Source organism: Heterocephalus glaber, unplaced genomic scaffold, assembly GCF_053883595.1.
Source record: "Heterocephalus glaber isolate CG9 unplaced genomic scaffold, H.glaber_assembly_v1.0 deba00001673, whole genome shotgun sequence".
In the NCBI taxonomy this organism is placed as follows: Eukaryota; Metazoa; Chordata; class Mammalia; order Rodentia; family Bathyergidae; genus Heterocephalus; species Heterocephalus glaber.
Genome location: NW_028258410.1, coordinates 23789638 through 24051378, shown reverse-complemented (window position 1 = coordinate 24051378; position 261741 = coordinate 23789638). Strand labels below are relative to the sequence as shown.

At 45.3% G+C, this 261741-nt stretch overlaps 6 protein-coding genes across 28 annotated transcripts; 5 read left to right on the top strand and 1 right to left on the bottom strand.

The window, feature by feature from the left end:
• Window positions 1-4936: 4936 nt before the first annotated feature.
• Srsf6 (serine and arginine rich splicing factor 6) lies at window positions 4937-10329 on the top strand. Its single transcript, XM_004858215.3, has 6 exons — window positions 4937-5194; window positions 5418-5566; window positions 6813-6937; window positions 7067-7275; window positions 7367-7450; window positions 7546-10329. Exons 1-6 carry the CDS (start codon window positions 5088-5090, stop codon window positions 7901-7903), a joined length of 1032 nt encoding a protein of 343 aa, XP_004858272.1. The 5' UTR covers window positions 4937-5087; the 3' UTR covers window positions 7904-10329.
• A 12799-nt stretch (window positions 10330-23128) lies between these two features.
• On the top strand, window positions 23129-73421 carry L3mbtl1 (L3MBTL histone methyl-lysine binding protein 1). Of its 10 annotated transcripts, none has more exons than XM_087197861.1 (23): window positions 23140-23184; window positions 24765-24836; window positions 25335-30620; window positions 30797-31023; window positions 31354-31495; window positions 31720-31870; window positions 32002-32122; window positions 32791-32875; window positions 43361-43449; window positions 43969-44073; window positions 44970-45105; window positions 45482-45573; window positions 47528-47679; window positions 48165-48241; window positions 48780-48865; window positions 49043-49153; window positions 49531-49645; window positions 50072-50171; window positions 50317-50514; window positions 50609-50658; window positions 53267-53424; window positions 53845-53907; window positions 56974-59999. In XM_087197861.1, the coding sequence occupies exons 3-23, from the start codon at window positions 30485-30487 to the stop codon at window positions 57106-57108; spliced, it is 2529 nt and encodes an 842-aa protein (XP_087053987.1). In that variant the 5' UTR covers window positions 23140-23184; window positions 24765-24836; window positions 25335-30484; the 3' UTR covers window positions 57109-59999. The 10 variants fall into 10 exon arrangements, with proteins under 10 accessions (XP_012932582.1, XP_087053987.1, XP_087053989.1 ...); XM_087197863.1 differs by having other exon boundaries at window positions 23145-23184; window positions 30475-30620; XM_013077128.3 differs by lacking the exon at window positions 24765-24836 and having other exon boundaries at window positions 23129-23184; window positions 30475-30620.
• Window positions 73324-95260, top strand: Sgk2 (serum/glucocorticoid regulated kinase 2). 3 transcript variants are annotated; one of them, XM_087197870.1, is made up of 13 exons: window positions 73324-73511; window positions 74650-74709; window positions 75354-75403; window positions 75898-75955; window positions 76100-76183; window positions 77820-77948; window positions 79450-79562; window positions 79862-79898; window positions 80852-80938; window positions 84595-84690; window positions 85571-85726; window positions 87751-87840; window positions 91960-95260. In XM_087197870.1, the coding sequence occupies exons 2-13, from the start codon at window positions 74674-74676 to the stop codon at window positions 92122-92124; spliced, it is 1101 nt and encodes a 366-aa protein (XP_087053996.1). In that variant the 5' UTR covers window positions 73324-73511; window positions 74650-74673; the 3' UTR covers window positions 92125-95260. The 3 variants fall into 3 exon arrangements, with proteins under 3 accessions (XP_087053996.1, XP_004858269.1, XP_004858263.1); XM_004858212.4 differs by having other exon boundaries at window positions 77817-77948; window positions 79468-79562; XM_004858206.4 differs by having other exon boundaries at window positions 77817-77948.
• An 831-nt stretch (window positions 95261-96091) lies between these two features.
• Window positions 96092-147885, top strand: Ift52 (intraflagellar transport 52). Of its 11 annotated transcripts, none has more exons than XR_205783.4 (15): window positions 96093-96283; window positions 101307-101431; window positions 102836-102923; window positions 109691-109820; window positions 110132-110207; window positions 111384-111455; window positions 116048-116174; window positions 121450-121536; window positions 123003-123071; window positions 127537-127691; window positions 137242-137329; window positions 138777-138885; window positions 142787-142932; window positions 143568-143754; window positions 147494-147885. XR_205783.4 is itself a non-coding variant. In XM_013077143.3 (15 exons), the coding sequence occupies exons 3-15, from the start codon at window positions 101313-101315 to the stop codon at window positions 143613-143615; spliced, it is 1314 nt and encodes a 437-aa protein (XP_012932597.1). In that variant the 5' UTR covers window positions 96112-96283; window positions 98574-98611; window positions 101307-101312; the 3' UTR covers window positions 143616-147885. The 11 variants fall into 11 exon arrangements, 10 of the variants coding, with proteins under 10 accessions (XP_004858262.1, XP_012932597.1, XP_012932598.1 ...); XM_013077143.3 differs by adding an exon at window positions 98574-98611 and having other exon boundaries at window positions 96112-96283; window positions 143568-147885; XM_004858205.4 differs by having other exon boundaries at window positions 96092-96283; window positions 143568-147885.
• Window positions 147886-156685: 8800 nt separating this feature from the next.
• Mybl2 (MYB proto-oncogene like 2) lies at window positions 156686-191874 on the top strand. Of its 2 annotated transcripts, none has more exons than XM_013077111.3 (14): window positions 156686-156905; window positions 160467-160560; window positions 168812-168883; window positions 169695-169787; window positions 171635-171855; window positions 176070-176232; window positions 182137-182421; window positions 183337-183759; window positions 185613-185752; window positions 187385-187484; window positions 188539-188652; window positions 189119-189223; window positions 190654-190803; window positions 191357-191874. In XM_013077111.3, the coding sequence occupies exons 1-14, from the start codon at window positions 156886-156888 to the stop codon at window positions 191483-191485; spliced, it is 2109 nt and encodes a 702-aa protein (XP_012932565.3). In that variant the 5' UTR covers window positions 156686-156885; the 3' UTR covers window positions 191486-191874. The 2 variants fall into 2 exon arrangements, with proteins under 2 accessions (XP_012932565.3, XP_021094729.2); XM_021239070.2 differs by having other exon boundaries at window positions 156698-156905; window positions 171620-171855.
• Window positions 191875-200252: 8378 nt separating this feature from the next.
• Gtsf1l (gametocyte specific factor 1 like) lies at window positions 200253-201052 on the bottom strand. Its single transcript, XM_021239069.2, is given in 1 exon segment — window positions 200253-201052. A coding segment is annotated over 1 exon segment (459 nt). The 5' UTR covers window positions 200789-201052; the 3' UTR covers window positions 200253-200329.
• Between the last annotated feature and the right edge of the window lie 60689 nt (window positions 201053-261741).

Here is a 261741-nt window from a genome sequence, read left to right as displayed (position 1 = left end):
AATAAAGGGTTGATGTTTTTAGGGTTTTAGGTGGAGGTTACTTAAAAAAATAGATGCACGCACATATTGATACTGGCATATTTTTTTTGATACCGGGGATCGAACTCAGGTCCATGTGCTTGCAAGGCAGGCGACAGAACCACTGAGCTAAATCCCCGGCCCTGATGCTGGCATTTTCACAAGGCAATAGCATAAATTGGGGTAGGCAAACAATTACAGATTGAGACCTTGTCTAAAAAGAAACCAAAAAATAAGTAAACAAAAGAGTTCAAGAGCATTCTATTCCTTTATCCAATAGATTTCTAGGAGTGAGGTTACTACATCAAAGGCTTATGAACTTACTGTCAATTGACTACTATGTTCTTAAAATCCTTTCCACTCCTAGCTTCTATGATCTTTCACTCTTCTGGTTTTAGCTTATCTATTTAACCCCTCCTTGGTTGCCTTTCTTGAATTTGACTACATGGCAGCATCCATATGGTAAGCAGAATAATGATCTCCAACCCTGGATGTTCATGTCCTAATCCCCAGCAGCTTGGAAGATCTCACTTCATATGGTAAAAGGGACCGTGCAGGTTAAGCTTCTTCAGATGGGGTGATTCCTCTGCTGAATCAAATGTAATCATCAGGTCCTGACAGGACAGAGGGATATCTGAGTCAGAGAAGGACACATGGCCATGGCAGCAGGGGTCACGGTCAGAGTGACTGGGGTAAAGGGGTCTCAAGCACAGTTAATGGCTTTAAAGATGGAAGAAGAGGCCACAAGCCGAAAAAGGGAGACAGCCTGGAGAAACCGGAAAAGGGAAGGAAATAGATTCTCCTCTAGAGCCTCCACAAGAAATTCGGCCTTCCTGTCACCCTGACTTTAGCCCAGGGACCAAGGGGAGACTTAGGATCTCCAGATCTGTAAAATAATAAATCCGCGCGGCTTTAAGTCACTAAACTGGTAGTATTTTGTTACAGTGCCACAGGAACTGTATACAGGAAGTAATACAGTCCCCCACAGCATGGCCCTCTTATTTCCTTGGGCTGGGCATGGTGGCACGTCTGTAATCCCAGCACTGAGGAGGCTGAAGCAGAAGGATCACTACCCACAAGTTCAAAGTCAGCCTGAGCTAGAGTGAGTTTAAGGTCAGCCTGAACTACACAGTGAGATCCCGTCTCAACCCCACCCCCCATTAATCCTATTTCTTTTGGGATTTTCCATCCAGTTTGTGACAAACTCAAATTTATATCTCTGATCCTTTATGCTCACTTTTCCTACTTAACACAGATTTTTTTTTTTTTTTGCTCACAGGTTCTTAACACAGTCATTCTACTAGGCATGTGCTTAGATGCTGTAGGCCTAAATTCATGTGTTCAGAATGAAAAAACAAGTACATATCCACACTTAATAATATCTAATTTCCACAGTATTCGCTCAGATAAAGTCAAATATTTAAACAGTTCAGTTGATCCCCACTCTTCCTGATGACGCAATACATCAACAGCTGGGTGAAAATTCCAGTTATCCCTCAACATACGGAACACACGGGAGGCCAACCTCAGTGCTGCGTGTCCCTTTACCACCAGAAGTACTACATTAGGGGTTCTTGATGTGGGGCAAGTCTGCTCCTCAGGGAACCTCTGAAGATGTTTTTTACTGTCACATTTAGAGATGTGAGAGAGCTACTGGCATCTCATGGATAGAGGGTAGGGGTGCTGCTAAATGTCCTCCCATGCATAGGACAGTCTCCCACAATAAAGTTGTGGCCCCAAACATCACCATGCTGAGGCTGAGAAACTGCTGTAGATGATTCCAAGAATCAAATGTTTTAAACAAGGGTTTGGATTGGCTCAGCAACATTTAACCCAGTTTCCCAGCTAAAAGAGCCTCGGAAGCTCTTCTGATCATGCAGTTCACAATTCTCTCTTTGTCATAGACAGTTTCCATTTCTGGATTCTGCTTCTGGAGCAACCCCTACCACAGGCACTCCATTCCATACAGACATACTTGAGTTGCTGTATTAGGTTCTCCATAAAGACAGAATTAAAAGGAGACAGACAGATAAGGGATTTATCAGGGGACTGGCTCATTCCATTATGGAGGCTGAGAAGTCCCAAAATAGGCCATCTGAAAGCAGGAGAGCCAGGGAAGCCATAGAAGGGCTTGGATAAAAGTCCAAAGGCCTCATAACCAGGAAAGCTGATGATGTACTTCCCAATCTGTGGCAAATGGTCTGAGAACTTGAGTGACCGCTGGTGCAAGTCCTACAGTCCAAAGACCACAGAAACAGAATCCTGACATCCAAGGGCAGGAAAAGAAAGAATTGTCACAGCTCTAAAACAGAAAGCAAATTCACCTTTTCTCTGCCTTTTTGTTCCATCCATCCACAACTTTACCCAGCTGCATGATGCCTGCTCACACTGAGTAAGACGGGCAGATCTTCCTTACTCGGTTGACTGATTCAAATGCCAACCTCTTCTAGAAACACTCTCACAAACACACCCAGAATAATACTTTACCAGCTACCTAGGTACTTTGTGATTGAGTCAATCTGACACCTAAAATTATCCATCAGGTGCCATGCTCTCCCAAAACACATTCATGACGACAGCTGCTGGAATATAAGATAACAAAATCATTCAGAATCTGGTTTATACACACTTTGAATCATGTGGTGTTTTGAAAATTCCTTTGGTTTCCAGCTAATACATGTAAGAACATGCACTGCATTGAAAAACACAATCACTATGCACTCAAGACTGTCTTTCACAATCTGAACAATTACGAATCTGAAGTAAACACTTTTCTGGATCCCATGGAAGTGACTCTCCTTTTTTTGCTGATGGATTCCTTCAGTTACCACTACAATTCTAGGTGAGCAGTGATGGAGTGTTTTTATCTACCGCTGTCTAAAGAAATGAACTCCCCTGCTACACATTCATTATTTCTCCTTGAGTTGCTCTTCCAAAATATAAAATTAGTTCATCAGCAAGACTCCACAGAACGTTGATGGTTCCACAGCCTCTTGATGATGATATTAGAGACTATTTTCTGTTGTCGGTCTCCTGTTTTGTTGTTATCGTTTGGTTTTGTTATCTATTGGGCTCTGGGAAAAGAGTGAGAAGAGAGGATGTCAGCTGCATCCTTCTTTCTGGGCAAATGAACAAGGAGAGAGGCAGCAACACTTTACTTTCCACATGCAGCCTTTAGTTAAGTAGTACTACAGCTCCTTCCCTATTAAAGGAATGTTCAGTCCCACTGACAATATGTTAGTGTCATATCCTGGCTCACCTCTTGCAAATAATGTATTTTAACAAATATTTAAATATTGACAATTTGATGAGTGAAAATGTTATCACGCTGTTGAATTCTCATTTCAACTACATTCCATTAATATTCAAACCATTTTAAGTCTACTTGTATTTTTTCTAATCTAACTCTAAATTTGACCTCTACCCACTACAGTATTAACACCTCTCCCCCAATCATGACAACCAACAATAACTACAGACTCTGCCAAATCTCCCCTGGGGGACAAAATTGCCCCTCTTCAACCAGAAGCTGAAGGCTACTGAGGCTGCACGACTCAAAAAGAGAATACAGAAGTACCTAAAAAACTGGTATTATCTCAGTGATAGCCTTTTCTTAGCTTCTGTGACATCATACTCTCCTGATTTTTTTTCTCTATTCATTCACTTTTTGATTTGTTTTGTTTTGTTTTGGTACTGGGGATCGGGGTACTGGGGATCGAACTTGGGTCCTTGCACTTGCACAACAGGCGGTGAAACCACTGAGCCAAATCCCCGGCCCTGTTTTTGTTTTTTGAGACAGGGTCTTGCTTTGTAGTTCAGGCTGGCCCTGAACTCACTATATAACCCAGGCTGGCCTCGAACTTCTGGCGATCCTCCTGCCTCTGCCTCCGCCTCCCGAGTGCTGGATTACAGGTGTGCACCACCACACCCAGCACTAGTCATTCATTTCTAACTCCCTTTCCTGTACTTAAATAAATTTCAGAGTACTGGTGGGCATGGCCATGGGTCTTCTGCTCTTCACTTATTTTGGAATTACCTAGTTCTGCAGCTTTAAATGGCATCTATTGATAAACTCACAATGTGTATTTGTGCCACATAAGTACTTTCCAAATCAAAGGGGATAAGGATAGTACTCGATACAGGGGACTTTCCATAGGGGAGAAAGAGCCCATTGCTGTGGGAGGGCTGCCAGGTCTCGGGCAATCTTCTCAGGCACCCGCTTTTGGTGCCAAGGGCTTTGGCCATACTCCCTTTGTGTGCAACCGCAGAGAGCGTGGGACTCCCAAGTGCACTCCAATCTACAAATGCCAGTGCTCCAAGCAAGACCCATGGAGAGAGTGGAGAGGAGAGCGGTGTAGGCTGTGAGACCCCGAAGGACTAAAGCCGGGAGGACTGCACTCGCAGCACGACACTGGCCGAGTCACCACGACCTCGGAGCATAATTTTCAGATTTGTAAAACGGGTTAACCGCCTGTGCTCAAGACCACCATCTCCACAAAAACCGGCATGAATCAATCGGTGGAGCAGAGTCGCAGCCTCGTTTTAATGGACCAATCAGAAACCAGTGGTCTAGTACACCAACGTCGGGAACCAATGAAAAACGGGGATTGTTTTAGGCTTCCTCCCAAGCTCCAGTCGGAGAGATCACGCGGGAACAGTTTATTCAAAAGCGAGTCCACGACTAGAGTACGGGATATTGTACTTTGTTTACAGAGATGGTGGGGAAGGTCGAAGAAAATTCTGGAAGCAAAGTCGCACCTCATCACCCCCCCCACCCCGCGCGCGCGCGCGCCAGGGACTCACCAGTCACTCTACAGCGCAGCGCGCGACGTGGGGAGGGTACGTACTGCGTGCTGACGTCACGGGGCGGGCCCCGACCCCGCCCCGCCCTCAGGCCGCCCATATAGCGTACCCCTAGCGCGCGCGCACACCATTGTGTGGCTGGACTCGGCCACCGCTGCGGTGTGAGGCGCGTGTTCGGGCTCTCGCCGTCCCCGCACCCGCACCGCGGCTCCTGTCTTTGGCCTGCCGTTGGAGGACCAGCCTTCGGGAATCCGTTCGCCACGGATATGCCGCGCGTCTACATAGGACGCCTGAGCTACAATGTCCGGGAAAAGGACATCCAGCGCTTTTTCAGCGGCTACGGCCGCCTACTCGAAGTAGACCTCAAAAATGGGTGAGTCGGGCCTGGGCGTCCGCGTCCGCTCCCAGCCCCCCGGGACTGGTGGCGGAGGAACTGCTTGAAACAGCAGCTAAGGCCGCGGCGCCGCGTGGCAGGGCCTCCAAAATGGCGGCGACCTGGCGCCGCGGGTGCGAGCTGGGTTGCGGGTGCGCGCGCGCACGCGCTCGCCTCCGGCTAACGCGCCTCCGCCGGTGTCCGGCCCGCGTACCGCCCCCAGGTACGGCTTCGTGGAGTTCGAGGACTCCCGCGACGCCGACGACGCCGTTTACGAGCTGAACGGCAAAGAGCTCTGCGGCGAGCGCGTGATCGTGGAGCACGCCAGGGGCCCACGTCGCGATCGCGACGGCTACAGCTACGGAAGCCGCAGTGAGTCCCACCCCCGCGCGCTCCGCGTCCTTGGGACCTGAGGGGTGGGCGCAGGCTCTGGGGTGGGTGGGGTGGGGCCTCCCAACCCGGGCAGGCGGGAGGGGGGCCGGGGGTTGTTTCACCCGGTATCTCCGGGCCCTGCTTCCTTCACGCCTGCCTGGGATGGCCATGGGACACTGGAGCGCGGGGATTGGGTTTGGGGTTTTGGTCAATGGGAGGGGGTGGCTTTTGCTGGGCCCTCCTTGGCACTGTCGTGGGTTCTGCCCGCGTTGGAAGCAAGGGATGACTGTATTTGTATCCCCTTTGCTTACCTGTCAGTGCAGTAGTTAGATATGTAGAAGTTTGTGGGCAGACTGGGGAGGAGGTGGGGGACAACGGGGCGGGGAGGGGAGGAGCTTGCAGGATAGGTCTTCAGAGTTATGAAGTTAGTGGGGGCCAAAAATGCTATTTTAAAGTAATGTGGTATTATACCACAAAGTAAATCTAAATGAGCTTTATGCTGTATTTAAACTAGTTGGGGCATGTTTTGGGGAGGAGGTTGGGGGGATTTTGGCTATGTTAAATGTTTGATGTTGAAATTGTTGCATGTTGAATTCAAACTTTTTAACAAGTCCTTGATGTTTCAATTTGAAAGTGACCAATGGGGCTGAGGCTGTGTCCACTGAGGCTAAGATGACTGCCTTTCCTGATTGGCCTTGGCTTTTCCATACATTGTGTGACCCTTGCCCTATGACCCTTTGGCTGACCTTACCGGAAGCCATGACGACAGCAGCCTTTTGCCATTAGACGCAGGGTGATGGTGAGGATTCCAAGGGTTAGACAAAACTGGTTAATCTGAACTAGGTGACTGTTACCTTGCGTGTTTTGTGGCCAAACCACCACCAAAAACCTCACACTGTGATGTAAGTACTTAGTGTAACTAGTAAACATTTTTGTAAAATGTAGAAATGCATGTAATCAGTTAAGTTTTATATTTTACAATGTTCTGTAAAATAAAACTTAGCGAGGTAAATTGAATAAAGGAGCAGTCACTCTCTAACAGATTGTAGGAAAGGTTTAGTTGGATTTAGTCTGTTTGACTTGCCCTTAATTTAATGTATGGCAAATCACAAATGTATCGAAGGTTTAGCAGTATAATAGCAAAGTCCTACTCCAGTAAATGAAAGTTGATGTGTTTGTACTAACTTTCGAAAACATGCACCCCTATCATTACAAAGGATCTGATTGTTCCCTTCGTATGATAAAGGTGGTGGAGGTGGATACAGCAGTCGGAGAACCTCTGGCAGAGACAAATATGGACCACCTGTTCGTACAGAATACAGACTTATTGTAGAAAATCTTTCTAGTCGTTGTAGTTGGCAAGATTTAAAGGTATGTGCTGTAATTCGAGGTAAAATGATTAATGCTTGAAAGATAGGCTTTTAAACTTTTTCCCTTTAAAATAAAACCAGTATATATTTTTATTTAGATTTCTGGATCTGACCAGTCTCATTGTTTTAGGATTTCATGCGGCAAGCAGGTGAAGTCACCTATGCAGATGCACACAAAGAACGCACAAATGAGGGTGTAATTGAATTTCGCTCCTACTCTGACATGAAGCGTGCTTTGGATAAACTGGATGGTACAGAAATAAATGGCAGAAATATTAGGCTTATTGAAGACAAGCCAAGAGCAAGCCATAGGCGGTCATACTCTGGAAGCAGATCTAGGTAACTTGAAAGACATGGGGAGGGGAGGAAGAAAGTACTTGAATACTTTTCAGTTGTTTGACATTAAGATTTCATTGTGTTCCTTCTATAGATCACGGTCTAGACGAAGGTCGCGGAGTAGGAGTCGCAGGAGCAGCCGCAGTAGATCTCGAAGTGTCTCAAAAAGTCGCTCCCGGTAAATAACGTAGTATTGGGGCTTTTTTTCTGAATACAACTGGAGTTACATGTATGTTGCCAAGATACTGAAACAAATCTGGCTCTTTTGTCCAGATCCAGGTCACGGAGCAAAGGTCGATCACGTTCTCGGTCAAAAGGCAGGAAATCTAGATCAAAGAGCAAATCTAAGCCCAAGTCTGATCGGGGCTCCCATTCACACTCTCGAAGCAGATCTAAGGATGAGTATGAGAAATCCCGAAGCAGGTCTCGGTCCCGATCCCGGTCCCCCAAAGAAAATGGAAAAGGTGATATAAAGTCAAAATCCAGATCAAGAAGCCAGTCTCATTCCCATTCACCTGTACCTGTGCCACCCTCAAAGGCTCGGTCTGTGTCCCCTCCACCAAAAAGAGCTTCGAGATCCCGGTCTAGATCTCGCTCAAGGTCAAGGTCCAGATCAAGTTCCAGAGATTAATCCAGAACTCTGTTCTTTGCACACTATTATGGAACACTTTCCTACTTGCTTAGGCAGTTACTCTTCCATGTTTGTACTTGGCCTTTTCTGCAAGAGGATCTCCTGAGAACAGGGGCACACGGAAATTTGATTTGTGGCCAAATTTGATGAAAAAGATGAGGTTCTAAAATGGTGGCATGAAGTTAAAGACCCTCTCCCTTCTTTGTAGAATTAAGATAACTTTGATTTTATAGCTTTTGAGCTAAAATAACTTTTGTAAAGATTAAGCTCATTTAGATTTTTTTTTTTTAAAGTATTTCAGCAGGATCTGCTGCAGGGGTTTTTTGTTTTGTTTGCTTATTTTTAAATTAACCGTTTCAAGCTTTGGATACTTAAGGCTTTAGAGGGAGAACCCAATTTTCAATTATGTTAGCTTTTTATAAAGCTTGAGTTATGTAAAATTTAAATAAAAGTTTGCTACCAAGATGATTGCCTTATTGAATAGGTCACTATTAAATTCTTTAAATGTTGATATCTGGTATTTGTGGAAACAGTGTAAATTCTACTTAAGTGTATAACAAGGCAAGCCTCAGACCAGCAATAAATTATTCAGTTTGGATAACATTATTTTGTGCTGTTAATCAAATTTGCCAAAGTCTTTATCTGCCCCTCTAACAAGCTGAGTTAAAAATAAAAGGTATTTTGTAGTTGATCTGTTACATAATTTTGCCTAAATTGATAGATTTTAAATAACAAAACTGTTTTCAAGCTTACAATTTGAACTCTTTAAGAGATAGCTCCTAGTGCTTGGGATCTTGTTTAGCTGGTAATCCCATGTTCTGGAAGTGGTCAATGTGATTAGTGTTGTTAGAGTATGGTTTGGTGGTCTTTAACACTTGTTATGTAAAAATGGAAGTAGCAGTTCTTAGAAATTTAATGTATCAAAGTGGAACAGCACATAATGCATTTTCTGCTGAAAGATCCTTATACTTAACAGGCACTTAACAGATCGTTTGATAAGTCAGTTGGTAATTAAAATAACTCCCAATAATCAGTCTCCATGGTAGTTAGTGATGATTTTTTGGCTCATCCTTGTAAATTTTATACTTTCCTGTGATTGGCTTACACAATGAACTACATAAAGTCAATTATTTGTGCTTTATTATGAATGAAGTATAATGGATACTGTGGAAATCAAATTATACTGCAAATTTGTACGAATTATTGGGTTAATCCATACATCCATTCGTAAATACTTTAGATTGCAGTTCAAGAAGTGATTAGGGTGCTTTTAAATAATTTCATTTTTAGAAAGTAGCTGTAGTCTGAAGTCAAGGTTTAGGTGAATTGGTTCAGGTCCAATAACTTCTAGGACCTATCTTTTATGTAAAGTGCTAAGAGCTGGATTGTCAATGGCACGATATTTTAGGTTGATACATAGTACAAAATAATCAGAAGATACAGTAATAAAATGAGGTTGATTGAATAAAGTGAGCCAAGGATCTAAATAGATGTCAGTTGGGAGTACTTGGTGATGTGAAAACCTGGTTTTTAAGAAATTCCTATCTGGGTTTTCTGTTGGAAAAAAATCTTAAAAGCCTCACTTTGGGGCTATAGTGCACCATAAGGTTGATGCTGCTTCTGTTATGTTTTCTTTGATACTTCATTTATGTAGAGGTTTATTAGAAATGGTTTTATTTTTTCAACATAAGCTTAGAATATAAAAGAAATGGAGTCTGTAATTTTATTTTGCCTGTTCAAAGACTAGAAGTGATAACTCAGAAAAGATTGGCTTTGACCAAAGTTTTCTTTTTTTCAGAGAAAGACCCATAAAAGCTTACTGAGCCACAGCCTTTTAAAAGGAGGCAAGGGCAATATTACAATGAAATTTGGCTTTCTAAAAGAGTATCATCCTCATCTGGGTTTTCTGTTCCATTAGGTAAGAGGCATATGACTACATCATTAGCTGCCTCAGTAAGTGGGTAATTGTATAGGTACATGCTTACATAAATTTTTTTCTAGTAATGGTAAAGACCAATTATTAAAATTTTAATCTATTTCATATCTATAGATCTAAGTCATTGGATGCACTGAACCACCGTATGTATAACATTGGCCTACTTAAGAAAACAGTTGACTAATTTAAAATGCTATTGCTAACTAGTGAGTAGTCTGAGAATTAGCAACATGCCTCACATTTTTGTTTAGTGGCTGGGTGCAGTGTTGATCTGATAGCACAAGGGAGGTGAGGAGCATTGGGAGTCCCATTTCTTTCACTCAGTAGTGTTTTGTTGATTTGCCACAGAGCCTTTATGGCCAGTTTAGAGTCCTACTTCAGCTTTTATGTTCCCAATCCTTTGTTACCACCTCTCATCTTGGATCTTCTTTTTTCCACTTTGTTAACCAATTTTATGCATTTACTTCAATAAAATGCTTACTGAGGGAAAGGCTTGTTTTGAATTTATTGTGTATTTCCACTTAGCATGAAATTCTTAGCCAATGGGATTTTGCGTAGGAGTTGCCATTGGTTGGCCATTTCTTGTTATGAGAAAAGAATCTTGTTTCAGTTATACAGAAACAAGAGTTTGGGATCATCAACATAGTAGATGGTTTATCTTGGGCAAATTATTAATTCCCAGTGCTTCATTTTCATCCTTTGAAATGATAAAGATAAAACATAGGCTGTGAAAATTAAAACTTATAAAAATACTTAGAACAGTACCATAATAAATAGCTGCTATTATAAAGGATTAAATATACTAATCTTTTATTAACTTGCTTTGTTTTCGTACATGTACCCATTCTACCCTGTAGTGGTTTTGGTTATTTTTGTTTCTTCTTCAAATAAGCCAGGAACCTTTAATCATTTCCTAAGCCCTAACATCCTTAGTTCTGGACTTTAGACACTAAACTTTGGCAGTTTCTACTTCAGTACTTTCATATTTTCATTACTCAGCCTTGTTCTTGGCCCTGTTTTCCATCTTCATTCTCCATGCATGCAATTTTAGATACATGGTGGTGGAACCTCGTGGAGAATTATATTTTTTCTTTTTTATTTTTTTGCAGTACTGGGGATTGAACTCTAGGACCTTGCACTTTTGAGGCAGGCGCAGTGCCACTGAGCTAAATCCCTGGCCTGAATTTCATATTCTTAAGTTCTGGTTTAACTTTATGAAAACATTCTAAACCTGGAGATATACCTCAGTGGCTGGAGTACTTGCCTAGTACAGTGAACCCTCGAGTTACAGCTGGCCTGGTATACATACAACTTGGGTTATGACCTAAGTGCTGGCTGCTTGTGCTTCCAGATCATCTCAGATACAGATTTAATCCTTAAAGAATTCTGAAGGGAACATTGCAACATTCTTTCCTGTGTGGGGTTAATTGAGAAATCCTAGGCGAGTGTCTTTCGAGATCTGCCTATATACTGGAGACTTTGAAGGCTGTGTACAGGAACCTGAGCCTTCAACTGACTAACTTGAGTTATAACCAGAATCATGGAAAGAATTAAGTTCATGAACCAAGGGATCACTACACATTTATATCCCTTGAATGATGTGTACCAATTTGCTAAGATCCCAAATAATTTATATATGCCTGGCTCTTACAGCAAGATGCTTATATGTGTAAGTGAATGTTAGTTACATCCATATATTTACCTGTATATTTACCATGTACCACATATTCATATATATATGTATACACACACCATATATTCTAAGAGGGTCTGTGTAGTACAGTGTGAAGCTTTTTTTAGGCTGATTCAGTTCTTTAAAACATTAAAAGTTCAGGGCCGGGGATTTAGCTCAGTGGTGCCGTGCCTGCCTCCCAAGCACAAAGTCGAGTTCAATCCCCGGTACAAAAATAAACATTAAAGTTCAGTGCCTATTTCAGATAGTTCCCCTTGTTAAAAGCTCTAGAGATATTAGATCATAGTGTTAGAAAATACACGTTTTAGCTGCATTTGACAGTTTCATGCTTGGAGAAGAATTGCAGGTGTAGCACAAAGAACTATATACTATTTCCTTATTTACTTTGTTTCATTTCTTCATTTACATGATTTTCTTAGTGGTGAAAGTAAGTTGGAAATACTGTGTTTTTATATCCCTAAAGAAGTATGTACAGTTGCCCCTCTGTGTACAGAGAGAATTGGTGCCAAGGTGCCTTCCCTCAGACACCAGTTGGATACTCTGATCCCTTACACAGTGTTTAAGTGCCATGGTATTTTCATATAAACCTTAGCACATTCTCCCATATACTTTTACCTCTAGATATACCTAATACAGTGTCAATAGTCACGCATAGCACATTTCATTCAGTGGTGTATTGCATATAATTGTCCCATGAGATTTTTTCTCACTTGGTGATGGCATAGTCAACTTAGTTTGAGTTAAGTATTCTTAACAGTGTGCGCATGGTGATGTCACCTAGCAAATGCACTGTTCAAAATACATTCCAGTTGTTAACATATGACAATAGTTATTTAGGGAATAAGAACAAGCAGGTGGAAGGCTGATTTTTTTCTCCCTAGGAACCAGGGGTATTATATCAAAATCAGAAAGTTAGCATCAATAGGATATTGCTTAATCTTTGGTCCATATTTACTGTTTAATAGGGTCTCACTATGCAGCTCAGGTTACCTCAAACTCCTAGTGATCCTCCTGCCTCAGCCTCCCAAGTGCTGGGATTATAGGCCTGTGCCACCACACCCAGCAATATTTAAACTTTTTAGTCTAAATCGGGTGTGTTCTGAGCCTTTTTCTTATCCTTGTTATGTTTAAAGAAGAGTAAAAGACAGTTATTTGGTAGAATTTCCAGTAGTTTGGGTTTCTCATACATACATGGCTGCATTTTTTGGCAGAAATAATCATAAGCATGAGACTTAATGCATTATAGCCAGTGGCCCATGCTAATAACACGGATCACTGTAGTCACTTTTCCGCTTCATAATTAATGCTTTGTAAAGGCATTATGAGTCTACTGAATGCCTACTTAGATACCTACTGTGGACATTTATTGCTGGTATTTATACAGTGATACCTCGGTTTATGAACTTAATTCTTTCCATGGATTCTGGTTGCAAACAGTCAAATTCAGTGGCTAGGTTCAGTGTTGGCCTTATGGGGAGATTGGATTCAGTTCTCATCCAATTCAGTTTGCAACCAGAATCCTGGAAAGAGTTTAAGTCCATGATCTGAGGTACCCACTGTATTTGCTGACAGTCTGTAAAGGAAGTGCTTCCCCTGGGGCACATTTCCAAGAATAAGGATGAAAGGTTTTGTTAGCCAGTCATGGAGATGAAAGGGGAAAGCTTTGATGGCATGAGATTGAGTGTCATTACTCTCAAAGCAAGAGATTGCTAGTCTAGGGTCAGAATGGCATTGGGAAGCATCATTTGCATAAGAGAAATAAGGAAGAGAAAATAGGCTGCATCCTCATCTATAAAACACTGCCTTCTAATACTGTGAAAAGTAGATGCTATTATCAAAGCACTTTGCACAGTCACTGTATACTAGCTACCTTACACTGTAAATAGAATAGCTAAACCCTAACTCTGCCCTAGCCAATTGAGAAAAAGTCAGGGTTGCTGAATGTGGTGACCTAGTAAAGTGTATCTACTGTCCCTATTTTCTAGGGACAGTATTCATGAATGGCCTGGATGTACTAAATACATTGCTGTTACTTTTTTTGGGGGGGTGGGGGTACTGGGGATCAAACTGGGGTCCTTGCACTTGTAAGGCAGGCAGCGGAACCACTGAGCTAAATCCCCGGCCCCCATTGCTGTACTTTTATCAGAATTTCAAACACCAGTGAAGAGGGTATAGTATGATGAGCCACCCTAGCATTTCTTCTATAGGTGCATTAATGTATATGTCTAAAAGATATCTGAAGTCTAAATCTAGTCTCCCTGTTTTTCCCTTGCAATGTATTAAAGAAGCCAGTACACTTCTGCAGTTTCGAAGTCTTGATTTTGCTATTTGATTTCATGTCATTAGTCTATTTTTTCCCCTGCATTTCCTGTAAATTAATAAACTTAGAGCATTTGTTTTCAAAAGTAAAGTCCCTGGACCAGCATCTTCACCATCACCTCAAAATATATTAGAAGTTCAACTTTGCTAAGCATGGTGATGCATGCCTGTAATCTCAGCTATGGGAGACCAAGAGGAAAATCCCAGGGTTGACCCCAACCTTGGCAATTTAGCAACTTCTCAAGACCCTGTCTTGGGCTGGGGATTTAGCTCAGTGGTTCCGCCACCTGCCTCACAAGTGCAAGGTCCCGAATTGGATCCCCGGTACCAAAAAAAACCTGTCTCAATAATATAAATGGACAGGGGTGGAGGGGTAGCTTTTATGCAAAGACCCAGGGTTCAGTTTCCCAGTATTACCAAAAAGAAAAAAGATAATGTAAGTTCTCAGGTCCTGTCTTGGACTCAGCTGAATCAGAGACAGGTGATGCCCAGCTTCCAGGTGGTTCTAATGCATGCAAAAGTAGGAAACTAGTCCAACATCTTTGTCAAGTTCCAGCTTATGTATGTTTTTCTTTTCAAGGCAACTACTTAGGTGTCTTGCCTTTTTATTGTAGTGGTAGCCGGGCCAGGGATTTAGCTCAGTGGTTCCGCCGCCTGCCTTGCAAGCGCAAGGACCCGAGTTCGATCTCTGGTACCAAAAAAAAAAAAAAATAGGGCCAGGGATTTAGCTCAGTGGTTTTGCTGCCTGCTGCGCAAGCGCAGGGACCTAAGTTCGATCCCTGGTACCAAAAAAAAAAGAGAGACATATAGTGGTAGCCATTGATTTTTGCCTAGATTATCAAGCCACAAATTCATGGTTTTAAACATTTCAATGTATTATTATTTTTTTTTTTTTTTTTTTTGGTACTGGGGATCGAAAACTTGGGCCCTTGTGCTTGCACAGCAGGTGGCGAAACCACTGAGCTGAATCTCCAGCCCTCAATGTATTATTCTTAACCATCATTGCCTTACTCAGTCTTCACTTGGCAAGACTCAACTCAGTTGCCTCCTGAGTTCTTTTGAAACAATCCTAAATTTGTCCATTCCCATGTTTTCTGGTATACTGTGATTTCCAGGCTTATCATGTAGATTTTCAGTCCCAGATCTGAAATCAGCCATTTCTCCAAGGAGCCTAGTTATTTTTAGTTGGAAATTTATTTAGCAACCACAAATCTTGGCCCTTGGGGTACTCACATTACTTGTTTTGTCATGGGCTGTTGGACTGGACAGAGCTGGGAAACTGATTTTGTTGATTCTGCTTCTGACCACACAAATGTTACCTTCTGATCATCTGAAGGGTCCTGTCTTCTGTCTGCACAGCAGTTTTGGTTTTTTGGAGAGGTTTTTTTGCAGCAGTTTTGAATACCCTGGTCATCTCATTGTCCTGTACTCGGGTTTGTGAGTGTCCTGCAGAGTAGAGTCCATTGGAGAGACAGCATTCCAAGTTTGCTCTAACCTCAAAGCAGAACACTACCTGACCTTCTTGCCCTAATAGATGCTTCCACAACTAACTTGTGTGCTATTTCTGGTAAGGGATGGGGGGATTAAAAAGGAAACTACACTAGGCATCGTGTCACACTTGTAATCACACCCACTCAAAAGCCTGAGGCAAGAAGATCTCTAGTTTGAGACCAGCCTCGGAAATTTGCTAAGACCCTGTCTGGACTCAAAAGGGCTGGGGATATACCTCAGTGGTAGAGCACTTGCCTAGCCTGCACAGGCTCCTGGGTTCAGTCCGCAGTACTGAAGGAGGAAAAAAAGGAAGGGAGGTGAAGGGAGATAAGAGGGAGAGAGAAAAGCTCAAGTCCTCTGTCAAGAGTTTAAAGCAGATGATGTTTCATCTCTTGTTCTGGGTAATGAGTAGAGGAAGAGGGTATATTGAGAGCCTAAATTTCAGTGTGACTTTGAAATGCACAGCAGCACTGTCATGGAATGAGTAAGAGTTTAAGGGCTGGGGATGTAGCTCAGCAGCACAGTACCTGCCTAGCAAGCAGGAGTCCCAGTACCAAAAAAAAATAAGATTTAAAATTATAGTTTTATCACCTTTGCCATAAACAACATTGCCTAAAGACCCAGCAGGAACTCAAGCCCAGACAACAGTGTTGCTATAATTATAAGATGAACAAAGCTCATTGGTATTTGTAGGAAGCCCTAAAGAGTTGCACCTGGAGTCACCATGGTCCAGCACATTCAGTAAATAACCCTTACTAGTAAAGGCCTTCCCTGATATGGGATAGGTCAGACTATTGTCAGGAATATTGGCAGTCTTCCCAACCACATGTCTTGATTTTGATGAATGAAATTGCAGCAAGTATTTGGTAGGCTGATTATGCCCTCTCTAAAACACTCATGTTCTGCTCCCTAGAATGTGAATATGTAATCTAACATGATAAAAGGAATTTTGCAGATGTACTAAAGATCTGTGAAGGAGGTTATTCTGAATCATCCTACTCGGCCTAGTGTAATCACAAGCATCCTGATAAATAGGCTGGAAGGTCAAGAAATCAGGAAAAAATGTGAAACCAGAAGCAAAGTCAGGTTGGAGAATGCTGCACAACTGGCTTTGAAGATGGAAGAGGCCATGGGCAAGGAAACATTCTCCCTAAGAGCCTCTGGATGGAAGGCAGCCCTGCGGACACCTTGATGTGGCCAGTGAAACCCATTTTGGACCACTGGTTTCTGGGAGTAAAAGATAATAAACGTTTCATGCCTCAACGTTTGTGGTGATCTGTTCTCTTAGCTACAGAAAACTATTACAGCATGAATAAAGGTGTAAACACTTGCACAACTGGGCTTGCTCCCTGCCCCTCTCATCACCATGAGACTTCCTAAGCCAGCCTGCCAGGCCAAGGAGGTGGAAGAAGGCTTCCAGCCACCAAGAGCTTGAGGCAGAAACCAACCCAGGTCAGCCAACCTGTGGTCATGTGAGAAATGGTTGTATGCTACTCAGCTGGGAAGGTTAGTATTAACGACAGCTAATAAGGGATGCCAGGCAGCCCCACCTATGCCTTTGCAATAACGATACATGGAGGCTGGGGTGTAGCTTAGTAGAGAATTTAGATTCAATCCCCCCAATCACACACACACAAAAGGTAGATATTAAACAGGTGGGATAAATCCATGTCCTTGGAGTCACAAGAGTATTCTAAAGTGTGTTTATCTAAATTTGCTTCTCTCGTGACCCATTCACTTTGCCTTTTTTCTAAACCCCAGCAAAACAACCTGTTGACTGCGCACACAGCACTCCTCTGCTCTCAGGTCTCTGATAAGCCTCAGCCAGTAGAGGGCAGCAGCAGGATTTGAAAGTGGAGAGGTAGAGGAAAGCTGGGGTATTTATACTCAGCCCCCTCCTTGCACACTTAACAAAGGCTGGCAGTGGCCCTCATCCACTGACCCTAATACCTGCTTTACTCGCCCTTCTTGCTCCAAGTTCCAGTAGCCACTGCCATGCTGTGTCATAGCCCGTGGTCTGATGCTAACTGTGGCTTTCCTGCACCCTGCCCACACTTTATAAATAGCCTCTTTATTAAATTCTCTTCAAATTACTGAGTTATCATGACCCTAACAAATAATAACAGTATTTAAGTGGAATATAGTTCATAATTCAGTGGAGTGTGAAACATACTTAACTGGTGAAGTAGGTTAAGCAAAGTTACAAGAGTTTTCTCAAACTGGGTGTGGTGGCACAAGCCTATAATGCCAGCTACGTGAGAGGCTGAGGCAGGAGGGCCAGAGGTTCATGGCCAGCCTGGGCAACTTAATAAGAACCTGCCTCAAAAAGGGCTGAGGGTGTAGCTCAGTGGTAGAGTGCCTCTGGGTTCCATCCCCAATACCACAGAAACATTTTTTCCACTTTTTTTCTTTTAATTTTTACTTTTATTGGTACCCATTTGCAGTACATAATGATTACATTCCTTGTGGGGAGCTAGTACATGTTCACCTTAATTCTTTTTTTAATCCCTTTTCCCTCCCTCCCCATTCCCTTCATCTCTTGATGCCTTTACCTTTTGCAAAAGATCCCTACAAAGCCAGGAAGAAGTTCCTGAATTAAAAGTACACTGAAGAATTTTGTTTTTGTCCCTCTGCTTTCCAAAGAAAGATGCCACCTACTCTTCTGCATGGCCTGGCCAGCATGTCAAAGTGTGTCAGTGCCTGGTGCAACCCAGAAAGCCAGTGTGTTCCTGTTTGTTTGTACTGGGTATTAAACCACCTTCTTACTGAACTACATCCCCAGCCCAACTTTTATTTTTTGAGCTAAGAACTCACTAAATTGCTCAGCCTGGGTTTGAACTTTGATCTTTCTGCTTCCACCTCCCACGATGCTGGGATTAAAGACATGTGTTTGCCATTGTGTTCCTAAACTGAAGGGGAGGAAGGAGAGATTAGAAGCTAACTTCTTAGCAATCCCATTCAAACAGCTGATTGTAGCATGTGAAGGTACATGGTAAATGAAATCAGAAGATTGCCTGAGCCAGACAGAGCTAGAGCAAAGCAAGATGATGGCTTATAAGTGTCAAAGGACAAAATTACAATGAATTTAGTTTAAAGATCCAGTTGGCTTTTGTGATTCTAGAATCAGGCAACACATCATTCTAGAAAATAGAATGAATGCTCTGATGAGCTGAGCAGAAGAAATTGACTTCATAGGCAGAGGGGGACTGAAGAAAGCAGAGGGCTGAGGGTGTAACTCAGTGATAGAGAGGACTTGCCTGCCGTGTGCAAAGGCTTGGATTTGATCCCCAGCATTGGAAGAAAAAAAAACTGAACACTCAAATTTTCAGGGAAAATAAACCAATATAAACCTTATAAACCCAATAGCATCATCCACATCAGCAATCTCTACTATCCTTTTGATCTCAAGCCCATATTGAGGCCAGGTTATCTCCTAGCATTCATTTACATCATGGTTGGTTGGCTGGTTGGTTGGTTGGTTGGTTGGAGACAGGGTCTTGCTATGTTTTCCAGGCTGGTCTCCAACTCCTGAGCACAAGCACTTCTCCTACTTCAGCCCCTTGTCTTGGACGTCAGGCATGCTCCACCTCACGCAGCTCACAATGAGATTTCAGTGTGGAGGGAATGGAGGGGTGGGATTCCATCAGCAGTACACAGCACTTCTTACCCCAATCCCAAGTCTCCATTTGCTGGTTCTATTTCTATTTTTCAGCCACATCCCCTCTCTCTTTCAGAGAAAGAAAGTAGGCTGGGAGTGTAGCTCAGTGGTGGAGCACTTGCCCAGCCATGTGGTAGGAGGAGGAAGGAAGGATTAAAAGTCCATTTTCCCCATCAGAGGTAGATTCTTCTATTGATTTATATTTCAGTAGCCTTTCCTGGGCAAAGTAGAAGTCAAAAGTTAGATGGAAGTTGCTTTAAAGCTCAAAGAGGAGAAGAAATGAAGTTTTCTTTTGAGAGCCTGTTTTATGTCAGATACTGGACACTTACTATTGGAAATGCAAAAATAAGTACCACACGTTGCATATGGCCATATGCCAAGTAACAAGACAAGGTTTTCAGTAACAGCACTAGAGATTCTCTTGAGCTGGGATAACTACTATCATCATCTTGTACCATATTTGATGCTTGATTCTTTTGAACTGGCTCATCCATTCTGAGTACCTGGAATCCCATGGCGCATTCTTTAAAGGACCTGAGTTACAAAGGACCTATTATGCCAAGTTGTGGCTGTCACATCATTGTTTCTTTGATTCCTCTGTTCTTTTACTCCTGTGTCCTGCACTGCATTAAGTAAGACAACCAAAGAGCACAGATCTCCCGGCTTCACCAGCCTGTGAGCTCACACAAAGCAGTGCAGCATCTTCAGTCTGAGAGTGGGCTCAGAGCTAAAATTCTGGGCTTTACTTTCCACAACTTAATCTTCTTGTTTAATTTATGGGAGCCCATTGTTTTGGACTGAGCTCTTGCATTAGGGCCCAACAGAACAGACCAAACCAAAATAGTTATTCATGCTAAAGTTCTATACTACCAAAAATAAGCTGTTTAGCTGACTTTCCAGAAAAGCAGGGGAAACGGATGACAGCCAAATAGGCCGGTTTTAGATGCCATGATAATGAAGTCCCCTCTGCTTTACCCCTTATAAGGAAAGCAAACTGAAATAACCTCTTAAACAATCTGTTTAACTTTTCCAAGTGTAGTGCTTGTCCTGGAACAATTTTGCATTGCTTTCCTAGCTTGAAGATGTCTATACCAGGAGAATAGTAAAAATTTAGAATCCTAATGGATTCTACATACCCGTGGGGCATGCCTGTAATCTCATTATTACAGAGGCTGAGACAGGAGAATCTCTGTGAGTTTGAGACCAGCCTGGGTTACATAGGGAGTTCAAGGCCAGCCTGAACTACATAGCAAGACCCTGTCTCAAAACAACAACAACACCAAAAAGCAGATATTCAATACACATAGAGTAGTGTTAGGGATTTGCTTCTCCATGGTTGATTTGCCCCTACTTCCTCTCCTAGGCACTGAATATCCCAAGCTTCCTTTCTGCCAGGACTGCTATACTAAGTTTTCGAGAACTCTCTTCACTATATAGTCTGATTTGAGAAGCGTCCAGTCTTTATACAGTGAGTTTCAGTTCCAAATCCAAATACTACATGGACCCAAGATCTCATCTTCTGTCATTTGTGGGTGGTAAAAATTTCTGGGTCAGCCTGGTCTCTAGCCAATTGCCATCTCCAGAACAGGAGAGACGTCAGGTCACTACTTATTTCCCTCTTTGTTTCTGGCTCCTGAGGATTTCTCCATGAAAGTTCAACAGTGAATTTGCTTTCCTTCTGTTATGGCTCCCCAAAAGCCTCATGTGCTTATAGGTAGGGATTTTTGGAAGTGGCTGGATCATGTATGCATGAATATGGATTAGGGTGTGTGATACTGGGATTAAGGGTATGGATAATGGAAGCCCTACCCTGGATGTGGATGGCACCATCCAAAAGACTAATAGCCTGAATGGAACAAAAGGGAGGCTTGCTGCCCCCTCTCTGCTCTGCTATGGACTGCTTCTCCTCTGCGTTGCCTATCTGCAGCCCCTGGAGCCTGCCAACTATGGACTGAAACCTCTACAACTGTGAGCCAAAATAAACCTTTTCTCCTTTAACTTTGGATATTGGATATTTTGTCTCAGCCATGAGAAAAGTAACTAAGACCCCTTCCTTGTGTGCTTGCTCAAGTCCTTTCTTGTAATGTATTATGCAGAATTTTTAGGTGATTTGTGTTAGAAAGGGCCCTCTACTAACATACCGCTGGAACCAGAAGTGTTTTCACACATAAAGCGCGTGTACTATGCCACCCCGATGATAAATTAACCTCCCCTGTAGAAATGGGTATGAGCTGCTTAGAAACAACAGTTTTCTCAGTGCTTCTACTTTCCAGCAAATGTTGGGTCACACCTGAGTAGAGAGTAAAGCTGGAGAAGGCAGTGGAGCTGTGGCTTGAGGGAAGGATCAGACTTGCTCAGAAGCTCTCGAAGGTAGACTGGGACTAGCAGGGTAAAATGGCCACATGAGGCAGAGCCTGTCTCAAACACATTACCTTTGGAGGAGTTCTCCAACCCTGAGCATGTTGAAGCATATACTATGAAGAGGTAGAAAAATAATCTCAGCGACTCAAATCTATGTTTGTTCCTGGAACCCACCTGCTCACATGCCGCTTGTCTGTCTTAGTCACTCTTTCAAAGATTCATTTGTTATTGAGAAGTCTTGTGTTTATTACGTATGCTCATTATTTCTCTTTAATCTTCTGAAATACCTAAAATAAACCTTTTGGAATCCAGAACAAGGACAGTCTGGACAGAGATGAAAGAAAACCAAGTTATGATTTTTCATGTATTGGTGTGTATGAAGAGGCTTCCATTGTTATGGCAACCGGCATCCTTTACTGATGCAATCCTGTTCCCTATAACACAAGATGTGATTAAAAATTGACATTGCAGCAAGGCAGAACACATGTAATGTGTTGGCGTGGCAACCAGAATAGTTAAATTCTGCATAAATTTAAACCTGTTGATCACAGCAATTTTGAGAATTCACCCACAATTAGGAATTCTTTCTTTATCTGACTGGTGGTCAAATGGACCTCAGTTTCTTTTTCTGTAAGATAATTAAATTTGAAAATTGGTATGTGAGTAGGGGCTGGAACTCTGGAGAGTTAACCCAGTTTCATCTGCTTGAAGTACATCATTAGTCAATCAAAAGATATTTATCGAGTAACCACTCTGTGCTAGGTGGTAGGAGTACAAAAACCTTCCCTCTTGGAGCATGCAGTCTCATATTTTTGAAATACTCAAATCTGTGTGTGATGTATGTGTGGTATGTGTAAGAAAGATGGGTATTTTGCCTTATAAGAACCGGTAACTGCTGGGTGTGGTGGCACACCCCTGTAATTCCTTCACTGGGGAGGCTGAGACTGAAGCAGGGGGCTCGACACAAGTTTGAGGCCAGCCTGGGCTACATTGTGAGCTCAAGACCAGTCTGAAATACAAAAAAAAATATTCTGCCTAAAACAAACAAACCAAAAAACAATAACTGGGTTTGACCAGAGAGATCAGATGGAGGCAGAGAAGTCAGCAAAGGAAATTGAAGCACAGAGGAGCAATGACGCACTAGAATCAACACCATATGCCATATAGTAGTCTTTACAAATGTTGAAATGGAAGACCGGCAGGATAAAGTGATGCTCTCCAGGTCATGTCATCAGACTGCCTGTGGAGTCACCGAAACGCAGGCGGCTGATGTTCCTCTTGCTGGCAGGCCAGGGCCAGAACCCAGCGGCACTAGGCTTCCTTTCCTCTGGTTGCACGTGTCCTTCAACCTTCCTGGGGCAGTTTTCTGATGCTCCTCGACTCCCCTGCTGCAGGTGGACAGCAGGTGTGGTGGGAAGACACTGGACAGAGCAGCCACCCTGCAGGGTGCGTGCAGGGTTCAATCCAGTCGCGCGTCACCCACCGCCCAGCTCAGGAGCTTAGCAGGCGAGCGCTCTCCTTTTGGTTCCATGGTCCCAGCGCCACCCTGCCCGCCTTTGGCTGCGATGCAGGAGTGGGAGGACGGAAAGACCTCAACCCCGTGCAGCAAACCTGTCTCAGGGTGTAATTAGCCCTGCATCGCCAGGGCCTCGAAAGAAGACAAGAAGGCGCCAGCGCCAAGAACCCAGGGGTCCGGGAGGCGCAGCAGACCCGAGCTCCGCGTCCTGCAGGGAGACGGGCCCGCCCCGCTGTGCGCGCAGGCGCGCGGCGCGCCCGGCTCCAACCGCAGCTCGGCGCTGGGCGGCCACCGGCGGGCCTTGCAGGTGAGCCTCGCGCAGCAGGCGGGCGCTGCTTCCCGCGGTCCCGGGATGCCGCGCCCCTGGCCCGGCCCGCGCGGCGAGCGCGGGGCTCTGCGGTCCTTCCGGGCGTCCGCGGCGGGGGCCGGCCTGGGAGGGGGCTGCGGCACCCCGAGTGCGAGGTCTGGGCGGGCGCGGAGGGGCGCGAGGTCCGGCCTGGATCGCGGGGTGGGCAGGGCGGCGTCGGGTTTGGGAAACGCGATCCAGAGTTTTTCATTCGTGGAAAGGAGGGTGGCGGAGGGCGAGGCTTTGGTTTTCTTAGGAAATGGGCCATTTGGCAAACTTTCCTATCATTCATTTTCGATAACGGATATGGGATTTTTTTGGTTTTAAAAAATTTGAGGGGCTATAAAGGGAAAGAATAAAAATAATTCCGCCATTTTGGCGTTTAAAAAAGTAACAGCTCTGCGGAGCCGACGGATCAGTGGCCGCCCCGCCTTCACCGTCTGTGTCAGTCCTGGGGGGCCGGTGGCGCCTTCGAGTGCTGGGGTCGGCTCGGGGCCGTGGCCACCCGTCCCGCGTCCCCACGGCGGCTGCGACGAGGGGGCGGAGCCGGGGCCCAGAGTTTGGCGACTCGGGTCTGTGGCGGGCGCTGTATCTGTTTCTGGCACTAGCTCCACACCCCCAGCACCTAGAGCCAGGGCGTTTATTTGGCGTCTGTTGTATACAAGGCCTTGGAAGGGCAAGGGCGGGGGCAGGGAACCTTGGCACATAGCAAGAGGCAACCAACTTGGATGCATTTATTCAGTAACCATTTACTGAGCGGCTGCTGTGTGCACTGTTCTGGGCTGGGGCTAGGTTAATCATTGTTAAGTCTGGTTTTCTGGAAACACTGAGATTAGGTTTATTGGAGCAACCTTGTGAAGACAGGAGGACTGGACAGAGAAGTTGAAATGTTGTCCCGCAGGAAGCTTTGGAGCTGAGAGCCCACCCGCAAAGATGTCCCAGCTAAGAGAACCAGACATTTACACCCACATGTCAGCACTAGGTGTGAGGCAGCTCTCTTGGTGGAGGGTAATTCCGAGAGAACCTGGAAGCTGAAGGCTGAAAACTTTCTGTTTCTGTAGAATCTTCCAGAAGCCTGCTCTTCTGGATCCCCGCTCACCTACCTCATCACGGGCTCTTCGGGCTCTTCTGTCTCTTCCCGAGGCCCGCCCTCTTCCCAACCTGTACTGGGTGGTGAGCTGCAAGGGACCCACCATTTTTCTGTATTACTCGTCTCTGTTTTCAATACCATCTACACAAGATGATAAAAATTTGAAATTTTTATCTCCAGCCCAACCTCATCTGTTATCTCGAGAATATAAGCTACTGGAGAGTCTTTTGTCTTGTTTTCCCCTACATCCCCAGAACACAGAACAGTGCTAACACAGAATTTATTCTCATGTTCGCAAAACAAACAAAAACCAACAACAGGCAGCAAACTTGAACAGAAAGGCCAACCTCTCAGCCACTTCTTTTTTTTTAATTACTAGGTATTGAACTCAGGGATGCTGTGCCACTGAGCTAGATTCCAAGCCCTTTTTTGTTTTGTTTCTTTGAGACAGGGTCTCCCTAAATTGCCCAAGCTGACCTCAAACTTGGGATCCTCCTCAGCCTCCCAAGTAGTTGGATTACAGGTATGCACTGCCCCAGCCCACTCACATTCCCACTTTTTTTTTTTGGTACTGGGGATCAAGCTCAGGTTGTTGTGCTTGCAAGGCAGATGAGGTGCCGCTGAGCTAAATCCCCAACCCTCACATTCCCTCTTAATGTTTGCCAATGTTTTGAATAAAAGTATTAATTCTAATTATTTTAATAATGGTACAGGCATTCCAGCTGTGCAAAGCAAAATAATTAAAATTGAAATTCAGGGGGTTCTGTTTTATTTTTTAAAATTAGAAAATTCCTCTTGGGGGACTGGGGATTTAGCTCAGTGGCACCATGCCTGCCTTGAAAGTGCAAGATCCTGAGTTCAATCCCCAGTACCAAAAAAAAAGAAGAAAATTACTCTTGGTTTGAATATTACCTTAATTAATCAGCCTTATATATCTAGACTTTGTCTATCTGATTATACATCTAGTTTATATCTCTTATCATATACATCAATAATATAGTGAGTGGATTTTGTATTTTAGGGAGAAAAACTGGAAAATAAATGAATACACAAGAACAAGAACAAGAGGAGGGAGTGAGGGAGAGCAAACGACAGCAACCATTACAAACTAATTTTGTAAGCAAGTAGCTTCCACATGACTGTACTACCAGCAGCTACCACACTTCCTGGAATTTCTCTTTAAGGGGAGTGGATTGGTATTTGTTGAAAGCCTGATGACAGAGATATTTCACGAATTTTTTTTCACATCCAAGCTTCATCAAAGCCTTTGAGATAGGTATCATTACCACCTTCATTTTACACAAGAAGAAAATGAGGAGGGCTGGGGATTTAGCTCAGTGGTTCTGCCACCTGCCTTGCAAGCACAAGGTCCCAAGTTCAATCCCCAGTACCAAAAAGAAGAAGAAACTGAGGCTCAGAGAGGTAAGCTGCTTATTTGGAGCCACAAGTATTGAGTGGGGGAGCTGAGATTCAAGTCAGTCTTGGTACTATACCCATGTCTTTTCTTTTAACATGTATGTCAGAAGCCACTGCCAAATACAACTCAATATGAATCACTCTACAGTGTTTTGTTTTTCTTTTCTGGTGCTGGAGATTGTACCCAAGGCCTTGTACATGCTATGTACTCTACCACTGAACTACATCCCCAGCCCCTCTACAGTGTTTTTTATTAATAAGTTCAAATTACTGAAATTCAAAAAACATTGTGTGTGTGTGTGTGTGTGTGTGTGTGTGTGTGTGTGTGTGTGTGATTTGTTGGGGATTGACACCTATTTACTGACCACATAGTGTGTGCCAGGTGCTATTCTAAGTACTGGGGATATAACAATGTATAATACAGATAAGGTCACCTGGGCATGGTGGTGCTCACCTGGTAATCCCAACATTTGGGAGGTTTAGGCAGGAGGATTGCCGAGAGTTCAAGGCCAGCCTGGGCTGCATAGTCAGTTTAAGGCCAGCCTAAACTACATAGCCAGACTCTGCCTCAGAACAAACAAGAGACAGATAAGATCTTTGCATTTATGTAGAAATGACTGATCAAACACAGAAATACAAGATCACCATGGAGGCCAGGGATTTAGCTCAGTGGTTCAGGCGCCTGCCTTGCAAGTACAAGGTCCTGAGTTCAATACCTGGTACTAAAAAAAAAAAAAAGATCACTACTGATTTTAATGAAGGACAGGAAAGACATAAACACAGTTAATGAAATAGACAGTGGTGGAATGGGTTGAGAGGTGTGCTACTTTAAATTACATGGTCAAGAAAGACCTCTAAAGAGTTTGCCCTCGGGCCAGAGATTTAGCTCAGTGGTTCTGCTGCCTGCCTCGAAAGCACAAGGTCCTGAGTTCAATTCCCGGTACCAAAAAAAAAAATTAGGTAATACCTGACGTGTGCAAAATAAAGGAGGAGAGGTTTATTAAAAAAAAAAAAAGTATCCCCTCAATGTGCTTTCATTTAGCTATAAATGTCTCTAGTTTCTCATTCTTTATGGCTGAATAGTACTCCATTTTATAAAAAAAAAAAAAAACACAGGACCGGGGATTGCGCTCAGTGGTTTCACCACCTGCTGTGCAAATGCAAGGACCCAAGTTTGATCCCTGGTACCAAAAAAAAAAAAACCAAACCACATCTTTTTTTTTTTTTCAGTTCTTTTATTGGTACATTGTAGGTATACAATTCGTTTACATTTATCATTGGGTGTTTCCACATCTTCTTTATCCAGTTTCCAGTTGATGGGCACTTGGGCTGTTTCCAAGCTTTAGCTGTTATAAACTGTACCACTATAAACATGGGTGCGCATATATCGCTGTGGTATGATTCTTTTAATTCTTTGGGGAAGATAGCCTGCAGGGGAATAGCTGGGTCAAATGGGACCTCTAATCCTAGTTTTTAGAGGTATCTCCATATTGATTTCCACAGTGGTTGCACCAGTCTACACTCCCACCAACAATGGAAAAGTGTTCCTCTTCCCCCCCCCCCAGCATTTGTTATTGGTTGATTCCTTGACAGCAGCCATTCTTTCTGGAGTGAGGTGGAATCTCAGTGTTGTTTTCACCTGCATCTCTCCAATGACCAGTGATGTTGAACATGTTTTCATATGATTATTTGCTGTTTTTACTTCTTTGTCTGAGAAATGTCTGTTCATTTCAGATGCCTTTTTTTTTTCTTTTTTTGGTACCGGTGATCAAACTCGGGACCTTGCCCTTGTGAGGCGGCAGAACCACTGAGCTAAATCCCCAGTCCCAGATGCCCGTTTTTTAATTGAGTCTTTAAATTTGGGGGGTCTGATTTTTTTTAAGTTCTTTACATATTCTAGATAGTAGTCCTTTGTCTGAAGTACAGCTACTAAAAATTTTTTCCCACGTTGCAGCTTGTCTTTTAGCTCTTTTGGTGGTTTCTCTTCCAGTGCAAAAGCGTTTTAATAAGATGAGATCCCATACTCTTAAGTGAAATAAATAGGACACACATGTGTAAATACCGAATAGTTTCTCTGGTGTGAGAAACTGAAAGTGTAAATAAGGACTAAAAGGTATAATAGATAATGTGAAATAGGAAGAAAAGGTCCAAAGGAGAAGTAGAAAGGGTAGGGGAAAGGAAAAAATATGAGAAAAGGAAAAAATGGAAACAAAGTCTTTGTAAATAGGGAAGGGTGGAGAAGTTGAAGGGAGGGCAGGAGAAGAGGGAAAAAATAAGAACCAAGACACATTATGTAAAGGTACAATTTCCCCATGATAAATGTAAATGTATTGTATACCTAAAATGTACCAATAAAAGAAGTTAAGGGAAAAAAAAGAAGGACCTCTAAAGCCAGGTGTGGTGGCATGCGCCTGTAATCTTAGCCCTCTGGGAAGCTGAGGCATGAGCATCACAAAGTCAAGTCCCACATGGGCAATGTAGTAAGACCCTGGGTCAAAATTTTAAATTTTAAAAAGAGCTGAGGCTATAGCTCAGTGTGAAGGCCCTGGGTTCAATCCTCAGTATCAGAAAAGAAGAAAAGACAAGACATGACTGCTAAGCTGGACTGAGGCAGGAGGATCAAAAGTTCCAGCCCCACCTGGACAACTTATCAAGACCCTGCCTCACAATTTAAAAGGGAGGGGGATTGGAATGTAGCTCAGTGTAAAGGCCCTGGTTTCAATCCCCAGTACCACCAAGAACAAACAAAACTTTTAAAGGTAGGTAGTGATCCCTGAGCCAAAGCCTAGAGGATGAGAAAGAGTCAGCCAAGCTTAGGGAAGAGCATTCCAGGTAGAGAACAGCTGTGACAAAGCAAAGGCTCTGAGGTGGGAACATGGGTCAAGCAGTAGAAGGAAACTAAAGTGGAGTCTGTTCAATATAGAGATCACAGGATGCAGTCAGATGGAAAGACAGGTTAGATGCTGTAAGGTGAAGTGCTGTGGTTATAGACAGGAAAATGATGTGATTTGGGCTTAGTTACTTACTTACTTACTGAGACTGGATCTCACTGTGTTGCCCAGGCTCTCAAACTCCTAGGCTCAAGTGACCCACCTGCCTCAGCCTCCCAAGTGGCTGAGATTACAGGAAGGTGCCACAAGGTATAGCTCCTAGTTTATATTTTTAAAGCTTTTTATTACTGCAGAATAGACTGTTACTGAGCAGTAGAGGACCAGGGAAATGGATCGGGAGGCAATTTCAGAAGTCCAAAGAAAGCAGATGGTGTTTGGGGCTAGGGTGGTGGGGTGGAGAGGGAGAAAAGCAGTCAGATGTTGAAATGTGTTTTGCAGTAGCACCCTCAGGCCATTTATAATATATGCAAAGGGCCAGGGATTTAGCTCAGTGGTTCCATCACCAGCCTCACAAGTGGAAGGACCTGAGTTCGATCCCCAGTACCAAAAAAATAATAATAATATATCTAAACCTGTGCTATTCAATACATTAGTCATAGCTCCTCTTGCTACTTACTTTTAATTAAAATTAAATTTAAAAATTCATTTTCTCAGTTATCTGAACCACATTTCAAGTGCTTAGTAGCCACATGTGGCTAATAACTGTTGTGCTGGACTGCTTAGATATAGGACATTTCCATCATCACAGACAATTCTATTGGATAGTGCTGGTTAGGCATCTGGAACAGTGCCAACATGTTTTAAGAGCTGAGTAGCCAGGGATTCAGCTCAGTGGTGCCGCTGCCTGCCTCACAAGCACAGGGTCCTAAGTTCGATCCCTGGTACCCCCCCCCAAAAAAAGAGTTGCGTAAATGCTAGCTATTAAGTATATTTGCTGCATCACTAGGTCTTTTTTTATGCTCAACCAACTCTTTATTAAATGCCTCTATACCTTTGCTTTATTAAAGCAGAATCATGTGCCGACTAGGTTTTCATGCATTACCTCTTTGCTCTTCAGATGCATGTATTTGTTCAACAGATATTTCAGCGCCCACTTTGTGCTTGGGTTGGAGGGAGTGGTGGATGGGCGTATAAAAGAACATGATCAGGATGTATTCCACCTCCCAGGAAGATGAACCCTGTGTGGGTGAAGGAGATCCTGGTACTTGAAGGATCAGAGGCAGAAGGGAGTGTTTCTAGTGGGGATGGAGATGGAGGTCAAGAAAGCAGTGAGTTTGGGCTTGCGCTGGGCTATGTCATGAGAATACTGGCCAAGCAGAGCTTGAGCCTTGGTCATGCTTCAGAGTCAGTTGTGTGCACACAATTTGTATAGTACCCTCACAGAGACTGGGGGGGTGGGGGTGGGGGTGCAGGGCCTGGCCAGAGCCACCACAGTGACTCAGGTGGACCCAAGGAGCCAGATCTGGTGCTGGTTTCCTAAGACACCCTACTCTCCTCAGGGCCAAGGACTTTCTCGGCAGGTTGCTGACTTGAAGGTGGCCAGCTTCTCTGAGGAGTCCCTTTTCCTTTCCATCTCCATTGCTTTGTAGCAGAGGTCCCCTCCTAGCCAGACACAGTGACACATACAGTCCCAGCTACTCAGGAAACTGAGCAGGAAATCAAAATTTCGAGGCCAGTTTAAGCAACTTAACAAGACTCTCTTTCCAAATTAAAAAAAGAAAATGTAAAGGGACTGGAGATGTAACTCAGTGGTAGAGTTCTTGCTGAACATATTTGAAGCCCTGGGTTCAATCTCCATTACTGGAAGAAAAAAAAAAATCTCCTGATTGCCCTGGGGCTGTGTTTGGCTTTTAGGCCTATCAGGATGGAGAGTCATACTGAAATGGAGATGCTGAGGACAATGAAGGGGCCTTCCACGGGGGAGGTCAGTGTGCACCTGGTGGCTAGAGACAGCCCAGGTTCCTGTCCTCACCTGCCGGCAACTGCCTTCATCATTCCGGGTAGGTTAAGCCAGGTGTCTGGGGAGGAGAGGCATTCCCATGCTGGCCAAAGCAGGGAAAGGGTGACACCTTTCACTTTTCTACAACTACTTTCTTCTACCTTCCTACACATGCATGGATTGAGGGAGGGCCTCTAGGCTCACCTGTGCTGTGTCTATCTGTGTATCCGTTTACAGCCAGCTCAGCCACCCTTGGCCTGCCCAGCAGTGCCCTAGATATGTCCTGCTTTCCGCGGGAGCCAATCCATGTGGGCGCCCTGGAGCGGGTAGCCAGCAGCGAACCAGTGACAGCCACTGTTCTGCCACAGCTAAGCGCTGGGCCTGCAGCCAGCTCTAGTGCCAGCACAGTGAGACTTCTGGAGTGGACAGAGGCTGCAGCTCCGCCCCCTGGGAGTGGTCTCCGGGTCAGTGCCTATGGGGATTGGCTGGACCCCTTGAGCTGCAGCTGTGGGACGGGACCTGTGGGCTGGGCCAGAGGCGGAGCCTGAGGCAGAAAGGAGGAAGCTGACTGAGATGATAGCTCCTGAAGGAGCTTGTGGGGCGTGGCCTAGGGTGAGGCACCCTGGGATTGGGTCTACAGGCTTGGGGGCGTGGCTTAGGATGAGGCTGGGGAAGAGCCTTGAGGCCAGCTGAGGCCTGGGTTGACGAGGCAGTGAGAAGGCCGTGGTATTGCTCCCAAGGTGGGTCGAGGGCTGGTGTAGGCGTCGCCGTCCTCAGACTCTCCCACACTCCAGTTCCGGATAAGCGAGTACACACCACTGAATATGGTGGGAATAGAGCAACCCCTGAGCCCCAAGCGGCAGCAGGAAGCCACGGCCAAATGCGAAGATGGCGGGGCCGCGTCAGGAGGTGGCCATGAGGACACCCAGCAGCCCGGTAGGAACCCGCTTCCCGGGCTCCGAGCTGGGGCCCCGCGAAGGTGGGGCGAGGCTTGTGCCACCCAAGGAGCTTTGGCAGGGGGTGTGATCGGGGCAGTTCCCACAGGTGCACCCGAGGGTGGTCCGTAGTGGGAGGCTGAGCTCAAGCTGCCACTGTGGTCATGGGACCAGGGTGGAGGCAGAACCTAAAGGGGTGGCCTGAGGCCCAGTTGGCCCCCACAGAGGGCCTCCCCCAGGACCCTCCCGAAGACCCCTCTCAGGAACCCCCAGAGGATGACAGCGCCTGTCGGTGCCAGGCCTGTGGACCTCAGCAAGGTGCTGGTCCAGATCTTGGTTCCTCCAGTGATGCCTGCCCTCCGCTGTTCCAGGAGCGGTAAGCGGAAGGGGTCACAGCCTCACTTCCTCTGTCCAGGGCCCCAAAGCCCCATCCCTGTTCAGGGCTTGGGAAAGGGTTCGGGTGGTACAGGGCAGGCGGCCGTATGGCTAAGGCTGCTCCTTCCTCAGGTCTGTCATCGTGGAGAACTCCTTGGGCTGCACCAGTCCTTCTGAGCTCCTCAAACCCATGAAGAAGAGGAAGCACAGGGAATACCAGAGCCCATCAGAGGAGTCGGAGCCAGAGGCCATGGTAGGAGGAGGGCAGTGGGGAGGGAAGGGGAAGACTAGAGCAGGATCTCAGTTCTCACTATCTTCTTGTCAATCCAGTCTTGTCAATCTGGCTGGGCCAGAGAAGACACTCATAATAACTCACTCATATTTTCAAGTCCCGTATGAGTCAAGTCTATGTGGTTGGAGGGAAATAAATCACTCTTGCTCCCATTTCAGTCCAATGTCAGGGTTAAGACACATTCATGTGAACTGGCACCCAAGGTGGATGTGTAGGAGGTAGAAAATTCCTATCACTGCAGTCCGGTAGATAGCCCAGGAAACACAGAGCTTTTGGGCAGAAATGAAAAGAGACCAAGCATAGAGATTTTTTTTTTGGCGGGGGGAGCATAGAGATTTGACTGGGCAGGTGCAATCAGCACAGAGCGGGCACCCCTGTGCTCACTTTGCCCCCTGGCAATAAGGGGAATTGTAGTCAGGCTGGGTAACTGTGGTATATATACTCAGATGAGGATGTGCCCAAGTAGTAGCAGGCTGTCTGCTGGAGCTGTGTTCCTGCTGGTAGCCTAGAAGAAATTCTGCCTATTTGGGGCAGAATACACATAGGCAAAGAGCCAGACAGGGGCCAGAAGGAGAGGCTGGACCTTTACCCTAAGGACGGTAAGCTGGGATCAGGTTTTCCTTCTGTAGGAGAAGCAAGAAGAAGGAAAGGATCCAGAAGGACAGCCCAGTGCCAGCACCCCAGAGAGTGAGGAGTGGAGCAGCAGCCAGCCCGGTATGGTGCCTGTGTGTGTATATTTCTATGAGTTGTGTGTATACTTTTGGAGGTGTGAAGGTTGGAGTGTGGGTCATGGTTGTATTGGTAGGTTGCCCATGTATCAACAGGCATGCATAGTGTATGTGAAAGAGAAAGTGAGAGATCTCTGGCTTGTGCATTTTATAAGTGTGTTCTTAGGGGTTATATTGTGTGTTTATCCTTTACTATTTGATTATATGTAGACTGCACTGCCAGGGAAGTCTTGGCTCAGTATCTAAATACATGAGCAACCTTCATTGGCATCACACATGGCATTGCTTTCCTTTGGTGGTGTAGGCAAGCTCACACTGGTCATTGGTCTGACCTTCTGATTGGGCCCCAATTCTGTTCCTTTCCATTCAAGAAAAATAGAGCAGAGGTCATTCATAATCAGCTCTGGTCTGGTGCCATTCTCTGTTACCATCTCAGTATCCCCAGATGACAACTGTCAACAGGAACTGAGTAGCATTTGTCACATTTGTACCTACCTAGTTACTATGTGAAAATTTGTTTAATGTCTGTCGTTCCCCCTCAAGACTTAGTAACAGTAACAGTAACAGTAACAGTAACACAAGAATTGAATTTATTAATCATTGTATCCCAGATGCTTAGCCTAGAGCCTACTTCAGAGTAGTTTCTCTTTTTTTTTTTTCTTTTTGGCACCGGGGATCGAACTCAGAACCTTGCACTTTCTAGGCAGGAGAATTGTCTTCCACCAAACTGGGCCCTGAGACCACTGGTTTTTTTTTTTGGTACCAGGGATTGAACTCAAGACCTTGAGTTTTCGAGGCAGGCCCTGGAACTACTGAGCTAAATCCCTGGCCCTGTGGAGTAGTTTCTCAATGAATGTTTGTTCACTAGATGAATGGATGATTTATATGTTGGTGGTTTCTCATGAGCTATGAGTCAGTTACATGAAGCATTGTCTTTTCTGTCCCAAAGAACCAGACCAGTTATGACATCATTCTGCCTTGCTAGACCTAATACTAGTGGGAGATGTCCAACCTGTGTCCAAGGCTCAGAACTTTATAGCACCTTTTCCAGATTCTCCCCCCCACAGCCAAATCAAAGTTTCACTGTTGTGTCTTACCCAAGGCAGTCACATCAGGAATCCGAAGGTTTAGCTCTCTTGGGTTTATGGCCTCATAATACTTACACAGAAGAAAAAGATGTTATCTTTTTTTTTTTTGATACCAGAGATTGAACTCAGGACCTTGTGCTTTCGAGGTAGGTGCAGTTCCACTGAGCTAAATCCCCAGCCCTAAAGATATTATCTTACTGTTAGCCCAGCTTCTCTATCTTCTGTAGGGAAATAAATTTATAAATTAGCGTTATCTTAGCTGGACTGTGTTGACCAGTAAAGAGTTAAGTATCTTTATTTCAATACATCCTGGAAATTGAACCCAGGGCTTTATGCCTACCAGGCAAGGGCTCTACTAGTAAGCTATACTCCCAGCTGCTGCATTCTTTGATTCATACCATTTATCATCTCAATCTAACTATGAACATTAGTGTGACATTAGTTTCTGAGTATTTTCCCCATACCTTTTTTTTTTCTTTTTTCAGGAAACTATTAGTAGACAAAACTTTACATTCATAACTAAAACGTTTTCCACCTATTTTCTGGGTCTTCTCAAAGAATCTGAGTATAGGGTCGGGGCAACAGGATTACCTGAGTTTCCTGCATATGTGTAGAATATGTTATCTGCACTGTCTTTGGCAGTCTGGCAGCCAGCTGTTGGATTCCTCTTGCACAGAGCAGAATGTCCAGTGCTGGCGGAGTGCTCCAGCGGTTCACGAGTTAGGAACACGTGGCTCACAAACACCCCGGACCTTCTCTGTTCATTTTCTTCACCGTTTTTATTTTTTATTTTTAAATTTTTGAGACAGGGTCTCTCTATGTAGTTCAGACTGGCCTTGAACTCACTGTGTACTCCAGGCTGGCCTTGAACTTGCAGTGATCCTCCTGACTCAGCCTCTCGAGTACTGGGATTATAGGCTTGCGCCACCAGGCCCAGCTTTCTTCACCTTTTCAATTGCCATTTTGTGTGAATAATCTCTGACATAACATTCCAAAAGTCTTCACAACTTACTTAGTCATGAATAGGTATTCTGATCATTTTAGCATCTACTGATATTCTCCTGTCATCTTCCGTTCTGTTCACATCCAAATCAAGCATTTATGGTGGCCTGCTTCAGCATTGGCTCATCACAGCCTTCCCAGATTCATTTCTTCCTATGCTATTTCTTTATAGTTACTTTAGAAAAACCCAATTGGATTATTTATCTTCTTCCTGTTAATTCTTTATATATTCTGGATATAAGTCCTTCTATTTACAAATATTTTCTCCCAGTCTATATCTTGCTTTTTATTTTCTAAATGATGTCTTTTGAGGGGCAAAATGTTTTTCGTTTGATGATGTCCAGTTTATCAGGGTTTTTTTAATGGTTAGTTCTTTATGCATAAATTTTTATAAGGTTTTTAACAGCTTTCTTGAGATATAATTCATATAAAATACAATTCACCCATTTAAAATATATAATGGGGCCAGGGATTTAGCTCAGTAGTTCCGGCACCTGCCTCACAAGCAAAAGGTCCCAAGTTCAATCCCCGGTACCAAAAAATATATAAATAAATAAAATAAAATATATAATGGCTTTTTAGTGTATTCAAAGTTGTGCAACTCTAACCACAACCAATTTTAAAACATTTTCATCACCCACAAAAGCAACCTCATATCCATTAGCACCATTCCCTTGGACCCCCTCTATCCCTTGGCAGCCACTAGTCTGCTTTTTATATAAGCTGTTTTGAACATTTTGGATTGATTATATGAGGGCCTCTGTGATGGCTTCATTCACAATATTTTCAAGGTTTAACCATGTTTTAGCATACATCAATACCTTATTCCTTTTTATTATTGAATAGCATTCCATTTATGGATGTACCACAGTTTATTCATCAGTTAATAGACATATAGGTTGCTTCTGCCTTTGGGCTATTGTGAATTTTGCTAACTAATATGAACATTTGTGTATAAGTTTTTGTGTGGATGTATATTTATACTTTTCTTGGGATTGTAGCTAGGACTGGAGTTGTTTGTTCTTATAATTCTATGTTGAGCATTTTGAGGAACTACCAGTCTGCTTTTCAAAGTGGCTACACCATTTTACTTTCCCACCAGGAATATATGAGGATTCCAATTTATCTGCATCCTCAACAACACCTGTTACCACCTTTTTAATTTTAGCCATTGCTAGGGCCAGGGCTATAGCTCAGCAGCACAGCGCCTGCCTGTCAAGCGCAAGGTTCTGAGTTCAATCCCCAGTACAAAAATAAATAAATAAATTTTAGCCATTCCAGTGGGTGTGAAATGGTATCTAATTGTGGTTTTGATTTATATTTTCCTGATGGCTAATGATGTACTGAGTATCTTTTAATCTTCTTATTGGTCATTTATATGTTTTCTTTGGAGTAATGTCTGTTATCTCATTTTTTTAATTGGGTATAAGAACAGACTTTATATTAAAATTCAAGAGTGCCGTATGAGATTGGGGAACAAGTTGAGAGTATGAGTGTGTGATTCAGTACACAACTTATAGAAGCACTTTCTTTTGGTACCAGGGATTGAAGCTAGGTCCTTGCGCTTGCACAGCAAGAAGCACTTTTTTAATGGAGGACCCTAATCTAAGTTTGCATCCAAGATTCTATGACTTGTTCATTTTTCTAGAAAGGTGGTCCATGGATTTTATTTGATTTTCAGAAGGGTTCCGCAATAACAGTATTAATCTATTCATGAAGGTCGTGTCCTTGTGACCTAATCACCTCTGAAAATTCCCACCTTTTTTTTTTTTTGGTACCAGAGATTGAACTCAGGACCTTGCGCTTGCCAGGCAGGCGGTGGCACCACTGAGCTAAATCCCCAGCCCCCCACCTTTTAATACTGTCACCATGGCAATTAAATTTCAACATGAGTTTTTGAGGGGATGTTCAAGCCATAGCATTCCATCCTTTTCCTCTTGAAACTCCTGTCCTAGTAACATACATAATACATTTATTCTACCATAATAGCACCCCCAAAGTCTCCTAAATCAGATGTAAGACTTGAGCCATGATTCATCCAGGCTATAAACCTGTGAAATCAAAGCAAGTTATCTACTACCAAAATACAGTGATGGTACAGGCATATAACCTTTCTGCGGGTCACAGCTGGAACAGCTTTCATTGCTGGAACGAAATACCTGACATGTATAGGAGGAAATATTTATTTTGTCTCAAGGTTTCAGAGGTTTCAGTCCATAATTGGCTGGCTCCAAGGTAGAAAAATCATGGCAGAAGGGGATGGCGGAGGAAAGCTGTTCATTTCATGGTAGCCAGGAAGCAGACAGAGCAAGAGCCAGAGAGATAAAAAAGGAAGGGACTGGGGACAGGGCTCTCCCCTCGAAGGCACACCCCTAAGTGACCTACTTCCTCCAACTGGGCCCTGCCTCCTAACGGCCCATTCAGGTATAAACTCATCAATAGATCCACGGATGAGGTCAGTGCCCATGATCCAGTCACCTCGCTAGACCACACCTGTGAACATTGCTGTATTGAGGATGAAGCCCTCAATACATTTCATATTTAAACCATAACACTTTTCCATTCTTAAAGGAGGGGAAAGGAAAGTGAAAAAAGCATTAACTAGATTCAGGTAATTCCAAATCCAACAGGGAAAACAGCATTAACCCTTAAAGCTTCAGAATAATTATTCTCTCCGTGTGCTGTTACCTGGCACACTGAGACATTTAGGACCCCAAAACCGTGGGCAACTTTGATCTTATAGTTTTACTGGGCTCGTCTCAGGCAGCAGTTGTCTCACGTTGGTGACTTGTGCTTGCAGTTCTCCCAGGCTGCCATTGTAGGCTGCTGGGTCTATAGTTCTGCACTGGGCATTGCCTTAGGAGGAGCTCTTTGCGGTAGCTCTGCCCTTGTGACAAGTTTCTGTTGGGCTCCCCAGACTGTGACATCCTTTGAAATCTAGGTGGAGGAAACCATGCCCCCATGCTCTTATATTCCATGCACGTGTGGAATTAGCATCATATAGCTGCCACCAAGGTTTACAGCTCACCCCTGCCAAAGTGGCACATTAACCTGTACCTGGCCTGCTTCAGTTAGGGCTGGGCTGAGTACTGCACCAGAAGATGTGCAGCAGAGACCTGAGATGACCCTGGGCAGTGAGCTCATAGACAGTGTCTTGGGCCCATGATACCCTGAAACTATTCTGGAAGCTAGACCTCCGGATAGGAGGGGCAGCCTGGAAGTCTCTAAAATGATTTTTGGATCATTCTCACAGGTCTTTTTTTTTTCAGTACTGGGTATTGAACTCAGGGCCTTCACATTAAGCTACATCCCAGCTACTTTTTTTTTCTTTCTTTCTTTCCTTATTTGTTTGTCTGTTTGTTTGTTTGTTTATTTTTTAGATAAGGTCTCACTAAATTGCTAAGTTGCCCAGGCTGGGCTTGAACTTGAAATCTTCCTGCCTCAGCCTCCCACAGTGCTGGGATTACAGGCCTGCACCACTATGCCTGGCTCTCTCATGTCTTGATGAGTAGAAACTGGCTTTCTTCTGTCCATATTAAATCTTAGCAAACAGTTGCTTGGGCACACCCTTGATTTATTCTCCTAAACATGCTTTTCCTCCCTTTCCTGGTCCAGCTGTAAATTTTCAAATCTTTCCATTCTGCTCTCGTAGCTACAGACTTAACATTAGCCAGTTTTTGCTCTCACATCTTTCTGTGTGTAGTTAAAAGTCGCCAAGCAGCCTGAGTGCTTTGCTGCTTAGATATTCCTTCCACTGCATATCCTAATTTATCACTCTTAAGTTCTCTCTTCAACCCAGGGCTTGGTGTTTACAGTACCCTGAAGCCACATCCCCAGCTCTGCTATTCATATTTCTACCAACAGTCTGATCACAACCAATTATGTAATCTCTAGTAAGATTCAAATTTTCCTTGGCCGGTTGTGGTGATGACACACTCACCTGTAATCCCAGCACTTGGGACCTGAGGCAGGAGGATTGCCATGAGTTCAAGGTCAGCCTGGGCTACAGAGTGAGTTCAAGGCCAGCCAGTAATACATAGCGAGACCCTGTCTCAATTCCCACCCCACCCCAAAGAAAAATATAGATTTTTCCCCATAGGTCTCTTATCCTTCTGAGCCTCACCACAATTGCTCTAAAAGCTCAGTTCATGGCAGTCCAGGCTTTTTCTACTCCCCTTGTCCAAATACCTAGTTCCAAAGCTGCTTCCACATGTTCTGGTACTTGTTATAGCAAAAGCCCTACTTCTTTTTTTTTTTTTTTTTAGGGTACTGGGGATGGAACTCGAGTCCTTGCGCTTGCAGGGCAGGCAGCGGAACCACTGAGCTAAATCCCCCCCACACACACTTCCTGATAGCCATTCTCTTAGTCCATTTGTAGCTACTATCACAGAATACCATGGACTAGTTGATTTATAAGCAATAGAAGTTTACGTGGCTCCCAGTCTCAGAAGCTGGGAAGTCCAAGAACACAGCCATAGTATCTGGCATGGGCTTTTGTGCTGTGTCATCCTGTGGTAGAAGGACAAGTGAGTGCACACAAGGCAGACAGAAAATCAAGCCAAATTCATCCTTTTTCACAGGGACCCAGCCCTCATGACCTAATCACCTCTTTAAAATCCTACTTAATGATATCACAATGGCAATTAAATTTTAGCCTGTCTTTCTTTTTTTTTCTTCTTTTTGCAGTACTGGGGATCGAACTCAGGACCTTGCACTTTCCAGGCAGGCATGGCACCACTGAGCTAAATCCCTGGCCCTTTAACCTAAGTCTTGCAGGGTCTATTTGTGCTTCCTAGAAACTGAAGGCAACGTTTATGGCTGTCAGCAGGTGAAAAATAGACCACAGCATTATGAGGCCCCGTCTCTTTGAGTTTGCTGTTCCAAAGCATGGGTTCATAGGAGGCACATGTGAAACCATGAAACACATGTGCAAGGATCTTGGTTAAGCTTTCAGTGTCTTTTTGTTTTGTTTTGTTTTTTGAGACAAGGCCTCCCTGTGTAGTTCAGGCTGGCCTTGAACTTTCCGCAATCCTCCTGCCTCAGCCTCCTGAGTTCTGGGATTACAGACAGGTACCATCACACTCAGCTAAATTTTGAGTGTCTTCTTATTCCTTTGGTCCTGGGGACTGAACTCAGAGCCTCACACATGCTATGCTAAGCACATGTTCTACCACTGAACTGTACTCTCTATCCACTTTCAGTATCTTAAAATGAAGTTATTATGAGTTGGCTAACCATGCTCAACAAGAGGAGGGTAAATACAAAAATATATCTGTAGCTAGTTTAAAATAAAAGACCTAGCACATGGTGGTACCTGATGACTGCTTGTAATTGGTTGTTCTTGAACGTTGGCATCCTATTCTTCTCTTTACATTTTATTTCTGCCCTACAGACAGTGCCTACTGTGTTTTAGGCACTGTGCTAGATGCTAAGAATTCATACTAAGCAAAACTCAATACCAGTACTTAAAAGACCTCACAGTCTAGTTGCAGGGATAGATATATAAATAGGTAGTTATAGTGTGACAGTATAATAGGAGTTGTAGTGCAAGTATGTAAATACAAAGGACTGTCACAAAACAAACTCTGCTTCATTGAGTCAAGGAAGGCTCCCTGAGGTAGGTTGAGTGACATTTTATCCATCCATCCATCCATCAATCCTTCTAGTCTTATTTTTTGGAGGTACTAGGGCTTTGCACATGCTAGGCATGTACTGAGCTACAGCCCCACCCTACCCCTCTTTTTTTTTTTAAACTTTATTTTGAGAGAAGGTCTTGCTGAATTATCCAGGCTGGTCTTGAACTTGTGAAGCTCCTGCCTCAGTGTCCCAAGTAGTTGAGATTACAGGTATATACCACCCTGACTGGCTCCTTGAGTAAATTAACAAACATTTATGGGCCGGGGATTTAGCTCAGTGGTTCCACCTCCTGCCTTGCAAGCACAAGGTCCCAAGTTGGATCCCTGGTACCAAAAAAAAAAACATTTTTTGAGCATCTATTATGTGTAAAGCCCTGAGGTGCTGGAGCTCTGACTGGGTCCTGAAGGATGAGAAAAGAATAGGAGGATGGGATAGGGTGTCTTCGAAGAAGAGGGATCTACCATGCAAAGGCACAGAGGCACAAGGACATGGAAATGCCTTATGGAGTTGAAGCAACAGGGAGTAGCTAGTTCACTGAGGGTTTTGTGTGCTGTGGAAAGGCATTTTGTTTTGTTTTTTGGTTGTAAATGAGAAGCTGTTGTGGAACTTAAGGCAAAGGAAACAAGTTTTCTTTTTTTAGAAATATTCTGGCTATAGACTAAATCTGAAGCATAAGGATCAGTTAAGACACTCTTGGACAAGGTTCAAAACAAAGACAGTAAGCATGGAGAGGTGGAGATAGAGTCAAGAGAGACCTAAGACTTAGAATCAGCAGGACTGAAGGCTCCTTGGAAGGATCAAGTTCTTGGCTTGTGTGACTGGATGAATGGATGCTGGTATCACTGACTAGGATAAAGAATATCAAAAGGATCAAAGCTTGCAGATTTGGTTTTAGTCAGGCTGAGCTTGCCAATGTGTTAGCCAAGAGCATCTTGCCTAAGGAAGCAGGAATAAGCAGAAGAGCATTTCTGGAAATTAAGAGAGGATCTGTATCACAGCTAACCTAAATGGTGCCTTTGATATACTTTAAAAAGGTGCCTCTTCTAGGGCGGGGGATTTAGCTCAGTGGTTTCGTCGCCTGCTGTGCAAGCGCAAGGACCCGAGTTCCATCCCGGGTACCAAAAAAATTTTTTAAAAAGATTCCTCTTCTGAGCAGACCAACGAGAAAAGGGCATCTTCCTCCCTGTAGACTCAGCCACATGGCTTGGCAAGAAGCCCAGGCTGTACTTCAGCCTCCTCCCTGCAAACCTGGACACCAGTGTACATTGCACAACCACACACAGGAGCGTTCAGACTTACATGAGCTGAAGGGTGCATCTAAGGCTTAGCCCATTGTTCACTGATATTACCCAGAGGGCTAGTGGTCAGTCCTCTTTACAGTGGATTATATTTAATCTCTTCTGTGAAAGAGGTCACTATGAACCCTTCTAATCACTTTAAGGCATTAGGAGTCCTAGGAGATGATGTATATGAAGTCTCTGAGGCGTCTTTACCCCCAGTTTTTGGCACCAGACATGGCACATAGGTGGCTCTACTAACTGGCCAAAACAGTGGTTAGGGTAATACAAAGTGGTACATGATAGTGAACTATGAAGACTGCAGACGTATTATGTTTAGTGAGAATGTTGAGTTAGGACAGGTTCAGAATGAGAAGTGGCTAGGCTGATCGAGGGGTGGTAGTGTAAGAGACAGAAGGTAGAGCAGGTGCTGATCAGAAGTATCTGCAGTGGCATGGAGGTCTTAGAGCTTAGCTACTCTGGAAGATGGCTAAAGGAGGTGAACTCAAAACTGAAATGCCCAGGCATGAAACAGAGGTGCCTGAGATGAGAACTGTAGCGTTACAGTCTGAAAAGAGTAAGCCCAAAAGAAGAATGTCATTCAGGAAGAAAGGAATGGGCAATGTGAAGGGCTTGCTCATAGTGGTGATGATTTGGAATAAGAGATATTAGGCAGGATGATGTCGAATCTCAGTGACAAGAAACAGCAAGACAGACCACACTAAGCCTGGCATTCAGAGGTTTCTCTCTCCTCTTCCTTCTGTTGTGTAAGTATGAATGAAACTGAGTGAGAACCTAGATGGTTTCTTGAGGAACACAGCATAGTAGATGATGTGTTCTAAGGAACAATTCAGGTCTCACTTAGGACAAATGATAATTTGAAGAGATGTTCTCTAGATTGAAGTATTGGCATAAATAGAGCATTGGCATAAATCTCAGGAAAAATGTGATGGCTTACCTGATGGATTAATGAAACTTTGGTCCAATTGGGTCAAGCAGTTGGGACCTCAAGATTTGCTACAGTAACGGAAGGATTTTAGCAGTTGCAAGACAGATGCTTCTTCCTCCTTCCATATTTTCCCTCTCATTTCTCCTTTTCTTCTTTCCTCGTGAGTTGAAGTAGCACTGTGATTCTCTCTGGCTCAGGTCTTATTACTCATCCTTATCCTTGTTACATATTAGAGGACAAGATATCTCTGTGGCTAAGACTTTTTAACCTTAGTTGCTGTATAATCCAAAGTACTTCCGCTAACAGTGAGAGGAGGGAGGGATGGGCAAAATGCGGTAGACTGGCCTGAGATTAAGCCTCCCTTCAGGAATCTGAGCCCCCTGGGCCTGGCACCATCATGGCTGTATGGTGCCAGAAGGCATGTGTGACTATAGATAAGAGATGGTTTTGGAATTTGGTCGGGGGAAGTTATACATCAGAAGCAGGCCAGGATTTACCTGTCTGTCTCCTCTCCACAGCATTAGGTGAGAAGAAGGAAGGCTGGTCATGGGAGTCCTACCTGGCAGAGCAGAAGGCCATCACTGCCCCAGTCAGCCTCTTCCAGGACGTGAGTTGGGCAGTTTCCCCTGAGGAGGCGCATGTCTTCCTACTCCAGGCACTCACCGCCAAACTCAGGCCCTGTGGGGTTTTCTTTCTGACATTCTTTGATGGGCTAGAATGGAAGGGAGAGAATCTTGTTAGGGGCCCAGAGTCGAAAAAGGCTATCATAAAAGGCTTCTAGATTGGGAATAAACGGAGAAATGGGACCCAGACGCACCCACCACTGGGCCTCTGGACATTTAAATTCTGGTACCTTCTACTCCACTTGATACTGACCTTTCCAGGACTTGGGGCAAGAGGGAACGTTTATCTCCAGCCCTGACATTCTCACTCCAGAATAGTCCCATGGCTGTTCTATCCATTTCTGGATCCCTGCAGTTTGGGGATCTGGAAAGATCCCCAAGCATGTTTCCCCTTTGGAAACACCAGGAGGTTGGGGCCTAAAGACAGTTCCTTCACCCCAAGCCCACTAGGCCAGGATAAGGCTGGATGGAAGCTGGGTCCTCTCCACTCTGTGCGTTGACAGTCCCAGGTAGTCACTCATCACAAGAATGGCTTCAAACTGGGCATGAAGATGGAAGGCATTGACCCTCAACACCCATCCATGTACTTCATCCTCACTGTGGCTGAGGTGAGCTGGGGCTTGGTTATACACTTCTGATGTGTTTCAGTATAGGGTGATGGGGCCGCTGGGGGCATGGAGGGAGACAGCGCCCTGACTCAGAAAGCAGTCGTGTAAGAGATTCAGTTGGAGCACAGAGAAGAGAGAGAAAGAAAGAGACAGAAAGACAGAGAGAGATGCTACAAATCAGTGGTATTACAGGATAAGCCAGCTGATGGGAGATTGAAGAGATCCTAAGGGCTGGGAATGTTGGCTGGAATCCTTTTCCTCTAGGACTTCCAAGCTGTGCAGGAAATCAGTCAGGTGAACATACCAGTGATATCCTCTGGGTGGCAAGGATGAGCAGGGATGCACAAGGAAGGAAGGCGCCCTTCCAGCGTAGAGAAAGGGCCTCTCTGAAGGGAGGAGTGTGAATGAGTGGGGAGTCCCAGGCAGAAGGAAAGTGAGTAAAGGCTCTGGGACATGGAACCAGTCATCAAATTCAAAGATTTGCCATTATTTCAGCAGGACAGCAGAAGAGTGTGTAAATGGGGAGTGGTGACATGTGGCAGCAGGAGGAAAGGTCATCAGGGACCCTGAACAGTCCTGAGCCTTGTGGGCATCCTCCGAGTTCTGCCCAGGGCTCAACAGGCCAAGCAGTTGTCATAGAGTCCCACCCAACATTGAGAGAGGGAGGGAGGGAAGGAGGGAGGGAGAAAAGGAAGGAAGGAGGGAGGGAGGGAAGGAAGAAAGAGAAGGAAGGGAGGGAGGGAGAGGGAGAGAGAGAGAAGGAAGGAAGAAAGGAAGGAAGGAAGGAAAGGGTTGGGGGACCTGCTAGCATTAGAGCCCCTGGGACCACAAGCTGACCAGTGGGGACTGGGGGATCAGTTGCCATTGGGGTTCCTGTGATTCCCTCATGGGGCTAGGTGTGTGGCTACCGCCTGCGTCTGCACTTTGATGGGTATTCCGAGTGCCATGACTTCTGGGTCAATGCCAACTCCCCTGACATTCACCCTGCTGGCTGGTTTGAGAAGACTGGGCACAAGCTGCAGCCTCCCAAAGGTAAGGCCTATCCAGGTTGGTTCCCATGAGGCAGTGAGTCCTCTGACCCATCCCTTCTTCCCTGCCAGCCCCCTTCCAGCTCCCACATTTTCTGTCACTGTCCCCTGTTCCAAAACCTACCTCTTCATCATACTCTGATATGACTCTTCCTGGGGACCAAGCTGGCCAGAAGCCCCAGTGCTTTTTCCCAGTGCTTTTCCCTTGCCCTTTGAGTGTCTACCCAGGTGGTCACCTGTTTCAGCATGGGGGTCCTGGGTAGGTTCCTGAGGATTGTGAGGTCCTCAGGCCTGTGTGATTCTGCTGCTTCAGTGTGGGGTATCCTCACCATGGACCAGCCTCTGCACAGCGCTCTGTTCGTTCCCCCCGAGGGGCCTAGGTTACAAGGAGGAGGAGTTCAGCTGGAGCCAGTACCTGCGAAACACAAGAGCTCAGGCAGCCCCCAAGCACCTGTTTGTGAGCCAGAGCCACGTGAGTGCCCCTGAGCAAGAGTGGACATCACCCCGAGGCCAGATGCCTTGCAGCCGACCAAGGGGTTCTGACTCATCAGAAGAATTTATCTACTGGTGCTCTCAGCTTTGTTCTGGCTTCTTCTATCAAATGGAAGGGGCATGCCCAGGGGCCAGAGGGGGGAAGCTAGCTATAGGTTTTCCCCTGGTTCTTTCCTTCCATCCTGTCTTAGTCCAGATTCTGTGGCTGTAACAAAATCCCCAAGACTGGGAATTCTATAAAAAAAAGAAGCTCACAGTTTCAGAGACTAAAAGTCAAAGATGAGGTGGCCCCATCCGTTCACCCTCTGAGAAGTGCCTTGTGGTAGAGGACACTATGAGGGTGGGAATGCATGTGGAAGAGATCACAGGCCAAGTTTGTAGCCAGAAGTACTCAAGGGCCAAGATTGCCTTTTGTTTTTTTATTTTTATTTTATAGCAACTTACTTTCACAGGAACTTCCCAGCTTCCTATAAGAACTACGTTACTCTCTTCTGAGGATGATTTCCACAATGTCAGACCTCTGTCGCTAAGCCTCACCTTTTTAAGGTTCCCCCCATCTCTCAGCACCACGACCCTGGGGCCAAGCCTCTAGCACATGAACCCCTAGGGGACACACTCAACTAGATCCAAATCATAGTACTACCCTACTGCAGAGTTCTCTGTACATCTTCTCAGAGCCCACTGCCTATTGGGGCACTGACATGTTGTTGTTCATAATCCTTCCTTTGCTCTGCAAGTCTTCTGTGTGAAGTCAAAGGCTCTGTTCCAGGATCTTTGTTTTCCTTCTTTTCTGCTAACATTGAGGTTCTCCCATTCATTCCAAACAATTCACCCCTTGTTTTTTCCTCTGTCAAGGCAACTGGCACTCTGTTTAGCAAAATATCCCACATAATCCCAAGCAAAGTCTGAGAGATTTAGTGAACTCTTATTAAAAAGATTGGCATATTTGGAAGGAGGGCATAGTTAGTGGTAATGCGAGTGCTTACCTACTATGTGCAAGGCCAAAAGTTTAATCCCCAACACACCAAAAAAACCCAAAATAAAACAAAACAAAAAAATACCATATTGAAGGTCCAGAGTCCTCATAATGAATGGGCTAGGAACTCAGTGCTGTTCAGACAGCATCAGATATCCCCTCTGCCCCAGTTGAACACCAGAGACCATATTTGGAGGTTCACAGGTGACTGGCAGTATCCCACCTGCTGTTGTGAAAAGAAATGTACACTTTTAAGTCAGACTTTAAATCTTGTCCCTGCACTGACTATCATTGTATTCTGGTTCAAGCTATTTAACTTCTAAAGTAGGAATAATGGCCTGGTGTGTTGGTGTACCTTTAATCCCAGAACTCGGGAGGCTGAGGCAGAAGGATTGCTGTGAGTTCAAGGCCAGCCTGAATTCCGTAGCAAGATCCTGTCTCAAAAAAAAAAAAAAAAGCAGGACTAATAATACTTATCTCATGGAGTTGTTGTGAAGATGAAGGGAAATGATATCTTTTCTTGTGCCTAGTGCATGGCAAGTGCCCAGTTAATACTGGACTCCTGCCTCACTTCCTTCAGGGAAGGAACATATCAGCGCTTCTTTCCCACCTACTCCATTATTCCCCAGATGGCTTGGGCCAAGCCAAGCCAGGCTTGTCTGGGTAGGGGAGACTTGTATGCACCCTGCCAGATTCTTCAGGTAAATGCATAGCCTCCTACCAGTCACTTCTGCCACATGTCCAGACTCCTCTTGAGTGCACCTGTAAGCCAGAAGTTCCCAAGTGGCTCAGAGCTCAGGTTATGATTGTGCTCTGAGGACCCTCATTCCCAGCCTGTTTCTCTCCCCTTACCCCCAGGCAGTTCCCTAGAAAACTTACCTCTGTAGTTTCCAGGGCACTCTAGGCTAATGTTGGCCAGGCTGGCCCTGGCCATGGCAGCCTCTTTTTTTACCCCTAGAGTGCCCCTCCCCTGGGCTTCCAGGTGGGCATGAAGCTGGAGGCTGTTGACCGCATGAACCCATCCCTCGTCTGTGTGGCCAGTGTGACCGACGTGGTGGACAGCCGCTTCCTGGTGCACTTTGACAACTGGGATGATACTTACGACTACTGGTAGTAGAAGGACCCAGTCTTGGCCTGCGGAGGGAGGGGATGTCAGGGGTAGGGGCCGAGTACTTTTAGATCTCAGGCACCATGGGGCACTGCTCAGTCCACTCCTGGCACTCAGATCTTGCTCAGGGTGGAAGATAATTGGCTATCCCGTGGATACAAGCTACATCATAGGAAATATAGCTCATTGTTGTTACATGTTTCATCTAAAAATACCCTATTTAGGACAGAAAAAAATAAAATAAAACAAAAATAAAAATACCCTAGTTAGGATGAGCAGACCCTGTGACTCATTGATTCTCCCTTAGATATTATCATGTTCTAGAGTATTTAGTTAATCTGAAAGTTTTCTGACTCGTGTCATTAGCCACCTCTCTTCCTGTCACTAAGAAGTAGGAGAGGGTGGCCCTTAAAGCCAGGCTGTGAGAGGACAGCAGGCTCAGCCCTCCATGTTCCTCCTGAGACAGTGATGTGTTCTTGGGTTTCAGGTGTGATCCTAGCAGTCCCTACATCCATCCGGTGGGCTGGTGTCAGAAGCAAGGAAAGCCCCTCACCCCTCCACAAGGTGACCCTGTGGCCTGAGCATGCCCCTTCCCAGGCCCAGCCCCAATTCCTTGTCTCCTGGCCCCTTACCAGGACCTCATTCGTGAGCTCTACAGGGTCAGGGTGAGGAGATAGATATGGCCTCGGGCCTCAGCTTCTTGGCCAAGGAATTGAGAGCCCTGTGACTTTAGGAGAGTCCTGTCAAACCCCGACTCCAGTGAGGTTTAGGGGAAGAAATTTAGATGCTCACTTCAGCAAGGGAGCAGGGAGTCCAAAGCAAAGAAAGTCCACCCTTCCTCCTGGGAGTACTGCAGTCAAGATTCAGACGGGGCTGGAGGAGGAGCAACAGGACCAGGGTAGTAGGTTCCCAGATGGCTCTGTGAGCTGTTGGAGTAAGTAGTGTGTGCTTGGTTTTCAAGAGCACCCCCAGAAACCCAGTGCAAGGCTAGCCATGGTGGAGGGTCTCTTACTAGGCCTCTTTTGTGTTCCTGATCCTGCCTAGAAAAAAAGCTCTTTCCATCACCTGAGTGGCTCAACACTGCACTCACTCTCTTCTTCAGATTATCCAGACCCTGATAGCTTCTGCTGGGAGAAATATCTAGAAGAAACTGGGACTTCTGCTGTGCCCACCTGGGCCTTCAAAGTGGTAAGTGGATGCTCCCTTTCCCCAAAGCTAAACTCATAAAGATGTAGAATACTCAGCAGCTCTGGCTTCCCGCCCTGGGCAGGCACAATTTCCCCAGGCACAGAACTTGGGCTTATTTTTTGAAACCTGAGCTCTACTGAGCTGGGCCTTGGCCTGAAAGCAACTGTCCACCTGCAGCGACCCCCTCACAACTTCTTGGTCAACATGAAGCTAGAAGCTGTGGACCGCAGGAATCCAGCCCTGATTCGTGTGGCCAGCGTGGACGACGTGGAAGACCATCGGATAAAGGTGGCTCTAGACCCGAGGGGTAGGGAGTGGAGAGGTCATTTGGGCAGGAATTCAATGGACTGGTTCAAGGTCAAGGGCGTGGCATGAGCTAGGAAGGTGAAGGTTTTGAATCTCATTGTTGCCTCATCTGTGTGTGAGCTTTAGTTTTCATGTGAAATTTGCCTAATAATCTTTGTCTTACACAAGGACTAATGGGAGATGTCAGTCGTGTAAGGCAGGAAGCCTGTGGGGAACATGGGACAAGACCAATTATTGTAGGATTGGCCCCTTGCTTCAGAGAGCCCCAAAGATGGGAGACCCTCCTGGAGCCTGGAGGACCTCTTGGCTGAGCTGGGCTCCTGAGGAATGCCTGACTTCCAAAGACCTTTCCTCCCCAGCTCCACTTTGATGGCTGGAGTCATAGCTATGACTTCTGGATTGATGCCGACCACCCAGACATCCACCCGGCAGGCTGGTGCTCCAAGACAGGACATCCCTTGGAGCCTCCTCTCCGTGTGTACCCCTGGGGAACCCTGGCCCTTTCCCTTCCCGTCAGCCTCTGAAAACTCTCCCTATAGCTTGCCCAAGGGCTCTGGCCCCTGTGCCCAGGTCTGACACAGAGGGCTCTGGGGCCCACAGCAAGTTCCAGGATCCTCGTCCTCCCCATTCAGGGCTGTTTGCTACACTAAGCAGGCCTTCTGGCTCCCAGCTGAGGACATGGCCTGCAGGTTTCAGGGAAGTCTGTGAGAATCAAGCCTTCCTTCTCCCATGACACAGGCAGATGTCCAGTAGTAGGAATGGTGGCACAACCTGGCCAGAGGGCCCAGTCCCCAAGGATCTAGTTCCTAGCTAGTTCCTAGGACTCCTATGTTGAAACTTCCTTGCCCTCCATCCCCCAACCCAAGGAGTCTATGTTGACTCCACTTCCTGCTCCTCCAGGGCCCAGAGAGTCCAGCTCTGCCTCACCTGGGGGCTGCCCGCCTCTCAGCTACAAGAGCCTGCCTCACTCGAGGACCTCCAAATACAGTTTTCACCACCGGTGAGTGAAGGTGTAGCACCAGGAGGCCTGCACCTGTTGAGTGAGGCCCATCAGGACTCATTGAGACCTTCTCAACAGGGCCAGGCCAGGGAGGGCTGAGTGGGGACAAGCAGATCAGCCCACCTTAAGCCTTCTTCATTCCCAGGAAGTGCCCCACTCCTGGCTGTGATGGCTCTGGCCATGTCACAGGCAAGTTCACGGCTCACCACTGCCTCTCAGGCTGCCCGCTGGCTGAGAGGAACCAGAGCCGCCTGAAAGCAGAGCTGTCTGACACAGAGGGCTCAGCCAAGAAGAAGAACCTACCCAATCTGTCACCGAGGAAGAAGCCTCGCCATCACGGCCGGTGCGAAGGCCAGAGGGTGTCGGGGCCTGGGTTCCCTGGGTGCCGGGTCTCCTGTCCTGATGCCCTGCCACAGACCTGGTCCTTCTCTCTCCAGGATCGGACGCCCTCCGAAGTATCGGAAGAGTCCACAGGAAGATTTCCAGAGTAAGCCCGGGTCCTCTGATCCTGTGTCCTCCACCGAGTGCTCACAATGAGGGCTCAGCAGTCGGTGGGATGAGACACCAGGGGTATGGGAGAAACTGTCAGCGGGGTTGCCTCTGAGATTCCTCAGGAACCTAGAGCGGTGGGAAGAGAACAGGATGGGACCTTGAGTGACCTTGGGTTCCAGTCCCATGGCCTTGCGGTGGGTCTGTGGAAAAGGCACCAAGCTGCTCTAACAGTCATTTTCTAGTTAGTCACTTAAAATCTCTGAGCCTTAGTTTCCTCACTTGAAAACATGGGCAAAACTCACCCTTCAAGTCAGTCCCTAACATAACCATGGTTGCTATTACTGTTTCTGAGCACCTGCCTTGGGCCCGGCACTGTGCCAAGTGCTTTAGTTTCAGTAGCATCTTATAATGTGTCTATGAGGAGGAATGTGAAGCTCAGAGGTGAAATCATTTGCCCAAGGGCATTCACTTTGTGAGGGGCTGAACCAGGATTTACTTGAACCTGATTTCTGACACATGCTGCTGGTGTAACAGACAAACATCCAACCCAAATGTCAGTTCACTTCTCAGTCCCCGTTGGCCTAGTTTGCATGGGCCATCATTACAAAATACCACTGACTGGGTGGCTTAAGCAACAGACGTTTATCTCTCACAGTTCTGGAGGCTGGAAGTCAAGGTGTCAGGAGGACTGGTTTCTTTTGAGGCCTATCCTTGGCTTGTGGGTGGCCCCCTTCCTGCTGTGTCCTTTTGCATGGTCTGACTTCTGTGTGCAAGCATCCCTGGTGTCTCATGGAATGTCCAAATCTCCTGAGCCTCCGTGTCCTCAGTTGTCACATGCTAACAGCGCATGGTGGGGCGGGAAGCCTAAATGACACGATCATGTGCCGTACTTAGCACGAGTACCTGCAGGTACCTGCATCTCTGACCTGACTCCTCTTTGCTGCCATGTCATACTGTTTCCTATTAGTGGTAACAGAAAGCACTGCCTGCAGCCTCAGGCCTGAGTGAGAGGGTCCTGACCAGCTGAAGATTTTCCAGGATAATGGGCTGGGGATTTAGCTCAGTGGTTACGCTGCCTATCTTGAAAGCACAAGGACCTGAGTTCGATCCCCGGTACAAAAAAAAAAAGATTTTCAGGGATAGAACTGTAGTTGAAACGTCTTCTGCTGGCCATGGTGCACCTGCTCAGCTTTCTTGCAGGACCAAGTTGTGCCTCCGGAGGGCACCTCCCAACTGGCTAGAATTCTTGGGAGATGAGTCTTTTCAACCATTGAGACTGTGGCCCACAGAAGAGAGAAAGAACTCACTCAAGGCCTTGAGGTCCTTCAGGTACAGAGCACAGGTCTGTGAGCTCTGTGCAGGGCTCCCCTGCTCTACCAGCAGGCTCTTGCCCAGAAGGAACACTGGTCACTCCTAACCCCCTCTAGAAGACCTCTCACACAGCATGGAAGGCCTCCTTAGCATAGGCTCTGGGTTTACTGGTGACCTGTTCCCTAAGGAGGGTTGGCTGGGAAGGACAGGACTTGGCTGGGTTTCCTGTTGAGGCTCCAGAAGTGTCAGATACTGAAAGAACCAGTGGAGCTGCTTCTCACTTGCAGTGAGGTGGTTAGGAAGGTATGGCTGCCTGTGAGAGCCTGGGTGGGCTCTAGGAGGACAGATAAGTAAGGAAGCTGCCAACAGACTTGATGTTATCCCCCAAGCATACTCTAGTCTGGGAGGAGGACCAGACTCAGGGCTTCAAAGAAGGAGCCCCTGTATAAATGAGAGGCCAAAGTGTGGCCAGGTGCTGGTAGATCTCAGGAAGGATCCTAAGTGTGCCCCACTGGGTCTTGAGAGAAGGTGGCTAGTGATGCAGGGGAAGCAGCTCCTTAGAGACACTAAGGAGGGCTGTTCAGGTGGGCAGGTACTCAGGTTGGGATTGATGAGCAGAAGCAGCAGGGAAGAGCCCTCACTTATAGGCCCTCAGGTGGAGCAGGTGAAGTCCACACTGGCAAATGGCAGGTTAGCCAAGCCGACCACCATCAGTCATGAGATCCATGCAGCCAGTGTGAGGCTGGAGGTCAGGAACCAAGGCTTCACATGCAGAGCAGGAAGTGACAGGCAGTGTGGGGTTAGAGAGCAGACCGGTCCACCCCGTAGTGCCAGAGTAGGCAGGTCCCAGAATTACCCTGGCTCTGGGGGAGCTGGTCAGGCCAAAAGCACTAGGAAAGAAGGACAAACAATACATCTCTGACATGGGAGCTGAGCTTGTTGGGTGTCGGGGCCACTTTGACACAAGGCATCTAGAGAATGGCATCTTTTGGGATGCCTCAGCACTGCTAAGAAAACATCCTTGCAAGGCCTGGGGTGCTATAATCCCAGAGAAATGGGCTGAGGGTCACTCCACACAGCTGGCCTGAGGGCCTGTAAGTGGAACCCTCTAGAGCAGGAGTGAGCACCAGGCAAGGTGACGAGGGATTTGGCCACCCTGGTGGCTCTGCAGGCTATTGGAAGAGGTCACTGGTCTTGTATGCCAGCCATTCTCCATGTGGCATGGGTGTGAGTTTGCTCGGGGACCAGACTGTCAGCAGCATCAGCCCTTGGCCTCTGCCTCTGCTTTCCAGCACTTGCTCCTGATGTCATGCCACAGTCCTTCTTCATGTCGGCCTTGTCGGCCCACCCTGATCGCTCACTGTCCATATGCTGGGAGCAGCACTGCAAGCTCTTGCCAGGAGTGGCAGGCATCTCAGCTTCTGCTGTCTCCAAGTGGACCATCGAGGAGGTGAGGAACTTTTCACAGCCACCTCCTTTTCCTCCTGCCCTGCTTCTCCCTCTTACCACAGCCGAGGGGCCGGGGTGGAGGGGGCTCAGGAAAGACCCTGGTCAAGTGGAGCCCTGTTCTACTCCTGACTGTCCCTCCTGAAAGTCAGCTGCCCTTCCAGCTGCCCAGCAGGGCTGACTGAGACACTGGGCCTATGGGGCAGTGGGAGGCATGCTGCCCACTCAGCTAGAAATCCAGCAGGGAGATAGGCATGAGCCCTGGGCCTCAGGAGCAGAGGGTCTCCCGTCACACACCTACCAGCACAAAGATTCGAGGATGCTCTAAGGCTGATGAGAAAGGCAGCACCGGCACAACTAGGATACACTAAGGCCACAGCTCTAGCTCCAGCACCGGGTCAGCACATCTTCTTTGGTTTCCAAGGTCTTTGGCTTCGTTCAGACCCTGACAGGTTGTGAGGACCAAGCACGCCTCTTCAAAGATGAGGTAAGGTGCAAGTACAGAAGGAACCACAGTGACAAAGTCACTGTGTCATTGAGACAGCAGGAAGCAGGTGCCATACCAACACTGCCCACCCAGGGAAGGGTATCTGTAACTCCTCTGAATGACACTAGTTCTAGGGACCTACTTTTCTGGGAAGAATCTGGTATGGACTATGGCCCACCTTGGGGACACTGTATGTTCAGATTGTCTTCAGGAATGAAAGCACATCCTGGAGACAGGAATCCACTCACTCCTCTGCTTTCTACCCAGTCTTTTTTTTTGTCAAATTTAGCCTCACCATTGGCAGTCAGTAAATTAAAGTGAGTTTTTGTTTTGTGTTTTTGTTTGTTTGGTTTGATTTAATGCTGGGGATCAAACTCAGAGCTTCACACCAGCTAAGCATGCACTCTACTGCTGAGCGACATCCCCAGCATAAAGCATATTTTCAATGGCACAGCTATTGCTATTTACTGCAAAGATCCTAACACATACTTACAGTCAAAACCCAAGAGCTTAGCAAAAATAAGAAACAATGAGTTATCACTAAAGAATGCTAGCTTTGGCAACAGCCTGGGTTGGAATTCCAGCGCTCCCAATTTGAGCTGCTTATTGTCTCTGAGTCTGCATCTTGTGTGTCAAATGGAGATAAAGTGGGTATAATGAGGATGAACTTGCAGGGCCATTATGAGCATTGGCAAGGAGCACTAATTATATCATAATGTCTATCACTAGTGTGTGTGTGTACATATGTGTACACCATAATACTGCTGTCTAGGGTATATAACTTATAATATGTGTATATCAGTATATAGTGATAATTATGTATCCCCGAATATAGTGATATTTGCATATCACCAATTAATATATAAATACTGATAGCTATACATCAGTATTATAGAGTAATATATAAATGCTATCACTATATGAGAATACCTGATACAATGGGGGCTCTATAAACGGTCATTCCAACTTACACAGTTGCCCTTAAATAAAGAATTATGACTCTCCTAATTGTAGAATTTGAAACTGGAAGGGACCTTTAAGTTTAGTGTGTAGGACTTTTTTCCAAAGAATAAAAATATCCTTCCTATGTATCAACCTCTGCCCAAGACTCTTAGCTGCCCCAAGTTGCCACTCCAGGTCAAATGCCTGTAGGAAGGAGTTCAGGCCTCTTTCCCTCGAAGAGTGTCTTTATCCAGGCCCGGCACAGCTGGCTTCATCCTCACATCCTGTGTGGTGGGGCTCCCGAAACAGAATCAGGTGAAGGGCCCACCTGACCAGGCCTTTCTTGACCCTTCCCATCAGGGTGTGACAAGGGGGAGAAGCAGGGAAGGAGGAAGAGGAGGAGGAGATTGAGGAGGGGCTCATCTTAAAAATACATATAGTACTTACAGTGTCAAAGTTTTAGGACTTGTACACTTGAACCCAGCCCTTCAGTCAAGATATAGTACATTTTCATGCCCCTTTTACTCAGTTTTTACTCCAAAGATAACCACTGTTCTGATTTCTAGGACCATAGAATAACTGTCTGTTCTTGGACTTGTATAAAAGGAATCAGATACCATGTGCTCTTCTGAATCTCTCTTTTTGTTCAGTATAATGTTTTTGAGGTCTTTCCATTTTGTTATGTGTGGTCATAGTTTGTTTATTGTTGATTAGTGCCCTGTTTTACAAGTATACCACAGTTGTGCTGCTCATAAACATTTGGGTAGTTTTTCCTTGCCCAAGTCCCTAGCCCTGGGTGTCCTCACTCACTCCTCCACAGCTGGCCTCTTCCTGTCCTAACTCTACCCTTAGAATTCACAGCTATCACCATTTCCCAGATTTGCTTCACCTATTTTTGGGCAAAGTAATTTTAAATTACAGACATGACATGTCATCCTTGAATACTTTAGCATCTCTGAAACTAAAGACTTTCTCTGTATAACCACAGTATTGTAATCCCACTAACAGATTGACAGTAGCTCCTTGGCACCATCCCATACCCAAGCTGTATTCAAATCTCCCTAGATGTCTCAGAACATTTTTTGCAGTTTTTGAGCCAGATTCAAACAAGGCCCACACAATTTATTTCAGTTGGTATGTTTCTTAAAGATCATTCTAGGATAGTACACACACACCCCGTGCGCACACACACACCCCATACACACACGAGCACTGTTTCATCTTTCTTCAAGACATTTCTAAAAGTCTTACAGAATGTTCCCTTCCTTCTGGATTTGTCTTGTTTCCTTGTGATGTTGCTTAACTTATTCTTCTGTTGCCTGTATTTTCTATAAATTGAAAGTCAAATCCAAAGTCTTGGTTAGATTTAGGTTAAATCAATTTCTCTCTGTCTGTCTCTGTCTCTCTCTCTCTCTCTCTCTCTCTCCTTCTCTCTGTTTCTTTGTCTTTTGGCAAGAATAGGTCAGGTAATACACTGTCGTTCATACTGGATCACACTGAAATCACATGGGATGTGCACAGTGTCCATCTGTCCCAACATTAGCCATTAACAGCACTAAGATTGACCAATTGGTTCATATGGGGATGACAACAGCAAGGATTTTTTGTCTGTTTTCATTTTTGACATTTCAAAGTTGTTAATCACACTTGTTGATTTGAAGATGGTTACACAAATTACAGAGGAGTCCAGGAAACATGTATAGAGTGGATGACTAGTGAATGAAATTGTTTATGATGTGGGCAAAGTAAACTTCCTAGGCTTAGTGCTCAGCTGTCATTACCTTCAAACTCAATACTTTTTGAACAAAGGAGGTCCTCATTTTCATTTTGAACTGGTCAGCAGAAAGAGAAAGCAAGAGAGTACATGTTTGTGACTCTGGGGAACCAGCGGCTATCTTTAGTTCCTTCTCCATCCCATTGCTGTCTTCCTTTTCTCCTTTCTTCCCCTTTCTCCTTTCTCCGGGTCCTTCCTCTTTCCTGCTCCCTCCTTCCTCCCTTCCCCCACAAATGACACACCCTTCACTCCCATTTTTTACTCCCATGCATATCCTCACCTTTCCTTCACCCCTTCCCCTTGACCCTTTTTGCCTTCTCCACTTTCCACCTCCCTTCCCAACCCCTCAGATGATTGACGGCGAGGCCTTCCTTTTGCTGACACAGGCGGACATTGTGAAGATCATGAGCGTCAAGCTGGGCCCAGCCTTGAAGATTTATAACGCCATTCTCATGTTCAAAAACGCTGATGACACCTTAAAGTGACTGGCCAAGGCTGGGCCCTCCTCCAGTACTTGCTGGGTCTCCCTTTCTGGCTGATGCTTTCTTCCTGACTTGAGCTCCTCATACCCCACTGTACCCCCACCCCTCTGCATCTGACCAGGCCTGGTCCTTCCTAAAAGGTGCAGGGGGTCCTAGGGAAGGAGGACACCTGGCCTGGGTTCTGGAGCTCATTTGCCTTCAGGGGCACTAGTGAGGCCATGATTGAAATGGGGCATCAACGAGGGTGTTGTTGGAGGTACCCTGTCTAGGGAAGCCCCACATCTCCTGTTGACCTTGTCGTGATCAAAGGGTCTTTTTCCTTAGCAGTGAGGAAGAGTCTGGTAGAGCAAGAGTCTCCACCCTGAGGCTCTTTTTCCTTCTCTGTGTATTTTTCTCTCCTTGGCTCCTTTCCTCCTACCAAGAAGTGACCCTGCCACAAGTATTTATACATAAAAGCACCTCCTCCCTTTCTCCCTGTTGGTTTTACGGCCTATGTTCTGCTACCCAGTTTCCTGGGCAAACCTGGCCCAGCCAGCCCCTTGGCTCCTCCCTCTGGATATATGAGCCCCAGAAACATCATCATAGTTGGGAGTGGTGGCACCTACCTGTAATCCCAGCACTCTGGGAGGCCAAGGTAGGAGGACTGAAAGTTCAAAGCCAACCTGGCAATTTAGTGACTTAGTGAGATCCAGGTGGGGTGGGGCTAGGGGCTGGAGGTGTAGCTCAATGCAAAAGCCCTGGATCAATCTCCAGTACCATCCAAGAGTGAAAGAAAAAAGAAAAGGACGGAAAGATACATGTCATCATGGGACCCATTGGGAGCTCCTAGCTGCTGTTGTTCGTTTTGCCCAGCAGTGAAAGAAACTCAGAACGAACAAACATGCCTTTGAACATTCCCAGTTCTGGACCAATGGGCATTTTAGTGACCCACACTGGGTCCCAGTTCCTGCAGCATGAGCAAGTGGTTGAAGCCAATTTTATAGCTGGCAGAGGTTGAGGTTCACTGTTGTTTTGCACACACTCTCTCTGATGGGTCTGGGAAAGAGGAAGCTTGGTCTGGTAAGTAGCCCGGGCCGGGAGACCTGCTCAAGGGACTATCAGACAATCTCTGGCCAAAGGACAGCTCCAGTAGGCATGGTGGCCCCAAAAGCTGAACAAGCATCCTCTCTACATCTGTGGGTCTCAGCCAAGGTATTGCCCATGGGCAAAGGCCCCCTACCTGCCAGACCTCCCATCATGGGAATGTAGCCCTCTGCCTAGCACATGTCCTCCCCGTCAAAAATATATGAAATCACATTTGGTCTGTCCCTTGTATGTTTACCGCTTGGTCTTGAGGTGTCTTACAAAGACCACTTAGGGTTGGAAGTTGGAAAAGTGAACTCTTCTGTCTTTGAGTTCTCTATCCCTTAAGCCTTCTTACCACTCCTTATGTGTCTTGCACTGCCAACTGGGTCCCTGGTGGGGCTCTGGGACTTCAACCTCTCTATCCACATAGGGACCCAGCCTCCGCTGAGCCACTGCCAAACCTGGCACCCAGCCTGGGTGAGAAGGGCTAGAGCCGCCCTAAGCAGCCAGCCCCGTCTGGAGGTGAAGGGCTAGTGCCAAGCTCCCATACCCCCAGGTGCTGAGATGGGCCTGCAGGCTGTGGAGCTGGGGTCCTTCCCCAGTCCCCTCCTCTCTGTCATGTGATGTGTGTATGTATGTGTGCGCAGAACTCATGTGCAGATGTGAGGCTCAGTGCTGGGACTATGTCAAGGGCTATTGTTAAAATATGAAGCTTTATATTATTATTTTTTTCCTTAGAGGAAACCCAAAGCTCTGTTGATTTCCCGCCACAGCCCTATAGAGGCCCCTCTCCACTGTGGGCCAGATAAGTTTTGAGGCTAGCCATTGAGCCCCCAGCTGACCACTGCAGAGCTTCAGATGTCCCTTCTCTTTCAGTCCTCAGGTGGCTCTGAGCCCAGCCTTCCTGGGAGGGAGGCCAGATGAGCAAGCGTGGCCACAGGGTATGGGCTAGGTTTACAGAAATGACGTTGCTGCCCTTTGGCTGAAGTAAAAGGAGCACATACAAGTCTTATTCTGGCTGCCTAGGTGTCAGTGGAACTCATCCTTGTCCTTAATTGGCCTCTGAGATGCTCACTGACTTTGTGGAATAAGAAGGCAGCAAGAACTTGAACCACATGTTCCCAGCTAGTACTGTGGACCTCACAGCTTCAAAGGAGAGGGGCTGGGCAGCCTTTGCCATGTGGATCTGCCAACCACCTAATGTTCACCTGTGGGAAAGACCAGGTGGACCAAAGGCCTCTGAACTTTGAGGCCTCAGCATTGTCTGCACTAATGTCAAACCTGTGGGAAAGAAACCAAATCATACAAAATCAGGTAGAAGTCAGCCTCTGTCTTCCCCACTGCCCTTCACCCTACTGCATGCCCACACTAGCTCTCTGTACCCTGGCCTGAGATCATAGAGGGTAAGGGAGTGGGCGGTGGTTCTTGGTGCCCTGTGCCCTGTGCCCTATGCCCTGTTCTCTAGAAACAGGTACCACTTATACTTTGGCCCCAGCAGGCTCACCCAGCCCCTGTCCTGTCTTGGCCTAGGACAAGGACAACCTTTCTGTAATTTCTGTGGCAGAGAATGGCCCCAGAGTTTGAATATGAAGCCCATTTGCACTTTCATTCACATGCACTTTGGTGGGGTTACATTTCTGTACTTGTCTGTGTGTGTGTGAATGTGTGTGTGTGTGTGTGTGTGTGTGTGTGTATTTAAACTCATGTTCTTTAAGAGAATCCTCTGGTTTAAGTGAAAGTGATTCATGAGGGAAGAAAAGTTACAAACAAAATATGGTGTGATTTGTCAATGTATTGAAACAACATAAATAAAGTTGAATAGCTGAATATATACAGCCAGAGTCTCTTCTCTTTCCATGGTAAAACACCCAGAAAACCCTAAGGGAATACAGTGCTACCATTACTGAGGAGGCTGTTCTCCCTGCTGTTAGCTAGAGGTCCTGGAGAATCTGGTCACTATACTATTTTAAAGAGAAGAAATAAGGATAAAGATGGCTGAGTATTCCTGTCTACACTGAAAGTGTAAATGATGGAAACCCCCAGGGAGCAGTGTGGAAAAGGGCCTCATCCCTAACATTTCACATGACCAAGGGCAGAAAACTCAGTAAAGTCTCCCATTTAAAAAATAGCACCACGGAGCTGGGGATTTAGCTCAGTGGTTCCGCCGCCTGCCTCGAAAGCGCAAGGTCCCAAGTTTGATCCCCTATATAAAAAAAAGTAATGCACCACATATTCAAGAAGAAAGGGAAATGTCAAGCTGAGTGGTAAGAATGTGAGGTTCCAGAGGCCAGGGATTTAGTTCAGTGGTGCCGCCACCTGCCTCGATAGCACAAAGTCCTGAATTTGAGCCCCGGTACCAAAAAAAAAAAAAAAGAGAGAATGTGAGGTTCCCATGGAACCTGGTAGAAGTGTCATATTTCAGTCACTTCACCCTTTGCTTGTCAATATCCTTAATTCCTTTGCCCTGCAGCTCTTCCAGATCACTTGGCTAGAATACCAACTATGGAGCTGCTCAAGAGCCCATCTTCACCTTGACCTAGAACTCCCAGCAGATTGGTGCCATGGTAGACTGATGGTTTCTAGCCTCAATGTGAGCTGAGACCTCAGAGCTGCCTAGGAAGCAGCTGAGGCTTGGGGAGCTGGATCAAAGCTCTGGCTCCCTTTCATGCTCCTCAAACCTCCCCCTCCACTTCCTCCATCATTTCAATACACATCCTCACCATTTATGTCACAAAGAAAATGAAACCTGCATCTTCCTGCCACCTCATGTGCATGACCTCTTCCACTCACATTTGCCCTTCCCTCTTGCTTACACATTAGAGTGGAAGACTTGATACTTCCATTTGCCAGAACCCAATCTTCTATCAACCATGGCTGCAATGAAAGGAAAAGAAACATTGACATATAAGAAAGGGCTTTTGGGAATTTGAAATGTGATTGAAGAAATAAAAATTCAGCACAAGATTTGAAAGATAAAGTTGAAGACATCGCCTGGAAAGTAAAAAGTAAAAAAGACAAAGAGATGAAAAACAGTAAAGAATTTTTAAAAGTCAGAAGACTTGCTGGAGATCTAACATACAACTAGCAGAGATTCCAGAGAGAGAAAACAAATTATATCAATAAAAACTAACAAAAACTTTCAGAGTTGAGAGACAGAAGTCTCCAAATTAAGAGTTCACACTGACTGCCTAGTACAAAAGATATGAAAGGAATGCCACCAAGCTATTGTACAAGAATGATAATAAAAGAGGACCCTAAAGGCTTTTGGAAGAATGCAACGGGTCTCAGCCAAAGGAATGTGAATCACAATAGCACTGCCTAAAAGGAGCTGTGAGACAGTTCACAATTCTAAAGGAACTGACTTGTATGCCCAGCCAAGTTTGGATCAAACATGAAGGCAGAAGATTTTCAAATGGATAAAGGTTTCAAACTTTTACCTCCTGTACACCTCTAAAAAGAGGAAGATCCCATGAATGCAAGGATTCAGTGTAAGAAAAGCAAGGTAAAATATAGCACATTAGAACAAAGCAAGAGTGGGGAATAATTGATCGTCTCAATTGACATAAAAGGCATTTGACAAAATCAAACATCTTTTCATGATAAAGATACTCAGAAAGCTAGGATTAGAAAACTGGGCATGGTAGTGCACAACTGTAATCCCACCACTTGGGAGGCTGAGATGGGATGGTCACCACAAGTTGAAGGCCAGCCTGGACTACATAGTGAGTAGGACCCTGTCTTAAAAAAAAAAAGCAAACTTCCTCCACCTGACAAAGAATATCTACCAAAAGCCCACAGTTAGCATCATAATAATGTAATAATGAAAGGCTGAACACTCTCCCAAAGATCAGGAACAAGACAAGAATTCCTGCCTTCACCACTGCTATTCAGTCTTATACTGGAAGTAATTAGATAAGAGAAAGAAATAAAAGGCATCCAAAATGGAAAGGAAGAAGTAAAATTATATTTACAGATGACATGATCTTGTATCTAAAAAATCTACAGGGCCGGGGAATTAGCTCTGGTTCTGCTGCCTGCCTCGCAATCGCAAGGTCCTGAGTTCAATGTCTGGTACCAAAAAGAAAATAAATTAAAAAAAAAAAAATCTACAAGAGGGGCCAGGGATTTAGCTTAGTGGTGCTGCCACCTGCCTCGCAAGTCCAAGGTCCCAAGTTTGATCCCTGGTACCAAAAAAAGGAAAAATTACAAGAAAGCTGCTAGAAATAATAAACTTGCAATATACCAGATCAGCATAGAAAAATCAACTGTGTTTTGTACACCTGCAGTGATCAATCCAAAGAGGAAATTGTGAGTCAGCTCTCCATTACTATAATAATTATGCCACAATAAAGACAGGAGGAATTTTGGGGGGGCCTTTGTTTTTTGAAACAAAGTCTGGCTGCACTGTCCAGACTGGCCTTCAGTTTGTCATCTTCCTGCCTCGGCCTCTTACCTGCTGGGTTACAGGCATGTGCCACTGTGCTCTACTAAGGGAAAAATATGTAGTAGTGATGGTTGTGCAACATCATGGATGCACTTAATGCCACTGAAAAATGCTTAAAATGGCCAGTTTTATGTTATACATATTTACCACAATAAGACAATTTGTTACAAAGGAAGACAAAAATCTGGGTGAGGTGGCACATGCCCATTATCCCAACACTCTAGGAAGCTGAGGCAGGAGGATTGCAAGTTTGAGTCCAGCTTGGGCAACTTAAGAGACTTAGCAACACCTTGTCTGAAAATTAAAAAAAAAATTAAGAGTTGGAGATGTAGCTCAGTGTGTGAGCCCTGGATCAGTCCCTAATGTGTGTGTACACACACACACACACACACACACACACACACACACGGAAGACATAGGATCAAGAAGAGAGATGAGGGGGATTTCCTAAGCGATGGAGAAGGAGGGACCAGGCTGACGGCCAGGTGACAGCAGAAGGATGAAAGGGTCCAGAAAGGTTGGATCAAACCCAAACCCAAACTGAAACAATATATTAGGGGGAGTTATAATTATCAGATAATTATATAGTATATATAATAATATGTAATTATCTCTAAAAATATTGAATATATAGTCATGCACCAAATAATGACTTTCAGTTGATGATGGGCTGCATGTAGGATGGTTGGTCCCATAAAATTAAAGCACCTAGTGACATTGAAGACATCTTAGTTTGTAAGTACACTCTGATGTTTGCATGATGAAATCATCTAATGATGCATTCCTCAGAATATATCTCCATTGTTCGTATGTAAATATGTATATATATATATTCATAGTCAATTTCTTAAGCCATCTAATGAAGCAATTATAAATTAACTTCAGGAAAAGCAGAAGTGTGTTTGAATGGGCAAGATCTAAATATTCTCCATAGTCATAAGTCCTTTGGCTGGGACTGCTGATGCACACCTGGAATCCCAGCACTCAGGAGGCTGAGGCTGGAGGATCACAGATCCAGGATCAGGATGAGTTCAAGGCCAGCCTCCACTACATACTGAGTTCAAGGCCACCCTGAACTCCATAGTAAGATCCTGTCTCAAAAAGAAAAAGAAGAAAGCCCTTTGAAAATTTATTAAACTGAAAGATGGAAGAATAGCAGTATAAGCATATTATTTAATTTAGACACAAGTAGAGAAATACCAAGAAAACATCTTTCTTTCTTTCTTTCTTTCTTTCTTTCTTTCTTTCTTTATTTCTTTATTTATTTATTTTCTTTTTTGAAAGCATCTTTTTTTAAAAGGTGAGGATAAGGTAAACCCACTTTCTGGGCCTCCTACTGTCTCTCTTAGGCAGAAACTATCTCAATAAATTGTTCCTACTCTTAAGAAAAAACAAAGTGAGGATAAAGAGCTAATATTTTTCATTATCTACCCAGTAGTCCTTTTAAAACTTCATACATTTTTCACTTTCTAAAAACTTTTTTTTTTTTTTCAAAAGAAAACTAGGGCCCACGTGTGAGTCTGTTGGCATCAGGGTCCTGCTCCCAACTCACATGGGTAACAGATTTTTCTAATGACGCTAAGCCAGGTATTTACTCTGCCTGTAGAGGAATCTGTACGTAGGAGTAGAGGTGGGGGCGGAAATGGGGCCACATGACAGAGAAGTGGGCTCCAGAACGTGGAAGTGGAGGGAATATTCCTGGAGGTAGACTCTTGTAAGGAACAGGGAAAGGGGACGTTACTAGAACCTCTGCAGTAAGTCCTAGTCTCCTGGGAGCCACGGCAACACAAAGTGAATCACAGGAAAGGTAGAAAAATGAGACCGAGAAGAAGCTGAGCTTTGGGTCTGATCAGTGCTGCTCTGGGCGGCAAAGACGGAAGCCCCCAGTTTACCGCACCTTTTATTCAGTACATCAAGAGAAATAAACGTAACAAATGACTTGCAGAGAGTTCAGTACATCCGCATAAACAAGATGTAACAATCCAAGAGCAATGAGGAACTGAGTAGATGTTTGTTCCTCCCAGGATGTCTTCGGCTGGTGTAATCTTGTCCTGGAGCATCACAGCAACAACGGATCATTGAGGTCTCAGTTGTGACCCGAGGCCAAAATGGAATTATGTCTCAGAATTCCATAGCTGGGCTGTAGGCAGGAGAACTAGGCTAACCGAATGATTTTTCCCTAAAATTATGTAGCATTGCTCCCGACAGATTCTCACCTTCCATCCTTAAGAACATGTCTTTGATATTCATACCCAAACAACAGAGTCCATCCAGGGAGGGTGGGAGGGCATCGAAAAAGGAAGAGAAAAGATGGGGAGGTATTTACAAGTGGCCTTGGCTGTTATCTACACATTACTGAGAAGGAAGGACAAGTTCAAGCACTGCTGGTAGCCATGTCTGCTGGCAGAACTTTTTATAGAAATTTGATAAATAGGTCAAAACTCACCCAGTACTCCTACTTTCAGAAGTTTGTATCCACTAAAAATATGAGCACAAGGCCACAGGATGTAAAAGCAAAGATGTTCTGTACAGCGTTATTCAAAGAATCGTGAAACATGTACTTTTATTTTATTCTAGTTTATTAGTGTACGTTAATACTACATCGTGGTGGGGTTTGTTTTGGGAAGTTCATACATGCATTTAGTGTAGCTTAATTAATTTCAATCCATTACACTCTTTCTTTTCCTTTCCCCTCCCAAAATGGGTACTTTCATGATATAGGAATAGGGACTAGGGATAGTAAAGTTGATCCTGCACTATGCAGTGTGATGCAGCTGTTAAAAAATGTTGAATTTTTGTATTGGGGTGGAAGGAAGTATGGGAGAAAAATGAATAGATTGCTGAATGATATGTATAGTATGGCTCAGTTTTCTGGAAAAAAGTATATAGATTAGGGCAGAGACGAACATCAGAAACGACAGTCACCTTTTAGTTAACAGCACTTACCTCTGGGAGTTAGATTGCAGATAGGTCTGGAGGGGAAGCTTTCACTTTTTATTTGACACTCCTCTGTATATTGAGACTCTTCAGGGCTGTGTGTAGCTCAGTGGTAGACACACTTGTCTAGTGTGTGCAAGGCCCTGAAGTTGATCCACAGCACACCAAAGAGGGGGGTTCTTCGATATAGTTTGTCCAATTGATGCCATTGTGTGGGTTCTTAAAAGCCAGCCCTGGGAATGCAGGGGAGGAGGAGCTTGAAGGAGCAGCGCAGTGAAAGGGGCAGGACCCTGGCTGTTGTCCTAATTTGCTCTGTGCTCTTGTGGTCTTGGGCTGAGACCAGACATGTGCTGATGTTTGTGTTGGTGGAGGTGGGGAGTGTGGCCATGCAGGGCTCTGGAGTGTATCAGAGCCATCCATTTTTAAAACACTGGACCTCACCATGAAGTTGTTGATATTTGAATGGAAAGGCAAGGATGGAAGCAAAGTGAAAGTCAGACTCAGTGGACTCCCTTGGCAGAAGGGCCACTGAGCAGAGCTTTGCCCACCTGCCCAGTGGGCCAGGCCTCACCCTCGCCCTGAGTTAGAACCTCAGGCCTGGGCACCTTTGGGGCAACCACAAGGAAGCCTTCTTCTCCTGTGAGCAGTACGATGCCAAGTCCTGTTCCTGGGCCATGGGTCTCCAAAGGATAGAGCAGGCCCTGGATCTCATCTCAGCTTAGATTCTCCTCCAGGGCAGTGGCAAGGCAAGTAAGTTCTGGGTGGCACTGGTGGCTCAACACAAGCATGTGTAGGAAGTGTCCAGCCAAGACTCCAGCTGAGGAGGGAAGGCGCTGCACATCTCTGGAACTGCCATAGAAGGCTCAGCACAGAGGCTGGCGGCCCCTCAGATAGGGGGCAGAAGAGGGAGCTGTGTGAGACAAGTCTTTCCGTTGTCAGTTCTCCAGCTGAGAGAGAAAGGGAAATTGAGCTGATGGCTTGGGGAAGGCTGTGAGGAAAAGTCAGCGTTTGAGCTGGACAATGGGAAGGGGGCAATTCCGGGAAAAGGAAATGTGACTTTGTTGAAAGGGACTTCAGAGATCCACCTTAAGGCAAGACATATGACCTTCATAGTTCACCTGAAGCTCCAGGAGCTGAAATCACTTGCCCAAGGTCTTACAGGTTAAGTTTAAAACTTAGCTTTAAAAAAAAAAAATGTAGCTTTAAAAAGTACAGAGGGTCCTCAGGGAAGGGCTGTCAAGCAGCCAGTGGGTGCAGCCAGTATGGTCATTCAATCTAGTGGTTAATTAGTAACTGGAAGGCCCCAGGCAGCTCTCAGCTGACAGGGCTGAGAGGTTGAACTCCAGCTGGTTTGAGAGTCAGGCGAGTGGGTGACAGGTCGCTGCTGCTAAGGAAGGTTGCTTGGTGAGTTAGAACTGGGTTCCAGGTCAGAAGGACCATGCAGAGAGAGAAAGCAAAGCTCCCAGGGACCTGCACTGGGACCCAGAGTCACCAGGTGAGAGGCTCTCCTACAGGCAGGACATCTGCCTCTGGCCTGTCGGTCTGCTAAGTGGACTGATGAGTCACCTAACTAGCTTCCTCCCTGCTTCCTTTACTTCCTACCTCAGGCCTTCCCAACTTCTCTCCTTCATAACTTCTTTCCTCCCTCCCTTTCTGCCTTCTTTTTTCTTTCTTCTTTCCTAACACTATTCCTTCTCTCTCTTCTTTTCTTTCTTCACCAACTGCCTAAATTTTTCTTCCCTAACCAAATTACATCCTCACTTCCTCCCCATTTTTATTCCTTCCTTTTTCTAACTTCTAATTTCTCAGAATTCCAGGTCATAGTTTTTGGAGTCAGATTGGTTCAGCTGGGGTTCAAATCCTAATTATATCATTTATTCTGTCTCTCTTTTCTTCTTCTCCTTCACCTTCTCCTCTTCTTCTTTCTTCCTCTTCTCCTTCTTCTTGAGTGTGTGTGTGTGTGTGTGTTACTGAGGATTGAACTGAGGGTCTCTTCCAAGTTGAATACGCACGCTACACTGAGCTATATCCCCACCCCCCTTCTTTCTTGACTTTGAGAAAAGATCTCACTAAATTGCTCAGGCTGGCCTCAAATTTGTGACCCTCCTGCCTCAACTTCCGAAATAGCTTGGATTATACAGCTAACTCTGTCTTGATCAAGTCACTTCCCCTCTCCATGTCTCAGTTTCCTCTTCCTTAAAGCAAGGATATGATACTTCCTAACCTGTGAGGTTGTGGGAAGAAAATAAGACCAAGCTGACCCTTGAGCCAGCCAGGCAGGTAAGTACTTGGATTATGGTGGAGCAAAGACAAGTGCAACAGTGGAGGCAGGTACAATGACAGGGTATCTGGCAAGGCTTCTGAGGAAGGCAGATGAGGGCCATGGAAGGGTTAGCAAGCAACCTGGTGAGTAGAAGGAATGTTTAAGGAGGGAAAACTGTGTGGTGCTCATTCTACAGCCCAGGTAGGTGTAAGCAGGTATTCAGAGAGCTGGGACAAGAAGGCAAACGTAGGCTGCAGTAAGTTAGGGTAGGGACAGGCTTGAGAATTTTAAAAGTGGCTCAGAATTCACAGGGGCCACTGTAGGTCAAAGGGTCAGGAGAAGGATACTGATGCCTGGCTTCTGACCAGAAAATCACAGACCAGATGCAAGAGAAAAGGAAACCTTAGGGACTGAGAGCTGCTCAGGTGTGGGGATTATAATTAAGGTGTTAGTGGGCAATGGGTGTGTCAAAGTTCCCACCAGACTTGGTAGTTAGATACTAGCTGAACAGCAACCTCATCAGAAATTTTACACAGTAATTCAAAAGTAGAAATAACCTAACCAAAGAACTTGGTATCATGGTCTCTTGCCGTGCGTGCGTGCGTATGCACGCGCCCGCTCGCTCGCACAAATGTACATGTACATGTTTGTTTTGGTACCGGGGCTCAAACTTGGGTCCTTGCACTTGCACAGCAGGCAGCGAAACCACTGAGCTAAATCCCCGGCCCAAAATTCACTTTTTTTTTTTAGCTGAAGATTTCTTCTTTTTTTGGTACCTGGGATCCAACTCAGTCCTTGCGCTTGCACAGCAGGCGGCGAAACCACTGAGCTAAATCCCCGGCTGTTTGTTTTTAACTTTTACAAAATTGATACCCCTAGTCCACCTACCATTTGGAAACTTGCTTTTTTTCTTTCGCTTGACATTTCTTCAGATATATGTTTCTTTTTTGAGTTGTGTAGGCTAATATGGACCTTTTGGTTGTGTAATTTCCATTTTCTATGTACCATAATTTATCAACTCATTATTTGGTTTCATTAGTCAGATATGTTCTGAGTACCTTTGATATTCCAGGCTCATTCTAGGTGCTGAGGATTCAATAGTGAACAAGAAAAGTCTTTGTTCTTCCTGAGCTGAAGATCTAGTTTGAGACAGAATATAAAAACATTTAAATAGTGGCATAGTACCAGAGAGTGATCAGAGCTACAAAGGAAAGTATAGGGAGAAAATAGAAGGAGTCAGGGAAGGCAAGTTATATGCATGTATGAAAATGTCACAAAGATACCCATATTGTGTTCAATTAATATATGCTAGAAATTATAATTTAAAAAGAAAGCTTCAATAAATGCCTCAGCTAAAAAAAAAGGAAAGGAAAAGAAAGAAAGAAAGAAAGAAAGAAAGAAAGAAAGAAAGAAAGAAAGAAAGAAAGAAAGAAAGAAAAAATAAATTAGAAAAGTGTGTAGGAAGTGAGCAGGAATGTTTTGAAGATTGACCAACCATCTTGGTTTGCCCAGGATTATACTGGTTTTAGCACTGAGAGCCCTAAGTCCCAGCCAAACCAGGAAAACCTGTCATCTGTAATCAGCACAGGCCTCTCCAAGAGGTGACCCTAAAACGGGGACTTGTGTCATGTTAGTGGAAACCAGCCCTGCACAGGTCTAGGGAAGAGCTTGCTAAGCAGAGGGAAAAATAAGCACAAGGCCTCAGAAGTGAGAGGGTACTTTTTGTGCTGAGCAACAGCGGGAGCAAGCTAGAGGGCTGGGTGGGCTGGATGAAGAGAGTGGGTGCCCTGGGGACAGTCACTACGTAATGTCCTCCAGGTTCATCCCTATTGCTACAATTGACGAGTGTGATGGAGTTTTTGAGCAATAAAAGCACAAGATCTGATTTACATTTTGAAAGACTTGGTGGTGAAAGATTGTGTAGTATTAGGTAAATATTGAAGGGAGAGGGTGAAGGGGGTGTGTAGAAAAGCTATTGCAAGTGATGATGATGGTTTAGGCAGGATGGCTATAGCACTGGTGGTGAGCAGCAGTGGGCTCTGGAGATTTTGCATATTTTTTAAACTTTTTTTTCAAAAATTGAATAAGTATTTATTGTTCCAGAAGGTACATTACTTTTTATACATATTTCATAAATGATACAGGATTTTACACATTCAATATTTTGCTATTGTTTAAAGGTATTTGTTTTATTTTTAATTGACACATGGTAATTGCACATATTTTTAGTGTGATATTTCATGCATGTATACATTGTGTAATGCTCCAATCAAGATTTTTTTTTTCTTTTTTGGGTACCGGGGATCTAACTTGGGACCTTGCGCTTGCGAGGTAGGCAGTGAAACCACTGAGCTAAATCCCCAGCCCTCCAATCAAGATATTTACATATCCATCACCCCAAACATGTATCAGTTGTTTGTGGTAAGAATATTCAAAATCCTTTCTACTAGTTATTTTGAAATATATAATGCAATGTTATTAAGGATAGTTTACTGTGCAATAGAAGACCAGAATTTATTTCTCCTATCTGTAAATTTTTGCTTGTTAATCTTTCTCTTTCTCTGCCCCTTGCCCTCCTCAGCCTCTGGAGTCACTATTCTACTCTCTACTTGTATGAGGTCCACTTTTTTTGCTTCCACAAATGAGTGAGATCATGCAGTATTTATATATTGTACCTGGTCTATTTCACATAATATGATGTCCTCCAAGTTCATCCATGTTGCAGCAAATGCTAGGATTCCATCCTTTAGTGCTGAGTTATATTCCATTGTATATATATGTGTGTGTGTGTGTGTGTGTGTGTGTGTATATATATATATATACATACATACCACAGTTGCTTTATCCATTCAGCCACTGATGGATACTGAGATCAATCCCCTATCTTGGTTATTATGAATAGTGCTGCAGTAAACATGGGAGTGCAGATTTCTCTGACATGCTGGTTTTCTTTTCCAGATAGATTTGAATGTGATTTCATGATGGAATGGAGGTGGAATAAAACTGTAAAGTTTCAAGAATGAATTCCAAGTTGTTAGCTTGAAGTTTTGAGTAGGTCATAATGAGATGACTGAGGGAGGAGCAGATGACTGAAGCAGAGGGGAAGGGATGAGAGTCAGAGCTTTGTTTTAGGGCCGGGGATTTAGCTTAGTGGTTCTGCCACCTGGTTCGCAAGCACAAGGTCCCGAGTTCGATCCCTGGTACCAAAAAAGAAAACAAAGAGCTTTGTTTTAGACATGTGAAGGCTGAGATGCTTCCAGATATGTGGCAAATTGTAAGGAAGCAGCTATGTAAGGCCAGCGTTCTGGAGAGAATCAGAACTAAAGAGATAAATCTGGGAACTGTCTAATATAGTTGGTTAAGCTATAAAACTGGTTTTGATCCACTAAGGAATAAGTATAGAGATTCAGGGACTGAGCCAAGTTTAAAAGATGAAAAGAGGAGAAAATCCAAGATAGATGGAGAAGTCAATGATCCATAAGGAACACCAGGAGCTCGCAAAGCCAAGAGGGTAAAATGAGTGTGCCAAAGCCTTCGAAGAGATGGGCATGGTGGTGCAGGCCTGTAATCCCAGCACTCTGGGTGGGTGAGGCAGGAGGATTACAAGTTCAAGCCCAGCCTGGACAACTTTGTGACTTATGAGACCCTATCTCAAAACTTAAAAATAAGCCTAGGCATGGTGGTTACTTGCCTGTAATTCCAGCACTCAGGAGGCTAAGGCAAGAGAAGTCACCATAGTTTGAGGCCAGCCTGGGCTACATAGTGAGGCAAAGTCCACTCTGGAATATATACTGAGACCCAGTTTCAAAAAAAAAAAAAAACCAACACAAAAATTTTAAAATAAAATAAAGAAGGGCTTGTAATGTAGCTCAGGTTCTGGGTTCAGCCCCCAGTTACACACACACACACACACACACGCACACACAGAAGAAAAGAAAGAAAGATGGGGAGATGAGGATGGAGTGTTTCCCCCTGTCTTTGGCACATGTAAGCCACCATCCACAGGTGCATTGGAGTGTTGGGATAGAGCCCTGCTTAGAATGGGTTCAAGAGAGAAAAAGGAAAGGACTGGAGATGATAAGCCCAGAAGACTCTTGAGGAGTTTAACTAAAAAGAGCAAAGAAATGAAGCAGCATCTCAATAGGGCAAGAAGGGTTTAAGGTGAATAGCATGAGCTCTCACGGCTGGAGGGTGTTCTGAAGTGCCCTATAGGGGGACATTGAGGTTATTATTACCATGATTATTTTACTCTTACAAGTAGTGCTTGTTGTTGAACAGAAATGTCCTTGTTCTGGGTATGTGTTTTGTCAACATGACATCCAGAACATCTGTGTACTGATTCAACATTTCTGTTTTGTGGAAAGGTGAAAGGCTTTACACTGTTTACTCCATTTTTCTTGGACCAACACTTCCAGGTTCCCTGCATTTCAGAGCCTGCAGAGAACTATAGCCTGTATGCCCATGCAGAAAGTTCCAGAAGGTCAGGACTATTGGGCCCATCAGCCCACCCTGCCTCCCTCCCTCCCTCCCTCCCTTCCACAGAATACTCTCTCACCCCTCATGAGTGCCTAGGGGAAGGAAAGGTCCCTGCACAAGCCCAATTCATCAGACAGCAAGGCCTTTGTGGGGCAGGACACCAAAGAATGCTGTCGCCTACATAGCTGGCGAGCTGTGCGCCAAGGAGGCCTGCCCCAGGGACGGTGGGCCAGAGCTCTTGAGTGGCCAACAGAGAAGAACCGAAGGGCCAAGTGCTCAGCAGTCAGAGACGGAGGCCAGCTGGCCTAAGCCCGGACTCCAGCTTTCTCTGAAATCCCTGTCGGTTCTTGGGAATGGAGGGCCCTCAGCAGCCAGGGTCCGAGCCCCGGTGACTGCTGCTCCTGCCCCAGGGGTCCACCCAGCACATGGGGACTGTGTTCTTAGAGATGGCCTACACATGTGTGCATATGAGTCCACACACGGGGAGATTTACTGCTGTAGACCAGTGTGGATACAGACACACAGATGATGTGCTCCCACACACTTGTGCAGCTGTACAAACATGCACATATTAACACACACTCCGACTCATCTGCAGGCAGACACCCCAACATAAGCATGCTGGCATCTATAAAATAGACCTGGTACACACTATACACAGACACTCTGAAGTGCATCCACACCATCCACGTGGAGACGCACAATGATGCCTAGACACACACAGACATAACGGCACGAATGTGGTCACCTTGACACATAGATACATTCGCACACACATACCCACATGACATAAATACATGAAATACAGGGCCACACTGACACATCAAGACACACTGAAATACATCTGTGTGCAGAATGCTTGTGTACACACACGACACATACCCTGGCCTGCGTGACCACACTCATTGTCTAACAAGCCCTAGGATCCGGGCTTTCTTGAGCTGTTACCCAGCTCCCTCTTTCATTCTCCCAGGGGGAAATGGTGTCCCCGAGGGAACAGAGGTCTCCTGTCCTATCTTAAGCTCTGCTGGATCCCGTGTGACATCAGCCAGCCTCCACTGCTGCCACCGCCACTGGGAGTTGTGAGGTTTGTGCCGGGCTGGGCCAGCACCAGGCACTGACACTTCAGCTCTTGTTGGGAGAACAGAGAGAGGTTCTTGTCTGCTGCCTGTCCTCGGCTCCACTGCTGGGCCCCCGGAGGCTTTTCCTCAGGCTGCACAGGTATGTGGGGCCAGTAAGGTCTGTGCCTAGCACAGAAGCCACCAGAGTCAGCCCTAGGGGGTGTGGCTTTGTTGCAAGCTGCCTGTGGAAGCCAGCCCAGATGTACTCCCTCCTCTGTACTTCCACAGCTTGCTTTCTTGGGGCCTGGCAGGGCTGGGCCTCTCAGGGTAGCCTGGCTATGGGACTCCCTCCCTTCCCTGTGGTCACTTTCCTAGCTCCAGAGAAGGCCGTAGAGTGGCCTTGTAACAATTGGTGGTATCTACTCAGACAGACTAGTCTGTAGCCCAGGGCCCACGGTGGGCCAAAGCTGTGTCTTGGGTTGCACAATTTCCAGCAGCCCTGAGAGCAGCTGGGCTCTCAGTTGAGATCTTAGCTCTTAGCCTTGAAAGTGGGAAGTGCAGGGTTTATGGGGTCCTGAGCATCCTAAACCAGGGCCTGGACACCCTGGCTTCTTCCACATCACAAGGCAAGGGCAGAGAAGACACAGCACTGCTGGCTGCATAGACCAGCTGGTCACTTCCTCTGGTGCCTGACCTCAAATAGACACTGGCCAGTCTTGGGGCTCTCTTTGACTATGGTCCAGGCCCCCAGGGAAACTCATGTTCCTGGGCACTGAGTGGAAGTCCTTGTGGCAAAATTATAGTCAGCACAGAACCCATCCTGGGACCATCCACAGGAAGTGGGGGTAGCCCACAGCCTATATGGGAGTCTGGGGATTATAGCCTGCCTCTCACAAACTGAGACCCTAGAAAGCTCTTTTCTAGGCCTCAGGTGCCCACCTGTGAAGTGAAGGAAGGCGTCAGACTTTAATCCTGTAAGATTTCTTCCTTCCCTGGTTCTGGAGCTGCTGTGGCTCACAGGGGTCTTGCTGCCCTGGATGAACCCAGCCTTTGAAAAGCCCCAGCCTGGAACAGGCTATCCCTCACTGTCCCCCTCCATCCTGTCTGAGATGTTAAGTGATGAAGGCAGGGTCCAGGGGACATCATTTCTTGTCCTATCTATGTAGGGATTGCTAACCCCTGGGATAGGAGCTGCTCAAGCTGAGGCAGGGGTTCAGGGTTGGGGAGGCAGGAGAAGGCAGCCATGCCTGAATCACTGGAAGAGGACTCTCTCACACCTCTTCTCCCTACACCCCTAGAGCCCACTTGCTTGTGGCTACAGAATGGCCTCCAGCCCAGCTGAGATCCCTAGCCCACAGGTGAGTAGTTCTTGGTCTCAAACCCAGCACTAGGGGCTCACTTTCCTCCCAAGGCTGGGTAAATCTGGAAAGACACTGGCCAGTCCCATAGGCTGTCCTAGACCAGGTCTGGGAGCCAACAGGGAGCACAGTGGCTCACAGAGGTGGGCCATTTGGAGAGTAAATTGAGAGATTTGAGTGAGAGTTTCAATCAGATGGGGTAGAAAAGTTATGGAACTGGTTGTGAAGACAGATAGGGTTGAATCCTGGCCTAGTTCCCTATAAGACCGTGGACCACTCCTCTCTGGTTTATTTCCTCATCCTTACAACTGGCACAACAGCCAGCCGTCCTATGTGGCTGTTATAAGCAGGTGATATGGTGAGGGATTGGATGGATGGGTGGGTGGGTAGGTGGGTAGAAAAATGGAAAGAAATGAAGGGAGGGTGGGGGTAGAAATAGGCTAGTAGAGATGTTGGAGAAGGAACCAGGCCTGGACTGGAGAAAGAGGGGACCTATTAATCACCTCTTGTTTAAAAAACTGTCTTAAAGACCGGGGATTTAGCTCAGTGGTTCCAGCGCCTGCCTCACAACCCCAAGGTCCCAAGTTCAATCCCTATACCTAAATAAATAAACAAATAAATAAATAATAAATAAATGTCTTCAGCCTTCCAGGGCCAATGGGAACATCAACCTGGGGCCTTCAGCCAACCCAAAGTGAGTTCTGGTCTGTCAAGTGACTTTCCTACCTGGCTTCCCTCAGACCTAGCTCCCCTTGCCTTGGGAATAAAATCCAAAGTCTCTGGTATGGTGATTAAGTCCTCTGTCATCTGGGCTCGGGGCTGCCTCCAGCTTCATCACACACTAATTCCCCAGCCATTGCCATTGCTGAGCCTTTTGCCTGCAATACCCTCTAACATCTGCACTGTTAGCAATTCCCCACCCAGAGGCCATTCTTGGGGTGGGGGCCCAATGCTTGCTCTCTATGTAGTGAGCTGTTTTCCTCTTCTTGCCTGTTGTCAACTGGACTGTGAGCTTCCTGAGGGGAAGGGCAAGTCTTACAATCCTCTCTTGGCTAGGAGGATGAGTTCTTTAGGATCGAGGTGATATGGCCCCTAGAAAGCTGCCTGCGTTTCCAAATTCCAAATTTAAAAAGAATTTGCACTCAGGAGCCTGCATATGTTGATCCATGTTCTTTTCTCTTCCTCCAGTGCCTGTCCCACAGACTTCGACTTCCTAAAAGTCATTGGTAAAGGGAACTATGGGAAGGTGAGTTGAGAGGAGAGAGTGGGTTTGCCCTTCTCCAGTTTCCTTTGCCCCCTGCATACCACTTGCATGTGCAAAGAGAGAGCTCACATTCCTGCGTAAGGGAAGCAGTCATTCATAGGGCTTTGCCTTTGTGCTTCTACTCAGGTCCTGTTGGCCAAGCGCAAGTCTGATGGGACTTTCTACGCAGTGAAAGTGCTGCAGAAAAAGTCCATCTTAAAGAACAAAGAGGTAAACTGAATCTGAGTGAAGCTTTCTTTTCCACTTCAAGCTCACTGCCACTTCTTTTTGGCTGGTAAATCTGCTCATGCTCATCTCAGCAGCCTTTTCAGAGCAAAACTGCCAAAGCCCAGCACATGAGCCAGGACATCGCCAAATACAACTTCAGCAGAAGCACACTTAGAGTTCTACCATTACCTGGGAAGATCTAGAAAAAAACAAAACCACAGCATGGTGCCTAACCTGAAGAGGAGCTCTTATCCTAACAATTACAAAATCCATCAAGGAGTTATAGACTAAGAAAATATGTTCTGGATAGCACAAAAAATAAATAAGATGAAAACTCCAGGATCTAGTGATTCTCAGATTCCTTTATGATTGGAAGCACACTTACAATAATCTGTTTGCTTTCGGCAGATAGTCCATCTTGAACAGGATGCTATTTGATATGTTTATTTAGGTTTATTTGCATTGTTTTTGATGCGCATCTCCAGAAGTCATCTTGTAGAGATGTAGGCTGGGTAGATCTTTAGAACAAGGTAATTTATTCGGCCCTGAAGAACTACTGTTGACTCTTCTTCCTTGCTCTCTTTATTTATTCCGTATGCGATGCATATTTATTCAACAAAAGAAGAAGACAGTTCTTATGCAACCACAAATGTGACACAATTTCTGACTACCTGTAACTTTTCAAATTATAATTATTATAAAATCTTAAGGCAAAAAAACCCCCAAAAACACAAACAAACAACAACAACAAAAAGAGGTAACAGAGCTCAGGCACAGGCACTTCTCCTCAAAAAGCTCTCCAACCCTATGTGGCTTCCAAAAATGATCCCACCTCCAAGAGGCCCTCAGAGCTAGGCACAGAAGTAGGTGCAGCAAGGGGTCCAGTAGGTACCCAGGAGACTGCTCCTTCTCAAGTAAGGCAGTGCCCAGTGGGAAATACAGGGCTGCATGAAGGACATATTTCCTGTCCTGTCAAGGTGCCAGGCTCCCCATCTGCACACTTTGTACTCTCCCATTATCCTTCAAGCCAAGGCCAGCCTGGATTTTCAGATGCCTCCACCTACTGGGTCCCTTTAACATCCAATCCCATTAGGAGGACAGAGAGAGAGGACTGAATGTCAAGTCAAGGGACTCAGGAGAGTGACTAATGCTAATGAGAATATCATGAGAGTAGGAGGTGAGGTCTTTCTGAAGGAGGTGGTCTTGCAGCTGGTCTTGACAGTAGCATTCCACTGGTCTAAAAGGAGGGTGGGATGCCCTGGCAGGGAAAATAGCATGAACAAAGGCATGAATATGGATAGAATATGGCTCTTTTTTTTCCTACAGATTTTCCCTGGGACTCATTTACTCATCAGATATGCTTTGGTTTTCCCGCTGGGAACAGGAATTTCTACTCCAGGGGCTGAAACTATACTGACAAGGAGTGGCTGGGGATGAGTCTGACCATTCTGGCCCCTGAATACTAGCAAGGAGCCTGGGCTTGGCTCTGAGGGCAATAAGGAGCCACCCACAGGTGCTTGAGCATGAGAAAGTCCTGGGCAGGACACCCCCACAATCAAGGCCACGTGGGGTTGTACTGGGATGAAAGGGGCTGTGGTGGGCTGTGACATAGTTCCCTGTCTGTGTGACTCTACAGCAGAGCCACATCATGGCAGAGCGCAATGTGCTGGTGAAGAATGTGCAACATCCGTTCCTTGTGGGCCTGCACTACTCCTTCCAGACCTCTGAGAAGCTCTACTTTGTGCTTGACTATGTCAATGGAGGGGAGGTGAGTGGGCCCTGGGCTGACTGGTGTCTAGGAGCTGTCCATTCCACATGCCCACTGTGTGCCAGGTTCTGGAATGATCTCACCATGTTCTTACAACAGACACACTTTGTAAATGAAGTGATTGAGGCTCAGGGAAGTAGCTCATTTGCTCAAGGTCAGCCAGTCCATGTGAAGATTTGAGTGTAGGTCTGTCTGACACCTAGTTGTAATGCTTTCTTGCCTTTCTCACATGAAGCTGCCCACAGACTCATCTTATTAGATATGGGAAATGTCAATTCTAAGAACTCTATGGTCAAGATTTCCAATGCACTAATTTTATATCATAGGCCACAGGGTAGGGGGTATCTTGTCCTTATCATAAATAGAGACCTGAAGGCCAGGGATTTAGCTCAGTGGTTCCACTGCCTGCCTCGCAAGTGCAAGGACCCGAGTTCGATCCCTAGTACCAATAAATAAATAAATAAATAGATAGATAGATAGATAAATAAATAGAGACCTGAGCCACCTGGTGATCCAGAAGCATGACTGTGACAGTCTAGGCTCCCTATTGGACTTCATTCTGTCTCACTGGACAAGATGGCAACACATAGTGGGACTGCACCTCAGTGAGTCCAGATTTAACCTGTATAACTGAATACCTTCCAGTCTGATGCCAAGAGGGGAGTCTTTGCCCTGTGTCCCTAAGTGAAGGGCCTTGCCTGTGACAGATGGGACAGGTAACTTGGGCTCAGTGAGACAGCATGTATTGATCAGCTTTCCCATTGCTGGCACAAAATACCCAGCACTCACAACTTAAAGGAGAAGAGGTTATTTTGGTTCACACTTTCAGAGGATTCAGTCCACAGTAGGCTGACTCCAGGACAGAATCGTCGTGGCAGAAGGGCATGGCAGAGCAAAGCTGCTCAGTTTATGGCTTCCAGGAAGCACTGGAGAGGAAAGAGCTAGGAACCAGATATATTTGCCAGTGTCAAACCTCCATAACACACTGAGATGTCTGCTTTACTAATCTTCTGGGCATCTCTTAATCCAGTCAAGCTGATGATCAGGATTAATGCCCACACAGCCATAATCATTGTATCTCTTGAGTCAGAAGAAAAGCACGTCTTTGAGCCATATAGTTTCAAATCTCATCTCTGCCAATTGTAAGCTCCATGATCTTTGGCAAGTCAACTAACTGTTCTGAACCCCCAGGTTCCTCTTACATGAAACCACCATTATATTTGATGCTTTGAAGGTTGTCATGAGGATTGAACAAAACAAGAGATATGAAAGGGAAGTTGACTTGGAGTCTGGAATGCAGGAGATGCTTAATCAATGCTAATTAATTTTTCCTCCTGCTGACACTGGACATGAGACTGCTCTGTGGGGGTAGGGCCAGCATGTACTCTATGGCCTGCAGCTCAGATTAGTGTGACAGTGGCACAAGGGAGGAGTTATGTGGGCCCCTGTCCTGTACTCTGGAAGCTGGAGCCACGCAACCTCTCTCACATGCCTCCTCCAGCTTTTCTTCCACCTGCAGCGGGAGCGCAGGTTCCTGGAGCCCCGGGCCCGGTTCTACGCTGCTGAGGTGGCCAGCGCCATTGGCTACCTGCACTCCCTCAACATCATTTACAGGTGAGGTCTATCAGTGGTTCAGAGCCAGGCCCCATTCTTTCTTGTTCCAACAGCTGGGGGATGTGGCCCCCTAAATCCTAACAGAATTCTGGTGAACTTAGGCTTTTGTCTGAGGAGGGACCAGCAGCTGGGGTAGGGTTGGGGCATCCTCCTTCCTACAGCCAGGTACCCAACCTCCCTACATTTTCCCTCTGTACCTCTGAGAGCCTTCATGACTGTCTTTCCACCTGGACCCAGGGTCCACAATTCTCACTAAATGGCTAATACTCCATCAGACTATTTTCTCTTATTTTGTGCAGGGACCTGAAGCCAGAGAACATTCTCTTGGACTGCCAGGTTAGTGTGTGTGTGTGTGTGTGTGTGTGTGTGTGTGTGTGTGTGTGTGTTTGCAATGAGTCTTTGTGCACAGGTATGTCAGCATTGTAGATGCATGCATATGGGTAGAGGGTACATTTCTCTGTGTGTGCATGTGTGTTATATGCAGGGAGACTATATCTACATATATATGTGTGTACACATGTTTATATTCAAGGAGCCAGGTGAGGAGGGTAGGGGTGGAGCCAAGTAGAGGCTAGTGGATTTTGTAGTCCTTCTGTCTTGGACCAGGTTCCCTGGAAACAGACTTTGAGATGGCGAGGTGAGTGCAGGTGGCTTATTGGGGAGCACTGTCCAGATACAGCTTAAAAAAGGGTGAATAAGATGGGGCTGGGCAGAGGAAGCATCTCACTTACATCATGGGTCCAAGTGAGGGCTCAGCTGATCTCACAGGTTGGGGGCCCAGGATCGTCCCTAGTTGAGGCAAGGAGACTGGGCCTTTGTGCCCCTGTATGGATGAGTCACTGGATGTGGGCTGCCTTTAGGGAGGGTCAGTGTCCTAGCAGTGGAGGATGGGCATGGCAACTCCAGCAGAGGGGTCTAGGCAGAGCCAGGTGGTATCCACCCGCTCTCCTGCCCAGCTGCCACAGGTTTGGTTGTTTTCTGAGTCCCCAGCATTCTGGCGGGAGATTGCTATCCAGCAGGAACAGCTGGGGGCGCCACTGTTGTAGGCTTGAGTCTTAGTCTGTGTTGTGCTGGGGAAGACAATGGAATCCACATCCTCACCTTGTGCCCTTTGATACTTGTGGCATCCAGTTTAGGAGTCTTAAGTCTTAAGCACAGCATGCAGTCTGCATCTGGGCATTAGACCTCACAGCCACTGCCCTGAGGTATGGCACGTGGGCTTCAGGTTAGACTTAGCCACATCCTTGGCTTGGCTAAGACCACCCTCCTGCCATGTCTCTTGTCCTCAGGGACATGTGGTGCTGACAGATTTTGGCCTTTGCAAGGAAGGTGTAGAGCCTGAGGAGACCACGTCCACATTCTGCGGCACTCCCGAGGTAAGTGTAAGTGTCCTAGGAGAGGGCAGGCTATGAATGGCTGAGGCCACAGCTCCTGAATACAGCCATCAGGTTATAGCCGAGAGAATTTACTCCCTCCATCCCAGCACTTTCTCTGAGCCAGGTTTGCGCTGAGCCTTGGTTTCCTCAGTGTGACAAGGCCACAACCTCTTGGGGTAGCTGGGTCCCTGCTGGCTGTAGCAAAGCTCTGTAAAGACATGCAAACCACATACACCATTTAAAAGTTTCTAGCAACCCCATTTGAAAAGTTAAAAAAAAACAGAGCTGGACCTAGCATGTGCGAGGCCCAAGTTCTACCCCAAGTACCAGCCCCTGCCAAAAAATTAAAGAAACAGGTGAAATTAATTTTAACAACCTATTTTGTTTAAGCCCAAATTCTCATTTTAATATATAATCAATATAAAAATTGTTGAACTATTGGATTTTTCCTAAGTCTTTGAAATCTAGTACATTAAATGTACATAGTGCATTTATTCTCATTCCATGTATTCAGTAGCCATATGGCCTGGTGGCTACTGTGTCAGATGGGCAATGCCAGGGCCTGGCCTGAGACTTAAGATCAGTACTTGTGAATGTTAAACACAGATTCACTTCCCTCTTCCCCAGCCAAGAGCCCAAAGGGTTAAAACACATGGGTCTCAGCAGTAATTCCACGTATCTGTCTATCCTGTCAAGGTCTCCCTGCACCCTTGGGGTTATAGCCCTTTCTTGAACTCCCAGCAGTCTTAGACATTGAACCCAAAGGGGATCCTAGTGGCTTGGACAGGGGGCAGGGTAGGTGGGGGCTGCAGAGCTAGGCAGCTCCTCCCCATCTGGCCAAGGGTAGGACTGGAGCTACTCTGTTTTCTCCATATGCCTGAAGGCCTGGGCTTGGAATGCCAGGAATCTCTTGGAATCCTGGATCAGTGTTATGGTACCTGATGGATAGGTGATTTCCCTGAGCAGGAGCTGCTGTCTATGTGTGTAGGAGTGTTCGTTGGATGAAGGTGGCCCTCCAAAGCTTGACAGCTGAGCCATCCCTTCCCAGGAAACTGCCAGCACTGGGGATCAGGGGAATGGAACCCTGGCTCAAGTAGGAAACACATGGCCCCAACTTCTTGCCTGACTCTGCTGTGGCTGTGGAGGCAGGGAGCACAGACTAGAGTAATCATGGTCACTGCCCTTGTTCAGGGGTCTACATATATCCTTAAAACAGTCCCCCAGACAGATTCTGCATCCTTATGTTGTGGATGAAACCAAAATCTGGGGTGGTGGTGTTAATGACCTACCTGAGACCACACACCAAATAGGTCTTGGGTTGGTGTGACTCTCTGGAATTCTGCAGACCCACACAGCCTCTCAGGGTACCTTTGGATTTGCCTGCTGCTGAGGGCCCTCTCCTTAGTGGCAGACATCCCAGGCTAAGACTTACCAAGCCCTTGGGTTTGGCAGAAAGCAGAGATCTGCCTCCGCTTCCCTCCTCATGCAGGGCATAAAGCATAGTGTGTATTCATTTCTCAATGACTTAAAGTGTCACTGTTCCTTACCCTGTATCACTAAGGTTTCTAAGGTTTCTAGTACAAGCATGTGCCATATTTCTTCTTCTTCTTCTTTTTTTTTTTGGTACTGGGGATCAAACTCAGGTCCTTGTGCTTGCAGGGCAGCCAACAGAACCACTGAGCTAAATCCCTGGCACCAATGTGCCACATTTCTTAGACATTGTCTCTTCATCTCCCCACTGCATAAGAATACTCCCCGAGCTTTCCTGTTCCACAGCACCAGCGGCCCATTAGATGCCTATGTGCATCTGCTCTGGGCAGACTAATTAGGAAAAGCAAAACTAAAGTTTCCAGATGTACTTCTGAACTAGTTAAGGCTTGGTGAATGGGTCACAACCAGGATTGCAGCCCCTTTTACCTCTTTGGCTGGTGAAACTTCTGTGTTCCAGGTGTAGTGGCACATGCTTGTAATTCCAGCACTCAGGAGGCTGGAATGGGAAAACTTGGGGAGTATTCCCACAATGCAGAGGGGGGACTAAAGGACAGTGTCTAAGGATTGTGGCACATGCTTCCCCTGGAAACCTTGGTGACAGAGACCTCAGGAGGCTGTGAGTTTGAGGCCAGTCTGGGTTATATATTGAGTTCAAGGCCAGCCTGAACTATATAGCAAGACCCTGTCTCAAAATAAACAAACAAACAACAAACTTCTATGTGATACACAGCACATTCAACTGTATAGGATAGTCCTGCCTGATCTTTATGTCACCAGAACATGTCAAAGGGCCCTGCAAAAACTAGGCCTTTGGGGAAAAGAAGCTGAATGAGCATGTGCTCCACTACATGAATATCACAGCAGGATCAATCCTTGCTGACCTTCTGTAAGTGCCTTGTTTACAGATGTAGAAACTGAGACTGAAGGTCTTTTCAAATAAGTGTGTTACACTGGTCATTCAAGACATTCAAATTAAAACAATGCTGCGGGCGGGGATTTAACTCAGTGGTTCTGCTGCCTACCCTGCAAGTGCAAGGGCCTGAGTTCGATCCCCAGTACCAAAAAACCCCACAAAAAACAAAAAACAGGGGGGTTTAGCTCAGTGGTTCCAGCGCCTGCCTCGCAAGCGCAAGGTCCTGAGTTCGATCCCCGATACCAAAAAAAAACCCCAAAAAACAAAAAACAATGCTGAGATTCCATCTCACTCCAGAAAGAATGGCTGCTATCAAAAAATCCACCAATAACAAATGCTGGAGAGGCTGTGGGGAAAAAAGAACCCTTCTCCTCTGTTGGTGGGAGTGCAGACTGGTGCAACCACTGTGGAAATCAGTGGAGAGATTTTTGCAAAAATCTAAAACTAGAGGTTCCATCTGACCCACCTATACCTCTTCTTGATATCTTCCTGAAAGAATTAAAAGCATCATACCACAGCGATATATGCACACCCATATTTATAGCGGCACAATTTGTAATAGCTAAATCTTGGGAACAGCCCAAATGCCCATTAACTGACAAGTGGATAAAGAAGATATATATATTTTTTGGTACCGGGGATCGAACTTGGGTCCTTGTGCTTGTGCAGCAGGCAGTGAAACCACTGAGCTAAATCCCCGGCCCAAGAAGATATTTTTTTTATACAATGGAGTACTGCTCTGGCATAAAGAAGGATGAGTTTCAGACATTTATAGCTAAATGGATGGACCTTGAGACCATACTTTTAAGTGAAATAAATCAGACATACATGTTTAAATACCATATTGTTTCTCTGGTGTGAGAAATTGAAAGTGGAAATAAGGACTGAATGATGGATGTTGGGTATAATGGATGTTGGAAAATGGGAAGAAAGTGTTCAAATAGGAAGGGGAGGAGCTGGGGATTTAGCTCAATGGTTCCTTGTGCCTGTGAGCGCAAGGTCCCGAGTTTGAGTTTGATCACCGGTACCAAAAAACAACAAAACAAAACAAAACAAAAACAAATGGGAAGGGGAACAAGGGAGGAGGAAGGGAGAAAGGAAAGGACAAGAAAAAAAGCAAAAACAGAAGAAAAAAATGGAAACAAAGCTTTTGTACATAGGGAGGGGAGGCAGTTGGAGGGGAGGAATGGGAAAAATAAAATTTATTTAAAAAATAATAAGTGTGTTACAGATAAACATGTTTCCCCAACAGTATTTGGCTCCTGAAGTGCTTCGTAAAGAGCCTTATGACCGGGCAGTAGACTGGTGGTGTTTAGGAGCAGTTGTCTACGAGATGCTGCATGGCCTGGTGAGTGGGGTGCTGCTCTCTGCAGAGGACATGGGCTCTGGGGACAGCTGAGGATGGGTCTCTCCCAGCTCTGTGCATGGAATGAAATGAGCCATCTTGCCCCATGTGGAGAAAGATGACACCAATATGAATTCAAGGATTATATCTATTTTTTCAAAGTTAGTTTAGCACTTAACACTTTATAGCATAGTGCTTTACCTTGGGCACCTCAAAGCAGCCTTTGGAGTTAAGCACTGAAGAATACAGAATAGTCTTTGTTTTACTGAGAAGGACACTAAGGCCAGGAGAGGTCACAGGGCTGACAGGTTGGGAGCCCATCCTGGGCCTGTGTGGATCCCAGGGCAAACTCTTCTCTGGAGGTTCACCAGTGTGGCATGGTGCAGGGGAAGCAGTAGGCGCTGCAAGCTCAGGAGAAGGGCCTGCAGGTAGAGGAGCAGAAGAGCAGCAGGAAGGAGAGTTGGACCCTACGTACAGATGGAAGCCTGGCTCTCTTCCCTACTTGCTGTGTGGTTTAATTCCTTGGAGCCTTGTCTTCTCATCTGAGAAACTGCAGCCTCTCTGAGGATGGTTATGAGCTGGGCTAAAAGGGTGAAAGTCAAAGTGTGAACCTGGTGCACAAGCTGGATTAGGAGAGCTGGGAAAGGGGATCCCTGGAGGCCCATGAGCCTCCTGTTCTTAGGCAGAGCCTTCTGCCTTCCCAGCAACCTTCTCCTCTGTGCTGGAAGCCTGGAGTTGCTTATTCTCCCTATCTGCAATGTGCCATTGCACAAGACATAGGTCTGGCTACATCCTCCTCCCTACCTGGGGTGGTCCAAGTGCCCCTAGGTCCTATTTCCATGCTCCACAGGTGACCTTCCAGCTTCTCTCCCTCTCTCACCAGCCACCCTTCTACAGCCAAGACGTTTCCCAGATGTATGAGAACATTCTGCACCAGCCGCTGCAGATCCCCAGGGGCCGGACAGTGGCTGCCTGTGACCTCCTGCAAGGCCTTCTCCACAAGGACCAGAGGCAGCGACTGGGCTCCAAGGCAGGCTTTGTAGGTGACCTGCCAGGAGAGCACTGGCCACTGTGGGGCTCTCAGCTTCCTGCAGCAGCTCAGGAGCACACCAGCATGCCTCCTACTGCCCTGTAAAACCAGGCGCCACTAACTCATTCATCTGGAAATCCACTACTGCTGCTAGCTGGCTACTTTCTTTACTTTACTCCAGTTCTTTTGTTTTTGGTACTGGGGATCGAACTCAGGACCTTGTGCTTACAAGGCAGGTGGTGGCACCACTGAGCTACATCCCCTGGCCCTCTTTACTCCAGCTCTTGATAGTCAGCCAATATTTACTGAGCATCTGCTATGTGCCAGACATTGAGTTAGTGCTAGAGACTTAACAGGCTGGGTCTCTGCCCTGATTAGACTTGGCTGTGGCAAGAGGCTGCAAAAAGACAAAAATCACCCGCACTTATCACCAAGTAACGCATGTCAGTGAGGAAATGGACACTGAGTAGAGTAAAAACAGTGATGGGAGGGGAAAGTCACACTGGAATGGCCACTGGGTCCTCTCTGAGGAGGTGACAGTGAAGCCAGGATTCGAAGGATGAGCAAGAACGGTGCACAGGCCTAGGCGATGGCCCCAGATGCAGGCCACAACATGGGCAAAAGCTCCGTGGTGGGAAGAGGGACAGCAGTGACTCTGGGGTGTTCTGAGTCAGAAGTAGAATGACCTGAGTCTCTAGAAGCTTCCTCTGGCTTCTGTGCAGAGAGTGGGCTAGACTTGCTTTTCACAAATATCGGAACAATTCTCCTTGCCAGAGCCCAGGCTGGGCACTTGAAATTGTTGCCATTCCCCATATTAAGGTCGTGATTCTTTTCTTTTTTTTTTTTTTTTTGGTTTTTTGAGACAGGATCTCACTGTGTAGTTCAGACTGGCCTTGAGCTCACTATGTAGCATAGGCTAGCCTCTAACTCATGGGATCCTCCTGCGTCAGCCTGGGATTACAGGCATATGCCACCACACCCAGCTCATGATTCCTTTTTATTAAAGTAGCACTTGAAAAATAAAGCAGCACTTTAAAAATAATCTTACAGCTGGGCATGTTAGTTCACACCTATAATCCCAACACTCTGGAGGCTGAAACAGAAGGATCCCTTCGAGTTTGAGGCCAGTTTGGGCTACATAGTAATTTCAAGGCCAGCTTGGGCTACATAGTAAGTTCAAAGCCAGCCTGAACTGCATAGTGAGACCCTGTCTCAAAAAAAAAATCTGACATTCTTTACTTAACATAAAATCAGCTAGGGATGTGGTACATGCCTGTAATCCCAGCACTCTGGGAAGCTGAAGCAGGAAGATCTCAAGTTTAAATCCAGCCTGGGCAATTTAGCAACTAAACAAGACCCTGTCTCAAAGAGGAGGGCAACTGGGGATGTACCTCAGTGCTAAGGTCCTAGGTTCAATCCCTGGTACCCCCATTAAAGAAAAGAAAGGAAGAAGGAAAGAAAAAGAAAAGAATACATAAGATCATTTGGCTTTACAAACTTACCCCCTGCAGATACCAAAGTTCTTAGATCAATGCCTGGCACATGACATGGTAAAGGCTTTGGAAGTGTTTGTCCCAAAAGCCCTACATTCCAGACACTGAAGAGTATCAACATTTAGGGCATTTGCCTACCCATCCTTATCCAGCTTGAAGAATGGGTGCTTCCACGAAGATAGGTCCCTTCCCTCCAAAGGGAATAGGTATGACTTTTAAGATAAGTTATATATTCATGGACATATGGAGATCAAAATTGAAAAGGTACAAAAGAGTATCCAAGGGCCAGGGATGTAGTGCAGCAATACACCACCGGCCTGGCAAGCACAAGGTCCTTAGTTTGATCCCAGGTACCAAAAAGAAAAAAGAAAAAGAGCATCCAAAAAAATCTCCTCTGCCCACCTAGCTCCTGAGTTACCAGTTTCTTAGGTATTCTGGAGATATTTAGGGTTTGGCTTTTTAACTCACTCTGGAGGATGTGGGGCAGGGGGGAAGCTGTGACAGGGAGGGTGGCTTCTGATCAGCACCTTCTTCCTACAGCTCGAGATAAAGAACCATGTCTTCTTCAGTCCCATAAACTGGGATGACTTATACCACAAGAGGCTGACTCCACCCTTCAACCCAAATGTGGTAAGAGGTCCTAGAATTCTAGATGTTCCATTCCAAATTCCCAGGGCTGATGAAAGCTTGGAGGGAATCTGGGCCAACTCTCTTTATATGGAGGGGAAATTGGACTAAGAATCTCAGTGATTTGTCCAAGACAGACTCAGCCGTGAGGGATGAGCCATCCCGCCACTCCCTCATCTTTAGCACCATAACCCTTCTGGCAGAGCCCTTCATGGACTTTACAGGACTCTGTGTCACATAACACACCCAGGTAGAGCCACCTCCTTTAGAGATATTTTCAGACTTTTTCCTGATAATAAAATGGCATGTATGTCTTGTACAAAGTGTGTAAAACAGAAATATAAAGCAACAATAAGGAAGTGTTCAGCCGGGCATGGTGGCGCACGCCTGTAATCCAGCACTTAGGAGGCTGAGGCAGGAGGATTGCCATGAGATCAAGGCCACCCAGGGCTACATAGTGAGCTCAAGGATAGCCTGAACTACAGAGCAAGACTCTGTCTCAAAAGAAAAGAAAAAAAATGAGGAAATGTTTAAGGGAAGTGGCTAAGGGAAATCACTTGGTGACTTCCTTCTAGTCTTTTTTCTATTTGGGTTTCTTTTTTGCATAGTTAAGTCATACTTTTTGTGTGTAGGTATGTATGTATGTATGCATGAATCTATCTACATTTGTCCTTTAATATCAGTGGATGCTCAAATCCCTTATATAAAATGGCAAATTTGCATACAACCTATGAATATTCTCCCATATACCTTAAATCACCTCTAGATTACTTATATAGTCATACCTAATACAATGTAAGTGCTGTTACGTTATCTAGGGAATAGTAAGAAGGTAAAAAGTCTCTACATAAGTACAGATGCACTTTTTCTGAATATTTTCAATATGCAGTTAGTTGACTCCATAGCTACAGATTCCCATGGATGCAGAAGTCTGATAGATAGATAGATAGAAAATCTTCTCCTCTTTGGCTAAAAATTATGCCATTATTTTTTTCATGTCACATAGAACTTTATAAGTATCATTTTTAGTGACTGCAAAATACTTAATATTATGTTAATAACATAATTTACTCAACTATGCTTCTCTGGTCAACTATAGATTAGTATCATTTTTTCCATCATAATGTACTGCTGAATATTTATTTATTTATTTATTTATTGGTACCAGGGATAGAACTCCGGTCCTTGCGCTTGTGCAGCAGGCGGTGAAACCACTGAGCTAAATCCCTGGCCCATTATTTTTAAGTATATATCTTTGCTCAGGATTCTGGCTTCTTTTCTTTTTCTTTTTCTTTTTTTGGTACTGGGGATCGAACTTGGGTCCTTCCGCTTGCAAGGCAGGAGGCGGAACTACTGAGCTAAATCCCTGTCCCCTGGCTTCTTTTCTTTTCCTTCCATCCACCCTTCCATATCTCTCTCTCTCTCCCTCTTTCCCTCTCTCTCTCTCCTCTCCCCTCCCCTCCCCTCTCTTCCCCTCCCCTCTCTTCCCCTCCCCAATCCCCTAGGAACATGAACCCAGGGCCCTCATACTGACCTATATCCCCAGACCTTGTAAAATATTTTTACATTTTGATACTGCTTCCTACCAATGGCATCTGCTGGCAAGCTCTCATCATACTTGCCCTCTGCAGCATGTGCTGTTGCTATTGTTCTTTACTTTGTTTGGTAAGTAAAAAGTGGATTCTCCTAGTATTTTTATTTATATTTCTTTGATTTACAGGGGAGGTTAGTTTTTAGGCGTTAGCTTACAGTGAGGCTATGAATCAAAAGGCAACCCATTTGGGATGGATTGGAGTTCTCTTGGCTACCTGTAGGGTGCAGTGTCAAGCAGTATCAAACTTGTACCCAAGCCACCTGAGCACCTGATCATGACCAGTGTGCACTTATTATTTACATTTTCCCTGTGGTGAATTACTTGTCCATGTGTTTTTGAGCACCAGATGACCCCCATCTTTTCTTTCTTGCAATACTTACTGGGGATTGAACCCAGGGAGCACTGAATTGCATCCTCAGGCCTTTTTGTTTTATTTTTGAGACAGTCTTGCTCAGTTACCCAAGCTGACCTCAAACTTGTGATCCTTCTCCTCCAGACTCCCAAGTAGCTGGGATTCCAGGAGTGTGCCACTGAGCACAGCAGAGCACTGGAGTCCTGACGACAGTTGTCAGGATGCATTCATCTGACATCTGAAAAGTTTGTTCTTCTGGAATTTTATTTTATTTTACTTTGTGGTACTAAGGATCAAACCCAGGAGCTTACAAATGCTACAGAAGCACTCTACCACTGAGCTATGTCTCAGCTCTTTTTGGGGGGAATTTAAAAGACAGGATAATGTCAAACATACAGCCTAGGGCCAGGGATTTAGCTCAGTGGAGCTGCGCCTGCCTGGCAAGCACAAGGTTCTGAGTTCAATCTGCAGTACCAAAACACAAAAACAAAAACAAAACTTACTTCTTTTCTAGGGACCGGGGATTAGTTCAGTGGTTCCACCGCCTGCCTGGAAAGCGCAAGGTCCCGAGTTCGATACCGGTACCAAAACAACAACAACAACAACAAACATACAGCCTAGAGAGAGAGAGCAATATACAGAATCCTAGGAAAGGGGGCTTAGGGTGTGGCTCAGTGGTAGAGCACTTGCACTTGCCAAGCATATGTGAGGCCCTGAGTTCCATCCCCAGCAATGCACACACACACACTCCTAGGAAAAATGCATTATAATACAGCAGTATATGAACTTTGGAATGAGATATGGGGGGGATGGAATTCTGGTTCTGCTACCTACCACTTGTGGCACCTTGAGTCAGTGTCTTTTTTTTTTTTTTTTTTTTTGGTACCGGGGATCGGACTTGGATCCTTGCGCTTGTGAGGCAGGCGCTAGAACCACTGAGCTAAATCCCCGGCCCTTGAGTAAGTTTCTTTAGCATCAAATTCTTTTTTTGTAAAACAACAAAACAAAACAACAAAAACAAAAACAAACACACAAACAAAAAACCAGAAAATAGTGGCTTGTCTAGGGCTACACGTCTAACAAGAGCCAGGGCTAGGTCCAGGATTCACATTCTGGTCCTGGAACTTTGAGCCCTGGATTGCACTTGGTGATCCAGTGCTTGCCTAGCTTGAATCACATTTGTCAATGTCACATTGGCCTACCAAGTCACACAGCTAACCCACATTAAAAAGATGGAGAGAGACTCCACCTCTGGATGAGAAATGAAGTGTCTGTGATCACTTTTTCAATCTCCCACACAGTTTTTCCTCCAAAATAGCTAAAGCTGCTCTAGTCCCTCTCTGCCACATTACACTATTGTATTAACCTTCCTGCTGCTAAGACACAAAACCTGACACCCATAGGTTTAATTTGTGGTAGCTCATGGTTTCAGGAGATTCACTGCATGGCTGGCAGGCTCCAAGGCAAAAACCTCATGACAGAGGGGGCAAAAATGCTTAGTGCTTGGCAGCTGGAAATCAAAACAAATAGTGCTGAAGAGTAATGGCCTAGGGACTATATGAAGTACCCAAGGCCATGCCTCCATGACCTGCCAAGACACACTCAGGAATGTGTGTGCTAATCTCCTAGATGTTTCTTAATCCAATGAAGTTGACAAATCAAAGTAATAGTCACACCTATTTTATTTTCTTCATCTAGACCATGATGGTGAACCTTTTAGAGTTTTCAATAATAACAAACCCCACTGCAGCACTCATGCCACAGGTTCGCCACCACTGATCTAAGACCTATCAGTAACCTAAATTATCTACTTGAATATGTGCTGATTATCAGTCTTACTACCACCTACAAAATGTGAGCTCCTTGATAGCAGAGGTTCATTCTGTTTTGTTCTCCTGCATTCCTAGTGCCATGAAAAGTGCCTGGTAAGCAGTCAGGAAGCACATGCTGGCCAAGGGTTGGTGTGGAGCAGGCAGGGAGCCAGGATGTTAGAGGAAGAAACCACATGGAATTATGTCAGAAAATGATTAATGTAAAGGTATGAGAAAGTGATAGTTAAGTATGGATGACCAGGAGGCACTGTGAGGGGTAGTCCAAGATCCATCCCTACAGCTCTGCACTCCTCTGACAGCACTGACCCTAGTGCTCCTTTCTCATCATTGACTTATATTGACAGGCAGGACCTGCTGACCTGAAGCACTTTGACCCAGAGTTCACCCAGGAAGCTGTGTCCAAGTCCATCGGCTGCACCCCTGATACTGTGGCCAGCAGCTCTGGGGCCTCAAGTGCTTTCCTAGGATTCTCCTATGCACAGGAGGACAATAACATCTTGGACTTCTAGGAGAGAAGCATCTGTGAAGCCACAGAGGCAAGCTGGTAATAACAGTCAAAGTCGTAAGTCTGATGGCCTAAAAAAGAAACAGGTGGATTTTTTCCCATTCCCTAAAAGAACCAGTGTTAATCTGGCCTGGGATGGTAGGACAGGGCATCAGATATGCAGAGGCGTTTTGTATTTCTGTTCTGCTCTTCTTGACAAATGGCTTCCAATATTAGGGTTGTTACATGATAAAAGAAAATGGCTCCTGGTGGTCTAGCCACCACTTTTGTGTTCTGGGCAGGGAAAAAAGGAGGAATGGGGTTGAGGGAATGGCAAAAAGGCACCAATGGAGAGCTTTCCTAGAAGCCCTACCCAATGACTTCTGCTGACATCTCACTAACCCCCTTACTGTAATGGAGCCTAGGCACATGACCGCCCCTAATAGCAAAGGGGTTCTGATGCTAAGTGAGAAGGGGAGGATGCTGGCTACTCTTCAGTTTACACCCGTCAAAGTCCAGCTCTGGCTGTAGGAGATGGGAATGTGGTGTTGTCTCAGTCACAACCTTGTAGGGAGCTAGCACTCTTTACCAGAGGGCCTCTTGGTGTTTGCATTTTTATCTCAATGTATAAAATGATAAGTATGCAACAAAACTATAGGGTATTACCAACATCTTTTACTCTTCTATGTTGATGGTGTCTTTCTTTGTTGTGGGTGCTAATGGACAGTTATTATTGGGTTTGGCTGCCTGACATCTGAACCCCTTCCAGTACTCAGAGAATCCCTTACTTTCTGAGCCTTGATGAGGGGAAATAACTACTTCCACTTAGAGTAACTGAAAAATGTTAGATACTGACTTTCCCACCTTCCCCTGAGCTAGGGACAGGCATGTGGTTCAGAGATGCACTTGTGCCGAACTTTGACCCAAAGAAAGGAGCAGGAGCTCTCTTTCAGGTGGTAGCTGTGTAATGATACCCACAAAACTGAGTTCCTGGTGTAGAAGTAGCATCAATGCAAACTGTAGTAACTGGTCCTCAGCAGTGGCAACTGAAGCATTTCCTCATCAGACCAGTGAATCAGTGTTATTCTTGGAAGCCTCAAGCCTCCTTTTCTGCCTACCCCAGTGATTTTAAGAGCTTCTTAGACTTCAAAACACTCCTTTTTTGTTTTATTGGCCAGAGTCAGCTTGAGAATGCTGCCTTCGTGAGCCACTTTTTGTGCTAGACTCTTTCATGTCAGTTAGCAATTTTCATCCAAGTAACCCTAAAGTAAGAAGTATTACTATCCCCCTTTCTTTTTTTGGTACTGGGGATCGAACTCAGGATCTTGCACTTGTGAGGCAGGCAGAAGCACCACTGAGCTAAATCCTCGGCCCTTTACTATCCCTTTTTTGCCAATGAAGAAACAGGGCCAGAGAAGTTGTTCCTTGCTTGAAGGCCACCCTGCTAATAAAGGATAGAACTGGGACTTGGAGCTACAGAAGCCGGATCCAGGGCTCTTGCATTTAGCCTTTGCACAGGTCTGCCCCTGACTTGGTCTTTTAGGTCCAAGCAGAATGACTGTCAAAATTTCTAATGAGAGCCAAGGCAATATTTGGCTGGAACAACTTGGTGGTGATGAAAAGTGGTTTTGAAGAAGAACATCCAATTGGACCCTCATTCATAGTTGAAGCTGGCTGCCAAGTTAATGGCACATGGAATGCCCATGTGGTGACCAGAGTTTCCTGAAACCCAATGAGTGTCACATGTTCAAGCTTAATCATTTCTAAATGCAATTGACTGGACACAATGTAAGCTTTTAACACTTCATGAATTAAGGACATTCTGCTCTTGGGGAATGAATTATGCTCCTTTATTTTGTGGGAAAGTAGTTTTTTGTTTTTTCAACAGACCCATGGTATATTCTTCAGCATAGCCTTATCTGCTTTTTCCTTTGGAGAGAAGCGGGGAGAACTTTCTTAGGAACAGTATGTGCTGACAATTTTACTCCCTCTTCCTCTTAACTCAGTCCCACTCCTTTCCTTCAGTTTTTGGCCCCCTCCCCGCTGTGCCCCAAGACTTATGAGGAATGAGGCTGGGAGACCTTGGAAAAAAAATCATCAGTGACACTGACTTATTGGAGATCAAAGATGGGTCAGGAAGAACTAATGTTAGACTTTGACATGTGCTGAGAACACTGAAAGAAAATCTGATTTCCATCTTAAAACCACTTGTTAATTGCCAAATATGGAACCTGAGGACAAATTCTCCCAACTCCCCAAAACAAAAACAAACTGTATAACTGTCAGAAAAATGATGGTACTGTCAAAAGCACGCTATCACCTATGTGTTGTAAAACACATAATGTCCTAAGAGTGTAAAATCACATTGTTTTAATCAGGCTAGAAAAAAAAATGAAGCCAGGCATGGGGACACACACCTGTCATCCTGGCACTTGGGAGGTTGAGGCAGGAAGATCACTGCAAGATCAAGGCCAGCCTGGGCTACATAGTGAGCTGAAGGCCAGCCTGCACTATAAAGTGAGACCCCATATCGAGAGAAAAAAAAAAGATAAAATTATGCTAGTAAACTAATCATGCTACACCTGTTTACTGAATACAGTGTCAGTTTTATGTGTATTATTTACAATTCTTATTACAAGCCAGCATTTAGAAATTATTAACCTCACTTTACAAATAGGAAACATCCACTCAGGAAGATTAAACAACTTGCCCAAGGTCATCCAGCTGGTACAAGTTACAGCCAGGAATTGAATTTACTGGGATCTGACTCTAAAATCTGTTTTTCTACAGCCTCAGTGGGAGTAGTGCTCTGGGCAGGTTCTCCTTTGGTCTTCTAGCAAACACTTACTGAACAACAGGCAGAAGAATCCAAAGCCTGTCCCAGTTCTACATCATTTCCGTTTTGATCCCTAACTGCAGCCTACAGTCACCCAATTTTGCACAAAAACCCAGCATCCTCACAAGAGAATTTTCTGAGCTGAGGATGTAGCTGAGTGTATCTGCTTAGCCAAGGCCTTGGGTTTGATCCTTTCAGAGATCCTCTTCACCTTTTCAATTTGCAGTGACAGCGGTTATGAAAAGACAAGACAAACTGTGCGTTTTAATATCCTCTACTACTCTGTACACGTTGAAGACAAAGATAAATGTAAATCAAAACTTAAGATGTCTCTGCACTTTCTTTGAGACTTGAGGCTGCTGCAGCGTTATACAGAAATCCACAGCCCTCTCAGGGCAGGCACTGGGCACTCTCCTTGGGGAGACGGGTGGCCTGTTTGTGGCTCCAGGCGTCTGTTTTCCCATTTCACGGTGACGGCTCTCTGGTACAAGCAGTTCCTTCTGCTCGTAGCGCCCGCCCTCAGCCCTTGTCCTAAACACTACACTACCACTCTTTTTTTTCAGATCTCTAGTCAGTTCGGGCCCCTCACAACTTCTCGAAGCAGATTATATTTTTATGTTTTGGAGGGAGTTGGCCAGAATCTAACTCCCCACCTGCAGGCGCTTAGGGGGCCATAGGTCACTCATATTCCTTGATGCTCAACCTGGCATTCTGGTCCTAAAAAGATGTGGGGATAACAGAAGAGAACATCTTGGGTTACCATTTTCATCATACACCTGCCCACCCGGAAGGTCTCCCCGGGCCTTTTAAGGCCCAGGAATGACTCCGCCACACCTGTATTCCTAGCAATCCTCAACCACTTCCTAATACAGTACTTATAACTCCGCCTTCTTCCTGCCCCTGACTTTCTGCGCCTGCGCCCGAGAGGGGGAACTGGAGGCTGGGTCGTTCCACTCCGCGCCCGCCGTGGGAATCCTTCACTATTTTCAGCCCCCATGGTGGAGCAAACTTTGGGCTCTCGGGGTCTACAATTATTAGTTCTACTAAATAATAGAATAAGGTTGGCTTCTTTATGCCGAAAATAGTCTTCATTTTGTTTAGATTTGCCCCCATCCATAGAAATGGTACAGTCCAGCATAGTTCCGCCCTCTACCCACCAGCCCCCGACACAGGCGGCAATTGGCGGCTGCTGTTTTTGTCGTCATCGCGTCGCGGCGGAGGTAACTCCCTGTCGGGGCCACGCCTTCTCAGAGAGTCGGAGTGCCTTCGCGGTTGCTAAGCGGTCTTGGATACCTGGCCGCGGGATGCTGGGAGACGTCAGGTGAAGATGGTGGTCACTGGGCCTCAGGTGAACAGGGCTGCGATGTAATGGGTCGGCAGGGGCGTCGGGGTGGCCTGGGGTCTAATGACGGCCTAGCCAAACTGCCCGGGAGACCTCTGGGTCAGTTTTCTGAAAACTCCGAGGTCAGCTAAGGTAGTCTACCAAGGGCATGTAAACAATCAGAGATCCCAGACCTCAGACTGGGCGCAAATTTCTTAACGCCTCACACTGAGTGGATTTGTAATCGTCTTACTGAACATGAAAGCGCACTGGACAAGGTATCGTACGGTTTTAGACTCTTGTCTGTCTTCGCTGCCGCTCTTGGTCTTTTTGTCACTCATCTGGAAAAATAGGAGTTGGCTGGTGAGGTTATTGAAGTGAAAGCGAGAGAATGGTTGTACAGCGCAGCCCAGATATTATTTTTAATATCAGTGTTACTGTTTTTAAGCTCCTTGTCCTTAAGGAAACTCATTTCTGTGTAGTTGTGATAGGATAGGACTCCCCAGGACCCAAACAACAAACTGTTACCTGGAAGTGTATCTTTCATTGCACTGTCTCTTTAAGAGCCATCAAATGCGGAAAGGAATATATTCCCTTTTTCAGAGACTCCGACTTTTGGCAAAAAAAATTATTAGTGGCAAAAGCGGAAATATATAAATTCCAGTGCTGGCTGTGATGATTATTTTTTCTGGGATAACCACACAATAGATAGTTCTTACATCCACTCTCCTAATAATTGAGTGCTTTTTAAAAAAAAATCAGTAAACTGGAGAAAGCAGAATGCAATATTGTATGTACAAATATGAAATTAAGTGTGCAGTAGGTGGAATAAAAAGTAAAAAGCGGTTTACAATGGTAGAATCATGGGACATTTTTTTTTAATTATTCAATTGTTTATCATACATAAGACCACATGATTATAATACAAAGGGGGTTTAATGCAAAGAAGTTTTTTTGTTTTGTTTTGTTTTTTGGTACCGGGGATTGAACTCGGGTCCTTGAGCTTGCGTAGCAGGCGGCGAAACCACTGAGCTAAATCCCCGGCCCGCAAAGGGGGTTTAATACAAAGAGGTACATATTTTTTTTTCAACTGGACAAAATGATTTTTAAATTCCACTGGAAAAAATAATGAGACTAGCCTGAAAAATTCTAAAAGTTAAAGGTAATAATGAGAATTGGCTCTTCAGCAGAACAAGATATTATATAACATATGATAGCTGTGTTAACTTTTCATTGCTATGACAGAATATCTGAGAATATCAGCTTAAATGAAAAAAGGTTTATTTATTTTTGGTACCAGGAATCATACTTATGGCCTTGCACTGTGCTGCTGGGCTACATCCCCAGCTAAGAAAGGTATGTTTTGGCTCATCATTGCAAAGGTGTCAGTCCATGGTCAGCTGGCCCCATTGCTGTGGGCCTGAGGTGAGACAGAACATTATGGTGGAAGTGGCTGGTGGAGCAAAGCTGCTTACCTTACAGCAGTGAGGAAGCAGAGGAAGGGCCAGGGGACCAGATATACATAGGCCCCAAAGTCAGCCTCCACGATGCAGTCCCTTCATTTGTGAATTAACCTACAAGATCCAGTCACTTCCCAAAACTGATCAGCAATCAAGCCTCTAACACAATCAGCCTTTTAGAGGATATTTTGGATCTTGATCATAATAGTAACTACATTAGTATGGAACTGAATAGAAACTTACAGGCAGAGAGAATGTAATAGAATTTGGAATAAGACCCAGAGATATGTATAGGGATTTATTATATAGTCAAGGCAATATTTTACATCAGCTGTGAAAAGATGGATTGGTGATGAGTGGCCTTCTAATAATTAAGGAAAAAATAATGAAATCCAGAAAATTTAAATGCTAAAAATTTTTTTCTTCTTCTGCTTCTTTTTTTTTTTTGATACCAGAGATCGAACTCGGGATCTTGCACTTTCGAGGCAGGTAGAGAACCACTGAGCTAAATCCCCAGCCCTAAAAAATTTCTTTTGAGGTAGAGTCTTGTTATGTAATTCAGTTTGACTTTGAACTTGCTATGTAGCACAGACTGCCCTCAAACTTGCAGCATACTCCTGCCTCAGCCTCCTCAGTGCTGGGAATTGTTTAAAAAATTACATCATGGGCCGGGGATTTAGCTCAGTGGTTCTGCCACCTGCCTTGCAAGTGGAAGGACCTGAGTTCAATCCCCGGTACCAAAAAAAAAATATATCATAATAGTACTACTGGAAGAAAACATTGTTGCATGTACTTTCAACATTTCTAAATTTCTAAATTTGTTTGTTTGCTTTTTTGGTACCGGGGGTCGAACTCAGGACCTTGCGTTTTTGAGGCAGGCAGCGGAACCACTGAGGTAAATCCCTGGCCCTCTAAATTTCTAAATCTAATGCATTTCTAAATTTGTCACAGAATCCAGAAGATGGGAAAAGATTAGTACTTTCAACTTATAATTTAAAATCTACTGGACTTGGTGGTGAATGCCTATAATTCCCACATTCATGAGGCTGAGACAGGAGGATCACCATGAGTTCGAGGCCAGCCTGAACTACATAGCAAGACCCCGGTGACCAAAAAATAAAAATAAATCTGTAGTACCTATGAAATTACACCAAACGAGCTTCCAGAAGCCAAGTCTAAAGGCAGCTAAACTTATGAAAATACTTATAATGAAAATAGAAAAATATGAAACTCAGTAAAAAAATGAGCAGAGTATATGGTTAAGCAAATCAGAAGAAATACAAGTGACTGATACAGTAATTCCCCCTTATCTTCAGGGAATGTATTCCAGGACCCCTCACAGATGCCTGAAACCACAGGTGGTACTAAACCCTATTTATGCTGTTTTTTCCTATATGCACATATCTACAATAAAGTTTAATTTATAAATTAGTCACAGTAGATAACAGTAATTGTAAAATAGAGCAATTATACTAATATGCTGTAATAAACTAGGGGAATGTCATCTCTCAAGATATAGTGCTGTGTTCAACTTTTTTGTGATGACGTGAGATGATCCAGTGCCTCTGTGATGAGATGAATGAGGAGAATGATGTAGGCACTGTAATATGGCATCAGACCACACTATGTACAGATTACTTGAACACAACCATGGTGATATCAAGACAATCTGATAATTGAATGACGAATAGTAGGGTAGTGTATACAGCAGAGATACACTGAACAAAGGAAAGATTCATAGAGCCGGACAGTGCAAACTTGTTTTTGTTTTGTTTTGTTTTTTTGAAGCAGAACATTTATTGGTACGTTTTAGATATACATAATGATAATATTCACAACAGGGAATTTGCACCTGTACATGTTGTATGTTGCTTCTTTTTTTCCCGTTCCCCTCCTTTTGACGCCTCTTCCCCTCCTTGTTTACAAAAGCTTTGTTTCCCTCTTTTCCTTCTAGTCTCTCTTTTCTGGACAGTGCAAGATTTTATCACACTACTCAGAACTACTCACAAATTAAAACTTACAAATTGCTTATTTCTGGAATTTTCCATTTAATATTTTTAAGTCACAGTTACCCTTGGTAACTGAAGTCTTGGAAAACAAAACTATGGGTAAGGAGAACTATTGTATTTTATTGGTAAAAGTGACAAAAATTAGGATTGTATGGAATGTTAGTAGAAGTATACATTATTATGATTTTTTGAAGGGGAGTTTATATATTATTCAGCCCCTTAATAGGTAGGAATTCCACAAATATGCAAAGTGCACAAAAATTTCATGTTTATGTTTTTAGCAAATATGTTGTACTAGCAAAACATTTGAAGAAAAACATGTCAATCAGTCATGACTGATTAAAAAATTGTGGTACATCCTTAAAATGGAATACTATGTAGCTATTTGGAAGAATGTGGTAGATCCATATGTGTTGACATAGAAAGATGTCAAATATATAAAGTTAGGTTAAAAAAAATATGTTGCAGCCAGATCTGGTAGTGCACACCTGTAATCTCAGCACTCTGGAAGGCTGAGACAGGAGGATCAAAAATTCTAGCCCAGCTGGACAACTTAGCAAGACACTGTCTTAAATTGAAAAAAAAGTGCTGGGGATGTAGCTTAGTGTGAAGGCCCTGTGTTCAATCTCCAGTACAGCAAAAAAAAAAAAGAAAGAAAGAAAAAGAAAAAAGTTGCTGAATGTGGTAGCACATGCCTATAATCCCAGGACTTGGGAGGCTGAGGCAGGAGGATCGCTGCAAGTTCACAGCCAGCCTGGGATATGTACTGAGTTTAAAGGCCAAAATAGGGCTGGGGATTTAGCTCAGTGGTTTCGCCGTCTGCTGTGCAAGCGCAAGGACCCAAGTTCGATCCCCGGTACCAAAAAAAAAAAACCAAACAAAACAATAAAGGCCAAAATAAATAAATAAATAAAGGCCAGCCTGAACTACATAGCAAGATTCTGTCTAAAAAAAAAAAAAAAAAAAAAAAAAGATACTGTTTCATAAAACATAAAATAAAACCATAAGTTAACGTATGTATAAATCAGGGCCGGGGATGTAGCTCAGTGGTGCCACGCCTGCCTGGCAAGCACAAGGTTCTGAGTTTGATTCTTAGAACCAAAAAAAAAAGATTCTAAATGTCAGGCATGGTGGTATACACCTGTAGTCCTAGCTATTCTGAAAGCTGAGGCAGGAGAATTGAGAGTTTGAGGCCAGCCTTGGCCACATACCAAGACTATCTCTAAGAACTGTAGAAGGCTCTACCCTACACTGAACAGTAGCAGTGAGAAATCAGGTTCAAATCTTTTCTTTAGGGCATCAGAGTAGGGTGATGGGAGGGCAAAGCCATGGAAGTAAGCTGGTGGGAGGGCCACAGCAAAAACCCAGGCACAAAAGCCAGAATAGGCTGGGTTTTGTTTGGCCTTCACAGCTATGTTTATTTATTTCACTCCTAACCTTGGGAATTATGTTTCATAGATAGGTTGCAATTGTATACCCTTCCTTTATAAATTAGAAGTGGAAGGCAACTATTTTGGGGAGGGGAGGGCTTTCTTGGGGAATGTTGATTATTGTTTTTCTGATCCATCTTTCTTCCATAAGGCAACCATGGAGAAGGATGTTCGGAGCACCATTCTTATAAATGCATACAAAAAGGAGGTATTTACCATCAACAGTGGCTATAAATCCATGCAGAAAAGGCTTCGAAGTAATTGGAAGATTCAGAGGTGACCATGACCATGTGTCTTGCTTTCCCTTCTAAGTGATCATTATAGCCTTTAGTTATGTGGAAGTCTTATTTTCTTATGTACAATAAATTATTTGTTTTTAAATATTGCAGGCTTTCTCTATCTTTTAACTTGGGTCAATACTTCAATTTATTTATTTATTTATTTATTTAGGTACCGGGGATCGAACTTGGGTCCTTGCGCTTGCAGGGCAGGTGGCAGAACCACTGAGCTAAATCCCCTGCCCTATACTTCAATTTAGTAAAAAGAAAAATGAGAATTAAATGAAAATATGTCTATAGAGAGTGTATGTGTAATGTTTTCTTTCATGTTTCATGTGCATATGTATTGGGGAGTTATTGGGGATTGAATCTAGGAGTTTGCACATGTTAGACAACTGCTCTACCACCGAACTACAACCCTAGTCCATTTTATTCCGAGATAGGGTCTCATTAAGTTGTTTAGGTTAGTCTTAAACTTGTGATCTTCCTGCCTCAGCCTCCCGGGAAGCTGGTATTATAGGCATGCACCACCATACCTAGCTTTGTATGTATGTTTTCTTAATGAGTAAGACCATATAATTATGTTGATTAAAGGAAGAGCCAATGGAAATAGTAGATGGAGTTTTGTTGTTTTCATTTTTGTTTTTAGCACTAGGGATGGAATCCTTGACCAAGGGCTTTTACACTGAGCTACATCCTCGGGCCTTTTTATTTATTTATTTATTTTTTGGTACTGGGGATTGAACTCGGGACCTTGTGGTTGTGAGGCAGGTGGCGGAACCACTGAGCTAAATCTCCAGCCCCAGGCCTTTTTTTAGCAGGCGGCGCAACTGAGCTAAACCCCCAGCCCTGGCCTTTTTATTTTTTTTTTTTGTTTCATTTTTTGTTTTTTGAGACAAGGTCTCACTATGTAGTTCAGGCTGGCCTTGAACTCAGTATGTAGCTTAGGCTGGCTTTGAACTCAAGGCTATCCTCCTGACTCAGATTCCCGAATGCTGGGATTACAGGTGTGTACTACCATGCCAGGCACCCTTTTTATTTTTTACCTTTGAGGCAGGGCCTCACTAAGTTGCCCAGGATAGGCTCAAATTTGTGGTCCTCCTGCCTCAGCCTTCGAGAGTACTGAGATTGCAGACATACACCACCACATCTGAATGGAAGATTTCTTTACATTTTAGCATGGTTTAATTTGAACACATTGACTTATTGGAAGTATTTGAACAGAGGCTAGATGACTCTAGGGCAGGCCTGTGAGGGGCTTCTCACTTTGGGAGTGAGGCTGGGAGGTCCCTTGGTCTCTTGGCCTCTGTGGCCTTGGTTTCTTACAGTCAAGAGGCTAAACTGTGTGATAAGTTGGTTTAAATTATGGATCTGACACTTGCTTTTAAAATCGTATTTCCAGTTTAAAAGATGAAATCACATCTGAGAAGCTAATTGGGGTGAAACTGTGGATTACAGCCGGGCCAAGGGAAAAATTTACTGCGGCTGAGGTAAGAAATATCCTAAAAGAGAAATATAGTGAGATGGTTAGGAACCCAGGCCCTGAAATCCTGGATTTGAATCTCCCGTCACTACTTACTGTGTTGGCCTAAGGTAGTTACTTCATCTTTGTCTTTATCACTGAGGGGTTGTGATGAGATAATCCATGTAAGGTGCCAAACACACAGGGAGGGCTGGTTAAAGATTAGTAATATGTTTTTGCCATATTTTTGCTTAGAAAATAGGAAAGCTTCATTTAAAATTAGACTTTTAAGGCAGGCACAGTGGTGCACACTTGTAGTCTCAGCATTCTGAGGGGCTGAGGCAGGAAGATCATCTAGCCTGGAAACTTAGAGAGACCTTTTCTCAAAATAAAAAATAAAATGGCCTAGGAATGTAGCTTAGTGCAAAGGCTCTGGGTTTCATTCCAAGTACTCCAAAAAAAAAAAAGGAAAGAAGCTAGGAATTTAGCACAATGGCGCCGCACCTGCCTCACAAGCCCAAGTCCTGAGTTCGATCCCCAGTACCAGAAAAAAAAAAAAGGAAAGAAAATCAAACTTTCAAAATTCTATTTCATGAACTAAAGAATGATAAATATAAAATCTAGCATACAAAATACAAGTATTGGTGAAGATGTGAAAAAAATGGGAATCCTACACTATTGGTGGAAGAGTAAAATGGTATAGCTGCTATGAAAACAGTGGTTCCTGAAATATATTAAACATAGAATTACCATATGATCCATATTTCACTTCTAGGCTTATGTACAAAAGAATTGAAAGGATCTCAGAGTAATTTGTACACCCATATTAATAGCAGCAGTTTTCAGAACAGTTAAATGGGGGAAACGGCCCAAGTGTCTGTTTGCAGGTGAATAGATAAGCAAATCTATATATCTAATATGGGATATTATTCAGCCTTAGGAAGTAAGAGGGCCTGGGGCTGTAGCTCGGTGGTAGATTGGGTGCTTATCATGTACAAGGCCTGGAGTTCAATCTCTGGCACAAAAAAAAAAAAGTGAAGGAAATTTTGATACATGCTTAAAGATAGGTGAACCTTATATTAAATAAACCAAGGCAGTAACAAAAAGATAAATATTGTATAATTCTGCCTACATGAGGTATCTACATTAGTAGACTTCATAGAGACCAAAAATGGTAGTTGCCAGGGCCTGAGGGAGAGGAGAATGGGGAATTATTTAATAGATTTCAGTTTTGAAAGACGAAGGGTTCTGGAAATTGGTGACATAACATGTTAAGTGTGTCTAATACTGCTGAGCAGTATAATTAAAAATGGTTAAGATGGGGCTGGGGATTTAGCTCAGTGGTTCTGCTGCCTGCCTCGCAAGCACAAGGACCCGAGTTCAATCTCCGGTACCAAAAAAAAAATGGTTAAGATGCTAAAGTCAGGCAAGGTATATTTCACCACAGTTAATGAAGCAAAGAATCCAGGACACAGCAGGAACCTTTGTCACACAGACTTGTAGGAAGGGAAGCGGCTTGACGGCAGGTGAGGGTGTGAGGAGTAGGCAGGCTGAGGCAGAACAGCGCCATTCTTCGGAGGAGGTGGGCCAAGATCTCGTGATGTTTCTGCTTGTCTCTGTGGGAAGGTGGTCTGCAGAGGAGCATCTCTATTGTCCTTTTGCTCTCAGTTTGTTGCAAGATATCCTTCCCAGTTGGGAAGGGCATGGACAGAGACAGGATTGTTTGATCAGCGTAATCGAGAGGAGTAAGAATTAGCACTGGGGGGTGGAAACAAAGTCTTTGTAAATAGGGAGGGGTGGAGGGTTGAAGGGAGGGCAGGGGAAGGGGGACAAAATAAGAACCAAGATGCATCATGTACAGGTACAAGCACCCAGTGAGAAATGTAAACGTATTGTATACCTAAAATGTACCAATAGAATTTTAAAAAAAAGAATTAGCATTGGGATTGTGGAGATCACCAGCTACCCCTGCCTCTTAAGACCCTGAAGGAAATGGACCACAGAAGGCAGCAGCCTCGAAAAAAGGAATGATTGATTACGTGTTGGGCTTTGGCACCACTTTCCTTCTATACCTAAGGAAGCAAAAAAGAGAGGTGACAGGATCTTTGCCAGCAAAGCAGGCACCCTCAGCAAAGCAGGCACCCTCAGCAAAGCAAGGGCATCTGGAGAGAGGGTCAGAGCATGGTGACTGGGCCTTTTCCCACATGGGGATGGGTTCCCAGCCATGAGAGGCTGTGGCTTCCAAAAGCCACAAGTTCTTTGAGAGGCAGACTTGCTCTTTGGAACTTTAGCCTAATAAAATATCCTCCTGGGCCGGGGATTTAACTCAGTGGTTTCGTCACCTGCTGCGCAAGCTCAAGGACCCGAGTTCAATCCCTGGGACCAAAAAAATAAAAAAATAAAAATAAAATATCCTCCCACCAGACCATTTGCTGGCACCATCCTTCTCTTTGGAGTTGGAATAAGGAGGGAAGGAAAACAGAAAAATCTTTGGTTTCTAAGAACCAATGTTCCCTGTATTTTTATTATTCCAGAGGGTGGATCCCCATGGTCAGCTGGGTCTTCCAGGGAAGAGAGCATTGCTTTCATGATTTCTTCTAGCCTCCTAGGACTAGTAACAGGGTCAGTTCACCGCTCAGAGCTTTGTGACATCTCCTTGATACTGTCTTCCAGAAGCTTCTGTGTCAGGGTGGACATTATTTGTCTGGTATTAGATGCTAGCATCAGGCTCGAAACCAGGCTGAAGAGTTTTCCCCTGCTCCCCACCTCAACTGTGGTGACTCTTCACACTCACTTGGTAGTGATGGGATTTAGTTACCCACCAGGTGACCACATGGCTCAGATGAGTGTTTTCACTGTCAGACCAATGTCAGCCTATAGTATAAATGAAGTGAGATGCATATATTCCACCACCACCATTTAAAAAATATGTCAACACAATGTCCTGTTATGTAAAGAATTTAAAAGAAGACGATTCATAATATATGTAGCTGGAGTGGTGGCACAGGCCTGTAATCCCAGCACTATGGGAGGCTGAGGCAGGAGCATCACAAATTCAAGCCCAGATTGGGCAACTTAGCAATTTAGTGAGACATAGTATCAAAATAAAAAATAAAAAATGGACTAGGGGTGTAGCTCAGTGTGAGGGTCGTGGGTTCCATCCCCAGTACCACAAAAAACCAAAAATATTTCAAATTATGACTGTTTAAGCATATGTACACTAGGAGAATATGTGTATTTTAGCATGTTAATTCTTGTGTATATATACACTGAAATATTTCTTAATATCTGACATATAAAATAAAGGTTAAATACAGTGGTACTTTGGTTCACAAACTTAATTCTTTCCACTGTTCTGGTTGCAAACCGAATTGGTCAAGAACTGCATCAAATTCCATGGTTAGGTTCAGTGTTTACCTTATGAGGAAATTTGATGCAATTCTCATCCACTTTGGTTTGCAACCATCATGGAAAGAATTAAATTCACAAGGGCCAGGGATTTAGTTCAGTGGTTTCGCCGCCTGCTGCGCAAGCGCAAAGACCCGAGTTCGATCCCCGGTACCAAAAAAAGAAGAATTCACGAACCAAGGCACTACTGTAAATACCTAAACTCACCATGAATAGGACGAGTACCAGTGCAGCCTGATACAGATGTGTTGTATTGGTAGTTCAGATCATGAGCCATGTTGCCATTGGTGATGTGATTTTTCCAAAATACTGACGAACTTGGTAAATTTTTTGAAGAAAAGGTATAGTTCTTCTCTTGATTTCCACAGTAGTTGTATATCTAGGAATTTGATTTATATTAATCCATACAAAAATGCTTTGTATTTATATATTAATAGGTATTAAAGTCTAGGCTCAGTTTTTGTTGTTGCTGCTGCTTGTTTTTCTTTTTTAAATTTACATGACTATCTGAAAACACATTTAAGAGTTGTAGGACAGTTCTTCACTATGTGGGACTTGTCTGAATATCGCAAGACACCTTTACCATCGCTGCCTTCTCCCCACTAAAAAGCCCTTAAAACAAATATTATGACATTCCGAATACCTGCTAAATGGCTTAATACTTCCCTTGAGAGCCAGTGGCCCATGTCATACAGTGTCAGTAATATCAACCTTGCCACACTTGCTTTCACGCTCTAAAACTTAACAGTGGACACTCCTTTGCCCGACTGTGTTATTTACAGACCATATCTTTCATGTATCTCTTTCTCAAAATGCCAGACAGCCAACAGCACACAAGAGTAACAATACCAACTCTATTTCCACAGCATTTAGATACCATGAGCAAAGTCCAGAACCAGGCAGTAATAAGTACCAGTCCCCAAGCAAAAACTGTTCTGAGAAAAAAATATATCTGTATGCGTGTGTGTGTTTGTGTGTACTGCAAGCTTGACCTCCCTTGTTGTTACCAGTCATAGAACACAGCAGATATTTAGGGCTATCCAGTATGGAAAAAGGAGTTTGACAGGAATTCAGGAGGAAGCAAAAGGCAAATAGAATATAGTGAGACATTCAGTCTGTTATGTAGGATCTGGGATCCATGTAATTATGCCTCATTCCCCCCTTCCTTTTCCAAAACTATTTGTTAGGGACTTTTTATGTGCCAAGTTATGTGTGAGGTCCTATGACTGACAATAGAGGTCAGAGTCAAGTAGCACATGATCCCACCTCACAAGGAACCTGATAATCTAGGGGAATCAAACAAATTAAACACCTAACAGTAACCATGTTGTAAGTTTCACATTTCCACAAAAGCAAAGAAAAAAGAGGCATTAGATTATAAAGCCTAACAATTTGTAATAGCTAAATCTTGGAAACAACCCAAATGCCCATCAGCTGATGAATGGATAAAAAAGATGTGGTTTTTTTATACAATGGAGTACTACTGTGTCACAAAGAATGATAAACTTGAGACATTTATAGCTAAATGGATGCACCTTGAGACCATACTCTTAAGTGAAATAAATTGGACACACATGTGTAAATACAGCATTGTTTGTCTCATGTAAGAAACGGAAAGAGGAAATAAGGACTAAAACGTATAATGGATGTTGGTGGGGTTTTTTGGTACCAGGGATCGAACTTGGGACCTTGCACTTGCAAGGCAGGTGCCGGAACCACTGAGCTAAATCCCTGTCCCGGATGTTGGGAAATAGGAAGAAAATGTTCAAATGGGAAAGGGAACAAGGAAGCGGGGAGGGGGAAAGGAAGGAAGGGAACACAGAAAAAAAGTGAAAATAGAAGGAAAAAATGGAAACAGCTTGTATATTGGGATCGAGAGGAGGGAGGAATGGGAAAAAGGGAAGAGGCAGGGTATATTATGTACAGGTGCAAATTTCCTATGTTGAGTGTTATCATTGTGTATATCTAAAAGGTACCAATCAATGTTTTGCTTCCAAAAAATAAAAAGTAAAACCTAAAAAAAAAGAGTTATAAGGCCCAAGGAAAGGATCTTTGTTGAAAACTTATTTTGATCTAGGCATGGTGGTACACACGGTAATCCCAGCACTAGGGAGTTAGGCAATGTCTTCAAGCCCAGCTTGGACTACAGCCTGTCTCAAGCATACAAAAACTGTCTTGAAATCATTGATTGGTTTGTTTGTTTATATTGTGGGGTAGGCAAGGGGAGAAGGATATCCAGGGAGTGTGCAAGAGCAGGAGGGCTGGGCAGCTGGTCTGGACCAGTGGTTTCCAAAGGGGCATGTGTGTGAGGGAGCACTGAGAAGGAAATTGTGTCTGTTATTCATAATTTTCTTATTCTTAAAACACTTCTTCTTTTGAGAGTATGTCTGAAATTATAAAATGTATATACAAAAATATACATATAGGAGTTCATGTTCACATTCTTTTCTGATGAGTGCTTAGTGAAGAAAGTTAAAAACTATTGGTCTGATGGGGTGGGGATTTAGCTCAGTGGTTTCGCCGCATGCTGCGTAAGCGCAAGGACCCGAGTTCGATCCCCAGTACAAAGAAAAAAAACAAACTGTTGGTCTGAGCTCCATAACCTACAGGTTTTCTCAGGCTGAGTCAGCAAGGTCAGCTCTAGATTCTTCTTTCTTCTTCAGCTTTGTGAGAACAAGAGAGAGCTTCCTAGGAAATAAACAGATAATTTGCATTTCTCACTGTGGTTTGGTGGGCTAATGGCCTTAAGCAGAATTCTGTCCTGGGGTATACACAGGCCTTCATCCTGATACCCCTGGTGGGCAGTGAGAAGACATGGCCTAGATCAGTGGTGCCCTCTCTGTTGGCACACTAGCCAAGCTGCCTCAGCAGCCGAGGATTGGATATTCAGGTTTCATTGCCATGTTGGCACTTTGCAATAAATAAGTCGGTTTGAGGTTGCAATTTGGGCACTTGGTCTCTAAAAGGTTTGCCATCACTGGTCTAGATCAGTGGTTCACAATCAGAGGTGGTTTTGTTTTCTCCTCTCCTCTCAAGGGGACATTTAGCAATGTCTGGAGACACTTTTAGTCTGAGATCTCATAGGTATACACCAGGACTGCTACTGAATGCAATTTTGTGAGCTTCCTTTAGCTAATAGTTTCCACTTTTGGTTTGCTATCCAGATATTCGACTTTGAAAATGGCAGTGCAGTGTGACTATTTTAGAACTATGTGCTCAAAGACAAGCTTGGAGATCATGTAGACTATATTTTATATTATCCTATATACATTTAAATTTAAATGCCTTATAGATTTGAAGTATTATTTCTCAACTAGTTAAGATACAAGTATTTTGGACAAAAGCCTTTTGAGCATATTCATAGATTGATATTTTCCCTTTGTATAGTTTGAAGTCCTAAAGAAGTACCTGGACAGTGGTGGAGATATCCTTGTGATGCTAGGAGAAGGTGGAGAATCCAGATTTGACACCAATATTAACTTTCTACTAGAAGAATATGGAATCATGGTTAACAATGGTAATCATTAGCATTTTAAATAGAGGCACTGATTTCCTATTTCTTGTTCATATCATAGCCCTCTGGGCCCACTGGTATAATGGAAACAGCCTGGGCTGGGGTCACATGACTCAGCTTTTTGGGCTCACCCGGAGCCTGAGCCTTCTGGGCCTAGGCTTCTATTGAAAATGTGAGGGAAAAGAAAAAAGAAAGAAAATGCGAGGGATTGAAGAGACTTCCATGGTGCCTTTCAGGTCAACATTGGTATGAATGTATAATACATTGCAATCTGATTTCCAATCTAAAATGTACCTCCTCTTTTTCTCTTTAAGATGCTGTGGTTAGAAATGTGTATTACAAGTATTTTCATCCTAAGGAAGCTCTGGTTTCCAATGGAGTTTTGAACAGGTAAGCTGAAAAGCAGAAATGTCCTTAAAACTGGCTCTCAGCTCTTCTCACACATTCTTTTCACTGTCCCATTTCTCCCTTTCTTGCCTTTTTGCTTTATTTCATTACATTATAATTTATTTTTATAGTAATGCTTATTAAATTATATTCCTCCATCTTTAGAAACTTTATTTCCCATTCACTTTTTCTCAGGATACTTTCAGTTGCAAGTAATAGAAAATTTTAATGTAAATGAGATTAAACAGTAAGGAGATTTTTTTTGATTCATATTATTGAAAAGTCCAGAAGTAGGGCAGGTTTTGAGTATGGATTAACTGAAAGATTCATATCATTAGGGCTCCAGTTCTGTTTCTTTCCAATTCTCTTGGCTTTGCATTCTTGTATGTATAGGCTGAATAGTATAACCATTCCCAAATTCATACCCAGGTGCCACAAGAGAGCATGCCTTGGTCCCAGCATTTACAGCAAGAGTAGTCCTGACACTTACTCTTTTGAGCTGGCCTAGCCAGAGTGTATCCCAGGTGGGCCAAGTAGCAGAGCTAGGTCATCTCTTGGAGCCTGGGACAGAATCTACTTTCTCGGATCCTAGAATGCATGAGGGGGCCACATCAGATGCCCCCTGTAAGCTTTATCCCATGTTCAAAATTACTTATTCCACACTTGAACTTGCCATGTGCCAGGTAACGCTGTTGACCCTAGAGTGTGCATCTAGGATATGGACCCTTTCTTTCCTCAGGACTCAAGAAAATGGAACTGTATTTTTATAGTATGTATATATATAGTTTGTTTTGTTTTGTTTGTTTGTTTGTACCGGGGATCGAACTCAGGATCTTGTGCTTGCCAGGCAGGCACAGTGCCACTGAGCTACATCCCCGGCCCCAACCCTAATTTATTTTTTGTGTTTTTTTGTGTTTTTTTGGTATCAGGGATCAAACTCAGGACCTTGAGCTTTCGAGGCAGGTGGCAGAACCACTGAGCTAAATCCCTGGCCCAACCCTAATATATTTTAATGTTAACCTTTACAAGCTTCCTAGAAGAGGGTGTGTGGGGGGGGGTGTACTTTTAATTTTTAAATGTTATATCTCAAAGTCTGCAAAATCCTTGCATGAATATTTACTATTCAGTGTGAAGTTCCCTAATGTTTTTGTTGATTAGATTTTAATTTTTTTCTTTTAGGGAAATTAGTCGAGCTGCAGGAAAGGCTGTGCCTGGAATCATTGATGAGGAGACCAGCGGAAACAATGCCCAGTGAGTGTGTTCTGAGGCCACCTGAGGGGGATGGCTTTGTCATTTTAAAAGTTTTCATGGGCCGGGGATTTAGCTCAGTGGTTCTGCTGCCTGCCTCAAAAGCGCAAGGTTCCGAGTTTGATCCCCCGTACCAAAAAAAAAACAAAACTTTTTCTTTTTCAGCCAGGTGTGGTAGCACACACCTATAATCCTAGCACCTGGGAAGCTGAGGTAAGACGATTTAAGTTCAAGCCCAGCCTTGGCAACTTAGTGACTTGAGACAGGGCTATAAATTCAGTGTAAAGGCTGTGGGTTCAATCCCCAGAATTTCTCACACACAAACACACACAACACACAACACACACAGACAAAACACACACACATGCACACAAAAGGGTTCTTTTTCAAAATGAAAAAAGTTTTCTGATTATTAAAGTAATTCTTACCTTCCAGCAGGCAATAATTTGAACAGTTCATAAGGAAGAATTAGAAAAGTAGTTCTGAACTATACATGTCCATATCCTTCCCCCTGAATATAATCAGTCTTAACAGTTCAGAATTTGAATTTCTAGTTTACTTTTCATAGGTAAAGACATAGTCAGCTGGGCATGGTGGTGCCCACCTGTAATTTTAGCACTTGGGAGGCTACAGCAGGAGGATCACAAAGTTGAGGTCATCCTGGACTACATAGTGAGTTCAAGTGCAACCTGGACTACCCAGTGGGACTCTTATCTCAAAACAAAATACAGTAGGGCCAGGGATTTAGCTCAGTGGTTCTGCTGCCTGCCTTGCAAGTCCAAGGTCCCGAGTTCAGTCCCTGGTATGAAAAAAACAAAACACAATAGACATAGGTAAGTACTTTATCCTTTTAAATGACTGCATTAAGTTGAGTATATTCTAATTTATATACAACCCCCCCGGTTTTGGACATTTAGGTACTTTGTAATACTTCACTTTAATAAGACTGACATTGAGTTGGGCACGGTGGCACATGCTTGTAATCCCAGCACTCAGAAGTCTAAGGCAGGATTACCTCGAGTTTGAGGCCAGCCTGCTACATAGTGCGTTCAAGGCAAGCCTGTGCTACATAATGAGATTCTGTCTTTTAAAAAAATGAACAAAAATACTACCTAACATTTATTGAGCATTTACTGTATAACAAGCATGTGTTACCTGATTTAATCTATCACAGCAACCCTAGAAGGTTACAAAGGAGATAAAAAGAGGTAATTGCCCAGCATGGTTTCTCTTATATGAGAAACCCAAAGCATGAATGAAGAGAAAAATAAAAGGTAAGTAGGCTGAGGTCGCCAGCCTGGGCTACATAGTTCAAGGCTAGTCTGAACTATACAGTGAGACCCTGTCTCAACCAAAGCTGGATAATAGGAAACAGAGAGATAGATCTTTGCAAATGGGAAATGGACCAAGACATAGAAGTGGGTAGGAGGGAGGGGAGAGGAAAGGAATGTAAAAAGAATTAAGATGTATTATGTATAGGGATGGTACCAGTTCCCACGATGAATGTAATCCTTATGTACTGAAAACATGTACTAATAAATGTAAAAATTTTTTAAAGAAACAAAAATCCTTAGTATTAAAAAAAAAAAAAAAAAGCCGGGGATTTAGCTCAGTGGTTTCACCGCCTGCTGTGCAAGCACAAGGACCCAAGTTCAGTCCCCGGTACCAAAAATAAAAAAAAAACCAAAAAACAAAAAACCAGCAACAGAGATGAGTAACCAAATTTATATGGCTACTATCAGAACTTAGATTCAGACCTAGGCAGTCTTCTCCAGAGCCTGTACTTTGAACCTCTGTACCACCTTGTTGTTGTAAACCACTTTGTTACAAATAAAAAGCACAAGTAAGCATCTTTTTACATTTTTGTTTGCTTGTGCTAATATTTTATTAAGATTGATTTTTTTTTCTGGTTTTTTCAGTACTGAACACAGGGCTTTCATGATGAGCTACATCCCCATCACCACCAAGATCGATTCTTAATACTGGAATTTCTGGGTCCGAGTTCTTCCAGCTGATTCATTGTCAAGCATATTGTACTGCCAAGTCACCCTGCAGTTAGCTGGTAGCACTTACAATCCCTATAAACATGCACCCTTTTCCTCTCTAGCCAGCACAGATTATTAGTAAAAATTATATCTAGTTCTTTAAAAAATGTTTTTTTTCCAATACTAGAGATTGAAACCAAGGCCTTGTGCTTGCTAGATGAGGACTGTGCCACTGAGCTACATCCCCAGCCTGGTATCATTGTCTTTTAGTTTGTATTTCTTTGGTTTTTAATGCCTGGGAGTAGGTATTCCCTACACTAGATTATAACATATTTAACTGTGTTTGATTTTGTAAATTTATGATTTCATTTTGAATATATTTTTAATCCATCTGGCATATATTTTGAAGTGTGGCATGAAAATGGAAATGTTTCTCCAAATAGCCAAAATTATGCCACTCATCTTCAATAATTTGAACTGCCATTTTTTACTATACTAATAACTCTCATCTCTTATATATATTTGGACTGATTCTAATCTATATTATTTGTATTTTACTATTTTTGTCATTTGTTTTGAGATAGGGTCTTGCTATGTGGTCTAGGCCAGCATTGAACTCACTATGTAGCCCAGTCTCTCCTCAAACATGTGATCTTCATGCCGCATCTACCTGTGCTCTACCATGTCTGGCAATTTTTTACTATTTCTGCACAAATTGGGGCGGGGATTTAGCTCAGTGATTTTGCCGCCTGCTGTGCAAGCACAAGGACCCGAGTTCAATCCCCAGTACCAAAAAAAAAAAAGTTGGCTATTTCTGCACAAATACTATTTTTTTTTTTTTGGTACTGGGGATCGAACTCAGGACCTTGCACTTACGAAGCAGGCACGGTGCCACTGAGCTAAATCCCTGGCCCTGTATTATTTAAATTACTAGAACTTTGCAACATACTCTTGTTTTGGGTGTCTTTTGTTGTTTTTTGAGACAGGATCTTGCTATGCAGTTCAGGCTGACCTTGAACTCACTGTGTACCCCAGGCTAGCCTTGAATTTGCAGTGATCCTCCTGCCTCAGCCTCCCAAGTGCTGGAATTATAGGCATGCACCACCATGCCTGGCTGCAGCAAGCTCTTAACTACATGAAAATGTCAGCTTCTCTGGAGTAATAGACCTCAAAGTAAACAGGTAGACCAAGAAAGATATTTGCAACACACGTAGGTCTTATAAATGAGTAAGAGAAGCCAGGAGTGGTGGCAGATCCCTGTAATCCCAGCACTCAGGTGGCTGAAGCATGAAGATTGCCATGAGTTTGAGGCCAGCCTGTTCTACATAGTGAGCTCAAGACCAGCCTGGACTACATAGTGAGGCTCTGTCTCAAAAAATAGTAAGAAAAGACTAACCATCAAAAGATAAAAATAAACCTCACAGGTGCAAGGTCCTGAGTTCAATCCATGGTGCCAATAAATAAACAAACAAACAAGTTAAAAATAAAAATAAAAACCAGGAACAAGAAAAATTGACAGAATGAATACAATTAGCCTATCTCCCCTGAATGCATTTAAGGAAAGTAGGGGAAGAGGGGTTGTATTGACATCTGCGAGACTGCTTCTCTTACCTGCCTCTTCTTCCTCTTGGATGGTCATTTCCTCATTTCCTTTTGCTCTGGGCCAGGATACATTCCTACTTCTTGGGATACTGTTGGGCTAGGGGCAGATGGGGGAGAAGGGAGAATGTGGGGCAAGTGTTGCTTCTGTACCTGACAGGAAAATGAGTCTTTACTGAAGAGCTGGGGAAAACTAACACTGGAAGGAAATGGTCTGGAGGAAAAATAAAATCTTTATTGGAGATTCTTCATGGGTGCTTCCCCTATGATGTTCCTCACCCCATAGTTTCTAACTTTATGTTCTAATTGTAAGATCCCTGTATTTCTCCATTCTGAGAACACTCCTTTCAAACAGCTACCTTTGCAGAGCTCCAACTTTCAGCAAAACCCTAGCCCCTCCTACATGGGTTACCTCGCCCCAGGATCTGTAGTCGATCACACACCCTCTCCAGAAGCACATTGCTCCAGGTCAGACTGATTCACTGTGGGTACTCTGAAGTCTTTGTAAGGACAGTGGAGAGAAGAGGAGGGGCTCCAGCATTAAGTAGAAGTGGCCTAAGTGGGGTGCATATATACCTGTGTTCACATAAGCATTCACCTGATAACTTGTTCTCCAACAGAAGACCTTACTTTAGAGATTGTACCAGGCAAATGTAAGGAAGAGGAAAACATTTACCTGTAAGACATTATAATGCAGACCAGGCCCACGTAGAGCCCTAGGTCACTTCCTAGATGAGGCCTTCCCTTCCCTGCTCCATCAGGGCTACTTTAGTTCTTCCAGTTATAATTATCTGCACTATACGATTAGTTTACACTCACAGTTTAAAATATACCTTATTTAACTTACAGTTAGAGTTGTCCAAATTTTTGAGTTAATAAATCAAGGCTTAGAAAAAATTTTGTATTTAATGGTGAATCAAAGACTATTGCTCAAGAAACACTGAGATTCTTTTCAGATTTTTTAAATGCATTTTTAAAAATATTTGGATGTGATTCTTTAATTTCTTACAGGGCTCTCACCTTTGTCTATCCATTCGGTGCCACATTGAGTGTCATGAAACCAGCAGTGGCTGTTCTGTCCACAGGCTCTGTCTGCTTCCCGCTTAACAGACCCATTCTGGCTTTCTATCACTCGAAGGTACAGGGTTTCTAGGATATGGGTGTGTATGTCATCATTATTATTGAAATAATAAAAAGTGCCTTACAGTTTTGTAGATGAAGGGTTTCGTTTATTTTCTCACTGGTCTTCATGCCAACTCTGTGAAGTACAGTGCAGGTATGTACATTTGACTCATGGGAAACAGTGATTGATGGTGCCAGGTCCTGAATCTAGTTGTCAATTGAAATCCAAAGCTTTCCCATTGTAGCATGAGGCTGCCTGCTTTATAGCTCTAAAGGAATGCTTCATCCTGTCTGTAACTCTGTGCTTTCCATTCAGGAAAGTAGAGTTAACTATGCAAAACTGTCCACAGTTACACTGCTGTTATTTTAGTTTATCCCAGGAGAACTTATCAGAAGACCTGTCCAGTTCTCATCCTAGGAACCCCACTGAAATGTGGGAGCAGGTGGTCCAGAGATCTCATTATGATGCCACTTTGCCATTGCCTTTTGATTTACATTTTTCTGAATTTACCTTCACTTATTCACCAAGCATAGAATTCATCCACTGACCTTCCAGTTTTTTTCCAGGGACATAGGTGTTCCTTGTTCTTCATATTCCTGTTTTTCTTTGTGGGATGTAGGTATTACCTTTGGCTCCTTATTTAAAAGCTCTGACTTCATTTTTTTAAGAAAGTATGTAAGTGTCTATGATGTATTTGAAAGAGTTAAAATTCATCAAGCTATTATGGTATAGTAGTTGGTCTCTTCCAAACAGCTGGAAGTATTGTGTTAAAATTAAAGTGTTATTTCCAAGATGTAGAAATAGGTAGTTTATGTAAACTACATTTATAGACAAAATGTAAATGAGACACTATTTTAAGAGTCCTCTGGTGGTTAAATACTACATACAACTATGATTATTTGATTTCTTAAGCATACACAGAGATTTACCTGTCTTAATAAAATAGATTTTTATGAAGCATCCATACATTTTTTTACTAAGCATGGTGACTTTGCTGGAACTTAAGAGATTATCATCTGTCTGCTGCCTAGCCATGTTAAGTGCATTTTCTCCTTTTAGGCCTTTAGTCCTGCCTTATAAACACAGTCTGAGGGAGGTTGTTCCCTGTCATCCTTAAACCATGAGATGCACCATGAACACCAGAGAAGGGGCTGTATGCCATCCTTGTGGAAACCATGAGCAGGGCCAGGCTAGCAATCAGGGCTTCTGCCTCCTTCCCAGGACCACTGCCTTATCATGAGTTTTTCTTTTTCTTCTCCTTTTTTTTTTCTTTTCCTTTCTCTTCTTTTTGTTTTTTTGGGTTTTGTTGTTGTTTGTGTTTGTGTTTGTGTTTTTGAGACAGAGTCTTGCCATTGCCCCAGAATTCAGGTTGGCCTTGAACTCACTATGTAGCCTAGGCTGGCCTCAAACTCATAGTAACCCTCCTGCCTCAGCCTCCTGAGTGCTAAGATTATAGGCATGTACCACTGTTTTTATTTGTTTGGCTATTTTTATTTGTTTGGTGGTATTGGGGATTGAATTGAGGACCTTTACACTGAGCTATATCCTCAGCCCTTTAAAAATTATTTTTATTTTGAGACAGTCTCACTACGACACTAAGTTGACACTAAGTTACCCAGGCTGGACTTGAATTTGTGATCCTCCTGACTCTGCCTCCCAGAGTGCTGGGATTACAGGTGTGTACCACCACACCTGGATTTATTTATTTAGTTGTTGTTGTTTTTCTGGAAATTGAACTCATTGTACAATTATACTCGGTGAAAATATCTGTTAGAATAAGGATGAAACAAAGACATTTTCAGATAATCAGAACCATAACTTTTTAAAGAGAAGATTCTAAAAGTTAAACTTCAGGACAGGTATGATGGCACAGGCCTGTAATCCCAGCACTCTGGGAGGCTGAGGCAGGAGGATCACAAGTTTGAGCCTACCCTCAGCAATTTAGTGACTTAGACCTGTCTCAAAATAAAAAGTTAAAGAAAAAAAGAAGGGCTGGGGATGTATCTCAGAGTGAAGGGCCTGGGTGCCACACACATAACAAAAGGATTGTACATAAGAGTTTTTTGTATATTTGACTGCTTTGTTGCATATGTTGACAAGTTGTAGTAACAGTGAGTGAACGAACTTGTTTCACTGAAACCTGACCAGTTTATAGTCAGTTTTAGTACTTAATCTGATAAGGAAAAAGTCTTTAATTTGATAAAATGACAAATATTGAAAAAGTTTTTTGCTTTCATGTGAAATTTTTTTAAGTTCAGTGTGGCCACGAGTTCAAGGCCAGCCTGCACTACATAGATGTCTCAAAAAAAAATTTTTTTTTCTTATTAACAGTTCATACTTCTGTTTGTGAGCTTTAGTTTTCTGTGTGGATCTTACTTAAACTTCTTTTTTGTTTTGTTTTGTTTTTGGTTCTCATAAATATCTTTAGTTCTATACAAAATACTTTTTAATCTTTTTTTTTTTTTGGTACCGGGGATTGAACTTGGGACCTTGAACTTGCGAGATAGGCAGCGGAACCACTGAGCTAAATCCCCGGCCCTTTTTTTTTTTTTTTTGGAGACTGTCTCACTATGTAGTTCGGGTGGCCTAGAACTCCTGCCTCAGCCTCCCAAGTGAGTGCTGGGATTACAAGAGTGTAGCACCATGCCCAGCTATCTTTTTTTTTTCCTTTAAAATTATGACCTTCTTTGGGGAAGATCCCCAGCAGTGGAATAGTGGGGTCAAATGCGACTTCCGGTCCTAGTTCTTTGAGGTATCTCCATACTGATTTCCACAGTGCTTACACCAGTCTACACTCCCACCAGCAGTGGAGCGGGGTTCCTCTTTCCCCACAGCCTCGCCAGCATTTGTTATTGGTTGATTTCATGATAGCAGCCATTCTTTCTAGAGTGAGGTGGAATCTCAGCATTGTTTTCATTTGCATCTCTCGAACGACCAGTGATGTTGAACATTTTTTCATGTATTTATCTGCTATTTCTACTTCTTTGTGTGAGAAATGTCTGTTCATTTCAGATGCCCATTTTCGGATTGGGTCTTTAAATTTGGGAGGTCTGATCTTTTTAAGTTCTTTATAGATTTGAGATAGTAGACCTTGTCTGAGGAAGAGCAGGTGAAGATTTTTTTCCCACATTGTGGGTTGTCTCTTCACACTGCTGGTGGTTTCTCTTGCTGTGCAGAAGTTTGTTTGTTTTTTTTTGCTTAAATTCCTTTATTGGTACATCTTAGGTATACAATACATTTACATTTATCATTGGGTGCTTGTACCTGTACATGGTGTATCTTGGTTCTTATTTTTTCCCATTACCTGTGCGCCCTGCACCCCCTCCACCCTTCCCTATTTACATAGACTTTGTTTCCATTTTTTCCTTTTCTCAAAATTTTACCTTTCCCTTTTTTCCTTTCCCCTTCCCCTCCCACTTCCCCTACCCCTTTGGACCTTTTCTTCCTACTTCAAATTATCGATTATTCATTTTAACCATTTTAATCCTTATTTACACTTTCAGTTTCTCACACTAGAGAAGCTATTTGGTATTTACACATGTGTGTCCTATTTATTTCACTTAAGAGTATGGCCTCAGTTTGCATCCATTTAGCTGTAAATGTCTGTGGAACTGAGAACCGTATTTCCTTCTTCGGGTGAAATCACTATTCTGCCTCCTTTTAGTGTCTGCCGATGCCACCCAGACCATAGTCTAAGACTGGGGTTAGATAGTGACAGACTACTAATTCTGTATTAAAAATGGAATGAGGTATGCAAAATACAATTCTTGGAGAGGAGAGCTTGAGAGAGAAAAGAACTTCACAGAATGAATATCGGTCACATCCACAGTAGAAGCCCTCGAGGTGAACCAGGAACATGGTCATTCATAGGCAGAGTGACAAGACAGAGATCCATTTTTTTTTTTTTTTTTTTTTTGGAAACAGCCCAAATGCCCATCAACTGGAGACTGGATAAAGAAAATGTGGGGTTTTTTAAAATAAAATGGAGTACTACTCAGCCATAAAAAATGAGAAATTAGAGACATTTATAGCTAAGTGGATGCACATTGAGGCGATACTCTTTAAGTGAAATAAATAAGACACACATGTATAAATACCGAATAGTTTCTCTGGTGTGAGAAACTGAAAGTGTAAATAAGGACTAAAATGTATAATAGGTAATGTGAAATAGGAAGAAAAGGGGCAAAGGGGAAGGAAGTGGGAGGGCTAGGGGAAAGGATAGAAGGGAATGGGATTAATATGAGAAAATGGAAAAATAGGAACAAAATCTTTGTAAATAGGGAGGAATGGAGGGGTTGGAGGGAGGACTGGGCAAGGGTGAAAACTAAGAACCAAGAGAGACTATGTAAAGGTGCAAATTTCCAATGATGAATGTCATTATATTGTATACCTAAAATGTACCCATGATTAGAATGAATAATCGATAATGTAAAATAGGAAGAAAAGGTCCAAAGGGGTAGGGGTAGTGGGAGGGGCAGGGGAAAGGAAAGAAGGGAAAGGAAAAATGCTGAGAAATGGAAAAAATGGAAATAAAGTCTTTGTAAATAGGGAAGGGAGGGCATGAAGGGAGGGCTAGGAATGGGGAAAAAATAAGAACCAAGATGCATTATGTAAAGGTACAATTCCCAATGAGAAGTGTAATTGTGTTGTATACCTAAAATGTACCAATAAAAGAATTTAACAGCAACAAAAAAAAGATTATGACCTTCATTTATTTATTTATATTTTTCTGGTACCGGGAATCAAACTCAGGACCTTGTGTTTGCAAGGCAGGCATGGTACCACTGAGCTAAATCGCTGGCCCCTGACCTTCATTTATAAGGTAACTAACAATGGAGAAAGGCTGTAGAATCAATTTACATTACTTTTGTTAGAATTAAATAGAGCAATGGAGAATTATCTAAAATGAAAGGCAGGGGCTGGGGATGTAGGTCAGTGGTAGAGTACAAGGCCCTAGCTTCACTCCCCAGCATCACACACACAAAAAAAAGAAAACAAAAAAATGCATTAAAATGAAAGACAAAGTATAGTTGTGATCATAGAAGATATTTCTAGACTATTAAATCTTGGTATAGGGGCCAGGGATTTAGCTCAGTGGTTCCACCACCTGCCTCGCAAGTACAACATCCTGAGTTTGATCCCCGGTACCAAAAAAAATCCTGGTGTGAATTGGCACTTACTAGTAAATAAGACAGTTGCTAACCTGATTCTGATGATGGACGTTTGGGGACTAGGATATATGCAGTGTGTTTTGTGTTCTGAGTATCAGACACTGCTTTTTCTTCAATAGAACCAAGGTGGGAAGCTGGCAGTGCTTGGTTCATGTCACATGTTCAGTGACCAATATTTGGATAAAGAAGAAAACAGCAAAATTATGGTAAGATTTTCCTTTTCATCAAACTAATCTACAGTGAGCTGGGAAGGTAGCTTGGTGGTTGGAACACTTGTTTAGTATGCATTAGACCCTGGGTTTGGCACTGCAAAGTTACAAAAATTTTAAAATAAAAATAAATTAATGTAAATTGTGAAAGTTTGATTTTCATGTCATTTCAAAAGTACCTATATGTGCATTTATTCACTTAAAACCAGCTATTCAGAGCCCATCATATGCCAGGCACTAAGAATATAAAGTTGTATCAGGCATTCCCTGCTTTGAAAAAGATTATGGTACACCAAGAGAGAGCAGTAGATTAATTAGTAAACCCAGAAAGATGCTTCTAAGCTTGCAGAGTTGAGATGGGAACATCCCTAGAGAGGTGGTAAGGAGGCTCAGCAAGGCCCTCACATGGAAAGCCAAGGACCTTGAACTTTCATCTGTCTAGCTATCTATCTCTTTATTTTTGAAGCAAAACATTTATTGGTACATTTTTTTTTTTTTGGTACCAGGAATCAAACTCAGGACCTTGCGCTTGCCAGGCAGGCGCGGCACCACTGAGCTACGTCCTCGGCTTTGGTACATTTTAGATATACATAATGATAACATTCATCGTAGGGAATTCGTGCCTGTACATAGATATCTTGTTTGAGTGCTTGAACTTTATGCTGCAAGCTGTGTGGAGCAGCCTTAGTCACAGTCAAATCCCTTTGTCAGTTGTGTGGAAAGCAGAAAGGAAAAGGCATTCCAGAGCCAGTTAGGAGCCTGGAGAGTCAGCCAGGCAGGAAGAAATAAGTGCTGATTTCCAGTGGTGAAGGGTGGAGGGAGAAGAGGGGCTGACAGTGGGAACAGTAGGTGGTTGGGAAGGGCTGTGTAGAGGACTGGTCACTGACTCGTTGCGGGTCAGCTGGAGATGTTGAAGTTGCCCTGTCCAAATATTGCAAAAGACACATGTCTTGTGAAGAGTGACAGCAGGGAAGCAGATGTCTTCACAGAACATGCCAGAGCTGTACATTGTGGAGCGCCAGTGACTCACTTGCTAAAGGAAGACGTGCCCACTGAGTTTTTTCATCAGCGAAGTGCATTCCTTCAGTGTTGTAATTGTTACATTGGGAAGCTGAGTAAGGTCTCCTTCCTGTGGAATCCACTCAAAATTCCAGTGCCTCTGGGTATATTTAGGAGGTCTAGATATTCTGCTTTGGACAATCTATTCAGACTGTCATCACCTTAAACAGGTCACTTCAGGATTGTGAGCAAGTTTTAGTAAACTTTGGCTTGTGATTATGTTAAGTTTTCATATGATTTCACCAATAGAAGACCAGCTATCTGTTTTGAATTCCTGGTTTAGTCTTTTTCTCTTTATTATTTTTCTTGATTATTTTAATTTTCTAAACTTAAAAAAATCTTAACCTTCAGCTTTCTCAAATAATCAGGTGTCTAATTCTGTGTTTATGTTTTTTAAAATCTAGGATGTTGTTTTCCAGTGGCTCACAACAGGAGACATCCATCTGAACCAGATTGATGCTGAGGACCCAGAGGTAGGAGGCTGTGAATCATTAGAGAACTTTTAACTGAAAAATGGGGCTAACATCTCAGGACCACTTCACACAGTTCCAAAGGAATTTATCTCTGTCTCATCTGTAAGACTTATGGAGCTGAGTGTGGTGGCACAGGTTTATAATTCCAGCTCTTCGGGAAGGTGAGGCAGGAGGATCACTGGTTTGAGACCCCTGGCCACTTAGCAAGACTCTGTCTCAAAATAATATTTTAGAAGGGCTAAGGCCTAGCATGGTGGCACAGACCTGTAATTCCAGCACTTGGGAGGCTGGATAGGAGGATCACCATGAGTTGGAGGCCAGCCTGGGCTATGAAGTGAGTTCAAGACTAGCCTGAACTACAAAGTGAAACCCTGTCTCAAAAAAGGGGTAGGGGTGGGGGTAAGGATGTAGCTTAGCACCTCATGAGGTCAGTCATACCAGAAAACAAAAGTGCTATACCCACCTTCCAGAAAGAAAAGAAACTCGCAGAAGCATCAGAGGAAGCTGCAGAAAGGGTTTCAAAGTTCAAAGCTGCCAGATTGCAACAGAAAAGCTAGGAAATGGGGGTTTACATCCTAAAACCTATTTGTGTATTTTTAGAATATACATAGCAAAATGTGTTACATGTAGTTTTAAATGAGGCATCCTGAGTTGGTTTGCCAGCAACTTTTTTTATCCCTATCAGTGAGTGGTACTAAAATAATTCAAAGTAAATATTTAAATACTTTAATATTCAGCTTGTTAATTCTGTCAGTACTGTACAAGTTGGTCTTATGATGCAGTGGTAGCATTTCAAATTATTTTTCAAAGAATACTGTTCATATGCATTGTTTTTGTGTCTCAAACTAAATGCAAGCAGTTTTGTACCAGCTGTGATGTTGTGCATACCATATGGACCATTTTAAAGAAACTTTAAAAATTTCAATGGGTTCAACAATTATATTACTTGCTTTTGCATTTTAGAGGCACTTTTTAAAAATCTACTTCCCTTATAGGTTTTGCAGCTGGTGGCTATTTTTAAAAAGCCTCTCCCCTTTGGATGTAATACTATAATCTTTAAAGCAGAAAGCTACATGTACCCTCTGGGAAAGTCTCTTTGATTGGAAGAATTTTTTTACCCCAGTACTAGGAATCAAACTCAGGACCTTGCGCTTGCCAGGCAGGTGCAGTACCACTGAGCTACATCCCCAGCCTGATCGAAAGAACATTTTGTACAAACATTTTTTCAAGTAAAATTTTTATGAAACTTGGCCTCTAAAAAAAAAAAGTGCTGTATAGCTATAAGACTTTCTTTGGAGCCATCTGTGGTGGTGTACCTGTAATCCAGCACCCTGGGAGACTGAGGCAAGAGGATTCCAAGTTCAAGCCCAGCCTGGAAAGCTTAGCAAGACCTTGTTTCAAAAATTCATTAATTCATTAATTCATTCATTTAAAAGATGCTGGAAATGTAATTCAGAGGGAAAGTCCTGGGTCAATGGTGGCGAACCTATGGCATGCTTGCTGCAGTGGACATGCAGAGCCCTCTGTGTTGCCATGTGAGTCTCTAAAAGTTTCACTATCACTGCCCTAGGTTCAATCCACAGTACCACAAAAATAGGCAGAGTGAAGATATGCCACGTACAAGGTCCCAATAATCTCAATGAACATGGACATTGTATACCATAAACATGAACAAAGATTAATAATATCAGCAAAAAGGAAAAGGGAGAATGGGGAATTAGAGGAAGCGGGAGGGAGGAAGCAGGAAAGTGATCAAAAAAAGAAATAAGTTGTATTATGTATATTTACCAACTCCTCAAGGTAATTGTAAAATGCATGTACTGCAAACACACACTAATAAAATAATAAAAAAATAGATGAGGGGCTGGGCGTGGTGGTGCACACCTGTAATCCCAGCACTCAAGAGACCGAGGCAGGAGGATCGCTGTGAGTTTGAGAGCAGCCTGGGCTACATAATAAGTTCAAGGCCAGCCTGAACTACATAGCGAGACCCTGTCTCAAAAGAAAAAAAAGATGGCTAGAGAGTAAGTAAAACAATTAACTAAAATACTCCCATATATGGAGCCATTAAATGTATGCATATTTTTCCCTAAATTCCTTCTGGAAATGATGTATGTCTCCACATAAAAGAACTGGTGTACAAAAAGGGGCTCAGTGTTCAGCTCACAGGCCTCAGCCCTGAGTGGACTGCGTGTTTGGCAGCTACCAGTCCTAGTCAGAGCGCCATGGGTCAAGGGTGCAGCACTTAGAGATGCTGCGTCTGCTCCTGTTCTGTGTGGCCACCTAGGTCCTGCTAAGTTTCTGGCCTTCCGGTTTTAAACTAAAGTAAGTAAAATCTTCAAGACCCCACTTAAATGAATCCATGGCCAAGCCATTGTTAATCCCAGGGCAGGTTGGTTCTGGGGCCTGCTCCTCTCCTGCCGCCCTGTTGTTCACTGTCCACCACGAACACTGGACTGATTCAGAAGTCCACCATCCATAGGAAGCCAGGGGAAGATTATGGTGGTGTTAAGGCCTCTCTCTCAAATAGCACACAGACCTTCCAGATTTAAAACCTGGTGAAAAATTCACTTTGTATTATAAGGCTTTGGAAAGTTAAATGTTGTGTCCGGTAACATTGCAAAGTGAAAAAACTGAAAACCTGAACTTTCTATGAGTACAGATCACATCATGTTATAATTGGAGTGATTTAAATCCAGACAATAGCTCAGTTTCAAATGATATTTAATAAAATCTTGGGCCGGGGATTTAGCTCAGTGGTTTCGCCACCTGCCTTGCAAGCGCAAGGACCCGAGTTCAATCCCCGGTACCCAAAAAAACCCACAAAAAACAAAGCAAAAAATCTTGTGATGCCATAAAGAGCTGGAATTTACCTAAAAAGTTTTTGTTTTTTGGTACCCAGTATCGAACTCAGGACCTTGAGCTTTCGAGGCAGGTGGCAGAACTACTGAGCTAAATCCCCAGCACTACCTAAAAAATTTTAATCTCAAAATCTCCCAGGGAGTTTTGAAAGCCAGTGCTCCTGGTAGCACTCTTCTGTGTTGCTGTCTGGACCTCTCAGGCCTTCATGGTTCTGTGAAGTAGGATTTTGTGGGAGACCTCCATGCAGAGAGATAAGAGAATCAGTCTCAGGACCTTTGGGAGTGCTGGCCTGTTCCTTGCCTCCTTGTTGTGTTTGAGTTATACCTGGTATCTGTTAGTGACCTTGTGAGCACTCTTGCTATCAACCTACTGTCCTGTTGGAGGGCCGAAGTGTCTGAAACACCATATATTGCTGGAAAGACCATTTTTTTCTTTATACTGTCAGCTTGGTTTTTGTTGTTGTTGTTTTGCTTTTAAAAAGTTTGAGGATTGGGAAGGGTTTTTTTGGGGGGGTTTTTTTTTTTGGTACCAGGGATTGAACTTGGGACCTTGTGCTTGTAAGGCAGGCACCAGAACCACTGAGCTAAATCCCCAGCCCTGGGAAAGGTTTTTTGTTTTTGTTTTGGCACTAGGAATTCAATCCATTGCTTTCACACATGAGTTATATCACCAGCCCTTTTAAAATTTTTATTTTTATTTACTTTTTTTTGGCTTTTTGAGACAGGGTCTCACTATGTAGTGCAGGCTGGTTTTTAACTCACTATGTACCCCAGGCTGGCCTCAAATGCAAGGTAATCCTCCTACCTCAGCCTCCTGAGTGCTAGGACTGTAGGTGTGTGCCACCATACCTAGCCCTAAATTTTTTATTTAGTATTGTATCATATTTAACAGTCTTCTAGCAATGGATGTTTAGCTTTCTGGTCTTTTACCATTACCAGCACGGAATCTATGTCATTATTAAGGGCTCTCAACACTGTTGGGAGATGTCCCTGGCTAGGAGAGAAGCTTGGGTCTGGTGTGTGAGGGGAAAGGCATCCATGCTGGTATCACAGGCAGTCATGCATCTAACAGGACAGACAGCAAATGGCATGGCCCAGAAGCTAGTGGGGCTGCATGTAGTAGTGGAAGTTTGTGGACTTTCTGATTGCCTCTATTTTGTCACTAAAATAGAAAACTCATCTGCTAAAGTTGTGTAAGGGAATATTATTTTGGCTTGTTGAAGTGATACAAGGGGAGTGTTGCCTTGCAGAATGGGAGTGTGAATGGACTAGCGAGATAGAGATGGTTGCTGGTTCTCAAGGTAAGAAATCATGAAGCTGAAAGGAGTCCAGTAAGCATGATTGCTCCTCTCCAGCTGTGTTCAGCTGTGTCACTTACCTGCATGAGCAATTGGAGAGTTGGACTTAGCCAGTCTTGTGGCTTAGCCAAGTGAGTTTTGTTCTTCTTTCTCCTTAAAATGGCTTATTTAAGGGTTAGTTGCCAGTGATCATGAAATCTCTACCAAAAGAGTATAAATGTGGCAGATTGAGAAGGAGCTGGTGGAGACTTGACTGGACAAACTCTTGTTCCTGCTGTACTGAAAGGAACCTCTTGTGGCTTTCAGATCTCTGATTACATGATGCTGCCGGACACTGCCACTCTGTCAGAGCGGTTGCGAGTATGTCTCCAGGAGGGCGATGAGAACCCACGTGACTTCACCACCCTCTTTGACTTGTCTGTTTACCAGCTGGATACCACCTCCCTCCTCAAGGTCATCAAGTTAGTACCTGATGCTCTCACAGCTGCAGTGTGGTCCCTTCTGTGTTTGGTTTGAAAACATGGCCTAGGGTCAGGAGTGGGGTCACGGAAAATGTGGCAGGCAGAATGCATTCTCAGGTCTGAGATAAGGTCAAAGAGAAAGCAGGGTGGCGGTGCATGGTTGGCGCAGAGGACCTAGCCCAGCAGACATTAGCCCTCACCATTCCAGGCCTTTGGGGTGACCAGACATTTTTTGTTGAGTCCAGGACCTTTCCAGATTTTAACAAAGAAACTCATACGAATCAGGAACCCCTCAGTAAACTGATGTAATTGGTCATCCTGCCGGCACTTAGGCTGTTATGCCACTTAATGCTTTCAGCACCCCTCTGAGTCATTAGCTTCATTTTCACATGAGAAACCTGAAGTTTAAAGGAGGAAAAGTAGTTTTTCAAAGTGGGGTCAGAAGTTTAAAGCCAGGCAAGAGTGACTTTTAAGCCAGTGCTTTCTCCTGTTTTATTACCTATTTCTTTGTTTTCCATCCCCGATAACAGGATCAGGGAATAACATTTTTGAGCATGTTTGGCCTGGCACAGAATCTGCATCTGAATAAACCAAAGACTGGAGATACTTGGAATATAGCTATAGACGCTTGTCTTCCTACCCCTGTACTTAGGTTCAAAGTTGAACAAAACTGAGTGCCTACTATGCCAAGCACTATGCCTGGCATGTCCATTTTTATGCAAGAGACAGACCAAAGCTCTGTTACAAGCTTAGTATGCAAACTCTTAAGTGTGAAGGATAAACTGGTGGGAGGTGCATAATGAAAAAAGGGGATTTAATTCTGACTGAAGATCTTATGAAAGAACTGCTCTTTTAGCTTTACATTGATCATTTCAACAACTATTTAAGGCCAGTGTCTGCTTAACTGTGTGCTTTGAGGAGTGAGAAGGATTTCAGAAGATGGATAGGGTGTTGGGAAAGAGCATTCTGCATTCTGCATTGAGGTCACTGAGCAAAAAAGCCCTGGATATGCACATGTGTGTTCAGGCAAGGGAGTAGCTTGGGGCTCAGGCTAGGGCCATATAAGTGAGTGGGAACTAAGAGCACCTCCAGTGGAGGGACGTGTTTCTTGTAGCATTTTGTAAAATTAATTTGAAACAAGAAAAGGGGGAATGGGCCGGGGATTTAGCTCAGCAGTTCCGTTGCCTGCCTCGCAAGCGCAAGGACCCAAGTTCGATCCCCGGTACCAAAAAAAAAAAAAAGTGAGGAGAGTGAAGAAAGCAGCTAGGAGACTTGTAGCTGATGAGGAGGGTGGAAAGCTGGAGCTAGTAAGAGTAGTAGGTATGGGCCGGGAATTTAGCTCAGTGGTGCCGCCGCCTGTCTCACAAGGGGAAGGTCCCGAGTTCGATCTCTGGTACCAAAAAAACCCAAAAAGAGTAGTAGCTATGGGTTTAGAAGATGTTTAGGAGAAAGAATCCATGGGACTTGTGTCATGGAAGCCTTGATGAACAAGTCCAAGACTGATTTCTCCCTGGAGCTCTGGCAGACTGGTAATGCTGTTAACTGGCACTAAGAGTGCAGTGAGAAAATAGAAGCTGGGAAGATGGCATGCTCCTGTAACCTCAGTGCTTGGGGGCTGAGGCAAGAGGATTACAAGGTCAAGCTCAGCCTAAGCAACTTAGTGACTTAGTGAGACTTTGTCTCAAAATAAAATACTAAACAAGGGCTGGTGATATAACTCAATGTGAAGGCTATAGGTACAATCTCTAGTAGAAAGGAAGGAAGGAAGGCATGCAGGCAGGCAGACAGAAAGAGAGAAGGGAGAGAGAAAAGGATGGAAGAGAAATGAAGGAAAGGAAGGAAGAAAAAGAAGGAAAGATAAATGGGTTCTCTTCAGGGCAGTCTTAGTATACTGTGGCAGAGAGTGTTCTTGTGAATGCTAGTTCAGGTGGAACTTACTAGTTTAGAGATGAAGAGGTTGGCAAGGCAGTATGGACGCTGTGAGAAGGGTTAGGCATATCCAGGGACAGCACTAGATTGGGAATTGGGCTCAAGGCAGGACCTCAAAACTCTCAAATATCAATTTGAGAGGCCTAAGAAAGCCAGTACTAAAAGCTGGGGAAAGCAGACTGAGGTACAGGATACCTGTGGAAAGCAGCATCCTGGGAGCCAAGGAGGAGGAAACAGTATCTAGCAGGCGTAGTCCAGAGAGGGGCCGAAGGGTTCATCATCCCCACTTCTAACCACTGGATTTCACTACAAAAAGAGAGCAGTTATTTAACTTGTCTTCCTTTTCCCACGACATGGTAAACCCGGACAACAGTCACGTTGCCATCCTGCAAACCTCATTGCCTAGGACCCAGCACATAATGGGCATTTGGTGAATATTTTAGAATTAATAAATATTCTGCCATTCCCCCTTTCATTTCCTAGCCACCTATTCATCAAATGAATTTTTGCAAGCTACTGTTCCCAGGCTCTTCTCTTGGAATTCAGGAAACCCAGAAGTAAATATCTTTGTCCTTTTGGATCTTATTTTCTGGCATGACAGGCATTAAGGGGTGTGTGTGTGTGTGCACACGAACGTATGCGTAAATTAAAGGCTATGTTAGAAAATGATAACATACGAGCACATCAGATGACTTCTTGGAGGTGGAGGTACTGCACCAGAATGCATTTTTTTTTTATGAATACAGTACTTTCTTTTTATTTGGGTATGACTTAATTTTTTTCAATTAACAAATTTCTTATAAGCAAAGTAAATAAAAGCAAAAAGGTTTATACAGTTGTTCTATTTTCAAAATATTTTTATCTTGTGAAGTCTGTAAGCTCTTTGGACACAGTAATGACAACTTGTTTTTATATTTGGGATACCTGTACTTTACACTAGATAGGGTTTTATAGTTCTCAGAGAATTCTCAGTGTCCTACCTATTCGGAGGAAGGTAAAATAGTGTAGGAGGCAGGTAGTATAATAATGCAATAGGCTGAAAATTTTCCCACTGAATATGTCTACATTTGTGAATATTACTGTAAGTCAGTGATGGCAAACCTTTCAGAGTTTTTAGGGATAGCAAACATCCCACAGTGGTATGTATGTCATAGGTTTGCCACCACTGCCTAATTTAAAAAAAAGAGTGAATGGGCCGGGGTTTTAGCTCAGTGGTTTTGTCGCCTGCTGCACAAGCACAAGGACCCAAGTTTAATCCCTGGTACCAAAAAAAAAAAAAAGGAGTGACTATTACATTAGAAGGGAAAAGATGTCCTTGGTAAGGATTTGAGGTGAGAAAGAGATGTGAAGACTGAAGCCCTGACTGGAGCAATATGAAACGAGAAGAGACAACAGATTCCCTTCTAGAGTCCTAAGAATGAGTGAGGCCCTACTGGAATATGGACTTTTGGCCTCCAGAACTGTAAGAAGATATGTTTCTGTTGTTTTAAGTCACCAGTCTTGTCATGTCAGTCTTAGCAAACGAATACAGTATAACAGTATAACCATTTTACCAAAATAGCAGCTATTACCATTGTCCCAATGGCAAATCTCAGTCACAACTCTGTAATTAAGTCTTATAGCTATTAGGTAGCAGAGAAAGGATTCAAATCCAGATCTTTTACCTCTAAATAGAGAGCAATATTTGTTCAGTTGATCAATATTTTCATTCAAATGAGTGGTTACCTCAATCAGCCAAATGAAATAAACCTGCCAAAATAATTTTTGTGGGCATTGTGAAAACCAGACAATATATTGAATTTTTTTTCTTTTTTTGGAGACAGGGTCCATGTAATTCAGGCTGGCCTTGAGCTCACTATGTAGCTCAGGGCTAGCCAGTGATTCTCCTCCCTCAGCCTCCCGAGTGCTGGGATTATAGGTGTGAACCACCATGCCCAGCTCTTGAATTATTATTATTTTGTTTTTGTATGGGGAGTTGAACTCAGGGCCTTGCACTTGCCAGGCAGGCACTGTGCCCTGAGCTACATCCCGGCTCACCTTGAATTATTATTATTGTTGTTGTTGTTATTGTTGTTATTATTATTATTTTGGTTTTTTGAGACAGGGTCTTGCTTTGTAGCACAGTCTGGCCTTGAACTCACTATGTAACCCAGGGTGGCCTTGAACTTGCAGTGATCCTCTTGTCTCTGCTTCCTGAGTGCTGGGATTACAAGCATGTGCCACTGTGCCTGGCCCTTGAATTATTTTAAAAAATACACTTATTTTGGGCTGGGGATTTAGCTCAGTGGTTCCAGCGTCTGCCTCACAAGCGCAAGGTCCCGAGTTTGATCCCCGGTACCAAAAAAAAAAAAAAGAGTAAAAGTACACTTATTTTGATGTTGTTGGCCTTAAGTATGTGCTGTAAAATATTTTTTAAAACTGAGAAAATATGATATCACATGATATGCTCCAAAATTTCTTTTCTTTTGGTACCGGGGATCGAACTTGGGTCCTTGCGCTTGCATAGCAGGCGGTGAAACCACTGAGCTAAATCCCTGGCTCAAAATTTAAATGATATAGTTCTATTTCCAATTTTTATTCTTTATTTGTTCATATACTATTTCCTTTTGATCTTGATAATTTCTTTAATGTCTTGATTTTATTAACTTTGTCAAATTTTCTCTGTTCTGTCCTTAAGATTCTAAAATCAGAAATGCTCAACCACTGAAAAGATAACTTATTCTTTACCTGGAATAAATAAATATTTTGCACGAAATCCCAGTCCTTCAAGTTCTTCATCAGAACTAAACTTCATCCACATGAATCTCTCTGTTGAGCTAATTAATGGGGGGCTTTTCATGCCACGGTAGCAATCTATAAGAGCAGAAAAAACAAATGGCCCATCTCGAACTTCCAAGTGATCAAAGCGACATTCAAATGATGGTTCTATATAATAATGCTCATCGAAGGTCAACTCTATTCTTTGACATGGAGCAGCTTCCAAAATGTAGATACTCTCCTTGTTTGGTGGATATGAATCAGGATAATTTGGTGAAGCAAAATGACCTCCATTGCTAGTTCGAACCCAAATGCCACACTGAGTTGCAGGAATGTGCTTGATTCCAATATTTTGTCCATCTTGGGTCTTTTGGGGCACAGAGATCCCTTCCATTACAAGTATCGTTATTAACACTTTAGGACCACGCACAGCTGCTCCAGGGCCATGTTCTCGAGCGTCCAGACGCTTCAGAGGGCCCAAGGCAGGGCTCAAGCGACTGCCCTGCGCCGTCCCCAGGGCCAGCCCCCGCGGGGGGATCCCGCACAGCACGCGTGCCCCTTTGGCCGCTGCCTCTCACTCAGTGGCCTGACGAGCGGGGAGGACTCTTGAGCCACTGCACCCATCGCCCATCGCCTGGCGTGGGCTGTGCTAAAGTGCCAGGCTCGGGGTGCCCCGGCTCATTCAAGCAGGGAGCGTGAGCGCCGCGTGCTGGCCCAGAATGCTTTTTTTTTTTTTGGTACCGGGGATTGAACTCAGGTCCTTGCTCTTGCGCAGCAGGCGGCGAAACCACTGAGCTAAATCCCCGGCCCCTCCAGAATGCATTTTTAATAGAGTGGTCAGGATGGTGTCACCTTGTGAAGATATTTGAGCAAAAACTTGGAGGGCATGAGGAAGTGAGCCATGTAGATACCTGAGGGAAGAGCACTGGGCAGAAGAGCCAGCCAGTCCAAAGACTCCCAAATGGGAGGGTGTCTGATCTGTTCAAGAGCCAAAAGGCCATTGTGGCTGCAGCAGAAATGAGGATGAGGTGATGAGAAATAGTGGAGTTTGGTGGCACGACAGGCGTAGCCTTGTAGGCCTTTGTGAGAACTTGCTCTGCCTTTACTCTGGGTGGGAAGGGAAGAGCCCATGAGTGTTTTGTACTTACTTCTTTAAAGTGGGGGAGCAAGGGTGAAGCAAGGACTAAAGGGAAGCAATCACAGGACTCCAGGAATGAGATGATGCTGGCTCCAGCAGGGAGTAACAGTGAAATAGTAAGGAATGGCTAGATTCTGGATTCATTTTGGAAGTAGAGGCAACGTGATAGAAATGCTAAATAGATGGGATGAGGGGATGAATGGGAAAGGTAGCAAGGATGAGTGATTAGAAGGATGAAGTTGCAAGAGCTGGACTGGGAAAGACTGGGAAGATTTGGCAGGAAGAGCTGAAGTTCAGATTGAGGTAATCTTGTAGAGATGTCTATAAGGTATCCACGTGATGTTGAGTAGCAGTTGTGCCTGTTAGCCGGTGGTCAGAAGAAGAGATACTTGGGCCAGAGATTTGAATTTGGGAATCTGGGGACACATTTATATTTTATCTGAAGCACAAACACCCTCCCTCCTTTTTTTTAGTTTTTTGAGTCAGGGTCTCGCTCTGTCATTTAGGCTCTGGCCTTGAACTCACTATGTAGCCCATGCTGGCCTCAAACTTGTGGCCATCCTCCTGCCTCAGTCTCCTGAGTGCTGGGATTACAGGCATGTGCCACCATGCCCAGGCACATTTTCATATCTCCAAAATTGGGATGAATCTTATAATGGATGATGTGTCAGTTTAGCTGGCACCAGTTTCTTCTCCTCAGTAAACCTTAAATTATGAGGTATGTTTATGTTTGGTGGATTGTGAGATTGGATGCAATATCATAGACAGTATTTAAAGGGAGGAGACTGGATGAGCTCATCAAGGGTGCAAGGGTGGACACAGAAGAAAAAACACCAACAAAACACCAAAAAAAACCACCAAAAGAAAAAAACACTAAGCCCTGGGATACCCTAGGGTTTAGAAGTTAGAAAGAAATGGAGAACCCAACAAAGGAGATGGGAAAGGAGCAGCCAGTGAGACAGAAAGAAAACCAGTTATGATGCCTAAGAGCCAAGCAAGAGTGTGATCAGTGGTGTTGGATGCTGCTGATAGGTCACATAAAATGAGGTTGAGACTTCAGCATTGGATTTAGCAATGTGGAAGTCAAATACTCTGACAGGGTGTTTTTGGTGAAGTGGCCAGGGTGAAAGCTTATTTGGAATTAGTTTAAAATGAAATAACACCTGGACATGCTGATGCTTGCCGGTAATCCCAGCTACTCCAGAGGCTGAGGCAGGAGAATCTTGAGTTTGAGGACAGCCTAGGCAACGTAGCCAGACCAAGTCTCAAAAACAACAACAGGACAGGGGATGTAGCTCAGTGGTGCTGTGCCTGCCTGGAAGTAACAGATATAGGCAATTCTTTTGAGATACTTTGCCACCAAGAGGAGCAAAGCAAGGGTGAGGTCAGGAGGTAGTACCTAGCTGGAGGAAGTAAGGCCCGGAAGTTGTGTTTTAGATGGAAGAAGTCACAAGATATTTTTATATTGGCGAGAATGTTTCAGTATAGAGAAAGATAAGTAATGTACGAAAGCATGAGGAGAATGGTTGTAGAGCATGGTGCTGCACACCTGTCATCCCAGCACTCTGGGAGACTGAAGCAGAAGGTACATGAGTTTGAGCCCAACCTGGGCAACTTAGTGACTCAGTGCCCCTGTCATAAAAAAGGGCTAGAGATGTAGTTCAGTGAGAAGGCCTGGGTTCAATCCGGGGTGAGGTGGGGGGGACCAAGAAAAAAACAAGGGAAAAAAAGATGGTTAACTTTTAGGTAGGAGCATGCATTATGTGTCTAGAAAAATCATCTAAGTTTCTAAATTGCTCAGGCTGGGCTCAAACCTTCCAGAGTAGTGGGATTACAGGTGTGTACCACCGCACTCTGCAGACAACTCTCTTAATTGTATTGGTCTTTCATACCACACCAAGGGGCGGTAATTACTGGCCTCTGTGTTTATATAGTGCTCTTGGGTGTTTTTATTTGTTAGTAATATTTTTTAAACTCTCTTTCCTAAGTTAGAATTGTTAGGCTTTAACTCTTTTTGGTACCGGGGATCGAACTCGGGTCCTTGCGCTTGCTCAGCAGGCGGTGAAACCACTGAGCTAAATCCCCGGCCCTAGGCTTTAACTCTTTAAATCAACTATAGGGTATTCTAAAGTCACTTCATTTGTTCATCCCCTATTTGTTGGTCCCTGTTTTAGTTACTTTTCTCGTTGCTGAGACAAAATATCCAACCCCCAAAGTTCAAGGGGGAAAGGTTTATTTGGTTTACAGTTTGTAGATGTTTCAGTCTATAAGCAGCTGGTTCCAAGGCAGAGTGGCAGAGGGGCAACAATTCATGGTGGCAGAAGACAGCAAAAGCAACAAGGGACCTTAACAATGTCTTTCTACCCCTTTTATCCCATCCAGACTACTGGAATTAGGGCATTGCCAAACCACTCACTCAGTGTAATGGTTTAGTAATCACAGGCCCTTAATCACAGCACCACACATTCCAGATTCAGCCACCTCTAAAAAAGAGGCCCCACCTCATCTGCATGAGGCTTTTTTTTTTTTTTCGGTACTAGGGCCCGAACTCGGGTCCTTGCGCTTGCACAGCAGGCAGCGAAACCACTGAGCTAAATCCCCAGCCCTGCATGAGGCTTTGACACAAACCATAACAATCCCTGTGGGTATGAGGGAGAGACAAGAAAAGTGGAATCTATGCTCTGAGAATTATTCATGGTCTGATGTGTTGGAGATTGAGACATGGTGTAGTGAAAATGCAGTGCCACAGTTTGAGTCAGAGTGTTGTGGAAACAAATAGCAGCTTAGCCCCATTTCCTAGATGTGTATTTAGCTCTGCATTTATTCTTTCCCTTCTCCCATACACCCTAACCTTCTAAATTAGATTTTGTTTGCACATTAGGTGGTGGTACATGCTTGTAATCTTAGCATTCTGGGAAGCTGAGGCCAGAGGATTGCAAGTTTAAGCTCAGCCTGGGCAATTTAGCAAGTCCCTGTCTCAAATGAAAAAAGGACTGGGGGATGTAGCCTCAGTGACCTGCTTGGTCTCTTCCCTCTGCTGTGATACCTATAGTATAAAAGTGCCTGAGACATAGTAGATATTCAGTCATAACCGTTGAATGAATAAACACACAGATGTGTATAGTATCTACAGATCTGTTCTCTTGCTGGAAGCAGACTTCAGATTTGACTCCTTGGTAAAAACAAATAAGGAAACAAAATGAATTATGTGGGTCACATGGTGCATCAAATAAAAAACAAAAGGCTGTATAGGAGAAACCTGGTATAAAACTTGAAAGACAGTTTTCCTTTCAATGCTCAAGACCCAACACTTAATTATACATTTTGTGTATTTTTCTAAAATAGGACTGAACCACCACCTTTTTTTTTTGGTACCGGGGATCGAACTTGGGACCTTGCACTTGCGAGGCAGGCACCGGAACCACTGAGCTAAGTCCCCAGCCCCACCTTTATTTTTTTAGTTCTGAAGAGTGAACCCAGGGCCTTCACACTGAGCTACATCCCTAGCCCTTTTTATTGAGACAGGGTCTTCATTAAGTTGTCTAGCTGGACTCAAACTTACAATCCTCCTGCCTCAGCCTCCTAGAGTGCTGGGCTTCCAGGTGAGCACTGCCACACCTGACTTGAACCACCATCTTTGGCGGAGTACCATACAACATGGTCACTTAGATATGTACTATGGTATCTCACCTTGATCCCTGCTTTTTTGTTTTATTATTCACACAGGGCTCATGAGCAGCTAAATGTGAAACATGAACCACTCCAGCTCATCCAGCCTCAATTTGAGATGCCGCTGCCTGCCCTTCAGCCTGCTGTGAGTAGGTGTTTGGGGTCCTGCTTCAGAGCCTCACTGTTTACTCTCCCCTCACCCATGGATGTGGCCTCACTGCACATCCTTCCATTTGCCATTTGTGGTGCTCCACATGGAGTTGTAGTGCTTGACTACTAAACACCCTCCAGCACCTAAACTGTTAGTATTCCATAGGGATTTCCATGTGAGCTCAGTACCTAGCTGAGGATTCAAAGGTGTGGGCTTTTCTGGTTATTAAACATTTTCCATCTTGTGGGGCTGGAGGACATATATGAGAGTGCCTGGGTAAAGAGAAAAGCTGGACTGGGATGTAGCTCAGTGGTAGAGCACTGGCCTGTTGTGCATGAAACCCTGGGTTTGATCCCCTGCATGAGAGAGCAAGAGAGAGAGATGAGAAATAAGGAAAGCATTGTGCTGTCTTCCACGCGTTGGACACTCAGGCTCATAGCATAAGTCTAACAGCCTAGAGGGTAGTCATGTATGGACAGGATATCTTCTTCTCCTCTCCACCACCCCCCACCACCGGGGATTGAATTTAGGACCTTGTGGTTGTGAGGCAGGCGTGGCACCACTGAGCTAAATCCTTGCCCCTAGGACAGGGTACTTTTTTAAAAAACTGGTCCAGCATTAACTTTACCTCCCCTATTTTTTCTGTCCCAGTGCATTCTGCAGTGTTTTTGTTTTTGTGCATTCTCCAATGTTATGACCCAGTTGGCTTTTTTTTTTTTTGGTATTGGTGATCAAACTCAGAACCCTGCTCTTGCAAGGCAGGCAGCGGAACCACTGAGCCAAACCCCCAGCCCAAGTTGGCTTTAGCTTGCTAGGTTGAAACTGGCTGTGATGGGAGTATTTACATCATAGAAAATGGAAAATATTACAAATTAGATTTTTTCACTTTAGGTTTTTTTTTTTTGGTACCGGGGATCGAACTCAGGACCTTGCACTTGCAAGGCAGGCGATAGAACCACTGAGCTAAATCCCTGGCTGTAGATTTTTTTACTGTTTTGAGAGCTGGTAGTGAAATATTTACCAGCACAGCACTGGTCATACCTATGCATTCTGATTCTAAGTTCAGTACTTTCTACACTAATCTACATTTGCTTCCTCAGATAATTTCTGTACCTAAAGATCTCATAATTAAATAAGAAACCAGTTGTACAATCAAATGTTCCACACAAGCCTAAGTCTTCAGCTTTGCATCATTGTGCTCAGTTAATTGCCATTGGTGTGTCAGCTGGTCAGTTTAATGGTACAGCTAGGGCTGGTTGCACTCAGTTGCTCACAGCGTCGTCTTGCTTGACTGGGTCTAATGGGTGAGGGCTGGAGGAGGTGGTGGGAGTTCGGGTGGTTCGAACCAGGCTAAGGGCTGAGTTGGCCTTGCATTTCCCCTGTGTCCCATCACTCTTAATTATGGCTTTAGATAACTCTTAGGAAAGATTCTTTCCTTTAGGTTTTCCCTCCCAGCTTCAGGGAATTGCCACCTCCTCCTCTGGAACTGTTTGACTTAGATGAGACGTTTTCCTCCGAGAAGGCCCGGCTTGCTCAGATTACCAATAAGTGTAAGTTTGGCTGATTTTAAAATTTTGTTTTCTATTATGAGTATTATTTAACCATGAATTTCTGAGATTTGCTGTAAGAGAAGCTTAGAGATTATTTAGGGAAACAAAATATGAACAGATGTATAAAGTTAAATTTTTGTTTATTTCATGTGAATGATACTCGTTTTTCTCAAGACCAGTTACCTCCATGAGTCAGAACATGGTGCTAAGCAGAAAGCCAGAGGTCTCAGCTTTGATCCCTGTAGCCCCTTAGTTCTGACTTATTGAGTGACCACACGTTGAATCCTGACCCAGGCTTACCACCTAGAAAAATCTAGATCACTAGTCATAAGAACAGTTAGATAATGGGGCTGGGGATTTAGCTCAGTGGTTTCACCTCCTGCTGCGCAAGTGCGAGGACCCAAGTTCGATCCCCAGTACCAAAAAAAAGAGAACAGTTAGATAAGAAAAATGAATCAGGCCCAAAATGAATGTTATCTTTATGTATTACAAGCATATGCTAATAAAAACAAAAATTAAAAAAAAAAATAAAGAAAAAATGAACCAGGGCCTGAGGATCAACAGAAACTTCAAATTGGGAGGACCAGTGCACCCACCCTGAGCCATGTGTGAGGAAATGAGCCCCCAGGCCACACAGTTTGGGGTGAGGGGTGCCTGACTGTTGACTCCTGACATGCCCTGCCTCCCACACTGCAAACAGCCTGCACACAGATGCCCACCCGTGCTGAAATGGTGACCCTGCTCCTAGAAATCTAATTTAAGGAAATCAGTGAAGGTACACAGATTACTTCTACACTGTTTATTTTAAAAATGCAATAAAATTGGGAGTAGCCTTGTGTCTACAGCAGGAGCTTGGTAGTAAATTGTGTCACATTCATGGGGGGGAGGTGTCAGGATGTAGTCATTATGAAAGAGATTTATAAAGTCCAGGGAGTAACATGGACAGAATTTAAGATTTAATTTAATTTAAGAGATAATCCTAATGAAGATAGCAAGATGCCAGGTGCAGCCTGCACAGAGTTGGATCCCTACTACATGACTAGATTTCTTTCAAAGACCTAAAAGGCATAAACAAAAATGGAAATAGTTCAATGTAAATAAAACATCTATTGGATCTCTGTTCTCTGCCAGGCATTGTGGCAGATGCCAAGCAATCAAAAATTAGTAAAACATAAAGATTAGTCGGGCGGGTAGTGCATGCCTGGAATCCCAGCACTCAGGAGGCTGAGACAGGAGGATTGCTATAAGTTACATAGTGAGTTCAAGGTGCGGGAATACATAGCAAGACCCTGTCTCAAAAGCAAACAAATAGATGTAAGGATTAATTCAGGAAGAATAGTAGATTGTGAAGAATCAGATGTGTTAGCCTATGGAAATCCTTGTAGAAATACAAATTAAAAATGATAGAGGGCTGGGGATTTAGCTCAGTGGTTCCACCACCTGCCTGGCAAATGCAAGGTCCCAAGTTCGATCCTTGGTACAAAAAAACAAAAAACAAAGATCAAAAAACAATACAGCTTTGTAGATATAAGTTACAGCATTAAAAATCAGACACAGGGCCAGGAATTTAGCTCAGTAGTTCTGCCACCTGCTTTGCAAGCACAAGGTCCTAAATTCAATCCCCAGTACCAAAAAAAAAAAAAAAGAAGCTGAGGCAGGAGGATCTTGAGTTTGAGGCTAGTGTGGGATACACAGAGACACTGTCTCAAAAAAAAAAACAAATTGGAGGGTCGAGCGCAAGGTCCCGAGATCCCCGGTACAAAAAAAAAAAAAATTGGAAACTGTGTAATGTTTATCCATCAGTAGGGGGATTGATTTGAACAATTGTGAAGTGAAGTGGACTATTACACATATATTAAAAGAAAGTTGTAGAGCATGAGCTTTACATGGAATATCCATGGCATATTAAATGACGAAGGCAAGGGCTGCGGATGGAGCTCAGGATAGAGCACTGCCTAGATGCACAGGGTCCTCTGTTCAATCCCCAGCACTGCAAAAACAAATCGCATTTTGTGAAAACTTATATTTACACATGGAAGCATACACAGTAGTAATTACTGTAGATGCTATTGGTGGGGGTAGAGCTAGGATGAGAAATTTTTTTATGTAGTTAAAGCCTTAATGCTTGTTTTGGGATAGGCTTTTTTTTTTAATGAATAAATTTATCCCATTCCCCCCCCCTCAAGCTCCCACCCCTCCCTATGTACAAAAGCTTTGTTTCTATTCTTTCCTTCCATTTTCACATTTTTCTTGTCCCTTCTTCCTTTCTCCCTCCCTCCTCCCTCGTTCCCCTGCCCACTTGAACACTTTCTTCCTATTTCTCAACATCCATTATACATCTCAGTCCTTATTTCCACATTCAGTTTCTCACACCAGAGAAACAATGCAGTATTTAAACATGTATGTCCGATTTATTTCACTTAAGATTATGGTCTCAAGGTCTATCCATTTAGCTATAAATGAAGCTCAAAGGATGAGAAATTGTTAGAACTGTATAGTGAACTTTTCTATGCTAACTTGGGATCAAACCCAAGGCCCTGTTCATGCTAGTCAAGTGCTCTACTACTGAGCCACAACACTCACCCAAAATGTTTTTAAAACTTAAATTTCTATCGTGACTTCTGTTTTTTATTTTTTTGGTACCGGGAATCAAACTCGGGTCCTTGCACTTCCAAGGCAGGCAGCGGAACTACTGAGCTAAATCCCCAGCCCTATCGTGACTTTTAAAAATGTACCTTAGGGCTGGGGATTTAGCTCAGTGGTTCCGACGCCTGCCTCGCAAGCTCAACTCCCGAGTTCGATCCCTGGTTCAAAACAAAAAAAGTTCACACTCACTAAAAATGTACCTTAGCTGGGCATGGTGGTACATGCCTGTAAATCCCAGCACTTGGGAGGCTGAAGCAAGAGGATCACCCCTAGTCCAAGGCCAGCCTGAACTACATATTGAGACCTTATCTCAAAAAACTAAAATAAATAAATCAGAATAAAAAATGTAAATCAGAGGGGAAGAAAAGAAAGTCTATTGTGAGTAGGGCAGTAATGGCTGTACAACATAGATATAGAGTTGCTGTGGCCAGATGTTGTGGTGCACACCTATAATCCCCAACACTCTGGGAGGCTGAGGCAGGAAGACTCCAAGTTCTAGTCCAGCTCTGGCAGTTTAGTCACTTAACAAGACCCTGTCTCGGGGCCGGGGATTTAGCTCAGTGGTTCCGCCGCCTGCCTCGCAAGCGCAAGAACCCGAGTTCGATTCCCCGGTACCAAAAAAAAAAAAAAAACAACAAGACCCTGTCTCAAAATAAGAAATGGGGTAAAGATGTAGTTCAGTGCAAAGACTCTGGGTTTAACTCCCGGTATCACACTCCCCCCCAAAAAAAGCTGCTGGAAATGTCTTTACAGAAGTTTCACAGAGATATGTTGGTGGAATTATGGGTGATTTTCTTTTCTATAATAATCTTATAAAAAATACAATTTTAAAATACCTATATGCCCAACTCATAGTGGCACTTGTTGTATTCAGAGAATTAGTAACTTGATTTCCTACTGGTTGCTCTTATACATTATAATGTAGGAATGCTGGATATGGGGATTAGGAAAGCCAGAACCAGAACCAGTCCACCTTTAGTTTAGTTAGGAAGGGAGACTTTTTTTTTTCTGGTTTTTTGAGACAGGGTCTTGCTATGTAGTCCAAGCTGGCCTTCCTCTCCTGTGTGGCTCAGGCTGGCCAAAAGCCAGGTATGGGGTGCATGCCTGTAATTCCAGCTCTCAGGAGGCTGGGGCAGGAGGATCAGTGCCAGTTCAAGACAACCTTGGCTATGTAGTGAGTTCAAGGCCAGCCTGAACTACATAGTGAAAACCTGTTTCGAAAAACGGTTACACTAATTACCTGAACTGTGCTTAGGTACTGAAGAAGACCTGGAATTCTATGTCAGGAAGTGTGGTGACATTCTTGGAGTAACCAGTAAGCTACCAAAGGATCAACAGGATGCCAAACATATCCTTGAGCACATCTTCTTCCAAGTGGTGGAATTCAAGAAACTGAACCAGGTACAGAGCGTAGGAGGCTCACTGAGGTGGGAACCCTTCAGGTAGTAGTAGAATCCATAGGCTGTTTGTCATTCATTAGTTCTGTGCATATTTATTAATTTCACATGAAATGTGGGTTGAGGGCTTAGGTACATTCTCAATATTACTCACCCCAGAAGCCTGAAGGACAGACACCAAAGCCAGAGTGAGGAGTCTGCTGTGGTCTTTGTACCAGTGCCTTCAATTCCATTTGCTGTCGCTCATCATGGTGGGTGGTGGGCAGTGGTCAGAAACCCCATCCTGGTAGAAGCAAATTAATCTTTGGGTTGAGTTTAGTCCTAAAACCAGAGAAATCCTATGTGTCCTAATGAATGATTCAAAATTTCTAATTAAAATTCAAAACACCAAAGCCAGGTATGGTGGTGCATGCCTGTAATTCCAGCTCTCAGGAGGCTGGGGCAGGAGGATCACTGCCAGTTCAAGACAACCTTGGCTATGTAGTGAGTTCAAGGCTAGCCTGAACTACATAGTGAAAACCTGTTTTGAAAAACCAAAAATAAATAAATAAGTGATAATAAAATTCAAAACACCAAAGAATTGATATTTTGGGCTATGTACTAAAATACTGAAATTCTATGCTTTATTCTCTTATCCAGGAACATGATGTGGATACAAGTGAAATGGCATTCCAAAACAATTTCTGAGGACTGTGCCTCTCCAAGCATTTTCTGCCTCCTGAGTCTCTCTTTGTATTTTGAATTGTTCTTCAGTTCCTCACCAGTGTGTATACCCTCTTTGCTCTGTGAGATGTAGGTCTGTGCATCGCTTATAGTGCCTAGATAGGTAAGGTTTGTAACTTACAGAAACTTTATGGAAGAGACATTCCATTTTTAAAAAATCAAATCTATTATTGAATCTGTGCTTTTATCATTTATGAAAATCTATCATTGAAGTCTTTTTCCTGACTTCAGTTCAGGATTTGAGGCTTTTTTATTAAAGGTACGCATAACTCTCAAGCTTGTTGAAATACTGTACAGCTTTCTGGACGAATTCAAAAGAATACAAAACAAGTTTAACCCAAAATCTGTCTTTCCCACTGTACCTAAAGCGAAAGATAAAATATTAGATGTCTTCCTAAGATAGGAAGGTCACTCACCCTTTGTTTGCTAGCTGTTACAAGACATAACCATTTAGAGGCTGGAGGCTCCACCCATAACTTCCCCCTTGCTTCTGAACTACTGAAGCACTCCTGTTATTTAAAATGTGACAGTCTGCCCTAAGGAGCTAGATTGTCTTGTCATGGGACTGTGGGAGAAACTGCTTCTGCCTGAATAGGGTAGTTGTCTGGAAATGCGTAATAGCGTACTGGAATACACTGGAGAACTTTGGGGAACCCTGAATGCCAGATAGAAGATTGTACTACCATTGAAAGTGTGTAAGGGTTGTGGCACAATGGGAATCATTTAGCTGGTGGGTTCAATAAAGACAGAAACACCAGCTAGGCGCGGTGGCACATGCCTGGAATCCCAGCACTCTTGAAGACTGGAAATTTAAAGCCCAGCCTGGGCAATTTAGTGACTTAGTGAGTCACTGTCTCAAAGTAAAAAAATGGTTGAGGATATGCAGTGCAAAAAAACCCTGGGTTCAATCCCTGGTACCAAGGAAAAGAACAAGGGGGAACAGCAAAAGGAGGGCCATTTAGGAGACAATGTGATACAACTGCAAGAAATGGTAACATGGCTGCTGGACTAAACTGCTGCTGTAGGAAAGGACATCTTCCTCCTCCTCTTCCTCCTCTCTTCCCCTCCCCGCTTCTTTTTATTTTTATTTTTTTGCCATACTGAGGATTGAACCAGGGCCTTCACACTGAGCTACTGAGCTACATCCCCAGCCCTTTTATTATTTTGTATTTTGAGACAGGATCTCACTGAATTGCCCAGGCAGGGCTGGAATTTAGGATCTTTCTGCTGAAGCCTTACAGAGTGCTGAGGTTACAAGCGTACATGACCACACCCAGCTGGAAATGTGGCGTTTTGAAACAGATTTGACCTGGGGTTGAAGGTTTGAGCACTCAGGAGGCTGGAAAAAGTTCCGTTTAGCCTGAGCAATTTAGCAAGACCATGTCTCCAAATAAATACAAAAAAAAAAAAGGGCTGGGAATGTATCTCAGTGCAAAGGCCCTAGTTTCAAACCCTAGTACTGCCAAAAACCAAACCAAAGGCAAAAAAAAAAAGCCAGGCATTATGGCACACGTTTGTAATCCCAGCACCCTGGGAGGCTGAGGCAGGAGCAGTACCCAACCTAGCAATTTAGCGACTTAGTGAAACTATGTCTCAAAATTAAAAATTAAAAATAAATTTAAAAGGCTGGGGCTATAGCTCAGTGTGAGGGTCCTGGGAGTCAGTCCCCATGCCTAGGGATTTCCTTACTTGGCAGCTCACTGTCTGATGGCAAGAGAAATTAACCTAGTGTCAAGTGGTAATTGGGCTGGGTGGTGCCTAATCCAGCACTGGTGAGGCTAGAGAAGTATGTAAACTGGAGGCCAGTATGGGCAACGTGTGTGCGTAATATGTGTGTTTATATGTATAAATAAGGAAACAAATATGAAGAAAACTATTGGTACTAGGAGTTTGTCTGGGGGGGGTCCTCTGATCCACACTGGGCTGTCAGGGAGGATTTGTGGCCCGGGCCACTAAATGCGAGCTTCCGCGACCCATTAGAGGCTGGCGAGGTCCCTGCCGTACTCCCCCTCATCCCCTGGGTCTGTCTGTCTCGGGTTCCCGCACCGCGGAAGCAGGTGATGCCGGGCGAGGGCTCCCGGGGTTCTGGCGCTAAACCCTGTGACGTCAGCGGCGCGACTCCCGTGATGCTCCGTGCTGCGTCGGGCACGGATGTCACTCTTCCCTTAAACCGCGCCCGGATAGCCTCAGTCTTTTGACGTTTGCTTGCTCTAGAGGCGACTTGGGACAGGCCACGTCACGTGCCTGAGTCACCAGGGGCCATAGGTTGACGGGTTGACGCTGAGACTTGACTTTCCATCTTAAGAGGTGCTAGAGGATCCCGCCCGGTACAGCCGCGCATTGGGCGGGCCTGTGCAGATGGTCTTCACCCGCCTCTACCAGACCCTGTGTCCACTGTCCGAACCTCTCCAACTTTGTACCCAAACTGCCTACCGGCCTGCCTGCTCTGTTGTTAATAGCAAGTGACTATTAGAAAACCAAGAACTAAGTCTTGGCCAATGCCAAGAAGCCAATGCCCCAGAAGGCCTAGGAAAGCGGTCTGGGGCTTGTCTCAGGTCTCATCTCCCTCACCAGAAACGCGAGGGATCTGGATTGGATGGTTCTTGAAACCGAAGTTCTCTCGTTTGTAGTAGTCTTCACGAAGACACAACAGGGGCTGGCATGAGCCTGAACAAACTCAGGCAGGAGTTGATGGCCCTGTCCAGTGATCAGTGATTCCAGAGAAGCCCGTACAGGCATGCAAAAGGATTTTATCCATCACCTCGTAAAGCTTCCTTGTGTAGCCTTGTGATCCCTCCTCCACTGCATTGTCATGTTAGATTGGCTTCTGTCACCACAGATCGGTTTGTAAATTGTAAACGTTTATATAAGTGGAATCATACAGTGTGTTCTCTGGCTTATTTCAGCATAATTGAGATTCACTGACATCAGTAATTTACTTTTTAATTGTTGAGTAGTATATCACTGCATGGATATCTTTTTTTTTGGTACCGGGGATCAAACTCGGGTCCTTGAGCTTGCTAGGCAGGCAGCGAAATAAATCCCCGGCCCTTGCATGGATATCTTTTATATCTGTAATTTGTTTATCTCAGTAGTTGTTGATGAATATTTGAGCTGCTTCCAGTTTGGAGACATTGCAAGTAAAGCTATGTAGGGCCGGGGATTTAGCTCAGTGGCGCTTCGCCTGCCTCACAAGCTCAAGGTCCTGAGTTCGATCTGGTACTGGAGAAAAAAATAAAACTAAATACAAGTGAAGCTGTGTAAAAACTCCATATGGCCATCTACATTCATTTTTTTAAGAATAACTGGATCATACGATGGGTGTGTACTTGTAAATTTGTTTTGTTTTGTGATTACCCTGGGTTTAAGTGATCCTCCTGCACCCAGTTTAAATTTTTAAGAAACTACTGAACTGTTTCCAAAGTGGTTGTACAGTTTTACATTCCTACCAACAGTCTTAAGAATTTATTCCTCTAGCTAGGCGGAGTGGCACACTCCTGTAATCCCAGCACTCAGGAGGCTGAGGCAGGAGGATCACTTGAGTTCAAGGCCAGCCTAAACTACATAGTGACACCCAGTCTCAAAAAAAGAAAAAAATGTATTCCTTATCTTCACCATTTTGGTTTGATTAAAACTGGGGACTGAACCCAGGGACACTACCACTGAACTATATCCCCAGCCCTTTGTGTTTTCATTTAGAGGAAGGATCTCTATTATAGGTTGCCCAGGCCTTGAATTTAGAATCCTCCTACCTCAGCCTCAGTAACTGGGCTTGTTACCATCCTCCAATCTTGGACTGCTTGCTGAATTTCTGTCTCATCCTGATCTTGTTTATTTTTGAGGACTTGATGCCTGTACGCCAGAAATCCGCCTTCAGATGGACAAGCCAAAACTGGTTGGCTCTACACTTGCTGCTAAAGTGTCTGCTAGAGAACCTCTAACCTCATTATAATCCCATCTGCTGGTTAAATAACACACCTCCAAGCACCATGACAGTTAATTGCTATGAGGACCACATGAAAGAACCATAAAAGGAGTAAAAAAGAGGTGGTTTTGAGTTCCTGGAAGATCTCTGCCTATTCCCCCCAAAATACATGAGTATTCCTCCTAATCATTTGTGCCCTCATTTCTTTTACCTTATAACCTCCCAGGCCCTAAAGGGTTGAGAAGTTGATTTGTGTTAGCTCCTCCTCCTATTCTTCGCCAAGAATTAAAGTTTCTTTCATTTTGCTCAGTTGGTGCTTGATCTTGTTATTTGTTCCATAATTCCTAGAGGGAAAAAAGGATCCAGTCTGGTTTGGGATTTAAAAAAAAGAGACACCAAGAATATAGGTGTGTGCTGCTGAGCCCAGCATGATGAGTCTTTTTAATTTTAGCCATTTTCTAGTAGGTTGGTAATCTTATTGTGGTGTTAGTTTATATTTCCCTAATAACAGTGCTGAGCATCTAGTCATGTGTTTTGCTGCTGATGTATTTTGGGGTTTTTTGGGGGGGTGGATTAAAAATTTTTCTTTTTGAGATAGGGTCTCACTATGTAGCCCAGGCTGGGCTCAAACTCACTGAGATCCTCCTGCCTCCTGCCTCGTTCTCCCTGCTGGGATTATAGGTGTACTACCACCCCTGGCTATTGATGTATTTTGAAGGTAGAGTCTGAAGGTGGAGCCACTAGTTTGCAGATGGATCAAAAAAGTGATGTGAGAGATGTCAAGAATGACTCTGAGCCAGGTGTGGTAGCACACACCTGTAATTGCAGCACTTTGGGATCCCTACTGGGGACTCCTGAGCTGTTACTGGAAACCTGAAGTAGGCTCCAGTCTCCTGCCCAGTGTACGATGCAGGCCTGAGAGAAAAATACACTAAAGGGAGAAGTGAGACAGAAAGCAGGGAGCCAGGACGACCAAAGCCTGTGCAGCCGACAAAGGCACTGGCCAGTCCAAGGCACCGATTTTTATTGGTAATCAGTTGGGGTAAAGGGGAGCTATGTGCAAGGGCAGAATTACATTGGAGGATTTGCAGTCATGTGGTTTCTATGGAAATGAATGTAAGCAAGCCTCATAAAGGACAAGACAAAGCATTCTCAAATTAGAAACAATAGACAAAATACATGGTTTTAATTAGAACATTGTCCTGCTAGTTAGAAGGTTTTAGCTGTGGGAACAGAATTTGGCTGCGAGTTACTCTGACCTTGGCACATAGGCTTCAAGCCAATTGTGGGATTAACTCTTTACAGCCTGCTTTGGGGCATAATCAATATTGTGGTCCCCTGTACGTCAGAGGCTGAGGCAAGAGGATCACCGTGAGTTTGAGGCCAGCCTGTACAACATAGGGAGATCCTGTCTCAAAAAGCCAGAAAAAAAAAAAGAATGACTGAACTCTTGCTAATCTGAGAAATTATCTAATCTATTGGCTGTTCTTGTTTTTTTCTCTTTTGTACTGGGGATCAGGGATCAAACTCAGGATCGGGAACTTGCGCTTGCAAGGCAGGCAGCAGAACCACTGAGCTAAATCCCCAGCCTACGGGCTGTTCTTGTGCTATTCCCTACTTCCCATATTCTGAAACCACCCAGCTCCAAAGAGCCTTTAGGGACCCAAATGGCTGGGCATTCAAGGCCTTGGCCTTCATAGAGATAATGTTCTGCTTACTATCTTCCCTACCAATTGGTGAACTTTTGTAGAGAATATGGATGTTTGGGGTGTCTCAAGACCAAACTCTGGCACTAGCCTCAATTTTTTCAGCATATTTTTACAGACAGAATTTACCAAATTTACATTTAAAATCGTGAGCACTTTGCTTCAATCTACCCATCCATTTTAGCTGTGTGATCAGGGCAATTTGCTTAATAAATTTTTTTTTCTGAAGAATGACCAAAATCAACTCTTTATAACTGTATAAATGTCAGAAACATGCTATAAATAAGCAAACTACCTCTGTTCACTGATGTGTATATGGACTCCCTAGTTGTCTCATCGGGTTTAATTACAGACCACTCACAGTAATAGATTTTTAGTATAAAGTGTAGCAGGATGTTAAGGCATTTTAGCTTTTATGCATACATATTGCACTTCTGGGTGATCATGGAGAAGAATCAGCAACATTATGGTGTTAAACTAGGTTGCGACCATGTGTATCCCACTCTTCTTATCTTTGAAATGTGGGTGGGGCATGTAGCTTAGTGGTAGAGCTCATGCCTGGTGTCCTGATGGCCCAGAGTTTGATCCCCAGCACTGCAAACAAACAAAAAGTTAAGGAGGTTGACCCGAAAGTAGGCAAAAGGCAGGTGACCTTGCTGGGCATGGTGACACACTCCTGTGATCCCAGAACCCTGGGAGGCAAGGAAGATGGCAAGTTTGAGCCCAGTCTGGGAAATTAGCAATTCAGCAAGACCTTGTTTCAAAAAATTTTTTAAAAGTGCTAGGAATGTAGTAATGCAAAGGTCTAGATTCAATTACAATAGTTTAAAAAAAGAAAAAAAAAAGGCAAGTGACTCTACCTATCATCACTGTTTGTTTTGCATCTAGCTTGGTGCTGGCCCTGAGCATTTGATCCTTGTATTTCCAAGGGAAATACAGGACAGGCCCGGAGTCTGGAACCTTAGGTGGTCAGATGATGGAATAACCAGGGCTAGAGCCTCCACACTCAGAAAGACCACATCCAGGAGATTTTTCCAGCAGAGTTGAGAATGTATGTGGCTGCACCCAGGGTGCTGAGAGTTTTCTCCTCAGGGGGTGGTGATAAAATAATAACTAGAGAGGACACTCTTGTGGAGGTCACCAGATCGCATTAGCTCTAGTCTGCTCTCCCTGCCACCTGACCCAAGGCACTGGCTCCCTGATTCCTCTGGCTATAGATTATTGATCAACTGCCCTCGGTGCTAGGTTCCAGGTGAACTCTGAACCTGCTCCCTGCCTCTTGCCTTGAGCAAATATCTCTCTCAAATGACCAAGTCCTGGCTTGCCTTGAAATGGGAGTAATAATCCATTGAGAGTATGCTCTGTTAAAAAAAATAAAAATAAAAAATAAACAGTGTATGCTCTGTGTAGAGCAGCTTTGTGATCCTCAAAGGTTAAGTGACAGGGCAGCTGAAGAGTCTGAATAATAAAATAATAAGAAAAAGCTGGGGATTTAGCTCAGTGGTTCCAGCGCCTGCCTCAAAAGTGCAAGGTCCCAAATTCAATCCCGGGTACCAAAAAAAACGTAAAAAAAAAAAAAAAGGCAGGAGTGGTGGTGGATGCCTACAATCCCAGCTACCTGAGAGACTGAGGCAGGAGGATCACAAGTTGGAACCCAGGCTGGGCAATTTAGCAATTTATTTATTCCCTCCCCCCCTCGAAATTTAGCAAGTCCTATCTCCATTTTTGATTTGTTGTTGTTTTGAGACCAAGTCTCCTGAGGGCCGAGATTATAGCGTGTACCACCATGCCTGGCCCATTTCTCAAATTAAAACCTGAAAAGCGTTGAGGATGTAATTCAGTGTGAAGGCCTTTGGTTCAATTTCCAGTATGCAAAAAAAAAATTTAGTATAATAATAATAATAATAGCTAGGGCTGGGGATTTAGCTCAGTGGTTCCGGCGCCTGCCTCGAAAGCGCAAGGACCCGAATTTGATCCCTGGTACCAAAAAAAAAAAAAAAGGTAAACAAATATATACTCTACTTTCTTGGGCTTTCCCCTACTGGTACTGGGGCCATCGACCACTGAGCTACCTCCAGTCCTCTACCCTCACCCCATACTGAGGATTGAAGCCAGGGCCTTCACATGGAGCTACATACATTCCTAGTCCTTTTAAAATTATCTATCTAGCCAGGTGTGGTGGCACACACCCGTGATTCCAGCACTTGGGAGACTGGGGCAGGAGGATCACTGTGAGTTCAAGGCCAGCCTGGGGTACATAGTTTAAGGCCAGCCTGAACTACATAGCAAGACCCTGACTCTATGAGCAGGGGATTTAGCTCAGTGGTTCAGGCGACTGAGTGCCTTGCAAGCGCAAAGTCCCAAATTCAATCCCTGGTACCAAAAAAAAAAGAAAAAAAAAGACCCTGCCTCTAAATAAATAAATAAAAATTATCTAGATATCCAGCCTGGGGATTGAAGCCAGGGCCTTCACACTGACCTACATCCCCAGCCCTTTTTTATTTTTTCATTTTGAAATAGCTAAATTGCCCAGGCTCGGCACAAATTCACCATCGTGGCTCAGCCTCCCAGAGCCGGTTTATAGGCCTGCTCCACCACATGCAGGTAAAACTTTTTTTGTAGAAGAAATTTACATTTATAAAGAAAATCTACAGTAAAAATTCTGCATTAGGAAGAGAACTGCTCCGGATAAATTTTATTACCTGAGAGACTGTATCTGCATAACAAGACAACTTTCACTCACTATGCAGTTCCTTCCCTTACCCTGCAGTAATCTGTGTCACCAGGAACCCAGCCAGAAGCCCCAGTTCTGCCCCCTATTGCTTTCTTTCCTTTCTCTCTTTTGTTATTATTTTTGTGGGGGGTGGTACCGGGGATTCAACCCAGGGCCTTCACACTAAGCTATATCCCCCTCCCCCTGCCTTATTTTTAGTTTTCTTTTTCTTTCTTTTTTTTTTTTTTTGGTACTGGGGATCAAACTTGGGACCTTGCGCTTGCGAGGCAGGTGCCGGAACCACTGAGCTAAATCCCCGGCCCTTTAGTTTTCATTCTGAGACAGTGTCTCACTGTTGCTAAGTCACCCAGGCTGGGTTTAAATCTATGATCTCCTACTTCAGGCTCCCAGAGTGCTGGTATTACAGACTTGTATCACTAGGCCTGTTCCCTATTGCTTTCTTTTTTTTCGGTACTGGGGATCGAACTCGGGACCTTGGGCTTGTGAGGCAGGTGGGGAAACAACTGAGCTAAATCCCTGGCCCCTTATTGCTTTCTGTAAATCAAGAAGCTTCATTTGCCTGATCCTTTGTGTGATTCCCAAGGCTATGTGAGTAGTTTAATATGACTTTTCTCCTGTCAATATGATTTTGTTTGTTTGTTCTTGGTTTTTTTGAGACAGGGTCTCACTATGTAGTTCAGGCTGGCCTTGAACTCACTGTGTAGCCCAGGTTGGCCTCAAATTTTCAGCAGTCTTCCTGCCTCAGCCTACTGAGTGCTGGGATTACAGGTATGTGGCACCATGCCTGGCTGTTTTATGTCAATTTAAATTGTAGCCCCCTCCCCAATTGTAGCCCAGTCAAAGAAGCTAGAAGGGTTCTGGGGAGCAATTTCTTTACAGAAGAATCTGGAATCAGCCCAGGTTAGGGAAATTTTGTCTCAGTTTTCCCATCTGCTAAAAGATATATTAGTATATCTCATAGGATTGTTGTGAGGATTAACTGAATTAAAAGCTATACATAGAACAGTGACTGGTACATAGTAAAAAAAAAAAAAAAAAAACCTTAAGATTTTGACAAATTCCCTCCCCTGCCCCTTTTTTTTGGTACCAGGGATGAACTCAGGGATCGAACTCAGGTCCTTCCCCCACCCCCACCCCTGCCCCACCTTTTTGAGAGACAGGCTGGCCTTGAACTCACAGCAATCCTCCTGGCTCAGCCTCCCAAGTGCCAACACATCCAGCTTCTCTCTATTTTTAGACATGGTCTTGGTGTGTAGCCCAGGCTGGTTTCCAGTTTATGATCATCCTGCCTCAGCCTCCAAAGTGTTTGGATCACAAGTGTATACTACCACACCCAGCCAACAAATCCCATTTTCAGATGAGGAAACTGAGGCACCGAGGAGTTAGGTAATTTGCCTAATATAATGCAACTACTTAGCAGTAGCCTGGGAAGCAAAGCCCAGGAAGTCTGGCTGCAGAGTTATACCAGCAATGAGGAAAGGATGTCCATGAATTACTTTGGGAGGGCAGAGAGTCAGGAAAGTCCTGAGTTCAGCGATGTGGAAGCTTTCAGCACTTGTCCTCCTGCTGCAGTGAGTGAAGTTTGCAGACGCTGGCTGGACTTCTCCCAGGTGGCCAGCGGTTTCTGGAAGAGGGATTTGAGACCTAAGCCAGGGCCGAGAAGCTGGAGCTTGGTTTGGTCTTCTGCACAGCTCCTAGCTCATAGTTCATTTACTTTCCTCTCACCACTGAGATGTCCAGGGAATCACTCTGAGGCAGGCAGGTAGTGATATAGGGCATATGACATATGGACCTCCAAATAATATAAAGGAGTTTTTTGGGTTTTTTTGGTACCAGGGATTGAACTCGGGTCCCTCTGTTTGTGAGGCAGGCAGTGGAACCACTGAGCTAAATCCCCAGCCTGAAATAATATAAAGGAAATAGGGCTGGGGATTTAGTTCAGTGGTTCCACCATCTGCCTCAAAAGTGCAAGGTCCTGAGTTCAATCCCCAGTGCCAAAAAAAAAAAAAAGGGAAATATTATAAATGCCAACCTACTAGATGTCTGACATGTCAAATGTATGTTCTCTAAAATCGAAGAATGAATTCTAGGAATGACAGAGGTTAAGAGTAGGAAGAACTTATTGAGAGAAAGACAGCTTCTGTCTAAGGCAGACAGAAAAGGGCCTGGAAAGTGGATTGCCCATGAGCCCTATTTCTCAAGGCTGTTTTATAGAGCAAAGCCATGAGGTGGCAGCTGTAAGGTGTGACAAACTATAATCAATAAGATTATAAGTATGACTGCTTAGGTATTATTATTATTATTATTATTATTATTAATTTTGGTACTGGGGATCAAATGCCAGTCCTGTGCTTGTGGGGCAGGCAGTGGAACCACTGAGCTAAATCCCGGCCAGCTTAGGTATTATTGATCCAATGGAAAATCACAAGGTGGGTATGAGGTGGGATAAAACTATGGTCAACCAGTAAGATTACAAGTATAAACATGGATCAAATGGGGAAGCAAGTCACATGGCAAGCGTACATGGACCAAAGGAGGACTTTTCTGGGAAGGAACGGGCCAGGGAGGTTTTGGTTCCCCACCCAAGGTGACTGGTGCCTATTTAGAATATCTAGGGGAAGTATGTAGGTGTAGTTAATTCTTTTTTTTTTTGGTACCAGGAATCAAACTTGGGTCCTTGGGCTTGCACAGCAGGCGGCAAAACTACTAAACTAAATCCCCGGCCCTGTAGTTAATTCTTTGTCTCAATGCTTGGCCTTTAATGAATGTGCCTCCAGCCACAGTTGTCTTCTACCCTGACTTCTTAGAGGGCCCAGCCCTCTCTGACTTCCATATATATATATATATATATATATATATATATATATATATATTTTTTTTTTTTTTTTTTTTTTTTTTTTTTGGTACTGGGGATTGAACTCGGGACCTTGAGCTTTTGGGGCAGGCAGTGGAACCACTGAGCTAAATCCCGGGCCCTGTCTATAATATTTTTAACTTAGTTGTCTACAGTGGTAGTGTGGCAAAGCTGGCTGGGGGAATAAATGGAACCTGTTAATTACAAGATCCCAGGACAGTGCCAAATAATAACCCCCCATCTAGACCTCTGGTCAGTTCCCATGAGATATTGACTTCGTATAAGGATACAGATGCCACGAAAAGTGTGCTATTGAGTCCCTTTCATGGTAGCCTGCCCTGTGTCTCCCAGACAGACCTAAGGTGTGCTTATATTTTTGCTTTTTATCTTTTCCTGTTTTTTTTTTTTTTGATACCAGGGATCGAACTCGGATCTTTGCGCTTGCGTAGCAGGCGGCGAAACTACTGAGCTAAATCCCCAGCCCTCTTTTCCTCTGTTTTATTTGTTTCTCCCTTACCCTTCACTTCTCAAATAAATGTCACCATTTTTAGCTTGTCTCATTCAATTCTTTGTTCTTGACAAGGACCTGGAATACATTTATTTGGGGAGCCATTTTTTTTTTTTTTTTTTTTTTGTACCAGGGATCGAACTCGGGTCCTTGCACTTGCAAGGCAAGCGACAGAACCACTGAGCTAAATCCCCGGCCATGGCGAGCCATTTTTAAAAGGAAGCTACCTGATAACAATGACACTCAGTACTTGGTAAATGACCACCTAAAATGGAAAAACCCTCCCCAAGCCTCTAGGAGTTTAAGTGCAGAATAAACTGAATTTAAGACAACAACCCTTTACCTGGGGTCTTGTGCTGACTACTGGAGTGAATTGAGAGGCCGCTTGGACCCTAGGATGCTCACAGATCAGAAGGCAAACAAGTACATGGTGCCAGGTGCAGTGACTTACGCTAGTTTGTAATTTTAGCTGCTTGGGAGGCTGAGACAGGAGGATCTCAAATTCCAGGCCAGCCTGGGCAATTTAACCATAGCCTATCAAAAAAAGAAAAAAAAAGAAAAGAAAAAAGGGGGCTTGATACGTAGTCCAGTGGTAGAGCACCTGGCTAACGTGAGTGAGGAGGGCCTGGGTCCAATTACCAGTAGTGCAAAACAAAAAAGCCCGACAAAAACAACCAAGGAGCTGGTGAGTAGGGGACTCGGCGGATAAATAGGAATTCGCCCAGTGGGAGGGGCTGGTCCAGACAAGGGCCCTAGCAAACGCCTGGAGAGAACATTTCTTATCTAGGGCTTGCCGGGCGATCTGTTATAGAACACGGTAAATCCAATTTTACCCTATGGGAGAGAAAAGAGGTTTAAACTGTAGAGAGGTTGGGTTTGCATTTTAGGAGGGGCGCCGTGAGGTTGAAGAGGAAGCAGCGAGGTTTTCGGAAGGGGCGGGCTGGTCTAAAGGGGAGTGAGGGTGCTTTAGGATAAGTGCCGCAGGGACCAGAGTCGTTGGAACCGGAGCCGCGATTGCGCTCTGACGCCTGGGTCTGCCATCCTCGCGCCTCATTCCCTTCGTCTCTGCAGGAGGACACTCCTGGACCTCCCGGGAGCCACTCTTGGTCTGAGTCTGGATCAGTCAGTCACTTGGTAGCGGGAAGAGACCCTCGGCTCCCAAGGTGCGGGCCCCTTACCCGCGGCACCATCCGTCTCTCTCCAGGCCCCGCCCCCCCGCCCGCTAAGCCCCGCCCCCCGCCCGCTAAGCCCCGCCTCGCGCTCGCGCGCCAGGCCCGGGCGGCGCCGACGCGCTTGGCGGGAGATAGGAAAGTGTTTCTGTGCGCGCTGGCGGCAGCCGCGCTTCCTGCAAGCGGGCAGCGGGACCTGCAGACGCCCTGAGGCCCGGGAGTGCGGTGCAGGGCGCGGGGCCGGAGCGACCGGAGGACTCCGTGTCCTGACCCCGGCCCGGCTCCCGCTCCGGGCTCGGCCGGCGGTCGGGCGAGCGCGGCGCGGCCCGGGCCGGGGGATGTCTCGGCGGACGCGCGGGTAAGCGGGCGGCGGGCGGCGGGCGGCGGGCGGCGGGCGGCGGGCGGCGGGCGGGGTGCTCCCTCCTCATCCCCTTCACCCGGGACCCTTCGAGCGCCACTTGGGGCGGGGATTCTCGCGGGAAATGCTGCTTCGCGGACCGCCTGTCGCAGGGGCGCGCGCAAAACGGGGGTTTCTAGGGGCCCCTCGCTCGTGCCTGCTGGGCCTCGGAGCCGGGACGGGCTGGTCTCCTGAGACCCGGGCGAAGCCCTGCGTGATGTCATTTTGTCTCCCGCCTAATTGCGGGGAGGGGGTGGGGGCCCAGTGTCAGTTGGAAGGTTCTTTACTGGGGAGGGAAAGCGAGTCTCCAAGTCTTTGTGAGTGGAGGCCACAGCCTGGGACACACTTGTCGCTCAAGCCCAGTTTTGTTCAAGTTTACCGTTGGGCATTTCTTCTCTGCATTCCGGGAAGCACACAGGCCTCCAAGCCCCCTGCCCACCCTGGGTAGGCTGCCGAGGCTGGGGATCCATTGTCTTTCTCACTTGGGTTCCGGGCCGTCTCGATTCAGCTTCAGAGACCTCTTCCTGCTCCACACAAGAAGTTTTGGGCAGCTGGGGTTGACCACACAGTGACTGGTGTGTATCAGAGCCACTCTGCCAGCAGCCCCTGGGGCAAAGGCAGGAACTGAGGCTCCATTTTATTCATTCCCCAGAGATTAAGTGGCAGGGTCAGCCAGGGTCTTTGTTGTTGTACCTGGGGCCTGGGCTCTGGGCTTTACAGCCTGTGTGAGAGGGAGCCATGAGGTCCTGCCCTGTTCCCTTAGCCCCATCTAAAGCTGTAGGTGCTAGTGTTCGCAGGCTGAGGGTGCAGGTGGCCACCAAGCATCTAGTCCTTAGGTAGTGGTCCCTGTGTCTGGCACACGGGACTGTCTTCCTCAGGTCCCATTGCCCCAGGAGGAGTTTTCAGGAAGTGTTACTCTGGGAATGACTGTCCCTAGGCCATTTGCAGGTCCTCTGCCACTTCTGCCCTTGGGCTTAGTGGAGGAACCCCCTCCCATGTGAGGAAGGGGCTCTGTACCCCTGCACTCCGGCACCCTTCATTCCTTCCTTGGCCACTTCTGTTACTCCCCTGTGCCCCAATGCCCCATTTCCTACTCAGCCTGTGACTCACCAGGCCATGGAGAGAGCCCAGTACATCCAAGGACAAGAGAAAGGGTGTGTTGCACCAAAGTATGGTTGTCACCAGGAACTGACCTGCTTTTATTTATTTATTTTTTAAATTTATTTTTTGGTATGAGGGATCGAACTCAGGTCCTTGGGCTTTCGAGGTAGGCAGCAGAACCACTGAGCTAAATCCCCGGCCCAAAGAGTTATTCATGTACTTTTTTGGGGGGGATCGAACTCAGGACCTTGTCCTTGTGAGGCAGGTGGTGGAACCACTGAGCTATGACCTGCTTTTAAAGCTGGGATTTCAGTGTGAGGACTTGAAGGTGTGTAGTCAAGGAGGTTCAGATCCTACCTGTGGATTTGGCAAATGGTCTATAACCCCCGTGAGCCTCAATTTTTCTGTTACATGGGGACAGTAAGAATGAGTGGGAAGTGGATGGCCAGCACTCTGTGGGTGACAAGAATGTTGTCTCAGAGTTCTCCCAGCTGTTCTGAGATGCTATCCCCATTACACAGAGTATTGGATCACAGAGAGTGTCCACACAGATACCCTTCATCCTGAAAGGGTCATTTGCTGAACATATGATAGAAGGAGGGGCTTGTGCTGGGTACTGGAGAAGCCGTCATGATTTCTATCAGGCATCTGGGCACAGTTGATTTTACAGCCTGTGTTGTTCTATTTTTGGTATCGTGTAGATTTTTACCTCTTTATAATGGTAGATGGCCTATGATTAGGGGTCTGGAATGACAAGAGTGAATTCCAGATCCTTTTGTGATTGATATATATTGCTGGGTGTAGAGATTTTTAAAATTTTCACTTTTAGCATTTCTTATTGAGTAGAATGCAGCAGCTTTGCGTGTTCATTCATGTGTCTAGTCCTACCCTGGGCAAACATTTTAAAACCCTTTCAGTGTCAGACTCCAGGATTGTGGAGGTGGACCTGACCTTTGTGGACCATGTCAAGAGAGGCAGTTGCAGCGCAGAGCCTGGGAGAGGAGGGTTTTCAGTGTCCTGGGTGTTGGAGTGGCTAGGAAGTATCGCTGAGTTCTGGGGAAGGTGTGCAGACACCCTTCTTTAGCACGAGGCCTGTGCTTACCTTGCTTATTTGGCAATTTGTAGGCTTTTCCCAGTTTATAAATGCCTGACCTAGGACCATACCTGAACAGAGGTGGCCTAATGCAGGTCCTGCCCTGTGGAGCTGGGCGAAGGCTACCAACCTTCTGTGAACTCCTGACATCCTTGGAGGTGCATAGTGGGATCTTCATTTTTTTTGGCCATTAAACTGGATAAGTAGGAGCATCTTGGAAAATTTCCTCTTAGTAAAAATCTTCAGAATTCAGATGGCTATGCCATGTTTTTTTTTCCTCTAAATTAACTATGCCCATGTGTAGCCATAGGTTGAAAAGGTATATGCAGAATTGGACATCGTTACTGAAAGAATATATTTGAAATGTCTCCACTGAATAATATTTCTTGAAATTCTGGTGCTTGATGATCACATATGTTATGTTTAAAATGTCCAGTGCAAGCCGGGCGTGGTGGCACATGCCTGTGATCCCAGCACTCGGAAGGCTGAGGCAGCAGGATTGCCATGGGTTTGAGATCAGCCTACATAGTGAGTTCAAGGCCAGCCTGAACTACATAGCAAGACCCTACCTCAAAAAATAAATAAACAACAAATAAAAATCCAATGCAAGTGTGAATTTGTTATTGAAAAGAAAGTATTAAGTGGGATCTGGTTTTGAATATCATATTCTTGGTGAGAACTTAATGTTTTTTGGCAATGCTGAGACTGGAACCCAGGGCCTTGCACGTGCTAGGCAACCACTAAGTTATACCCATGGCTTTTGAAATCATTAGAATATTCCTGAAAATAATGATAAGAATAAAGAAGAAAATAAATATACCCAAAACAGTATTTCATTGAAGAATTTAAGAAGAGAGGTGGGGAGAAGTGTATATATTTTTGGGAGGGGAGTAGGGTCCTACTATATAGTCCCGGCTGGCCTTGAACTCACTATGTAGCCCAGGCTGGTCAAACTCTCCCATCCTTCTGCCTCACCCTCCTGACTACTGGGATTACAGGCATATGCCACTATATCTGGCTGTGTGCCTCCTTTGTGGTTTTTAATTTTTGGTTTTTGAGATAGGGTCTTGCTTTGTATTTCAGGTTGGCCATAAACTCACTATGTAGCTCAGACTGCCCTCGAACTTGCAGCAATCCTCCTGCCTGAGCCTCCCAAGTGCTGGGATTATAGTCATGCGCCACCACATCTCCTACCTACTTTTTTTTGGAGCAGAAAAAGTAAAAGCCTGACCTCCAAACCTTTAGTTCTAGAGTTGGCTGGCCACTGGCCACCTGCTGTCCCTCATGATGTGGACACTGTCCTTGACCTTTCACTTGCTCTCCTGCAGTGAGGAGCTGGATGAGCTGCACTACCAGGACACCGACTCAGAAGTGCTGGAGCAGAGGGATAGCAAGTGTAAGGTCAAATGGACCCACGAGGAGGTGAGTGGCACAGCGGCTGCTCGGGACTGGGGAGGAGAGGGCTGATGGCAGCCGCCTCACGGCCAGGATGAAGAGGACCAGCCAGTGAGGGAGAGGGACAGGCGGGTCCTCTGCTTCTCCTGCCCGCTTCTCAGGGCGTTCCAGGGACTCAGGTCTGAGGAGGGATGTGTCAGGGTGGGCAGTGGCTTCTGTGTTCCTGAGGAGCGGGCGTGCTCTGCTGCGTGTGGATGTTGATTGTGCCTCTTGCTTCTTGTCCTAGTCTGTTCTCTGTTATAACCTAATACAGAGACTCGGAAATTTATAAAGAATCAAGTTGATTCACCTCACCATTCTGAAGGCTGAGCTGTCCAAGTTTAGGGGTGGGGCTGCCTCTGGTCAAGGTCTTCTTGCTGTTGGGGACGCTGGCTGTTGTGAGGCAGCATAGGTTAGCATGCAGTGAGAGAGCCATCCAAAGTGGCTTTTAGGACAGACCCATTCTCAAGATGCTAACCCCTGAATCCATGAATGCAGGAATCCATTGACAGAGGCCGAGCCCTCGTGGTCTGGTTGCGTCTTCAAGGTTCCATTTGGTCACACTTTTTTTGTCAGTACTGGGGATTGAACCTAGTACCTTTGCACTGAGCTACACCCCCAGGCTTTTACAAATTTTGAGACAGTGGCTCACTGAGTTGCCTAGGCTGGGCTTGAATTTATAATCTTCCTGCCTCAGCCTCCTAGAGTATTAGGATTAGTTTTTGGCTTTGTGAGACTTGATGTATAGTCCAGTCTGGCCTTGACCTCTGCAGCCTCAACCTCCACAATGCTGGAATTGCAGTCCTGTGCCACGACCGACACCTGGCTGGCCACACCTATGAATACCTCATGATGGGGACTAAAGTTCAGTGAGCTTTGGTGGGAACAGTTGAACCATAGCGCCATTGGACTGCTAGGAGGTTCAGACAAACCTGCAGCCCCCTCTTTCCTTTTTTTTTTTTTTTTTTTTGGTGAGACAGGGTCTCGCTGTGTAGTTCAGGCTGGCCTGGAACTCATAGGTAGTACAGGCTGACTAGAACTCACGGTGATCTTCCTGCTTCAGCCTCCCGAGACCCTCACGCCTGGCCCCTCTTCCTTTTTTGAAAAAATAATTGAATCTTGTGACATCAAGCTCTGACTTGGCTTTCTGCTAGCTATATATTACCGTATTTATTTATTTATTTATTTTCAGTACTGGGATGGAGCTTAAAGAGTGCAGAGCTACATCCCTAGCTGTTTTTAAAATTTAATTAATTTTTCCTGTGGTGCTGGGGATTGAACTCAGGGCCTTTGATCTGATCTATAACCCTTAGCCTTTATTTTTTATTTTTATTTATGTGTTTGTTTGTTTGTTTTGAAACAGGGTCTCCCTGTGGAGTTCAGGCTAGTCTCAAATTCACAGTGTAGCCCAGGCTGGCCTGGAATTTGCAGTGATCCTCCTACCTCAGCCTCCTGAGTGCTGACACAGGTGTGCATTATCACAACCTGTGCATAAAAGTTTTTGTAAATACGTATTTTCATTTTGTTTGGGAAGATTCTTCATGTATGGTCATAGAATGGGTTATAATTTTATAGAAATTCTCGCCTCCTCTCCCTTCTCTTTCTCCCCCCTTTTCTGTGCTATACATTGAACCCAGGATCTCACACATGCCAACCACATACTCTACCAGTGAGCTGTGCCCCCAGCCGGAACGTTTTCTTAAATGGTTGTTTGAGATTCCTACTGGCATTATATTTTTTTTCCACCTCTGTTTCCTTGATGTGTTTAGTTTTAATCTGTTGTTTTCTTTGTTTAAAACTTGCTCTTTAAGCTGGTATACTTGTAGTTTTAGCTATTTGGGAGGCTGACACAGGAGGTGGAGAATTTGGGGCCAATCTGAGCAACACAGGAAGATCTCGTCTCAAATAAAAAACTTGGGCGAGGATTTAGCTCAGTGGTGCTGCCTCCTGCCTCACAAGTGAACGGTCCTGAGTTTGATCCCTAGTACCAAAAAAAAAACCAACTTGCTGTATGATCTGTAAATCACTACCCAACCATTCAAGATGTTTCTTCAGATGAGTATTAAGCAAACTTTTATTTATGCCACTGTGAACCAGGAGCTGTGTTCTGTTCTTGTGGGCTTAGAAGAATAAATAGGCCAGGGCTCCTAGGCCAGCACTTTCGTACTTTCCCCTGCGCAGGAGAGAAGGCTAAGCCCAGGTCTGGGGAACCTGCTGTAGTCATCCTCAGCCTTGGCAGGACCCCACGGGCCAGGGCTGGGGTCCATCTGCTCTCCACAGTGTCTCTACTGCTTACACGAAGGCTCCTAGCAGGTAGGCTGCGCTTGCTGATTGTCTGTTGGATCAGAGAGTGCACTGTTGCCTGAGAGGTTGGGAAAGTTTCATGGAGAAAATGGCTTTTGAGCTCAGGATGAGGATTTGGAAATTTAGCATCGAGGGAGGTCAACCTGCAGATCTCTGGGTGAGTCAGAGTGAGAAGTATGAGAGTACAGTTTGGCTGGTGGGAAGGGCCCAGGAGAGGAAAAGTGGGTAACATGGACAGAATGACAGATGGGAACCCATTCTGGGAGGGAGAGCCTCTTGTGTCCAGCTAAGAAGTGCTACAAGTTTGCAGCTAGCAGTGTGGAACCATGGGTAGTTCCTTCCCTCCCTCCTTCCCTTTCTTCCTGTGGTGCTAGGGATTGAACCTCTGCACTCAGCTATATCCCCAGGTCTGTTTAAATTTTGAGATAAGGTCTTGCTTAGTCACTAAATTGCCTGGGCTGGGCTCAAAGTTAGGATCTTTTTTGTGTTTTTTTAAAGTTATGATCTTGCTTCAGCCTGGCAGAGTGCTGGGATTACAGGCACGTGCCACCATGCCTGGCTCTATCTTTTTTACTATTTAAAAATTTTTTATTATCTTTGGAAGTGCAGGGCATGGGCAGTTGATAAAGCTGGGGAGGGACAGAATAGAACCTGGCTTCATTCAGGGAAGCTCATCTGTGGTGCGTGGAATGAAGAGCTTTGAGGTGGCTGAGAGACCAGTGCTGAGCGACTAGAGAATGTGCAGCCAAAAATCACCGGATTAAATTTGCCTGCTTAGCCATTTTAAAAAAAATTATTAAATAACTTTATTATCACACACACATACAGAAAATTAAAACCACTCAAAGAAGAGCAATGCAGGGGGAAAAGAAAACTATAATAATATTCAAATACACTAGAACTCAACTAAAACAAAACTGAAAAGCACTTAAACATTTTTCCATATAACTTAAAAAAGCATCTCAACCACCAACAAGACACCAGAGGATGTGATTTGTTTCAGAAAGATCCCCAAAACCAACATTGAACAAATAATGATCTGGAAAAGAAACTCCAGTTAGCAGACTCCACATAAGCCAAACTTCTCCCTAATTTAAATTTTGATACGGTCATATGACACGTGATGGAAACACAATCCAAGAAATATGTTATTAGGCCATTTCATCCATGTGTATCCTTAATTACACTTTCCGTTTCTCACACTAGAGAAACTACTTGGTATTTACACATATGTGCCCTATTTATTTCACTTAAGAGGATGGCCTCAATATGCATCCATTTAGTTATAAATGTCTGTAGTTTCTCCTTCTTTATGGCTAAGTAGTACTCCATTTTATAAAAAAACCACATCTTTATCCAGTCTCCAGTTGATGGGCGCTTGGGCTGTTTCCAAGCTTTCGCTATTACAAACTGTGGAGCTATAAACATGGGTGCACATATATCGCTGTGGTATGATTCTTTTAATTCTTTTGTGAAGATACCCAGCAGGGGGATAGCTGGGTCGAATGGGACCTCTAAGCCTAGTTCTTTGAGGTATCTCCATACTGATTTCCGCAGTGGTTGCACCAATCTGCACTCCCACCAACAATGGAGAAGGGTTCCTTTCTCCCCACACCCTTGTCAGCATTTGTTATTAGATGATTTCTATTTTTGGTACCGGGGATCCAACTTGGGTCCTTGCGCTTGCAAGACAGGCAGTGAAACCACTGAGCTAAATTCCTGGCTCCTGAGCTAAATCCCTGGCCCTAGATGATATCTTAATAGCAGCCATTCTTTCTGGGGTGAGGTGGAATCTCAGTGTTGTTTTCATCTGCATCTCTCGAATGACCAGTGATGTTGAACATTTTTTTGTATATTTATTTGCAGCTTTTATTTTACTTCTTTGTCTGAGAAATGTCAGTTCATTTCAGATGCCCATTTTTTTTTTTTTGGTACCGGGGATTGAACTTGGGTCCTTGTGCTTGCAAGGCAAGCGGCAGAACCACTGAGCTAAATCCCTGGCCCTTAGATGCACATTTTTGAATTGGGTCTTTGAATTTGGGGAGTCTGATTTTTTTCAGTTCTTTATATATTTTAGATAGTAGTCCTTTGTCTAAGGTACAGTTGGTGAAAGTTTTTTCCCACATTGTAGATTGTCTCTTAGCTCTGCTGGTGGTTTCTCTTGCAGTGCAGAAGCTTTTTAATAAGATAAGATCCCAGTTGTTGATTCTTTGTGCAAGTTCCCATGCCACTGAGGTTTTGTTCATAAAATCTTATCCTATACCAATATCTTATCCTATACCAATATCTTCAAGAGTTCTACCTAACTTATCTTCCAGCAAATTTAGTGTTTCTGTCCTAATACTTAAATTTTTAATCCACTTCAATCTTAATTTAGTGCATGGTGATAGGCATGGGTCAAGTTTTAATCTTTGGCAGGTTGAAATCCAGTTTTTCCAGTACCATTTATTAAATAGGCTATCTTTCCTCCAGTGAGGATGGTTGGCTCCTTTGTCAAAGATGAGGTGGCTGAGCATATCTGTAGTTAGTTGTTTCTGCATCTTCTAATCTATTCCACTGATCCACAGGTCTGTTTCTTTGCCAATACCATGCTATTTTTTTAAAAATTATTTTTTAAATACCATGCTGTTTTTATCACAGTAGCTTTGTAGTGTAGTTTCAAGTTGGAGATTGTAATACCCCCAGCCATATCTCCATTGCCTAAAATTTCTTTTGCTATTCTAGGTCTCTTCTGGTTCCAAATGAATTTTTGGATTGTTTTCTCTAGTTCTGTGAAATATATTGTTGGAATATCAATCAGGATTGCATTAAACCTATATAATAGTTTTGGAAGTATGGCCATTTTCACTATATTGGTTCTTCCTATCCAGGAACTAGGGATATCTTTCCATTTTCTTATATCCTTCTCAATCTCCTTTTTCAAAGTGCTATAGTTTTCAGTGTAGAGCTCTTTTGCTTCCTTTGTTAGATTGATTCCTAGATATTTCATTTTTTTTGGATGGCATTGTAAAAGGAATTGTTTCTCTAATTTCTCTCTCAGTGAGCCTGCTATTTGTGTATAAGAAGGCTATTGTTTTTTGAGTGTTGACCTTATATCCAGCTACTCTACTGAATCTGTCAATTAAGTCTAGAAGCCTTTTGGTGGAGTGTTTTGGGTCTTCTATGTAAAGTATCATATCATCAGCAAATAATGACAGTTTAACTTCTTCCTTTCCTATTTGTATTCCTTTTATTTCTCTTTTCTAATTGCTGTGGCTAATGTTTCAAGAACAGTATTAAACAGGAGTGGTAATAGTGGGCATCCTTGTCTTCTTCCTGATTTTAGCGTGAAAGTTTTGAGTTTTTGACCATTTACTATGATGCTGGCTGTTGGTTTTTCATAGATAGCCTTAATCAAGTTGAGATAAAGACCTTCTATTCCAGTTTTCTGTAGAGTTTTTATCATGAATAGGTATTGGATTTTGTCAATACCTTTTCTGCATCTATTGAGATAATATATGGTTTTTGTCCTTGAGTCTGTTAATATAGTGTATTATTTATATTGATTTACGAAGGTTGAACCATTCTTGCATCCCTGGGATAAATCCGACTTGGTCAGGGTATATGATCTTCTTGATGACTCTTCCTTTTTTTTTTTTTGGTACCGGGGATCGAACTTGCATCCTTGTGCCTGCAAGGCAGGCGGCAGAACCACTGAGCTAAATCCCCGGCCCTTGATGACTCTTTCTATTCTTTTTGCCAGTATCTTGTTGAGGATTTTTGCATCAATGTTCATTAGGGAGATTGGCCTGTCTTTTTGGGTTGTGTCTTTCCCTGGTTTTGGAATCAAAGTAATAATTGCTTCCAGGAATGAACTTGGAAGCTTTGTTTCCGGTTCAATTTCCTTGATGAGTTTAGTAATGTCTTGTAGAATTCAGCAGTGAAGCCATCAGTACTTGGGCTTTTCTTTGTTAGTAAATTTTTTATTACATTTTCAATTTCACTCATTGTAATTGGGGTGTTTAGAATTTCTGTATCTTCATTTAACTTTGGTAATTCGCATGTATCTAGGAATCTGTCCATTTCTCCTGTGTTTTCCATTTTATTTATTTGTTTGTTTGTTTATTTATTTATTTATGTATGTTACCGGGGATCGAACCCAGGTCCTCAGCTTGTGAGGCAGGCGGTGGAACCACTGAGCTAAATCTCCGGCCCAATGTTTTCCATTTTATTAGAGTACAGGTTCTCGAAGTAAGAATTGATGATGCTTTGGATTTCTCCTGGATCTGTTGTGACTTCACCTTTTTCATTCTTGCTTAGCCATTTTTAAGTGTATAGAGTTCAGTCATGTTAAGTGTTTGACCATTGTTGTGCAGTAGACATCTAGAACTTTTTCACCTTTGAAAATTGACGCTGTCTCTGTTAAGCGCTGATTCCCTCATTTCTTCCTCCAAGCCTTGGCAGCCCACCTTTGTCCTTTCTGTTTCTATGATGTAACTCCTTCCTCTGAGGGAGTCGGTTCTCATTGGTTTTTTTGTCCATGTTACCCACTTTTCCTCTCCAGGCCCCTTCCCCCCACCAGACTGCATTCCCTACTCACTTTTCTCTGCCTACAGCCACTTCTCACTCTGACTCACCCAGACATTGGAGGTTGACCTCCCTCGATGCTGAATTTCCAAATCCTCATCCTGAGCTCAAAAGCTGTTTCTCCATGCAACTTTCCCTAGCCTTGCAGGCGCAGTGGATGTGCTATTTGTCCTGTGACCAGCTCGCTTCGCTTGGCACACTGTTTGCAAGCTCACCATCTTTGTGGAGACTAACATTGCATTGTATAAGTATGCCCTATTTTTTGCCTGTATACTGTACAGTATATTACATTTCACAAAAATCAACCACAAATGTTTAATTAAAATGCAATTCAGCGAATCTCCACTGATGTTCTTATACAGTCACAAAACTACCAGGATCCCATTATAGAACATTCCTGTCACTCTAAGTGTTCCTCCCTAATTGCTGTCCTCAGACAACCACTGATACCTTGTTGTCCCAATTGCCTAATTTATGTTTTTTAGAATGTCATATCCATGGACTATAAATATGTGCTCTTTTTCTTGTTTTTTTGAGGCAGGGTCTTGCTGAGCAGTATGTAGCTCTCGGCTGGCCTTGAATTTACTGTGTATCCCAGGCTGGCCTGGGACTTGGAATCCTCTTGCCTCAGCCTCTCAAGTGCTGGGATTATAGGTGTGCACCCCCACTGCACCCAGCTTCGGTGCATACCTTCTAATGTCTGACCTCTCGCTCATAATGATACCGAGATTCATGTTATGTGAATCAGTGGTTCATTTTCAGGAGACTGTTTTGATAGATTCTGTTTTCTTTTTTTTGGTACCGGGGATCGAACTTGGGTCCTTGCACTTGTGCAGCAGGCAGCGAAACCGCTGAGCTAAATCCCCGGCCCTAGATTCTGTTTTCTTCTGACTCTCTTCCCACACTTCAGCAGCTGAAAGATACTTTTTACAAGCACATTGGACCTTGACCATGCACTGCCCAAATGCATCATTTGTTATAGAGGCCTGAATCAATCCTATCCATGATCTAACTCCACTGTCTCCAAAATCATCCTCCCCTTTCTCTCCCTATCCCTGTATTCTGGCTATACTGCATTTCTTTTGAACCTATCCCTTGGTATCCCTGAATAAGCAATCACCATATCCCAAGGGAGGCATGGAGTGGCTTTACTTCTGTTTATAGGAGCATTTGATGAGCAACTGCCTCTTCGCCTAGTGTAAGCCCTGTGAGCACTGGGCAGATGTGCTGCTGCCTGCTCCAGTGCCTATCACCTGGCATGTAGTAGGTACTCACTCCATAACAGAATGGGTGAACAAGGCTCCATCGTGGGTGGCTGTGAGGCTTCCTGCAGATGTGAGCCAGTCCTCTGTCTTTCTGGCATTGGCAGGACGAGCAGCTGAGGGCCTTGGTGAAGCAGTTTGGACAGCAAGACTGGAAGTTCCTGGCCAGCCATTTTCCTGTGAGTATGGCCCCTCTCTGGCTTCTTCCCCAGGGCCAAGGGTCTGTCTGGGTGATCGGTCTGTGCCTGGAACAGACTTTCTGCAGAGGAGAAGAAAAGCGAATTCCTCACCAGCTCCCCTAGAACAAAAGGACACATGTAGGGCCTTTCTTCCAAAACTGGAATTCGAGGCACTCTATCAGAAGCATCTTCACACAGCATGCCTGGTGGCCTCAGGCTCAGAGACACTTGCAGTGTGTGATCAGTGACAGATTTGCATTTCCTCCTGTGAGTCAGGAGCAAACAGGTACTCAATTTCTTGACAGTGTGACTGAAACCGAGGGGAAAACAATACTTGGAGCAGGCTTCATGGTGAGGCCCCTGCAGATCTGGCAGCCACATCTGAGCATTTAGAGTCTCCTGAGGATGGGTTGTCCCCACTGGCACCTTCAGCCCCTAGGATTCCAGGTGTCTGGGAGGGAGGAGTGTTGAGGAGCTGCCATCTAGTTCCCTGAGTTACCAGGTCTCTCTGCTTTCTTTTCCTCATCTCTTTCCTCCATGTAATCTGAACTCTTCAAGGAATAAAAATGCTCTCCCAGAAGAAAGCTGGGATCCCTGACACGCCTCATGAGGCTTTTGTAGAATTGGAGATGGAGGCCCTCTGTGAGTGGGTGGTAGAGGTGACTTTCCACTGAGTTTGTCCTTTGTAGCAAATGAACGCATCCATATTCTGGTGTCTGGTGTTGTGGGTCCTTGGGAGAGGCAACACCCACCCAAGGTGTGCTTGGTCCCAGAAGGTTTCAGATTCCTGTTCTTCCTGCTTTATTCCCAGAACCGCACAGACCAGCAATGTCAGTACCGGTGGCTGAGGGTTTTGAATCCAGACCTTGTCAAGGGTCCATGGACCAAAGAGGAAGACCAGAAGGTAACTGCAGATGAGGGCTACAGCACGCACAGGGGCCTCTGCCACCAAGGAGTCAGGCATGGAGAGGCTGCCCTTCTTGCCAGTGGGGGTGTCTGGCTGAGTGCTAGTGTGACAGCCTGACATTCCCACACTATGCTCCGTCTAGCCCTGAATCTGTTTCCGGGCTTCCCCACTTCTCATCTACCCATCCATAAAGGGAAATGTGAATAGTGCCTACCACCTAGAGTACCTAATGGGCTAGCTCAGCTACTCTGATCCTTTATTAAGATAATGATTATCTCTAATCACAGAGTTCAGAAATCATGGAGGCCTCATTTCTTTTTTTTTTCTTTTTCTTTTTCTTTTTCTTTTTTATTTTTTTAGGCCTCATTTCTTTTGATCTCCATAGTCCTGTTGGACAGAAGAGGAATTAGTCATATTTTATTTTCTTTTGTTTATTGAGACAGCGTCTTGTTATGCAGTTCAGGCTGGCCTCGAACTCACTATGTAGCCCAGGCTGACCTGGAATTTGCAGTGATCCTCCTGCCTCACCTGCTTGAGTGTGAGATTATAGACGTGTGCCACCATGCCTGGAATTACAGTCCTGTTTTATAGATGGGGAAACTGAGGTTCAGAGGGGAAGATGCACCAGGCTAGGAAGCACCATGATCCCCCTGGCCCTCTTTTGGGGGTTGCCTCATCTCATGCTTCTCCCCGATGTCAGCCCAGAAGATGCCATTCCACCATGGCAGCCACAGCCCCCCAGGGAAGAGAGGAGTCAACGAAAACTAGATTATTTATATGTGTGTATATATATAGAGATATATCTATATCTCTATATATATATCTATATATCTATATATAGATATATATATTTTTTGGTACCGGGGATCGAACTCGGGTCCTTGCGCTTGTGCAGCAGGTGGCAAAACCACTGAGCTAAATCCCCGGCCCATGGCTTAAACTCTTACAGTAACCACATATCAGCTTGATCGACAACAACAAAAAAAAGATGCTAAAATCAGTTTTAATATTATCTAGTTTTCGGGCCAGAGATTTAGCTTAGTGGTTTTGCTGCCTGCTGCACAAGCTCAAGGACCTGAGTTCGGTCCCCGGTACCAAAAAAAAGTTTAAGCCACGCAGAAATAGAGTATTTGCTCACCAAAATCCCTTTGGCCAGAAGTACTCCCTTCCCAGTTTTCTGTGGCTCCAGTGTGCATGAGAACGTGTGTATCCAGAGTCCAGGAGGGGTCTGGCCTGGCTCGGGTGGTTGGGTCTGTTGTTCGTCTTCTGAGCAATGGGCCTGGCTGAGAGTTGGGAGACTGAAAGGCAACCCTGGTCAGCCATGACTTGGGGCTGTACCCTGATGATTTGCACAGAAGTGCTAGAGGGGCTTGTGGCACTCTGTTGTGGCTCAAGCTAGAAGGTCTCTCCCCTACCCTTAGTCCCTATGGACCCTCTGAGGGGATTGAGCTGGGTGTGCTGTGGTTTTGGAGCCCTGTGGGTAGGTCCACCTCTGCCCTTTTCTACTTAGTGTGTGGACTGGTTTGAACCCTGAAGTTGGAGGGCAGGATGCTGTCTCCTTTTCCTTTGTTTGCTCTCCAGTTTAGAGTCTCAGGTGCTCTTGGCCTTGGTTTATTCCAGGCAGTAAATAACAAGGACATGGTAAGGTCCCCAAGCAATCACATGGACTGCACATTCATCCTCTATGCAGCACCCCCATAAACCATCACAGTAGTTCCCTGGGTGCCTGAAGGGGTGGGACCATGACATCTCTCAGGGCCACAGTGAAGCTCCTGTGGGTGTGAGGGTGCTGAAGTGGAGGTGAGGGAGGGCTGTCCGCTGGTTCACAGAGGCTCTTCTTTGAGGTCATTGAGCTGGTCAAGAAGTATGGTACAAAGCAGTGGACACTGATTGCCAAGCACCTAAAGGGCCGGCTGGGGAAGCAGTGCCGTGAGCGCTGGCACAACCACCTCAATCCCGAGGTGAAGAAATCGTGCTGGACTGAGGAGGAGGACCGGATCATTTTCGAGGCCCACAGAGTGCTGGGGAACCGCTGGGCTGAGATCGCCAAGTTGCTGCCTGGGAGGTGAGCTCCCTGTTGGGGGTTTGGGGCCTGGGGAAGGTAAGGCCCCTGCTTGTGATGGCTGAGTTCCTGGGAGTCCTGTCTCCAGGGCCTCCAGATGCATTCATAGGAGGAAGGGAGGCCCCCCAGGAAAGTACTGACCTTGAGTGGACAAACAGTGCTAAGGGAGGCCTCAGCCAGAAGCCAGGTTGTAACTGTAAACTACTAAAAAGGGAAACAGTGAAAAGTCTTGCCTTTACTTTCTGCTAAAACAGACTCTTTTTTTACTTCTGGTATTTATGTCCCTATTTGTGAATGGCTGTGGTGTGTTTGGTTTTGTTTTGGTCCTGGGGATTGAACCCAGGGCCTTCATACTGAGCTACATCCCCACACCTTCCTTTTTTGGAGACAGGTTTGTTACTGAGTTATGCAGGCTGAGCTCAAACTTGTAAGCCTCCTGCTTTAGCCTCCCAGAGTGCTGGGATATAGACCTGCACCACTGTGTCTGATTAATATGTAGTGTTTTATTTTAGTTTTGAGCTACAGGAAAAGTTTTAGCTTTCTTAGACTTCCTATACCCTCTACTCCCCCAGTGCTCAGTATACTGCCCTAATTTTAGTTAAAACAATGGTGCTTATGGTATCATTACCTTGTAGATATAACTCAGTTGCTAGAACTACTTCCTGGCATTATATTCTTCTTGCCTGACATTTGTTTTTCCTGGAGTTGATCATTGCTACCTTTTTTCATTCACAGAGGCTTTGGTGTAGCTTTTAAATTATCGTATCCTCAGGGTATCCATTATTGCTATTCTTCAAATGCTTAGACTGAATTAGGCAATATATTTGACTGTTTTTCCTTCAAAGAACCAATGCTAGACATCTTTGTCCTTTTCCATTTGCCAGTCACTTTTCAAGAAGATGGTTGCCCTGTTACCTTGGACCCTTCATTCCCTTGCATCTGTCCTGTGTTGGATCCCTCTTCTTCTTTTTGGTACAGGGGATCGAACTTAGGACCTTGCGCTCTCAGGCAGGCAGCAGAACCACTGAGCCAAATCCCTGGCCCCTGGATCCCTCTTCTTTCTTGTTTTACATCCTTGTTTTGGTGGAGTACATCCTTCATTATTATTCTGAGATCAGTCAATGGGATGTAAATTTTTGGTTGTGGCATGTCCAATGATACTTATATGGATAGTTCTTTTTTGTTTCTTCCTTTTCCTTTCTCTTTTTCTTCCTCCTTCCTCCTTCCTTTTTCCTTCTTGAGCTACATCCCCAGACATTTACGTATGTAAATATATATGTAAGTATGATCTTTTGAGACAAGGTCTCACCATGTAGTTTAGGCTGGCCTTGAGCTGACTATGTAGCCCAGCTTGGCCTCGAACTTGGGACAGGTCTCCTGCCTCAGGCTCTTAGCCTCTCCAGTGCTGGAATTATAGGCATGCACCACCATGCCCAGCTTATCCCCAGAGCTTTTTTTTTTTTTTTGTACCGGGGATCAAACTTGGGTTCTTGCGCTTGCGCAGCAGGTGGCGAAACCACTGAGCTAAATCCCCGGCCCTCCCCAGACCTTTTAAACTTCTATTTTGAAACAGTGTCTTGCCATGTTTCCTTGACTTGCAATCCTTCTGCTTTGGCCTCCCAAATGGCTGGAATTACAGGTGTGTACCACTTTGCCCAGCCCGATCCTTCTTTGGAAATTATTTTGACTAAAAATTTTTATTTTCTGTGGTCTCATTTCTGCTTCTTCGTCTTACACCTTATTCTTATGTTTGTAATAGCTTATTTCACTATTGATGAGATATTTCGAACATACCTCCCTTTCCTATGTTGTATGTTACCTGTTTGTTTGTTCGCTTTGCTAGTCACATTTTTTTTTCTTCCATACCTTGTGTCGAACTTAGGACCTTATGCTTGCAAGGCAGGCACAGCACCACTGAGCTAAATCCCCAGCAGTGCTAGTTACATTTTTTACAGGACTCTTCCTTTAAAGTTGATTGGCCATTCACGTTCAGGAACTAGTCATGAAAGTCCTTTAGAAGCACCCTGCTTTTCTATGGGTGGGTTTTGCTGCAGGTGACTGGGTATTCACTGGCTTTTTGGCAGAACATCCCAAGAACTGATGTTTTCTCTGGTGTGCCTTCCCCAGAGATGAATGCTCCATCAGACTGTCTCCTGGAGAGAGTACTGGCACAAGACAGGCAGAAGTGGCCTGGGTGTCCCCCACCCAGGGCATGGGTTTTCACTGTGTCGCAGTTTCAGCCCTGTGCACCAGCCCCACCCTCTGCTGCAGCCAGGGTTGCTAGTCAGTTCTCCCTAGAGGATAAACCTCCCTAATCCTGCCCTGGAGGTCAGGGCCAGAAATTTAACTTTGAAACAGCTGCTCTGTTTTCAGCCTGTGCTTCCTCCCTGCTCCTTACTGGGCCTGGTTCCTCCAACCCTTTGTGGTTCTGTGAGGTCCCTGGGATGACTTGGTTCTGTTCTTGCCAGAATCTCTCCCTGGCTCAGTTTGGTTTCAACTCCTAGTCTTCTGGGGGAGACCATTCCCCCCTAACTGCTTTCCGTCTTCTCTAGACCTGTAAAAATCTCTTACTTGCTGCTCTTTTTTACCCTGTTCTCTTTGTCTGTGGGAATTTCTGCCTGACCATATTGTATTTAATTTGAGTCCTTTCTTTGTTGTGGGAGGGAGAAGAGAGGAAATTCAAGGTGATGGTTTTTCTAAAAACTGGAATTTTGTATTTTTGTAACTCAGCCTGAGTCTGTCATCTTTTAGGGCCTCCCTGACACTTAGATCTCTTTCTCTGCATGGCCTCATTGGCTTGCAGATGCCACCAGTCTGTCTGTCCTGGTTACTTGGTGGTCTTTAGCTGCTCTGCCTCTGGTTTGGTTCTCAACCATCATGAACTTTTTCTGACAGCTCCCTCTAACCCTCTGTCAGCCTGGACTGCTCTGCTGTCTTGGGCCTGTTGTGCAGCTCACAGGCTCTCGTGCCTCAGTGCTCAGCAGGGTGTTATTTCAGAGGAGTCTTCTCTGTGCTTCTAGACTGTGGTCAGTCCCTGTGACCTTTGCATAGTGTCCATACCTCTCTTGTGAGTGACCTGTACCTCAATTACAAGTAGGTGCAACGCCTGTGTCCCTGACTAGATGAGACTAAATGGCAACTCCTTGTCTCAGGTATCAGTAGGTCCCCAGTGCCTAGAATAGTGCCTGACAGTGGGTACTTCCTAAATAGCTGGGAGCACAAGCACGGTTCTCCTTATAGCTTGGAGCACCCTGGACTCTGACCTTGTGGGTGAGAGGGCCGGGATGGTGTTTAGAGCCAGAAACCCGAGATGCAGAAATTCAGGTGCAGGGGATTTATTGAGGAGAGGGTCTCACGAGGGAAGAAGTGGAGAATAGAGAAGGGGCCCAGCAAGACTGGGATGCAAGGCTAAGTGTGTGTGTAGGGTGGTTCGGGTGCATCCTAGGCATCTTTGGTTGTCTTCTAAGGACCAGGGAAAGCTCTCGGTACAGGCTGGTGACAGCAGCCCTCAGGGCAGCCGGGGCCAGGAGTACTGTAGGCAGTAAAGATGTGGGTGAAGTACCAGCAGTACTCCCACCCCACAGCTAGCACCATGCCTCGAAGGCCAGAACTTACGGCTATTGCTTAGTCAGGCTATTGCTCTCTGTTCTGGCTATTTCAAGGGAAAAGCACTCTGTATCTCAGAGAAGGAACTGCCTAGTGTGGCACTGTCTATACTACTGTGCTTCTGTAAGCACCCTTCTGTGTGCTTGTGTACTAGTACTCCCCTACTCTGTTCCTGCACTTCTGTGCGACTCTGTGTGCCTTCAGTCAGTCAGTGACAGTGTGAATCAGTCTTCTGATTTTCTAGATAATGAGGCTTCAAGGTGGATTCTCTGCCCTCTGGCTATTAAAGTTTGGGAAGTGAGCAGGGCTTGTATTTGAGGTCCTTGTGAGACTCAAGCCAGGGTTTTTTGCAGATGCAAAGTGGGCAGGGAAGGAGATGAGAGTTCCAGACACATTTTTGTTTTTGTAATTTGTCCTAGCCTGAAGAATACATTTGCTTATTTGACAGAGAGATGTGGAAATTCTCAGTAAATCACTGGAGCTAGAAAGGGTCATCTTAGAAATGAAAGACATCTGAGGGTCCATCAGGTTGGACCTTCTGGTGCACACATGGGACCCCAGGGAGCATGTCCTAGGAGCTGGGCTTCAGAGATCCTGGTTTTCTGCTGCAGGACGGACAATGCTGTGAAGAACCACTGGAACTCCACCATCAAAAGGAAGGTGGACACGGGAGGCTTCCTGAGTGAGTCCAAAGACTGCAAGCCCCCTGTGTACTTGCTGCTGGAGCTGGAGGACCAGGACGGCCACCAGGGTGCCCAGCCTGCAGACGGCCAGGTAAGTAAGGTGTCTGCCCCAGCAGCTCAGCCTCTGGCTTCCACCCCAGCTTGCTCCGTTTGTCTCCTTGCATGTTTATCTGATACCATCTCGTCGAACATCTTGCCCACAGTTGCTTGCTAGTATCTGCCACAGGGTCCAAGTGCGGCCATGTTTGGAGGGCCTTCCGCTGTGACACACTTCTGGGCATGACTGCCTGCAGGAGAAGAATGGCGGCAGAGCAGTCTGATAGGCAGTGTTGAGACCCAGGCCAGGGAGGACCCCTTCTCACGTGCTGTTCTTTACCCTCCTAAAACTGAAAGCGTCTTTGCCATTAAAAAGAAGAACCAAATGTTGGCATGTAACTCAGTGGTGGAGCACTTGCCTGGCATATTTAGACCTTGGGTTTGATCCCCTATGGCGTGAAAAAAAAATCCAAATTAGATTTATTGAGATATAATTTACATATGATAGTAAAATTTATGCATTTAGTGTACAGTTTGGAGTTTGACAAAAGTATACACTTGTGTTTGTAACTGTCACCAGAATCACATTACAGCACCCCAGAATTCCTTGTGTTCCTTTTTGTCCTCTTCCTGACCGGTTTTCTATGATTTTGCCTTTTCATATAACATTACATTTATAATTTTAAAAAGAAACCAATATATGCACATTTAATATCCCCTGTCCCATACCGCAGAACAAACTTTACAGTTTTAATTGTATCTTGAATAATTTTTTTTTATTGGTTTGTTTTGGTTTCTTTTTCTTTTTTCTTTTTTTTTCATATCTTTCTGCCTCTTTATCCCATCCAGACTACCGGGATTCTTTTTGTTTTTAAAACAAGGTCTTGCTTTGTAGTTCAGGCTGGCTTGGAACTTGCAATATCCTCCTGCCTCAGCCTCCTGAGTGTTGGGATTAATTTACATCATGAACTATTTAATCATTTTTTTAAATGTTCCTTCTTACTGGCTACAGATAACTTGTTCATTGCTCCAGTTCTCTTACAGTACTCTGCTAGAAGGTTATGTAATACATTTGCTTGTATTTCTTGTTTTTCCAGCTTCAGTGAATTTCTTGATTCCCTGGTATGACTGCACCTCTGGGTAACAAAATGAAATAGTACAGGAGGCTTCAGGTAGAAGTCGAACGATTCCTTCCACTAGTCCCAGTTCCTTTCAAGTCCTCTCACTGAAGGAGTCGGCTTCTGCCAATCTCTCATATGTCTAAGTAGCATCCTTTCAATGTGGTGTTTCTGGTAGAAGAACAAATGTTCCTTCCACAGAGAGCAGAGGGCATCAGCAAGCATGAAGCCTTGCAGTGTGGGCCAAGTGGACAGATCTCCCATGGCCTCTAAGAATCCTCCTGTGCTGGAAGTCAGTTCGCTGACCTGGCTTTCATCGCAGGCACTTAGTTGTGCTGTTTGGAGTACGGGCCATGCTGGGCTGGGCTGAGCCACATGCTGGGGCGTTGAGCACGGGATCAGTTCCTAGTTTGATCCCAGCCTTTTCCATTCCTCTCCAGCATCATTTCAGTGATTCTCTTGTGCTGTTTATTTAACTAGTTCCTTACTAATAAACATAAGGGTTATTTCTGATTTTGTTATTAGAAACTAAACTTCAGTTTTCATCCCTGTGGCTTGATCAGTAGCTCAATTATTTCTTGACTGATTCCTAGAGATGGATAGATAGATGAAAAGAAGTACATTTTGGTAGATTGCCTGCCATGTAAATTTTGACTGTTAATGTGTGTATGGGACCACCCCCAGGTTTCCCTATTTACTGGTCAATGCTTGGCATTATAAAATTGTTTCCTGTGCTTCAAAAGTAGCACATGGCTGGGTGTGGTGGCACACACCTGTCATTCCAGTTCTTGGGGAGGCTGAGGCAAGAGGATCCCAAGTTTAAGGCCAACCTGGGCCACTTAGACCCTGTCTGAAACAAAAAATAATACACGGTCATTGTAAAAAATAACAAATTGTAGAATATATTTACCAACATTTACTAGTGAGGTTAATAAGTTTAAAACAAGATTGTTATATCCCATAACTTTTTTTTTTTGGTACCAGGGATCAAACTCGGGAACTTGCACTTTCGAGGCAGGTGCCAGAACCGCTGAGCTAAATCCCTGGCCTCACAAGTTATTTTCTACCTAAAATAAAATTTTTTCACCTTGCTTTTTTTTTTGGTACCAGGGATCGAACTCGGGTCTTTGCGCTTGCGCAGCAGGCTGCGAAACCACTGAGCTAAATCCCCGGCCCAACCTTGCTGTTTTTTAAAAATTAATTTTTTTTAAATAAGTGGTTTTTGTTGTTTGTTTGTTTTGGTACCAGGGATCTAACTCAGGACCTTGTGCCTGAAAGGCAGGCGTGACACCACTGAGCTAAATCCCTGTTCCCTCACCTTTTTTTTTTTTTTGTATGGGGATTGAACTCGGGACCTTGCGCTTGCGAGGCAGGCGCTGGAACCACTGAGCTAAATCCCGGGCCCTCCCTCACCTTTCTTGAATGTATCATAATCACCCTTCTCCCATTTGTGGGCATCTGTTACCATTTCCTCTATGCTGCAATGAACATCGTTGTTCAGATTCTTGCTGTCTGTACTCACCTGTGTATGTGGTTAATTTTATAGATGTGGAAGTCAGGTAGTAGACTGAGTCCAGGACATGGGAAGTTTTCAGAGCCTTGCTAAGTTGCTCCCAGAGGGGCGGTGCCCTTTTGTCTAACAGTGACACGCAAGGCTGCTTGTCTCCCACACTGTCAGTGCTGCCTGTGGTTGTGTAAAACATCTTTGCTAGGTTCATGCCCAACAGATGCTATTGTTGTAAATTTAACTTTTCATTTATTTTTTTGGTAGGGAGGATCGAATTCAGGACCTCACGCTTGCAAGGCAGGTGCGGTGTCACTGAGCTAAATCCCTGGCCCTAGCTCTTGTTACTTTGGAATTGATCGTCCTTATTTTTTTTTTCCCCTCAGCTTTATTAATACATTGTTGAAGGAAAATTATATATGCTTGTAATATTATGTACAATGTGATGTTTTGTACATATACACACAGTGTGAGGTTGTTTTGTTTTTTTTTCCTTTGGTACTGGGGATCGAACTCAGGTCTTTGTGCTTGCGTAGCCAGTGTGAGGTTTTAATTATTATTTGAGTAGTAAGTGTATTTTTCCTTAGTGTTTATTTATTTTTAATGACTTTGTTTTGGATTGATTTTGGTTTTTTGGAGGCAGGGTCTCGCTCAGTAGTTCAGGCTGGCCTTCACTTTACTCTGCAGCCCAGCTGGCCTTGAGCTCTCTGCGATTCTCCTGCCTCAGCCTCCCTAGTGTTGGGATTACAGGTATGTGCTATCACACTGGCCTGGGGAGGGTACTGGGAATCATACCTGGGGCTTTCTTACTGAGCTATATCCCCAACTTTTTTTTTTTTTAAATTTTGAGTCTTGCAAATCAATACATTGCCCAGTTCATGAGCTTAAACTTGAGATCCTCCTGCCTCAGCCTTCCAGATACTGGGTTTTGCTTGGCTCTGCCTGTGCTTTTTGTTTTGGTACTAGGGATTGAACCCAGGCCTTCACACTAAGCTATGCCCTGGCTGTTATTTTTTTTTTACTGATTGAGACAGGATCTCGCTCTGTAGCTCAGGCTGGCTTTGACTTCACTGTGTAGCCTAGGCTGGCCCTGAGCTCATGGCTATCCTCCTGCCCTAGTCTCCCTAGTGCTGGGATTATAGGCTCTTATTTTTGTTTTGAGTGGTAACCACTTGCCTGTGTTCTATCTCTGTAGTGTTTCTTGCCTTTGCAAGAATTTGTGCACTTGGAACCAGATGGTACTCTGATACCTCTCTCTCTTTTGTTGAGCAAAATGTGCTTGACTCATTCATGTCATGAGTCTGTAGTTTTGTTCTCCTTGGTTTGTTTGCTTCTTTTTTTGAGACAGGGTTTCACCATGTAGTCCAGGTTGACCTCGAACTTGCCCTGTAGCCCACACTGGCCTGGAACCAGTTAATCTTCTGCTTCAGACTCCAGAGTGCTAGGATTACAAGCATGTGCCACCACACCCAGCAGTTTGTTCTTTCTTATTGCTGAGTAATACTCTATTGTGGCATGAATATACCACAGTTTGTTAATTAATTAGCTGAGAGACATTATTTCCATGTAGTGTTTACAAATAAAACCACTATAAACATCCATGTATAGGTGTTTTTGTTGTTGCTTTTGGTTTGCTTTTTGTGGCGCAGAAGGTGGAAGCCAGGGCCTTCTGGATGCTGGGTAAGTGCTTTACCATTGAGCTTTATTCCCAGTGCTATGTACAGGTTTTTGCATGAACATAAGTTTCTGTTTCTCTTGGGCAAATATGATAAGTATGTACCTGACTTTATAAGAAACTATGAAATGATATCTTGTGAGATTGTTTGTTGGTACTGGGGATTTTGAACCTGGAGCCTTTGCACCAAGCTACATCCCTGGGTCTTTAACATCTTTTAAAATTTTGAGACAGGATCTCACTAAATCATTAAATTGCCCAGGACGGACTTGAACTTGTTAACCTCCTGCCTCACCCTCCCTGAGTGTTGGGTTACAAGTGTGCCGCTGTGCCCTACTTTTTTTTTAATTTGGTGAGACAGGGTCTCACTACCCAGTTTATTATGGCCTTGAACTCATTATGCAGCCCATGCTGGCCTCACGGCAGTCCTCCTGCTTCACCCTGGGATTACACCCCTGTTATAACAGTTCAAAGTTTTTCCTTTTTTTTTTTGTACCGGGGATCAAACTCGGGACCTTGCACTTGCGGGGCAGGTGGCGGAACCACTGAGCTAAATCCCCGGCAGTTCAAAGTTTTTAATAAAATCTGTTCATCATATCCCCTTTTCTTTTTTTACTTATTTCACAAACTGTTTTTATTGTGTTCACTTGACAGCCATGGTAATAACAACTACCATGACACTGAGTACTTCACATGTCTTTGCTGGTCCGCATAACCCCGTTGGGTGTAAACCTTAGTGTCCTCATTTTACAGGCAAGGAAGCTGGAACTCACATCACCTGTCCAAGTCACCTGTTTACTGGCCAGGCACTGTCTGAGTCCATCACGCAGGGGTTTCTCCCCTGCCCCACTGTGCTCTCATTACTATGGGGTTTTGCTTCTTCCTCTCCACGTGGCTGTGTTTAGTCCCATTTGCCACTTTCAGGCCTGTTCTGGCATCTGTCAGGTTAATATGCCCAGTTTATTTTCAGGACTCTGCCAGGAGAGTTATCAATACAAAGGATTTTTCTTCATTTCTTTTCTATCATAGGATTCGTGTGCATTTTTCAAATTTTCCATAGCAAGGATTGATAAAGTTGCAGGAGGAACTTCCATACATCCTCCACTGAGCTTGTTGGTTTTTAAAATTTGCCAGTTACTCTTATCTTTCCCTCTCTATGTATTTTATGTATTCAAGCCATTTGAGAGTCTGTTACCACATTTTTCCTCCTTGAATGTCTTAGCATGGATTTCTTAAGAATATGGATGTTGGGTTGGGGATTTAGCTCAGCGGTTCCATTGCCTGCCCCAGTTCGATCCCTGGTACCAAAAAAAAAAAAAAAAAAAAAGAATATGGATGTTCATTCACTTACATAACCATGGTGTAACTGTATCCAATTAAGGACTTTATTAATTCTGGACTTTTATCTCATTCACAGACCATGATCCATTTTTTCCCCCATGATTGTCCCAGGACCAGACACTACATTTAGTGTCCTGTTTCTTGTTTCATAAAATTGGTAGTTTTTGAAGTGTACAGTACGGCTGTTTTATAGACTGTCTGAATCTTGGTTCATCTGAGTTCCCTCATTTTTAGATTGAGATTATACATTATTAGCTGGAAACTACTTTAGTTAAGTATTATAACAAAAATGCACAAATGGTGTGCCCTTGTGTCTGACAGGGAGGTCTTGTGACAGGCTGGCCCCCAGCACCCCTTGCCATGAAGGAAGAGGAGGGTAGTGAGGAGGAAGCTTCTGTAGCCACTACTGCTAAGGAGCAGGAGCCTGTTCCCTCGGAGCTGGATGCCGTGCACACACCAGAGCCCTTGGAATTCCCCAAGCAGGAGGACCAGGAGGGCTCCTCGCCGGAAATCAGCCTGCCCTACAAGTGGGTGGTAGAGGCAGCAAACCTCCTCATCCCTGCTGTGGGCACCAGTTTCTCTGAAGCCCTGGACTTGATTGAGTCGGTATGTTGGTCACCTCGTAGTGACATAGGGCTCTCCAGCAGGGAGAGTTGCTGTCATGGACCTGCTTCCTTCTCCCTGTGTCATTTTGCTGCTTCTACTGACCCCCGGTGAATTGCCCAGCCCTGAGAGTGCCTGGGACGCAGACTCAGCCACTGTGCAGTCCTTGCCCTCCAGGAGCTCCAGGTGTGAGCAGCGTGGGGATGTGGTGTGCATACAGCCTCCCCAGTGACTGTAAGGGCAGCTGCACGGGAGAGCAGTGTTTGTGACACCACGCATGGTTCGATTCCCTGGAGAGGGCCACAGGAAGTGCTGGGGATGGTGCTGGGTTCTGGAGTGGCAAGTGGGTTATGGTTACTCAGGATGAGCAGCCTGAGGCTGTGCTGTGGTTACTGCACTAGCTGTAAATTGAGCCCTTTTGTTGAGAGCTCCTAGTTGGTCTCAGCTTGGAGTTGATTCCTGTCTCTTTAGCCAGGAGTCAGGCCCCACCCCCTGGCCCTGCTGACAGGAGTTACAGCCTTTGCAGAAACCTGCTGTCCTCCCCTGCAGCATCCCTCTAGGTCATCCTTTGTGGTCTGTTTCTGGGTTGCTAGATTTCCTCAATTTCAGGGCTTCCCAGAGGCCAGGGTGTGGACCTGAAATCAGCCCTGCCCTGAGCTGGTCTCCACCCTTAGGATCAGAGCCTGAGGCCCAAGAACCAGAAATTGCTGCTAGGGTCTGGATCTCTGCTTTACTCCAGCACCAGAGTGGAGTCTCTGTTTCCAGAAGCCTTTGGGCTTGCACTGTAATTTTCAGGGTAAAGGTGGAAAGACCTGGGGTGACTCTAGGTTTGTTCTTAGAAGCTTTGTGCAGGTTCCCTGGTATGAAAGTGGGAAGTCACGGGGATTGGAAACGTTCCTAACCTCTGTCTCTGGGCAGGACCCGGATGCGTGGTGCGACCTGAGTAAGTTTGACCTTCCTGAGGAACCTTCTGCAGAGGGCAGCATCACCGGCAGCCCCCTGCAGCACCAGGCATCGAAGCAGCACCAGCAGCAGCAGGCAGTGCCACCCCGCCAGCCCACTGCGTCAGGTCCCAGTGTGACCGAGTACCGCCTGGACGGCCACACCATCTCGGACCTGAGCCGCAGCAGCCGGGGCGAGCTCATCCCCATCTCCCCCAGCACTGAGGTCGGGGGCTTGGGCGTTGGCACACCGCCCTCGGTGCTCAAGCGGCAGAAGAAGCGGCGTGTGGCCCTGTCCCCCGTCACAGAGAACAGTGCCAGCCTGTCCTTTCTGGACTCTTGCAACAGCCTCACCCCCAAGAGCACACCCGTCAAGACCCTGCCGTTCTCACCCTCCCAGGTGTGTGGGCCCCTCTGGCCACTCCTGCAGTCGGTTCCCACGTCCTGATGCACATGATTCAGCAGGATTATTTGAGCACCTTCTAAGTGACTGGACCTGAGCTCAGTGTTGGGGACCGGGGATGAACTTATGCTCCAGCAGGAAGAGCACTCCTAAAAGACCCAGAGAAGTGGCCAGCAGTGTGAAGGGGAGTCTCCCAGCTGGGGTCCAGGAGGGGGAGGAACCACTTGCACTGAGGCAGCAGCAGGCGATCGAGGGGCAGGGGTGGGAGGAAGAGCACTAAGTCACATTGTTGGAAGAACCCAGGCCTGAGCACCTGCTCACAGCAGCTTTGCCTGCCAGCCCTGACAGAGCAGAGGTGCAGGCGACTCGGCCCTGCCCTTAGAGAGGCCGTCCGTGCTGGGGACGGGCTCGTGGTCCAGCTGACAGCGGGGAGGGAAGCACTGCTGTGACGAGTGCTAGGTCAGTTGCTGGGGTCTGGGTCTGCTCCAGGAGCTCTGTCAGGGCTGGACACGGGGCAGCGGGCAGATCCAGGAGGGTGCCAGGTCTAGAAAGGGGCCGGGAGGTGCTCAGGCTGCCTGCAGAGTGGTGGCTGCTTTGCGCCATTGCTTTGAGCAAAGGCAGGGAGAAGGGCAGAGTATAGAGGGGAGGTGTGAAGCTGGGCTGGCGGAGGGAGTGGGCTGAGGCCTTGGAGGCCTTGGAAAGCACCAGAGTCATGACTGCCCTGCGGTGTGAGAGGCCAGGCGCCTGGGGTGGGGACTCCGGCAGAGGCTCTGGGGATGACCCTCCCGGGCGGCACGGTGCCCAAGGCCCTCTGCTGTAGAGGGATCAGGACTCAGCCTCCGGGTGACAGTGTCTCTGAGGGAAGCCTGGATCTGTGGCCTGGGCAGTACGTAGCAGAGCGTACCAGCGGCTGCCTGAGACAACTGGAGGAAGTGTATTTCCTCACAGCTCCGCAGACTGCAAGCCCAGGGTGAAGGTTCTGGCAGCCTTGGGTTCTCTGGAGGCCTCTTTCCTCGGCTCCTAGAGGCCTTCTCCTATCCCGTCCTCACAGGGTCCTCCTCCTACAGCTGTCTCATCTCCCTTATTTTATAACCTGAGGAGGAGGACGCTGGTCATACTGGGGCAGGGGCCACCCTGTGACTTCATTTTAAGTTCATTATTTTAGGGTACTCTCCATTTGCAGATACTGCCCCTTTCTGAAGTGCTGGGGTTTAGGACTTGCACATAGGAATTTGAGAGGATCGCAGTTCAGAGGATCACACCCTCCAAGCGAAGGGCGGAGCAGGATGGCAGTAGAGCCGCACAGTTAGCCCGCAATGGTCCAGAGACTGCCTAGGGTGGGGACCTGAGGCTGCAGGAGCTCTCTGAGCTGGTGACGGGGTTGGTGGTGGTATTACTGCCTGTCTGGATTTGAGCCTCCTGCAACGCCCAGTACACGGGGAGACCGGTAGTGTCCGTGTCTCAGAATTTGTGGGGCTTAATGGGATCAGCTGTGTCTGGTGCTGAGCATGGTGCAGGCAGGTGTTCTCTGTCACCCTCCGAGCCTTAGGTGCTGGGTTTACATCTCTGAGAAAGGAATCCTCTCACAGTCAGCCTTCTGTCTTCACCACTCTTTGGGAACAGTGAGGGTTCAGGCCGTGACAAGTCCAGGGCCTACACGGACTTACTTGTTGGACTCTCCTGTCTGTTTGTCCTGGTCTTTGATGGTGCCTGGCAGGTCAGGAGGGAACCTGGACCTCAAAGCAGAGGTGTCGTGGAGAAGGTCTCCTAAGAGTCTGCTTCTGCTCCCAAAGGCCTAGAGAATCCATGTGTAGGCCATCTAATCTCCTGTTCTCTCTCTCCCCTGGCAGTTTCTGAACTTCTGGAACAAACAGGACACCCTGGAGCTGGAGAGCCCCTCGCTGACATCCACTCCAGTGTGCAGCCAAAAGGTGGTGGTCACCACGCCCCTGCACCGGGATAAGACGCCCCTGCACCAGAAGCACGCTGCGTGAGTGCCCATGCCCCCGCCCCTGCCCCTGCCCGCCTGCTGCCCCTCCCAGCAGTGTCAGCTCTCCACCCCTGGCTTTAGTCATCCTTCAGATTTGCTGAGCCGATTGTACGTGTGTTTCTTTGTTGTTTTGGGGGGACAGTGTCTTACTATGTAATCCAGGCCGTCCTCATGCTCGCAATCCTGCCTCAGCCTCCTGAGTAGCGGGGATTATAAACTTGTGCCGCCACACCTAGGTCTTCATTAACTTTTTTACCTGTTTCCTCTTCACATGCCCATTCTTCATTTGTAGCCTTTTCTCTGACATGGAAGAGCGCCTGGGGATCGTTCCCTGATGATCCAGTGTGGCTTGTCATGGTCTCCCACTTGCTGAGTCCTCTGACTGGCCGCATTGCACTTCTGCCTCCAAGCGTCTTCTCTTCTCACTCTTTTTCTTGGGAGCCTCTGGAGGTGTGGGGGGGGCGCACATGCGCACACGCGTGCTCCATCTTGCTGATGCTGTGGATCAAGGCAGCTCTGGGGTTTCGTCGTGTTTTCTTTGGTCCATGGAGAAGCTTGATCCTAGCTCAGGGCTTCTCCCTTTGAACTGTAGTTTGAACTGCGAGGTGTTCACATTTTTCTTGTGTTTGCCTGTCTTTTTTTTTTTTTTTGTACGGGGAATCGAACTCGGGTCCTTGCACTTGCTCAGCAGGTGGTGAAACGACTGAGCTAAAATCCCTGGCCCTTGTTTGCCTGTCTTTATTTTCCTTACAGGGGGTAATAATCTTTGTATCCATGCTGGAGATAATGGGGTGGGAAAAGATTGTATGAATCCCTATTTAATCTCTTTGTCCTGAGGAAGGAGGAGAAGTATGGGGTGCACTTGTTCTAGCTTTTGATCTCTGCGGAATGACATGCACGGGCGACTGTATCCAGGAGCTGACCCCCGCCCTATGGTCCCGACTAGTGGCGTGGTCCTCTTGACTGTCCTTGTTGTGCTTTGAGCGTCAGCCCATGACCAAGGTCAAGTGGCCCTTACACAAGGAGTCATGTCTGTGCAGTCTAGAACCTACCAGCACCCCTGCCCTGGCACCCGTCCTGGTGGCCTGGGGTGTGAGGTGCCTCTTCTGTCCCCGTCCCTCTTCTCTGGGCTTCTCTGTCGCAGGCCGAGAGCACACATGGGTTCCACGTCTAGAGAAGGGTGCACGGTTCTAGGGTTCTCATTGCTAATGTGTTTCCTCCACATTTCTGTTCGCACTGAGGATGTGAGGCTTGAGGAGATGGCGGCCTCAGCATTGTGTACTGAGCCCGCTCACCTGGACTCTGGGGAGGCTGCACAGGAGGGCAGTCATCTTCCTGGGTCCCCTGCCACCTCTCTCTGTGCCTCGACTGTGGTTGTAAGCCTGCCTTTTTTCTGGATGGTCTGAGTCTGGACCGTGACCAAGCTACATTCTCTGTCTCCTGCCCCTTTTACTCTTTCTTGTCCTGTTTCTGAGGCTGACCCTTCCTCCAGGTGCCTGCCCTGGCCCTGAGAGCTGGAGGTGGCACCTGGGCCAGCATGATGGGAAGCGCCTGTGCAGGGGCCCTCCTGCCCCTGTGCCCGAGGGGGTCTGCCCCGCCTTGTCACTGAGCCGCTTCCTCTGGCCCCGGCAGGTTTGTAACCCCGGATCAGAAGTACTCCATGGACAACACTCCCCACACACCAACCCCATTCAAGAATGCCCTGGAGAAGTATGGGCCGCTGAAGCCCCTGGTATGTCCTTTGGTCCCTGCATGGTAGGTTCACAGAGCGCTTTCCCTCTGAGATCCCTGGATTCTCCTCTCCCAAGAAGATGCACGTATCCTGTTTTTTATTAATGGAGCTGCTCAAGCTCTTCTTGTCATCTCATCAACAATGCCTGAGTGCCATCAGTGTGCCAGGAAGGTGCCAGCTGGTGCTGCAGACAGCAGAATCCAAGTGAAGCTTAGCGTGTAGGAGGGTAGAGGCCAATGTTAAACATGCCGCATAAATGATGAGCTGCTTTCAGTATGTGCTACAGTTAGGAAGAAGAGTCGGGTTGGGAAGGTGAAGGAAGTCTCAGGTCCTGGGCATGGTTCTGTGGAGTGACAAATTGCTTTTTATGCCGGAGACCTTTGACTTTCAGCTCTTACAGCATGCTGGGAAGTCACCTGGGTTCCTGCAATGGCTGGTGACATTGTGCTTCCTGGGCATCTTCCCTCAGCAGTAAGCACACTGCCCTCTCCTGTGAGTTGGTGGGACAGACATGCTGTTCTCATGAAGCAGAGAAATTGCTGGCACCTTGGGGTTTCTGAGACAAGCAGATAGTGGCAAATGGGTGGAGGAGAGCTCTGGGAATTGTCTCCTTGCTTTCTCTCTGCCATGGAGACTGGAGAGGTTGCCTGGAGCCCACAGGCCTAAATCAGGGGAATGGTCCCAGTGTCTGTTCAGATGACACAAAGGGTTAAGGATGCCTAGGCTTTGAGTGAACCCAGAAGCTGGTAGCCCACAGCAGGTTCTTAGTGGTCTCTGGGCCTGTGTCTCCACCCTGCAAAGATGACACTGCACAGGCTGCGTGGGGTTACTGTGGGGCGTGGAGCTGCTCTCAGCTGTGCATGCCCATGAGGCTGAGATCTTCATCCGCTTGTCCAGAGCAGGCCAGTTAAGGGTGATGCGGGTGAGGTCAGTGTCCTCCCTGACTTGCCTAGTACTCTCCAGCAGTGGCTGGTCTGTCCCACTGTCCCTGTGAGCAGGCTTATCCCAGCCCAAGAATGGGAACTTAGATGGGCTGCCTCTGCCCTGCCCATAGCCCCAGACCCCGCACCTGGAGGAGGACTTGAAGGAAGTGCTGCGATCCGAGGCCGGCCTCGAGCTCATTGTTGAGGATGATGGGAGGCCCGAGAAGCAGACAAGGAAGCCTGGGGTGAGTGGCTGGAGCCATGGAGGATGAGGTACTGGGGAAGGTGGGGTTGGGATGCCTTTAATAATTCACTTTCTTCTCCAGCATTGTGATTAGACCCTTCTGAAGTGGGCCCTGGGTGGGCTGTGGTGCATGCAATAACAGGACCTAGAGACTCCTGATAGAGTTTAGCAAGGGACACAGGTTCCAAGGGCCTCCTTCAGATGGAGGTGGGCCTGTCAGGAAGAGCTGGCCCCTCAAGAGTGCACCGCTGGGTCCATCAGGACAGGGCCTACCCTGGGCACAAAGTGTATAATGGGCCTGGGGTCACCCGGCCACCCATCTCCCCAGCAGCAAGTCTCTACCAGCTAGGCCTTGCTTGAAGTTTTGCTGCTGAGGGGTTGGTTTTATGATCGTGGTCACCAGGACACCGACCCCAGGAACCTCTGATACCCACTCCTCTGCCATCCTCCTCCCTTCCCACCCACAGCTTCGGCGGAGCCCCATCAAGAAAGTCCGGAAGTCTCTGGCTCTTGACATCGTGGATGAGGACGTGAAGCTGATGATGTCCACACTGCCCAAGTCTCTCTCCTTGGTGAGGGGCCCCTGTGACTACCTTGTGTCAGACCTGCAGAGGACTCCTGCCCGGGGCACGTGGTCTCCTAGAAGCCTTCTACTTTTGGAAGCTTTGAGTGGTGGAGACCTGACCCTCTGTGGTTCTAGGATTGGCCTTGGAAAGGCCAGGCCAGGCCAGCAGGAGGGCCTTACTCCGATTTTATTGACAGGCATTGAGTTGCCAGGAGACCATGGTTTCAGAACCTTGGAGTAGGTCCTCAGTTCCTTCCCTTGCATTCCGTGACCCCTAGAGGGTGGACGATGTGCCTCGAAGCACAGCCAGGTGGCTGGGCACATGAGCCTGGGTCAGGGACGGTGGAGGGCTGGGTGCTGTCCAGCTCTCAGGCCAGTGTACTTGCTATGCCGGGTATGGCTGTTAAGCCCCATGCTGTGCTGCTGGTCCTTCGGAGCTGACAGGTGAGAGGGTGAGTCGGCTCGCCCTGGTGTGCGGGAGGGGGACAGTGAAAGGAGTGCTGAGGTCATGGACAGGTCGAGAACCACCTGAGCAGGCGTCACAAGGGAGACCGTCGCCGTCACGGTCTGGTGAAGAACCCTCACTGCCCAGGGATCTCCCTCAGACTGGTAGCTTACGTTCCCTCCCGCCAGGCCTTCAGCTGGCATCGCCTCGGGCATGTGATTATATTTTCAGTGCTGACGAGCAAATCCAGGGTCTCATGTGTGCTAGGTACGCACTCTACCGCTGAGCTGGGGATGTCAAATAACTAGCGAGAGAAAGACAGCATTAGGTGAAGTGATGAGGACATTTATTTGGGATGGGGTGGGCCTGGGATTGAGTTGTGACCCTGCCACTCAGCCTGGGGCCTTGGCTCCCCGAGCCAGTTTCTTGGCTATAAAAGTGCACGGAGGGGCTGGGGATTAAGCTCAGTGGTTCCGCTGCCTGCCTCCCAAGCGCAGAGACCTGAGTTCGCTCCTCGGTACCGGGAAAAAAAAAAAAGTGCATGGAGACCAGGTAGACTGTCAGGAGGGTCAGCTGCCACGCAGAGCTGCGAGGCTGGGCAGGAGTAGGAGGGGTTGGTGTGGCTCCACTGTGATTTGCATGTCTGGGCTTCGACTGTTAGCTGTTTGTGGGTTTCTGGGACCAGGAGAGCTGGAGACTACCATGGCTGTGCTGAGGCTTCCTGTGAAACAGCCAGCATTGCTGAGCACATGCGAGCTAGCACAGGGCTCCCCAATGAGATATTTGGAGATATTTGCCAAATCCCTGAAGTGTTCATTTAAACTACATCTGAGGGAGGAAACCAGGGCTCGAGAAGTGAGCATCCTGTCCAGAATCTCAGCAGCCAGGAGGTGCTTGTTCAGGGATGTGATTGTGTTTTGTTTCTCGGTGTTGTTTTCATTTCCTACTAAAGTCTTGTGGCAAAATAGTTACTGATTTGGCTTTGATTTCAGCCGACAAATATCCCATCCAGCTCCTCTGGCCTCACCCTGCCAAGTATCAAGGAGGACAACAGCCTGCTCAACCAAGGCTTCCTGCAGGCCAAGCCCGAGAAGGTTGTGGCAGCCCAGAAGCCCCGGAGCCACTTTCCGGCGCCTGCCCCAGTGAGTGCTCCTTGGAGTCCTCTGCTTCTCTCCTCACCACAGGGCCTTTGCGCAGACCAGGCCCTCTGCCTATGTGCTCCTCCTGCTGCCTTTCTGTGGCTGTGTTGGTCTGACCTCAGTCCAAATGCCACTTCTTTGGTAAAGCCTTCCCCAACCCTGCTCTGGAGAGACACCCCTGCCTCCAGTTCCCTCTGTGGCTTGGGTCCCACCTGTCACTAAGTTATTATCTGTGTTTGGTTTGCTTAGTACACGTCCTTCCCTGAGAGCAGGTCTGACCCTGGGCTGCTCACATCTCAGCATCCTCACCAGCTTGCCTGGCTCTGGCTTCTCATGAGGGTGACATGTGCCATCACCTTTGCTTTATATTTAAGAAAGGCCACAGACAGGGAGTGGCTTCCCTGGGGCCAGCCAGAAACCTGGAGAGAGCACAGGATAGCTCATGGCTTCCAGGGGGAGGCTCATAGAAATCCCCCTACCTTGCCTGGCTGGGACCCCTGGGGTTTATGGGAGCTCACTGTCCCACCTCCTCGGTAACCCTCTTGCCTCCTCCCAGATGACCAGCGCCTGGAAGATGGTGGCCTGTGGGGGGACCAAGGACCAGCTCTTCATGCAGGAAAAAGCCCGGCAGCTCCTGGGCCGCTTAAAGCCCAGTCACACGTCTCGGACCCTCATCCTGTCCTGAGGGGCTTGGAGGACACACATCGTTCTCATGTTTACAGGGACTGGGGGTGCAGGGGTGGGATCTGAATTTAGTCATACTCGGGTGACCACCTGCAGGGACCCTTCCGCCACCGGGCCCTCCTCAGTCTGCTCTTGAGACACAGGAGGGTTAGCACCGTCCTGTCGCCAAGTCTAGCTGCAGGCAGCTGCTGGTGCTAACAGAACAAAGCCCCACTCCTACGCCTGCCTGTCCCTCCCCAGTGCCACAGGGAGCCTCTTAACTTCTCCCAAGCTCTGGGCAGGGTTGGCCTCATCTCAGACCCCTGCTTAGGGCAGGGACATGGCTGGGGTGCTTCTTGCCTCAGTCCATCGGTATATTCTCTTGAATAATAAATTGCCTTTCTCCTTGTACCACTCCAGACTCTACTGTTCTCCTGGGCCCTGATCCCCAGAATGCAGCCTTTCCTGCACAGCCAGGCCTGGGGGCACCCAGGGAAGAGGGAGGCATTTCTTTTGGCTCTGAGTGGGCATCTCAGCAAAGCTCCCAGAACTCTTGGCCTTAGGGTGGGGTTTGGGTCGAGACTAAGGGTGGAAAAGGTACACTGTGCATGGCCTTGCTTTGCTGTAGCCATGGATAGCTTACCTGGACCAGCGAGCCACTGCCTTAACCTGAGCTAGCTCCCAGGTCAGACTTGGACTGGGGAGGAGGACAGGCTGCTGGGCAGAGCCATCTAGCCACATCTGGCCCAGGTGGGCAGGAGGCTGGGCAGCCTAGTGGACTGAAAGTCCTAAGGTGACAGCTATTACAGGCAGGGCTGTAACCTGCCTTGGTCAGGCCATTGGGCTCAACATGGCACTTGGTTGGTGGTCAGAATCACTGAAGTATGAGGAAGGGGAGTTGCTAAGCTTGGGAAGATCTAGATCAGGAGGGGATATCTCCTATCTCAAAATTTGAAGATAAAATTGGACATGAGGTGTAGCTCAGTGTAAAAGCCCTGGGTTCAGTCCCCAGTAGCACATACATAGGTGCATGCACACACAAACACACAAAGACTTATCACTGGACACGGTGGCACCTGTAGTCCCTGCTACTCGAGAAGCTAAAGGTGGCAGAAGGATCACTTAAACCCATGAGTTTGAGACCAGCCTGGGCAAAATAGCAAGACCATCTCAAAACCAAACAAAAACTAGAAGGGAAAGATACTGTTCAGAAGGACAGTAACATTGAATAACAACATGTACAATAAAATTGAATAGTCTTTAAGGTAAAATATTCTGTACTTTCCAAACTAGGTAAAAGGAGAAAAGACCAGGAAATTACAGAAAAACTATCAATTCAACAGGTCATGTGATGTCCTTCACTTACCTCTCCTGAGGTGCCCAGGTCCTGTAGGGGACTACAGTGATCTGAGAGCCTCAATTCAGTCTGCTCAGGACTGAACTCTCTACAGGCTGTGCTCATAAACATAAAATCTACCATCTTAATCTTTTATAAGTATACAGTTCATAGTGTTAAGTGTATTCTTTGTTGTGTGTCTTAGCTACTTGTTGCTGAGATAAAATACCCAACACCCAAAGTTAAAAGAAGAAAGGTTTTTTGCAGCTCATAGTTCATAGAGGTTTCAGTTCATACTTGGCTGGCTCTAAGGCGGGTTGGCTTGGTGGGGGATGGAAATCGTGGAGGAGAAACAGTTCATGGCAGGCAGAAGGCAGCAAAGTAGTGAAGAAGCGCCAGATGTGCACACCTGTGACCTGGCACTTGGGAGGCTGAGAAAGGATTCCCATAAGTTTGAGGCCAACCTGTGGTACATACTGAGTTCAAGCCTGGTCTGAGCTGCAGAGCGTAGCAAGGCCCTGTCTCAGAACACCAAAAAAAAAAAAAAAAAAACAGACCGGCAAAGCAAGTGACAAGCAACAACCCTCTGTCTCATTTTATCTAGGTTACCTGGCCTTAGGGCAATAGCACTCACGCTCTTAATCCTGGCACCACACTGTGAATCAATCGGCGCACATCCTTGATCCCAGCATCAAACACCCTAGATTCAGCAACCTCCAAAAAGCCCCACTTAGGACTGCATGAGGCTCTGCGGGGACATCTAGGTACAAACCATAACAATTGTGCAACCAATCTCCAGAACTTTCTCATCTTGCCTTGGGGTGCAGTGACTTGAAACTCAACCTCCCCTCAGCTCCTGGCAGCCACCATTCCTCTGACTACTCTAGGGATCTCACGTAGGTGGCGTTATACAGTATTTGCCATTTTTGTGGTCTCCTTTCACTTAGCAATGTCAAGATTCATCCCTGTTGTGGCATGTGTCAGAATTTCCTTTTGTTTTCTTTTTGTGGTACCGGGGATCAAACTCAGCACCTTGCGCTTACAAGGCAGGCGTGGTGCCACTGAGCTAAATCTCTGGCCCCAGAATTTCCTTTTGAAGTTGAATATTCTATTGCACAGATACACCAAATGTTCATCCATTGATCTCTCAGTGAGCACTTGGGCCATTTCTACCTCTTCACTACAGTGGACCTTTGTCTTAATTCATTTAGGACTGGTTGTAACTCAAGTTGGTCAATTGAAGGCTCAGGCTCCTCTACACAGCCTTCAAAGTCTCTTTCCTGTATACAGGCAGATCCCAGTGTCCTTAGATGTTGGCCCAGGATTTCTCAGCCCCACACAGGAAAGGATGTTGTAATGTTCCTGCCAGAACTCTAAGGATGAAATGTGTATCTGAGACCAACTGGAAGCACAAGTGGCTGGCATTTGGGTTGTAACTCAAGACTGTTCGTAAGTGAAAACCATTTTTGGTTGTAACCCAAGTTTTCCATATGTTAGGCCAGTCAACTCAGTTTAATCCCTTTGGGACTCAGAGGTGAGGTTGAAAGGCCATGTAACGGTTGTGTATTTTAGTTTATGTTTTGTTTGGTTTTTTGGTACTGGGTATCAAACTCAGGACCTTGCATTTGGGAGGCAGTGAGCGGAATCGCTGAGCTAAATCCCAGGCCCTATGTTTTGTTTCTTGCGTTTTTGGGAGTTGGTGTGTGCAGGCTGGTAAAGGCCTTGCCATCATGGTGCCACTCTGTTGCCCCTGGTGGCCACTGATGGGTTTGCAGCAGCAGGTAAATCAGGCGGAAGAAGACCCTTAAAGGCCACAGGCGTTTGAAGCTTTTTTCTGACTTTCTGACCCCCTCTTCAGTATTCTCATCAAGCAGTTTTCTGGCGTTTGCTTTACTGCCTGCACTGATGGAAAGGTGCTTCAGTTACTCTGCATCAGGTCCATCGTTGGACAGCAGTAGTGAGTGAAGGGAGTGACTTGTTATTAGTACCTGTTTGCACTACATGCATTTTATAATCATCCTGGGGAGTGGATACATTATATAATACAGCTTTTTTTTAATCAACCTCCTCCCTCATTCCCCCTCTCTTCCTTTAATTCTCTTTTGCCCATTTTCAATCTTACTGATAATAATCTTACCTCATGTTTATGGCATATAATGTTTACATTCAGGTTCCTATTCTACTTATTTCCCCTTCCATTTCCCCTCACCCCTTGGAAGTGATTCTTAATCCAGAGAAAAAACTCTTCTATATAATATCCGGAGCAGGGTGTGCCAGGGAAGCTGGTGTGCGCCATCATCAGTGTCCCAGGATAGCAGTGACAGGCCAGGAGCCGCCAGAATCTGAGTGAGCCATCTCAGCAGTCCTCAGTGTGCGTGAGTTGTGTGTTGTCGGTCTTTCTAGAGGGTCACAGGTTTTGATTTAGTCATAACAATGACTTAACCCCCTCTAAAATAGATTTTGTGTTTCTACCTCTGGCGAGGTGTGGTTGAAAGCCATTAAAGCTGAGTATCACTGGCCTAGCAATTGAACCTTACATCTGAGTCCCCCCTGGCCAGGACTCAGAATGCTTTACTTGTATGTTAACTGGGGCTGACTTCAGGGATTTAGTTGAAAGAAATGGTTTTTTTGTTTGTTTGTTTGAGATAAGGTCTCACTATGTAGCCCAGGCTGGCCTCAAATTTTGGTCCTCCTGCCTCAGCCTCCCAAGTGCTGGGATTGCAGGAATACATCACCGTTCCCAGCTGTAGGTGAAAGTCACATTAACAGTTGACAAGGACAGGAGCAGAGTCTGAGGCCCCTAAATCAAAGGCATCTCAGACAGGTTATTAGAACAATGCCTGTGCTCTCTGGACTCTGCTCAGCAAGTAGACTGGCCTGGCACACAGGTGCTCAAAAAGTGTTGTGTCCTGCCGTGGAGCAGTGGGACAAAGGGAAGGCAGTTAGATCCAGAGGGGTGGGGAAGGCTTTGTTATTTTTTATTGACAATTTATAAATGGCCAGGGAACATTGTATGGTTTCCTAATCTTTGAAATCTGTTGAAATTCAATTCATGGTCAGGTATGTAATCAATTTTTGAAATGATTTTTATGCATCTGCGAAGAATGCAGTCTGCAGATGGTGAGGACCACATCCCAGTTTGGTCAGTTAGGTCATTCATCCATCCTATTGTCCAAATAGTCAACATCCTGGGCTGTTGTTTTGTGGTACTGGGGATTGAACCCAGTGCCTTACAGTTGCTAAGTAAGTGCAGTACTACTGAGCTATATCCTCATCCCCCCACCCTTTTGAGATAGGGCCTTGCTATGTAGTCCAGGCTTCCCCTTGAACTCATAATCCTCTTGCCTCAGCCTCCCAAATGCTGGGATTACAGGCATGCACACCATGTGTAGCTTCTCCCCAGCCCATTAAATTTTCTTTTTAAATTTTGAGAGAGTCTTGCAAAATTGCTCTGGTTGGCCATAAACGTGTGAGTCTTCTGGCTCAGCCTCCTAAGCAGCTAGGATTACACAGATGTATGCCACCATGCTCAGCCCTGTGTTTTTGTTTTTATGGAACTAGATTAGCCAGACTCCAAACGAGTCACACAGAATAAGAATAAGCCTTAGCCAGAGATTTAGCTCAGTGCTTCTGCCACCTGCCTTGCAAGCGCAAGGTCCCGAGTTCGATTCCCAGTACCAAACAAACAAGAAAAAGCCTTGGATGTTGAGGCAGTTTTGTTACTCAGTATTGAGGCAATAACTAGCTGATACAGGAGGTAGATTATGACTGCTAGAAACCCTTCAGGAAAATGAACATGCACCTTGGGCTCAACCGGGTGGTAGAGTAGTAGTAGAGGAGCCCTGGGTTTCCAGAGCTTGCTGGAAACCAGTGAGAAGAATGGAATGCAAAGCCATCGTGACAGTGCTTGTTCTGTGGGCTGGAGGCACCTGGGAAAATGGGCTGCTGGCATCTTACTCGCTCCCCACGCTTCTGACCACCACCCTGATGACGCTCTGACTTGGGATCCCACAGAGCTGGACTATTACTACCTGCATGTCTCTACCTGCCTGTTTTGTGTGATAATAACATTCCAAATCTACTTCTGTATTCTTCAGGATTGTCTAGTACTCCACCGTGTGACTTTTCCAATTACCCATCCTCCTGAAGGATGTGTGGACAGTTTCTAGTCCGGCTGTTATCAGCAGTGCTCTCATGTGCATCTTGTCTGCATAATCTTGGAGAGCTCTTGTACACATTGTTGGTTTCTACACACCTAGGAGTGGAATTGGTGCGGACAGGTCCCATTAGGCCATTCACTTACCACCTGCCAACTTTGTCTACCACGGCAAGTTATTTCACTGCTGGAACTCACTTTTTAATCTGTATGTTGGAAATAAAAATACCTTCCCCCAGTGTTGTGGCCAGGACTTAATATACCAACAGTGAGGCATGTGTCCCCAGTGCAGCTTCTCTACCTTCCCTGTTTCCTCTGCCCCAGGACACAAGTTCTCCACTAGGCTTCTGCCAGAAATCCTCACCATGACCCTGGAAAGTCTGCCCTTCCCCAGCCTGCTCACCTGGTCCTCTTTGTGACTGGTACCAGGGTATCCTCAGCACTCACTGGCCATGATCACTATTGCTGTTAGAATTTCATGACTTGTCCAGGGGACAGGCCAGGCAGGGTGTGAGGAATGAAGAGGGACAGAACGGTTGGTTGAGATTCAGCCCAGGAATGCAGAATAGATGTTCCTTTCTTGCCAGGTCTTCCTAGTTCTCCAGCCAGGAGTTTTATGCCCTTATATTTCTTTTCCTGGAACACCCTGAGTCAGGCCTGTTGAGTGACATTGAGCCTAGTAGAAGCAAGCCATAGCAACAGGAAGCTCTGTCAATCTGAGTTCTATCACTGTGTAGTGGTAGTATTGTACTGAGGATTCTGAAGTAGTATACAGGCCCAGGAAAGAGCTATGGTCGGTTAGTTATGACTGTTGTGTGCATGGGAGGTGTCGGTGATGGTTCATAGTACTCATCTCTGACTCAAAACTATTGACTGTTACGGGTCAGAAGGGACATGTACTTTATTTATTTATTTATTTATTTAGGTACTGGGGATTGAACTTGGGACCTTGCACTTGCAAGGCAGGCGCCTGAACCACTGAGCTAAATCCCCAGCCTGGGACATGTACTTTATGAGTTAAACAGAATGTTTTTTAAGTAGATGAGTTAAATCCCTTTCCATTTGTATTATATATTGATATATTTGGATTTATTTTTACTATTTAACTTTGTACTCCCTCTTTATTCCCTTTTCTTTGTTGAATTTATAAAGGTTTTCTGTAATCTGGTCTCTTGTCTAGTTTAGAAAATACAAAATGTTTTATCTTTGAGACTAAATTTTTTATTGTACATATTTGTTATTCACTGTTACTGTCCTTCTGAACGGTACCTTTCCCTACCATTTTTTTTTTTTTAATCTAAAAGGCTGGGTCTTGCTTTGTTGCCCCAGCTGGTCTCAAACTTATGGGCTTTAAGTGATCATCCTGCCTTTAGCTTTCTGAGTAGCTGAGACTACAGATGCCACCACTATGTCAGGAGAAATTTATTTGTGTGTGTGTGTGTGTGTGTGTGCGCGCACACACATGTGTGCATATTCTTCTGGGGAGTGAACCCAGGGCCTTCACATTGAGGTACATCTCTAGTCCCTTCTTATTTTTAAATTTGAGGCGGGGTCTTGCTAAGTCACTAATTTGGCAAGCTCTAACTTGCCCCCCTCCTGACTCACACAGTGCTGGGATTACAGGTGTGCACTACCATGCTTGGCTTTAAAATCATTTTAGTACAGAAAATTTGCAAAGATGATATGAAGGATGTCATATATGTTACCCAACTTCTAACATTCATGTCTTACAAAATGATGGTACATTTAACAAAACTAAGAAAATAACACTGGTACAGTAATACTCCAGATTTTATTTGGATTTCAACAGTTTTTTCACTCGTGTCTTTTTCTGTTCCAGGATACTGCCTTGTATTTTAAATATATTTCAAACTTCAAATTTATGTAAAAGTAGAGAGGATTGGGGAGTAGAGTGTGTGGTTAGCATGTGCATGGTCCTGGGTTCAATTCCTAGCACCAAAATAAATAAAAGTATACAGAAGAGTAAAATAGTAAGAAAAATTTTATATACAATAAAATCTGTCCCTCATCTTCAAAAATGATGAGCTCCTGACCAATTTGTTTTGTTCATACCCCAAATCTGAATAATTTGCCCTTTTCCTGGTCTTATTGGCTTACAATTTACAGATTTATACTGAGGATGCCTTTATTTCCCTTGCTTCCTATATGGCAATTCCCTAGTTTTAAATTAAGGAGTTCCTAAGGTCAGCACATAGGGGGCCCCCCCCCCCAAGAAAGCATTAACTATGGAAACAATTGAAGGGGGCAAGGGTCAAATAGGGGCAAAATTATATTTTTGCAAATTAGCAGTTAAGATTTTTTGCTGAAAACCTTAGGAAAGACTTAAGTCTTCATCTGTTATTTTTATTTTTATTTTTATTTTTTTCATCTGTTATTTAAAAAATATATACATTTTAATTTCATGACCAGATAACACACTTGCATATGTTTACATGTAAAGGTCAAGGTCTGTTGCCCACAGTTACCTACATGTCCACCCCAGAGGCATCTGGCATTAGGTTGTTTCTAGGGAAGAGGTCAGAACACTTCTTGTGAGTATCAGATAGCCAACATGTAAGGCATGGTGGGCAGATCCCATTCTAGTGTAACCCTGAAGTGAAATAATATGCAAATGCAACCACATTCAGACATACATATTCACATCGTCTCCCTGAACCCTATAAAAATGGCGGCATACTATGTAGACTGTTCTGGACTTGGCTTTATCAGTTAAACACAGGGGATGGCAGACTGTCCCACTAGCCAAATCCAGCCTGCCACCTGTTTCTGTACATAGTTTTACTGGAACCTGCATTCCCTCATTTACAAGTTATCTGACTGCTTTCATGCTACAGAACTGACTAGTCACAACAGTGGCTGTGACTGGCAAAGCCTAAAGTCTTTACTGCCTGCTCCTTTATAGAGCAGGTTTGCTTGTCTCCAAATTAAAGGATATGTGTGGCCTTTCCACATTAGTAATGAAAGCTTCTGCACTCTGGGAGCATATTCTTTCCACAATTAGGGCCTCTTAATGCATATCTGGGTTGGACCTTTGTACTTACCCCATTTTCTGCATGTGTGGGTGTATTTATAGGATGAAGTCTTAGAAGTGGAATTGCTCAGCAAAAGCCTACATTGATCATTGTATTGCTATTGTCAAACTGCCCTCCATGGAGGTTGGAAGAACTTACATTCTCACCAGTGTTATGAACCCCACCTTTGCCAGCAAGGTATTTGTAAGCTTTTTAATATTTACCATTCTGCTAGGTGATGAGGGAAAAAGGCACCCATGGGGAGTTGATTTCATATGCCGTTTATTCTGATGTGCGACATATCTTTGCATGGGTTTGTGAGACCCCCCTCCTGCTGGTGGTTTACTTTCCTGGTCTGAGGATCTTCTGGGCATTGGTCTCCTCTCTCTCTGACTCTCTCCTGTCACTTTCACAAACAAGCTTTTGGGGAGCGAAAGTCTCAAGGACAAATTTAGGGCGGCTATCAACGTCATCAACATGCTAGATATCAGAGGTGGAAAGCCCGGGGGAAACCTGCAGGGCTTCAGCAGTCTGCTCCGAACTTGGAAGGGTAACCTACAGAGGGCTTGCGCTGCCCTCTTCCACAGGGCTTCTGTTGACACGAGCAGCCTTGTGTTCCTCCAGCTTTTTGATGGGTACCACATGGGAGGCATTGTATTTGCAGCTGGCCATCTTTTTGGCTTTCTTGGGGTTCTTTCTCTTGCATGATGCCAGGTGGTACTGGAATCTGCTGAGTGGAATTCGGTGGTGAGGATTGTAAGGACAAATTTCTAAGACCATGAGACAAATTTCTGGATCCATGAGAAGTCCTTGAAGTTGAGTATCCCAATGCCCAGAGTCTAAAGGAAATGCATCTAGTAGATCCCTTTTGTAAGAGGGATGGAACTGTCTGTCCTCTGCCCACTGGTGGCCCTTGCAACTCTGTTGGCTCTGTCAGAAACACGGGATGACAAAGTTACAAATAGTGCACGGCACAGAAGAGATACATAAAGCAGAGGCAAGAGCCCAAACCCACAGTAGCTGCATTAGGAGGTGGAGAAGGTATAAGGCACCCCGCTGACTCGGGGGGAAAGGATGTACTGTGATGTCAAGGAACAGACATCTGTGGTCACAATGACTGGCTTGCAACATCAAGTAGAGGCTGCTACTTGTCCCTTGTGTGGGAGGAGTGAGTGGCTTTGGGGAAAGATACTTTTTAAAATTATTCATGGCATCCATGCTGTCATTTAAGTCTTCTAACTACATTAGTATAATAAAACTTCCAATATATTTTGGTTCAAGTCTGCCATCTTATTTTGTGCTTCCTAACTTATTCTTTGGCTTATTTTTTTTCCTCCTCCCTTCCCTTAGTTTTATTTTTGGTGGTGCTGAGAACCAAGCCCAGGGCTTTGTGCATGTTTGGCAAGTGCTCTGCCACCAAGCTATGTCTCCAGACCCCTTCTCTTATTTTAGAAAAGACAGTTTTAAAATATCTTTTTATTTCACTCTACTATTTTGCACACTTTCATGTGGTTTAGTGATTACAAGTTAAAAACATTCATAGATAATTTATCAAAATTAAAAAATATTATATCTACTTTCTGGGTAATATGGGGCTTTTCCTTCATTTGTCTCACCCCTAAGTCTTTGTTTTCTGTATTTTAACCTTAATTTTAAAAGCCTCACCAGGTATTATTGCTGTTGTCATCTTGTAACGTGGAAGTTCATTTACATTTATTCTCATATTTAGTCCGTTCTTTGCTGTTCTGTTCTATCTTGTATCTCAGTCCTACTATGTAGGATCACTGTCCTTCTGCTTGAAGTTTTTATTTATTTATTTTTGAGGCAGGGTCTTGCTATACAGTTGAAGCTGTCTGTGAGCTCACTATTTCACCCAGGCTGGCCTGGAACTCATGGCAATCCTCCTGCCTCAGCCTCCCGAGTGTTGGGATTACAAGTGTGTGCCACCATGCCCAGCTTCATTTATTTTTTTCATTTATTGAAACAAGGTCTTGTATGTTGCCCAGACTGGCCTCCTGGGCTCAAGCAGTCTTCCTGATTCAGCCACCCGAGGAGCTAGGATTAGAGACATATACCACCACACCTGACCTGAAATTTTTTAGAAATCTCTTTTGACAAACTTTTCAGGTTCTGTTTGCCTGAAAATGTCCTTGTTTCACCCTCACTCTGAAAGATATTATTTTTTGTCTTCACGTTGGAGGAGAGTCCAATTTCTTCTTGCTGTGACGGCTGTGAACAAGAGTTCAGCTGTCTACTGTTATCCACTTTTTTGGAGGCTAATCTAGTTTTTTTCTCTTCCCTTGATGCCCAGGGCCTCACACATATGAGGCAAACACTACTGCGGAACTGCTTCTCAGCCCCAATCTCTTTCCTCTATGCCTGTTTTAAAAAATGTTAAAGCTGGACACGGTGGTGCACGCCTGTAATTTCAGCACTCTGGGAGGCTGAGGTAGGAGGGTCATGAGTTTGCATCCAGCCTGGGCAGCTTAATGACTTAGGGAGAACCTGTTTAAAAAAAAATTAAAAAGGCCTAGGGATGTCCCTGGATTCAATTTTTAGCTGCAGAAAGAATTTTTTTAAAAACAATTTCATCATGTTTTTGAGCTATAGACTTCTTTTTATCCTTTTTGTTAGGCCTCTTGTATCTGTGCATGAATGTTTCTTTTTTTGTTTGTTTGTTTTAAGACATGGACTTGCTGTGTAGTTCAGGCTGGCCTTGAACTAGAGGCAATCCTCCTGCTTCAGCCTCTCAAGTTCTGGGATTACAGAGATGTGCCCCCATGCCTGGCATGAATGTTTCTTTAATTTTGGAAATTGCTCAGCCATGGTGTCTTTGTGTATTGCTTCTACATTATTCTTTGTCCTCTCTTCCTGGGACCCTCAATACTAGACCTTCTCTCGCTTCTCACAGCTTCTCATACCTTCTCTTCTATGTTCTTTGTGTTGTATTTTGGATAATTTCCCCTGGTCTATACTCTAGTTCACTATTTCTCCTGTACTGACTCATCTGCTGCCAAATATGCTCACTGGATTTTTTTTTTTTTTTTTTTTTGGTACTGGGGATTGAACTCGAGACCTTGTGCTTGCGAGGCAGGTAGCAGCACCACTGAGCTAAATCCCCGGCCCTGTTCACTGGATTTTAATTTTGGTTTTTACCGTTTGCATTTCTAGAGGTTTGGGTTGTTTTTCAAAACTGTTTCCCTTTGCATGGTTTCTCGCTCCCTGCAGATGTTTCCAGACACTTCAGCTCCTTTAAGCCAGGTGAGCTGATGTCACCGCGTGTGTCTGTGGCCAGCACAGGTGTTCCTACAGGTCTCTCTGGAGTGCACTGTGCCTTTGTGTGCTGTTGTCTTCAGTGGCTTATTGCTCAGTGTGATTGAAAAATTATTTGTGAGGTTTTTCCCAGGGCCAAGGACAGAAAGGATGTGTCTTTCTTTAAAGAGGCTTTGCCAGGCATAGGGGCCTGTGGTCAGGGACATCTCAGCCCAAGCCACAGGGTCCTGAGCAGAGCCAGGCTTGTGTGCTTGGTACTGTATGTGGTTTAGGGACTGGTGGGTGGGCACAAGTCCCAGGCTGCCTTTCTTTACCCTGCTGCTCTGTTTGGCCCCGAGGTAGCCTTTTCTGGTCTCCTTGGAGTGGAAGGAAGGGTTTAGATCTGCCCATATATCCCTGGGAATGGAGGGAGCCCTTTGGTGTTTCGGCTAAACATGGAAACATTTCCTATAAAATTCCTTGTATTGAGTGGATCCTGCTTTTGTCCCTCTTGCCCCACATAGGACTGAACCAAAGTCCAAATACATAATATTGCAAATATCTCAGGTAGTTTTCGCCAGCTGACATTCTGCTCACCTCTCTGGCTTTAGGTTTTCATTTATAAGTTGGCCTTGATTTTCCCATGGTTAAACTGTTTTTCAGAATCCCTGAATGGGCAGATTCAAAATCATAAGTAAATATAAACAGCTTCCCTAAATTAAATGATACAAATTACATAGTCACCATAAATGAATATATAAATGTATTGTAATTCCAAAAATTAACTATGATAACTTTATGTGTATGGTCATATTTCAGCCCAAGTCCCAGCTTATTGTTTTGTTTTTTCCAAAAAAAGGCTTGACTGACTCCAAGTATTTATTCATCTAGATCAGGTGTCAACAAATCCCCTGGGCCAAATCTAGATGATTGTCTGCTTTTGTAAATAAAGTTTTATTAGAACACAACCCACACTCATTTCTTTCCACATTGTCTCTCCACTGCTATGGAACAATATTTGAACAATATTTGAGTTGCAAAAGCTCAGGTAACCCACAAACATCAAATGGTTTCTGGCTGCTATTCCCAAAAAAGTTTGCAAACCCTATTCTTGATGAATTTTACAGTTGGCATGTCAATTCTTTCCCTTAATTTGCTAGTGGTTCAGAAAGTAGACTGTTCAGAGAAGCTGAGCTGGTCCCAGCACCTGGAAGGAAGCTTCCCACCACCATCCCAGGCTCCTAGGGCAGAGAAGGTGAGCCGCGCGGGCACCAGAAGCACTCCCCCCCCCCCCGCCGTGGAAATGAGAAGACACGTAAACAAGCCTCAAAAACAGACTTCTGGATCACCTATAGAAACCCCAAAGGGAAACGAGATGGAACACTCTGATACTCAACCACCTGGACTCTCTGAATTGGCAACAAAAGAGGATCTGGGAAAAATGAAATCAGAAATAATTACTCAGATAACAGCAAAGATTGTGCTCATGGTGCAAGACATGATTAATAAATCTAGAGAGGACACAGATAAAAAAATAGAGGATCTGAAGAACATGATGGAATCCCAACATAGGAAACAAATGGAATCCATAAAACAGATACAAACAGATTTCTAGGAGATTAAAAACTCCATCGAAAGTCTGCACAGCAGAATGAACCAATGTGAGGATAGCATTTCACATATAGAAGATAAGATTGCAATTAGTGACCAGGAAAAGAAAAATTGGTTTACAATTATAAGGGAACATGAGAAATCAATCCAGCAGCTGTTAGACAATGCAAAGAAGAATAACATAAGCCTGATTGGAGTCAATGAAGAAACAGGAGAGAGTGCAAACAACATAAAAAAACTGTTCACAGAAGTGATGGCAGAAAACTTCCCAAGGAGGGGAAAAGAACTTGACATACAGATAAGTGAGGCATACAGGACTCTAGCTAGTCTTAATCAAAAAAAATCTATACATAGGCATGTAATAGTTAGGATTCCAGAAATCCAACAGAAGAACAAAATTCGACAAGCAGTGAGAGAAAAGAAACAAATCACATACAAAGGAAAGCCCATCAGAATCACAGCAGGCTTCTCAATGCAAACCCTCAAGGCAAGAAGAGCTTGGAGTGATGTATTTCAAGCCCTAAAGGAAAACAGCCTCCAACCCAAATTGATGTACCCTGCAAAACTATCTTTCAAAATTGATGGAGAAATAAGATACTTTCATGATAAAGAGCACCTCAGGAACTTCATGAATATCAAACCGGCACTCCAAAAAATTTTAGACAATGAGGAAAAGACAGTGAGGATCACAACCCCAGGAAACCCAGAAGAATGAATCCACTGGGTGTGACAAATTAAATGCAAAGGGGGAGAATCCAACAAAAAGAAAAAGTCATGACAAGGCTTTTAAAACTTTTAACTTCATCTTCCTAATGAGTGTATAATTCAATCTTATTATTGTACTGATTAGTAGTTTTCTGATTCTAGAGTTGCACACCATTCCTTGTGCTATACTGGCTATTTATCATCTTATGTCTACATTTTAATTGGGTTGCCTATTAATGAGCTCTAAGGATTCTTTATATATTCTGGTCATAGGTTATATGTATTGTAAATATGGTCTGTTTAAGGACTACTTTTCATTTTAATGATGTCATTTAAAGTTCTAAATTTTGATGGAATCTCATTTATCAATTTTTTTCTTTTATACATCATGTCTTTTGTATCCTAGGTAGTTCTTGCCTACCCTGAATTCATAAACATTTTCCCTTATAATTTCTTCTTAAAGTTGTATACTTTTAGGCTTTCTTATTTAGGTTCATAGATCCCTTCAAGTTATTTTCATGTATGGAAATAAAAGGTTGAGGTTAATTTTTTATATACAGATACCAGTTGTTCTAGTGCCGTTTGCTGAAAACACTATCTCTTCCTCGGCTCTTGAATTGAGTTTATATTCTATAAAATGCTAATGTTAAATAATCTTTCAAAACTCAGTGGACCATATATGTGTGGTTCTATTTCTAGATTCTCTGTTTTATTCCAATGATCTATATGTCTTTCCTTACACTGACACTGCCTTGATTACTGTAGCTTTAGAGGAAGTCTTAAAATTAGGTACTAAACGTCTTCCAACACTGTTTTTGTTTTTGTTTTTAACTTTTCTAGGTCCTTTGTACTCCTACATAACTTTTAAATTTTGATATCCAATTCTTCATTTATAGCAAGTATACACAGACTTGAATTTTTATATATACCTTGTGTTTTCTAATCTTGCTAAATTCAAGTACAAGTTCTAGGGGCTCCTAGAGATTTCTTAGTATTTTCTCTGTAGATGATCATTTCATCTACATATAAAGATTTTGCTTCTACCTTGCCAATCCTCTCCTAATTGTGTCATTTTATTGCCAGTCTCTTTTGGTGGGGCCTAGGTTTCAAAGTTTAATGGACAGATAAAGAGTAAGCATATCTGCCCTTGTTTCCCACCTTAAGGAGAAGGCATTGTATCCTCTCCATTCATATAAGGCGTTCTCGCTGGAAGTATGGAGTACATGTCTTTAATCTGTTGAGAAGTTTCTGTTCTACTTCTAGTCTCCTGATAGCTTTTACCATGAACAGCTGTAGAATTTAGTGCATACTTTTTCTCCAACTAGTGACAGGATCGTATGGCTTTTTCCTTTCCTCTGTTAAAATGATGACTTTTGGGGGTGGATCTTCCAATGCTGAACCAACACTGCCATCACTATAACAAAACCACTTTCTACATCCTGCCAGATCTGACTTCGAATAGTTTGTTTTGCTAAACAAATTTCTATTTATGTTCATACTTTTTTCTTCTATTATCTTTATCCAGTTTTAGGATTAGCACAATGTTGATTTCCTAAAATGAGGGGAGAAGTGTTCCTTTTTTTTTCTGCTTTAAATGTTTGATATAACTAATCAGTTAAAATGTATACGAGCCTGTTGTTGTCATATAGGTAGGTTTTCAAGCTAGGAATATACTTTCTTTAATAGGTGCTATTCAAATTTTATATTTCCTCCAGAGTTAGTTTCATTAATTTCTCTTCCAAGGTACTTTTCAGAAGTTGTCAAATTTATTTCAAAACAGATTTTTGAAATATGCTTCTATATCCTTTTAAATTCTGTAAAATCTGTGGTAATGTCTCTTAGGTCTTGATAGTTTAATTTTAAAAATGTATAATTGATGTTGTGTAATAGGAAGAAAAGGTCTAGGGGGGCAGGGGAGCGGGGAGGGGAAAGGGGAAAAATATGAGAAAGGGAAAAAAATGGAAACGGGATCTTTGCAAGTGGGGAGGGGTGGAGGGTGTGAGGGGAGGGCAGGGGAAGGGGGAAAAAATAAGAACCAAGATACTCACGTAATGGTACAAGATCCCAATGATGTATGTAAATGTATTTTATACCTAAAATGTACCAATAAAGTTAATGGGGGAAAAAAAAAAAGAAAGTAGACTGTTCAGGTCCGGGACAGTGGCACACACCTGCAATGCCAGCACTCGGGGGCTGAGGCTGAAGATCACAAGATTGAGCCAGCCTGGACTACAGAGTGAGGCCATGCCTCAAAAAACCCAGCCCAAACAAAACACAAAAGCCGGGTATGGTGATTCTCACCTATCATTCCAGCACTCTGGGAGACTGCAGCAGAAGAACCACAAATTGGAGTCCATCCTGGGCAATTTAGTGACTTCAAGACCCTGTCTCAAAAATAAAAAATAAAGGCAAGGGGATATGACCCTCTGTGAAAGGCCGAACACCACAAAAACGAAACAAGACAAACAAAAGCCCCCGAAGACAAAAATAAGAAAGCAGACTGCTTGGATTTAAATCCTCTCACAATTTATTAGCTGTGTGATTTTGGGCAAGAGGTGAGAGGGGAGGCCTAGAATTCAGTGTTTTGGTTTATGTTTAAAAAATTTTCTTTTCGGGACAGGGATTTAGCTCAGTGGTTCTGTTGCATGCCTTGCAAACACAAGGTCCCAAGTTCGATCGCCGGTACCAAAAAAAAAGTTATTTTCCTTCCCCCACCCCCCTCCCTCCCTTCTCTCCCTCCCTCCCTTCCTTCCTTCCTCCCGTCCTTCCTGCCTGTCTTGCTCCCTCCCTCCCTGCTTGCCTGTCTTCCTTTTTTTCTTTCCTGCCTGCCTTCTTTCTTTCCTTCTTGCTTTCCCTTTTCTTTTGTCCTGGAGCTGGGGGTGGAACACTGGCATGCTAGGCCAATGTTCTATCACTCCCCCAGCTACATCCCCAGCCCTTTAAATTTTCTTTACGTTAGCCTTGTATATTTTATTTAATTTTAGTCTTAGATGCTTTATAGTTTTCTTTTTCTTTTGGGGCCCTTTCAAACGGCCTTTTTCCCATCTCTTCACATCCTGACCATGGTGTTGCAGTCCTGCCTCAGTCTGGAAGTGACTGGCTTTGCCCTGTTGTTACATAGTCACAATGTGACTGTGCACGGGGTATCTTGTTACCATTACGTGATATGTGGACATCATAGCGACATCAGTCACTGGCATCATAGTAAACTCTATGGCAAGTCCAGATGTAGAGCCAGGAGGCCAGCAAAGGGAGCATTACATCCACGCTGTTTAGTTTTCCCAGGTGTGCTGTCAGGACAGGCAAGGTTAGGTGCAGTGACATGTGGTGACAAAACATCAGGGCTTAAAGCAACAAAGGTTTCTCTCTCCCATGTCAGGTGCACAGCAGGTGTCTGGGTGAGCGGGAGGTGGATCTGCTCATTGTGGTCCGGGGAACCCAGGCTGACAGAGCTTCTGCAGCAATGCACACTGCCTTCTGGAAGGGAGGAGGGTGCAGTGGATCATGCACTGGCTTCTAAAGCTGCCACCAGGAGATGGCAAACATCACTCCCACTGGCGTTTCACTGTTGAAAGTAAGTCCTATGGCTACACTTCACTTCAGGAGTCTAGAGGGATCGTCCTACCCCCTTCCCAGAAGGAGAATAGGAACTTTGTCAAGCATCCCAAGGACTTCTCCAGTCTGTCCTTGTCACCTATAGTCAGTCCCTTTTCTTCACACGCTCAGAACAAACTCCCTCCTCCTCGAAGGAGAAAACCCAAGTCCCAGCTCAGAGTTGGGGGTTGAGAGCTGGGTCAGTGCTTATGCGGGGCTTCTCGACATCAGCAGGTTCGTGTCCCAGGCAGGTAGGATTCTAGTGCCGCTAGGCCAGCTATCTCTGTGAGGAGGGCATTCACTGTGCTCAGCCCACCAGCCCCAGGGAAGGCTGGTTTGCTCTGCTGGGAAGGTGGGCTTGGGAAACATAACTTCAAACTATCCTTGTGCCAGAGCACCCCGTTCTCTCCAAGCCTGCGACTCTGTACCGGAGGAACCATGGCACCGCCTCCTGGGAGCCCATATAGTTGAGCATCTGCTCCTCCATATGACGCCCACAGGGCCTTCATAGTCCCAGTGCCACAGCCCTACTCATGGTCATGGTAAGGGCAGCCCAGAGTGGAGTACTTGGCCCCTGCACGTCTGCACATGAAGATCCTAGTGAAAGCACTTCATTCACCATGGAAATCACACTGTCAGGAATGGGGCATTGCTTGTTTCAGGGTGCTTTGTGGCTGAGCACCCATTAGTTGGCAGGTAGGTATTAAGTCCATTATGGAGAGAGAGAGAGAGAGAGAGAGGGAGAGGGAGAGGGAGAGAGAACCCTGGGTTGTTTGTGCTTCTAATGAACATCCCGAATGGTCCTCAAGCCCACAGCCTGCTCCAGTATCTACTCTGAGCCTGCGACCTGGCAGGTCGGTCACCATGGCAGCCCGAGGGAGAGAGGGATGCAGTCACACCTGTCTGGGTGGTGCTGCTCAGCCCTGCCTGCATGGATGTGACCACTCATTCGAGAGAGGTTGGATCTGCTTTCCTCTCACCCACTCCCACTCAAATCTCCGTCTTGAGAGATGCTGCCAAAGGCAGCAATGTAGGCATGGAGAGGGAAGATTGCAGGGTATGCAGAATTGTTGTGTCTGAAAATGAAAATTTGTCCTGGCCAGCCAAGCCTGCAGTCATTGTTATGGGAAACAGCGGTTGGGGGATTTAAGTTGTTACAATCGGAATTCTTCAGGCTGGGAGAAAGTCTGACGCCATCAAGGGCAGTTTCTCTCCCAGTGCCAGTGTCGCCCCCAGAGCATCCCTGGAGGATGGGCATGTGGCCCCGGGGAGCTCATTACCCCTCCAGATGGCTCAAGGGTTAGGGTTTACACTGAGCCAACCTGTCTCTCATGCAAAGCAGCAGTTAGTGTTGACTCTGCGCTCCGGCCACAGGAACTTCCTCCTGGATGTTAGGGTAACCTAACCCTGCCAAACATGTACACAGCACTAGGGTGGGCATGGCCACAGGGTTTCTGGCTCCATGAGTCTCCCTGCCATGCTCAGAAGACAGGTGTGGTGAGCAGAGTTTACTCCAGTGAATGCCTGAGCTCCAGCCCAGTGCTTTTCAGAGATGCCCATTGCTCTGGGCTGTTTCTTGCTAAGGCTCCCGTGGCCTCAGTTATTTGGGCTCCTGATAATCATTTTGATTTGAGGATCTTATTTTGAAAACTCTGTCTGTGGCCTAACTTTCATTGCCATGCCATGTGGTACTTCTCAAACTATGCCATGCACATAAGTCACTTGGGATTTTGTTAAATTGCCCAATTGGGCGACATGTGGCTGCTTTTGGCAGAATAGGTGTCAAGGCTGTGCTAGCTTTGAAAAATGATCTAGAACATATTCTGCTTTTTTGTTTTGTTTGCTATGAAGTTTAAATAGGCAGTTTAAATAGTAGAAACAGTCACCTATTACTCTGTCTGATCTGAACCATTTTTGGAAACAGTTCTATGTCAGCTTTAAGATTGACTCCAATTGCTTCTTGGGATTTTGGCTAAGATCAAGATCAATTTCTACTTCTCTTGAAAATTCCCATTTTTCTAGAAAAGCATCCTGTTGTGCACTGAACTGTGCCTCCCTCTAATTCATATGTTGAAGGCCTGCCCTTCATGGTGGTGGTATTTGAATACAGACACTTGAAGAAGAGAAAGATAAATGAGGTTTTTAAGGATGGAACCTTAATCCAACAGGACTGGTGTCCGTTGAAGAAGAGGAAGAGACACCTCTCTCCTCATGCACCCAGGAAAGGTGTGTGAGAACATAGAGAAGCTGATGTCTGCAACCGGCCTGCACCTTGACCTTGGACTTGCAGCCTCCAGAACTGTGAGGGAACCCTTTGTGGTGTCTGTGGTATTTTGTGCTGGCAGCCTGAGCTAAGAAGATTCTTTGCCATTGAACTCTCCAAATGAAATAGCATCCCACATGCATTTAGTATTCTCTCTTAATTGGAAAACTTTTCTCTGGGCTTGCCTTAAATTGACTTCTCTCAGGCTGTGTTTGTGTTCGCTCCTGATCGCTTGTTTCCTGAGCCCCTCCTTTAACTGGGCTTCCACAAACCTGGATATCTTACAGCTATTTCAAATAGCCACGGATGAAATCAGTCAGTTCTACTGATTTTCATGTTGTCTGTTTTATCAGTTTTTATCTTTACTTTTATTTCTCTCCCTGAGTTTAAGTTGCTGCTTATTTTCTGGCTCCTTGGGTTGGAGACTTCCTTTACTTCCAGTCTTTCTTGGTTAATGACAAAAGCTCTCAGAGCCATGGGCATTTGGCTACACCCCTAAGCTTTGCTACATGGAGTCTCAATTGTCATTATGTTCAGAATGGCCTATAATTGCACTCCCCCCCTTTTTTATTCGTGTTACTAAGGAATAAATTTCCAAAGTGATTTTATTTATTTATTTTTATCCTTTTGTGTTAAATTTGTTTTATTGCATCGTGGGTAATGTGGCCTGAAAAAACGGCTGCACGCCCAGGAGCTATTTGTGACCCAGAATGTCATTAGGTTTTTGTCGCTTCCTTACACACGTTTGGATTGAATCTTTTGTTTGCACGTATCTTTTTTTTTTTTTTTTGGTATCGGGGATCGAACTCGGGTCCTTCCGCTTGCGAGGCAGGCGGCGGAACCGCTGAGCTAAATCCCCGGCCTTGCATGTATCTTTTAAACGAAGGTTGCTTCTCCGAGCCGGTATTCCTCAGAACTAGTCCTACAAGTAGCCCAGGGAATTTGCACACTGCCCCCTACCGTGGGGACTCACCATGTACAGCCTAAGAAGTCCGGGGGGAAGCAATCCATGGCCTTTGTGGGGCTCCGCATCCCTTAGGTCCGGCCTCTTCACCCTGCACCGTTACCACCGCTACAGCCCGGATCTCAAATGTCCCGGGAAGGGGCATGCGTTGAAGACTTAGCTCACAGCCGGTGGCACTAAGGAGTTGGGGCAAATAGAAGGGAGCTAAGCCATTGATGTCTCCTTGAGGGGGTATTGGAGGACGACCTCCCCCATCCCCTTCTGGGGATCAAACCCAGGGCTCTTGCATGCTCGGAAAGCGCCTGTCACTGAGCCGCACCCCGAGCCCCAGTTTCCCTCGCTCCCAGGCTCTGTTCAGGTGGGATGTGGGTCCCTCTTCTCTTGGAGACCCTCCTGTCTGGGTGACCCGCTGCTGCTACACTCAAAGGGTTCCCACGTGCCCCAGCAGCCCAGAGTCAGCTGGATCCCTTTCTGTGCCTGGCCTCAGGAACAGCCCACACCTCCTTCCAACACCAGTGGGAGAGGGGAGGAGAAGGGGCCACAGCCTGCAGCTTCAGGGGCCGCTCCTTCGGCACCACCAGGGACTTCTGCACCGAGTTCTACTCCCCAGCGCCACCTGGTGGCATTTGATTCCCTGCTGCTTTGAGCTGGTCAGCTGCATGGAGTCCTACTGAGAATGGACGTGCTTGGGGCCTCCCAGAAGCAGATCGTAGGACAAGGATTCAAGGGTAAGTAGTTTATTGGAGAGCTTCAAGTAAGACTGTAGGAGGGCTATGTATGAGATACATTATATACAAGCTTACATACAGATCCTAAAAAAGAGTAAGTAAAAATTGTAATTGTATTTTTTTCTGATATTTTCTGAAACTGGTACTGGGAATTGAACGTAGGCTTTTCGCACTGATCTACATCCCTAGATTCCCCTCTCTTGTAGACAGCGTCTCATTAAGTCGCTACGTTGACCAGGTTGGGTCGGAACTTGTGATTCTCCTGCCTCAGCCTCCCAGCATGCTGGGATTGTAAGTGTGCACCACCACCCCAGCTATTAAACTTTTAATGGGTATATCTTTCTATAAGAAAAATCAAGCAAAGTTACGTTTAGAAAAGCATGTGTATGGGAAAGAATTTCAAAGGTCACAGTGTATGCATTCGATGAAGCCAGCCACCTCCCTGGGCATCTGAAGGTCTTCTCGGAGAGACTCTGGGAATAATAGAAAACATAGAACTCAGGATTACCTCAAGATCATGGGGAGGGAGTGGGACGTCACATCCTCTCCCAGGACAGTCATTGGCTGAGGGCTGTTTCTGGGCGACTGTAGGCTCCTTGGCATTCCCAGCTTGCAAGCCTGGGCCACCCTGGGAGCAAGATCTCGCCACACTGTGGCAGAGATGAGATGAGGTCTTAGTTACTTTTCTCTCATTGCTGAGACAAAATACCCGACACCCAGAATTAAAGGGGAAGAGGGTTATTTGGCTCATAGTTCATAGAGGTTTCAGTCCATAGTCGGCTGGCTCCAAGACAGGGCTGACAAACAGGCCATGAAGAGGAGAAACAACGTGGCGCACACAAAGTAGCAAAGGCAACAAGAGAGTTAACAGCATCTTTCTGCCCCTTTTGTCTTATTCAGAGTCCTGGGATTAGGGTGGTGCCAAACTAATCACTCACATGTAGTGGTTTAGTAATCACACACCCTTGACCCCAGCATCACACATTCCGGATTCAACAACCTCTGAAAAAGAAAGTCCCACCTCATCCGCATGAGACTTTGGGGGGGACATCTAGACACAAACAATAACAGTGGTCATTGGCCAGAGTGCACTAAAAGCCCACAGGATCTGAATGAAATGCAAACCCCTTCTGCCACTCAGTCTTAATTTCGTATTTGATGACTTAAGGAGAAGTCAGTTCAACAAATCTTGGACAACCAGCGCTCAAAAACCCAAACCAAGCCAAACCCTGATGTGTAGCACCTGCCAATTCCTATGGTTCAAATTCTCCCACCATGGCCAATTTATTTTTTGCCCTTTAATTAATTTTATTGATACTCTTTTGATGTACATAAGGATCACATTTATCATAAGGAATTTGTACTTGTGCATTATATCTTATTTCTTCTTTTTCCCCCATTCCTTTCCCCTCCCTTCAACCCTTCTTCCCCTCCTTATTTACAGAAGCTTTGTCTCCTTCTATCCCATCCCCCATTCTCTTCCCATTTGAACATTTTCTTCCTACTTCCCAATGTCTATCCTCCATTTTGGTCCTTATTTACATTTTCAGTTTCCCATGCAAGAGAAATAACATGATATTTACACATGTATGTCCGATTTAACTCACTTAAGAGTATGATGCATCCATAGGGATTAGGGATGTAGCTCAGTGGTGCTGCACCTGCCTGGAAACTGCAAGGTCCTGAGTTCATTTCCTGATACCAGAAAAAAAAAAATTGTGGTGCATCCATTTACTTAAAAATGTGTCAAGTTTATCCTTCTTTATGGCAGAATAGTGCTCCATTGTATGTAAAAACCATATTTTCTTTATCCATTCATCCACTGATGAGCATCTGGGATGTTTTCAAGATTTAGCCATTACAAATTGTGCTGCTGTGAACATTGGTGTGCATATATCTCTGTGGTATGATGCTTTTAACTCTTTCAGGAAGATACCAAGAAGGGGAATAGCTAGGTGAATGGAACCTGTAGTTTTAGTTTTTTGAGGAATCTCCATACTGATTTCCATATTGGTTGTACTAACTTACACTTCCTCCAGCAGTGGAGGAGGGTTCCTTTTTCCCCACATCCCCACCAGCATTTGTTATTGGTTGATTTCTTGATAACAGCCATTCTTTCTGGAATTAGATGGAATCTCATTGTTGTTGTTTTTTTTTTGGTACTGGGGATTGAACTCGGGTCCTTGTGCTTGTGCAGCAGGCAGTGAAACCACTGAGCTAAATCCCTGGCCCTCATTGTTGTTTTAATTTGCATTTCTCAAATGACCAATGATGTTGAAGATTTTTTCATATATTTATTTGCTGCTTGTACTTCTTCATCTGAGAAGTGTCTATTCATTTTAGATGTCCATTTTTGGGTTGGGTCTTTAGACTTGGGGGGGTGTCTAGATTTTCTTTAGTTCTTTTATATTCTGGATATTAGTCCTTATATAAGGAGGGGCTGGTAAACATTTTTCCCATTCTGTGGGTTCTCTTCACTCTGTTGATGATTTCTTTGACTGTGCAAAAGCTTTTTAATATGATGAGATCCCAGTTCTTTTCTTTTCTTTTTTTTTTTGGTACCGGGGATCAAACTTAAGGACCTTGAGCTTGTAAGGGAGACAGCAGCAACACTGAGCTAAATCCCTGGCCTGAGATCCCAGTTCTTGATTCTTTGTCATATTTCCTGACCAATCAGGGTTTTGTTCATTAAGTCTTTGCCTACAAGTATGTCTTCAAGAGTTTTACCTATTCTATCTTCCAGCAGATTTAGTGTTTCTGGTTTAATATTTAGATCTTTGATTGTTTTTTTTAGAGTAATGCATGGTGAGAGATATGGGTCTAGTTTTAGTCTTCGGCATGTGGGAAGCCCGTTTTTCCAGCACCATTTATTAAAAAAGGCTGTCTTTCCTCCAGTGCAAGTGTTTGGTCCCTTTGTCAAAGATAAGGTGGCTGAGTGTGTTTGGAGTTGTTTCTGCATCTTCTATTCTGTTCCATTGATCCTCGGGTCTGTTTTTGTTTTCCCCCAGTACCATGCTGGGTTTTTTTTTTTCCATTAAGTTTATTGGTACATTTTAGGTATGCAATACATTTACATTCATCATTAGGATCTTGTACCTTTACGTGATGTATCTTGGTCCTTATGTTTTTCCCCTTCCCCTCCCCTCCCTTCACCCCCTCCACCCTTCCCTATTTACAAAGACTTTGTTTCCATTTTTTTCCTTTTCTCATATTTTTTCTTTTCCCTTCTTTCCTTTCCCCTACCCCTCCCACTTCCCCTACTCCTTTAGACCTTTTCTTCCTATTTCACAATATCAATTACACATTTTAAAAAAATTACAATATCAACATTTAGAGGACATTACCACAGATTTTACAAATTTAAAAGAATATAGAAAGCATATTACAAAAATATTTTTTGAAATAAATTTGACAACTTCTATGAAGTACCTTGGAAGACAAATTCACGAAACTGACTCTGGAAGAAATGTAAAATTTGAATAGCACCTATTAAAGAAAGTATATTCCTAGCTTGAAAACCTACCTATATGACAACAACAGGCTCGTATACATTTTAACTGATAAATTATATCAAACATTTAAAGCAGAAAAAAGAAGGAACACTTTTCCCCTCATTTTAGGAAATCAACATTGTTCCATCCTGTTTTTATCATGGTAGCTTTGTATTATAATTTTAGGCTGGGGATTTTGATGCCCCCAGCCATGTCTTTGTTGTCCAGAATTGCTTTTGTTATTCTAGGTCTCTTCTGGTTCCAAGTGAATTTTAGAATTGTTTTCTGTAGTTCTGTGAGGTATGCTGTAAGTATTCTGATTGGGATTGCATTAAATCTGTGTAATAGTTTTGGAAGCATGGTTATTTTCACTCTATTGGTTCTCCCTATCCAACCACAAGGGATATCCTTCAATTTTCTGATATCCTCTCTGATCTTTTTTCAGAGTACTGTAGTTTTCAATGTAAAGCTCTTTTACTTCATTAGATTGATTCCGAAGTATTTCATTTTTTTGATGCTATTGTGAAAGATGTTTCCCTTATTTCTCTCTCAGTGAATTTGTCATTTGTGTACAGGAATGGTATTGATTTTTGAGTGCTGACTTTGTATCCTGCTATGCTACTAAATCTGATTACCAAATCTAGGAGTGTTTTGGTGGAGTTTTGGGGTCTTCTATGCAGAGTATCATGTCATCTGCAAATGATAATTTAACTTTTTCCTTTCTTATCCTTATTCCTTTTATTTCTTTCTCTGGTCTAATTGCTCTGGCTAATGTTTCTAGAACTATTTTGAATAGGAGTGGTGATAGTGGGCATCCTTGCCTTGTTCCTGATTTTAGAATGAAAGCTTTCAGTTTTTGACCATTTACTATGATGTTGGCTGTTGGTTTGTCATAGATGGCTTTTATCAGATTGAGATAAAGACCTTCTGTTCAAATTTTCTGTAGGGTTTTGACTATGAATGGGTGTTGGACTTTGTCAAACGCTTTTTCTGCATCTATTGAGATGATCATGTAGTTTTTATCCTTGGTTTTGTTAATGTGGTGTATTACATTTATTGATTTGTGTATGTTGAACCATCCCTGCATCCCTGGGATGAATCCTATTTGGTTGTGGTGTATAATCTTCTTGATGATTTGCTGCATTCCATTTGCCATTATCTTACTTAGGATTTTTGTATCTATGTTCATTAAGGAGACTGGACTGTAGTTCTCTTTTTTGCTTCCAGGACTGAGTTTGGGAGTATTGCTTCCTTTCAAATTTCATTTAAGAGTTTGAGGAGTAATGGCATTAGATCTTCTCTGAATTTCTTGTAGAATTCAGCAGTGAATCCATCAGGACCTGGGCTTTTCTTTGTTAGTAGTTTTAAAATTACATCTTCAATTTCATTGACTGCTATTGGGTTATTTATGATTTTTATATCTTCTTGATTCAGTTTTGGTAATTAATATATATCTAGAAATCTTTCCATTTCTTCTGTGTTTTCCATCTTATTAGAATACAATTTCTTGAAGTAGGTATTGATGATCTTCTGGATTTCTGCAGGATCCATTGTGAAGTCACCTTCTTCTTTTTTCTTTCTTTTTGAAAAAGAGTCTCACTATGTAGTTCAGGCTGGCCATGAACTCCTGTGTAGCTCAGAGTGGCCTTGAATGTGGTAATCCTCCTACCTCAGCCTCCTGAGTGCTGGGATTTCAGGTGTGCGCCACCATGCCTGGCTCCTTTTCATTCCTAATTGTGTGGATTTGAGTTTTTTCTTTCCTCTTTTTGATTGGCTGATCAATCTTATTTTGGTTGGCTGAGGGTTTGTCAATTTTATTTAATCTTTCAAAGAACCAACTCTTTGATTTTTTTGTATTGTTTTCTTAATTTCAATTGCATTAATTTCTGCTGCGATCTTTATAATTTCCTTCCTCATATGCACTTTGGATTTAACTTGCTCTTCTTTTTCTAGAAACTTGAGATTCAACATTAGGTTATTTATTTGCACTTGCTCTGTTTTTCTGATGTGGTAATTCACTGCTATAAATTTCTCTTGTAGGACTGCTTTCATTGTGTCTCTAAGTTTTGGTCTGTTATACTGGCATTATTTAATTGTAGAAACTGTCTAATTTCTTCTTTAATTTCATCTGTGACCCATTGGTTGTTCAGGAGGGTGTTACTTAATTTCCATGTTTTATGCAGTTTTTGTGGCTTCTTTTGCCATTGATTTACAATTTTATTGCACTATGATCTGATAATATGCGTGGGATAATTTCATTTCCTTAGCATTTCATTAAGCATATTCTGTGAGCTAGTATGTGGCCTATTTTGGAGGAAGTCCCTTGTGGAGCTGAGAGGAATGTGTATTCTGTTGTGGGGTGAAAAACTCTGTAGATATCTATTAAGTCCATTTGTTCAAAGGTTTGGTTGAGCTCTGATATTTCTTTGTTGATTTTTGGTCTAATTGATTTTTCTATCTGTGATAGTGGGGTATTGAGGGCACCCATTACAACTGTATTAGTGTTTATTTGATTGTTCATGTCCATTAATGTTTGTTTTATATAGTTGGGTGTGCTGGTATTTGGTGCATATATATTTATGATTGTTATCTCTTCCTCTTGGATTGTTCCCTCAACAAATATGTAGTGACCTTTTTTGTCTCTTCCCATCAGTCTTGACTTGAAATCCACTTTGTATGCAAATAGAATAGCCACCCCTGCCTTTTTCCAGGTTCCAGTCACATGGAATATTGTTTTCTTTTTTTTTGTATATCCTTTTATTGGTACATTTTAGGTGTACAATATAATGACATTCATCATTGGAGATATGCACCTTTACATACTCTCTTGGTTCTTATTTTTTCCCCCTTCCCCTGCCCTCTCTATTTACAAAGACTTTGTTTTCGTTTTTTGGAATATTGTTTTCTATCCTTTGACTTTCAGTGTCTGAATTTCTTTTTGAGTTAAATGTGTTTCTTGTATGCAACATATTGTTGGATCCTGTTTCTTGATCCATTCTGCAATCTGTTTCTTTTGATTGGTGAATTGAGATCATTTACATTGATGGTTATAACTGATATACACTGATTTATCCTTGCTGTTGTTGGTTTCCTGTCTTTCCTCTCTGATTGCTTGCCTTGCCTGCTATTGGGATTCATGGAATTGTTGTCTTCATTGTCTTTTTCTAGAATATCTTTCAGAACTTTTAGGGGGGCTGGTTTGGTGGTCATGAATTTCTTCAAGTGTTTTTTATCATGGGAATATCTTAGTTCATCAGTCTGGGTAGGAGGTTGTTTTCTTTAAGGGCTTGAAATATGAACTTCAAATTTTACTTGTCATCCTGTGCTTTTATTTGCTAAATTTGGCCGCTGCACCTGGTGAAATCAGTTTTTTTTTCTTTTTACTTGTCAAACATTGAGAACAAAACAGTATTGATTCCCACCCCCTACTTTTATTTCCTTCACATATTTCATGTTTTGGTAATTTACTTGGAATTTTCAAAACCATCAAGTTCATAAATAATAAATGATTTTAATGTGTCATGTATGTTCAACTTTAATATTTATTCATGATTTTTTTTTTTAATACTGAGGATTGAAGCCAGAGACTCAAGCATGTTAGGCAAGTGCTCTACCACTAAGCTACATCCCTATTCATGACATTTCCAGTATTTGTCATGCCTCATTTATATGCAGGCATTTTAGCTGTTAGGGTCTTTTTTGTTTGTTTGTTTGCTTACTTGCTTGTTTTTTGAGACTGGGTCTCATTATGTAGTCCAGACTGGCCTTGAACTGACAGAGATTCTCCTGCCTCAGTCTCCCAAGTGCTCAGATTACAGGTGTGCATCACCATGCCTGGCTCAGTTTAGTTGTTAGTTTCTATTTCCTTTGTATGGATTCTTCCCTTAACCCCGAATTTGCTGTTTATTTTTATTTTTTTTGATTTTGCTGTTTAGATACTTCAGTTTTATCTTCTGCTACTAGACCATGGGATATTGGCATCCCCTGGGATAGTTTTCTTTTCTTTTTTTGGAACCGGGGATCAAACTCAGGTCCTTGCGCTTTCGAGGCAGGCAGCGGAACCACTGAGCTAAATCCCCGGGCCCCTGGGCTAGTTTTCTCTTCTTCCCTATTGTCTTGATCTAGACACTGATCTCAAGAGTGGAACCATCTGCTTAGTGCACATCTGTGAATCCACCTTGCTAACTGATGGCCCCCTGGGACATCTCATGGGCACCTAACACTTAGCCTGCCCCAAACTAATCTAAAAATGACCTTCCTGCCTTACCTTAGTCCTTTTTCAGCCGCAGCATGCATATGTCAGGGTCCTCCAGAGAAAGAAAACCAGTAGGATGGACAGATGGGTAGACAGATAAGTAGGTGATGGATAAAATGACTCATGCGATTGTGGCAGCTGAGAAGTTCCGCAGCCTGGTGTCTACAAACTGGAGACCTGGGAAAGCTGGTGATGTAATTCAGCCCAAATCCCAAAGCCTGAGAACCAGGGGGTGGTGTAAATTGCAGTCCAAGCATAGGAGAAGATGAGATGAAGTGTCCCAGCTCAAGCAATGAGGTGGGAAAAAGAGGATGAGCCCCTCCTTCCTCAGCCTTTTGTTCTATGCAGGTCTCAGATGCTTGGATGATGCCCACCCATCCACCCACCCACGCGGGCGAGTGTGATCTACTTCGCCAGCCCACCCACTCACATGCTGATCTCATCCAGAAACAGCCTCACAGTGACTCGGAAACAACACTTGATCTGGGGAGCCTGTGGGCCAGCCACGGTGACACATAACATCAACCATCTCGGTGGAAGGCTCCATCATCGGTCACTTTCACTCACTCCTGCAGACCAGGAGTGCTGTGCCCTACCTCACCCCAGGCTGAAAGCATCACCAGATTGTGCTGGCCAGGGTTCTCTGCAGGAACAGAACCAATAGACTGTACCTATGATTACGCGTGGGGATTTATAGGGTAGGTTTACAGGATCAGAGGTGGGAGAGCCCACAGGGGCCAGAGGATCCATTAGTCACTCAGTCCAAAAAGCTGGAAGCTGCAGAACAAGAGGGATTGAGGATGCAGCACCAGAGCGAGACTGAAGGCCCGGGAGCTCCCTGGCAAGTCGCTGGTGTAAGTTCATGTTAAAGGCTGAAGAAGCCGGGATCTGATGTCCGCAGACACCACTCAAGCAGAATGAAGTTTTCAGATGTATGCCAACTTCTCTTCCTTCTCCTTTCATTGCATCTGGTCCACAAGCTTGTTGGATGGTGCCACCCACAATCAGGGCATGTCTCCCCTGTCGGTGTGCTGGCCGATGTGACATGCGTTTCTGGAAACTCCCACAGATACACTCAGAAGTGTGCTTCCCTAGTCTGCTAGGCATCTCTGAGTCCAGTCAAACTGACAACTGAGATGAATGTCAGTCGAGTCCTGCCACTCAGCTTCTCACAACATTGGAACCTTTCCACGTTTTCATCCTCATCATTAGCGACTTTGTTCCTGCCTGGTGAAGGAAGCCTCCTAAACAATCTCCCTAACTCCCCCCGGGCTCTCTTTCTAGGCCAGAAATGCTGCCCCCCTGAAACTCTTTCCAGGAGCCTTTAGGTGTGGTACAGGGGCCTGCACCTGGCCACACCTACCAGGTGTTTGCTCTCCTGTCTACACTCAGGCCCCTAGATGAGTCTCCACCTCTCAGGGCCTCCGTGCTGTCTGCCACCACAGGGCTTTGCACCTCCTGCTTCGCTCTAGTCTTCTTTGTTTGTGTGCTTAAGCTTCGCCTTCGTAGCACTGTAGGGCAGATTTTTCCTTTTTAGTTTTGCCTGTCCTCCAATGGGCGTGCTCCCCAGTGGACTTCCAGCTCCCCAGAAACTCATACCTTGTCTTTTTCAATTCACTCCTGCATCCCCGGGGCCCAGTGTAGCACCTGCTGCAGAGCGCGTGCTCAAGCAATATTTGTCATTACATAAATGCATGATGAGTGCATTTTGGGTTGCTGTCACAAATTGTCACCGACTGGGTAATTTATAAAGGAAATCAATTTATTTTGTTAGTTATTTTCTTTTGTTCTGGAGACTGGGAATCCCATTAAGGTGGAAGGGCAGGAGAGAGCTTGCATGGGAGCTAGTGGTAGGGCTTCTGCCTCAAGCTCTTTTTCTCACTGGTGTTTATCCACCCCCCCCCCCCCAGTACCAGGGATCAAACTCAGGACCCTGCATTTGCGAGGCAGGCATGGCACCACTGAGCTAAATCCCTGGCCCCATTTATCCATTCTTGGGGATAGAGCCCTCGTGACCTAAACACCTCTCATTAGGTCCCACCTCCCAACACCTGCAGAATACCGCTGAAAATCATCATCACGATCATTGTGATGCTCATCATTGCAGTGCTGAGGGTTAATGTCGTTATTAATAGAAGAGACCTAAAGGTGGAAGAGCCAGGGAAGGGAGGACCCCAAAGAAGCCTGTGGAAGGAGTCAAATTTCAGAGTTTGAGTCCCCTATTTCTCTTGAAAGCTATGGTCTTTTATTGCAAGAACCAGAAACCAAGAAAATGTTCTAGGGCTGGGGATTTAGCTCAGTGGTTCCGCCGTCTGCTTTGCAAACACAAGGACCCAAGTTCGATCCCCGGCACCAAAAAAGAAAACAATGTTCTTGTTTACTTGATTTTAGGTTTTCAAGCCTGGCCTGGCACATCACACACAAAGCCAAGGGGACCCAGAGCACACAGTTGATACCATGCGAAGAAGGGGCAGCAATGAAGAACGTTTTCCTGACCTGAGGGAGAAGAGGTCAATAGTGAGCATGAAAAGGCCAGAGGAGGTGTGGGTAGGATTGAGAGCTCCTCGGTTCCCAAGAATGAATCTCACACCCCATCTTCTGGGGAGATAGGCATCAGTATTAGGATTGCAGGGATCCCAAGAGAGGTTCCAGAGAAGCCCAACATGGTGCCCACAGCGGTGGCTGAGGGAGGTGGTGGAAGCGATGAGACCAGTGCTACCTGACAGTGCAGGGGGGCAGACTAGAGTCGTTAAGCCCCCAGAGAGGATGTGCATGTGGCTGAAGTAGATGACTGTCCTCAGTGAGCCCCAAGGTCCCTGGGGTGGATTGTCGGGGAACAAGATAGAATTATAGTCACCTCTGCAGCAGCATCAGGGACCAGGCCGACTCAGATTCCAGGGAGGTCAGTGAGGACCGAGGGCCCCCCAGCTGAGGAACGCGCCCTAGGGCCTGGTGTGAGAGGCAAACCCTCTCCTCACAACCGGTCCTCCTCTGCGTGGTGTGTACACGTGCATGCGTGTGTGCATGCGTGTGTGTCTGAAATCCTAATACAGTCGACTGAGGGACAGGGCTGTTCTACTTTGTCAGATGAGTTCAATATGAAGAAATAGACAGTAATAGGTTTTTTTCTTTTTTCTTTTTTTAATCCCCAAGGCTGTGATCTGGGAGAGTTTTCCCTGCCCCATAGACTGACTTCCTGTATTACTTGAGGTTCCAAGAAGAAGCAGCGTGAATCTCAGTGGATTTCATGGACTGTTACAGAGGCCTGGGTGGGAAGTCTGGGGACTCCCAGGAACAGTGGAAGCTTGAGGGGTTAGGGGAGGGGATGGAGCTGTTGGAGGCTTTGACGCCTGGGGACTGAAAGCAGGGCCACCGGGCAGGCGGACAGCTGTGAGAGACCTAGCTGTTGCTGGAGATGAGACCCAAGAGGGCAGGAAGAAGCCTCAGGGCCCTGAAGCCAGCCAGCAAGGATGTCTGGGTGGTCCAGTCCCCAGGTGCCAGCCTTCCAGGGCCCAGAAAATGCAAGGAGAGGGAGCTGGGGCTGGAGAGGAGCTAGCATACCCTTCCGGGGGGAAGGTGAGGCTCAGGCAGGGAGAGGACTTTCCTAAGGTCACTGCACGACTGGAGGGCACCACGAGGGTGCAGCCCCACTTCCTCATCCTCATATCCGGCTGCTGCTCACAACCACACGGTTTGAACTCCTTAACACACCTCGTCATTTTTGAACCCTGGCTGGAGAAAGAAATCAGAGCATGCAACCATGTATGTGGGGGGGAAGCATGTAGGTGTCACGGCTCCCAGATCACCTCTCTGTGTGGCTGAGCAGACATTCAGCACTGTCAGACATGGGTCTAACGAGGAGGGAGGTGTGGGGTCGCCAGCGAACTCTTGGTAGGACTGATCTCCAAAGTCCTTGGAAGAAAGACGGGTTCTTTGGAAAAAAATGAGCCCTGAATAGAGGGGGGGAAATGCAAAGAAAAAAAATGGAGGGAGAGGATGGTTGATGCGTTGGCCGGCCTCAGTTTCCCCAGCTGGTCTTCAGCAGAGGAGGAGAGACAGACAAGCAGCAGGCTAGGGTTTTTTGTGGGTTCCCTTGCCCCTTGCGGGCCTCAGCATCCCCTCTGTCTCGGGAACACTCGAGTTTCCTGGGTGTCTTTACTGCACGCTGTTGGGCAGGGCTCAGCCCTTCCAGTGGGAAATGATAGTCCTCTCCAGGGGCTGAGTAAAGCTCAGCACATTCTGAATGCCGGATGTGCCCTGCTGGAGGTGTGTGAGAGTTGACGGTGTTTCAACGGATGGATTTTCTTTTAATAATAATCCGTCTAGGACTAGATTTAGCTCAGTGGTCCCGCTGCCTGCCTCGCAAGCGCAAGGTCCTGAGTTCTATCCCCAGTGCCTACCCTCCAAATCTGTCTTCCCTCCTCCCCTCCTCTTCCCCTCCCCCTTTCCCTCCTCCCTCCCTCCCTCCCTCCCTTCCCTCCTTCCTTCCTTCAATCCTCCCTCCCTTCCTTCTTTCCTTGCTCCTTTTGGGTACTGAGGATCAGAGGCAGGGCATGGCCCGTGCTGGGTCAATGATCTGCGGCCGAGCGGCATCCTCAGCCCACGGGTACGACGATTTCCTGTGTATCAGCAGGGCTCATCACAGACCTGTTTGACCACTAGTGCGGCACAGGCGTCAACCAGTCAGAACAGGTGCTGGCTGTAAATAACCTGTGAATTCTCCAGCTGCTCGTAATTGGAGCAGATAGAGCTGGATTTTCCCCATCTGGCTGACGATCTGGGCGCTGAGGGTCCCCTGAGAGTGGGTTCATGTTGTTTTCCCCGTGCTCACTTTCAGCTTGGGCCCTGGGGTCCCAGGAGAGGGAAGGGGAAGGAGGCTGGGGGCTTAGGAGGGCCTGCGGCCTGGAGCGCACCTCACGCCTGGGTGCCCGGGTCCCCTGGGTGCTCAGCCTGTGTCTGAGGACTCAGCCCGGAGACCTCCAGGACCAAAGGCCTGAGCACCCTAGCGCAGTCTTGCCCTCGAGCGGCTGCTCCTGGTCACCTCTGGTGTCAGGTGCACATTTGTAAATGTCGTGTGTTTCACTGGCTATGTTTTACTTCCCTAAGGGTTTCACTGTGAGATAGAAAATGCAGGAAAAGGCCGGGGATTTAGCTGAGTGGCGCCACACCTGCCTCGGAAGCGCAAGGCCCTGAGTTCGAAATGTGTAAAGCATTTCCCAGGGACCCAGGAAGGTCCCTCCCTGCCCAGTGACAGCCTCCTCCTAACTCTCGTAGTGACGATTACAATCTCTTTGCTGTTCTTTAGAATGTCCACAGCTGTGGGAAGCCATTGCTTATTTTTGCTTGTAAAATGGGAATCTTTATCTTTAAAAATTTTGGTAATCCTAGTTTTGTTTTTATTTTTCCATGCCCGCTTTCCAATTATAGTAAACGAAGCTGTTTTACTCCCCTTTACTGTAGGTGTTCAAGTCTCTCTTTTAAAATGCATTATTTACATAAACATAGTACATTTAGAAAAAAGTTTATAAAAGTTCAGGTAGCCTGTGAATGAGGTAGGCAAACGGTGAAGGTGGTACCTAAAAAACTGAAGCTTGGGGAACACTCGTTATGTTTCATTTATGAAGAAAAAGCCTTTGAGAGATGACCAGAGCCCAGGAGCGCCAGCCCTTCTCCGACTCCGCAACTAGGACCTCTGGCAGACGGCGTCCGCTCGAGACCACGCTGCTGCAGCGCCACCACTCACCACCAGAGGGCAGCACGGACCCAGTTTACGAGGTCGGGTTGCTCCAGCAGCCGAGGCTGACTCGGGCCCAGCGGGTGGGCAGTTTCCCCTCGGGATGGGAGCTGGGGCTCACCCAAGACTGAGGACTCTCAAACGCAGGCGTGGGACGCACTCCCTTCACTGTTGCCCGGTGCTTTCTAACCATACAGAAGGGAGGCCGTGCTACGTTCACTAACTCAGCATCTCTGAAGCTGCAGGTGTACGAGGGGCACGGCACCCCCTAGACAGCAACGTTAAGGCCAGAGGAGCTTTGGGAACAGGGCTGAGGGGGGTCCCAGCTCCCAGGGTCAGAGTGAGGTGGTGATGTGCAGAGGGCTATCGCACACAGCAGGTGGGGTGCACAGTTGGTTTACACTGGGCCACCTCTTATTTACATAGGTGACACTTTAAAAAGTCATTTTCACATCCATCCACCACCCATCCATCATCCATTCATCTCTGCAAGATCCTCCCCCATCCGAGACACAGGAAGCAGCCCTTGCTATGTGTTGTGTCTCCATGTGAGGACTCAAGTCCGTGCTTTTGTGGAGGAGCCAGATGATAGCAAATTACCCCCTAAATATGAATTACAGCTTACAGTGGCTGCTGCGGAGGAGGAGGAATACGAGGTGCTCTGTGGGTGAAGAAGACTTCAGGAACTCGAGGGAGGGACTGAGGGGTTCTTCCCTTAGGAGGTGAGGCTGCAGCCGATGTCTGAAGGGCGAGTAGGAGTTCACTAGCCAGTATCAGGAGCAAGAGTGTCTCAGACAGAGCAATCCATGTGCAAAGGCCCTGGGGTAGAAGTAAGCTCACTGCATGAAGGAAGTGTAAGAGAACAGCATGGCTGGAGCGGGGTGGGGTGGGGGGGAGCGGCAGCACAGGTGGGACAGCAGTGGCTGGACCTGAGGTTTGGGCAGGAGGCTGAGGCTGGGACCTTCAGGGTTTCCAATTGCTCACTCTCAGACCAGGGCAGGAAGGTCTGTCTCGCAGAGGGGATTGAATTAATGAGGAGCCCAAAGCATCTGGTGTATCACCCAGCTATAGTCGGCGTCAATGTGGGGGGGCCACATCTGGGCAGAGGCACAGTGGGGTTAAAGAGTGAGCCTGGGGCAGCCCCGGCAGGTGCAGAGACCAGGGCTGTCTTGGGTGAGTGTGGGGACCAGCCGAGAAGCGAGAGCAGGGTGAAAATTACCGTTGGCATCACGCTCTTGTTGAAAACAAAGTGAAATTGGAGAACATACTGTTTTCTTTAACTAGGCCAAGATGACTAATTATTACACTCATTTCGAAAGGTTGCCATATACAGACATGCAACTAGATGGAGAGAGGAGAGTTTGGAGCCCTGATTCATTCTGAAACCCCAAGATGGAACGCGTGCACGGTTTCTCAGCATAATGACTGTGAACACTTGGTTTAGCTCAGCTGTCACTGCAGGCATGACACATAGCAGAGTGCTTTGCATCAGCCCCCTGGGGCGTCGTGGGCCAGCTCTCACCAGGGGCGTGCGACAAGAACCTGGAGCTGGGGAAGGGCAGCCAAGTGTGGCGCGCACAGCCTTGGCCCACTCCTTCCTGTCTCCGGGACTCGGTTTCCCCATCTGGAAAGTGAAGGCCCAGACCAGATGATCTTCAAGGGTCTCTCCGGTTTTGTTGATTTATAAGCAGTGTGATTTTTGGATGTCACCATGGATTTCAGTTTCCTTTTGATCATTTTGGATTTTCCTGAAAGGGTTGCTTGGCTTTTCTCCTCATTGGCTGTTTTCTCCCCAGACTCCACTGAGAACAAATCACCCTCACCTCTTTCCCTGGGGTCAGTGGTTTCATCTGGGGATGCCAGAGGCCACTGTGGGCCCGACTGGGGCGGTGAGCAATGTGGCCTGATGGGGAATGTGCGAGTCCTCTGTCTCACCTGGGGATCGTGTGGTCCAGAGCCTCAGCTCCAGAGAGCCGCTGAAGAAGTCACCTCCTGTCTCTGGGCCAGAGATTCATGGAGCTGGTATCAGGGCCCAGGCTGCACTGGGGGACTCTGCCGGCACAGTGGCTTCCTCGCTGTGCTGAGCCTGAGAGGTAGCTACTATTACCCCACCGAGGAGCAGAGAGCTGAGGACTCAGCCAGGCCGAACAGTGAGGGCTGTGTTTGCTCAGGCCTATCCGATTCTGACCCTCTCCACGAGGCAAAATGACCCCACCGGCTCATTTAACCCTTGATGGCAGATAAGGCCATTAGCAGACGCAGTGCCCCAGAGCACTGAGTGGTGACCTTGTAGGCGAGCAGGGGAGTTTGCAGATCGCACCATCATCTTCTGCCTCTGGCTTGGCTCAGAAGCCAGGGAGACCTCCCTGCCCACGAGGCCGCGCTGAAAACTGTCCACGTGCCTCTTCCCGTGGGCAGACTCAGTGGTGCGGGACTTCCTGCGCAGCACGGAGTGGGCGAGAGCCTCCCGCGGGTGCGGGGCGTGGCCATAGGCGGCACCCCAGGGTGGGCGAAAGCATCCGCGAGGGTCATTTTAAATAAACCCCACGTTTGCCCGAGGATTGGCTTCGCTCCGGCGCCATCCTGGGCACCCGAGAGCACTGCCTGCCTCCGAATGTGCGGCACCCGGCAAGGTGTGGTTGTGCCGGGACCTGTGCCTCTCTCCAGTGTGCGGGCTGCCCAGGTCAGTCACAGGGAGACGGGGCAGCGGGCTGCCCGGCTAATCTCACCGAAGCGAGAGCCGTTTGGAAGTTGCACCTAAGTCACTACTAGTTACCGTTGGCGGTGTGTTTAAGAATGCATCCCGAATATGTGTTGTTCGTTTGTTTTTGAGACGGGGTCTCACTACGTCACCCAGGCCAGCCTTGAACTCAAGATCCTCTTGTCTCAGCCTCCCAAGTGCTGGGATTACAGGTGTGCATCACCCTGCCTGGCTCTTTAAAGCAAGACTTCAATAACTATAAATGGCTCAACACAAGTAAAAGACTCCTGCTCAAAGCAAGCCCATGATACCTTTAAGGGGAGAGCTGAAGACCCCCAGGGAACGCGACTGTGATTCTTCAGATTCCATTTCACCCAAACCTGGACACTTCCCACCCCTTCACATTCCCGCCTTTGCCTAAGCCACCAAAGGACTTGACTCACTTAGTACAGAAGCCTCCTCTGTTCTCCTTCCTCCAAACTTTCTCCCCTTGATTCGCAAATAGCAGCTGCAGGACCCTGTTCCAGCTGCAGCCAGATGCTCCGGTCCCCCTCCCAACCCTTCTATAGTTTTCCTTTCCCTCAGCGTCCAGGCCAGAGTTCTCCCCGTGGCCCATATGGCTCACTTAGTTTGCCCTGTTCATTTGGGGGCTCAGGTCCTGCTCCTGCCCCCCGTTCCTCACCTCCTTACAGACTCCCTGACTCCCTACTCTCCCTCCAAGGATATTCGCACCGCAGGGCCTTTCCCCTCGCTCTTTCCTCTGTCTGAAAAGTCCTTCCCCTGGATGTGCGTGTCCTCTGAGCCATTTCACATTTCTGCTCAACCGTCCATATCTCAGAGAGATGCCTCTTGACCACTCTACCTATAATCGTGGCATCCTAAAGTCAAATGACAGCGTCCTTCACCGTTTCCCTCTGCCTGCCTTGCCGTCTTCGTGTTTCGTCTCTGCCTGACATAGGATCTGTTTATTTATTATTCCTGCCTCACTAGACGGAGCCTCAAGGAAAGCAGTGACTCCGCTTCACTCCGCTACATCCCCAGAGCCAAGACGAGTGGCTGGGCCGTGGGAGGGCATCAGTGGCCTTGCTTAAGCGCAGCACAGAATCTGATCAGGCAGGAGCTGGGCCTTCATTAATAAGCATGCCGCACAAGCCCCAAGTCTCAGGAGCATGTTCGCTGTGTGCGCGAGGGACCTGGGTCCGAGACACAGCACGGCGCCGCACCCCGTCCATCTCGCACTTCCGCGGTATTGCTTTCTCGCGTGCCTTCGCTTCGGCACTGCTTCTTCGGCCCCGCCCCCAGCACAAGCCGTGGATTTATTTTAGGGCCATTGCGCACAAAAAGCAAACTTTGGCCACTTTGCAGGACTTACTGGGGACACGTAGAGACCAGGAGAGAAAAACAGGGCCCTGGTGTGAAGTGCTGGGGGTCGTTTTGCTCATGCCCTGGCTACGGCATGGGCTCACCCTGAGCACCTGCACCCGGGTCTGCAGTGGCGCCGTGCACGCCCCTCCTCGCTGAGATGGTGGATGAGGACGGCAGGTAAGCAGTGAATGTAGACTTCTGAATGCCCGGAAGTCTGTGGGCTCCTGCTCAGCCTCTGCAGAGCCTAAACAGCATCGCCTTCCTCCACTCACTCACTCTGGGGTCCTCTGCGTCTTCTAGAATCCAACACGGATTCTGCCGAAGGCTCTGCCCACTAGGATAGAGGCGCCGCTGGGTGCTGGGTGCTGGGTGGCAGACGACTGTCTGGTTTCCCAGTGTCCTTGAGAGCTTTTGACCCTGTCCGCTGACTCCCTTGATTTCGCCCCCACATTGCAGGGAAGTCAGCAATGGGAAATGATCACCCAGAACCCACACTGGAATCCTTGAGTATTTTGCTTTTGAAACTCATGACTGGCCTCCACCCTGGCCCCTGGGCCTGGGGTCTCCTTTCTTCCCGCTGCAGGTTTAAGGACCCTGCAGTCCTCTCCCCACACCTGGACTGTGGTCACCACGCATGCAGTTCTGCATCTGTCATTTTGCTTTTTTTCCAGAAAACCATGTCTTCAATACAGAACACTTTTATTTATTTTTTGTGGTACTGGGGATTGAACCCACGGGCTTCATACTGTGCCCACAGGGTCCCGATGAGTCACTAAGCTGCCCGGGCTGGGCTGGAACCTGCTGTCCTCCTGCCTTAGCCTCCCAGAGTGCTGGGATTACAGGCGTGCACCACCACACCCCGTGAGAATCTTTTAGGTTTGAGTTTTTACTTTGCTGAGTGCATCTGAAGTTCACCGTGCTGGGTCCCTGGTACAGAGGTACCACGATTTGCTTCTCCAGGTGCCAGGCAAAGGACCTCTGGGTTGGTGCCCAGTTTGGGGCAGTTCTGAATAAGCTGCTCTGACGGTAACAGAGAGGATTTGGTGTGGACATAAAGTCTCTCTTCTCCTGGGTGAGTGTCTAGAATTGGGATTGCTGGGTGGCATGGGGATGGTAAGGGACCTTCGTAAGAAACTGCCAAGCTGTTTCTCCAAGTGCTGTAATATTTTGCAACCCCACCATCAATGCAGGAGACCTAGAGTTGCTCTATGTCCTCACTTGCATGTATCACTGTCATTTAAAACATTTCTTCTAAGCTGGATGTGGTGGTGTATACCTGTAGTCCCAGCTACTCAGGAGGATGAGCCAGGAGGCTCACTTGAGCCCAGGATCTTGAGGCCCGGCTGAGCAACAGTGAGACCTTATCTCAGGAGAAAATTATGCTAATAGCTATGTGGGAGTTTTTCACTGTGCTTTTTAATTGCATTTCTCTGAGAAGCATGTTTTATATTTTTATTTTTTGTGGTGCTTGGGATGGAACCTGGGGCCTTGCACACGGCAGACAAGCCCTCTAGCACTGAGTTACATCCCTTGCTCCTGTTTTTAAACTTGCGTACCATGTAGGCAGGATCAGAAGGATTTTTGTTTTTTAGAAGGAGTTTTAACTAAGTAGCCATTTTCCCCAAGATCTGGCTTTGGCTATTGCTGGGCTTTTGCTGAGTAGAAGTCTGAGCTCAGCTGGATTTGTTTTCATTTGTAGATGATTTGGTTTTTCTACTGGAATGCCCGAAGATGTGTTGCTCAAAGGTTTTCTATTTCTGAATGTTCCCTTTTTTTTTTTTTTTGTGCCGGGGATCGAACTTGGGACCTTGGACTTGCGAGGCAGGCGCCGGAACCACTGAGCTAAATCCCTGGGCCAAAGATTTTCTATTTCTAAGAATATTTAATTTCAATTTTTAAGAAAATGTCAATACACAGTTTAAAAAGTCAAACTGTGCTCCACAGCTTGTGCAGTGGAAAGCAGCTATGCCCTTCCTTTTTTCCCAATGTTGCCCATTCTCCGTTAAGGTACCCGAGTCCATCCTTTCCCCTCTCACAGCCTTCTCTTGTGTTGGTTTCTTTGGAGATGCGATGTGTTAGCATTTTTCCTTTTTTCTCTTCTTGTCATGCTAGAGACTGAACCCAGGGCCCAGTGTGTGCTGAGCTAGTGCTTTACCACGGAGCCACACTCCCGGCCCTGTTTTGTTCTGCATCTTTCACATTTGAAGCTTTCTCCAAAAGTCTGGTGATCCTGGCTGGCCGCTCATATTTGAGGGAAAGCACTAAAAGGTTTGTTGGAAGCTCTTTGTGAGTGTGTGGGGGTTTGTGCGCCCGTTGGCTGGTGGCTTCACTCTGATCTCTCCAGGCAGGGATCAAGGTGTACCTCTGGCAGATCTGGAGTGTTGGAGTTTCTGTCTTTTCTCCCAGATTAGGTTCCCCAGAGAGGGATCCTCTGCCCTGTGCCCAAGGGATTAGCGTCTCTTCAGCCACTCTGGGGTTAAATGGAGGCTGAACCGCATTCCTTGTGCTCAGTTCTGGTGTTTCCATAATAGCATCTCATACTCACCATTAGGGGTGAGCCCTGTCCATCCCTAAGCTTCCGGCTTCTACACATTTAGGGAGTAAATGTCCCCCCTTGCACTGCTGTGGGGAGTGGCTCTCCCTGGCTGTGCAGGGTCCCACAGGGGACTCACTGATCACTGGACAGACACTTGACCACGTCTATTGGCAGTGGCTCTGGCACTTCGGTTTCAGAAACCCTCTGCTGGCTCAGGCTCTGCAGCTTGGATCAGTTTCTGTTTGGAGGGGCCTCCATCCTGTCAGCACATGCAGGACTCAGTTTCCTCTGCTGATTCCCATGCATCTGTTCACCTCTACTTCCAAACTTCTTCTTTAAACAATGAATTTTATTGGTACATTTTAGGTATACAACATAATGACATTCATCACTGGAAATTTGCACCTTTACATAATCTCTCTTGGTTCTTATTTTTTCTACTTCCAAATTTCTTTTTTTTCTTTTTTGTATTAAATTCTTTTATTGGTACATTGTAGGTATACAACACAATTACATTTCTCATTGGGAATTGTACCTTTACATAATGCATCTTGGTTCTTATTTTTTCCCCATTCCTAGCCCTCCCTTCACCCCCTCCACCCTTCCCTATTTACAAAGACTTTATTTCCATTTTTCCATTTCTCAGCATTTTTCCTCTCCCTTCTTTCCTTTCCCCTGCCCCTCCCACTACCCCTACACCCCTTTGGACCTTTTCTTCCTATTTTACATTATCGATTATTCATTCTAATCATTGGTACATTTTAGGTATACAATATAAGGACATTCATCATTGGAAATTTGCACCTTTACATAGTCTCTCTTGGTTCTTATTTTTCACCCTTGCCCAGCCCTCCCTTCAACCCCTCCAGTCCTCCCTATTTACCAAGATTTTGTTCCTATTTTTCCATTTTCTCATATTAATCCCATTCCCTTCTATCCTTTCCCCTAGCCCTCCCACTTCCTTCCCCTTTGCCCCTTTTCTACCTATTTCACATTACCTATTATACATTTAGTCCTTATTTTACACTTTCAGTTGCTCATACCAGAGAAACTATTTGGAATTTCTTCATGTGTGTCCTATTTATTTCACTTAAGAGTATTGCCTCAATGTGCATCCACTTAGCTATAAATGTCTCTAATTTCTCATTTTTTATGGCTGAGTAGTACTCCATTTTATAAAAAAAACACATTTTCTTTATCCAGTCTCCAGCTGATGGGCATTTGGGCTGTTTCCAAGCTTTAGCTATTACAAACTGTGCTGCTATGAACATGGGCGCACATATATCACTGTGGTATGATTCTTTTGATTCTTTGGGGAAGATCCCCAGCAGTGGAATAGCGGGGTCAAATGGGACTTCCAGACCTAGTTCTTTGAGGTATCTCCATACTGATTTCCACAGTGCTTGCACCAGTCTACACTCCCACCAGCAGTGGAGCAGGGTTCCTCTTTCCCCACAGCCCTGCCAGCATTTGTTATTGGTTGATTTCATGATAGCAGCCATTCTTTCTGGAGTGAAGTGGAATCTCAGCGTTGTTTTCATTTGCATCTCTCAAATGACCAGTGATGTTGAACATTTTTTCATGTATTTATTTGCTATTTCTACTTCTTTGTCTGAGAAATGTCTGTTCATTTCAGACGCCCATTTTCGGATTGGGTCTTTACATTTGGGAGGTCTGATCTTTTTAAGTTCTTTATAGATTTGAGATAGTAGACCTTTGTCTGAGGAAGAGCAGGTGAAGATTTTTTCCCACATTGTGGGTTGTCTCTTCACACTGCTGGTGGTTTCTCTTGCTGTACAGAAGCCTTTTAATAAGAAGAGATCTCATCTGTTGATTGTTTGTGCTAGATCACGGGCAACTGAGGTTTTGTTCATAAAATCTTTTCCTACACCGATGTCTTCAAGGGTTCTACCTAACCTCTGTTCCAACTGGTTCAGAGTTTCTGTTTTAATATTTAGATCTTTAATCCATTTTGATTTTAGTTTAGTGCATGGTGAGAGATACAGGTCTAGTTTTAATCTTTGGCCAGTTGAAGCCCAATTTTTCCAGCACCATTTATTAAAGAGGCTATCTTTCCTCCAGTGAGGGTGTTTGGCTCCTTTGTCGAAGATGAGATGGCTGAGTGTGTCTGGTGTTGTTTCTGCATCTTCTAATCTGTTCCACTGGTCCTCAGGTCTGTTTCTTTGCCAGTACCATGCTGTTTTTATCACAGTAGCTTTGTAGTAGAGTTGCAGGTTGGGTATTGTGATACCCCCAGCCATGTGTCTGTTACCTGGAATTGCTTTTGCTATTCTGGGTCTCTTCTGGTTCCAAATGAATTTTTGGATTGTTTTCTCAAGGTCTATGAAGTATGCTGCTGGGATCTCAATTGGAATTGCATTAAATCTATAGAGCAGTTTTGGAAGTATGGCCATTTTCACTGTATTAATCCTTCCTACCCAGGAGCAGGGGATGTCTGTCCATTTTCTGATATCATCTTCAATCTGTCTTTTCAGAGTGCCATAGTTTTCAGGGAAGAGGTCTTTGATTTCTTTCGTTAGGTTGATTCCTAGGTATTTCAGTTTTTTGGATGCTATTGTGAAAGGAATTATTTGCCCTATTTCTCTCTCAGTGAGTCTGTCATTCGTGTAGAGGAAAGCTATTGATTTTTGTGTGTTGACCTTGTAACCAGCTACTTGACTGAATTTGGTTATTAAGTCTAGAAGACTTTTGGTGGAGTTCTTGGGGTCTTCTATATAGAGTATCATGTCATCTGCAAATAATGACAATTTGACTTCTTCATTACCTATCTTTATTCCTTTTATTTCTTTCTCTTGTCTAATTGCTGTGGCTAATGTTTCCAAAACTATATTGAACAGGAGTGGTGATAGTGGACATCCTTGTCTTGTTCCTGATTTTAGTGTGAAGGATTTCAGTTTTTGACCATTTAGTATGATATTGGCTGTTGGTTTTTCATAGATGGCTTTTATCAGTTTGAGGTAGAGACCATCTATTCCAATTTTTTGTAGGGTTTTTATCATGAATGCATGTTGGATTTTGTCAAATGCTTTTTCTGCATCTATGGAGATAATCATATGGTTTTTGTCCTTGGCTCTGTTGATATAGTGTATTACATTGATTGATTTTTGTATATCAAACCATCCCTGCATCCCTGGGATGAATCCCACTTGATCAGGGTGTATGATCTTCTTGATGATCTTCTGCATTCTATTTCCCAGTATCTTAGTAAGGATTTTTGTATCTATGTTCATGAGTGAGATTGGCCGATAGTTCTCCTTTTCTGTTGGGTCTTTCTCTGCTTTGGGGATCAAGGTGATGCTTGCTTCCAGGAATGAATTTGGGAGTATTGCTTCCCTTTCAATTTCACTGAAGAGTTTAAACAGTAGTGGCAGCAGTTCCTCTCTAAATGTCTTGTAGAATTCAGCAGTGAAGCCATCAGGGACCGGGCTTTTCTTAGTTGATAAGTTTTTAATTACATTTTCAATTTCATTGGTTGATATTGGGTTGTTCAGAATTTTTAGGTCTTCTTCATTCAACTTTGGTAATGCATAGGTATCTAGGAATCTGTCCATTTCTTCTGTGTTGTCCATCTTATTGGCGTATAGGTTCTGGAAGTAGGTATTGATGATCCTCTGAATTTCTGCTGGGTCTGTTGTAATTTCACCCTTTTCATTCCTAATGGCATGGATTTGGGCCTTTTCTTTCCTTTTTCTGACAAGGTTGGCTAAAGATTTGTCAATTTTGTTGATTCTTTCAAAGAACCAACTCTTGGCTTCATTGATTTTTTTGTATCGTTCTCTTAGTCTCCATTGCATTGATTTCTCCTCTGATCTTTATAATTTCCTCCCTTGTATGAGCTTTGGGGTTGTCCTGCTCTTCTTTTTCTAGAAGCTTGAGGTTCAGCATCAGGTTGTTTAATTGGGCTCGTTCTGTTTTCCAAATATGCATATTCACTGCTATGAATTTCCCTCATAAGACTGCTTTCATCGTGTCCCATAGATTCCAATATGTTGTATTGTCATTGTCATTTAATTGAAGGAACTGTCTGATTTCTTCTTTAATTTCCTCTGTGGCCCATTGGTTATTCAGAAGTGTGTTGTTCAATTTCCATGTGTTTATGAAATTTTTTGAGTTTCTTTTGCTATGGATCTCCAATTTCATCGCCCTATGGTCTGATAATCTACAGGGGATAACTTCAATTCCTTTGCCCTTACTTAAACATGTTCTATGTGTGAGTATGTGGTCTATTTTGGAGAATGACCCATGTGCAGCTGAGCAGAATATGTATTCTGATTTTGTGGGGTGGAAGACTCTGTAAACATCTGCTAAGTTCATTTGTTCAAGAGTTTGATTGAGTTCTAGTATTTCATTACTTATTTTTAGTCTAGTTGATCTATCTATTTGTGACAGTGGGGTGTTGAGGTCCCCCACTACAATTGTATTAGTGCATATATGACTTTTCATGTGTGTTAGTATTTGTTTTATATAGTTGGGTGCACTAGTGTTTGGTGCATAGATATTTATGATTGTCATCTCTTCCTCTTGGATTCTTCCCCTTACAAGGATGTAGTGTCCTTCTTCGTCTCTCTTAATCAGTGTTGGTTTGAAATCTACTTGATCTGCCAAGAGGATAGCTACTCCTGCTTTTTTTCGGGTTCCTGTCGCATGGAGTATTGTTTTCCACCGTTTAACTTTCAGTCTATGAGTTTCCTTTTGAATTAAGTGTGTTTCTTGTATGCAGCATATTGTTGGATTTTGCTTCTTGACCCATTCTGCCAGTCTATTTCTTTTGAGTGGTGAATTGAGACCATTAACATTGATGGTTATAACTGAAATGTACTGACTTGTCATTGCCATGACTTTTTCTTTTTGTTGGGTTCTCCCCCTTTACATTTAATTTCTTGTCATGCCAGATGGGTTCATTGTGCTTTGCTTCCTGGGGTTGTGATCCTCAATGTCTCTTCCTAGGGTATTGTGTAAAATTCTTTGGAGTGCTGGTTTGGTATTCACGAAGTTCCTAAGGTGCTCTTTGTCATGAAAGTATCTTATTTCTCCATCAATTTTGAAAGATAGTTTTGCAGGGTACATCAATCTGGGTTGGAGGCTGTTTTCTTTTAGGGCTTGGAATATGTCACTGCAAGCTCTTCTTGCCTTGATGGTTTGTGTTGAGAAGTCTGCTGTGATTCTGGTGGGTTTTCCTTTGTATGTGATTTGTTTCTTTTCTCTGACTGCTTGGAGAACTTTGTTCTTCTGTTGTGTTTCTGGAATCTTAACAATTATATGCCTATGTGTAGATTTTTTTTGATCAAGGCTATTTGGAGTCCTATATGCCTCACTTATCTGTATGTCAAGCTCTTTTCCCCTGCTTGAGAAGTTTTCTGCCATTATTTCTGTGAAGAGATTTTTTTATGTCATCTCCACTCTCTCCTGTTTCTTCATTGAGCCCAATCAGTCTTATGTTATTCTTCTTTGCATCATCTAGCAGCTGCTGGATTGATTTCTCATGTTCCCTTATAATTTTGAAGCATTTTTTCTTTTCCTGGTCACTAATTGCAATCTTATCATCTATATCTGAAATTCTGTCCTCACATTGGCTCTTTCTGCTATGTAGACTTTCAATGGAGTTTTTCATGACCTGGAAATCTCTTTGCATCTGTTTTATGGATTCCATTTGTTTCCTATGTTGGGATTCCATCATGTTCCTGAGCTCCTCTCTAGATTTATTAATCATGTCTTGCACTAGGGGCACAATTTCTCCTGTTATCTGAGAAATTATTTCTGATTTCATTTTTTCCAGATCCCCTTTTGTTGCCAGTTCAGTGGGTCCAGGTGGTTGAGTATCAGAGTGTTCCTTCTTATTTCCCTTTGGGGTTGCTGTAGGTGATCTGGAAGTCTGGTTTTGAGACTTATTTACGTGTTTTCTCATTTCAGCTGGGGCTGGGGGCTGTTAGCACCTGCACGGATTACCTCCTCTGAGCTGGGTGAGGTGGGACAGGGGCTGGGAGCAGTCGTAGGGATGGTGACCCAAAAGCCCTTTCCTGTGGGCTGGGAGCAGTGGGAGGGATGGTAGCCTGGAAGCCCCTTCCTCTGGACCAGGAGCAGTGGGATGGCAGCTCAGAAGCCCCTACCTCTGGGCTGGGAGCAGCGGGAGGGATGGTGGCCTGGAAGCCCCTTCCTCTGGGCCAGGAGCAGCGGGACAGAAGGTGGCCCAAAAGCTCTTTCCTCTGAACCAGGAGCAGTGGGACGACAGCTCAGAAGCCCCTTCCTCTGGGCCAGGAACAGTGGGACTCAGTACCTTGGTCTGGTGGTCTGGTGTCCTCTGCATCTTTGTAGTGTGGAACCAGGTGGCTGCTTGTCTGCAGCGGGGTGATTTGGTGTCTTCTGTGGGACTCAGGACCTCAATAGGGCATGCACAGACCTTCCTGTTTGCAGCAGGCTGATTTGGTGTACTCTGCGCGACTCCTACTTCCAAATTTCGATGCCATCTCTTCTCTGTTCTCATGTCTTCGGTTATATTTGTTCTCCAGCATTTAGCCTCCAAAGCATCCCTTTAGTGTGGTTTTTGTGGGACTTCAGGAGAGAGCGAAGGCGTGGACCGTGGTTGATCCACCACTCAATGTCTCAAAAATGGACTCTTTATCCACGATATTCAATGAGTTAATAATGTCTTGGGGGTGGGTATTCTGTATAACATTTCCTAATCCTTACAATCCGTTGCTTCTTTCCATCAGGAGAATTGTCCTGTTTTGTTATTCTGGATACTTCCCTCCATATCATTTGTTGGTGTTGTCCCTGGCTACTGAGCTGGGAGCATCTCGGGCTGTCTTCAGTGTCTGTTAGCTTCTCTCTGATTGTTCTCGTATCTCTGATTTTGTTAGCAGCCGTCATCTCTCTGTATCCCACTCTCAGCTGAGGGTATTCTGTTCTTGACATTCGTAGCCACTCTGTGAGTCCTGCAGTGCTGTTGCCTTGGCCTTAGCTTATTTCCTTGGGCCTTCTTTTCATCATTCTGCTGTTTCATGCACTCATCTGCGGGATTTTCAAATACCTATTTTCGTGCTCTAGTTTTACGGCAGAGAGTACTTATGTGAAATTTTCTTCCAGTTTTAGGTCCTATTTGCTTGTTGGCTAGGTTTGGCTTTTGGGTGGTCCTTCCCGAGGTTTTGAGTTGTTTGTCCTCTGTTCCTCCCTGGTGCCTGTGAATTTCTACCCAAGTGTGGTTTTTGCTGTTAGATAGGGTGACTTTTGGACTCATTCCTCAGTGTACCTGACACCAGTGTGACTGTAGCTGGAGGCCTGGGTATTTTGTGTTCTGAACATTTTTCCTTTAATCTGAAGCCATGTGGGATGGGGGCAGGACCGGGAGTGCTCACTGGGGCTGTGCAGAGTGTTCAGAGGAGACACATTCTCACATCCGAGCTTCTGAAAGCACATCACACGAGGGTTACACCATCCTGGGCAGAAGGATCACTGCTCTTTAGATGTGGGACAGTTCCTATGCCTGGCCCCCAGCCTTTTCTGGGAGGAGTTCAACAAGAAAAATTCCATTTGACATCCTGAAACAAAGCAGTGGAATTGCCGGGCGATCCCTAGGGGGCAGCTGTCGGCTGAGTCAGGCAGGTGTGGTGGAAGGCGTGGGACGAGGGCCACGTGGCCGGGAGCATGCCTGGTGTCCTGAGCATTCCTGTGAGAGCGAGCAGGTGGGGAGGAGGGGCAGCCCAGCCCGGGAGTGGCAGCCATGGGTGAGCCTCTGTGGCTGGCTCGAGGATGAGGGCCAGGTGGGATCAGAACCCCGTAGTTGAGGATTTGGGAGGTTCCTGCCAGATGCCTAAAGAGTCCAGCTCCATGGCAAGGTCAGCTTGCCAGGGGCCATCTATGGTTGTTTCTAGGGGGAAATGGGAAGGAATACAACTGAATAAGAGGATGGGCGTCCGTTGCATGCATGATGTCTTTCAGGGCTTGAGAAGCTAGCTTTCGTCTAATTAGCCATTGTGACCATGTCTCCATGGTGACTATTATGTTAGTGCTCACAATAGACACGTGTACATCCATTAAAGGGGCACAGTTGCCAGACATAGGCTGTGGGCCCAGGATGGAGTGGCTTTTCACAACACAGCCATCGGGGCTGCTGCAGAAAGTGTCAGAATACAGGCAAATGGCTGTTCCTACCCATGAAGAGATGCTGGCTGCTGTGTCAGGCCCTGGGAAACAGCGCTCAGGCTCACAGAGAAAACTCCAGCGTCAGATTAGTTCTTTTTCTTTTTTTAAACACATGTGAAAGATTTTTAAGTCAGTCTTACTGAAGGAACCAGTAAGGTGTTAAATACCTGTTCAGATGAGAACCCAGAGAGTAGATGTCAGTGTAAGTAAGCAGGAATGTGGAAATGAGGGGTTTGGGGTCTAGCTCAGGATTAGAGCACTGCTTCGCTTGTGCAAGGCTCTAGGTTGGATCCCTAGCACAAAAAAAGAGAAAGGAAGAAAGAAGGAAAGAAAGAAAAAAAGGTGGAAAAGAGTTGTCTAATAGATGCAAAATCATCTTATTCCAAGAGGGTATGAAGAGTGGCTACAAAGTTTATCTTATCTTAAAAAATATAAATTGAGCTGGGGATGGTGGCGTACTCCTTCCTGTAATCCTATCTTCTTGGGAGGCTAAAGCAGGAGGATTACAAGTTCCAGGCCAGCCCAGGCAATTTAGCAAAACCCTGTCTCAAGGAGGAAAAGAAGGGTTGTGTGGCGGTGGTGTGGCTCAGTAGCGGAGCACTTGCCTGGCATGCACAAGGCCCCGGATTTAGTCCCCAGTATGGCAGAACCAGCACTGCCACCACCACCGAACCATTGAGGTCCAAGAAGTGCTCTGTGGAGTGAGTGGATACTTGCAGCGAGGGCGGATCAGCTCCCCAGACCCAGGCCATGCAGGAAAGATGTGCAGCAGAAGCCGAAGGGTGCTGGGGACAAGGCTGGATTCATCCTATTATTTTCCTGTGAAGTGTCCCCAGGGCCCTCCAAGCCCCCAGATATGTCAGCTTTTGCAGACCTTGGGTGGAGGGGACCTCCCAGGAGGGCAGAGTTGTCTCAGGCTTCGGGACACCGTCTGCCATGTGGAGGGTCCAGACCTCTCAGATGGTGCTTCAGCACTTGCCCCTGCCACGGGACTGGGGTCCTGGCTCCTCGGTCAGCAGCATTAACGAGACTCATTAGGTGCTGACCATCAGCCGGATCTGCAGAGATACTAAGGGATTGAGGCCTTGGGCTATAGCCTGGCATCCAGAGGGGGAGCACCCACTAGTATGGCACCAGAATTGTCCCTCCCTATACCTGGAAGGCAGAACTCTCATGCACTGGCAAGCCCTTACTCAGAGCTGTGTCCTCTTGTTTTGCACACAATTCTCCTAACTCCGGTATTTTGGGATTGAAAGTAAAGGAAGAATTGCGGTGTGGCCGTGGGCAGGAAGGAGCACTGAGAGCCTGGCGGTGAGGCTGGGAACTGGACAAGTACAAGGGTGGAGCCGCCTGCTGTCGGGGCACAGAGTTCTCTACTTGATCCTGGCCTAGTTATTGCTCACGCCTGAGATGCCTGCGGTCACCCAAGAGGGAGGATCACACAATCAACTATGGGAGCTTTGGGACCATTAGGTTCTGGGTTCTATTCTCTGTATGTTGCTTTCAGAGCTCCCAGAAAATCACTTATACTAATGGCTCATCTTAGCATATTGGGAGGATGAAATGAGCTTCAGGACACATAGTAAATGCTTCTGAAAAATTACTTGCTATTAGCAGAGAGATGAATGATGGTCAGCTAGGCCACACCACAAGCAAATCTGAGCACAGAATGAAGGGAAGCAGACAGACACAAAAGGGCTGCCCAGTTCTGTTTACAGACATCACAAAGACAGGCAAAATGGATCTTTGACATAGGATGTTGGTTATGGGGGTAATGACTCAAGAGGGCCTTGCTATTTTCACTGTAACTAGAACAGATACAGAGATTCACATGAGATAAACATGCGGTGGTTTGGGGGATTGTTGCAAGGCCATCCAGAGGCTAATGCTGAGCTCAGTCTCCCTCTCCCGCCATGTATTTTGCTTCTTGACCTGGGTGTTGGTTACTCAAGGTGCTCAAATTTGCATTATGTGCACTTTTTATATGCATACCATGTTTAATATAAAATTAAAAATGTTAGCTGCTACTACTACTAGTAGTACTCTTATTCTTTGGATACTGGGGATTGAACCCAAGGCCTTGGTTCTACTAGGGAAGTGTTCTACCACTGAGCTACATCCCCAGCCCTGTTAGCATTACTAATGCCGTTATCACTTTTAGTTCTTTGAGCCCTGAACTTCTTATCCATATCATGGGGATGATGGTTCCTTTTCTCAGGATTGTTGGAAGATGCATTGTTCACAGCATCCTTGCTGGTCCATTCAACAAATATTCACTGGGTGTCTATAGGCCTGAGCACTGTTCTAGGCACTGGTGGTAAAGCAGAGAGCGGCACAGATGAAAATCGTGTGCCTACATGCTAGTGAGGGGAGAGAGTCATCCTAGACATTTGAGGAAAGGGAACCAGGAAACTCTGACAGCATCCTCTGGTTCAGAAAACAACATACTGGGATCCCAAGTGGTTGTTTGTTTGCTTTTCTTTGGGCCCTTAAATGATGAGCTTCACTTGTTAAGAAATCTTGCTTAGAACAAAGTCAGGCCAGTGAAGGCTTATGCATGTGAAGCTGGCAATGCCTATCCTTTCTAGAATTTCTGGGTGCAGGCAAATTGTGAATTTGAGCAAAGCATCCCTCCTAAGCTGCAGCGTGGAGGGCTGAGGGATGGAGAACCCAGCGAAGAAATGCTTTCTCCCTCCCTGCTTTGAGGAACTTGGGTTTCCAGACCCTTAACCCTGCAGGCAGGAAAGTGTTAAGAAAGAAATGTGCATTTCCACTGAACAAGAAAATCAACTTAGAAAAGAAATGTGTATTGGAAAATATCTATTTGCCTGCAAAATAATGTAAAAATAATGAGCTCCTATTCCCCTTTGATGTGCAGCGCACGCTTTTAAGGAAAGATTCTGCATTTCTGAGATACTGGGCCTGGCATGTAATGAAGTGGTTGTTATGGCAACAACTTTCAAAAGCAAGTATTTTCTGAGAGATGTGCTCCACACAGCCAGCGTGAGAGAGGGAAACATGAAAACAGAGACAAGGAGATGAGCTACACAGATGCACCAGATGCTGGGAGCATCCGCTCCAGGTACAAGGGGGAAGAAATGTGCTCCCTCCCGTCCTCTCTACACTTTGCAGACCTGCAGGGAGGCCAGGCCCCCACCCTAGAAGGGGCCCCAGGAGGAAGGGGGAGGGGCCTAGGGGTCCCTCACCCAGAGATGCAGACTGAGGAGGGTGTCAGGCAGTCTGAGGCTGGGGGCTCCACCACCAGTCCCTGTACATGGTCCCCTCCTCCTGGTTGGCCTCCAGCTCTGCCTTTCCCAGCCTCCCGTCAGCTTTGTCCTGGCTTCCCGGCCCAAGAGCAGCAGAGGTTGTCCCCTGCCCCCACCCATCCTAGAGCCAGGTTCCCCACTGGCATTCAGTCCAACCGCTCACTAGCCTTGAGGGGCTGCCAAGCTAAGCCTCGTGCTAGGAGCTGGCACCTGTCACCTCCTTTAGTTTGCAGGACAGCCCTACGTACCTGGTACAAGACCTGCTATAAAGGAGCTGCTTAGTTTCTATTCACCAAGTGAATGGGGACCTTTCTCCAGTGGCCACTTCCTATCAGCTCCACTTTACTGATGATGCAGTCAAGGCTTAGTGCTGTGACCCTCCCAAGCCCCTCAGCCAATGGGCAGTGGTGTCCAGCCTCCCTGCCTGTTTGTTCTGCAGTGTCTCTGCCTGGTACACCGTCTCCTGTCCTGCAAGGCCTGGCCTCCAAACAAGGTCACCTTGACAGGGAGTCATGCAAATGCCACCTCTGTCTGAATTCGACCCTGGATGTGCCAGAGTCCCGGACGGGACCCTCACTACCTGCTAGGGAGTTTGGGCTGGGGTGACAAACAGGCCTGTGGCCAGGGACTGCCAGGGATGGACCGCCCCCCACCCCGGGACATGTCTAGCTGGTCCCTCATCCTCCTGTCCCTGTCTTGCCTGGCACTGGGAGAGAAACTTTGGGACCCAGGAAGTTCTGGAAGGTCCTGGTGGGTCAGGTTTCTGGGGTCACTGGGCCACCCAGTCAGTGCTTCCTCGTAACTAGGAAACCCACTCAGAGCCAGCCACGCCCATGGCTGACAAGGAGAGAAGTGTGTCAGTGCATGTGGCACTCAAAGGTTCACTCTAAAAGGCACCCTGGGACCACATATGCGCACTTGTTATGGGGTGAGGCGGTCAGGGGTGTGCACAGTTCTGAGGGAGTCTGCTGTCCTCAGGGGCTTGTGTCTAATATGTGCTTGTGTTTCAGGAGAACAGAGTGTTGTGAGTGTGCATGGCCTGGATTGCAGGACTCGCTCTGTGAACTTGCATGTGTTCAGCTACATGTGTGTATGTTTTGTGTGCATGTGTGAGGGTATGTGTTGACGTGTGTGTGCCCCTGGCCTCGGTGTGTGAGGGGAGAGAGAGAGAGAGAGAGAGAAGAGAGAGAGATTTGTGGAAAAGTGTGTAAGGGAAAGCAGGGCTGGTGCCTGGGAAGAGCGGTGCAGGCACTGGCCAGGTGCGGGAGCCCACTGAAGACCAGCTGTATTTTCAGTTCAGTGGAGCACAAGATCTCCTGGAAGCAAGGCTGGCTAACCCAAGAGTCAGCAAGAGAGGACTATGCTATCACATGTAAAACTCAGACCCATCAGATGCCATAAATGTAAGCGTTCAAGCCAGAAGCAGATGTGGAAATCATCAATTCTATTCCATTCATTGCAGCTGATGAAAAGCAGGGCAGGGCAGTGCCTTCCCAAGGCACATAGCAAACTTAGGGTACAGGGGAGTTTGGGCTGATGTCAGGATCGGGTCCGGGACCCCCATCCCTCCTCCCTGCTGCCAGGTCCCTGAGGAAGAAAAGAGAGCGGGTTAATCATAGAGTCACTAATAGCAGGCACAGGTATTGTAAAGTTTCACTCGCACTTTAATTAGAGGAACCTTTAAAAAAAATAAAAATCTTTGCTGTGTCAATTAGTTGATTGACTATCATTGGTTTCTGGGTTAGGGAAACTTGATCTGCAGTGAATGAATTTGTTTATCTGGGAAAAGGAGCCAGGGGATGGAAAAAGAAATTCAATTAAGTGTCAGGCTGTTGAATGACAGACTGCATTTGATAGGACTTTTAGCTTAATTGCTTGTATTTCATTAAGAGATTTATTTATCAAGAGCATTCTTCATTTTAAAAATCTCAGGCAGTGTCTGAGTGGCTGTGGGCTATTTTTCTGCATTGATTGAGAACGCTAAAGCCGGACCTGAAGAGTTACCTGGGACTCAGAGACAATCTTCTCTAGGCCAAGCTCTGCTTCTGTCCTTCCCATCTCAGAGTTATTTCTGAAACTGGGCATCACATATCTCTGGGGAGAAAAATCTGTATTTATTTTTTAAAATTACTTCTATTGGTATGCTTTAGATTTACAAAGTGCTCACATCCATCATAGGGAATTTGTACCTGTGCATAAAATATCTTGGTTCTTCTTTTTCCTCTCGATTCTCTCCTCTCCCTTCAACCCTTCTTCCTGTATTATTTAAAAGCTTTTCAAAGGATATGAATCTCAAGGAAAGTCACACTGAGCTAGATTGGCCACCTTGTTTTGTTCATTGTTGTCATTTTTCTTTCCTACAGAAACAGCTTCACTTGCCCATGCATGTGTAAAAGTGTGCACAAAGTCAGTGCTAGAAACTACATATCAGTCTGCATTCACCAAAAATGGCTTTCAAAATAATATCTCTGGGCATATAATCATCCCTGTAAGATTTAATTTAATTAGAGAAATGATTACTATCAGAGTTTTTCAAGAATGTCATAGAAGCTGGAAACGGATGCATTCTAAAATCCAGTGGGCCCTGGGCAGCCTGGAGGTAAATAAAAACAAGACCATGAAACTTATCCAAGGATTCACCTCTGAAGGGCTCCTGATCCTTCTGGTGAGAACTGCCCAGTGCATGATGTACCATGATTCTACAGAGTGATTATCTTGTTTCATAGGGGAGTAAACAGTGGCTCGGAGAGGCCAGTGGGTTTTCCCAAGGGGACCTAGCAAGCCACAAGCAGAAGCAGGCCTAGAAGAACCTGTTACTCCAAGAACCTGGCTCTGTGTGGAGTTGTTGGGTTTCAGCTCTGCCGGGGCAGTTGGGTGGGCGGCCTTATCTTTTCTTTTGGTAGTTAGGGAGGAGGGCAGAGTGGTTAGGACTCCCAGCACCACCCAGGTTTGAGTTCTGGCTTTACTGCTTATCATGTGACCTTGGCCCAGTGGCTTGGGTGAGCTGAGGATCATGGGAGATCGGTCTTGCTGGTGGGCAGACTCTAGGGTTTCCCTGCAAGGCTCTTAGGCTGCTCCCAGCACACAGTCAGTGCTCAGTCAGTGTCAGGAGAGATTGTTACTTGTGCTTCCAAGTAAGATTTCATTTGAAGAAAAGGTTCCTAATTCTTAAAAGGGGCCTTACCCTGCACTAAGAAGCCCCTCTCCAACCTGGACTTTATAAAAAAATAATCTTCTCCAGAAAGCGGGTAGATTCAGTCCTTATCCGTGAACGTGGGTGAACCTGGGTTCTTGCCTCCACTGGCTGCACTTTCCTGGCCCTTCCTGGGTCCCTGAGGAATTTGATTTTTCTGCCTATGGCACTCACTGACTCCTGGTCTCCTCCACTCCCTCTCCAGCCTGTCCCCCTACACTGGTTTCCACAGACCCCATTGAGAGCTGGTCTGCGCATCCCTTCCCACTCTGAAGTGTGTGGCGTTGTCACAGCAGATGCTTGAAACCAGCCGAAGTGGAAACATTTACACCACAGAAATTGGAAGACACTGCAGATACAGACTTGGTTGGGTATTTGTTGGCCTGTGGGTAGTTACTGTCAAACACCCTCTGCATCCATGCACCCCCGCCCTCATGCTGCCATCTTTCTGTGTGTCCTGATACACACCCACCAAACTATCCCCCTGAGAGCCATCCATCCACCCAATGTTCATTAAATGCTTCTTTCATGCCAGGATCTACTGGGAGGGCAGAATCAGCCAGAGTCTGCTCCTTGCCCTCGAGGAATTGACAGTTTAGTGGAATAGACACCTTACATCTGTCTCACATCCAAGGACTGTCCTGGACATCATGTCATTTGATGATCATGGTCAGCATTGTTATCTTAGGGTCATGATTGAGGAGGTTAAGGTTCACAGAGGTTAAATGAATTGCCTGAGGTCACACACCTGGTTGGACATTCATTTATTTGCAGGTATGACAAGGCATGAGATTCAGCTTACCGCAGTGCTCAAACCCACCAGAATGTCAAGGTGAAAACAGATTTTCAAATCTGTCCTTCAGAAATAAGCCTTCTTTAAAAAAAAATAAAAAGAAAGAAAAGAATAGGGAAAGTTATTTTTCCATCTTGCCTAGATGGGGACAGTTTTGAATTTATTTTTTCAGATTGAACAATCGTTCCTCAAATGGATAGTGATAGGTGATCTAAAAAATAATCTTTAAAAACGTCGCCGAGTTGGGCATTTCCTCCGGGTGACATAACTCAGTGTGACAGAATGCATTTAAATTCACAGAAAAGAAATGGCCAGGAGTGCAGTGTGGAAGGTGTTGGTGTGGGCTGAGGCTCCTTAACCCTCTCCTCTACCAGCCTCACCCTTCTTCCATGCCTGGGGGCTGTGGGCACCTTCGTTTCCCTCACTGCCACCACCACCTGACTCCTTGGGCACCAAGGCTTGAAAGCTTCTCCTTCCTTCCTTCCTTCCTTTCTTCCTTCCTTCCTTCCTTCTTTCCAGGCAGCTGTGGGGAGGAGGAGGAGACAGAGCAGAGGCTCCTGCCAAGTATGGCCAGGCCATCAATGGAAGCTGTAGTATTGCTAAGAGCAGAGGATAGAGATTCAAGAAGCACCTGATGTGCCCCACTGAATAGAAGGAAAAGAGATTACAGACTTGGCAAAAGCTCAAAGCATGGTCAGGATCAATGTTATGATTTAGATCTGAATGTTCCCCTAAATTCTCGTATGTGTGGAAGGTGGTTGGAGCATGGGCGCGCTGTGCTTGTCAGTGGGCTCTTCTGTTGATGAGCTCAATAGCTAAATGTGTACTAGGAAGTGAGGCCTAGCTGGAGGTGGGTCACTGAGGGTGTGACCTGGGTGTATTCTTGTCCTTGGCTCCTCCCTTCTCTCTCTGCTTCCAGGCTGCCATGGGCTGAGCACCTTTTCTTCCACCACACCTTTCTGCCATGTCTTTCTGTCAGTCTTGGAGCCAGCTGAACATGGACTAAAACTGCAAACCAAAATAAACCTCTCCTCCTTTAAGCTGTGGGTGTTAGGTACTGTGTACCAACAATGGGAAAATGACCAAGACAGTCAGGTCTCATGGTAGAGACAGCTAGCGACCACCTAACAGTCATTTGTGCTTGTCGTTCCACAGTGTGTGATTGCCATAAGGTGGCCGGGCAGAGGGGACCGGATTTCCCAGTTAACCTTGCATCTCTGTTTGGCCGTATGACAGGTCCTCACCAATGGACGGTGAGTGTGAGTGGCAGTGACACCTGTCAGTGCCGAGAAATGGCTTGTAAGAGGGGGACGGAAGCCAGGCGTAGTGGGGTACACCTGTATCCCCGCCTCCACCAGTAACTAGTGACTGTGGGAGGCTGCGGTAGGAGGATTCCAAGTTTGAGCCTAACCTGGGCAATTTAGTAACTTAGCGAGGCCTTGTCACAAAATAAAGAACTTTGTAAAAAGTCTGGTTTGTAGCTCAGTGCAAGAGCCCTGGGTTCAATCTCTGGTACTAGAAAACAATAAAAAAGAGAAGAGAGGGGCGGGGGTTCTCATTCTTTATTCTCCCAGTGCTAGAAGAGGATTCTGGACTGAGAGGTTGGCAGAACCTAAGATGAAAACAGCCTGGGTTCCTGAATCATCACAAGAAAGAAAGCTGCTCACAGACTAGAACTGTTATCCGAGCAATAGAAAAAAGTCTTCTGTGGTAAGCCACAGAATTATGAGGGCTTGCTTGTTACAGAAGCTGGTGTTTCCCTGACTGTTACAGTCTGACCAGATGTTCCTAGAAGAGCAGCCAGTGCACACCCAGGAGGGGCACAGGGCCAGCTCTTCGCCCATGTCTGCCTCCCCATAACACTCTTCCTCCTGCTGTCTATAACACAAGTTTCATAAACTCTTCTTTCAATAGCCAGGGCCATTTTGGCAGGTTAGGGAAAGACCTGAAAGACTCTCTTCTGTCAGAGAGTGAGTGAGAGACTGTTTAATATTTGCTGCTGTAAGTGTGGTCCCTGGGCCAGCTGCACCAGCCTCAGCATCACCTAGAGCTGCTCTAAAATGCAGATGTCAGGCTCTGAGTGGGGTCACTGCATCAGACCCTGCATTCCAAGGAGCCCAGGCGAGGTGTGGACACATTTAAAGTGTGGACACACTCTTAAGTAAAAGGCATTATACACTACAGCTGAAGAGTAGCCCAGTGTACTCACCCGTTCATTCATTCTTCTGTTCATTTCCATTTTTCTTTACCCACCACACCACTGAGCACCTAATCCCCAGGTAGATCTGCCTCCTACCCTCATGTAGCTTGCTGTCTCTTGGGGAACACAACATAGGATTCAAAATTATACAAATAATTTATTACAATTGCAATAACTACTGCAAAGAAAACCTGTGAGTGACAATGAGTGCTCAAAACAGGTGACATGACATGGTCTGGGTCTCAGAGAAACCTCCCCTGGGGTTTCTGGGGCAAATGAGACAGGGGGAAGGAGTGAAAGTCAGCCAGGTGAAGAATAAGGAAGACAGTGTCTCATGTCCAAAGGCCCTGAGGCAGGAAGGAGCTCAGGGATACTGAAGACTTGAAAAAAACAAACCCAGTCCTTTCTCTGAGTGGAGGTGGGACTGAGAGAAAGGGGGTGCAATAGAGAGCAGGAGGCAGGGGTGAAGGCCTGCAGACCCTTGTGGGCCATGGTAAGGATTCTGGACATTATCCTACAGGCAGAGGGCATCTGTGGAGAGGATGTTTATTGTCACCGGTGAGAGCATCCATGCTGGCCCTGCTAGGCGTGAGACCCTGGGCAGGGTACTTCACCCTTCGATATCACAGTTTTATCCTCTATAGAGGAACCAGCAGGGCCTACCTCAAAGGGTGGGTTTAGAATTGAGCTGATAGATGCAAAGGCTTACAACAGAGGCGAACACATAAGAATTTGTAATTACGTTGAAGGGCACTTGACGGCTTTAAAACTTGTCGAATTTGATACTTAACTCATTTTGACATGAACATTTTGTCCTGGTACCTGTCATTTGTTTGGTACTTCATGTGAGAGCTAGAACTTAGTGTTAATTGCCTCATGACTTGCTACTCTTTCTAGCCAAAACAATCTGTTTGGTACTGGTTGTTTTGGTGCTCATCACACCTCCTGGAACCAATTAACGAGTCCCGAGATGCCACTGTAGAAGAATAATGTGATAAGATCTGTGCTCTGAGAAATGACTCTTGCTACTGCAAGAAGGGGAACCAGACTATGGACAAGAGAGAGAAAGCAGAGAGACCAGCTGGAAGGCAACTGTACCTCAGGATGAGATGCCAGCAGCTTAGGCCAGGGAGGAAGCAGTGGCGATGGAAAGTGGGTGAGCAAGGAGGACTTGGGGTCCTGCTGGATGTGTGCACTGAGGGTAAGGGAAGTAGGGGGTACAGGCAGCTTCAGGCTTCCAAGGGGACATCTTGGTGGACAGAATGCTACCAAGCCTCCACTGGGAGGTGAAGAGTTAAATTTTGAGGTGCCCGTGAAACATCAAAATGGGGAGACTGAGCAGGGAGAGGAAACTGGGGGCCACAGATAAGTATTTGGGAGCTGTGAAAGCCACAGTAAGAGCTGAGATGACCCAGGCAGAGCAGCAAGAGCTTGAGGGCTTTGGAGGCACATGGACTTGGACTTGAGACTCCACCACAGGCCAGCTGCATGGTTTGGAGGAAAGTCAGCCCTCAAAGCGGTTTCTGACCTGAAAAATGTAATTTTCCCTCCATGAAAGAGGCATTATGAGATGTAAACAAGACAATGTGTAAAAAATACCTGGGACTGATCTCAGTCAATGGCAATTACATCTCTCCTTTCTCTCCCCTTTCTCACTCACCACACACACCTTCTTCCACCTTGGCCTCTGAAGCCCCTCCGTCCAGAAAACAACACCTGTGAGCACCTTCTGCCCAGGTGTGGGCCCAAAGCAGGCCAGGTCCAGGAGGAGCACAGTACTTCAGGAAAGGCTCTGCACACAGGAGACAGATCACCTGTGACAGGGATGCTAGCTCTCCAAGTCCATTGGCTCTTGTTTCAAGTCTCATTTCTGCCCCTCACTTGCCTGGGGCCTCAGGTGAGTCTCTGCCTCTGCCAGCCTGAAGCATTTCCTCTGCAAGGTGAAGAGTGAGGTGGATCTGCTCAGTATCAGTGCGCTAGGACTGCTGTGACAAAGTGGCACCAACCAGGTGGCTGAAACAACAGAAATGTATTTGTTCACAGTGCTGAAAGCTAGAACTGAATGTGACAGCAATCATATTTCTCTGAGACTCTTGGCAGAGTCCTTCCTTTCCTCCTTTTAGCTATACTGTGACCAGCAATCCTCCATGGTCATTGGCTGGCAGGTTTGTCACTCAAGTCTTTGCCTCTGATGTCACATGGTTTCCTTTCATCTCTGTGTCTCTTATAAGGATACAGTCAGGTTGCATTAAGAGCCCACCCGCCCCAGTCTGACTTCATCATTACTAACTACATCTGCAATGGCCCTATTTCAAATGAAGACACACTCTCAGCTTCTGAGGTTGGAACTCCAACATATCTGTTTTGAGAACATAATTCAATCCATAACATACTCCTACAGTTTTTCCTTTTCAATTATAGAGGGTGAGGGAAAAAAACCTCCCCAGAGGAGAGAGCTGGGGAATGTTAATTATATTTCCATTTGTTGTTAGAAAATAGTTTTCTGACTTGGAGAAAGATGTGTTCTCTCAGTTGCTTTGGACCACCTGTGGCAGGTCACCAGGGTGGGTAAAAGCCTTTTGCCGTATTGAGAGAACCCCACACAGAGGTGAGTGCAGGATCCTGCTATACCCAGGGAGAAGAAATTTGTGCTGACCTAGAACATGCAACCTTTTCTCTCCTCTGTGTTCTCTGGCACAACTTCTCTCCAGAGCAGAGGCATTATTGGTGGTGAGGAAATAATACTCTTTTTCTCTGATCCTATGAAGCTGGAAGTGTAGTCATTGTTAGCTTTGTCCTGGTTAGGGCAGCAGTATACCTACCCCCAGCTCCAGGGTTAAACTGGCTCTGAGGTCAGAGGCTAATGGTCTCACCATCTTATGGAACATCCTACTGGTCCATGCCACTGAAAATGCCATGCCTACACACCCTAAAATGTTAAGGGGCCCTTGTCCAAGAGGTCTTGTTGGGCCTCCAAAATTCATGGGCTGATGATACACCTTAAGATTTATCCAAATGAGTTAGAAACTTATATTTACACAAAAATCTATGCATGAATGCTTCTGGAAGGTGATTGGATTATGGGGGAATTATAGCTGACTTGCTGTTGGGAGGTAGGGCCTAGCAGGAAGAGTCGGGTCACTGTGGGCATGATATGAAAGAGTGCTTTTCCCTTCCACCTTGTCCTTTCTCTCTTTGCTTCCCGGCTGCCATGAGTGAGCAGCTCTCCTCCACCATGTCCTTCTACCATGCTGCTGACCATGCAAGGACTGAAACTATTAAAATGTGAGCTAAAATAAGCTTTTCCCCCTTTAAATTGTGGGTGTCAGAATGAGGAAAGTGACTAAGATAGATTTTTCATAACAGAGAGCTGGAGTCCTTGTTGTGATGCTGCCCAACTGTGTAGTTCAGAAGCCTTTGGAACTGGTTTGAGAGGGGAGTTTGGAAAGATTTGGAGACACCAGCTAAAGAAGCCCTAGAATACTACAAGCTGAGCTTGTTGGAAAATGTTGGTTGGTGCTCAAAAGGCCAGAATGCTAATTTAAAAAGCAATAGAAAAGACTGGGCTCAGGAAGTTTCAGTTGGGAACAATGGCAGTTGGGCTATAGGTCATGTGTGTTATGTTCGGGCAGAAAATTTGCCTGTATTTGCTCATGTCCAGAGACTTTGGGGGAGACTGAAATCAAGGGTGACAGATTAAGGAACCTGGCAGCAGAGTCTGGCATCATCCACGTGGTGCTAGTTTTACAGGCAAGCAGAATATAAGATTTGTGGGATTAGGGAGGTTTCCATCCAGATTTCAGAAGAAGGCCTGGGAAGCCAGGCAGTGTGCCTCTGAGAGGGCCGTGTGTGAAGCTGTGAGAGTGAAGCCAAAAATGCAGTGGAGACCTCAGGAATTTGGAGAAGCCAGGACCAGGGAACATCTGAAGAAAGCGGTAAAGAATGAACAAAGCCAGCTCAAGAGGGAAGCCATGGGGACTAAAACCACTAGCATGCTATAGGGGTGGAGCTGCCCAAGCCCTGTCAGCATTCACATCTCAGACATGCTGGACATGGAGCTACAGGATTTAATGTTTGCTCTACTGGGTTTTGGTCTTGCTTTGGTTTCACTGGTTTCCATCCATCTATTCTTCCCTTTTGGAATGGGAATGCTTACCCTGTACCAATGTATTTTGGTGAATTTTGTTTGTTTTTATCTTTTGAAACAGAGTCTCCCTATGTAGGTCAGGCCAGCCTTGAACTTACTGTGTAGCCCAGGTTGGCCTTGAACTCACAGTGATCCTCTTGCCTCAGCCTCCCAAATGCTGGGATTACAGGTGTGTGCCACCATGCCTGGCCAATTGGTGGTGTTTAAATTTTTTTTTTAAAAAAGTGTCTTTCTATGCAGTTCAGGCTGGCCTTGAACTCACAGTGATCATCCTGCTTCAGCCGCCTGAGTGCTGAGATTACAGGTGTGCACCACCATGCCAGGCTCAGAGGAGACTTTGGACTCGGACTCTTCAGCAGTGCTGGATCTGTTAGGACTTTGATAACTCTTAAATATGGACTAAATGAATTTTGCATAAAGAGATATGGAGAAGTCATTTGGGGGCCAGGTGTGGAATGTTAGGATTTATATCTAAATGTCCTCCTGACTGAAAGCCTCACCGACTCAGCCTGGGGATTTTGGAAGGTGATTGGATTGTGGGGCATTATGGCTGGCTTGGTGTTAGGAGGTGTGGTCTGGTAGGAAGAGGTGAGTCACTGGGAATATGACCTAGAAGGGTGTGTCTCCCTCCCTGGCTCCTCCGTTCTCTGCCTCCTGGCTGCTGTGAGGTGAGCAGCTTTCCCCACCGTGCCCTTCCACCATACTGCCAACCACACAAGGACTGAGACTTCTAAAACATGAGCTAAAACAAACCTCTCCTCTTTTGAGTTGTGGTGTCAGGTGTTGTGTCTCAGTGCCAAAGAAAGTGACTAAGATATCAGGGAGCAGTGAAGTACAGCCTTGGCCCTTTTAATTTTTTTCTTTTGAGACAAGTTCTCACAAAGTTGCCCAGGCTGGCCTCAAACTTGCAATCCTCCTGCTTCAGCTTCCTGAGTAGGGAATTACAGGTGTGTGTCACTACACCTAGCTTTCTTGTCTTACCCAATTCTGGCAACTTGGTTAATACTTGTTAAAACTTGAAAGCAGACACGATGTACTTCGATCAGTGAATAAATATACAACCTGTGGTACATCACTATAATAGTGCATTAATTGGTGATTTTTGGTACCAGGGATTGAACTCGGGTCTTTGTGCTTGCACAGCAGGCGGCGAAAACACTGAGGTAAATCCCCGGCCCTAATCAGTGATTTTAAAAAAGAGAGCTATCAAGTCACAAAAAGACACAGAGAAACCTTAAAAGTATACTGTTAAGTGAAAGAAAGCAGACTGTAAAGCATTCATTCTATATAATTCTAACTATATGACATTCTGGAAAAGACAAAACCGTGGAAAGAGTAGATGGGTCAGTGGTTGTCAGGGCAGGAGGAGAGGGATGAATAGGTGGAGCATGTGGCATTTTTAGGGCAGTGAAACTATTTTGTATGATACTCTGGATACATGATATGGTGCCTTTGTCAAGGCCCATACAATGTGCAACACAAAGAGTGAAACCTAATGTAAACTATAGGCTTTGCTTGTTAATAATGCATTAATATTCATTCATCAATTATAACAAACGGACTACTTCAATGCAAGAGGTTAATGTTAGGGCAACTGGCTAGGGGTTGGGGGGAGGAGAGAGAATAGATAGGAGCTCCCCACACTTCTTCCTCAATTGTTCTGTAAGCCTAAAACTTCCCGGAAAATAGTGTTAGAGAGCAAGCTAGCAAACAAAGGCTCTGGTAGTCCCGGCACCTGGGGAAGCTCTTGGGGTCTCAGGGATTGGGCCCACTCAGGATTTCCCTTTTAGGGTAGAAGATACCAATGCCCTGTGTAACGATTAGGATCTCAGTGGCCTTATTTCAACCAGTGACCATATCACCTATGACATCGCCAGCTTTGAATGGCTCTCCAGGTGGGAGAACGTCCCACACTGGCCCCACACCTGAGCACATGACCCACTGCTCAGCAGGTCTGATAGCAGATTAGGATGCTGTGGAGAATCTTGAGCACCACAGCAGATGGTGCTGGGTGGCCAGGGCTAGGGTGAGGCAAAGGAGGTACTGCTTGGGGTACAAAATTGTTTTTTTTTTGGGGGGGGGGTTGGTACTGGGGATCGAACTCAGGTCCTTGCGCTTGCGCAGCAGGCGGCGGAACCACTGAGCTAAATCCCCGGCTGGGGTACAAAATTGAAGAGTAGCAAAAATCCTCAGCAGTCAAGCTAGATCTTATTTGTTCTAAAAAAAAAATTAATGCAAAAAACTCCACTGTAAACAAAATATCAAAAGTAGAAGTAAAGATAAGATCTGACCCTGTGCTGGTGTGTCTTGGCCTTATCTACCCACCCTTACCTTGGCCCCATCAGATCTCTTATTTGTGTATTTGGTGGCTGTGCTGGGGATTGAGCCCAGTGCTTGTGTGTGTTAGGCAAGTGCTCTACCACTGAGCTACATCCCCAGCTGTAAACGTTTTGATATTTTATTCATCATAGACTTTTTGCATTAATTTCTACTTTAACGCATTTGACTAAAATATTGTCTGTCTTGATGATGGGGACTTTTGGCATGTCCCCTTAAATTGGTGCCCAAGGCAAGTGCCTGCCTCTCAGGCAAGTGCCCAATGCACCCTTGTCCGAGCTTTGCCCCTGCGTTTCTTAATGATCAGGTTAATGTATTCATTCAGAGCTATGTGTCCATGACACACCATACACGAATGGACACGATTCCTCCTCCGTGTTCCCTGGCGCTTGTGTCTCCAACCCTGAGACTTCCTGGCTGCCCTGCTGCTCCATGCTCTCTGCTCCACAGCAGAGTCTACACCAAGCCCTTGGAGAGGTGCCTGCCACACGGAGCGGCCCGATGGCTGCCTGATTAATGGCCCCCACTTGCTGCCAAGAGAAGAGCTGGTCCTTACAGATGGATTCCCTCTTCTTCACACCCAGGCAGCCTCCCCTCCGTGGTCCTGCTAAGCATATCCCCCTGGCCACGGTGTTCCCTGCACTATGGAGACAGCAATGTGCCCATGGGCTGGGCCCGTGGGCTTTGCTGTGCTCACCATGTGGGTGAAGCAGCCAGCTCGGCAGGAGGGGGATGGGCCACTGCAGCCCTTGCTCTGGGCCCTGAGTGGCCGGGCTGCTGTGTTGCAGACACAGCCTCAGCTCTGAAGCAGCAGCTGATAGCTCATGTTCCGTCCTGTGTCAGATACACAGACCTCCCCGCTGTCTCTGGGTACTTCTACTCAGGGACCTTGAGTTGGACCTGAGACCACAGCCTGCCCAACTCCTGCTTCCTTACCCAGTGGTGCAGCCTGCAGCCTGCAGCCTGCACTCCTGTGTCCAAGGTGCCTTCCCTTTGTCACCATGACTTCCTTCTGGCAGTGAGGCATCCCTCCTGCTCCACACTAAAGGACCCCAGCAACAGGACAGTGCTGTTGGCCTCATGCCGCTCATGCTCTCCAACCAGAGACTCTAATACCCAGATCATTTGTAGCTGCATAGTTTGCTTTGAGTACGAGGTTGCTATATGTAGGAGAATAAATTGTGCACTGCACAAGGCCAGAAGACACCATTCAGATGGGAAAGATGTCATGGTGCCCTCAGAATAGTGCAATCCAGCAGCCTGGCCTAAGCAGTTAGGCATGAGGTGACTGCATGCTTAGGGAACTTGTACCAACATATTTAAGGTAAGGGACATGGCAAGCTGACTCTGGTGCCTGAGACCAAGGTGGTGACAACAGTAACAGCAACAACAAAAATAATGTTTATCTAGTGTTTGAAGTATTGCCTGAAGCCTTCTACGGACCTTATCTCAGTTAACCCTGCACCAACCCTGTTGTGGTCTGCTATTACCCTCGTTTTATAGGCAAGAAAACGGAGCCTAGTGAAGTTGGGTAGCTGGCCCAGGACTCAGAGCCGGAAGGGGGAGCCAGGGATTGAGCAGATCACCTCCCCAGCCTTGGCTCTTAACCCTGCCTGACACTGGTGTATTCCTGACTTCACTCAAGTCTGGGAAGTGGATCCACCTCAGAGGAGCCTCAGACCTCGTCAGGGTCCTAAACATGGTTCAGAGCAGAGAGACTGAGAGCTACATGCACGCCACCATTTGCCATGTGGCTGTGGCCTCTCTCTCCTTTCTCTGAGCTGCCACCATCTCTCCTCACGAGCGATTAGCTAACAGGCAAGTGTGCTTTGTGGGTGGAGCTCCTGCACTGCTCAGGATTTCCGCCCCACAACCTCATTCAGTCTTCACGACACGTGCAGAGGACCCTGGCCTGGTGTGCTGTCCTGGTGACTGTTCTGGAAGGGCTTTGCAAGGCCAGCATTCCATGCATGCCTGCATGTGGTAAGAGTGATAGCAGCTGAGTCTCCTGAGCCGCTCACTCCCATGAGGTGCCCTGCAAAGTGCCACCTGCAGCATCTCATGTCCTCCTACCAGGTGGACACTGCTGTCATGTCCACTTTCAGGTGCATCTGAAGTGAGGGGCTGAAGATATGAGATAACTTTCTCTGCACCACAAAACCAACAAGTGGCAAAGCTGGTTTTCCATCAGAGTAGGTGACTGCAGGGCCCACTTCTTCACTTCAAGTGACAATGCCCAGTGACCTCCCTGGAGGGTCTTTCTTCACAGGGCCCCACCTGCTACCCACCTTTGTCTGGACGCATAAGGGGAAGTGGGAGAGAGACCTGGGAACGAGCAGTGAGGTGTTATTCATGATAGCCAAAGCCCAGAACACTCATGTAACTGGTCCCCAGTATCTCCCAAGGTCCCCTTGGTTGATCCTCATGACCCAGACACTTGCTTGGGAGAACCATGGTACCTGAGGGGCCAGAGCTGCCCCACTGAAACAGGAGCTTGGTGTAAGGAGGTCCTGGGTGTGGGGTCTCTCCGTGCTTTCCCCAAGGGCTGCTTTCCCATTCTACCTTCACAGGGGCCATGGAGAGGAAAGTGGGTTAGAAGAAGACTCACTGCGGAGGCTTGTCAGTAGGGCTGCAGCCGTGTTTGCTGGCTGCTTCTGATGGGGTTTTTAATAGCAGCCTTTGCAGCAACTGGGACTCATCCAGACTCAGTGGGACTCAGTGAGGCCCCCAGGCCCCCACCTTGGAAGGGTCTGGGTCACACCCTTCACGCACCTTGAGAGGTGAGAATCCTGAGGCCCACAGGTGTGTGGCAGGATTTTTCCAGTACTGGACACTAAACCCATGGCCTTTGCACTGAGCTAAAATTCCCAGCTTGCCCATTTATTTACTTACTTATTTACTTATTTATTTGAGACAGGGTCTTGCTGTTGCTCAGTTGCCCATGCTGGTTTCAGTCTTGCTGTCTTCCTGCCCCAGCCTCCTTGAGTGGTGGAATCACAGTCTGTGTCACCAGCCTCAGCAGTGTGACAGGATTTTGTATAAGGGTTAGAGTGGCCATTTTGGCCATTTTTGCATCAAGCACGGTTATTGATTATGCCTTGGGAGATTGCAGTTATATTGATAAAAACGATATTTGGATGGCAGGAACCAAAAGTCCTCGAAGGAGCAACCCCCAGAGTGAGGCCCAGCCGCAGTTGTGACCTGGATCCTTGAGGCTTCAGTGCCACCCACTCTGCACTCCAGTGGCCTGAGCTCTGGTTTGAGTACTTCTTGAGTTGCGGGAGTGCTTGGGATTGTTCTCCATGTGTTTTGACCCCTTCTGATGCCTTGATTGCCTCAGCTGTGAAGGGAATAATGAAAACACCTGTCGGAGCCCCTGGTGCTTGCTGGTGTGGCTGGTGACTGCCCAGCTAGCCCTCCCCATCCACTCTTCCCATCTCCTTTCTGGCTCATTTCCTGACTCTGCATGATGCTTCTGGGGGCTCCAACCTTAGCTTTGCTAGAGCCCAGGGTAGGTGCTGAGAATGCAAACCGAGTTAACAAATTAATTTGGGAATAAATCCTGATAAACACACTGGCTGGGTGGAATTAAGAAGAGACATGAGGGCTCCACACAAGTGTATATGAGCCCCTTGGGAGATCAGTCATGCCCTCTGTCTGGAGTTTTCATAGTCCAATAATTTATTTGGTGTGATGAGTGATCCTTTGTTCTGACAAACTGTAGATCTCAGCAAAATAGCTATACAAATGTAATCCTTTTATACAAAAGTGAGGAATTTCCATTGTACAGGCAATTAGAATTTATAACAAATACATGACTGGCTAGTGCAGCAGCTACCAAAGAGAGATGACCCTCTAGAGCAGACCATTGAAGGTTCTAGGGGCCAGAGGGGATGTAGGAAGGGCTGGATGAGGGGGACATCCAGAGGGAGTTGCGCTACAGACTCTGCACATCCTCAGGAATAAGCTTTCTAAGTCCTAGTCCTTTCTTTTGTGGACTGGAAATATTGGATTAGTATCTCAGTGGCTCTTACAGTACCCAAGGCACTGGGGAAAGTTTGTACATGACAGCACTCCAGCCAGCTGAACTAGAACCTGGTCCTCCTGACTCTGACCTTTTGCAGCACTGGGTCTTGTGATTATGTAGCCTTACTTTTTGTTAGGAAAGAAAACTGCCAGATCCTAAGGGATCTTGTAGGCCTTTCTATGGGCATTGCTTTTCCTTGAGAAGGGAGCCAGTGGGGAGTTTTGAACAAGAAGTGACTTAATTGTCTCAGGCTTTGAAATGATCCTTCTGGCTGCCACATTGGGAAAGATCTGGAAGGGGCCAAAAACGGAGGCAGAATGAGCAGAGAAGAGGCTGCCACAGTGGTCAGGTTTGGACTGATGGGCTTGGTGATGGAAGTGGTGACAAGGGGTCGGATTGTGAGTCTGTATTGAAGCTTAATGCCAGATTTGG

What these genes read in the sequence shown, in the direction of transcription:
- Ift52 (XM_004858205.4), top strand. Translation starts at nt 96,263, where the DNA reads ATGGTGGTCACTGGGCCTCAG. An exon ending in ACCAGCGGAAACAATGCCCA is followed by an intron (nt 111,456 to 116,047) that starts GTGAGTGTGTTC and finishes AATTTCTTACAG; the next exon opens with GGCTCTCACCTTTGTCTATC. An exon ending in TCCCTCCTCAAGGTCATCAA is followed by an intron (nt 127,692 to 137,241) that starts GTTAGTACCTGA and finishes TTATTCACACAG; the next exon opens with GGCTCATGAGCAGCTAAATG.
- Srsf6 (XM_004858215.3), top strand. Translation starts at nt 5,088, where the DNA reads ATGCCGCGCGTCTACATAGGACGCCTGAGCTACAATGTCCGGGAAAAG. An exon ending in GAAGTAGACCTCAAAAATGG is followed by an intron (nt 5,195 to 5,417) that starts GTGAGTCGGGCC and finishes TACCGCCCCCAG; the next exon opens with GTACGGCTTCGTGGAGTTCG. An exon ending in CTACAGCTACGGAAGCCGCA is followed by an intron (nt 5,567 to 6,812) that starts GTGAGTCCCACC and finishes CGTATGATAAAG; the next exon opens with GTGGTGGAGGTGGATACAGC.
- Mybl2 (XM_021239070.2), top strand. Translation starts at nt 156,886, where the DNA reads ATGTCTCGGCGGACGCGCGG. An exon ending in TCAAATGGACCCACGAGGAG is followed by an intron (nt 160,561 to 168,811) that starts GTGAGTGGCACA and finishes TGGCATTGGCAG; the next exon opens with GACGAGCAGCTGAGGGCCTT. An exon ending in CCCAGCCTGCAGACGGCCAG is followed by an intron (nt 176,233 to 182,136) that starts GTAAGTAAGGTG and finishes TGTGTCTGACAG; the next exon opens with GGAGGTCTTGTGACAGGCTG.
- Sgk2 (XM_004858206.4), top strand. Translation starts at nt 74,674, where the DNA reads ATGGCCTCCAGCCCAGCTGAGATCCCTAGCCCACAG. An exon ending in CATTCTGCGGCACTCCCGAG is followed by an intron (nt 80,939 to 84,594) that starts GTAAGTGTAAGT and finishes TTTCCCCAACAG; the next exon opens with TATTTGGCTCCTGAAGTGCT. An exon ending in TGGGCTCCAAGGCAGGCTTT is followed by an intron (nt 85,727 to 87,750) that starts GTAGGTGACCTG and finishes TTCTTCCTACAG; the next exon opens with CTCGAGATAAAGAACCATGT.
- L3mbtl1 (XM_013077128.3), top strand. Translation starts at nt 30,485, where the DNA reads ATGGAGAGTCATACTGAAATGGAGATGCTGAGGACAATGAAGGGGCCT. An exon ending in TCATCCTCACTGTGGCTGAG is followed by an intron (nt 44,074 to 44,969) that starts GTGAGCTGGGGC and finishes TCATGGGGCTAG; the next exon opens with GTGTGTGGCTACCGCCTGCG. An exon ending in TGGAAGACCATCGGATAAAG is followed by an intron (nt 49,154 to 49,530) that starts GTGGCTCTAGAC and finishes TTTCCTCCCCAG; the next exon opens with CTCCACTTTGATGGCTGGAG.